At 46.3% G+C, this 248,786-nt stretch overlaps 1 protein-coding gene, 1 long non-coding RNA gene and 1 other non-coding gene across 4 annotated transcripts; 1 reads left to right on the top strand and 2 right to left on the bottom strand.

Annotated features, from left to right (window-relative positions):
- The first annotated feature begins 9,819 nt into the window (after positions 1 to 9,819).
- On the top strand, positions 9,820 to 174,027 carry LOC126545236 (probable sodium/potassium/calcium exchanger CG1090). Of its 2 annotated transcripts, none has more exons than XM_055061252.2 (10): positions 9,820 to 10,074; positions 43,843 to 43,943; positions 79,784 to 79,870; positions 94,899 to 94,999; positions 131,951 to 132,216; positions 157,500 to 157,559; positions 158,901 to 159,146; positions 164,855 to 164,956; positions 167,034 to 167,165; positions 172,938 to 174,027. In XM_055061252.2, exons 1-10 carry the CDS (start codon positions 9,840 to 9,842, stop codon positions 173,135 to 173,137), a joined length of 1,530 nt encoding a protein of 509 aa, XP_054917227.1. In that variant the 5' UTR covers positions 9,820 to 9,839; the 3' UTR covers positions 173,138 to 174,027. The 2 variants fall into 2 exon arrangements, with proteins under 2 accessions (XP_054917227.1, XP_050048958.1); XM_050193001.3 differs by having other exon boundaries at positions 131,888 to 132,216.
- LOC126545239 (uncharacterized) lies at positions 91,899 to 94,009 on the bottom strand. The gene is made up of 2 exons (XR_007602326.3): positions 93,225 to 94,009; positions 91,899 to 92,022 (listed from the first exon to the last, which is right to left on the bottom strand). It is a non-coding gene; the product is annotated as an uncharacterized lncRNA (long non-coding RNA).
- A 40,346-nt stretch (positions 174,028 to 214,373) lies between the features above and the next one.
- On the bottom strand, positions 214,374 to 214,445 carry TRNAT-CGU (transfer RNA threonine (anticodon CGU)). The gene has a single exon. It is a non-coding gene; the product is annotated as a tRNA-Thr (tRNA).
- Positions 214,446 to 248,786: the final 34,341 nt, after the last annotated feature.

Here is a 248,786-nt window from a genome sequence, read left to right as displayed (position 1 = left end):
ATGGTGCATTTCTCGTATCTCCGACACTAGTTGTTCACAGGACCCGCGACGAAGAGATGACAGAAGACATTGTAAGGCCGCCTTTGAATCACAGAATATTGCCCACCGATTAGCCGGTTGGTTGTTAATATAATCTACGGCACCTCGGAGGGCAACAAGCTCCGAACCGGTCGATGTTGTCAAGTGAGAAATCTTGTATCGGATGCTTAGTGATCGTGATGGTATAACCACTGCCCCGGTGGAGCTGGTCTGGGTAGAAGAGCCATCCGTATATATGTGGACGCGGTCAAAGTAGAAAGTGTGCAAACAATCCAGAGCTGCTTGCTTCAAGGCCAAGGTAGGCAGGTCGGTCTTCTTTCTTATCCCTGGAACCGTAAGACGCACTTGAGGTTGTTTTAAACACCACAAAGCTGAGGTTGAACGTGCTGATGGTGTGAAGCCCGATGGTAGGGAGGCACGATGCTTGCTGACCTCGTTGGAGAAGGATGCCTGTGGTCGTCGTTCTGGCAGACAGGCAAGAAAGCTTGATTGAATCCGTGAAATATGACGAACATGGGCCCTAAGCGAGTCGGTGCTGATGTAAGTCGTGATCGGATGGTCTTGAGCCATTATAATGGTTCCTGCTGTTGAGGTGCTCCGCGGAAGGCCTAGGCAAACACGTAGTGCCTGTGCTTGCACGCTCTGAAGTTCTCGAAGATTTGACTTGCATGTTTTAGCAAGCACGGGAGAACTATAGCGTAGAAATCCGATAAAGAGTGCTCGATATAACTGTAGCATGGAGCCCACTGACGATCCCCATGTTTTGCCGGCGATGAACTTGAAGATGTGAACAATAGATGTGAGGCTCTTCTTCAAGTGGGCAACCTGAGGGCTCCAAGAGAGGTCCCGGTCAACAATGACACCCAAAAACCGATGATTTTTCTTGTAGCAGATAGGCTGGCCATTGATGTACACTGGATAACCAGACATCGCTTTTCGCGTAAAAGCGACTAACGCACATTTTTCTGTTGAGATGGTAAGCCCTTGTGTCCGAAGATAGTCAGATGCCTGTGTTGCTGCTTGCTGTAGCCTTGCGCGAACCTGCAGGCGAGTGACCGCTGATGTCCAGATGCAGATGTCGTCGGCGTATATTGAAACACTCACTGTTTCCGGTAGGGATTCAGCCAGCCCAAGAAGCGCGAGGTTGAAAAGAACAGGGCTTAGAACACCGCCTTGGGGAACGCCTCGGCATGTGTAGTGGTCGGTAGTGGGACCATCTTCCGTACGCACGAACAAGGACCTTTGTGTCAAGTAGTTTCTGATCCATCGATATACTCGCCCTCCTAGTTCAACTGTCAGAAGTGCGTCTAGAATGGTTTGATGGGAAACATTGTCGTAGGCGCCTTTCACGTCAAGAAAGAGTGCTGCTGATAATCGCTTCCGAGATTTTTGTTGTTCTACAGATGATACCAGATCGATGACACTATCAATCGATGAACGGCCTCGTCGAAATTCCGCCATTGAGTCAGGGTAAATTTTGTTGTGTTCAAGGTACCATTCGAGACGCATGAGGATCATACGTTCCATGAGTTCCATGAGTTGCGGAGAGAATTGTGTAGGGACTATGAGGTGATTTCTGGTTGGGTGGGGGAATGTATTAACCTGTAGAGCTCGGAGGGATCGCTCCTGCTCTCTAGGTAGTGACTTGTGTGGGGGTGCATATGTTCTGCGGGTTAGCTTGTAGTGTTGTGCGATGTCTTTGTAAGAGGCTAGAGGGTGCATGCGCTCGGGTTCAGATTCCTCGGCGTCGGCTTGGTGGGTCAGATCTCGAGCCACGTGGTTGGCGACCTCGTTGCCAGGAATGCCTTGAGCTGGCGCCCAGATGATCATGACTGATCTTGTTGGCGGCTTTTGATTGATGATCCGGAGCGTAGTGGTATGAATTCTGCCGCTAGCAAAGTTGCGGCACGCCTGTTGGGAGTCGGTCACAATGACTCCAACCTCTGTTTGGGAGAGCGCGAGGGCTATGGCCGCTTCCTCGGCTTGGAGGGGATTGTTTCGTGTGAGCGAAATGCTGCTCCGATGTTCTGTGTTGACGACTACGGTGGCTGTTGTGGCTGCGCGTCTGGAGTAAGAAGCCACGTCCGTGTAGGCTGTAGAGGGTAAAGTCCCGTATCGCTTTTGTATGGCCAGGGCGCGGGCGTCCCTTCGCTCTGCGTGGTGCACTGGGTGCATAATGCGAGGTAGAGGACGTACGGTGATGTTTCTCCGGATGGCATGGGGTAAGCTCACAGTCTGAGGCGGCGGATGGCTCAGAGGGGCAGAGAGCCTCAGGCGTAAGAGAATGGACCTCCCTGCTTCCGTAACCGCCAGCCTTGTTCGCTGACTGGATAAATGTGCCTCGATCAGCTCCTCGGCCGTGTTGTGCACACCTAGTCGTAGTAGGCGTTCTGTGGACGTACTGGTTGGCAGGCCCATCGCCTGCTTATACGCCTTTCTGATCATTGTGTTAATTTTCTTCAGTTCCGTCTCGTTGAGTAGTGCGTATGGAATGGCGTAAGTTATTCGAGACACGAAGAAGGCTTGGACAAGCCGAAGCGTGTCCGCCTCCCCCATGCCTCTTGTCTTGGTTGTTATTCGCCGGATCATGTGCGTAACTTGGGCTGTTGTATTCTTAAGCTTTTGAATTAATATTGTATTGGTGCGATCCGACTGGAAAACCATTCCCAATATCTTTACGCTCTGAGACGGAACGATGGTGTGTCCCTCCAGTTGTATGTTGATAGTGGGCGAGTCGGATGTGTGCTTCTTTCGCGGTGAGACCAGGAGTAGCTCCGACTTTTGGGGGGCGCAGCTGAGCCCGCATGACTTAGCATATTCGCTCACCACGTCTGCAGCTTCCTGCAAGCGGTTCTCCATTTCCCCGATGGACCCTGTGGACGACCAGATGGTAATGTCGTCGGCATATAGGCCATGCCGGATCCCTGGGATGTTATCGAGGAGCGGCGGTAGGCCTATTAGGGCGATATTGAAAAGGAGAGGGGATAACACTGCGCCCTGTGGTGTGCCGCGCCCGCCCAGTAGGAAGGGGTTTGTGGCTTTGTCCATGACCTTTAAGATGGCTTTTCTATCTGAGAGGAAATCTCTGATATAGGAGTACGTCCTGGCCCCACAGCCCAGCGCGTTTAGCCTCTGTAAGAATGCTGTGTGCTTGACGTTATCGAAGGCCCCTTTAAGATCTAAGGCGAAGATAGCCGTGGGGGAGTTGCGTGTAGCTGGCACAATCACCTCCTCTTTCAGCTGCAGTAGGATGTCTTGAGTTGAGAGGTGTGGACGGAATCCTATCATCGTTGTTGGAAGTTTCCCCGAGTCCTCCAGGAATGGTTGTAGCCGGTTGAGAACGATGTGCTCTAGGAGCTTTCCTACACACGAAGTGAGGGAGATCAGTCGTAGGTTCTCAATGGCTGGTGGCTTGCCTTGCTTCCGTATCAGACGAACCTCGGCTATTTTCCAGTCCTCGGGAAGGTTTCCTTTCCTCCATACTTCGTTAAGATGTGCGGTAAGCTCTACTAGCGAGGGGCTGTCAAGATTTACAAGTGCCTTATTGGTAATTTGGTTCATTCCCGGGGCTGTGTGGCGTCTCAAGCCCATTATCGCCGCTGTTACCTCATGTAGATGAATGTCCTCATCTAGGAGCTCGTTAGGGGTGCCGGTGTAGGGTGGCAGAGGCTCCGATGTCTGTGTGGGGAAGTACTGGGCTTTGAGAGTCAAAAGTAGGTCCGCCTCGTTTCCAGGAAATTGGTGAATTACTCGGGCCATATTGTGTTGGGATTCCGTTTTGCTGCTGGCCGGGTTGATTAAATACCTCAATAACTTCCACGTCTTGGAAGTACTCAGTCTTCCTCTCAAGCTGTCGCAGAGGGATAGCCAATTCTCTCGGCATAGCGTGGTAGCGTATTCCGCAGCCTCTTGTGTGAGTAGTGCTATTCGCCTCTTGAGCTTGCGATTTAATCTTTGCCTTTTCCAACGCTTCAGCAGGCTACGCCGGGCTTCCCACATGTGGAGCAAGCGAGCGTCGATGCTTGGAGTGGTGGTGGATGTTTCAAGCATTGTGGTGTGCGCCTTCACATCCTGGTGAAGCTGAGTGATCCAGTCCTTAATTGACTGAAGCTGTTGGCTCTGTGCGTTCGCAGCTCTTTCTTCTCTTATCTCCCGCAGCTTGGTCCAATCCGTGAGGCGAGCCGTGCCTATCTTGGCTTTGTATTCGAGCCCATGGAGAGTGGTGGCTAGCAGCGCGTGGTCGCTGCCTAGGTACTCCTCCAGATTGGTCCAGCAAGCTTGGGGGACACTTCTGGTGAGGGTTAAGTCGGGGTTCGTGTCTCTTTGAACACTTGTGCCGAGCCTCGTGCTATTCCTTGGATCGTTGACGAGTGTGAGATCCATGTCCTCAATAACTTTGTGAAGCGCGCTATCCATAATGCAGGATCGTAGGTCCACGGCAGGCGCACTTTACGTAGGTTTTTCAGGTTTCTGCTCAGCATCGCACGCCGCTCACGGTTAGCCTGTTTTGTGGAAATAAATATTACTATTATATTATTATTGTTATTAGATATTATAGTTTTTTCACTGTAATTTATAACAATAATCCGGATTTCTTAAGCTAGTCATGCCTTTAACCTGTATTAGATCAACATTTTTACGACATGCTTATGAGAGTCACTTCAAACGAGATTGCTCAGCCAAAGAAAGTACAAATGAAAGCCTCAATGTTTATTTCAATTTGGTATTCCTAAACAGATTATATTGGCAGAATATTCTGCTTGCAATTCCTGCATATTCAATGTTCAGAACTGGAAAAACTGATTCCTTTTCTTGCTGTCGAAAGGCTGCTTCAATGTCGATAGAAAGCTATAATTATTCATTTCGTAAGTGTTAAGCAATGACTATATCTCTAAGCTTAACAATTGGTTTTTGTTCCATGAACACAATTAAGTTTTCTTTCTCCCTCTCATTGACAGCCATGGAATGAAACTGTTCACTTTCATAACCATGTGCTTACAAGTCGCGTGTCAATGTCCTGGTTTTCCTGACAATCTTGTGTAATGTGCAGGCCCAGACAGTTTCTGGTGAATCCATGCAAGTGTGCGGGGTGTAATTTGCACTACAAGTGCTGCTTTAATTGCTTTCAGTTCAGCTTTTCTAGGTGTAGGATGACCTGGAATAGTACTCGCTTATATGGGGTTTAATTTTATGTAGTGTCATACTACTGTTACACTGCTATTGCCACATCAGTGTACTATACGTGCCTGATGCTTGCTTGCGTCTTCATGATTAGCAACCTCCTCTGTGTGTTTGGCAGTTGCATATAGTCTCCTGGCCTAATTGTTTGCCCCCATATTGCACGGTATGGGCCTGCTGTGTTTCAAGTTCAGGTGCTTCCGAGGTTGTTTCCGAAGGGAGGGGTAGTCGTCTTTGCATCTCATATGGTAGCTGGCATAGTATCTTGGGACCAGGTTCTGAGCTCCTGAGGCAAAAAATTTGTGCTGCAGGCTGCAACTCTACTCTGTCTAGGTGCTTGTTCGTTTGCTCTTTTTCATAGAAGTCTTCAAGCATGGCAAAGTCGGAAAGACCTGTTATTATACCCGATGCCTGTATTCGATGAGTTGTCTTTTTTGTGCGCTGCTGCTAATTCATACCGTACAATACCTTGAACACAAGCACAGCATCTGCGATTTTCCGTAGTATCCACTTGTCCACCCCCCATGATTTCAAGATTATTCTTTTCACCAGGTGTAGAATTTGCGTCCAGGCATGGCATAATTGTTTCACCCACGTGCTGGCTCTGCCGTCATGGTCTTACACTAGCTGAGGATTTGTGGATGTTGACTTGCGGGTATGTTTGTCCAGCTAGTGGAGCACAATGCGTTATCTGGGGTAGTTCTTGGTTCGTCTTTTTTCCAACGTCGATGTAAGCTGACTTATCAGAAATCGAGAGGCCGGACTGGCCAAGAAAATCTGCAGTGATGTCGAGAGCTTGCTGCATCATTCTTCATTTCTGTATAAGATAGCTTTCCCATAGACTGTAGTACACCATAGGCAGGAGTACTTCTTGTAGTATGCCTGTTGTTGGTGTGGGTGGGCCAAATGTGCCTCCAGCTCTCACCTGGAATTTTCTGTTTTTCAAAAAGTTACTGTTTAACTTAAGGGCTCTACCAGAAATTTTTTTTGCTCATCGTCCCTCTTATTAGGGTAGCATGAGGGACTGCTGTTAAAAGCCTCTTCACTCTCTTCATTATTTCATAAGCGGTATTACACAATGCCCTGCAATCAAGTTTCTGCTGCTTATGACCCACTCATATCTGCTAGAAGGGACAACTCTCGAAAAAAATTTTTTTTTGTGCTGTGTGTGCGATGCAGTATGAGCATTCATGTCTTGACGTTTATACATCTGTAGAACCAGCTTCCTGACAGAGTACTTGATATACCTGATTATGCTTATTTGTACAGTGCTTTTGAACAATACCTATTGATGCAGTGAATGCTTGCACCCTCGAATTGTCACGAAAGATAGTTGTTTTACAATTGTGCTCTTTGCTTTCGATTGGTCTTAGATTTTGCATAAGCATGCCCCCTATGCAATAGTATATGAAAGTTTAAGGGTTCAATAAAAGGTGATGAACTAAATCTAAGTGTAAGAGCTTTTTTTTTACCTATGACTCCCATCGAAATGCGACTTCCATGGCTGGCAATTCAACCCCTCGCCTTGTGTTAGCAGCAGAATGCTACAGCCACAGTAGCAGGTGAATAAATTGAAGAACAATATTTTTGTCTATATATTTTTTTCTTGCTTGTATGCAAGTAAAATTTGGAATAAGTTTGTCATTCCAATAAAGCTGTTTATGGTCCATTATTGAATAAACCACATGTAGTGTATAGTTGAAATGCAGAAATTTGTTCTAACATCCCCAGGTGATATGTTCTTGCAAGTAGCATGGTATTTGATTACTTATAAAGATAGTAATCACAGCGGATATCGTTATATGGCTTTACACACTAATATATGTGATCACAAACTTATTAGAAACATGTAAGGCATGAATGTTTCTGCACACTTGATCAGCTGTGAACGTGCAACTGCTTGTACTTAAAAGATTCAAAGTTTTACAGCAAGGGATGCAACTGGCTGACTTCACTGTACAGTTTTGATTTACTTTTCTTTAACGTGTCATTTTCTACTGTTTCATCGCTACAAGAACAGGCTGTTTGCCTGCTTTTCGCATTGTTGAACGAGTTTTACATGACGGTGCAGGAGGGTACGTTGTTACTGTGCCACTATAGCAAGCGAATAAGTTACTTAATTTACTATCTGTAGAGTTAATTACCTTTCAAAGCAAATGTTAATACAGGTGCAGTAAGGATACAAAGTCCGAAACATATTCAATGTTTATTGGTTTCTGTGCAAGAGAAAAAAATTCTCCAGAGAAGAGGTGCAACTTAATGTGCATTTAATATCCGAAAACAAATTAACGACGCTGTTTGTTCAAGCCACGGATTTAATGCTATCGTAGAAAATTCATTACGATAGCCTGCACTTTTGCTCTGTGAAATTTAATAAGTGGGGTAAGATAGCCTTACCATCGGGAAATGCATCGGGATATTCACGCTTGAAAACCGTCAAGAAAATACAAATGAACGGTACCGCGTTCAGCACAGTGTTGAAACTTCGGGTACTTTGCTGGCTTGTCATTTGTCCTTGCCGAGGTTGAAATTATTTAAGCTGCTCCGTACGCGCGATGTTTGTATGCTGTTCAACAAAAGAAAATTGTGATGACCCCATGAGGCCATGTCGTCTCGTGGCAACTCTCAAAGGTATACGAAGCAAACGTGAAAATGCACTTCATTTGCTGCGTAGCGTGTCACCGAACTCGTAGAAATGGGAGAATGGAATCTGCGGTACAAGTTTTTTATTCTCCCTTCGCTCCCTTATTCTCCCTTCGATTACCGAATTCGATAATCCACGTCTCCGCGCATCGCACTTGTTGAGCGAGACGCCATTTCCCAAAACAAACCGGCGAAATAGCTCTCCACGCAATTTCGACGGAAAATCGCAGCGATCGCTGCGACTGTGCGACCAACCGGTTGGTCGCAGACGAAAATCGGGGGGTCGGCACTGCGACTGCGATTTTCGTCGCAAACGGCGGAAATTGCACTTCCGGTGCGACGAAAATCGCATCATGTGAAACAGGCTTCACTCTCGCATGCTTTCCCGCGCACCTACAGCATGCGGCGCGTGGCCGCGATTTTATCGCACTTCTACGCGGACCCTCACGGCGGCCCTGACGCTGACGACGGAAATTCGCCTGCAGTAGCCACATAATTGCTGTCGCAGTATAAATGCTGAGGGAAGCAATGTGTAATTACTATTTCTCTGTTCTAGGGTATAGTTGAGGTAAAACAAATGTGGAATAGGTTAAACTGCGTCATATCCACGAGGAGACCGACCTGCCTATGGCATAGATAAGCTTGAGATGACGTTTTCTTAAAGGTAAAGCCTTGGTGGCTAACAGTAGTAGCAATAAACGTTACTGATCAAAAGAGAGGGCGACGTCAGTGTAATTGTTTATTTCTGTCGCTGTCTCAGAGTGCTCACGATCATGAGGCTTTGAATTGTTTGCTTGCTGCCCTCAACGATTCCTTGTACGAGTACATTCAATCAACCGATTACGTGGAATTAACATATTTAAGAACTTTAAGAGAACTAAAGGCGAGTTCATAAATTATATAAAAATTGAGCCTATTGATTTTATTATTGACTTGCGCACTCCATGCCTAACTAATATTTTTAGTATTTATCTTGACCACATTTAGTTGGGGCTGTTGTACTATGTGTTCGTGTAACTAGGACTAAATTTTAACAATGAGCTGTGCAGCTTAGACAAACCAGACCAACTGTGTACTGTTCTTATTCGTCTTGAGTTACTCAGACCACGGCCGCTCGATGAAAGCGCGTTTTGTTCGAGCAGCCGTACCCAGAGTGTTTTTTGAAGTGGGAATCTGCGACCGCCTTTGATTACGCGGTGAACGCCCTTATGCGGAAGCCCGCATAACTTGTTCCTTCTTTCCTTCTCCGATTCTTTTGCTGCCCACTTGCCTCAATGTGTGGGGTAGCGACCTCCTCGCTTTACCCTTTCTTTCTTTCTCCTCTTCTTAAAAGTGTATCTTTTCACTTTGACTGTCATTTTCCTATCATATACAAGGAGTAAATTGCGGACATTATATCTAACTTACGTGGCCAGCAATTGCCAGCCGTATTGAGGGGCATTTCTTTAGATTGCCAATAACGGGCATCACAGGGCCAAGGCATGCATCCTATAGCCAGCAACGTGCGATACGCCTCAGCGCAGACATCGATGACCACGAAATACAACAAGGGTTCGCGAATTGTGGGCATATGCAGCGTGCCCTCTCTATGATGGGAAGAGAGCGAGCAAACGTTTCTTGCTCCAGCATGAAGAGGGTGCTGCTTGAATTGGCTTAAAAGAGGTTCCTCTAACTTTCTGCAGGCCTAAAAATGATACCACATTCGAATCGCAGGCCTATTTTACGATTTGGCAGCAGAAATTGTCGTCACAAAAAGGTGTGCAAAGCACGTCGGCGTTTTGATCCGCGCGTACCCCCGCAAAGGCCCAGGCGAGGCGATAAGGAGTCGTCGTTAGGACGAATTGCGGGGTGGTCATGCGCTGAACCGTAATGGGTTGATGAGCGCCATCACTTACGCACGTATGTACTGATAAGCTGACCTGCTGCGCAGCGTTCACTCGTCAAGCCGATGACAGAGTCCGAGAGCGCGGTCGGTGGACATGGTCGGACGCTTGTTCCCGGCTCTGGTATGTGCAGCGGCGGCGGCGGCGGCGGCGGCGGCCCCCAACTGCACTGTGGCCGCCATCGAGCAGTTCCCGCGGCCCCTCATGAGCCCCGAATTCCGCAAGCAGGGAGGCATCGTGGTGCACGTGCTAGCCGCTCTCTACATGTTCGCGGCGCTGTCCATAATCTGCGAGGACTACTTCGTGCCTTCACTGGAGGTCATATGCGACGGTTGGTCCACGCGTTTTTCTCTCACACACTGCACGAGGGAGAGTGCTCGCTCGCCTTTCAACCAGTTCGAACAAGCACTCTCGGTCGTCCCAAACCTTATCTGCAGATGTTATGAGCGTACCACGTCGCGTTCCGAAATGAGGACTCCTGTGTTGGGGCCTGTGTTCGACCTGCCGCGAACGCCGTCGAAGTGCATATCACGCGCGTGTAACAACAAACCTGCATTACTGCACCTGTCACGTCACACGCGGACATAGAAGAGCTAGTGAAACCATCTCTTGTGTTCTCACGTGTGCATACCCTGTGCCTTATGTTGCGTCGCACGAGTAACTGAAGTGTGCAACACGTGAAGTCGCTGCTGAGCGCGTTAATATTTATATCTCGTGGTTCAACGAGATCGCATGTTGTTGCTTTGAAAGCTTCGCTGAGCCACCTTTTATTCCCTTCACCTCTTTCCCCAGCACAGCGTATCCAGCAGGTATACTTACACTGGCCAACATCCCTGTATTCTATTTTTTCTTTCTGCCTTTTGCTGGGCCACATTTTTTTTTCCGCTGTTGGCTCGAACTTTGAGGCTCGAACGGCTGAGCACAATTGCGGTTGAAGTTCGCTGTGAAAGCGACCCGAAGTATACAATAAAAAAAGGGAAACAAGTAGCACGCCTGCATCAGATGAAAAACTTCAAATATGTGAAACATACATGTATAAATATTCATATGCAGCTGCCCAAGCGTTGTCACGGATTTATTTATTTACAAAATACGAGGACCTTTCACTAAGAATCAATTGGAAATAGCATATTGGAGGTTAAAAAAATGACAACGATGCGTCATGGTTTAAACAGTCTAAGACATAGGGACAGCTGAAAAAATACTTCAAAATCCACAGAACATTCACGACCATTGTAATTTTAACATGAGCCAGAAAGAAGAAAGATGACATGACTAATTCACGCAAAAAGAAAGACATGGTTCGCAGAATTCGTATAGTACATGCAATCAGCTCAATTATCATGAAGGGACACCGAATAGGGTGCGTAGTGCATGTTCAACGTTTTCAAAGTAACAGCAGCTTCTGCCAAATTATTCTACTCAACATTTGTTCCTGGAAAAAAAGACAACTTATGTACATTAGTCCTCGTAATGTGCGTGGTAAGGTTGCAGCTGTTGGCGGCGGGTTGTTGTCGTTAGTGCAGGTGTATTAAATTGTGTAAATGAACGACCTATAGTTTTATGTGGAGTAATGTATGTAGAAAGGCTAATATCCTTATTTTGCTTCTGAGATGATGTGGCTGAACGTTGTCATTGGTCATTAACACAGATGAGGAATTTCTGTTATTACATTTGTTGAAAGTCAACCGCACTGCTCGCCTCTGGATTGTTTCAATCTCCAAAAGGGTATTTTTTAATGTGGGGGTCCCATACAATTGTAGCATATTCGAGTTTTTATCGGATTAGTCTATTGTAAGCCAAAAGCCTCACGCTGCTAGGCGCTACATTTAGCTTGTGTAGGAGTAAGCCAACGTTTCTTGGAGCACCTGAAGTAATATAGTTCTTGTGCTCTGTTCAGTTCAACTGTGAATTTAAAGTTAGTACTCGGTACTTATAGCTCAAATTCTGGAATAGATGAACTATACTGGAATAAAAAGATTTGAAAGGATTCTTTAAAAAATTAAATTATGGGTTAAACACGTTGGCAGGCTAGTTGGTTTGAATCCATGATAGAATGTGTGAGCGCAATTTGAAGGGGTTCCTAAAAAAATTAATTATGGGTTAAAACACGTTGGCGGGCAAGCTAGTTTGGATCAATGATAGAATGTATTAGCGCGACTGAACAAGGACGTAGAAACAGACACACAGAGGCAGCGCTATATTCAACTACAGATTTTATTTTCGCACGCATCGATAAATATAGACCGAAAGAGCGAAAACAAACGCAACAACAAAAAAAAAAACGTTCGGCGGAGAACGTCGATGAACCGTACACGTGCCTAAGACATGATCAAAACACACACTGCAATAATTACAGCAATAAACCTATGAATCGCATCTCTTTTTCAGATAGCGAAATTGTTGGCTTGCTCACGCACTTCTAATGTTTGCACTTTCACAGGCCTCCACAATCTCCCTTGTCATCGTGCTGTGAGCCCTATACAAAATTGAAGTACTTTCAAACGGGTTTGCAGGGACAATCTCGGCAATGAATGCCCAAATGGCCCGAGATTACATTAGGAACGTTATATTGATGCTCTTTTACTCTCTGATTGATGCATCTGCCAATTTCACCAACGTATGTTCTTCCGCATGAAAGCGGATTGGCATATTTATTTACTTATTTATTTATTTATTTATTTATTATACTTCAAAGATCCCTAAACGGGACATTGACAGTGTTATGAGTGCAGGTTACAAATTGCTTGTGATGAGGAGTAGAAAATGTGTTCCTTTTGTTATTCTCTGAATTAATTTGCTTGCACAGTGTTAGGGTTGGCGCCTGGCACCACGTGTTGAAAGGAATTTCAACCGACCATCTCACGCTGCCTCGTCGAAATGAGGCGTGACTTCGCCTGCTATTGTTGGCGTTCCGATCCACGTGCAGAAAGAACTTTCTCTCACCCGCCCTTCTTCCACCAGGCCTTGTCGAAATGAAGCGTGACTTTCAAATTCGCCATGACCATTTCGAGTGTCTGCCTGTCTGCCGGAAGCCCCGCAGTGTACAGGCCTCTTTTGTGTGTGTGGGTGTGCGAGTTTAGAGAGACCCTTTTCTCGAATTGGACCTAGAGAAGAACTTCCACGAACCCGCAACCCGTAGAAGAGGCGGACAAGCGTCTACAATTCCAGGAGGCGGGACGGCCTCTTCCTTTCAGCAGGCTCGGTATAACCAGAGGAGGAGGGGCCCTCTTTCTGTGCCGGTCACGTGACGTCGACGGAAGTAAGCTCTCGCCCACGATTGTAGAGACCCTATTTGAGGGGCTCCGAAATGTACTTTTGATCACTTCATGCTCTTCTCATTTTCCTTCATCTACCTTTGAATAAATCGTGCAAGTTACGCACTAGAAATCGTCTCACCCTTGCTTGGTCGCCATGGTCTACTGGATGCCTGCAGCCCGCCGACAACGCCACGCTACCCAATAAGTGACGTCGGTCGAGCTTCAATAGGCAGGCGTCGCTACAACTCGGGAGCAGTACGATACGCTACCCTGGAGTACGCAATAAACTGACTGGTAGCGATTGGGATACGGAACCCTGGAGACCCCTACTTGGACGACAACTACGAGATCGTAGCCTATTCGTCCTGGCGACAACGTTCGGAAGGAAGGTGTCTGGATTCATGACTGCATATGGTGAGTGCATGGCTTTTCTTCACTGAGATATCACTTGGCTTTTACGTATTTTTTGGGAAAGTACAGCGCATTGATTTTTCTTTAACCATTGACGGAAGTTTTGAGTACGTCAAGGTTGTCATAGAGTGAAGAGTTAGCAGCACTAAGGGCAGCCATGAATTTGAAGGCACTAAAGAAGCCGGAATTGTTGAGCTTGGCCAATGAGTTGGGCCTCCAAATTGCCGAATCAAAGAGAAAGCCGGAGATCATTGAGGCGATCGAAGCGATCGGGGCAGACGACGATGAACTGACGGAATGCTTAGAGAGCATTGAGGAGAAAGAGGAAGAGCGTAAGCGCCTAGAGAAAGAGGAAAAAGAAGAGCGTAAGCGCCTAGAGGAAAAGGAAAAGCGTGTTGCCCGCGACGCTCTCTAAATGAAGCGCCTAGAGATTGAGCTCCTGAAAGCTAAAAATTCTGAAAGACCTAGCCCAGAGGCACGTGAAAGCGAGCGCAGAATGACAGACTTAATGGCACCGTACGCAGTAGGAGGGGACATAGGTCTTTTTCTGGTACAGTTTGAGTGCACGTGTGAGAAGGCGAAATTCGCGAGAAACACGTGGCCGCAACGCTTGCTTACGTTACTGCCACGTGAGGTAGCTGGTATCATTGCCCGCATGGGGAAAGAAGAAGCAGAGGACTTCGATGAAGTCAAAGCGAACCTGCTTAAAAAGTATAGATTATCAGCAGAAGCATTCAGGCGAAAATTCAGGGAAGTTGAGAAAACCAAAAGCGAGTCATACTCAGATTTTGCATACACCTTAGAGGTAAACCTGAAGGAATGGCTCAGAGAAGAGGGTGCACTCGGTGACGCCGAAAAGGCAATGCAGTGCGTTGCTTTAGAACAGTTATACCGCCGGCTGCCAGTAAACATCAAATATTGGGTTCAGAATAGGCCAGGCGTAGACACTATCACGAGAGCGGCCGATCTCGCTGAGGAGTACGTAACTCGCTGTGCGGACGAAGCCAACGAAGCTCTTAAGAAGGAAATGAATAAATACAGACCCGACAAGCCAAAGCGATGGTCAAAGTCGAGCCGGTATAAAACAATGGAAAGGTCAGATTCGATGAAAACTAGTAACGAGGACAGCGAGATGGAGAGAAAGAACCACCCGAACGGAGTGCAGAAAGGCAGAAGGAAAAAATTTTCGAGGCAAAAAAAACAGTAGTTTGCTACAACTGCCAGCAAACGGGGCATATCTCCGTGGGGTGCAGAAATCCCAAACTAATATTGATGTCACTAAGTAGTAACGTAGAAAATCTGAACTTGCTAGAACCATACATTCGAGACCTCGTGGTAAACGGCAAACCGTGTAGAGTACTTCGCGACTCGGCAGCCACAATGGACGTAGTGCACCCTTCGTACGTAGAGGAAGGCCAGTTCACTGGAGAATGTGCTTGGATAAGGCAAGCCGTGGAAACCTCCAGTGTTTGTCTCCCTGTGGCCAAGATTCGTATCGAAGGCCCTTTCGGAGTACTGGACACTGAAGCCGCCGTCTCAGCACATCTTCCGCCGTAGTATCCGTATTTGTTTTCCACCAAATCAGAGGATTTGCTACGACGTAAGGCAATCGGGTTTAGTGAGGGAACAGTGCAAGCCCTAACTTGTTCCAAGGCAATGGAGCTCGCGGTCAAGGTCGTGTACGAATGTCCAGTGGTGAAGGAAACAGGTTTGACTGAGGTTTCGTCACCCAGCACCAAACAGGACAGCCCTAAAGGGGATAATGTGGAAAGTACACCAGTTAAGGAAAAGGTCAGGAAAGCAGCGGAGCCTGAATTGTCTCGCGAGGCAGAATGCAGAAAGTTATTGAACGTAAGCCCTGCCACAATGATCGCTGAGCAGGAAATGCGTAAGGCACAAAGCTATGCTGAGCATTACTATGACAGGACGGCTCGCACGCGACGCTTCGAAGTTGGGGAAAAGGTAATGATCCTGAAACTCTCGTTGAATAACAAACCTGAGGAGATGCCTGTCGACTTTGCAGAGTTAACAGCTGTGACGGAGGCAAAAGGCATTCACGAGACCATTGAGAAGTTAGTAGAACAGGCGGAGTTGAATCCCAATCAAAGGGCCGAGCTGAGGGAACTCGTGTTTGAATTTAAAGACGTATTTTCAGACACACCGGGCAGGACCACTGCGATCGTTCACGATATCGAGTTAACCTCGTCGAACCCAGTTCGTTCGAAAGCTTATCGCGTTTCGCCTCGTCAACGTGAAGTCACGACCGCTGAAATAAACAAGATGTTAGAGCTAGGTGTAATCGAGCCAGGTAAGAGTGATTATACCTCGCCTCTTTTTTTAGTTGAGGTCCCAGGAAAGGAACCGCGACCATGTATCGACTACCGCAGGTTCAATTTAATCACGAAGGACCAGACTTATCCAATACCGCATATCGAGGAAAGGCTTGAGAAAGTGAGCAGCGCTAATTTCATCTCTACGCTCGATTTAGTCAGAGGGTATTGGCAGGTTCCGTTGACCGAGAGGGAAGCAGGTTTGCGGCGTTTATTTCCCTGATGGGAACCTTTCGTCCGAAAGTCCTGAGCTTTGGATTGAAGAATGCGCCATATTGCTTCTCTAGCCTTATGGACCAGGTGCTACGAGGAATGGAGGACTTTGCACTTCCGTATCTCGATGACATAGCAATCTTTTCTTCCTCATGGGCCGACCATATGCAACACCTGCGAACCGTGCTGTGTCGTCTACGAGAGGCCAACTTAACTGCCAAGTCTCCCAAATGCCAATTAGGGCGCGCGGAGGTAGCTTATCTAAGTCATGTAATAGGGCATGGTCATCGTCGGCCTTCCGAGGTTAAACTGACCGCCATAGACAACTTCCCGCGACCACGCACCAAGCGGGACATCAGATCATTCCTTGGCTTGGCGGGTTATTACCAAAGATATATCCCGCGGTATTCCGAGATTGCGAGTCCTTCACCGGATGCTCTCAGAAAAACAGAACCACAAACGGTAAAGTGGGATGACGCAAAAGAAAAGGCTTTTAGTATGCTGAAGAACGCACTGACGAATCAGCGTGTTGAACGCGCCCGACTACTCTAAGCCATTCATTCTTCAGTGTGATGCCAGCGACAGGGGTATGGAGGTGGTGCTCTGTCAAAAGAGAGATGACGAGAACGAACACCCTGTACTGTACGCCAGTAGAAAGCTTTCAGTTCCTGAGGAAGCATACAGTGCATCAGAAAAGGAATGCGCCTGCGTAGTATGGGCGGTGCAGAAGCTAGCTTGCTATATCGCTGGTTCAAGGTTCACCATAGAGACTGACCACTGTCCCCTCACATGGCTGCAGTCCATGTCTACGAAAAACGGTCGTCTTTTGCGCTGGAACTTGGCCCTTCCACAGTACAGCTTCGATATTCGCTACAAGAAGGGTAAGCTTAACGGCAATGCTGACGGTTTGAGTCATTGCCCCTAGAGTAACGAAAGCCTCATGCTCACCCGGGTTTCCGCTGCATTTGTACGTTCGTTCGTACGTTTTGCGAAGTGTAGCCGATTGTTAGCTGATTTTAATAAACACGTATTAACGCTTTCAAGAAACGGCTGTTTTTAGTGTTCAGGGGGGAGGGACGCGCGTAAGGAATGGGAAAGGTGTAGCGGGTTTTCCTTATTTTAAAGCCTGGTGTGTCTTGGAGGAGGGTGGTCTTGTGCTCGCTGCTTTGTGGTTGCGGGTCCGGCACTGTTCTGGGGTGATTGCTTGCCCACGCAGGAGACGAAAAGTTGCGAGACCTGCTTGCAAAACCAATTTCACCGGACCGGACCAGGGAGAAAAGTCACAAGAGCGGCTACGGGGACTGATGACAACTCCAGGAATCTACCAGCTACGAACTAAGGGTTCGTCACCTCTAAGGCGAATTCTGCTACCGAAACGCCGATCCCTCGTACAGCGGCTGCTGGCCCCTACACGTCGGGATCTTCCTCCCCCGCCGGAGATGCTGTTAGGGTTGGCGTCTGGCACCACGTGTTGAAAGGAATTCCAACCGACCATCTCACCCTGCCTCGTCGAAATGAGGCGTGACTTCACCTGCTATTGTTGGCGTTCCGATCCACGTGCAGAAAGAACTTTCTCTCACCCGCCCTTCTTCCACCAGGCCTTGTCGAAATGAAGCGTGACTTTCTAATTCGCCATGACCATTTCGAGTGTCTGCCTGTCTGCCGGAAGCCCCGCAGTGTACAGGCCTCTTTCGTGTGTGTATGTGTGTGTGTGGGTGTGCGAGTTTAGAGAGACCCTTTCCTCGAATTGGACCTAGAGAAGAACTTCCACGAACCCGCAACGCGCAGAAGAGGCGGACAGGCGTCTACAATTCCAGGAGGTGGGACGATCTCTTCCTTTCAGCAGGCTCGGTATAACCAGAGGAGGAGGGGCCCTCTTTCTGTGCCGGTCACGTGACGTCGACGGAAGTAAGATCCCGCCCACGATTGTAGAGACCCTATTTAAGGGGCTCCGAAATGTACTTTTGATTACTTCATGCCCTTCTGATTTTCCTTCCTCTACCTTTGAATAAATCGTGAAAGTTTCGCACTAGAATGGAATGGAATGGAAAACTTTATTGACTCTTTTAAGGTTTTAGCGGGTTGAGGCCGAAGTCTTCATTCTTGAAGCTTGGGTCCTCTTCAGCCATGGATGGGCCCCTAGTCCAGGGCTGCACTGAGCCGGGCCGCCTCGCACGCGTGCGCTATTAGAGCTCTTTGAGCCTCTAGCTCGCGGCTGGTGAGCCAGCTCTCCCATTGCTCCGCACTTGGTGTCTTGTGTTTGTGGAATGCCTGGTTTCTTGTACACTCCCATGTAATGTGGTATAATGTTGGTTTAGCTCCACACCACGGACAGGTTGCGTTATACTGCGTGGGGAACATCCTACTTAGTATGTGTAAGTTTGGGAAGGAGCCCGTTTGCAGTCTCCGCCATCCTGCGGCCTCCTCCTTTGTTAATGCTTTATGTGGTGAGGGATATTGATATCTTAGCCCCTTATAGAGGTTTAATAGCTCTGAATAGCTGTTCCCGCAGTTGATCTGTGGCCCCTCTGGGGCGGTTGACGTTCCTGCTCGGCTGGTCATCCCTCGAGCTAGGCTGTCTGCCCCTTCGTTGCCCCTGATCCCTGCGTGGCTTGGTATCCAGATAATGTTATGTGTGGGTTGTCCCTCAGCGATTGGAACTCTGCTGAGGATCTTGAGCGCCGTGTTACTAATTCTGCCTCTTATATAGCTCCGGCACGCCTCTTGTGAATCTGTTAGAATATTGAGGGATATTCCTGTTCTATAACCTTCTTCCGCTGCCAGTGCGACAGCAATTTCCACTGCCTCGGTTATGTTAGCCACCTCGGCCGTGAGTCCTGTGATTAATTCTCCTTGATTATTTACTACTACCGCTGCCGCGTTGTTTTTGTGTGCTTGTGAGTATAGGGACGCATCGGTATAGACTGTATTGTCCCGATGTCCCATCGTCTTTTCGTAAAACTTTGCCCTAGCCTGTCTCCTACTCGCATGGAGGTTTGGGTCCATGTTGCGAGGGATAGGTTGTATGCGTAGTTTCTTTCTTAGTGGGTCTGGTATTGTGGCCCTGCTACTTTGTGGTTTTTCTACTTCCCGACCTAGCTTTGTCAGGAGCGCCCTTCCCGTTGTTGTATTGCTGAGTCTTCGTACTTGTGCCTTGAGCTGGCATTCCCTTAGTTCTTCAAAAGTGTTGTTGATTCCAAGTTGCATGAGTTTGTCGTTGGATGTGTTCCTTGGGAGGTGGAGAGCTGTTTTATACGCTTTCCGGAGGATGGTCTCCACTTGCTCTTTTTCGGTTTTGGTGATTGCATGGTACGGCAGCGAGTATGTGACCCGGCTGACTATCAAGCTGTTGACCAACCTGAGTGTGTCCTCCTCTTTCATGCCATATCTCCTGTGTGCCACTCTGCTAATCATTCGGCCCACCTGTCCTGCTGCTTTGTTTAGCAGGCAGATTGTGTGGCTGCATTTCCGGCTTCCTTGCAGCCACATGCCGAGGATTCTAATCATCTTTTGTTCCGGGATGTTCTGTCCTTCTAGCCTTACTTCGAGCGGGGCATCAGTGGGGTGTCTGCCCACCCTGAGGAGTTCAGATTTCTCCGTGGAGCATCTGAGGCCTCTTTGCTTTGTGTATTCTTCGATGCAGGCGGCAGCTTCTTGTAGTGCCTCTTGTTTATCCCCTAGTGAGCCTTGAGTAGTCCGGATCGTTATGTCGTCCGCGTACCATTGCGTGACTGATTCCTTGGATCTTGCTAAGTTTCTTGGTAAGGTTGACCATTGCTATGTTGAAGAGTACTGGCGAGATTACTGAGCCCTGCGGAGTGCCCTTGCATGGCGTTTGAAAGGCGTCACTCCGTAGGTCTCCCAGGCCTAGAAATCCTCTCACCCTTGCTTGGTCGCCATAGTCTACTGGATGCCTATAGCCCGCCGACAACGCCACGCTACCCAATAAGTAACGTCGGTCGAGCTTCAATAGGCAGGCGTCGCTACAACTCGGGAGCAGTATGATACGCTACCCTGGAGTACGCAACAACAGCTTCTGGACGCTCAAGGGCATAGAGAAGCACGTCCACGTCCGGCGTTGCCGCTATTCTTCGGAGATTATATGAAATACAACGAATGTATGATACCACGGCAACTTTCTTTGCTGTAGCAGTGCTACTGCTTCCCTGCGTTGCGTTTTTATACTTCCTGCTCAAGCCCTCCACGACCCATGTGAGCATACGCATCAGGTAACCAGAATCTGCCAGGCGCTTGGCCTGATCTCTGAAACTGGTTTCCACTTTGTGGTCACAAGATTTCATGAGAGAATTATTGAAAGAAGATGTTACCATTGCGCGTTTTACGAGTTTTGAATGAGCGGAATGAAATGGTAGGACTGGCTTGTTGCCTCTCGGCTCATAACTCCAGCATACCTTTTGTGGTGAAAAGTACAATCCCAAATCACACCTTATGAAATTGCCTACGGGGACTTAAAACGTCAACGACAAAGGAGACAACACTTCAGTGAACGAGGTTGGGGTTTTTGAAACCGCCGATTCAAAATTACTCGATTCGTTATTCAAGATAATTAAGAAATCTTCGAAAAATCTGAACAATTTCACGACATTGGTGTTATTTTTCAGACGTTCATCAAGAACCTGGCCACGCTTAGCTAGATATAAGTAACTTCAGCAGGGAGCAATACATGACCCAATGCATGTGCCATCTTGTTTAACAACACATCCCTCTCAAGTCACGTAAGTCGAATTGAAATAAAAACTAAGTTCTAGAAATTTGTCGGAAGTCAAACCAGAAGTGTTTTGAAATCGAGCACTTCGAAACTTGTCAGTGCTATCAATTACACATTTGATCACGTCATTCTGCGGGAGAGAATCATCATCATCAGCCTGATTACGCCCACTGCAGGGCAAAGGCCTCTCCCATACTTCTCCAACTACCCCGGTCATGTACTAATTGTGGCCATGTTGTCCCTGCAAACTTCTTAATCTCATCCGCCCACCTAACTTTCTGCCATCCCCTGCTAGGCTTCTCTTGCCTTGGAATCCAGTCCGTAACCCTTAACGGCCATCGGTTATCTTCCCACCTCATTACATGTCCTGCCCATGCCCATTTCTCTTTCTTGATTTCAACTAAGAAGTCTTCAACTCGCGTTTGTTCCCTAACCCAATTTGCTCTTTTCTTATCCCTTAACAATACACCTACCATTCTTCTTTCCCTAGCTCGTTGTGTCGTCCTCAATTTAAGTAGAACCCTTTTCCTAAGCCTCCAGGTTTCTGCCCCGTACGTGAGTACTGGTAAGACACAGCTGTTATACACTTTTCTCTTGGGGGATAATGGCAACCTGCTGTTCATGATCTGAGAATGCCTGCCAAACGCACCCCAGCCCATTCTTATTCTGATTATTTCAGTCTCATGATCCGGATCTGCGGTCACTACCTGTCCTAAGTAGATGTATTCACTTACCACTTCCAATGCCTCGCTACCTATCGTAAACTGCTGTTCTCTTCCGAGACTGTTAAACATTACTTTAGTTTCCTGCAGATTAATTTTTAGACCCACCCTTCTGCTTTGCCTCTCCAGGTCAGTGAGCATGCATTGCAATTGGTCCGCTGAATTACTAAGCAAGGCAATGTCATCAGCGAATCGCAAGTTACTAAGGTAATCTCCATTAACTTTTATCCCCAATTCTTCCCAATCCAGGTCTCTGAATACCTCCTGTAAACACGCTGTGAACAGCATTGGAGAGATCGTATCTCCCTGCCTGACGCCTTTCTTTATAGGGATTTTGTTGCTTTCTTTATGGAGGACTACGGTGGCTCTGGAGCCGCTATAGATATCTTTCAGTATTTTTACATACGGGTCGTCTACACCCCGATTCCGTAATGCCTCCATGACTGCTGAGGTTTCGACTGAATCAGACGCTTTCTCGTAATCAATGAAAGCTATACATAAGGGTTGGTTATATTCCGCACATTTCTCTATCACTTGATTGATAGTGTGAATATGCTCTATTGTTGAGTAGCCTTTACGGAATCCTGCCTGGTCCTTTGGTTGACAGAAGTCTGAGGTGTTCCTGATTCTATTTCCGATTACCTTAGTAAACACTTTGTGGGCAACGGACAGTAAGCTGATCGGTCTACCATTTCTCAAGTCTTTAGCGTCCCCTTTCTTATGGATTAAGATTATGTTGGCGTTCTTCCAAGATTCCGGTACGCTCGAGGTCATGAGGCATTGAGTATACAGGGTGGCCAGTTTTTCTAGAACAATCTGCCCATCATCCTTCAACAAATCTGCTCTTACCTGATACTCCCCAGCTGCCTTCCCCCTTTGCATAGCTCCCAAGGCTTTCTTTACTTCTTCCGGCGTTACTTGTGGCATTTCAAATTCGTCTAGACTATTCTCTCTTCTGTTATTGTCGTGGGTGCCACTGGTACTGTACAAATCTCTATAGAACTCCTCAGCCACTTGAACTATCTCATCCATATTAGTAACGATATTGCCGGCTTATGTCTCTTAACGCATACATGTGATTCTTGCCTATTCCCAGTTTCTTCTTCACTGCTTTTAGACTTGCTCCGTCCCTGAGAGCATGTTCAATTCTATCTATATTATACTTCCTTATGTCAGCTGTCTTACGCTTGTTGATTAACTAGGAAAGTTCTGCCAGTTCTGTTCTAGCTGTAGGGTTAGAGGCTTTCATACATTGGCGTTTCTTGATCAGAACTTTCGTCTCCTGCGATACTGGCTCTCGAGCTTACTGGCATCCTGTCTAATGGAGTTACCACCGACTTCTAGTACACACTCCTTAATGATGCCCATAAGATTGTCGTTCATTGCTCCAACACTAAAGTACTCTTCCTGAATTAAAGCCGAATACCTGTTCTGTAGCTTGATCCGGAATTCATCTATTTTCCCTCTTACCGCTAACTTATTGATCGGCTTCTTATGCACCAGTTTCTCCCGTTCCCTCCTCAAGTCTAGGCTAATTTGAGCTCTTACTATCCTATGGTCACTGCAGCGCACTTTGTGGAGCACGTCCACACCTTGTATGATGCCAGGGTTAGCGCAGAGTATGAAGTCTATTTCATTTCTAGTCTCGCCATTCGGACTCCTCCACGTCCACTTTCGTCTATCCCGCTTGCGGAAGAAGGTATTCATTATCCGCATATTATTCTGTTCTGCAAACTCTACTAATAACTCTCCTCTGCTATTCCTAGGGCCTATGCCATATTCCGCCACTGACTTGTCTCCAGCCTACTTCTTGCCTACCCTGGCATTGAAGTGAATAGTGAGAGAATAGTACAGGTCTTTTAAGTCAATAGAAAAAGCGACAAGGTTGCTGTCTTGTCAGTCTTTAAAGAATTACACCACTTGTTCAGACTTAGTTACCAAAAATGGGTCGTCGATTGGCAAGAGCTTCAAGTACTTCTGCAGAAACGTCGCTACATGTTTCTGCCAGGTTGCATCCTCTGACACTATAACTCGGAGGGGATATTCCGGCTTATGCGTTTCTGCTGAGAAAAACAAATCAAGGTTCCCCTTTGTGCTCTTTTCGATAGACCGGGATAAGCCATCTAGTTTGAAACTTTTGCAGAGCTTCGATCCTTGCTTCATTTTGTACTTCCTTAAGTGTTATGTCATTGTGGACCCTGAAAGTTGACGAAATGACGTCGCGAGCCTTTGAATTATACATCGCCCTGTTCATCAGCGCGAAATTGCCCTCCTTATCCGCGGGGATAAGTGTGAGCGAATTGTCTTTCATGAACTTAACAGCGTTATTCAAGGAGAACCATTCGCCAGGGCGACTGGACCGCGTTAGCACATCCACTTCCTCTGATACACACCTTTCCGACTCGGCTTCAGGTACTCACTTTGGTGCTTGTCGCAACGTTGCCACCAGATCGGGAGCCAACTTCTTTGGCTGAGTCGCGAACTTCGGCCCACAGTTGAGTATTTGCTGGGCCTTGTCCAGTACTACCACGTCACCGACGATGTGTACTTGGCTCGTTGACGCTGAAGGCTTCTGTACTCTCTACCTCAGGCCTGGTATAACATGCTGCCATAGGAATTCCGTCGTGCGGTCGATGATCTGGGAGAACTGTCGTCACGAGCGCTCACTTGTCGCAAGTTCCAGAAGTAGCCGCAAGTTTCCTTTGTACATTCTCACTTGTCGTTGCCATTCCGGCGCATCACTTTGCAGATCCGAATCCCGTGGCTAGTTGAGAATGGAGGCATGTTCTACCAGGCCTGCGGCATGGAGTACAGAAGAAACCTTCAGCGTCAACGAGCCAAGTACACATCGTCGGTGACGTGATACTACTGGACAAGGTACAGCAAGTACTCAAATGTGGGCCGAAGTTCGCGACTCAGCCAAAGAAGATTGCTCCCGATCTGGTGGCAACGGCACGGCAAGTATCAAAGCGAGAACCTGAAGGCGAGTCGAAAAGGTGTGCATCAGAAGGAGTGGATGTGCTAACGCGGTCCCGTCCCCTTGGGGAATGGTTCTCCTTGTATAAGACTGTTAAGCTCATGAAAGACAATTCGCTCACACTTATCCCCACCGATAAGGAGGGCAGTTTCGTGCTGATGAACAGGACGATGTATAATTCTAAGGCTCGCAAGGCCATTTCGTCAATTTTCAGGGTCCACAAAGACATCACACTTAAGAAAGTATAAAATGAAGCAAAGAAGCTCTGCAAAAGTTTAAAACTTGATGGCTTATCCCGGTCTTTCGAAAAGAGCACAAAGGGGAACGTTGATTTGTTTTTCTCAGCAGAAACGCATAAGCCGGAATATCCCCTCCGAGTGATAGTGTCAGAGAATGCAATCTGGCAGAAACATGTAGCGACGTTTCTGCGGAAGTACTTGTAGCTCTTGCCAATCGACTACTCACTTTTGATAACTAAGTCTGAACAAGTGGTGCAATTCTTTAAAGACTGACAAGACGGGAACCTTGTCACTTTTCCTATTGACTTGAAAGACCTCTACTATTCTCTCCTGCAGAATGACGTGATGAAATGTGTAACTGACTGCATTGACAAATTTGGAAGAGTTCGATTACAAAACACTTCTGGTTTCAGTTGCGACAAATTTCTAGAACTTAGTTTTCATTTCAACTCGACTTACGCGACTTGAAAGGGATGTGTTGTTAAACAAGAGGATGGCACATGCATTGGGTCATGTATTGCTCCCTACTCAAGTGACATATATCTAGCTAACCGGGACCAGGTTCTTGATGAACGCCTGAAAAATAACACCGATGTCGTGAAATTGTTCAGATTTGTTGACGATTTTCTAATTATTTTGAATAACGAAGCGGCTCATTTTGACTCGGTGGTTTCGAAAACCTTAACCTCATTCACTGAAGTGTTGTTTCCTTTGACGTTAACATATGAAGTACCCGTAGTTAATTTCATGAAGTGTTTAGACTTGGGATCGCACTTTTCACCACAAACGATATGCTGGAGTTATCAGCCGAGAGGCAATAATCCAGTGCTACGATTTCATTCCGCTCATTCAAAACTAGTAAAACACGCAATAGTAAAATTTCGTTTCAACAATTATCTCATGAAGTCTTGTGACCACACAGTGGAAACCAGTTTCAGGGATTAGACCGAGCGCCTGGCAGATTCTGGTTACCCGATGCGCATGCTCACAGGGGTCGTGGAGGGCTTGAGCAGGAAGTATAAAAACGCATGACAGGGAAGCAGTAGCACTGCTAGAGCAAAGAAGGTTACTGTGGTACCACACATTCATTGTATTTCACAGAATCTCAGAATAGCGGCAAAGTCGGATGTGGACGTGGTTTTCTCTGCCCTTGAGCTTCTATAGAAGCTACGGAAACAAATTCATTCAAAGACTAACAAAATGAACGCGTTTTCTACTCAACATCGCAAACAATTTGTAACCTGGGGCGCTATAACGTAAAGCTATTCCAAACTTTTCTATTCCAATTCTGCAATCAGCCCTTCGCGATTGGTCAAAAGCTCTTTTGGGCCACCCCCAAGTCGCCTGGCAGTCACGCGACGTCACGAAAATCGCGATTGCTCCCCATCTGATATTACGTGTACACTCTGATTATGCATGATTGGACTGAACAAAAGAAAAATAATTATTTCTGGATCGACGCCTTTTAACCATTAGCCCCGGCTATTGGTCAATAGTTTTCGGGCTGCTCCCACTTCACCTGCCTAACGTCAGAAAACCGCGAAAACTCACCGCGTAGAAGTGATGTGAACGCGGTAAAAATGCATTAATATGCTGAACAAAACTGAATTTTTCTCTGAATAGCCGCAGGCTGCCTCGTTCCGAAAGGAATAAAAGATGGTTGCCGCCGATCGCTCAGGCACTGGCTACTCGCACCTACCGGAGAGCATGGGTTTATTTGCATACAATAAACCTTTTTGCGTGGCCGTGTAGCGTTTTCGAGCACATTCGCCACGTTTACGACCTCGCTCAGCCAGCTTTTCTTTGCTGAGGATCCTCTTTAGCGGCATTCTTAACCTTCCGTTGCATGCCGCCGCGATTTTCGACCAGCCACCGCCAGCTAAGTAAGGGAAAACGGACCAATCGCAGACGCCGGCACCACCCTCTTCATCCGGTTATCAATTTTCAGTGCACTGGCTCGGCCCCATCGCATCCCTCTCCACTTGAGCGTACTCCTCGCCTCTTATCAGCCAATTAGATAAGATAAGCCACTCAGTGCAGGCAATGTTATTCGTTGTTAAATCAAACCAAAGTGACCTCCTATAAACGAGGAGAGCGTTTGATTGGTCTGTTTAGAAAACCCTGCGGGTCACCGCCCGATGCTTGCGTTGGTGGTTACGCAAGTTTGACGTCAGGAGATTGGAATAAAAACATATTGGCATAGTTTTACGTTATAGGGCCTCTGCACTCGTAACATTGTCGATGCCATTCCGCATCGTGCGGAAGAACGTATATGGGTCATACTGGCAGATGCATCAATCATATACTAAAAGAGCATCAATGTAACGTCACTAGAGCAATGTCGGGCCAATTGGGCATTCATTGTCAAGATTGTCCCTGCAAACCCATGTTTGAATGTACGCTTATTTGGTATAGGGCTCATAAAAGGATGACAGGGGAGATTGTAGAGGCTTGTGAAAGTGTAAAAATGAGAAAGCGCTGAGCAAGCCATGAGTGTCGCTATCTAAAAAATCCAGGGAAAACACGGGGAATGCGGGAGATAGAAATTCAAGACGATGAGCAAGATGAGAACAAGGTGAAAGCAGGAGCCAACGTTTGGACAAGTGGACTTGTCTTCTTCAAGGCGACGTATGCTTTCCTCGCCACAGTATTTCTAGGTGGAGTTCTTCTAAAGGGGAGAGGGTGTAACGCGGGTGGGTGTGGCAACGAGGGAAGGTATGTTAGCGTGTCGAATTGAGAATAAAGGAATGCTGTGCGCAAGGCCAAGGCCAGGGCAGCCCCCCCCCCCCCCCCCCCCCCTCATCCGTCTGTCAACCACGTGTCAACGCACGCGTGTTAGCCGGCGTGTCAACGGCCTCTGACACGCCGGCTGAAAAAAAAACACAGGAAAGGAAAGGAAAAAGAAAGGATACTCCAAGAAACCAAACTAAGTGTTGTTGCCTATAGCTTGAAATTTAGCATAGCGAATAGATTCTAAAGCTCCCTTTGAAACGTTTATGCCTATTGGTTGCAATGTCTTGAACTTATGGATAAGGTATGATTCTCTGTATTTTCTTTCTCATTCAGAACGGAAATTTGACTGTAAGATGTAGAGTTTATCAAAGTTATGATCTGGTTGGTTGAAATCCTCGCGATGGCTTTGGGAAGCTTTTTAGCTGTGGCCGCTAAAATCTGACGTTCATTGATTGTCCTGTTTCACCGGTATATTGTTTCTTACAGAAGGAACATTCAAGCATATAAATTACATCTGAACTTGTACAAGTGAAGCTAGATTTGACTTCATGTGTATAACTATTTGCGGTGCCTTTAATTTTAATGTCACTTTGAAGGTGCCTGCAGGTTTTGCACCTGGCGCGACAACATGCTTTTATTGCGGGGGAATGCTGTTGGCTGACTTTTGCGTGCACTAACATGTCTTTAAGGTTCCTGTTTCGGCGATAGGTAACCCTAGGTACATCCGGGAACGCTTTTCTCAGACGCTCGTTACTTGATAATATTGGGTGGTATTTTCGTAGAATGTTGTTTATGTTTGGGAGTGCATTAGAATATTTTGTTATAAAGGCCGGCGGTCTGTCAGATTCTAGTGTGGGCTGTTTCTTCGCCACTTCCGACTGTCTCTCCAATCTTGACGCGGCATCATAAGCTCTATCGAGAGAAACTTGGGGATAGTTCCTTTCTGCTAGCGTTGTTTTAAGGTCATTTAGGTGGTGGATATAATCGTGGTCTTCGCTGCAGATTCTTCTTATTCGCTTGTCCTACAAAAATTGCTTGCTTGCAATGTCGCGGGTGATGACTGTTGTAGTCTAAATATTGCTGGCTATCCGTAGGCTTCCGGTAAAGTGTCGTTCTCAATTTTCCGTTTCCTATGTAGACTGTCGTGTCCAGGAAGTTGATCTGACTAGGAGAGTGGTGAGCAGTGAATTTAATACTCGGGTGAAAGCGATTGAAATGGCTAATTAAGCCCGTTAAGGCGCTTGTGCCGTGTTCCCATATTATAAATATGTCGTCAATGTAACGAAAATAGGTGTGGGGTTTTAAAGGGTAGAATTTTAACAGGTCTGCTTTAAGCTGTCCCATTAAAATGTTCGCATACGTGGGAGTGAATGGCGTACCCATGCTAGTGCCGAAAGTTTGCAGGTAGTGAATAGAATCGAATTCGAAATAGTTGAGCGTGAGAACTAACCTAAGGAGCGATAAGTAAACTTCAGGAGCGTGCGCTTGGAGATTGATTGCGAGGGATTTAGAAACGACTTCAAAAAACAAAAACAAAAAAAAAGAGATGCGATTCCTCGGTTTATCGCTGTAACTATTGCAGTGTATGTCTTGATCATGTCTGGGGCACGCGTATGGTTCATCGACATGTTTTCGCTCGTTCGGTGTATATTTATCGATGCGTGCGAAAATGAAATGTATGGTCGAAAATACAGCTGTCTCTGTGTGTCTGTTTCTTTCTACATCCTCATTTAGTCGCGCTTACACATTCTATCATAAATCATGGGGTTTTACGTGTCGAAACCACGATCTGATTACGAAGCACGCCGTAGTGGGGTACTCCGGAAACTTGTACCACCTGGGGATCTTGAACATGCACCTAAATCTAAGTATACGGTTGTCTTCGCATTTCGACCCCATCGAAATGCGGCCGATGTGGCCGGGATTTGATCCTGCGACCTTGTGCTTAGGAGCCCAACACCATAGCCACTAAACAATCACGGCTTTTTTTTATTTATTTCCTGATTTCGTCAATTAGAAGTCACACAAGAGTTCGTTTCTCTGAAGTCAACATAACTGGAGACATCTCGATACATACTAAAAATGGGACTGTCAGGTCGTCCCGTGTAGCTTGGTTATAAAATTTAATCACCAATAATTTTTCGATCATGGGTAGCCATTCAGGGGGTTCGTTAAGAGCCTTTAACACATCTCTAACAGACGAAATACTTTCAGCAAAATATATCTTGGCTAGCTTGGGATGAACATGCTCGGGTCTGACATCCATTCTTGTTTTCCAGACACTGTGCATTGTAACCAGCATCATGACATCAGATGGCACGTCCCCTGTTTGTGCAAAAGGCAAGAACCGAATTGCGAATGGCGCCAGAGAAAAATCCTTCTTAGGCGTCCTCTGTAAGACGTCCCACAAGAAAACTGAATTAGAGCAATCCAAAAAAATATGTTAAATTGTTTCTGGCTTGTTACATATTATGCAATTTACACTCCAAGGCAGGTAGATACCTTTTTCATTTTAACCATGGTTTAACAGGGAGTGTGCCACTGTGCAGTAAAAGAAGTTTTAGTTGACGCTCTAATAGGCATTTTCTTTACACGTTTCAGTACATCCCGTTCGGGTCCTAATGCATACTCTTCACGATATAAAGGTGAAGGGCATAGCACATCAACTAAAACCTTATACAATTGTTTTTTTGGTTACTGATGACAAATAATCTATCGAAAAATGCACTTCAAGAAAACGAGCAGCATAAACAACTTCCTTCAAGAGTCCTTTTGCCGCTACATGCGGTGTGTAGAATGACGATACAATGTACTCTGGTAGTGCATCACGCAGGCGCACTTGCATGACCGTACGTAGAAAGCCGTCACTTTGACCAAGCAAGAAAAAATATCATGGAACAACTTGCTTAAAGGGACACTAAAGGTTAATAGACAGTTTTAGCAGAGCGTTTGCTTGCGCCCGCTCCGCACACGTTTCACGCGCGCCGGTGGCTGCACAGAATGCATTGATTTCGCTTATCTAACATGAGCGCCTTCCAGAGATGCCACTGACGTGCTCTCAGCTTGGCGGTAAAACGATTACGAAAGCAACTACACGATCCCTGACGTACCGCTAAATCAGGTTCCTAGCGGAACGTGGTCAGCGTCTCACATTCCGCTGCCGCTATGTGTGCTGTGCGCACGCGCGTCAGTGTTCCCAGTAGCGTTTTGCTGAGCGGCTGCCTGCCAATTGTTGTGATAGGCCGGTCTGAGCGGAGCGGACCGTAAACGCTCTGCTAAAACTCTCTAATATTAAGTCAACGTGGACTGCTGAAATACCATCCCAGAAACCTCGAAACGCTTGTTTCATGCGAAGAAGAGACTTATTTTAAGAGAACATGCGTTCTGAAGCGTCCGCGTTCCTCTAGCGCAGTTCAAATCGCCCGCCCTCCGATTGAGGAGTGGTGACGTCATGGTCTCATAGTGGCGTTGCGCCGTCGGTGAGTAAAACGGCGCCCGCAGACGGCGCTACGGCTTTTCTGCGCAAAACGCAAACGCGCGGCCAGAAACAGAGCCAAGACAGAGCCGACACCAGCGCGAAAGTGGAATTATGGTGGCTAGCGGAAGGGAAAGCGCGCGACGATAAGCTGGTTCTTTATTTTATGACGCCAGCTTCGACCTTCGATGCAATGGACGACCCTGACAACGACACATTGGCTCGCGATGCTAGGCTCGACTTCAGCGATTTAACCACTGATGAACGTGACCTGCTGCTGAGGGCTCGCGCTGCCGGCGTCGTTGCGTACTACTACGACGGCAACTGTATGTCATGGCTGTACATATTCGCACATTGTAGCTTTTCCTTCGTGGAAACCAAATGTCGCACTCACCGCCCCGTCTTCGACCTGCAGTTGTTCTTGCGCTTCGGAGAATGCAGGCAAGACCGACGGAACAGCGCTACGGGAAAGCATTGCTTTGAAAGGCACTCCACACGACTTCAGTAAGCCGGCGGGGAACTCGTAATCCTCTGGACGAAAGTGCAGCGAGCACATTATGCGATTTGTCGGCTCTTTGCCAACGCGCTGTGGCAGAGGTATGGCACTTAACCACTTCGAACGGAGATGTTCACTCGTTGGCACACAGTGATAAGTGATAAGTAACGTTGAATTCGCCGCTACAACTGCCCTTGGCCAAGTTCCGCGGACCGTTCGCGCATCCCACGACATCACGTGGACGTGGCATTCTCGCTGCTTGTTCCAAATGCAAGTTTCGCGAGCCAGCAGAACCAGCGCAGCACGACGCGATAACGAAACAACTGAAACACCAAAGCGCGCGCGGCGCAGAGTCGAGCGCTCAGAGTCGAACGAAAACGAAACCTTTCGACCACCCATACTACTCAAGGGTAACGTCAAAATGTTATTTTTTCTTAGAATCGAATAGAAGTAGACCAGAAGCATTTTCGTCCGTCTTATAATCTAATGAAATTATCTTTTTAATACGAGTAGTTGAGTACTAGTGACATAAATTATGATGAGGAGCGCCTTCGTCATGGGGCTGGTACCGGAATGTCGCTGGGGGGTCTCAAATCGTGCCATACATTTACCTCGATTTCTCGGTTACTAAAGCTCTGTTCGCGATTGTATTGACGCCTTAGACATTCTAGAGCATTGCTTTATCACTTTAAATTGACTTCATAGTAACCCTTAGTGTCCCTTTAAGGAACAAGTGCGAAAGGCCAAGCCCAACCTTCTTGACAGAATGAAACAGATTTATTCTGCCGGTCCTCTACCAAGTGGACCACTTGGTAGATAAAGATAGCAAAAATTCTATGGATATTTTGCACGCACGTTCGCGACATGCATAGCACCTGTAGCATATAAAAAGCTTTCGCCACGAGAAACACGTTGCAAACTGTTGCGCGTGCAAGTATCGACAGGTCACATCCGCCCTACTTGTCTATGTCCTAACGTGTTCCATTTCATCAGTCCACTGTTCGGTATTTTCCTGATAACACCCTAAAGGGACGCCAAAATACTTGGACGGAGTTGATCCCCTCAAGCTGTTCTGGTCTGGAATCCCCCATGTTCCCACTCCCCTAGACACTTTTTTCAACTAATGGCACTTCCAGTGAGTCTACAGAAGGCTCTTGCGTCACTGACTGCCTCTTGTATGCTCTCTTTATTTTCACAAAAAAATCTCGGTATCATCTGCATAGGCCAAAACTTTTATTTCATGAGATAAAAACTGGTAACCCGTTATTTTTTCATTGTTCAACACTGTCAAACAAAAGGGCTCTAAGTAAATTGCAAACAACAAGGCTGAGGCGGGACATCCTTGACGGACACTAGAACGCACGGCTATATCTTCGCTGTTTTCTATTAATTACGAGTTTAGCCTGGCAATTATTGCATGCCATTTTCACACTCTTATTTCACACATCTCTTATTACCGCGCCTACATTGACGTAATCCAGGAACGCAAAAACTATGTTGTGACACACCCTGTCAAATGCTTTTCTTTTCAAATCTAACTGAATCATGAATATACGGCTACATGACGCATCACAGAACTCTAAAATCGCTCTTGCAGTATGAATATTGTTAAAGATACTTCTTCCTCTTATTCCACACGTTTGGTGTGCGCCAACAATATCAGTAATTACTGTTTGAAGCCTTTTTGCAATAACCTTCATATACACTTTGTGGTCCAAATTTGTGAGACCCCCCCCCCCCCTTATGGGCCTATAATTTTCCACCAACTGCAATCTTTCAGCGTCTTCAGTTTTCGGTATAAGTATAATATGGCTTTTCCTAAAAGTTATCGGCATTTGTTTAACGTCGTATGCCTCCGTTATAATGCGGTGAAGCATTTCTGAAATTTCTGCCTTGAAAAACTTATAAAAGGCGGCCCCGATGCCTTCTGGTTCAGGTGTCTTGCCGTTGATAAGGTCATCAATCGCTTGCTGAACTCCTTCTATTGCTATTGGTCTTTCAAGACTGATTTTAACGTCCTCATCCAGTTTGGGCATAAGTGACAGAAAATCTTTTACAAAAGCATCTTGCACTTCAGCTTCGCTGCCCCACAAGCTCCGATACCGCTCAAGAAAAGTCAGTTCGATAACCTTCTGGTCCGACGAAACCATGCCCTGATACCGCATTTCTTTGATCTTTTTGGTAGCACACCTCTTTTCTTCAGGTAGCGCGCGATTGGGGGGTGCTTCTCCCATCAAGAACCGTTCCGCACGTGCCCTTACCACGGCGCCTTTATGTCTTTCCTCAGCAATGCATTCCATCTGTCTTTTCACTTCTTTAATTTATTTTCTAAACAATCCGGGTATCGTGCTATCGGCATTTAAAAGATAGTCAAGTGTGACTTGTAGCTCGTTTTCTTTGTTTTTCTTTTTATCGTAGGATGCGTGACCTCTCAAGTGCGCCCATTTTTACCCTAGTTTTAAGATTCTCCCAAACCGCGGTAAAGCTTGTGGTGCCATTAAGCAGAGCTTCTTTACACTTTTGGCTGACCAGTTTAACAAACGTGTCGTCTTTCAAAAGGTTTTCATTTAATTTCCACAGATCTCAATTAAATGCACTTGTTTTTCCTTTATTACCTATTTGGAACATTACAAGACTATGGTCCCTGAAGCTAACGTGTTCCACGATGTAGTTGCTACAAAAAGCCAAGATACTTTGGGAAATGTACACGCGATCTAATTTAGCGTGACTTTGAAGCTGAAAGTGTGTAAACTGCGCATGATTTCCGCGAACATCTACGTCCACAAGGTCACATTCCTCTGTTAAAGTACAAAGCTGTAGTGCCCTTTTGTCACGAACTGGATTATTTATTACTAACCGCGTCTTCAGGCATGCAAACGCAGTTAAAGTCACCAAGTAACACGACAATTCTGTCACAGTTTAGGAAAGTAGCTAAATAAGCAAGAAGGCATTATCTGTCAGAACATGTATTAGGTGCGTATACACAAATAATTCGCCATATTTTACTATGCGGAGAAAAATCACAAGTGCTAATCTGCCACCTTGTGAAGTTATGACACTTTCTTCAATAATACCAATAGACCGTTTTAAAAAGATATCACATCCTATCTACTTTCCAGTGGCTTGGCATAAACAGACATTAACGTTTGCTTTATAATTATCAACCATGCGGTCAGCCTGCTCCTCGCTCGCAATTTTTGATTCTTGTAACGCTTAGATGTCGATATAATTTTCAATTAACAGTCGCTTTAACTGTACTTGTCGCTTTCTTGTTGTTCACCCTCTTACATTAAGCGTACCTATCCGAAGCGCTGACGCTGATTTAGAAAACATTGAATCCGCCTGGTCGGCCTGGTACGTGCACTAGTGCATGGTCTTCACCGACGCGGAGCTGGTGTGGCAGGCCTTCCACGGTGTAGCCAGCCTTCAGGCGCAGGGCCACTATAGACGCGCGTGGGAAGCTTTGTCATTACAACCTGCCACACGCCACTTCTCCCTCAATATATCGGTGATAGTGTCGTAGGGCGCCAGGGCTGTTCTCACGTCTTCGTCCGGGGTGGTGTGCAGAAGCCAGTACAGCTTCATCCTGATGTCTTGGTTTCAAGGGTCTACCACAACACACCGGTGCTCCTTAAAACTGAAGGCAGGGGCTGACAAAATCTGCTTGGCTTTTCCATCTTGGAATGTTATCGCCCAGACGTGATTTATTTGATAGGCCCCAAGGGCCACAACTTCCGGCATGAGCTGCAGACGGCCTGAAGCATCTCGGAAATTCTCGACTCGGTATGGCCTTACCTTTGCATCAGCGTGCAAAAAAATAAAGAGAACAGTAGTCGTAACGGTCGTACCTGAAGGCAACAGCGGTAAAATGATCTAATATTCTTGCGTTGTCGTATCGCTCAACCTGATGCCGCGACCCAGCTGGGCCGCTGTAACGGCCCCTGAGGAGCAACATATTCGGCGTCCGCACCGAACGGTAGCCGGAAGTAGAATCCCTAAACAATCACGACGAGTGGGTTCTTCTTCTCTGTTATTTTCATATAAACAGTTTTTTTCGTTAATTGCCGTACCGTTGACTGAACACCAGGATGACGCTTTGCTTAATGCTTTGTTACGCAGGAAGTTGGTCAGAAGCTGAGCATATTTCTTTATACAACATTGCGCAGAAATAATATTTACATCTTCACCGATGGCAATCATAATGTCATTTACATGCATTAAAAATCTAAGGTCCTAGTACGCTACCCTGAGGCCTGCAGGAAGAGACACAGTCTGCAAGCAACCACCATTCATCTCCACAAATTGAGCTTGGTGCGTTAAGCATCAATCAAGTTTATGATATCTGTGGGTAATCCCATGAAATTAAGTTTGAAAGAAGTTTGTTATAGGGAACTTCACCAAAAGCCTTAATGAAGTCAAGAAGCAATATATGTACTTGGCCTGATTTGTCTATTTTGGTGCTAAATCACGAATATAGCAGTTATTAGTTGAGTAACAACCACATGAATGAAACAGACAATGACAACAGGGAAGGCATAGCGGAAATTAATTGTTTATTTAACTCAATTTAAACAGACATACTATGCTTTCCTTGCTGTTATTGTCTGTTGGTTTCAATTGGTTGTGACTTAGGAAAACCGGGCCCCTCGGTTCCCTTTCTTCTTGTTCATTACATGCGAGGGTCCGTAAACTTTGCTGCCTTCAGGTACCATCATCACCATCATCAGCTTGGTTACGCCCACTGCAGGGCAAAGGCCTCTCCCATACTTCTCCAACTACCCCGGTCATGTACTAATTGTGGCCATGCCGTCCCTGCAAACTTCTTTATCTCATCCGCCCACCTAACTTTCTGCCACCCCCTGCTACGCTTCCCTTGGAATCCAGTCCGTAACTCTTAATGACCATCGGTTATCTTCCCTCCTCATCACACGTCCTGCCCATGCCCATTTCCTTTTCATGATTTCAACTAAGATGTCATTAACTCGCGTTTGTTCCCTCACCCAATCTGCTCTTTTCTTATCCCTTAACGTTACACCAATCATTCTTCTTCCCATAGCTCGTTGCGTCGTCCTCAATTTAATGGAACCCTTTTCGTAAGCCTCCAGGTTTCTGCCCCGTACGTGAGTACGGGTAAGGCACAGCTGTTATACACTTTTCTCTTGAGGGATAATGGAAACCTGCTGTTCATGATCTGAGAATGTCCGCGAAATGCACCCCATCCCATTCTTATTCTTCTGATTATTTCAGTCTCATGATCCGGATCCGCGGCCACTACCTGCCCTAAGTAGATGTATTCCCTTACCACTTCCAGCACCTCGCTACCTATCGTAAACTCCTGTTCTCTTCCTAGATTGTTAAACATTACTTTAGTTTTCTGTAGATTAATCTTTAGACCCACCCTTCTGCTTTGCCTGTCCAGGTCAGTGGGCATGCATTGCAGTTGGTCCCCTGAGTTACTAAGCAAGGCAATATCATCCGCGAATCGCAAGCTACTAAGTATTCTCCATTACCTCTTATCACCAATTCTTCCCAATCCAGGTCTCTGAATACCTCCTCAAACACGCAGTGAATAGCATTGGAGAGATCGTATCTCCCTGTCTGACGCCTTTCTTTATTGGGATTTTGTTGCTTTCTTTATGGAGGACTACGGTGGCAGTGGAGCCGCTGTAGATATCTTTCAGTATTTTTACATACGGCTCGTTTACACCCCGATTCCGTAATGCCTCCATGACTGCTGAGGTTTCGACTGAATCAAACGCTTTCTCGTAATCAATGAAAGCTATATATAAGGGTTGGTTATATTCCGCACATTTCTCTATCACCTGATTGATAGTGTGAATATGGTCTATTGTTTAGTAGCCTTTACGGAATCCTGCCTGGTCCTTTGGTTGACAGAAGTCTAAGGTGTTCCTGATTCTATTTGCGATTACCTTTGTAAACACTTTGTGGGCAACGGACAGTAAGCTGATCGGTCTACCATTTTTCAAGTCTTTAGCGTCCCCTTTCTTATGGATTAAGATTATGTAGGCGTTCTTCCAAGATTCCGGTACGCTCGAGGTCATGAGGCATTGAGTATACAGGGTGGCCAGTTTTTCTAGAACTATCTGCCCACCATCCTTCAACAAATCGGCGGTTACCTGATCCTCCACAGCTGCCTTCCCCCTTTGCATAGCTGCCAAGGCTTTCTTGACTTCTTCCAGCGTTACTTGTGAGATTTAAAATTCCTCTAGACTTTTCACTCTTCCATTATCGTCGTGGTTGCCACTGGTACTGTATAAATCTTTATAGAACTCCTCAGCCACTTGAACTATCTCATCCATATTAGTAATGATATTGCCGGCTTTGTCTCTTAACGCATACATCTGATTCTTGCCAATTCCTAGTTTCTTATTCACTGCTTTTAGGCTTCCTCCGTTCCTGAGAGCATGTTCAATTCTATCTATATTATACTTCCTTGTGTCAGCTGTCTTACGCTTGTTGTTTAACTTGGAAAGTTCTGCCAGTTCTATTCTAGCTGTAGGGTTAGACGCTTTCATACATTGGCGTTTCTTGATCAGATCTTTCGTCTCCTGCGATAGCTTACCGGTATCTTGTCTAACGGAGTTACCACCAACTTCTATTGCACACTCCTTAATGATGGCCATAAGATTGTCGTCCATTGCTTCAACACTAAGGTCCTCTTCCAGAGTTAAAGCCGAATACCTGTTCTGTAGCTTGATCTGGAAGTCCTCTATTTTCCCTCTTACCGCTAATTCATTGATCGGCTTCTTATGTACCAGTTTCTTCCGTTCCCTCCTCAAGTCTAGGCTAATTCGAGTTCTTACCATCCTGTGGTCACTGCAGCGCACCTAGCCGAGCACGTCCACATCTTGTATGATGCCAGGGTTAGCGCAGAGTATAAAGTCTATTTCATTTCTAGTCTCGCCATTCGGGCTCCTCCACGTCCACTTTCGACTATCCCGCTTCCGGAAGAAGGTATTCATTATCCGCATATTATTTTGTTCCGCAAAGTATACAAATAGCTCTCCCCTGCTATTCCTAGGGCCTATGCCATATTCCTTCACTGACTTGTCTCCAGCCTGCTTCTTGCCTACCTTGGCATTGAAGTCGCCCATCAATATAGTGTATTTTGTTTTGACTTACTGCCCTCCAATTCCTCCAATAGCACTGCTAGACTCGCCTCACTAGATAACGTTCTAGCGTTAAACGTTGCCAGGTTCATATTCCGATGGCGGCCTGTCCGGATCCAGGGATTCTTAGCACCCTCTGATGCGGCACAGGTCTGACCGCCGCCATGATCAGTTGCTTCGCAGCTGCTGGTGACTGAGGGCCAGGGTTTGATTGTTGTATTCATATAGGAGCTTGTGGCCAAGTACTACACCAGGGTGGCGAATCCTGCTCTGGTGAGGGAGTGCGTTACCGGTTCTGGTCACCGGGATCAGTCCGCACTCCAGGGCTTGTCTATGCAATTTTATCAACACGCGGATTTTTTTTAATCCGGCGGAAAATTGCGCGCCACCGGAATTCCAACCACGGTCCTCTTTGCACGCGAGGCGAATGCGCTACCTCTACGCCACCGCTGCAGCCTTCTCCCAAGTTCACGTATCACGTGACGCGTTGCGCCAGAAAGGAGGTCCTGCATTCGCCGCCAAGGTTGTGGGTGGTGGCGCTAGCTAATACTCCCAGGTAGGGTTCCTCGATGCATAATGCCTCTTTCAGGTGGGGACATCCACGCTTTTCGGCCTCATCTTGGTTCTTTCCAATACGGAGGCGCTGGGCGTGTGGTGGCTGCAGATTAACCATCGGGCAGAAAGAAAGGGAAGGCGGGCTTGCTAAGCGCGATAGCGCCGTGATTTAAATGCAGATTTTCTGCTTTACCATCTGATAAGCAGTTTGTATGAATAAATTGCTCGTTTCAAAAGAGGTTAATAAAGGGAAAATGAGACATCCACCCAATCGTAGCAATTGCTACAAAGGAAACCCATAGGGGTTCCTCGAAAGAAAAGCCTCGCAGTTGAAGAAAAATTCGTCTTGGTCTGGGACTTGAACCCGGGACCGCCGCATTTCCGGGGCATCCGCTCTACCATCTCACCTAACCACGCGGCTAGCAGATGGCAGGGCTTTTCTTTCGAGGAACGCGTAAGGGTTTGCTTTGTAGCAATTGCTATGATTGGGTAGATGTCTCATTTTCTCTTTATTAATTACTTCCCTCCACCTTGCGGGTTTCTGCAGAACTATTACGTCAAATCGAAAAAGGCTGTTCGACACTTTTCGCGAGTATCGCAACTTGAGGGTGGCATGATTTGTTTGCGAGGTTACCCCCTTTTTTATTTAGTCATTTCACTCGTAAACGTCCCACAAATATTACTGGAATTGTACAATTGGATGAAATTTTAAGTTTGAAGCTTTTTTAATAGTAATATTGTTGCTTATGGTTTTCCTATCGTATTTATGAAAGTAGGAAAAGAAATTAGGAGACGTCGCGTGAGTAGGCCTGCAGCAGTTCAGGTGCCTACTGAAGAAGAAAGAAATGCACTGAGAACAGTTTTCAACAATCAGACACAATTTATTTACAAAAGCAAGCACTAATTAATTCACTTTATAAGCTTTCAGCGCGTTTATTTGGTTAAAGTGTGGTTGTCCTAGTACAGGCTCGTACCTGCTACAGTCTTGCTAGCATAACACTCAGCTGGCTTTTCAGGAGTGTTAAGCCATCGCAGGTAGATGCGGAGACGTGTGGAGACAAATTGCTCAAGAAGTTTTCCAATAACATGCTCCATCAAATCAAGGGTCGTGGGCAGTGTTAGCTGACATGGAGGCTTTCTATGGCTGGACCGAGCTATAAAAATTAAAGATAGTAACAATGACAAGAATGCTACCGAAGTATTAGGGTGAGAAGTAAACTTGTTTGAAATGCATATATAAGGCATACAGATGGTGGTGTGCCCAAGTATTTGTCCGCCCACAAAGAGCATGTTGTTTTTATGATGTCCACACCATGTTCCTTTCATACTGCTATGCAGCAAAAGCTTGGGCAGACTTATGCATTATCATACTAGGAAGAAGCATTTTCATGCACAAGTACGTGTAAGGTCTGAATGAAGTACTTCATTCAGACCTTACATTTCAACCTTCAACGTTGAAGGTTGAAATAGCACAGAAAGCTGCAGTTTTCTTCTAGTGCTTTTATTTACATTTGTAGCGCTAGATTGCACTGTAGAAATATTACTGTGTAACATTCCAGTTACTGAGTTCTGCTATTTACAATTGAGGGAACTTTGTTGAAATCTATCAACTGTTAATGCGTGCACACACTTCACGGGTGCCACAGCGTTTGACATGTCGGATGACCAGTTGGACGGCATTTTCGTCACTTGAAAGGAACTTTGCGGTTGTTGTGAGACAAAATGGTGGAGGACCTAGAAGGTGCGCGTGTAACTGCACGTTCAAAGGAGCGGAAGGTGTGACGTGCAGTGTGCATTTTGGCTTTTGTGAGCTTCTCTGCGCCAGTAGAAAGCGAGGAGACAGGCGCTGATGTCCATCATTGCGCAAGGGGACAAGAGAACACAGCGATACGAGTAAGAATGAAAGTTACAGAACTGCAGGCTACATGCATGGCACACAAGGAATCTAGGTGACGACAGCATCAACAAGCATATCATGGCAGACACTATGAAAACACCCTTATTTTTGAGCTTGCTTTCAATATTATATCTCACCACCAAAGATACTGTTTCACTTATTATAAATTTAGGCTTTACATAACCTTTCACTACACAACTTTAACATTTCTCGTCAAATCATGAATGCCTTGCTTTACGGAGACATCAACTACAGCTGAGTCTAGAAAATGTGTGGCCAATTTCACAGCATTAAATGCACAATGCAATTATTTGGCATCTGTTAGACCACCACACCTTACTGACACTACAACAGTGTGTATACACGTCGCAGCTGCCGCCACATACTCCTCAAGTAACGCATATGCTGCGCGCGAGTTGTGCCGAACATGCCAATAACAGTGTCTCGAACAGACCGCCCTCTCAAATAATGCATTCTAGACCCCGTGTTTTGGGGCAGACTGTGTGGAATGGAGTCGCCGTTACCGTCGAGCTCACTACTACTGCTCCTGCTGTCGTCATCACTGTGATCGTCTGATTCTATGTCGCCCTCAGAAAGGCGAAGGTGGTGCAATACAGCACATGCCGCAACAATGTTTGCCGCACGTTCCGGCTCTTAGAGGAGGGTGCGGTACCGCTGCAGACAGCGGAAACGGCTCAGCCCAATGAACCTCTCCACCACGGAACGCATGGCGGCGTGTGCTTTTTTGTACGTCCCCTCAGCTATCTGCACTGGAGGATGGCCGGGAACTGGGGTTAGGAGCCATGGCTCCAAGGGGTAGCCTCTGTCACCTGCACGAAGATGGATATAGTGCATTGAGTACTCCTCTGACAAGAGGCAAGTTGGCAACTAAGGAAAGTTACAACATCATTCAACAAAGGTAGAGTTCAAAGGTCGTGAGTCCCAAGTAAAATGATGAGTTGGGCATGTCCGTACCCGACACAAATTGTTAACCAATTTACAAGCGCACCACTCGGTGCCTGCCAGAAGCAGAAGAAAGCAGAAGTTGGTGTTATCAATGACACAGTAGTAGCACTAATATGTGTTCATTTCTTTTGCTTTTGGTAGACAATAGGTACAGTAGCAGCACTAATACGTGTTACTTTCGTCTGCTCCTGGCAGGCACCTGATAACATCCTTGTAACTTAAAATTTTGAACATTGCCAATGGTGGCAGTAAATGTTTTAAGTTTTTCTACTCCTGGAACTTGCTCATGTGCTTGTTATTCAGTTAAAAGCTTGTGTTGGGGCGGACACGGCGTTCTGTCCGCTACTGAAGCGTGACTGCGCCAAAAGATGTTTCGTCTCACGGAGGAAGTATTCCCCAGATTTGGAACCGCTGGCACAGTCATGTACGCCAGATGAACTAGTCGTGGTCCCACCCTGATCTTATAGGGTCCACGGCCAGGATCCTCATGTCCGCGTCGCAGATCTGAGGAAATATGTAAACAGAGAAAGTGGCCGCTGACAAGAGCAACATAACTGTCAAAAAGTATGGGCACTAAAGAAAACGTGAGGTGCACTTACGAACATGCAGTTGAGGGCGTAGTATCCCTTGTGGTACATGAATGCAGCCTTGCGCTCACCCTTGGGTGCGATAATGGCTATGAGGCTGCCGTCCACGCATCCGATAACGCCGGTAATAGCACCGCGCCGAAGGAAACCCTCCTTCACGGCTGCCTTTTCCTCTGCCGTCTTCGGAAAATGGACCCACTTGTTGCGAGCCCCCGCGTTTACGACAGCCTCTGCCATGCGTCGCACGCACTCGCTCAGAGTAGGCTGCGACACATGGATCGTCTCCTCGCTTCCTACGGACGTTTGGAAGGTCCCGGTAGCGAAGAAGCGCAGCGCACACAACACCTTCCGCTTCAACGACAGTCCCGTCGCTCGCACCGCTTCTAGCTCCCCCGCCAGTTCCTCGCACAACAACGGCACCGTTTCCTTCGAGAGAAGAAAATGCCGTCGAAAATGGTCATCCGGCACGTCAAACGCGTCGTCTAGCTTTCCGTGTCCACGTCAGCGACGGCAAAGAGCCACCGCCATAGCGATGAGAGGGGCAGCCATTTTCTATTCCTTTGGAAACGACCCTGCCTCTGGCCGTGCCAGAAATTTATGCCTTACGCACAATGAGTGCGTCAGCGTCACTTTGGCGTTATAGGTTTTTGCGGGTTCCTGACATCGCGTGATTGACAGACACAATGAGCTCGGCGCGGTCATTTTCGACCAATGGTAGCGCGGTGATGGCCGCAAAAGGCATAAAAAAAGTAATAGAATTCCTACAATATCGCACCACTGGAGGAACTAGCCCTTAACAGCCTCGCTTAAAAGCCGCAGTTTTGCCTGAAAGGTGAAGCATCGATTGGGAGAGAAAATTAGTAGACAGCTATACAAAGTCAGTATAGTAGAATTGTTGGCCGTATAAACTTGTAAACATTCGCTTATTAACTAAATTAACAAGCATAATGTCATGCGCGCACAGGCACATATGAACACAGCTCACTCGATGACCGCGGACACTCGCTGTTAAAACGCTGGCGTGAGGAAGTGCCGCAGCAGCAGCGAGCGAATGGACCTTCGCGTTGCCTCTCGCTCCAACGCGAACTAAGCGGTGAAAACACAGTACACACGAAGCTATTAGCGGTCGGTGCACTCTGTTTCCATCGCAGATTGCTTTCATGATAGGGCGCGCGCGGCCGCACCATATGCAGCAGCCGCCGGAGTAGAACGTCTTTGGAGTTTATACTGAACATCATGGCGACGGCGACCACGAGGGAAGAAATGCGGCTGAGTGCCCATATAATTGTTATCGCAACAACAACAATAATAATAATAATAATAATAATAACGACACGAGGTATCCGGTGCCGCCATGCATGATAATCATCCCATTGCAGTGCTGCACGTGGACCCGGACGTGGCTGGAGCGACGTTCATGGCGGCGGCCAGCTCGGTTCCCGCTATAGCCGCCTCCATAATCGCCATCATGGTGGCCAAGGCAAGTGCCGTGCCCTGTGTAGACTTGGGCTCTAATCCAGTTTTGCCAGCGCACAGGCTTTAACACCTCGCGTTCCTCTTCGTTAACTTCGCTCTGTCCGCCTGCTTGCTTGCCTTGTTGCGAGTCGACACGCAAGTACGCATTGAAGAGTGCTTACGCAATTATCGAGAAAAAAAAAGAAAACGTGCATTGGCATTCGGATAAGGGAACCCGGTGCCATATAACCTGCAGCGCCGCCACGATCCCCTGATGCCGACGGTGATGATGCAAGTCTCCCCACGCGTGACGCGTCCCCGCCGTAAGTAGCGCGTTTAACGTTTAACCATAGAGAAAGAAATTCGTCAAGGGCGGACATTCGGCGAAAACTGGCAAGAGGAAATACGTCACGCTAGTATTTATTCCAGCTGTTCGCTGACGCGAGCATTGGAGGAAAAAGAATGTGAAACGAATCTGACAACGTTTGATTTTTTTATTCTCTCCCGCTAAATCTAAAAAAGATTTTCGTACAACCGAACTTATACTTTGCGACTTATTTTTCTTGCGTTACCTAGCGACCAGCCAATGACAGGCCGGCTGAGCATGCTATAGAGTTCGCCTGTTCGGTTACTCGCCTGTCTTATCTTTTTTTTTTTTTGGGGGGGGGGGGGGGAGGGGGGCGAGTAGCCTGGTTTATTGGACTTTCAGCGTATTCTTGCGTTCCTTCTGCACTTCGACACGGCACCACTGTGCTATTGGGCTACGGCCCCCAAGGTGAGAAATATTGTTAAATTTAAATTATGGGGTTTTACGTGCCAAAACCACATTCTGATTATGAGGCACGCCGTAGTGGAGGACTCCGGAAATTTCGACCACCTGGGGTTTTTTAACGTGCACCTAAATCTAAGTACACGGATGTTTTCGCATTTCGCCCCCATCGAAATGCGGACGCCGTGGCCGGGATTCGATCCCGCGACCTCGTGCTCAGCAGCCCAACAAATATTGTGCGATAGTCTGCCCTGCATTCCAAGCAATTTAGGCTTACGGCGCGGGACCGAGCATTGTGACGCAGTTAGCGAAAACCAGCTTGGCTGTTGTGGCGCAGTTGGTTTGGCATGTACTGTATCGTACTGCGACATGTTTGCGACGATTTCCATGGGCCTCTACATTATTGTAACTTATTTCGGCTGTTTTATGGCATGCTCGCCGCATCCAGGGTTCTGACGCAGTTAGCGAAAAGCAGCTTGGCCTTTCTGACCCAGTTAGTTTCGCGCTGATTGAATCTTACGAGGCGAAATTTGTGACGGATTTATGCGCCCCCCCGCCCCCCCCACAACAACATGTACCTTTCGGCAGTGGCGTAGCTAGGTCGTCTGGCACCCGGGGCCCATAGGTCTTCTGTCACCCCCCCGCCCCCCTGATGTAGTCGAGGAAGGCGAGGATATCGGCAATTTCCGGGTTTCAGCTCCAGTACAGCCGCCTTGGATACCGCGCACGTTCCCCGGGTCCCCCTCTCCTTCGCTTTCTTTCCCAGAGATCGCGAATGCAGCAAATAAACACGCTGTTTTTCTGCGCCAAATAACACAGGGTGCTGCACTGATAACGTGTGATAAGCCCATGTGCACATCTTCTGTCAGACTGTAAGGCTTGGCAACCAATACAAATGCGGCATCGTGGAAAATATGACTCACGTCACAAGTAACAAAAATATCTTTATAATAAAGTTTTAATTACCAATTTTAGCGGCAATATTGCTTTTGCAAAATTGAAGCCCGACATTCATATCTTGCCCAACAACAACTTCACAGAAATCGTCGTAGGTACTATGGCACGCAGTATTTTGTCTGTGGGCAGCCCTGAACGAAAACGAAAATTAAATTGTTTGTCAGTGACGCTGATCTCCCCACCCTATTGGAAAACGCTACCTGCCTCCCCGCTGCGCGGGCGCCAATGCTATAACAATTACGAGTTCTCTTCATTCTGATCAATAAAGCGTTGTTTTCATTTGCTGCTATACGGACAAACGTGATTATCCGAGCTGCGGTACCACCGCAAGATTGGGAACAGAATAGAGCACGCTTCGCTTCGATTCTTGGCGTCACCATAAAAAAAGAAAGAAAAGGCCGCGATGAAGCCCGTGCCAGCGAAAGCTTGCACTACTGTTGGTCTGCACTCGCAATGGAGAGGATTAAGGGATCAACGTCACTGGCCCACTATTTCATATTTCTTTCGCTGCTGCCATATACTGGGCGCCGCCCGCAGTGCCAAAGTACTGTAGGTTGTAGTACCCAAAACGATTTTGTTTAAGAAGGTTTTGTTGAGTTAATAATATGACTTTGAGTCCTCAATTCTCGAATTGAAGTGCTTCCTCTATAAGTACTAATTACGGGACTATTAAGGATATGGTTATTACTTATCTGCCATATTTTTCGCGCTACCGAGTTCCTAGTAATCACAAAAGGACAACTTCATAGAATCTCGATCGGGAAATGTCCTTACAAAATTCACCTTTTTTTAAAATAAAATTCTGTGCAGCTGATACAGACACTGTACTTGTGACATGAAGTCACACAACAACAACAGTTTTCTGAAACTTTCGAGGGTAAGAAGGAAAGCGTGAAACATAACGGCAGGTTTCGCAGCGGCTTCTCGGACGAGCGGGAGAGGGGAAGTAAAAGCGAGCCGGACATCGCGGCGGGCCCGCGATTACAGCCTGTCGAGTCATACGCCGCCAAACTCTTCGGCCGAACCGAGTCTGAAGACGATCCAGAGAATCCCATTCGCGACTTTTGACGCCCCCACTTATGCAACGTCGCTCTCAACGAACGCTTGGCCGTAAACGCGAGCGCCGGGCGCGCTGGTTGAACGTCCTCTTGCTGCTGTCTTTGTTCGTCGTCTTCGCTGCGCGTTCTGAACGGAAGAGGGACCCAAGAGCCCCAACGCCTTACAACGCCTCACTGTATGTTTAGAGACTCCTGCTCCCAGCATGAACGCACAGCTCGAGCGCACCCCACATGAAACGTTCCGCTAAGGCGAGTAGTTTAGCGACCATTTCGCGAATTAAACTTTTTTTAGCCCGCACATTCGTGCAATTATTTCGTGGGGTGTTGATAGAGCTGCAGCCGACAATTCTGCGGCGCAACGCATCGGGTGCATGAGCTCGGGCTACTGGATGCCGGAGCATTCTTTGCAATTTGCGCCCAGTCAAGCCGGCGGAAAGAGGGGTGTCTTCAGGCGTATATGCTGTTAGCGCTGTTCAGGCGCTGTTAGCATGGCTGTAATATTTGTCTTTCATAAACGAACATACTAATTCTCACTCTCTGTCTAGAACATTGTGCGGACAATTTTTGCGCGCTAAAGGAATATTTGCAGCATAACGCGCGCTGGAAGACCAATATTACAGGCTGCTCTCTGGACGCCACACATTGCCTGTGGTCCCGGCGTGTACAGAAGGTGGCTTCGTCGCTGAATACAACGGCCAGCCAGTTGTCTGGTCTCCAGTTTTGGGAAACGGAAGCGAAGTCCATGCGCTGATCTCTGCGCGTTTTTTCAAGCTGGGTCCTGTGAGCAGCAATTCTGATTTTTATCGCGGCTGAATGAAGCCTCCGGCGTATGGTTTGCGTGGAAACCTTCAATCCCAGAATATCCTGGAATTCCCGGGCATTGAGAAAGGGGTCTTCAACAGACGCTGCTACGATCAGTCGGCCCTCTTCATCGGTCGTAGCCCTGTCTGGTCGACGACAGGCAGCATCAGCAAGCCTATCTTCCTTGTAAAACCTCGGAGCACTCCCGAGTTGCCAATCGACGCCTTGTAGCCTTGATATAGCTCTGAGTCATCGTGGTTCCATCACCGTGATGGCTTTTATTTCATCGAGTGTCAAGCGCGGTGCCATTGTTGAAGTTCTAATGCAGCATCAGTAAAGTCGCATAGAGAATATATAGGCATGGCTGCAGCAGCTGGCCCACTCGCGCACGCTCCCAATGCTAAATTCAGGAGCGGCCAAGCACACGCTGCCGAGCAGCCGCGAAAAACCACGGGAAATTTTATTCATCTGACAAGTGGGTGCAAATCTGCGGCCGGAAAAATGAGACCGTGAACGAAAAATAAGCTTACAGCACAGCTTGCATTGGGCGCCGAGAAGAACGATTCGCTGCGTTTTTTTTTCTTGCGCTACACCGTTGACAGCAACGGCCAAAGCAGTCGTTGCAGCCGCGATGGTAAAGGATAAAAACTGCAAGGCCGGCGCCTCGTTGGCACCGCGCATGCTCAGATGTGGCCTATTTCAAACTGCAGACAGAAATTTCAACAAGAGCGGACACCAAGGTAAATATACCTGGTAGCGAAGCTTCCATGGGAGCCCATACGTTCAAAACATGGCGGTCCATCGGCGGTCCATGGGGCTTAGCGCCATCTGTATGTGGTGGGAACACTTCCGGCGGAAGAAAAATAATGTGACGCCATGTCTGTTAAAAGCAGAAGTGACGTCATTTTGTTTTCGAAGGCGCGAAATTTGTTTTGTTGTTCTTCCTTTGGAGCTATATATTCAAATGCCCCGCCATTCGACTTGATGGGCGTTTCGAGCTTTCAGCGTGGAAAGCGATGCAGGAAAAGGCCAGCCGTACGGTTGTCGAAATCGCATCCCTGCACAGAACATACTTTCTTTGGAAGCCGACGAAAGCTTTAGGTGTAGAGTGCTGATCCTATTGTTGGATGCCAAGCCCGTCGGCCAGCGCAGTCGCACGAAAACAACTACACAATTATCTGGCGGTCGTAACTCACTACTTTTGACTGAACAGATTAAGAAGCAATGCTACCCGCGTCACCAAATTCAGACAAACTTCGACAAGCAAGAAAGCACAAACTGTGAGGGGGGGCGTATTTCAACAGGTGATACGAGTGCGCCTTTCTGCCCATTTCAAGACGTGCATTGCATTGCGAGTGATAGTGGCGTCAACGCCCCCTGTAGCGATGGGCGCTGAAAAGAAATGCATTTATTAATAATAATAAAATTAAACTTGTATTTTCTTAACACGTCACGAATATATAAAATTGACTAGGAATTTTATTTTCGTTGAATGAATCTAACTGTGTCTCGTTTGAACTAAAAAACGCGTTTTTCTTTCCCAATGTTTGTTCCCTCCAAACCTAGTCGCGCTTCAATCGCTGCTCCCATAACCCCCCATGCTGATGTCGGTGACAATCTGTACTGAACCGCTTTTCGCCCGAAGCTTCGCGACCTATTTGAATCGACCTTGCGGACACTCCCATAGAGCCCAGCGGCCGAATTGACTGTAGCACACCAAGCGGATGGTATTAACATCTTCCGGTTTTGGGCGCGCGCGTTTTGAACACCATTTGGTACACGCCGCGCCGGCTCCGCTGATCGGCGCGGCATTTATTATTTTTTTCGCTTCTGCTGAACCACGCGCGGCCTTGGCGTGGAATCATTTCATTAATTAGTAAAAATGATTGCGAACGACCTTTACAAGACTCCGCCGAATCTGACAGGTGCAATTTCATAAAGAAAACGAAAGACGTCTTCTGAAATGATGAACTGTTTGTTTTGCTCTATATAAATGCTCGTTCCGAGATTCTGCATTCATCCAAAGTTGTGGCACCAGGTAAGCAGCAGTCGTTGCCGTACGAAGCTCCACCGGATGCAATCAGCTGAAAGAAAGTAAATTACAAGCATGTATCATTTTGGTATATCGACCTAACAGGAATATTGCGTGTAGAGGCGAAACGTGCGTAAGTGGTGAATGATTTATTTATTTTATTTATTCGGTATACCTACATCGCCTGTACGGCATTATCGTAGGGGGGTTAAAATACAGGTGGTCACAATGGAAACATATTCAGCAACATCAAAAGAATACATCAGTAAATACAACATAGTTTAAGCACTGAAATTCGCAAAAGCGGAATACAAACTAACAAAGTACAAAACAAAGTGAGTAACAAAGTAACTAACTAACAAAAAAAGTAATGTATGTGCAGAGATGAAGAACAGAACAATCAAAGAATATGGCTCTCAATAGCATTTTCAAAACTAGAAGCTGCCATCACTTCATTAGGGAGCTCATTCCAATCGTTAATCGTGTTAGGAAAAAATGAATACTTAAACACATTGCTACGGCACTGATAAGCTCTAATTTTGTTAGCGTGGTCTCTCCTAGATGAAACGTAATGCGGCTCCTTGATGAACAGTGTTTTGTCGATACCAGTTTTACTTTTATATATATTATAAAGGAATTTCAATCTTAGGATTTTCCTGCGTGAAGAAAGACCCAACCCTTCCCGTATTCCGGATCCTCTGATAGTAAAATTATAATTTCCTGTTACGAAGCGTGCTGCTTGCTTCTGGACGCGTTCTATTTTTTCTGTGAGGTTTTTAGTGTATGGATCCCAGATAACGCATGCATATTCTAGAATAGGCCTGACGTTTGTTAAATACAAGGCTGCCTTCAGTGATGAAGGAGAATGCTTAAAATTTCGTCGGAAAAAGTGAAGAAGACGGTAAGCTTTCGCGCTAATTGAGTTAACATGATTAGTCCAGTCAAGCGTTTCAGAAAAGGTAACTCCGAGGTACTTAACATCCTTAGCGGTACTGAGTGCAATATTATTTACGTAATTGGAACTGGGGAATTTTCTTTTTCTTTGTAAACTGCACATGGTAGTATTTACCAGTATTCAGAGTCATCTGCCACCGCTTGCACCAGATAGGTACTTTTTCAAGGTCGTCCTGTAAGACAGACATATCGGCATAACATTTCACTGTACGGTACATGACGCAGTCGTCGGCATACAGTCTAACTGTTGATTTAAGGCCTACTACTAAATTATTAATATAAACAAGGAACAAAAGTGGCCCAAGCACAGAGCCTTGAGGCACTCCCGATAGCACGTGCATTGGAGCCGATGTCACCACATTAAGAACAACTTGCTGTTTGCGCAGGTGTAAATAATCCTTTATCCAGCTGAGAATATGTTCAGGAATGCCTAGGAATGATAATATTAATCAAAGTAGATTGTGCGGGACGACATCAAATGCTTTCCGCAGATCAAGAAAGAGTGCATCTATCTGTTCACCATGGTCCAGGCCGAGTGCAATGTCGTGAGTGAATTCGGATAGTTGTGTTACGCACGAAAAACCAGAGCGGAACCCATGCTGAGCCGAAGTGAAAAAGTTATTTGTTTGAAAATGTTTCATCAGATTAGAGTACAGGACATGTTCGAGAGTCTTACAGCAAACGGAAGTTAAGGATATCGGCCTGTGATTGCCTACGTGTGTACGATCACCCTCTTTAAATATCGGAGTCACGTTGGCTGTCTTCCAATCTTCGTGCAGTTTTTAATTATCTAGTGACTTGTTGGATAATATTACTAAGAAAGGCGCTATCTGTCTCGAACATTGTTTCAAAACATGATTAGAAATTCTATCGGGTCCATGAGCTGAATGCAGGTTTAGGTTAAACAACAAAGCCTCCACTCCTTCCTTGCTCACGGCAATGTTTTCCATTTCCGGTAATCGTGTCAGTGTGTAAGAAATAGCAATGCTACATGGCTTTGTAAAAACTGAATGAAAATACTTGTTAAATACTTCTGCTTTTCTTTTGTCTGCTTTAATTAGGTTACCATCATTTGTGATGGCCGGGATGCCAGTGTAATCGTTCTTGTTGCTCTTGATATACCGCCAGACCTCTTTGGTATTCGTTTTTAGTTTATCTGCTAAGGTTTGTAGAGATGCATCCTTCGCAACCTTCAATTCGCTTTTAAGTTTTGTGCTGATATCCCTTAGCTTTTTGTACATGCTTGGGTTTTTTGTTTTGCAATATATTTTGTAAGTCGGGATTTTTTCTGAATTGATGAACGTAAATCCTTATTAATCCAGGGTGTATCCTTGCGGCGCTTAGTCGAAACCACCTTAGACGGAACAAAATCTGAGGTCAATGAAAGCAGTTTATCCCTGAATATGGCCCACAGAGTGTCGATGCTACTAAATGAACTGTAATGCGCAAATATAGGCAGGAAATCATTTAACTCGTTAGAAATAGCCTCATAATTACCCCTTTCATAAAAGATTACCTTCCTCGGCCGCATTTTCGTAAATTCTATTTTTCTTCAACGAATAGTGCCTGCAACTACTTAATGATCACTAATCCCTGGTACTGGTGCAATGAAGTCTATGATATCTTCCTGGTTACTAAAGACCAAGTCTAACACATTTCCGTCTGTACATCCAAAATGAGTAGGAAAATCAACGAACTGGAAGAGCCCAGAGGTCATTATTAGCTCGCAAAATGCAGACTGAAGCAATGACCTATTATTCTGTACAGGACATAGGTCACGCCATTCAACATCTGGCATGTTAAAATCACCACCAAGAATTATCGTTTCAGATGACAGGACTGAGAGTGACCTTGAAAGGCTGATAAAGGGTTCAACAGTGTTCAAATTTGGTGGTCTGTAGAAAGAACCGACAATAAGGGCGTTTCCATCTGAAAAGCATAGCCTGCACCATACAGACTGGGGTATCGTCCGCCGGAAAAAATGGTGCACTTTCAATTGTGTCCCGAACTAGAACAAACACCCCCCTCCCCGCGCATTTCGGTCCTTTCTATATGCAGCATAGTCTGATGGAAATACCTCAGAATCTGCAATGTCAGGGTCTAGCCAGGATTCGGTGGCGATAACAATGTCAGGCTCTGATATCGATAGAAGGCCTGCAAAATCATTAGTTTTATTCTTCAGGCTTCGACAGTTTATGACAATAAAAGAAAGTTGTTCGGGTCTATTTCTAGTAAATCGGGAAGAAGGCTGTGTTGTTTGCTATTGTGTACATTCTCGAACAGAACCACTAGAGCCATCAAAAATATATGTTTACCCACCCATCACCAGCTTGTTATACCTAAGCATGTACTTCGTTTTCTGTTCCCGTGCATATGCGAGCAGAGAATTTTGCCTGACGAACATGTTTAGAATAATGTTCGCTTATTGAAAAGTTAGTTCCCTTAAGCTTAGAGGCAGCAGTCAAGACCCTTTGCTTATCTTTGAAAGCAGTGAACTTCACAATTACAGGCCTTTTTTTTTTGTTAACTGCGTGTCTGCCAATTATGTGTGCCCTCTCTATAGCGGAGGGGTTAATTTGTAGTTCGAGATTGTCTGCACAAAGCGAAATCACCTTGGACTCGTTCCATGTTTCTTTTTCGGTGTCACCCAAACCAAAGAAAAGTAAATTACTTCTACGCGACCTGTTTTCAATATCGTCTTGTTTTTCCAATGCATTGCGCACGGTATCAGCCAGATTAGTGTTGTGTGCCCGCAAACCTTCCCTTCAATTGCCCTCGGTCAGAGCTTCAACCTTTTTTATCATCTGCTCAATTTGCTGATGCAGTGTTTTCTTCTGCGACCTCAAAACTTCAAGCTCCGCGAGTATCTTCTCTTGGCCCTCTAGTAGTTTTGGTAGGCATTCTATTGCCTTTAATAGTTCATGTTCCGCGTTTTCCGAAAAAGGGCCGGGATTTTCCTCAACATCTCCGGCCATGAGTAAAAGCGCTTTCATGAAAAAAAAAAAAATGTTGAACACAGAGCACACCACACATCAGTCACGAGCCCAACAAGCCCCCCCCAGGTGACGTGTAGGGTTCCGGTACCGACACTGACATTCCGCAAACTGATCTATAATGGTAAAATTCACCAACCTGCAGAAACAGGAGCCTTAAGTGCGTGATCCTCATGTCGGCACCGGAACCCAGTTGAGCAGAGCGTGGTAGCTGTTTAAATAGCCTGGCATCACGTGACGGCCCTTGCTGAACTGCGGCCGCGAAGCCACTCTGAATCCAATGCGCAGTGGTCATGTCGAGATATGGCCATGCAGCCACATCACTCGCTACTGCTGGGCACGTGCTGTCATCGCCGTTTCCCTTCCAAAGCAACGATGCCAGGTAAGCTGCGCACGCCATCGCCTCGTCTTCTCGCAGTGGTTGCAGATCAGCCGATGCATCCGATTTTGCCCCTGTGTATTTCCAAGCGATGTGCATTTCGTTGTCCTTGCTGGCTCCCTCGAATTTCCATGACGAAAAGCCGGCGCCGCGGACTACTTCAAGTGCCTGAAAGAGCTGCAGAAACAGGAGCCTTAAGTGCGTGGTCCTCAAATGAGCAGCATTACAGACGAATTCACTTTTACGTACATTTCGATGCAAGGACTCCTCCCAAACAATGCCATAAAATCTGAAGAAAACAGATTTTCAAGCATCCCTCTCTTCCCGGGCATTACACGGGTGACTGCGCGTTTCCAAAACAACTTGGCCTCAGTCGACGCGACGGTACGCCAAGTACACAGAGGTGGCTACAACACAGGATCAGCCAGACCATGTTACACGCACGCAGAATGCCTTCTAGTCGCACTCAAGACAGATTCGTGGGTGCAAAGCCTATTTTCTGTCGCTTAGAATATACAAATGTCAAGTTCTTGAGCACCTCAGTATTATCTCTTACGCGTCCTGCCGGCGCAAGCAACACTCCCGTGTTATCACTCTCGGCAATCGCTCGTCGCGTTTTCGACAAGCGTGAGTGCCGAAATAAGGTATATGTTGTTGCAGGGCCATAAAAAGCGTCACAAACTTGTCCCACTAAAATTCAGTACACGCAAAACTAACTCACTACGGCCGGCTTGCTTTTTTGCTAACAGCTTCACAACCCCAGGCGCGGCGAGCATGCCTCAAAAGTATCCCAAGAAGTTACCAAATGAATTACAATACCTTTTGGGGTCAGAGAATGCGTCACGAACTTCTACCAGTAAGATTCAGTACACACGAAACTAACTGCGGCACACAGCCGAGCTGCTTTTCGCTAACTGCGCCACTACACCGAGCGCGGTCACTGTGCTTGAAAAGTACCCCAGAAAGTAGCGAAATTAGTTACAATAATGTCTGGGGTCAGAGAAAGCGCCAGAACTTGTCTCGGTAAGATTCAACGCGAAACTGCGTCAGACGGCCAAGGTGCTTTTCGTCACAAAGCCAGGTGCGGCGAGCATGCCCAAAAACTACCGAAATAAGTTATAATTATGCTTGGGCTCATAGAAAGCGTCGCAAACATCTCCCAGTACGAGTAATTAACTCAAAGCAACTAGGCATGGACGGCGGAGCTATTTTTCGATAACAGCGTTACTATTGGCCTCGAGCTGCACCACTGGAAAAGCTGGCGCCACCGTCGGCGTGACGTCCCATTAGGGATCACGTGGACATGGCGGCCGCGTCGGGTGCTTCGGGAGCGCTGAAGCGAGCTGAAAACGAGAGTTTAAATTCCCTCGTACGCTGCGGTCCTCATTTAGTGGCGAGATTTTTCCCGCTTCAAGTGTCTCCTTTACAACGCTTGAAAGCACTACAATAGGTAGTGGCTGCCTTTGAAGGCGCGCAACATGGTGGATACTGCTCGGAGCCGCAGTGCCGGACGTACGCAACGGATCCCGGTGTCAGCCTTATTCACACGTAGCCGCAGGACAAGAACCTGCGTGAAGCTTGGCTCGCGAAACATAAAACCGATAAACAGTCGTTGCCTACAACTCGGGTATGCAGCAAGCACAGACGCGAGGAAGATTTCTGCTACGGCGCCGGGTCTGCGATGTTCGGAAAACGCGCATTGAGACGCTCGCTCGAGTCCACTGCCCGACTAATATCATGACGGTTTGGTCTGAACTTGTCGATGCTATAGATACTGGCAAGTTCACTGGAGTTAAAAGGGAGCTGTAAGAAGCACAATAAAAAAAAAAAAGGCATGGCATATGGTCATGTTTGTGTTACGAACTAATGCACTGGATTACAAGAAAGGAGCAGCGCGAAATCGCACGCTGAGAACACCGATAAACATACAGTGCGACGCAACTCGAAACATAATATTGAAACGTCCAAGAATTTAGAAGAAAAAAAAAGATTGAATCGTCGCGACGGCACATCACAGTCCCCTAGGCGTCGAAGTCTCAACAATGTAATTATTTTTGAACAGCTCTGATAGCGCCCACGCAACAGTGGTTGCTTGTATACTGTCAAATGCTCATATTCTGCGGCCTAAAGCTCATGACACGGTGCGAAAACGCGCACGCGGCGAAAGCGAAGAAGTGCGCGGACAAGCATGCAGATGCGCACTCGGTCGCTGCGAATCTGTGCGACCTCTGCATTGAGGCTTCATTGTATTACGCTCCATTTAGTTACACAAACACTATAAGAACCTATTTCACATAGTTTGCTCTCAGCGTTTACCTACCTTTCACGCAAGAAGCCGGTTCGGGAGACTCCATCGCGGCGACCGCGCGCAGTGGCGTTCACCGCACGTAATCGGTAAAGAGATAGCGTCTGTAAACGATTCTGTGCTTTCAGTTTGCCCAAGATTATTATTTAGACAATAAAAAACTTCTCTCGTTTCGAAAGTACGTACAGAAACGTCCGGGAGAGATCGTGCGTGGTGTTTTCAGTGAGCGCTGACAGCAAAACCTATGAGGAGCGCGCCGCGTGATATCCCTCATACTACGCCAGCGAGGCGCTTCCGATAGATGGCGACTCCGTAACTCCTCGCCGCCAATATAGGTACAGTTTTGTGCATTAAGCATAAATGTGCTTGAAGTGCGTCGCAGACTGTCGAACAATATTCCTCACCTTGCTGTAGTCCAGTAGTGCAGCGGTGCCGTGTCGAAATGCAGACGGAACACAAAAGAACGCCGGGAGCCCCAAAAAACGGGCTACGTCCAAAACAGACGGGTCGCCGAGCACTCGAGCTTCGCATGCGCAGCCGGCCTTGCTCGCTCCTGCGGCTTGTCTGGCGCATGACGTATGCACGCGCGTCTGGCGTGCCGCTAGCTTGCTGCTAGGCAACGCAAGAAAAATAAGTCGCTAAGTATAAGTTCATTTACGCGCAAAACTTTTTTAGTTTTAGTGGGGAAGAATAAAAAATAAAACGTTGTCTGTAAGTTTATTTCACATTCTTTATTTCTGATGCTCGCGTCAATTAACGGATGGAGTTGAAACTAGGCGTGACGTGTTTCCTGTTGCCAGTTTTTGTAGAGTTCTCCATGCTGCAGACGTCGCTCACGCAGTCCCGAGCGGTCGCGCTCGGGACTGCGTGACCGCTCGTTCTGTCGTTTCCGCCGTTCTAGATGCGAGTGCTGTACGTTGCGTACCATCGCGTCGGCTGAGGCGAAGTTATTCTGCAAGCGCGTGGTAGCCCGTGTATTTGTGCTCTTAAAGTGCAGGAACTAAGGCCCGGGAATGGGGGAATGCTTGGAAATCGGATGTTTTCGTCATATTTTATGTATGGTATTGTTTGGGATGAGTCAGGTATTTTCTACGCCATGTATGTACAAGCAAATTTCTTTTGTTTGTAATGCCACCCATTCACCACTTCAGCACGTTTCGCCTCTATACGCAGTATATTCCTATAAGGTGTTAATTCCAAACTGACACAGAGGACAGCTAGATTCGATGGAGGTTTGTAAAAATCACTCGCAGTCATATTTTACTAGAAATAAATTCCTCACCGAGACAGCGCGCAGTTGACGCGAAAACAAATGCCACGCTGATCGATCTGCGCACCCGGCGTAATGCGTACCAGCTAGCGAACCAGCTAGCGTTCAAAACGCACGCGCCCAAAACCGAAATCGGAAGTGTGGTTGAAGCTTTAATGCCAGCCGCTTGTTGTGCCACAGTCAATTCGGTCGCTGGGAGTATCCGCTCTTGTTGAATTTATTTCTCTATGGTTTAACTGAGAGTTGCGCTGCCAGAGGTTGCCACCAAGCGTCACATGAAGTGCGTCGACCACTTGGCGGGGCAACTGGCTCACTATACTCAAGTTACATCCATACCAGGTTAGGTGCACTGTCGAACTAACAAACAAAATAACAAAATTCGCACCGAGGGTCCCTTGCTCTACTTGCGAATCGATGCACTGGCTACAGCCTCTAATATTGACCACTAATAAAGACGAGGACAGGGGAGGAGAACACGAAACGACGGCACAGCTGGACTAATGCCGCTTGTTTATTATTTCACTTTTATTTTTACATTTTTAGGCGCACGTGTTTGCAGAAAGATAACACGATTACAGACTTTTCAGAGGTGTCCGAAGTAGCTTTGCCAGAAGTGACGATAAAAACTGATCGTTTGACGTAACGAAGGCCTAAGTTGATGGGTATACGGTCGGTTCAAGGTCGTCCAACGAGAGTATACGGGTTTTGTACGTGTGCTGATTCTTCACTGCAGCACGATATTCATTGCGCTGGGCTGCCGCCAAATGAGGCGTGCCTGCCAGCCACGATGCCGCTCGCCTGGTCGTGCACCCGCTTGCCTCCTGCGGTCCGGAATGATATCGTCTGATGCGACTGGTCTGGACACCGGATGTTTTGTGTGGCACGCGCCACCGACCGAAACTCGTGTGTCTGGTACTGGCTGCCCCCAGCCGATGCTGTTGTGGTATGGGTGGTTGTGGTGGTACTTCAGGTGTGTAACGATGCTTGCGATTCTTCCTCAGCTGCCTTAAGAGAACTTTTTGCGCCGCCAATTTAAAGGGCTCTCGAGCGAAATATGGCGCTCATTTTTATGTGTGGATCCATGTATAGCAAGCGGAAACACTGCAAAGGTTTCGTCTGAGCTAGTTAGTTCATGTAGTTACCGCCTAAATTTACAGCCGAGAAAAAAAAAGTCAGCCCTGTGTCTCGTGTGGCCTTGTCTTTGTCAGGTTTAGGCTGTACGCTGCAGTCAGAAGGAACACGGCATGTGACTGCACACGTGAGCTGTTTTTTGAGGCCAGCAGCGTATTTTTGCCGTTTGTAATTTGCGCCTAAAAATCAGTTTTGTTTTTTCGGTGGATAACTTTTTCGCGTCCAGCCTGCCGTTTGTATTTTTTTTCGGTGGGAGTCGCTCACTAATTTTGTTTACGCTGAAACGTGTTGCATGAGGGCATTTCCTGCATTTATCACTATAGTTTCATGGCCAACGCAAAGCAGTTTTCAAGATGCAGTCTAGCATGAGCACAATTCCGTACGACGATGTGACTATGCAGAAATTAAGTGCGAGCGCATTTGGTGTTCGCACACAAATATAATAGACTTTATTTGTAACATTGTGCACTGGAAGAAAGGTTTCCAGAAAATTATTGTAGACAAATGCCCAAATGCCTTTTTTTCTCTTCAACTGAATTTTCTACTTATACTTTTACAAGCTAACCCATGCTTGTTTTACAGACGCTATGTAATCTGCCTGAACAGAATAAAATTACTGTCGATTTCTGCCGCATTTGCCGAACTCATACGTTGCAAACTAGAGGAAAATATTCAACGTTGCGATTTATAATTTGCAAAGACACGAAGCCGCGCATGTGCAGACGCGGGGCACGTACAGCTTCCATGACACAATTTAGATGCGCAGCCTGCATGCATCACACGTGTTCTATTTTACATGCGTAAAATGTATCGTATACCATATTGTCACGTTGTCGGTGAACAAGCACAGTGACACCGTAGAGTTTCCTACAATAATTACTAGAGGGAACTCTGCCGCTGCATCGGTCAAACACCATGGAACTGATGATTAGTATATATATATACATGGTATTGCCTCATCTTCGTGCTTGTGGCTTCAGATGTTCTTCCGGATTCATTTAATACGCCTTATGTGCCTTCGCTCGCCTAAATTTCACAGCATTCTATGCTTTGGTTTTAAATGTAGAAAGCTGTAAGATTCTGCGAACACGTATAATCGCTGCCGTTGTCCATGCATCTGTGGCGCAATGGTTTCAATATCTGGCTTCTGTGCTGGAGGTACTGTGTTCAAATCCTGCCATTGGAAAATTTAGATATTGTTCAGTCAACTTTCTAAAATGCAGTACTTTCTTGAAAATGAACAGTTTGCAAAGCAACGAAGCCGTTTAAGATTAGAAAGACGAAGTTCTGGCAAATCCATGAAGTATCCTGGCAGTACTGCCCTGCTTGCAGCTCCCCCAGACGCTAGCGCCACCGTTCCCTTTAGTAATTGTATGAAACTCCGTGAGTGGCATAACGAAACTAAGTGTTTAATGGGCGAACCTGTGCCCAGCGAAACAACACTCGTTAATATGATAGCGGTGAGCGCACTCATCGATCGTCGAAATCTGATTGGCGGGTCAGACGCGTCGCCTATTTATACTTGGCTCATCGAACGTTCCAGCGTAATCGCTGGTGCCCGCACAAGTTCTAGAATGTGCAACAATATTCGCATCATGCACGCAATCTGATTACAAAAGATTCGGCGACAACACACAACAGATAGAATCAGCAATACAGTAATTGAGAATGTTCTGATACATGCATGCAGGCGCATCTTGCGGCGAGCTATAACGTTGAAAATTTGTTAGCCGGTGAAAAGCGATAAGCGGAAAAAGACAAACAAGCACACGTGCCAGTATCAGGGTGATTTTAGTGACATATAAAATGCTTTTCGATGCAGGTTGTTTTTAGAGCTCAGCTCTTAGCATCCTTTCCTGGGACTGCGGCGTAACCGAGGGAACGAGCACAGCGAAGGATGAAAGAGCGTTTTTAAAAAAACACTTTGAGCGCAAAACAAACAGGGACAAAGAAAAGGAGCAACACAAAGACTTTTGCTCCTTTTCTTCATCTCTGTTTGCTTTGCGCTCAAAGTGTCTTTAAATATGAACCTGTTCCAACAAGGCCGACTCGCAGTTATGAAAGCGAACGCGGAGCGTAGGATGAAAGACGAGAGGAAGAAACTGGAGAGGGAGGGTATAGCGGAACCACGAGGCGGAGGAGGAGGGTATGGCGAAAGCGCGAGAAGAAAAGCGTAGTGCGGCGACAATGGCTACGAGATGGCGCCAGAACAGCGCGCGTCGTCTGGGAGGGTCTGTCGGCGACGGCTGCTGTGAATCGCGCCCACGCGTCACCCACGCGCTGGCTCTCGCGATATCCAGATAAGCGAGGCAGGCGCGCCGCACATCGGTCCGTTTGCAAAGTGCCGCACGAGACAGATTGTCCGCACCAGCCAATATATCGCGAAAACACGTACAGAGCTGCGCTCAAATTTCGCATTAGGGAGTATCTTAATCATCGGTTAAATTTTTTTTTGTGAAAAAAATTTTAAATGTCAATTTATTCCTATTTTTTACGCACATTTCTTAGAGCGCGTGGGTGTAGCACCTCAACTAATAAACCAGGGAAAAAATGACTAGGTATAGATACGAGCCCACGTAACCGTCAGTGATCATTCGCCGCAGTGGCTGCAACGCGTAAGTGCGAGCACTCCCCTCCCCATTTCTCGTTTGCATCGTAGCGGTAGGCAAAACGGACATAGATGAGAGAAAATTAAAAGGTGGGATTAGGTACACTGTCAGGCATTTAGTTGCCTTTTTGCCACTCCTTCCCACACAATGACCGTGTGAAAATAATTTGTATTACTAATGGATTGAAGTGAATAAACTTTCAAATATTGCTTGGACGTGCATTTATATGGGAAATGCGTCAAGATTTTTGGCGTTACAGACACGATTTTGCACGATTTTGCTACCAAATCGCTGCGGTACTCGCCAAAGAATGCGCAGCATTCTTTGCGATATATGTTGATCCTAAAAGCTGACGGCTAGCCAAGCTAGTTTCTCTGTAGAGCGACCGGGGCAGACACAGCACGGGACATTTATTCAAATGTTTTTTTTTTTTTTTTTACGGCCACACCTACAGATTCATACCACTTGGTTGTAGGGAACGCATTAACAGCAGCTATTAATCCAGACGCTGCACATCTTCTCCTAGTTGGTGCATTTCTTATTTGGATGAATCTTTAGAAATAATTAACGTTCGGGCAGCGACTCAGCCTAGCAGACCCTTTGTTCCACACGAATGTTGCACAGGAAAGGCACTGGCCACCGGGTGGCATTGTGGCCCAGGTGGACCTGATTCGCTCGGAGTATGTGTCATTAAGGACAGCCGAAAGCCGAAGAAAACGAACCTTCCAGAAGAACGCAATAAGAATAGCCATTTTGTTCTCCCAGGTTCCACGTTACAAAGCACGAAAGTTTTTTGCATAACACAAAGCTATGCGCAAGCTTCTATTTATGATGTCCAATGAATAAAATCTTCATAAAAGCGATGACTTAACAAACGAACACGACACTGCTACGTTTTAGGAAAGAAACATAACAAACATATTTCAAGAGCACCACTGGAAAACCAGAACCGAAAGCAAATCTTGAGTTTTGTGTTTCGGTCATCTGGTGGGAGACTATAAAACTAAGTCCTATGCGGCTTTGAAAAAAACTGCGCCGCTGAAAAACCAAAACCGAAGGCAAATCTTGGGTTTTGTGTTTCTGCCATCTTGTGAGAGACTACAAAACTAGGTCCTATGCGGCTTAAAAAAAGTGCGAAGCGGGAATCGAACCGCGGCCACCGTGACGCGGGTCGAAAGGTGCGCGCGATTCTACCACTCGGCCACGGCTTCCGAGGGTTCGCCAAGCGGTACGCTCATGTTTTTATAGATACCGCGTTAATTTTTACGACAGTGTTACATAAACGCCTTTGGGAACAGTGTTACGCCATGTGTGGAGAGTCGAGATAGGCATCAATCGAAAGCTGAATCTCCGGACTACCTACGCTGCACTGGGTATTACGATAGACACCGTAGTTTTATCACAGGCACCGTTCTTGCCTCGAAAATCGAGTACAAATTTTCGTCGTTTCCATAGGCTTCCACTGCTAAATCTTTAACCACTGTGGGAACAAAATTCTTACGTGCCATAGCGTGATCACTACATTTGGCGCGTGTGGATTGTCTTCCAGAACACGTCTGTCACCTGCCTTTTTCAATAATCGACCTGCAGCTTTTGTTATTCGCGAAAAACCCGCTCGTTCCATTAAAAACGCGTTAGCTTCGTACCGGGGCCGCTTGGGGTGCTAGTTGGTACTTGTCCAGAAAAGCTGGATATGAGTGTGACAATGCTAAATCGTACTGTATGTTATGCAGTAGATTGCAAGCTCTACAGTTGTGCGCTAATGGAACTTTCTGCGCTCCTTACATGGCGTTTGCTGTAGTCGAGTGGAAATGCAAGATTTTATGCAGTCTATAGATTGCACTTTCACAATAGAGATTAAACAAGTACAATTAAACTGCATACACAGTACCGCACTCACCGGTGTGGGGTCTTTTAGCAACAGTGAAGGCGCCAAGCCCACGGTACATTCACAGCCAATCAACGAAAGAACCCTCCCTCCGAGCCCTGGTAGCTTTCCACCACTTGTGCCACTGAAATTGAAGGCACAAAGCGTTTAAGAGGGAGGTACGCAGAAAATTTCCGAATGAGAAAGTTACTCGCGAATGTAACTTGGTCAATCGTTTACAGAAACGCATTTAACATGATTAAGTACTACTAAAAGCCACTGTGACACCACAGCCCCGCAGCTCTAAGTTGGTCAACATTTAATGAATTAACTTATAAGGCGACATTTCATTGCGAGCATAACGCAGACCGACAACAGCAGCGTATTTTTCCTTAAATAACTATAATACCAGTGCAACTTAAGTGGCAGCTTCCGACACAACGACTGCATCCCCCTTGATTTGTGCGACAAGCTCTGACCAATACCGCCGCCAATTTGTCGCATTCACCTTTGCGGGGCCACGTTAGTTTAGAAGCTCCGGTAGCTGGGCCCACAATTTTTCACGTTCATGGCCCGTGAAGTGCCCGGACGATTCGCTGCTCGGCCTGGCTAGGTCGGGATGCCTCTCCAAGAAGGCTCCAAGAAGGCTACTCCAAGAAGGCTTCTTTTTGGGGAGCAGAGGCATGGCGCCCCGACCTAGCCTTTTTTGCTGCAGATGGTGCGAGGTCGCTTTCCGCCATGCTTCTGGCTATGGCATATGCCTACTGGGGGGGGAGTGGCATCCTTCAAAGCTCGGGCAAACGCGATCACTTTTAAATTTTCGAGGGCCCACGTGCATGTAGAAGCACGAACACTCATTGGCTCTCAATGCCTTTTTTAAACTGCTGGACATTCAGTTCGTTACTACGAAAGTGACTTAATCCGTGCACTATTATTATGCTAAATATGAAACAGTAGAAATATACTTATCTGCAGTTTGTCGATGTCTCCTTCACTGTGTTGGTTGCGAGATCCATTGTCGGCGCCACCTCCTTGTCACATCGTAGCTATGCAGGCTGTCTTCCTTTTGCACACACTATGTAATATTCGTGACGCTCGCAGTCACGTAGAGTGGAGGAACTCAGCGCACTCACAGAAGCAGCACCGGACAAGTTGTTTCTTCAGCATTACGCCGTAAACAGTAGGTGCGCGTTGCGATCTGTAAAATCGCCGAAGCTATTGGCAGTCTTACGGGGTGCACGGAAAGATTGCTCACGGAGGCACAGAACTTTCCAAGAAGTAGTGGCCATCTTCGAGCCTGATCCCTACGTCGCGTACTGCAAGCTCGTTGTACGAGTTTGCTTACGCTGCGCCTCTTCGATGCTTAGCCGCCATGCTCGCCCGGTGAATGGATGTGATGACGCCACCACAGCGTTCCCTCGTGGTACAATGTGAAGCGCACTAAATTACAGATTAGTCTAATACGCATTCAGTGTACATCTTGTAAGCTTTAAAATGCTTCTAAACCGCGTTAAAGTAACTAGTAATATTGTACTAAATGTACTTGTTTTATAACTTGCTTGTACATGTAATGCACTCGGTGGAAAGACAAACAAGTGAAAGAAGGCACAACCATGCACCGACGGTATGATCACGTCAGCCCCAGTTTGTCGACCGCCCAGAAGGTAACGCCCAAGGAATGATAGCCACCCAGAGTGAGTCTAGATAAACGAATGAAACTGGAGGCTTGTCGAAAAATAAACTGTGTCTCGGTACCATTTGTGCTTTCATCTTGAGGTGTCGCCAGAACTCGTGAAGATCCCGAGTTTTGCCAAACTCGGCGCATCCTGCATAGCACCCCAAGTCAGTGATTGCGCCGTGTTGGTTCAGAAAGTCCATGCCGAGAATGACTTCTCGGTAACACTGTTGGAGGATAACGAAGCTAGATGCTGTCATGAATGGTAATTCTTGCCGATTCCATTTGGCGTTATTAGGTGTCCTTCAGCGGTCCGAATTTGAGGGCCTTCCCATGCAATCTTGACTTTCTTCAACTGGGCGGCGATGGTTCCACTCATGACGGAGTAGTCGGCTCCTGTGTCCACTAAGGCAGTGGCTGCGTGACCATTGAGAAGCACGTCGAGGTCGGTGGTTCTTTGCCTGGCGTTGCAGTTAGGTCTTGGCGTCGAATCACGGCTGCGTCGTGTTGACCTGTGACATGAACGTCGCGTCGTGAGGTCTTCTTTTGTCGGCGTATTTATCGCTTCTAGGCTTCGTCGGGATGGCGGCGCATTGTTGATATGTGGTCGAGATAGTCTTTTGGCGCCTTCGTCGTCGGTGGAGGCTCTTCGTTTGTTTGGCAAACAGCAACTGCACCTCCATCGGTTGCTGCTCTTTGTTTTCCGAATATGGGCTCGCAGACCGGCCCCGGACTGGGCCAGTGTACGGTCGGCGCTGCGGCAACAGGTAGCGGCCTCGTGACGGCAAACGCGATGGTCGTCGATGGCTCCACTGACTGGCGGGGATCGTAGTCGGCGATATCGCGAGGGCGTTCACCTTGCCGCGGCGCGGAGCGTTGATTGGAACGCTGCGCGACGGTCGGCCACGCTGGCAGTGGCGGCGGTGGACGACGGAATTGGCAGTGCTGTGGAGCCCTGGCGCGGGCGCTGAGGGGGACCATGGTGGCGGGCGACGGCGGCGTATATCATCGCTTCTGGCTGAGGTTGCAGCGATTGTGGCAGCACACGAGGAACTCCAAGTGATCGCTGTCGTTCCTCTTTGACCATGTCAGTGACCGAGGCCACCTGAGGCTGCGACGAAGGCAAGATCTTGCGCAGCTCTTCGCGAACGCTGATGGTCTCTTGGAGGTCGTCGGAGCGTACTGCTTGGATGGCGCACTGCGGCGTAAGCACTAGGCGGTTACATTGCCTAGCGCCCATGTGCAAAGTTTTCTCCATCGTCGTTCCCTCTGTCAAGAACTTGGCTATGGTCTTCGGAGGGTTGCAGAGCAGTCCAGCGAAAAGTTGTTGCTTGACGTCCCGCATCAGGAAGCGGACTTCTTCCTCTTCCGACATTTCCGGGTCAGCATGCCGGAAAAGACGGGTCATCCCTTCCGTGAAGATCGCGGTGTTCTGATTGGGCAGCTGCCCTCGGGTTTCTAGTAGAGCTTGGTCTCGCTCTTTGCGCGCGACGCTTGTGAATGTCTGGAAGAAGCCGCTGTGGAACAGGTCCCACGTTGTCAGGGTGGACTCACGGTTCTCAAACCACGTCCCAGCAGCGTCTTTCAAGAAGTAAACATGGCGCAGCTTGTCATTGTAGTTCCAGTTGTTGAACGCAGCGACTCTTTCATACGTTTCCAACTAGCTTTCCGGGTTTTCAAATAACGATCCGCGGAAGGTCTGTTCCCTGGGCTGCTGCAACACGATTGGTTTAGGTGGAACTGGAGCTGTCATCGTGGCGTTGTCGTGGCCTTGCACTTCCTGGTCTTCTCGGCAAGAAGTCCGTGCTCGGGGGGTAAGTTTCGAAGCCTGCGGATAGCTCGATGATCCGGGGCGACGTTGGTGGTGTCCTTGGGTTTCAAGCTTGGATCGCGGCTTTACGGGATCGTTCCGTACATGAACGCACGAGCACCTCCACCAGATGTCACGTTGTAGGGACCATTAAGAGCACAGCAGGAAAATTGTGAATGGCGAAACTTTTATTGGGTGAACTTGTTCCCACAAAAGCAAGTGACAATGAAACCACAACGAAAGCGGCCAATACAGCCAGCGATCGTCTGAAATCTGACCAGCGGGTCAAGCGCGTCGGCTTCTATACATGAGTTATGGAATGTTCCAGAGTAATCTCTGGTGTCTGCGTGTCCTCCAGAAAGTACTACACAATTCGCGTCGCGCATACAGTCAGATTACACAAGGTTCGGTGAGAAGACAGCGGATAGAACCATTGATAACATTCGAGAAACTTCCCATACATAGGGGCGCGTCCTGCGCTGAGCGAAACATTTGTTTTTCGGTGAAAAGCGGTCAGCCGAGACAGATAAATAAAGTACACGTGTAAGTATCAAGGACGCTTAGCGATTTTTACCCTCAAATTTCTGCGCTGTCGTTGTGCATAGTGCTAATTAAATGTGCAGACGAAATTTGCAGACAAACCGGAGGCAGCACAGAGGCCCAGGCCCCTTCCTCGTTCGCTTGCTTTGCGGCTTCAGACAGACAACGCCAATTTCACGAGCCGGCCAGTTACGCTTGCGTGGAAAAAGGAGATGAGCGCAGCGAACGTGACATTTTTGCAGAGGAGTTCCCAGGCGAGGAGGAAATACGTTGCCACGAATAGCCTAAGTTTCGGAAGACAAATTAACGAACAATAAATAATTTTTTATTACAACCTAGGGGACGCTTGTTTCCACGATGTATATTTAGATACATTTTAATGCGCCATCATTCTTTACAATTCTTCAAAATCACACCTAATGTAACGTAATTTAAGATAATTATAATCGAATTTCAACGCTCAATCCAGGAAATGTCGAGAATGGGCGGACCAGGAGCGCACGAAAGGCGCTGCCATAAAGGACGAAAACTTTCCTTGACGAAGAGCGCGATCAAGTTCGAAACGAAACGTAGCGGCGCCACTCACGGCATATGTACTGCGCTTAGACTTACGAATCCGGGGTGACTCGAAATTGCACGACATTCGTTTTTGGCGGAGGCCTCCCTGACGCTCCTCCCAATGGCCCGAGAGGCGTCCGTTCATTTTTCGCTTCTCGGACTGGCCGCGGACCGTGTTGGCCCGGGTAGCTGCCAAAGCTCACAACATGCGCGTTATAGAAAAAAAGACATTTGAAAGGTAGTAAAATAAACACAAATATATACAAAGTCTGTCGACTAAATAAATATCTCATTCAGTTTGTTGCAACAGGTATTTTTAATTGTAGATTTAAAACGTTTTTGTGGAAAGGAATATTGAGTTTCAAAGGGAAATTGATTTATTACCGTGGGAATTTGGTAGCGTAGTGTTTGCTTGCCATAATTGGTGCGTGTGATTGAACAAGCTTACGTTTCGTCCGAAAAGCATATCGGATGCTGGAATTATCTGGACAAGAAAAGAACAATTTATGATGATAGATGTGCTTAAGCAGACAGAAATTATATACTTCTTTTACTTTAAGGATGCCATGTTTCTGAAATAGCGGTGACGTAGGTAAATCTGAAGGTCTGCCATGAAACCCCTGAATAGCACGCAAAGCGCGTTTCTGAACTGAAATTAGTTTAAGGTAATTGCTGCACGTCGTTGTTCCCCAAACAAGGATACAGTATGATAACCTTGAGTACAGAAGTACGTAATACATAGATATCTTTAACCATGGGGGCAACAAATGAGATATACAAACAACCGACGGTTTTACTTAGATCAGACATTAATATGGTGGTGTGAAAATTCCAAGTAAGATTCTCATTGAACCAAACACCAAGAACTTTCTGGTTTGAAACTCGCTTTATTTCAGTATGCTCGTAGAAAATTTTCATAGTGATACTTTCTACTGTATTAATAGGATGAAAAATAATGCAGTTTGTCTTTGATAAATTAAGGCTTAGCCTATTGGTCAATAACCAGTTATGTAGCTTTCTTAAATATGCATTTGCCGTAGCCTCCATTTGGGACAAGGAGTGGGATGAAAAAAAATATATTTGTATCGTCAGCGTACATGACCAAATTAGGCGATTCGGATATGTTAGCGATATCTTATGTATATTAAAAACAATAACGGTCCTAATATTGATCCTTGAGGAACACCATGCTGAACTGCCAATTTCCCTGAGGGTACGCCATTAACTTGAACATACTGCAATCTGTTGTTTAAATATCTCTTTAGCAAGTCAGATGCAATACCACGTATGCCATAACTGTTAAGCTTGCAGGGTGTTGTGATGAACGCAATTGAATGCCTTTCGGAAATCTAGGAAAACACCAAGAGTGTACTGTTTCATTTCGATATTTTTTTCTTTTGCTGTTAACAGGGCCTGCTCTGTTGATTTGTTTTTCAGAAATCCATACTGCGAGGTAGCAATAACATTGAACTTATGGAAAAAGTTTTCGAGACGAGTATTAATCACACCTTCGAACACTTTTGATAAAACGGGTAGAACAGAAATGGGTCTATAATTAGATATGTTATTCTTTCCCCCACTTTTGTAAACTGGACATACACGTGCTATCTTCAGCTGGTCTGGGTACACTCCACTTTCTAACATACGATTTGCGATGTGACGTAAAACGTCACATATTAAAGAAGATACACGCTTCAAAGGTACTGCTTGTATACCATGCCCCGGTGAAGTGCAATTGTTTGCCTTATGTATTAATGAAGCTATTTCATGAGTAGTAGTTAGCATAATGGCAATATAATTTTGTAAGGGAGTGCTTAGATTAGAAAGTGCGTCTGGCATGGATGTGGTCCCCGACTTACATATAGAATCTGCTACATTAATGAAAAAATAATTGAAAGAGGTTCCGAGATCAGAGCCTGTAAGTTCACCATTGACTGTCATAATAGTAAGGGGCGGGTCTGGAATACATTTATTAGTTAAAAAGGTGATTTCACGCCAAACTTTTCTACTGTCAGAATGTACTTTGGCAAACCGAACAATATAGTAAATAGATTTAGCTATTTTAACATCCTGGCTAAGTTTATTTCTGTATTTTTTAAATTCAATGAGAGTTGGCATCACGGCTCTTGATAAACTTGTGATACAAATGGTTTTTCGTTTTAATTCTTTTGTATAGTTCCTGTGTCATCCAAGGCTTCTTAAACTTCTTGCAAGTTTTAGTTTCTTTTAGTGGAAAGGCATTGTTGTAGCACCAAAAAAACTGTTTAAGAAATGTATTATATGCTTTGTTTACGTCAGTTTTATCGTACACATTATCCCAATGTGAACTTTCGACTAATGTTTTGAACATACTCATCGGGTTAGCATTATTTACTCTGTATAACCGTGGGATCTTCACATCCATGTCGTGCATGACAGGCAGGAAAAAAAAAATGAAATTATGGGGTTTTACGTGCCCAAACCACTTTCTGATTATGGGCACGCCGTAATGGAGGACTTCGGAAATTTCGACCACCTGGGGTTCTTTAACGTGCACCTAAATCTAAGTACACGGGTGTTCTCGCATTTCGCCCCCATCGAAATGAGGCCGCCGTGGCCGGCATTCGATCCCGCGACCTCGTGCTCAGCAGCCCAACACCATAGCCACTGAGCAACCACGGCGGGTCACTATATTTTTAGTAGATACAGTAATGCATTCCACATTAGAATCTATTACGCTAAATTAATCTATTACAGAATGTTTGTACAATTTATTTATATACACAGCGAGACCACCACCCTTGCAGTGAAGCCTTTATAATCCATTATAAGTATAATTGTGAAAGTGGAGATGATCCTCATGGGATGTTAGCCATGTTTCTGTAAACACCAAAAAATCAAATTTATGCTTTATGGACGCAAAAAACATGTTCATATGGTCACCCTTGTGTTTGATACTACGAGAATTAAAATGAATAGCACTGAGCCCTTTCTCTAGAGAGCCGAGCTTCGTTCTGAAACCTTCAACCTTATAGCCAGCACAAGTTGGCTCGCAGTTCATGGCGGTGCGACAGTCCATCTTAGGGAACGGACCTTGCCTAGTCATTTTTTCCAGATCACCGTGATCAGTGATCCTCAGCTCGTCCATCAGTTCACTTTGACATGCGAACACTTTATCCCCCACAGTCGAGACATATTTCCATGACACTAATTTCTTACGAGCTATAGTGGCATCTAACAACTGGTTATTAAACTGAGATAGATGCTCATTCACATAGATAGCCCCTCCATCCGAGGAAAAAAGCACACTGTTAAGTCTCTGTTTCCTTGTCTTAGAAAGGAACGTATTCCTTTTTTCGCGTCGAACAAAACGAACTGTAATGTTCGTGTCATCCGAGTTCCGAGTGGGAATGCGGTGGCATGTATCGATGTCTAATTCACTGACTGTTTCGCCAACAACTTCACCAATTTGTTTTATGACGTCAACAGGCTCTGCATTCCCCTTGACACCCTTTACTTCCAAATTGTTGAGTCTCGTATACTGCTGTACTATAGCTCTTCAACTTGTCGCGTCAACCGCTTGTTGTCGCTCCTCAAACCATTACACTTTACAAGTTCGCTGACTTCCTTTCTCCGTGCTATAACCTCAGAGGTGATCTTCTTCGTCTCATCGCAAGTGTCGCTGCAGAATTTCATGCTGTCTTTCACAGAACGAAGTTCTAATCTCATTTCACGCTTAAAATCGTCGAAAGCTTTTGCGAAATCCTTAGACATATTAGAGAAGAAAAAAAGAATGACAAATTGAACAATAAAAAGTGAGAACTGCAAGAAGTGTGGCAGCAGTGCGCAGCGCGCAAAAAGAACAAGAAATTGCTCCCAGCGGGTGCTTACCTGCAAAAACAGATACTTTCAGTAGATGATCGCGTGGCCTGCGCACTGCTGCCAACTAAAAGGACAGATGAGGGTGCGTCCGCTTTTAAAGACCCAGCACGACAGCTGGACCACGCCGATTGGTTGATCGGTGCTTGTCACACTGATCAGCTGGCATGCGCTGAACCGAGGGTGCTCCTTGCGGCGATCTACGGCGCAGCTTCGTAACAGCGCAGTTGCAGTCCGAGATACACTTGGTTCCCTGGATCAGCTGCAGCCCGAGATATCGCTCCTTTCGTTGTCACTGCAAAAGCAGATACTTTTAGTAGATGATAGCGCGGCCTGCGTACTGCTGCCAACTCGACTCATTCAACTTACGGCAGCATTCGTGTATCTCAACAATCGAAAGAGCTCGCGGTGGTCGATGCTGTACACTATGCCGATCCTCCCTCATCCAGTGCGGCGACGTGCCAAATCCGGTGCTTCCCTGTATATGTTCACTCCAGATCAGGAACGTCGCTATACCTGACTTACTTTCTTCCATATTCCTCAGTCGTTCTTCATACTCAATTTTACTGCGAGCTTCCCTCACTTCAAAACTAGTCCAGCCCATATCACCCTGCACAACTTCATTTGTAGTCTTCCCGTGAGCGCCCAATGCGAGGTGACCCACTGACCTTTGGTTCACATTCAGTCCTGCCTGATTGTACCCCTGATTTAAAGCAAATAACCGCATTTCCAAAAGTAAGTCCTGGAACCATCACACCTTTTCACGTACCTCGGAGCACCTCATACCTATTGTATCCCCATAGCGCTCTGTGCTTCATTATGGCTGCCATTTCTCTTCCCCTTCACTGTTATTGTTTTTTTTTTGTGTTTTCATATATCTATTGCCTTTGTTTATCCATATACCAAGGTATTTATATTCTGTTACCCGAGGTATTTTCTGGCCCTGCATTGCCACTGTTTGTTCACTGTTTTCATTGAATACCATAACACCTGATTTTCTAACACTAAATTTCAAACCTAAATTGTTGCCTTCCTGTTTACAAATATTAGCGAGACGTTGCAAATCACATTGCTTGTTAACTAGCAACACAATGTCGTCCGCATAAAATAAACCTGGAAGCTGCTGCTCTACTACTGTACCCGCCTGTTTGTATGAGAGATTAAAGCCGATATTACTTCCTTCTAGCGCCCTCTTCATCCTCACCATGTACATCATAAACAGCAGTGGGGATAAAGGGCACCCCTCCTTCAGTCCCTTGTTGATATGAACTTTCTCCTCGCTCCTCATCCCTTCCCGTTCAACGCGAATGGTATTTTCTAGGTAAATATCTCAATCTGTAGACAATCGTCACCTAAGCCTTCCCCTTCCAGAATATCCCACAAGATGTATGCGGTCTACGTTGTCATAGGCTCCGGTAATGTCTAAAAAGGCCATATATAACGGTCTGCTTTCTACTTTTGATATTTCAATACATTGAGTAAGAACAAATAAATTATCATCTAAACGCCGACCTATTATGAAGCCATTCTGAAGTATTCCCAAAATGCCATTATTCTCAGCCCATACTTGAAGCTTTAACCTGATTGCCTGCATTGCTAGCGTGTATATTACCGATGTGTATGGTCAACGGTCTATACGAGTGAATTCTATCTTTCTCCCCCTTGCCTTTATAAATTAAATTCATTCTACTTTGTCGCCAACTGTCTGGTATTCGTCTATCTTTTAAAGTTTGTTCCACTGCTTTCACCAGAGCTGCCTTACTTTTTGGTTCATTAATCAGCCTAACGGGAACCTCGTCTAGCCCTGTGACTGTGCGCTTAGGAATTTTCTGTTCGGCTTTCTTCCGGTTGACATTTGTCAGCACCAGCTCCTTTTCCACCTGGGTCTCTTTCATGCTCTTTTTTTCTTCAAATACAACCTCGGCATTGCGTTGGAAAGATTCGGCTGTTATTTTTCGGATGTAATTTATTGCCGCTTCTCCTTCCAGTCTGTTTTCATCTTCGTCTATGATATGTTGTATTTTTGTTGACTTCCTGCCTAATAATTTTATGTTGTTCGAAAATATTCTAGGTGCGGCCTTCTTTTTCGCACGTATTTCTGACAACCAACGTTCACTTTCACCTTTTAATTTTGCTTGCACCAGTATTTGAACCATAGACTTTTTCTCTCGGTACATTTCCCATTCATTGGTTACTTCATCGTGCGGCAACTGCGCCTTCTTTGCCTGCCGGTGCTTTCGAGAAGCTTTCTGTCGTTCGGCGATCGCTTCTCGTATCTCCCTTTTCCACAAGCTTTTCGGTTTCTTTTTTCCTTTCCAAAGTACATGTTTCTCTTTCCGTAATTCTGTCGTTATTACACTTAGAAGCTCACTATATTCCCACTCTTTATGTTCCCATTTGCCAAGTTCTTCCTCGAGTCTAGTGACTACATTTGTTATTTGTTCTGCGTTCAAATTTGGACTGGTAATTTTGCAATCCTTGCTCTCTTTCCCAACTACATATCCCATTTTCAAAATGATGCGTTTATGGTCACTCCCTATGCTGCTATACCCTTCCTCATCAATGACAATTTCTCTCAACTTATCATTAATTCCTTCTGTCATCAGAGTAATCAATGGTCGATTGCCGGTTTCCCACTTCCCACGTGATCTGCCCTTCACATTTAGCTACTGTATTCACGATAACGAGGTTATTGTTTCTCACAAAGGTCTAGCATTGACTTCCCGTTGTTGTCGGTACAGCCATCTAAATCCTGTATGTGGGCATTCATGTCACCTAATAGGATAATTTCAGCACCATTCCCGAAACCCTTAATATCAGCGCTTATGCATTCCAATAACTCTCTCTTCATCCCTGTGCAATTATTTCCGGTTCACAAATACATAACTCCCAGCCAAGTTTTTTTCCTCTCATTGCACCTGATAACCAAAGATGCTCTTGACATTTTGAATTTACTCTTTTTCATTTGGCTCCCTGATGGATGGAGCATTCCGACTCCCCCTCGCTTTCTTTCCGACTTAATTCTGTTGCACCCTTCCCAAACATAATTCTTAATCACTGGCGGTTCCTCTGAGTCTCCAAGGTGCCTCCATTTTCTGCAGCCTAGTATTAACATCGCTGTGTTTGCCGGTGGACTCGAGGCCCTCTCCATTCTCATTCGTGCCCTCATCTGCCTTGGGGGACCCCCCGCGCACTGCCTGCTTTCCCGGCTTTCTTGTCATGTATTGCGCGGCTTTTTCTGATGCAAATACTATAATAATATAATAATGCAGAGTACGTGCCTTTTAGCAAAAACCGATACGCACAGGATCCAAATCCTCAAAATGTTGCAAAGCAACTCTCACCACATTTTCAAAACCAATCAATGCTGCGGAGACCCAAGATATGACACGCTATCGTACGCGCTCGACCATAGCCTAGGAGGCTATGGCTCGACCACGCGCCCACGCTCTCACTTTCCTACCAAAACACGCACAGTAAAACCACTAATAGCTATTAGTCTCAACCACCAGTAGTCTATTAGGAGTCAACTCAACTATTAGTAGACTCGACTATTACTAATAGCTATTAGTCTCTCTAATAACTCAACGTCCCACCCGGTTGCACGTGTTGGAGCACGTGGCGCGAGAGAGCGCTCTGGCCATCCTGCAAAACCAAATGTACACGAAACACACCCGCGCACACGAAATACGAGAGACAAAAAAAGAAAAAAAAAAGGAAAACCACCCATTTACTATTTAAAGGTGAAAAGAACGGCAAATCAAAAACAGAAACAAGCTAAAAGCATGCTCAAAAACTTATGATTTCGTCGCCGCCACCTAGCCCCGAAAAGCACGTCCATTCGCCACAAAATCTCAAGGACTTACAGAGTCGCCATCTGTCGGAAGCGCCTCACTTGCGTAGTAAGAGGGATAATGCGGCGCGCTCCTCATAGGTTTGGCTGTCGGCGCCCAATAAGAACACCACGAGGGAGCCCTCCCGAACATGTCTGTAAGTACTCTGGAAACGAGGGAAGTCTTTTGCTGTCAAAATAATAATCTTGAGCAAACAGAAAGCACCGAATGGCTTACAGATGCCATCTCTTTACCGAATACGTATACAGGGAACGCACACTGCGCGCGGTCGCCACGAAGGAGTCCCCCGAACCAGTTTCTTGCGTGAAAGCCAGCCAATCGCTGAGAAAATGTGTTGCTATAGTAGGCTGTCTGTATAACCAAATGCATGGGAATAACACAATGAATAGTCAATGGTGCGATCGCACGTATTCGCGGCGACCGACTGCTCGTCTGCATGCATGTCCACGCACAATGTTTCATATTCGCTGTGAGCGTGTTTTCGCACCGTGCCGTGAGCTTGAGGCCGCATCATATAAGCACTTGACAGTGCACGTGCAACCACTGTTGCGTGGACGTTATCAGAGCTGTTAAAAAATAATTTGCTTAGAGCTGGGGACGTCCACGCCTACGGCGACTTGTGATATGCCGTCGCGACGATTCAATCTTTTTATCTTCTTTTCTTCTAAATTATTGAACATTTCCATATAGTTACTTCTCAAGTTGCCTCTCACTATGTTTAGCGGCTTTCTCAGGGAGAAATTTCCCACTCTTTCTTTTTTTCGTAATCCAGTACATTCATTGTTTGGTGCTAACACAAACATGAACATATGCCATGCCTTTCTTTTTAATCTGCATCTATGGTTCCCTCTCCATTCCAGTGAACTTGCCAGTATCAAGCATCAACAAGTTAGAGCTTCATGACACTAGCTGCGCAGCGCACGCGGGCGAGCGTCTCAGTACGCGTACTCTGCTACTCACCGAACATCACAGCCCCGCACCGTAGCAGAAATCTTCCTCGCGGAAGTGCTTGCTGCCCTCTCGAGTTGTAGCCGATGGCTGCTTGCCGGCTTCAAATTTCGCCATCCAAGCTTTACGCAGCTTCTTGTCCTGCGGCTACGTGTGAAGGCTGACATCGCGCTCCGTTGCGTACGTCCGGCACTGCGGCACCGAGCAGTAGCCTACCATGTTGGACACCTTTAAAGGCATTCCAAGTGTTGTCAAGCACACACCCGAAGCGGAAAAATCTCGCAACTTAATCTGAACCGCAGCGAAGGTGAGACTTTAAACTTTCGTTTTCAGCTCGCTTCGGAGCTTCCGAAGCAGCAGACGCGGCCGCTGTGTCCACGTGTCACGTCACACCGACGGCGGCGCCAGCTTTTCCAGTGGTGGAGCTCGCCCCCAGTATAAGCACGGACGTTTCAGTGTTTCGTGTGCAGTGGGGTTGGTATTTGTCTATTGAGCAGCTCTGCGTAAAGTGTTTGCGTATCCGGACAGGCTACGCGCCGTGGCCGTGCGTCAACTGTGCTTCGGTGTCATGGTGAACTGTGCTGTGTTTGGCTGCAGCAATCGCACAAGAAAGAAGCCCGGCGATAGGGATCTTGCCCAGATTGGGTCCTTCTCGATACGTGGTTATCCATCTTCATCACTACAGCCTCAGTGTAAAAGAGCACAGCAGCTTCGTGCGAGCATGCCTCTGCAAGGCCTGCCTTGCAGCTGCAGTGTGCAGTGTCAGGATTGGGGGCTCCATCCCACCGTTCGTAACTAGTGGTCATGATTGGAGTCGGGCATGAATTGGAAGGTAGCTGGCCCATGCCATCGTCCAACTTATCCACGCTGAGGACGTTGTTGAAGGGAAGGACTGCTTCTCATCGAGAACGAGGAATATTGGTTTATTTACAGTATCTACATGCAGTTGATCGGTCTAGCATGACTGCGAGAGAAAAGTACATGAGTATAACATGACTGCTTGAGAAAGTGCATCAGTCTAACATGACTGCTTGAGAAAGTGCATCAGTCTAACATGACTGCTTGAGAAAGTGCACTGAGCAGCTGCACAACAGCGGTTTATAAACACACGGTCCTCCCCCGATACCCAGGTGACGGAAACGGCAGACCAGTCATCGTAAGCGAGTCGCCTCTCTGCGGGACGGCTTACACGCACGCACGCACGCACGCACACACACACGCGGGCACACACACACGCACGCACACACGCACACACGCACACACGCGCACGCACGCACGCACGCGCACTCACGCACACACACACACACACACACACACACTTCCTTGCGCGAGGTTCACAGTCCGGAGCCGACGTCAGACGGACTTCGTAGAACTCGGGGCTTGTGTCAGGAAAGGTGCCTTTTATTCCCCGAGCTGACCCCCGCAGCGTGGCCGGGTGCCCATTGTCGTGTGTCTTGGACGGCGCGTAGGAAGGAGCGTCGAACTACGTTCCCGCGAGCACTCCCCCGCTCGCGGCAGACCAGGGCGGCGGTGGCGGCTCAGTAACAATAGTTGGTCTGCCGAACACATTCAGTCACAACGGCGACGAGGCTAGAGCGTAACGGTGGCGTTCCAATAAAAGTTGCCGCCGCTGTCGCAACTGGCTGGCAAAACTTTCACCTCAGCTGGGCCGTTCTTAACAGCAGCCAGGACCTCACCGTCTTCTTTTACAAGAAGCCATGGTGTGAGTGGCTTTTCATTGGATGATTGTGAATGAAGAAACTGGGAGGGCAAAAAAGTTTTAGCAAGACCAGCGGAATTGATGCATCATGAAAATTACGAAGGCCGTGTAATCGCAGTGTTTCGTTCTCGGGTTTTTAGTGGCACAAGCATCGAGTGACACTCCTGTTTGTTGCGCAGCACTTCCGGCTTACCTCCTGAGACGACTGGGGAGGAAATTCAAAATAAACCAGAAAAAAAAAGAAAAGAAAAATAGTACAGTGCAAAATTCGTGGGTTTCGTTATAGATTTGAAGTTTAGTTACACGTTGAGTTACTGAAGTGTCTGGAATAATTAGAATTAATTATAAATCACTGATCACCGCACACCAAAGCACAGAATTGTAGACATTAGAGACCCGCCACATGGGAGTACGAATTTGACGAAATTCCTGGAAAACCGGAAGTATAAAGCGAAAGTAATGACGCCACTACTGACGTCACGCACAAGAAGGTGGCATGATATTTAACCGCCTAATTATTGGAAAACATTTGCCTCCGAGTTCGGTTCGTGCGTTGCGTTCGCCTGAACTGAACACCAACGCCAAGGCGCGAGTGCCACTAACAGACATTTAAATCAAAGATTGGGGTCACCTACCACTTTTTGTTATCAGTGAAGCAACGTTAACGCTAACTTTAACGGCGCGAGTGGACAACATGCAGTAAATTCCGTAATGAAGGCGATCATGCTACGCGAGCACTTTGACACACGGCTGCTGCACCCAGCCGCTCGTAAGATCATTGTGGCCTTCCATCGAGGCTTTCATTTGTTCGCGGGTCACGAAGCTCGTTGCATTCACACGGTAATCCTTGATGCCTGCGAGGTCGACGCGAGGCAGTAGTCCGACACCGCGCCGAAGCTGTCATCTTTTTGAGTTCGAGCGGGTCGACACAGTCGCACAAGCGCGCTTTCTTTTTGTAGCGTGCATCTTCTGGTTCACTCAACCCACACACGCATCGTTGACGTATGACGAACCCCTCGATGGCCAAGTCAGAAAGATAACTTGAAAAGAACGGTTCATGCATATTGGAAGCTGCTTGGCGACGCATGCCTGCTCGCGTAGGCAGCGCGACCGAAGTTATGGTGGACGCCGCTAGCGCTCCTAGCGGATGGCGTCGTGCGCATACCCCCATACATAGATACGGTGTGACGGTGGCGTAATTTTCTGTCAGCGAAGAGCCTGCGGACCGCCAGCGGATTTTGGAAATCGACAAAGCCGATTGATATGGCACCTTTTCCCCGTCAAGCATCTGCCGCGACTTGCCACGCCAGTATTTGTCTGTGACATGCCATCATTAAAACTTCGTGATGCACTTCGTCCCCGCGCGTTTTTGTCTGCGGTAATGACGGGTAACTTTTACTGCACTATGTGGCGCGCTCAGTTTCTATGTTGCATGGATGGGGTTGAAATTCGATTCTGAATATCTCCAAAATCAAAACAAGAAAAAAGAAAGGCGGGATGAATTAAGTGGCGATTTAATCAATTCTCAAATAAACGACGCTCCCCAAGGTTCTAATAAACAAGCTAATTAACAAACTTTTGGTAATTAGTCATTAGAAACTCACATTATTAGGGGCAAACTATGTACGCTTCGCCTTAGAACTCCACCGCGAAAGCTATACTTTTGCTACGCTCCTAGCTATTTTATTAAAATATTTGTACAGTCTTAACAAAAACTGCCTGCATTGCGTGTGCGATCTCATGCTTGACGTCAGTTATTTTATACTTCCCATTGCAGGGCGAAATGGGTGTAAGCACAGCACTCGGTTCGGCCGTGCTGAATGCCGCAGGCGTCATCAGTGTGAGCGCACTTTTTGCTGGAAAGGTAAGTTTTGGAACTGTGCACTTTACGAGTTGTTTATGCATATAAGTCACTCAAGCATGACGCGGCTAATAAACGCTCTACGCACAGGGAAGAAAAATACATGGTGCAAGCCTGAAAACAGCAACTTACTTTCTAGCGTTTTCTAAATATTGCCTTGCTTTAGGAAAACAGGCGAACTTTAGATGAAGCGTGGAGCCCGAGTGTAACCGTCGACCAAGCACACAGTATACTCAAGCGCCCGCGCGTGGATCGGAGGGTCTTCGTCTGCTTCTGCACTCTTAGACAAAGGTACACCCTTTGGGGTGTACATCTGCCACAAAACAATAATTGTCATCTGCCTTGCTTGCGTTTCCTTGAAAACGCCGCGCCCGCTACTTTCCTGTCGGGAATGCTATGTCATGTTGATAACGCACATGCCGTTCGTTACTGGGAAGTACCGGGCTCGAAGCGTTAAAGAAAGTAAATACGGACAAGACAGATGACGATTATTGTTGTGTGGCAAGATACGACCCAAATGGTGTAATTTTGTTTTGGAGTGTTCACTGGCGTCCGTAAAAGCAGGTGCCAGTACATGGCGCTTGCACTGGCGCGCGTCTTCGTCTCCTTTCTAATTCTGCGGCGCCTGTTGAAATGTGTGCCATTATTCTCTCCCATCGGAAGAGCATCGACTCGATGCTCACACACACGGTATGCAGCTTTTCTGGACATGAGGGTTTACTTCGCGTGAGTGCCACCACGTGGCCTACTGACCTTAAAACTTTTCAAACTTCCCGCGGTGACGTAGCGATGACGTCAGCAAAACAAAAATAAATTAAATACTATCCCTGCTCACTGAACTTTGCCGCAATGCTTGTTCCGCCGGTTATCAGCGTTCTTGATAAACCGTAGCCGCTCGTCGACTGGAAATGACCTATCATCCTAAGAGCGTTTAGTCGCGAAGAGCGGTGATTGATTCTGTGCTCCTGATGTGGTTCTTTCCTTTATTTCTTTCTCTTTTATGTTTCTTTTTGATGCTACGGAGTAAACAAGCTAGGGTAATTGTCGGAAGCACCCCGCGGCAGGCTTTCTTCAGTCGGCACATATTCTTAATGTCCGAACATCGCACAGCGTCTACGAGAGACGCCGTCGTGGACGATTTTGATTTTGACTGATCGATTTCGTTAAGGTGCCCCCAATTATTTCCCTAGCGACTTTGCTATCCGCACTCATGGGCTGACGCAGCAGCTGCAAATCGAGATGTGCAGAACTATTTAGATGGATACATGGATAATTTGGTTTTGCACCTAGAGGCAAAAGGCACGACACAAGAATTGTACAAACTGTGTCTGTGTGGTCGTCCGTTAACATGCTATTGCTGAAGGTGCTCACAATATTACGTCCCATTTACTGGCCACCGGGCCAGGTATACCTTTGGGCATGACATATACAGTACTTGCAGATAATTGTGAAAGTACTGTCCTGTCACGGCTATCCACGTGCGTGAAAGAAGACCGTTATTTAAGATTATTGCGCAGTAATATATGCGGGATTTCTCTGGGCTCCATATTGTCTACCATGTTTCCGTTCCGCCTATATAATATAGCCGCAATGTAGATTAGCAGGTATCGAACGCCAAAATGGCTAACCACATACTAAAAGACTTCGCGCACAACTCCTGACACTTACTTGTATTCAAGAGTTGTGCGACTCCCAAGGACATCCTTAAGAAATGGTAAATAATATATTATGGGGTTTTACGTGCCAAAACCATGATCTGATTATGAATTACGCGGTAGTGGGGATTCCGTTATAATTTGTACCACTTGGGGTTCCTTAACGTGCGCCTAACCCTAAGTACACGGGTGTTTTCGCATTTTGCTCCCATCGAAATACGGCCGCGGTGGCTAGGATTTGATCTCGCGACCTCGTGCTTAGCAGCTGAACACTATATCCACTAAGCAAGTACGGCGGGTAAGGAATCTTGGCAGTTCGAGGAAAGTGACAGTCGGCACGTGATTCAAAAACAAGAAAAGGGCTGACAGATGGAATAGCGCACTGTGGTATTATGCCGAGGCCGCCTTTGACGAAGATAGGTCCTCCTATCAAAACGTTGGCCAGGCTTTCTGAGGCACCTGATCCCTGTTTACAAACTTTGTACCACAGTCGGCACGTGATACAATTTGTTCTCATCCTCATTGCCCGAGAATCGGCACCAGCCGTCGAAGAATGACACCGTAGAGTGCACTGTATTTAATGTGATGGAGTCCGCGTCCAATATTTCAGACCCGAATCACCCTGTAACGACCGATGACCAGGCATCTCGCTTATATGTGCCGTCGCCTGACAGTTGCCGGGCGTTAAAATTAAAATTAAATTATGGGGTTTTACGTGCCAAAACCACTTTCTGATTATGAGGCACGCCGTAGTGGAGGACTCCGGAAATTTCGACCACCTGGGGTTCTTTAACGTGCACCTAAATCTAAGTACACGGGTGTTTTCGCATTTCGCCCCCATCTAAATGCGACCGCCGTGGCCGGGATTCGATCCCGCGACCTCGTGCTCAGCAGCCTAACACCATGGCCACTGAGCAACCTCGGCGGGTGTTTGTTGCCGGGCGTTGGCGTCGGCCACAGGACCTACTTGACCTCTCTATAACACTTGCCGGCATTCTCGCCTTATTTCGCACCATCGGGTTTCGGCTGAACTCCTTCAACAGCCAATTTATTTGTCCGGAATTTTGGCTACCAACTTTACGTTTTCTTTTTTTTTTTTTTAATCTTTAACACGTCTTTTTTAGTTAGGCTAGTATACTGTCCTGGGATTTCCAGCGGGTTCACCTTTCCCAAAATGCCTGCAGTTTTGTCGGCCTCTGTTCATATTTGGGGGATTTTTAATAGACGTTGAAACCATAGCACGGCCCCCTGACAATGCTGCTCAAAAAGTCATTTTATCTTTCTGAGGTCTTGTGCAAGCTTCTGCCTTCTTGCCATTCATCAACTTCCTGACATCCCATTTCGACGACTACAATCCCACAGACGTTGGCAATGATGTAATGGCCATGGGATCGAAGCCGCTTAAATCAATTTTACCGTCGACATGACAGCCGCTTTTGCTCACTGCGAATGAAAATATTGTCTTAATGAGCGCCAATCTTAGGCATATAAATTCACAGCCTAAAAAAATTATACGGATCCCACGCACTGTGGTAATCGCGAAACTTTTGTGTTGTTCGCTTTTATTGACGATAATTAGCGGTAATGCTGACTGCGAATGTATACTTTACTCAGCGTTTAGTGCAATGCGAGAGTAGCGAGTTGATGGCAAATGTTACCTTGCATGCACCACTGCTGTTTGCCAACGTAGTGCACAACATACAGCGAGACGTGTTTGCTTGAGGCGTTGTTGTGCGCCATTGCTTGTAACCTGTGGGAGGGTTGAGCATTGTCATTGCTTCACACAGCACATCGCATCGCGGCAGAAGTGCTGGCCGAACTATGAGGCTCTGCGTGCTAAAACCATAATGGAATCATGAGGCACGCCATAGTGGCGGACTCCCGATTAATTTTCACACACTGGCGTTCTTTAACACGCACGTAAATCTAAGCGCACGACCTGTTTTGTATTTCGCTCCCGTCGAAATCCAGCTCCTGCGGTAGGAATCGAAACCACGACGTCGAGCGATGCCATAGCCGCACAGATACCGCGGCGGGCACAGAAGCGTTGATTTGACGTGCGACCGCTTCCTTAGTGTTGCATAGACCTTGCGGTGATTAAATGTACCTTTGTGTCTGCACGCCCTGTGTCAATAGTCCACTTGACGAATTTGCGTGGTGTTTATTTTTGAGAAGTAGCAGAAACGTACAGTACCTTACCTTCCGTTTGTCCCCCAACTGTTGTCATGTCTATAGTAGTAGCGTTTTCTTACCTTCGTTTCCATAACAGAACCTTTTCACTGTCACGACTTTCCCTCCTGTATGGGAACTGCGAGCGAAGAGTGGCAAGGCTGTTACTCACTCGTTTCGCGATTGCGCCGGTTTTACGCATTCTCTGCCTCGTCTCCTTGTTCCCTCACTACCATTCTATTTACCTCTCCTCAGGACTTGCACGTTAGAAGAGCGGTAAGCGCTGCAGTTTCTGCAATGCTTTTGCGGGGGGTCACACATAATTACAGCTGTAAAGAGGCTAATGTAACGACGCCCAGAGAGCTCCAGAGAGCACTGTGCAAGTGTGACGCGATGAAAAGCTCCAAACGAGTTTCTCGCGTCGCTATTCCTCTCTGCCCCGTTCCTTCCATGTATATGCACCCCCCCCCCCCCCCCCCAACAAGACAGTAGCAGCAGCAGCGGAAAAAGTCGAAGGAAGAGGCAAAGAAAGCTTCGCTTTAAAAAAAATTATTTCTTTGTTGGCGTAATGTCGCGTGTCGTCGTGGCGTTATTGCGTCTTTTGCGGGGTTTCATCACTGCGAGAGCCAAGTGTCCGATTTGCCCACTAGACTTTTCGCCTTCAGGAGTAGCTTTTACCCCGTTGCGAAGACGCGAATGGTCTGTCCAGTTTACTACAGAACTACAGGACTTTTTTTTCAGTATGTTCATTATTTGCGTAATCCACAGGTATACTGTGGCGGCATTTCCTTTTTACTGCACTGTATTAATAAGTGAACTTGTTTTTGAAATATATTCTCTTATAATGTTGTTATAATGTTCGATTTATCGGCCTTTCTACTTCTCGTTTTCGTCGCTGACGCAGGCAGAATGGACGCAGAAACGAAAAAAAAAAAGTTAAGATTGCTTGAGCGGCTATGTAACACATGACTAACTTTGGCAGGCTACTCTCATCGGAGCGCATGTGGGCTTGCGGCTGCATGCAGATCATCGCCTTAGCTTTATGTTAATTTGCTTTCACTTAATCTTTCCTGTTAAAACTGAAACGCTGGACAAAAATGAGACATACCGTTGCATTTTTGCTTGTTTTTAGGTTTAAATCAAAAACGCTCATTCCTAACTTTAAAGCAGCAGCAGCTTCATCATCTGAGACTTGAACACTCATTTACAGAAATTGTTTTTTTTTTTTAAGAATTGGCATAAAGATGCTATATTTCGAGGTGATGTCGCTGCCTCTACGGGCCGGCACCACGTATCGACGAAAGGGCATCACTCTGCCGATGTACGCGGCAGGTTACTGCATCATGAAAACAGAAAATATGACTGTTTTTCAGATCTTGCAACTTATTAAATACAAGGCACCCGCCACCATGACACATTTTCTTTTCTACAACAGCGACGCACAATGGCGGACTTACATTTATTTATCATATACTTCTTAAATACTTCTTAAGTACTTCTTCAAAACCTCTTAAAGGGGTTTAATTTTAGTTTTCATCGCGGAAACGCAAGTGCAGGGAGCGCTGCAGGAGCCGCGCTCTTTTTTCCTCTGGCAATATGGCTGCCGGCGGCTACCGCGCTCCCGTAGGCGACGGCTGGGACTTGCACTCCAGAATGTTAAATATATAACCTCCTTGTATAGAAACGACAGCATGGTTGCTAATAGATTGTTGGCTTGCATATGTTTGGCACGAGGCCCAAGACGGCACCCTGTCTTCTAACGCGCTCTATGTTTGCGTTCGCGTCTTTAGAAAGTAATAGCTCAGCGAGCCAGCGGCCACAGCGGGCCAGGGTAGACGCCACTGGGCATGTAGCGCGCATGCGCACTGGCGTCTACGCTAGCCCACTGGGCACGCAGGCCTGCTGGCTCGCTGAGCTGTAACTCCGTTCTCTTGAAGGGACACGCACCGCAACGTGCGGCAGTGGTGCTTGCGTTGAGCGTATGTAAGGCGAGAAACGCTGTTCTAAACTGTCTGTTCTCTAATTTGTGCAGTAAACCGATGTTTATAGTATTCCCGCAAACGGAAAGGTCACGATTATGGCAACTGTAGCCACAAGAGTGACGGTATGGTCGCAAGTTGTCGCGACAGCGCAGCTGTAATTCACAGAGCCTGTCACAAGGGATACGCGGCGAGGTATGGCCGATGAATACGTGATTGCCAAGATTGCTATTCTGTAAACGTTAATTACCAAAAACGGCGGGTGCTTATACTACCGTAAAGGACGGATGCTGGGTGGTGACTCCAATCATTTCCTCCCTACATCACACATCTACACTGAAATTAAACTGTTGCCTGCCACCTGGACTCTATTCTTTTTCTCTTCTTGTTCCTCGCTCCTTTCCCAATGTGCGGAGACGTGCTTCCACCGAGGTTCGGTTCTCCTTCTTAAGTGAATTCATTCACTCATTCATTTACCCCAAATTGCTGCAGAAGATAACGTCTCTTCATCTCCATAATCATCCTCTCTCTCATCTGGAATCTGCCATAGCAAAACAATGCTGCTATGTTGCATATGGCTGGGCGTCGCATATACAGTTTTCTAGGAATGTCCAGCAGCGCGCATGCAATTTTCGGTGGGTGACGAGACAGTATAGAGCACCTTTTCTGCCACTTCCACACTCAGCACTCTGCTCCGTGAGCAACTATTACTCGGTTCGAAGGCAGACCACTAACGGAGAAAAATATCCTGGGAACTTGGTCTAAGCATTATTCGATTCACAAGGCCACAAAAGACCAACTGTGCTTCTTGAAAGTGCCTGCACTGTGTGTACTGCAGTGTTCAATCTCGCTACCTCTTCATTCTTTTTATCTCTCTGTTTATATTTGAATACGTAGCATTAGGATGGTGAAAGTGGAAAAAAGTGTAAGCGTGTGCAGTTTGGGAAGCTGGTCACGTGGGAGAGGTAGAGAGGAGATGGGACCGCTTAGAAAAGTAGACACACACACACACACACACACACAGACATATATATATATATACATATATAAACGAGAAGAGAGGGGGTTGACCGAGGGGCCCGATTTTTATTAGTCATATCATAGGAAGCCAACAAACACTGACACCAAGGACAACATAGGGGAAATTACTTGTGCTTAATAAATGAAATGAAGAAACGATAAATTAATGGAAATCAAAGTGGATGAAAAAACAACTTGCCGCAGGTGGGAACCGAATGCGAAGTTTGTGGGTTCGGTTCCCACCTGCGGCAAGTTTTTTCATCCACTTTGATTTCCATTAATTTATCGTTTCTTCATTTCATTTCTTAAGCACATGTAATTTGCCCTATGTTGTCCTTGGTGTCAGTGTTTGTTGGCTTCTTATGATATGACTATATATATATATGCATGGTGGTATGCTCCAGACCCCACCGTCGGTTACACTTCGCACCTCGGAAGAGACAGGACGTTTGTCGAGTGAGGTACTGAACAACACTGCAATTTAGTAAACGTGGCATAAATCATGGATCCGGGACCTCACGGAGGTGCGACGTTATTCTTACCGCATTTCTCTCGCATTTACCGCTAAATTACTATTAATTTTTTTCCCTCCCCATGTGTACGGTAGCCAATCGGACACGTCCATGGTTAAACTCTTTGCCTTTCGAACTTCCGTTATCTGCCCTTTCCTTTAGTATGTTGCACATTTTTTTGTCGGTGGCCTGCCTGATCTCTCACAGGACGAAGTACAATATGAAAGAAACCTAGCTGCGTTAGTCGGAGGGCAGGTTTTTTCCTATTCCTGATGCGTCGATTTAAAAGATACATTTCCCATCCAAGCCTAAGTGACAGGGATACAGGCGAGGTGAGTTACCGTAGCTCGTGGGTTTGGACTAACGACGCTACTCACGCAGAACTTTCGTCTTTTGCGTGGTTGTGAACCGGAGTGAAAGGCAGGAGGGTAATTCACGCCTTCCCGAAATGAAAAATTCGGAATGACCCTTTGTTCGAAGGTTTGACATACGTCAAGGACCCACAATACGAAACACCTTCAAGTCGGCATCAGCTTGCAAAGGGGCAACAGCCAAAATACATGCAGCGAAACTGTCATCCTAATACTTCACTACTTTTCTTTCTAACGTAGATGTCCGCACTGATCCATATTTACAAAGTACTGAAAATGTTTCCAATGCTTTCCCCAAGGCAGCTGTTTTTATTCCTGATGATGGCACGAAGCCGAGCCTGATGCCACCAACGCTCAGAAATAACGCTCAGAAATCTAAATGGGGGCGCGGACAATGTTCTCGCACACCTTATGACTTTACTTATGTCAGCAATAACTGTTACAAAATCACGGTATTTACTTTTTTTAGGTCTTAACATTAGGCAGCCAAATATATGCCGCAAACACTCAACCTAATACATTAGTACTTTTCATTCTAACGCACATGTCCGCGCTGCTCCATCTGTTGCAAACTACTTAAGAATACATCCAATGCTTTCGCTCAGGCAGCACTTTTAGCGCGAAAGCGTTAACGGCCCCGTGTCTCAGAAAATCCCGTGTCGGCGGCGTTGTCAGTGAGCTAAAATTTTCGTACATATTTAGGCATATGTATATGCCATGCATTGCTAGGTGACATGCGGTATATGCGGGTTATGTTGCCACAACATTCCATCCCTAAAGCTGCTCATACCTTGGCTTACAGTCTTGACAAAGTTATTCCACGGAATTTTGAGACTGACAGCCCACAAACAAACGCCATGAAACAAAATACCGACAGCGCATACCTTTTATGTTAAATCTTCTCAAACTGAAATATTAAAAGTGCGAAACAACGTCAGAAACCTGAAAATGATGTAATTTCCTTGGCGCGGCTGTGCACTACCTCCGCGATCGGTCCGCGCAAGAGGCCGCGTTTCTACCAGAGCGCCCGCCTTCGAGCATAGCGTTCGCCGCCAGCGTTTCCCGGTAAACATTACAGTTACATAAGCTGCAGTTGCCGGGAAGCGTTCGCAGCAGTCAGGGATCTTAGAATGCTATCGCGTTCCACTCTTTAAGAGGAAGCTTTAGCTCGGATGCTTCTATCTATATACATGTAAAAGGAGAACTCGTTTTTCTCCGCAACCACTGCACCAAATTTGACGAGGTTTGTTGCATTTAAAAGAAAAACTTCAAATCTAGTGACTGTTGGTTTCGAATTCTTAATTTACGTCGTCAATTGTTTATTAAAAACTTGGAAAAATCTAATATTTTCAGAAAACGACACTATCAAGTTTACAATTCTACAACTCAGCAAGAAAGAGCGATACCACAATTCTGTGAATTCCATCTAATAGTACATCTAAAGCGGGCAAAATTGATATGTTACACATGAATCTCAAAAAATTAGTAATATGGAGATATTTTGCAGAACCCTTGTGAACAACGTAACACATCCACGTAATATATAAAATGACATCAAATTTGTCCGTTTTCAGTGATATAATGGATGCGTTTTACAAAACCGCGATATCTGTTCTTGAGGCAGAGCTATTAATTTGTAAACTCCGTGCTTCTATTTTTTTTTCAAACCTTCAAATTTCTGAAAATCTTTTTAACAAAGTTCAGGCCCTAAATCGAAATTCAGCTTCTAACAGTCACTAGAACTGAACTTTCTCTCTCAAATGCAATAAATTTCATTAACATCGGTCGAGGGGTTATCTCAGAAAAAAAGTTTTTGCGTTTTACATGTATTTGAATAGGCCGCGTCGGAGTTGGGCCCGAGCTACAGCTTCCTCTTAATGGCAAAGCTTAAGCAAGAGCCGCAGGAGCCCTGGACTAAGGGCGCCTCCCGCACAAACGGAAAGACACCTGCATGTCGAGAAGAAGGGTAAAAAGAAGGACACCGACCACTGAATGAATACAAAACGAAAAAAACGTCTTTTCTTGTATTCATTCAGTGGTCGGTGTCCTTCTTTTTACCCTTCTTCATGATGCCTCCCGACCAGACGGGCTTCCGTCAAAACCTCGACTTCACACCTGCATGTCGTTTCCTTTCTTTAATAAATGTTTTTCCTCCTCCTCCTCTTAAGCGTCTCCCCACTTTTTATTCCGAATGACGCAAGGAAATCGAGACTGATGCCAGCAACGCTCAGAAATATAATCGGGAGCGCACACAATGTTCTCACACACCTCCTGTGATGTACCGTAGCGCTGAGGTGCTTCTTGTATAATATAGAAAAATCTATCGTAAATGCAGAAGTGCACGGCTGGGCACGTGCGTTTAAGCTCATGAACCTGATTTGCGCCAAGAAATCCTGTCCATGCTTCATAGAAAGCCTGCTGCACTATCAATATGCCGGCTGTTTTTAACTGCACCAAATAAAAATACTAACCAATATAAGTCTTGGTGAGATCATTTTATCATTCGAGTGTTTATATTGGTTACCTCTAGATATGGAGTAAGTTGAGACGTTGTATGCGCAATTAACGAATCTACGTTACTTATATTTACAAGTATTGATCTTAAATGGCTAAAGAAAATGAGTAGTTTGGAGCCCATCCTCGAGATTATCTAGCCGAGCGAAGACATTTCGATTAAACATGCTTCTGTAAGAGCTATGCAAACCAATATTTTCCGATGAAACTGTCTCGGAAAGCGTAACTGACGCAGAAAAAGAACGTCTGTAGAGTCAACCTGACCGCACGTAGCCTTTTGTGAAGTCATTACTTTGGCTCCGTGAGCGTGTTCCTGGTGGCCAGGCCGCTTTCGATTTTTATTACCGCGGTTTATTCGAACGCAAGCAGTTCAGTTTTAATATCAATATACCAGCGAACGTGTGCCGGCGTAAGCTAGCTTGGTCGTAGAAGCGACGCATGACGCAATGATGGTACAGGTTTAGCGCGTCGCTGGCTTGAAGACAACGAGCTGCTGCCGTGGAAAGGAAGCTAACGAAAGTGAACAGCTTGGTAGCAGCTCACGGAGCCGTGCCGATAGTGACGGTGCCATCGTGACGAAATCTGGGCGGCGATATTGACGGCTCAGGCGGTTTTCTTTTCGTTGATTTCGCTTTCAGAAAGAGATAGTGCTATAAATGCAGATTCACTCGTTCATGTCTCGTAGATTTAAATACGGGTTTAAATAAACTGTGTATCCCATTCATCCTGGAGAGTATGCTCACACACACACACACGACACATGTTCGCCCGCATTCACATTTATACGCGTCCACACGTGCACACACGCACAAAAATGTACGCACGCAGGCACACAGAACTGCACGCGCACACAAACGCGCGTATGCTCGCACACGCATACACGCACTCGTGTGCACGCATATTCAAATGCGAAGACACAAACACGCGCACACACGCAAATGCTAGTACACACGCAGGCACGCTCAAGGCGTGTACACGCATATACACCTCCTCGCCTTCTCTACTGCCTCGCAAAAACATGCGCGTGCAAACAGACTTCCGGTTTCGGTTTTGGGCGCGCGCATTTTCAACGCTCGCTGGTACGCGTTACGCCTGCTGCGCTGATCAGTTCAAAAGCGAAAGCTTTACTGGCCGCGAACTTGCGATTTCGCCGTGGCGGTGCTCTGAGGAGGCACATGACGTCACAATGCGCGCCTCGCCACGGTCATTTCTCTCTCCCTCGCTTCCTAGTCACTACTGCACATGCGCCACTAGTAGCACCGAGCAGAGTGTTCCGCCGCAGCGCCGCGCCTTTCCGCGGCCGCCGTTTGGCATGACGTCACACGCGTTCCTCATCGTTGCGCTCGCATCCGCTGGCTTCGCCAGCTGCGTCGCATGCCTCATAACATGTCGGAGGATTGAAAAGGAGAGCTCGCGTGCGCCGCAACCACAGTTGAGGCGGCAGTATGGACGGCGACAATTCTGATAAGCAGGAGGAGGCCTGGAATCTACATCGGAACGAGATGACGAGGAAACAAATCACCCAGGAAACAGACGAACAGCGCGCCGAACGACTGGCTAAACGCCGCAACATAGCTAAACCGAACTGGGACTTAACCAACGCTAACCATGCCTTAGCTATGCCTTAGCTTTCGCTACGTATATCCTGGCATACCCGAGCTAAGCCACTGCCATTTTTTTTTTGCTTCTACAGCTAAATCGCTCACGGTTCTCGTGCGAAATCGGTTTATTATTGAAATTGATTGTGGACGATCTTTACAAGCCTCCATCGAATATGTGCCACGTGCAATTTCATAAAGACGCAAGACGCCTTCTGAAATGAGGAAAAGTTTATTTTATTCTATATAAATGTTGTTGTGGGCTTTGTGCATTGAACGTTGTGGCACCAGGTAAGCAGCAGTAGTTCCCGTAGGAAGCTCCACCGGACGACGTCAGCTGAAACAATGACAAGCAAGCGTTTTTTTTTTTTGGTATTAGCATTTACGAATACTGCATGTAGAGGCGAAATGTGCAAAAGTGATGAATGGGCGGCATTACAAACAAAAGCACTTCGCTTTTACATACACGGTGTAGAAAATACCCGACTCATCCCATACAATGCCGTACATACCACGAAAACATCCTATTTACAAGCATTCCCCTCTTCCCGGGCCTTATTTCCTGCACTTTAAGAGCACGAATACACGGCTATATACTGCGCGTTTCCAGAACTTTGCTACAACCGACGCGATAGTACGCTACGAATGCACACAGGTGGCCACAACACAGGCTCTCAGCGAGACCATGCTGTGCGCGCGCAGAATTCCTGCTACTCGCACTCAAGGCAAATGCGTGCGTGCAAAGCCTGTCTTCAGTTGTTCAGAAGACCGAATTTTCGACTTACAAGTTCGTGGCGTTTAAGCTCCTTGGCATTATCTTTTGTGCGTTCTGCCGGCGCAGCAACACGCTCCCGTGTTATCACTCTTGGCAAATGCTCGTCGCGTTTTCGACAAGCGTGAGTACCAAAAGAAGGCTTAAATTGTTGCGGGCCATAAAAAATTGTCACAAACTTGTCGCAGTAAGATTCAGTACCCGCCAAACTGTCACCATGGCCGAGCTGCTTTTTGCTGCTTCCCGACAGGCGCGGCGAGCGTGCCTCACAAGTAACAAAAAAAGTACCGCAAATAATTTTCAACACTGTTGGGCGTCAGAGAAAGCTCCACAAACTTGTCTTGTCAGTGCATTAAAGCGCGAAACTTAACTGCGTACTAAGGCCGAGCTGCTTTTCGCTAACCGCGTCACAACGCCAGGCGCGGCCACTGCGCTTGAAAAGTACTCCAAAAAGTAACGAAATTAGTCACAATAATGTTGGGAGTTAGAGAAAGCGCCAGAACTTGTCCCAGTGAGATTCAGTGCTCTCGAAACAGCGTCACAGCGCCCTGTGCGACCAGCGTGCCCAAAAACTACCGAAATATGTTAAAATAATGTTGGGGCTCATAGAAAGCGTCACAAACATCTCCCAGTGCGACTCGTTAATTCAGCTTAACTGTGCCACGACTGCCGAGCTGTTTTTCGCTAACTGCGTCACAAGTCTCGGTTCCGTGCCGTAAGCCTAATTGCTGTAAATGCGTCGCAGACTGTCGAACAATATTTCTCACCTTGCCGTAGTCCAATAGTGCAGGGGTGCCGTGTCGAAGTGCAGAAAGAACACAAGAATTCGCCGGGAGCCCAACAAACTAGGCTAAATTTAAAAATAGAAAAACAGGCAGACGGGTCGCCGAACAGACCAACGTTCATATGCGTAGCCGGTCTCGTTCGCTTCGGCGGCGTGTCTGACGAATGACGCATGCATCTGGCTCGTCATTCGCCTGTCGCTAGGCAACGGAAGAAAAGTAAGCCGCAAAGTATAATGTAATTTATACGCAGATATTTTTAGTTTTGCTGGGAAACAATAAAAAAATGAAACCGTGCCTGTTAACTTCATTTCACATCCTCTTTTTTTTTTTCGATGCTCGGAACAGCAAACGGTCGGCGTTAATACTACCGTAACGTATCTCCTGTTACCAGTTTTCGCCGAGTGTCTCCTCTTGTAGGATTTCTTTCTCTATGCTCCAGCTGTAATAGATTGCTTTACGGTTTAAATACGGCGCTTCTTCAAGTCAATGTGCCCTTTGCCCATAGGGTACAAAACCATCTGCTCCTGTCGTGTGACATAACCGCCCATTTCCGACCAAAACACTGCCTTAACGCACCACCAACGTTCCGACTAAGTGCCATAAATGTATATGTTGTTACAAGGGACTACCTTCACGGCGCAGTCATTTGAAACTTGCTGATACTCTGCCGATGAATATTGGAATAAATTTTCTAAAATTTCGCCCATTCAGTTACGCATGTGCATTGACGCGAAGTTCCACATAATGGTGACGTTGCAATGTCCAGAATTCTTAACTATGCCCATGCTACAAGGCACGAAAGTTTTTTTTTCTTTTTAAACTTAACACAAAGACATTCGCATGCTTGTTATGTTGTCCAAGGAATAAAACCCGCTAATAAAAGCGATGACTTAACAAATGAGCAACCCATTGCTACATTGTAGGAAGTAAAAATGGAAAATATAATATTTGAAGAGCACTCCTGAAGAAACCAAAACCAAATCTTGAGTTTTGTGTTCCGGCCATCTGGCGGGAGACTGTCGAACTCAGGCCTAGCTATATACGTGGCGTTAAAAAGGCATCACGCACCGCGGTATCGAACCACTGCCAGCATGACGTGGAACGATAGGTGCAAGCGATTAAAGTACTCGGCCACGGCTTCCAACGGTGCCGCAGTGATACGCTCAGGTTTTTATAGATACCACGTGAGCTTGCACGACTGTGTTTCAAAAATCGCTTTTGGTAACAGTGTTACGCCATGTGTAGAGAGTCGGGATAGGCATCAATCGAAAGCTGAGTCTTCGGACTACATTCACTGTATTTAGCGGCTATTACGATAGCAGGCGCAGTTTGATTTCAGGTACCGTTCTTGTCTCAAAAATCGAGTACAACTTTTCGTCGTTTCTATAGGATTCCATTGCTGAATCTTTACCCACTCTGGAAACAAAATTCTAGCTTGCCACAATGTGATCATTGCATTTCACTCGTGTGGATTGTTTTCTAGAACATGTCTGTCACCTGCCTTTTTCAATAATCCACCTGCAGCTTTAAGATTTCGTGAAAAACCCGCTCGTTCTATTGAAAACGCGCTAGCTTCGTGCCGCGGCCGCTTGGAGCGCTAGTTCGTACGTGTCCAGAAAAGCTGGACATGAATTGTCGCATGCCGTTCGTGTCCAGGTGGTGGTGCTGCACCGCTGGCCAATGTATCGTGACAGCGTGTTCTTCTTCGCAAGCGTCGTTGTCCTCTTGGTTGCTCTGCAGGACGAAGCCATCAGCCGGTAAGTGCAGCGTCAAGTGGTCGTAACCATTGTATGCGGCTGCCCCATAGGAAGCTTGCTCAGGTCCTCACCGTCGCTTGAGCGCAGGGTCGGAGACACAAGCTTCCACCGTAGTCCGATCCGGGACTTTCGTGTGGGCGCATTTTCTTTCCGAGGGTTCTAACATCTAGAATGCTTATAAGGCGTCCTTTTTTCCTCGTTTGAGATTTCACACGTGGATGCCGTATGTCTGCCCGCGCAGCGGAATCTTGTAGTAGAAACAGCGCGAAAAACAAGGACACGCTCCTGTTGTGTGCCTCGTTTCTCGCGCCCTTTCCACTACAAGATGGTATACCAACTATGCCAGGTTTCGAGCCTTTAAAAAAACAAGTTCATTAAAAATTTATTTTTTCAAAGCATGATTACAAGAAGGATATGCAGAAGAGGGTCCCAAGGTCACAAGACCGTACTGGGACTCTCGGTACATGATGATTGGATACAAATTACGAAATTAGCAGAGAAATATAGAAATAACCAAGCCAACAGAAGAAAAGCAACCCCTCTCCCCTTCCTTCCTCGGCGCGTGCTCTGCCCCCTGCCCCCCTGTTAAAACGTATGTAAACCTATGGTGGTGCATATAAGCGTACGTCTAAAACCTATGTAACTGAGAACTTACAAGGAAAACTGCGTGAAATTGTTGAGACAGAAAAAAAAGACCCATAAACGGTCTAATATGATTGCGTTTTGTGCCGTATTTTTGTTAGGTTGGTTGCGTCATCTCCATCGTTTTTTTTTTTTATTGACGTGATATAAGGAGATGTTGACGCACAATTGAAGGTGCTGGCTACTCCTTATCTTTTGAATGGTTCCATCATACAACATACAGGGTTCAAGATTACATATAAAATAATCTTTTCACACAAGCACCAGTACTTATCACGCAACGTTTTCACAGAAAGGCTATGACGTAAGAAACACATGGTACGTACAATATACAAATGATATTGTCGCCTAATAACACAGTCTCTAGTCAGCGGGTGGTACATTCATCGTGTAAATGCATTATCACGTATAGTCACAACAGAACAGTGAACATAATTCACAAACAGGTGCATATATACAGCGACATTGAAATGAAAAGCGTTAATAACGTCCAACAATGCCGCTGTCTCCAAGAAAAGTCTGTAGTGCTTTTAAAGCGCTCCTCCGTTATGACGTTGTTGGCCAAGGACCCAAGAGGTTCTTCAAATTGAAAGGTCTGCGGTCTAATTTAATTAGGGTTGATTTAAGTCGGCATCTTGGTGTGTCGTGATGTGGGCAATCTAGAAGCAGGTGATATATATCTTCGTCTACAAATCCACAATCATATTTGGGGGTTTCCGCACGGCTAATTCTGTGTAAGAAATGCTTTGTGTAGGCAGTGCCTGGCCTTAATCGATGAATAAGGGTTTCTATAGTTCTGTCTAATGATAATGAAAATTTGAATTCAATGAACGGATCGATATGGTACAAGTCCGAGCTCTTAGAATTCTGGTCAAACCAAGTGTTTCTACACATTTTGAAAGACGTTGTCCTTATAATGCAACGTAATTCATTCTTTGATATTGGGAGCGCAACCGCATCATCCTTCAGATGTGCTTGTCGTACTGCTTCATCGGCTGCTGTGTTGCCAGGAATGTTACAATACCCTGGCATCCACTGAAATGCTATGAAATTAAAAGAAGTGTATCTGTTCGGTCGCTGTCTTTGTGTGGTGCTCAGATTTTTCTGGGTTTTTTTTTTGACATTTACGGTTACCATTGACAACGATTGACTAACAAGACGTCGGGTGAAGATTCAGTGAGCCAGGCGCCTTACAAGTATGACGCTTCTTTTTTGAGGACTTGGCTATTACCCTTCCACTACGGTGGTCGGAAGCCGAGAACATCGTCACGAGCCTTATGCTCGTCCAAGTGTAACAAGCCATATGAATGATGCTACAGGCCGTAATGAAAAGCCTGGGGCCTTGCAAGCGTCACAAAACTTCATAAAGCCGGCACGTTTGCTTCTCCACAACTCGGAATCAACTTCGGCGAATTCAGGAGTAATGGCTGACGGTGAAGCCGAGACCAAGAAACCTCGCCTAGAAAACAGCAAGTATGATGATACAACATGGAATTATAAGCTAAGTGATGAAGAAGAGATGGGTGAAGATGCATCATTTACTTTGGTCAGGTATAAGAAAAAGCGAGCAGAAGGCATTCCGGTTGTCTTTTGCCCAACAAATGAAGGTACTACTTTTTGGCAAGTAAATCCAAACCGAGTGTCTGTCGAAATATTTTCTGCTGCCAAAGAAAAAGTACAGTCTTTCAGGACAAACAGAGATAGAAGTTTCAGTGTCAGCGTTGCTTCCTTAGCATCCGCAAAACGCCTTTTGATGCTCTCAAGTGTAGGCGGCCTTGAAGTCAAGCCCTTCATCCCAGATTCATACACGCGAAACGCTGGGAAAGTAAGACATGCGCCTCTGCAGTGTACAGACGAACAACTCCTAGACCTCTTGAAAGACGCAGGACTTATATCGGCACGCAGACAGATAAGGTATTCCCGCCAAGAAGATGGAGCAGTAAAGTCACATCCACTTCACACGGTAATTCTGACTTTCAGAGACGATCGCCCTATTCCAGGAAGAATTTACCTGGGCTTCACCAGTCATCCGGTTGAAGAATACCTAAGACCAGCACTTCGCTGCTATAATTGCTAGAGATTTGGGCACATGTCGAAAACCTGCCGCAGCACATGTCGATGCAAAATCTGCTCAGAAAATCATGACCACAAAGAGTGCAAGTCACTTCTTCAACCTAAATGTGCGAACTGTGCGGGGAACCATGCCGCCTCCTTCTCAGGCTGCCCTCAGAACAAGGCAGTGGCACAAATGCGTCGACATGAACTTTTTCATAGAAGACAACCGCGACGCAATGAACCCGCCCCAAACCTTGAGATTGTTCATCCAGTGCAAGATCGCCCACATCAGCGGGCACCGGAACCACCGCAGCCAAGAGAATCAACAAGCTATTCCTCCTCAAGAGAACAACCAACAGTGCAATGAAGAGACCAATCAAGAGGACCACAGTCAAGCGCCCAGTCTTATGCATCAATGCTACGGAAACCAAGACGACAACAGGCCGAAAGTAATACACAAGAAAGCTCCAATATTCGCACACCTTTTTCTCAGTGACCTTACGCACCTACTGCAGGAGTAACGCCAGCTAATAGTGAACATACCACCGCATCAGTGACACAACTGATTTTGCCAATGCTTTTCGCAGCTCTTACGGCAATCCTATCTGCTCTGCCGGAAGCAAACAACCTACCAGAAGTGAAAGCCTTGTTGCCTCTGGAAGCACTATTGTGTCAACAATCCGGCCCGAAACTGCGGCAGGTAGTACATGAATAACCGCTACAAAAATGTCCCCATATTTCAGTGGAATGCCAACAGTCTTCGAAGGAAGTGTGCTGACTTTCGTAAAGTCCTTGTGCAATACAACTTTCCAATACTTTGCATTCAAGAGGCGGAAATCAATGACGACTTTCGCCTCTCGAATTATGTGATATACAAGACTTCTCGTCAAGGTGCTGTTAGCAGAGTACTCCTGTGCGTCAGAAAGGACCTACCATCTTATCAAATTCAGTCCAGTGACTCACACTTCCCGGAATTCATCGCATCTAAAGTATCCTTTGACAAGCTCTGCATAACAGTTATTAATCTGTATCTACAACCTTCAAACCGGGTTTCAGTAGAAGCGCTAGTGGATATCTTCAGAATAGCTCATTATAATGTATTAATATGTGGCGACTTCAATGCGCACAACATCATCTGGGGCAGTGATCATTGTGATGCACGTGGTAAGGTTATTGAGTGCGCCATAGATAAATGCAACTTGACTGTTTTAAACGATGGGTCGCCAACATTTCTTCGTCGATATAATTATTCAAGCTGCATAGATGTTACGCTGTGTTCACATGATCTAGTGAATGGTGTGGGATGGATAACAGATATGGAAACGTGCGGAAGTGATCATTTTCTCATCCTTGTAAATCACCCTAGCATGCACTATGATATCAGGCGTTACAGCAGACTAACCAACTTGCAAGCTTTCCGGTACCTCCTAACGGATCAAATTAATCAACATACAACAGTGGAAAGATTTACAGAACTTTTGCAGGATAATATGAACATATGCACAAAGAAGGTCTCAATTTCAAAAGATTATGCTGCAGTTGACGGAGAGTATGAACACCTAAGAACCATCAGACGCCGATCTGAAAGAGCGTACCGTCGCAGCGGAAGTTTAGAAGCATACAGAAACGCTCAGAAAATACACAAAGTAGTGTGCAGACGCATGGAAAATTTAAGCAAGCGGCGCTGGCGCGATTTCTGCGGCACGCTGTCTCCTCACACGTCTGTCCCACGAATTTTTCTAGTAATTCGTTCTTTGAGCGGACCTGTAACGCAGAGCTTCCCATTTCGTGCTCTCGCTGTAGCTCGGGACACTTGTGAGATAATAGTCGCAGATGAATTTTGTGAGCTTATTTCCAGACCTGCTTTTTCATCGCAATGTGCAGAATTTGATATTTCAGTACTGTTAGCTAAGCAGAAAATGACTGCTTGCTACAGGGCCCAACATCTTCAATTAGATCATACTTTCACATTAAGCGAGCTTCAATGTGAAATTGCATCATGTCGCCGAAAGTCTGATGCTGGGCCGGACGGCATTATGTACAATGTGCTAAGAAACCTCGGACCGACAGGTACAAATGCTATCTTAGACATCTATAATAATTTATGGATAGAAGAAGCCGTACCTCACCCTTGGAAAGTCGCTCGAATCATACCAATTTTAAAACCGGGTAAGACGCCCTTGTGCCTTGAATTCTTCCGCCCAGTTAGCTTGACAAGTTGTTTATGCAAAGTAATGGAGAAAATTATTGACGCATGACTTCAATGGTGGTGTAATGAAATGGATATGTTGTCCAACTACTTAGTACGTTTTAGAAAACATAGATGCACAATGGATGCAATATTAGATATAGTAACCTGTGTGGAACACGAGCGCGCACGTGGAAACATGACGATAGCGGTATTCCTAGACATCAAGAGGGCATTTGACACTGTTAGTCACGTGCATGTTCTGCTAATTATGTTGGAACTTCGACTGTCTGGCAGGTCTTTGCGATGTATTTCAGAATTTTTATTAGGTCGCAAAATATTTGTTCAGACGGGTGGAGGAAACAGTGCTGAACATGTAAACAAGGAGTACCACAGGGAAGCGTACTCAGCCCTTTTCTTTTTAACTGCGTCATGACTGATTTAGCAAGAAGACTGCCATCACAGTTAAAGTTTTCACTATATGCAGATGATGTGTGTATTTGGACATCTGGGTCTAATGCTCAACTTCTTCAGATGGCATTACAAGATGGCATAAATATGATTAACCAATTTTTGAGACAGAAAGGAATGGTTCTATCACGCACAAAAACAGCTGTATTGCCCTTCACTCGGAGGCAGTTAAAAAATTTCACTGTTAATCTGGAAGGACACCCTTTAATGATTGTCGCACAGCATCGATTTCTTGGCATAATACTTGATAGGCAGCTATCCTAGACACCCCACATAAAAAAACTCGAAAAAGAGGGCAATGCCATAGTGACTGTACTACGCAGACTTGCAGGCACATCATGGGGCGGAGCAGTATCGTCCATGCTGACTGTTTACCATGCATTAACGACAAAAAATTGCCTATTCCGTGCCCATCTTACACGGACTTTCCCACACGTCAGAAGAGCGACTTCAAAGACTTTTAGCTAGAGGACTACGCATATGTCTAGGAGTTTCACGAGCGACTTCTAGCTCTCTTGTAATGTAGCTGAGGCTCGCCAATCACCATTTCCAGTTATGCGAACAACAGAAACATGCCGACATTATTTCCGTCTTCAAACACGGCATAAAAGTCACCCATTGGCTCTAGACATAATGAAAAGAGATAAAATTTATGTTCATATAGAAATTCGAGAAAATCTTCACATATTGCCAAGAAATAAATTTTGGAACTCAGACGTCGAATATCCTCCATGGCTGCTTACACTTCCAAAAATCGAATTGTCAGTAGACGGGATATTCAGAAAAAGAGACATGTTCATTCAAGCTGCTCAACAACTAGCACTTTACCAGATATATATGCGGTATTCAGGATACACACACGCCTATACAGATGGCTCCAGTACAGCAACCTCTTCAGCTTCATCATTCATTATACCGCACCTCAACAAACAAGAATAATTTAAGTTATCTCGTGCGACTTCGTCCACAACGGCTGAACTGTTCGCAATCCTATGTGCGATAAAATTTATATTGTCAGTAAGAGATGCGCAAAAATGGGTAATTTTCAGCGATTCACAGGCGGCTCTAACATCACTGCAGCACAAAGGGGAAAACATTCAGAGATAGTATAATATACGAGACATTGAAAAACCTCACAAATGCAAGCGCAGCGAAACATGCAATCTCCGTCGTTTGTTATGTACCGAGCCGCAACTACGGGCGTCGCTTGTCGTGGCAAAGATGATCCGGCCACGATGGATCTGACCTTCTATATACGAATGAAAAACGACTGAGCTCGCGGTAAATGCCCACGTGCGCAACCTTGTCGTAGTGTCAGGTGGGCTAAATGACGTCCTAAACAGGAAAGGCACAGGATTAGCCCAGCGCTTGGCGAAGTAGGTGGATGACTTGCGGATCATGGAAATCATGGTGTGCACGGTGCAGGACGTGCCTGTACGTGACAGTCACGTACAAAGAGCCGTAGTGGCTGCTAATTAGGCGATATGGAAAATGAGCCGAGAGAAAGGCTTCGAGGTTGTCGAAGTAAGCAGGGAAGTGAGAAGGTGTGGAGGTTTTAAACGAGACGGGATCCACTTCAGTTACAGGCTTGAACGAGAAGTGGGCTGGCGACGTGGTGCTAGCGCTGTTGCTTTTTTTTTAGGGGGCCCACGGGCGCTCAGGAGGCCAGAGTAGGTAGTAATGAAGAAGGTCCCCTAGAGGAACCTCAGAAGAGTATCGCCGTCGATAACAGAAAAAGGAGGAAAGAAAGAAAGAGAGCTCGCTATGCAATGGCTACATAAACATGCAGGGCGGCAGAAGGAAGGAAAAGTGGGCAGAGATTGAGGAGCAATTAAGTAGAGAACAAATAGGAGTTTATTCGGTTACAGAAACGCACTTCAGAGACTCGCAAGAGCGACCATTGATTGAGAATTATGTTTGGGAAGGGTGCAACCGAACTAAGTCGGAAAGAAAGGGAGGGGGAGTCGGAATGCTTTATCCATCAGGGAGCCAAATGAAAAAGAGTAAATTCAAAATGTCAAGAGCATCTTCGGTTATCAGGTGCAATGAGGGGAAAGAAACTTGGCTGGGCGTTACGTATTTGTGGACCGGAAACAATTGCACAAGAATAAAGAGTTAGTGGAATACATAAGCGCTGATATTAAAGGTTTCGGGAATGGTCTGAAATTATCCTATTATCTGACATGAATGCCCACATACAGGATTTAGATGGCTATACCGACATCAACGGGAAGTAAATGCTAGACCTTTGTGAGCAACATAACATCGTTATAGTGAATACAGGGCCTAAGTGTCAAGTGAAGATCACGTGGGTAGTGGGAAATCGGCAATCAACCATTGTTTACTTTCTGGTGACAGAAGGAATTCATGATAAGTTGAGAGAAATGGTCATTGTTGATGAAGGGTATAGAAGCATAGGGAGGGACCATAAACGCATCATTTTGAAACTGGGATATGTAGTTGGGAAAGAGAGCAAGGATTGCAAAATGGCCAGTCCAAATTTGAACGCTGAACAAATGACAAATATAGTCAATAGAGTCAAGGAAGAACTTGGCAAATGTCCAAATAAAGAGTGGGAATATAGTGAGCTTCTCAGTGTAATAACGACAGAAATATGGAAAGAGAAACAACATGTTCGTTGGAAAGGAAAAAAGAAACCGAAAAGCTTGTGGCAAAGGGAGATACGAGGAGCGATCGCCGAACGACAGAAAGCATCCCCAGAACACAGGCTGCAAAAAAGGCGCAGTTGCCGCACGATGAAGTAGCCAGTAAATGCGAAATACACCGGGAGAAAAAGTCTATGGTTCAAATAATGGTGCAAGCAAAATTAGAAGGCGAAAGTGAACGTTGGTTGCCAGAAATACGTGAGAAAAAGAAGGCCGCACCTAGAATATTTGGAACCACATAAAATTATTAGGCAGGAAGTCAACAACAATACAACAACATATCCTAGACGAAGATGAAAACAAACTGGAAGTAGAAGTGGCAATAAATTACATCAGAAAAATAACAGCCAAATCTTTCCAGGGCAATGACGAAGTTGTATTTGAGGAAGAAAAGAGCGTGAAAGAGACCCAGGTGGAAAAGGACCTGGGGCTGACAAATTTCAACTGGAAGAAAGCCGAAGAGAAAATTCCTAAGCGCACAGTCACAGGGCTAGACGAGGTTCCCGTTAGGCTGAATAATGAACTAGGACCAAAAAGTAAGGAAGCTCTGGTGAAAGCAGTGGAAAAAACTTTAAATGATAGACGAATACCAAATAGTTGTAGACAAAGTAGAATGAATTTAATTTATAAAGGTAAGGGGGAGAAAGAATTCACTCGTGTAGACTGTTGACCATTACATCGGTAATGTACAGGCTAGCAATGCAGGCAATCAAATTAAAGCTTCAAGCATGGGCAGAGAATCATGGTATTTTGGGAGAACTTCAGAATGGCTTCAGAGTAGGTAGGCGTTTAGATGATAATTTATTTGTTCCTACTCAGTGTATTGAAATATCAAAAGTAGAAAGCAGACCGTTATATGTGGCCTTTTTAGACATTACAGGAGCCTATGACATCGTAGACCGCAACATTTTGTGGGATATTCTGGAAGGGGAAGGCTTATGTGACGATTTTCTACAGCTTTTGAGAGAGATATACCTAGAAAATACCGTTTGCGTTGAATCGGAAGGGATGAGGAGCGAGGAGAAAGTTCATATCAACAAGGGACTGAGGCAGGGGTGCCCTTTATCCCCACTGCTGTTTATGATGTACATGGTGAGGATGGAGAGGGTGCTAGAAGGAAGTAATATCGGCTTTATTCTCTCATACAAACAGGCGGGTACAGTAGTAGAGCAGCAGCTTCCATGTTTATTTTATGCAGACGACATTGTGTTGCTAGCTAACAAGCAAAGTGATTTGCAACGTCTGGCTAATATCTGTGGACAGGAAGGCTGTAATTTAGATTTCAAATTTATTGTTAGAAAATCAGGTGTTATGGTATTCAATGAAAACAGAGAACAGACAGTGGCGATACAGGGCCCGGAAATACCTCGGGTAACAGAATATAAATACCTTGCTATATGGATGAACGAAGGCAATAGATATATGGAAATACAGGAAAAAGCAATAACAGTGAGGGGGAAGATAAATACAGCCACAATGAAGCACAGAGCGCTATGTGGATACAATAGGTACGAGATGCTCTGAGGTATGTTGAAAAATGTTATGGTTCCAGGACTTACTTTTGGAAATGCGGTTGTTTGCTTTAAATCAGGGGTACAATCAGGACTCGATGGGAACCAAAGGTCAGTGGGTCGCCTGGCATTGGGCCCTCACGGGAAGACTACAAATGAAGCTGTGGAGGGTGATATGGGCTGGACTAGTTTTGAAGTGAGGGAAGCTCGCAGTAAAATTGACTATGAAGAAGGGCTGAGGAATATCGAAGGAAGTAAGCGGGCTGGGAGAGTGTTGAGGTATCTGTACGGGAAAAACATTGATTCACAGTGGGGGAAAAGAACTAGGAACCTTACCAGTAAGTATGCAACCTGTAGAGTGGACAACACTACAACAAAGGTCAAGCGGAAAGTCAGAGAGGCTGAAATAATTTCATGGGTGGCGGCAATAGAAAAGAAACCTGCCATGAGTAACTACTTAAGAGGAAAAAACGAATTCAGGAAAGAAACAATTTACAATAACTCAAAGGGAAGCTCATTACTTTTCGAAGCGAGATCGGGATGCCTTAGAACACGCACCTATAAAGCGAGATATAAGAAGGAAGAAGAAGCATGTGCTTGCTGCGGTAAAGCTAGGGAAACTATGGAGCATGTTTTATTAGAATGTGAAGACGTCTAACCAGCGGTCGATTTAGGCACCACTGGCCTCCTTGAAACCCCTGGGTTGAACGAGAGCAGTGGAAATGTAAAGATGTCCGCAATAGGGATTAGTAAGAGGCGATTGGAGGATTGGTGGAATGAAAGTAGGGAAACGACAAAAAACGGAGATGTACAAAAGGACAGTTCGCAATAGAGGATCAGAAAATTTGGTTGTGAAAGTTCATAGTGTTTTTTTTTTATTGGTTAACTTAGGTAGGACATTAGGCAATATAATAGCAAGGGCTTGGTGGCGCAACCCACCGCCCCCCGTTCAAAGGGGACGCTCATAACATCCGTCCATACATTCATCCATCCATCGTAAAACCCTTCAATCTGCAAAAGTATAGCCAACCACTTCCCTCCCCCTCCGCTCGGCGCGGCCTCGACGATGGCGCCGCCCGTGCTGGCCCTGCCGTAGCAGACGACGGCTAACACGCTACCGGAGGAACTCCGGGGAAAACTTCGTTCGAGCCCTGCGGAGCAGTTTTTTCAATCAAGATCTTGCTTCGTCAGTCGGTAGCTGGCCTTAAGAATGTCGTGTTGGAAGTGCAGAAAAAATAAAGGGCCATTATTTAAGGCGTAAAGCGCGCACACGTTGCTGAGACAGGACGCATGCACGCGGTGTGCTCAAACACGCGCGTAATTATCAGAGTTTCAGGTTTCGACAGAGTTAAAGTATGTGTAGATGATTTTGTAGGTTCACATACAGGGCGTATGACGCATGCGATACCCATTTACTTAATCGGACCCATAAAACTGTTAACGGTAAGCAGTAACAATGTTGATCCTTATCAGCGGTCCTGTGGTGCTTTGCGGCCTTTCTCGGCCTGCTCATGCCTCCAATATTGAGGATGCGTCCGGCAGCAGCCGGAATGGAGGCGAAATGCAATAGGGCCGTGGAGATATTCCTCGTTGGTGTTCGGTAATTCTCCTCGCACGGGCGCGGTATGTCGCAGCAGTCGCGGGGCGCTTTTTTAATTGCGGGGTTCTTTGGTAATCGCGACCATAGATTGTTTTTTTTTTACAAGTACTGCTCCAGGAGGGCACATGTAACGTCTAACAGAGGCCCCTGGAGAGCACGTGGCATTATAAGTGTTCCAATTGCCGCTTTGGCGCCCTGGAGGCGCTGTCAATAATACGAAATAATTACACGTTGTTACAACTAGTAAATAACATCTCATAAATAATTACAATCACGCAGAGGCGCCAACTTCTGGCGCCGCGCTACCGCGCCGGCGCGAGAGTTGCGAAACCCCAACGAGGAATTTACTGGGCCACGTACAACTACGATCAAAGTGCATGTTAAACATCCCCAGGCGACCTAAACAAATTATCCGGTGCCATCCACTACGACCTCTCTCATAGCTTTAGTCGCTTCGGGACGTTAAAAACGTTAATCACCTCAAACCAAGCCAACACATGCGGGCGTACATTCGAAGCTAAACGACTGCATCCGTAAAGCGCGGGCTACATGGAGCGAATTGTCACGGCGAACGCGGCGCGGCGAACAGGGGCGCGGCGGCAAGACGTCGAAGATGCGCTGCATAGCAATACATGAGGCGAACAGCGGGCGGACGCCGCCGCGAGTTCGCCGTGTTGGCGCCAGTGTTATCAGACTTAGCATACGCGTTGTGGTAAACGATGAAACAAATATAAGCGCTGTTTAAGGTTGCATATACCGCTTTTATAACTGAAAAATACACCAACACTAGCGCAGACACCACGGAGGAAGGAAACTAAGGAGAGGCCCTACCCCCTCCGCGCGCTAGGAGAAAAGTGTGGCGGAAATGACGTAGTAGGTTCTCATTTTTTTGCTGCTTTCTTATTTTTTTTGTTGTATGGCCACGCCTTTTGGGCCACAATGGCGGCGTTGTTATGGTTTTGAGCGCTCACACGTGTTGCTCTGGTAGGTTTCGGGCCGTGGCAAAGGCGCTGAGTGGGCGGGTTTGCGTTAGTCACCGTGTCTTGTTGCGCTGTGTTACCTGCACCGTGCTCTGCCAGATGTTGCGCGAGCGCGCGCTCCGCGCGCGACACCACGCTCAGCGCGGCGTGGTTTCGCGAAAGATGTAAACAAGAGAGGAGGGTGGCCCAAAAGGCGGAGCATCGCCATGAGCAACGCCAAATTCCGGCTTCACTTTTGCTTCACAAAGAGTGACGTCAGGGCCTCTCCTTAGTTTCCTTCCTCCGTGGCAGACACCAACGTGGTTGCAGAAGACGAGAAAAGGCCCGCGCGCGAAAGACCAGCATGCCTAGCGACCGGAACTGGCGCCTCCCGATTGGCTGTCGTCCGCCGCTGCGCGCTCGACGCTTCCGGCGGCCCGACGAAAATGTTTGGACAGGCAGGTCGGCGGCGGCCGTCAAATTTGTGGACGCCGGCCGTCGGGCGTTCGCCGCCCAAGGAAGTTCGTCGCTCGGACGCCGGTTATTCGCTCCATCTATGCCGGGCATAAGTCATAGTGAGCCTTGCAAAAGCGTCGAGAACGTGCTAACTTCTGGTGGAGCTCAAAACATAGCATGAATAAAGTCGCTTTTATGTCACAGGTCAGCTGCAGATGCGTACACTTTCGCCGCAAGACGAAACTACATGAAATAAAGAGAGCACATTCGAAAAAGGGTATACTTAAAGGTGCTAAAAGCACGCACAGCTTGAACACATATACTTTTTCGAAGCGGCAGGCGTGAACTAGCCTCAGAAGAAGAGCTTGTGAGGAACCGTGGCACTTCACAAAGCCGTGCGTTTTTTGATACTTCCTCGAAGTCAGCCCGCCCGATCCTATGTATCCACATTTTTCTTCTTTGTGCGTTGCGCACGCTGGATGGTAAAGAAAGAAGCGTTTTGCTGTCGCTGTGTCGGTTTCGGCAACCGAAGGTGCAGCAGCACGACTTCACAATTAAGTTCTCGTTCCGCTAACGCACTCGATCAGTCCGTTTGCGTGTACTTTCGTCACGCAGGGCCAACAATGGCGGTCGGAGCACGCTGTAAAGAAAAAAATATATGTATATAGAAAAGCGCGGCGCCTGCTTCCACGTGACACAAATTGGCCAATGGGGGAGCGGAGGAGGCTGGGGCGACAGGAGACGTGGAGGAGGAAAGGTCGGGGAGAACGGGATGGCGGAAAGATCTAAGAATGGCGTTACTTTGGAAAATTGAGGGGCTTTACCACACCGCAGTGTCCCTGTATATGCTCCCGTAGGGAGCAGAGTTGGGCATAGGTCCGCTTTTTGTTCCAGCTCTGCAGTGAAGCCACTCTTTGCGCACGCAGGAGTCAAATGCCGCGCGCTGTTCCATTTGATTTTTTGTTTGCTGGTCGCGAGCTACATGCGGCAATTGTTCGCAAGCGCTGAGTAAGATGACACTTTTTAATGCAGGCTAAGCTCGAATGATTGGCGTAGCCAGACGGGTGCCAGCCCCCCGAAATTTTTAGTTTGTATGTACATATATACACGCACATATACAAACACACGCACGAACATGCATATAAGGAGTAGGCGGACTCTCCTCGATCCCTCGAAATAAAATCATCACTAAGCCCGTGGCTCGAACAGCTCAAAAGTTGGCGTGTAAACGTGCAGTACCTTGTAACAAAAAGCAGTGCAATGTTTTTCTGCATGCATATGAAGTTTTCTAGCGGTGGTCGGAAGGTAAGAAATGTTTTAAAGAATGTTTAAAGAAAAATTCACACACGTGTGGTAGACAATTATGTGAGCGCATTTTGGCTGCCGAAATCAGACGAAAAATGATCATAGCCAAGAGAACTATCGTGCCTGCTTTTATGTCAGTGGCCGTTAACCGTGACCGTCATTCATCACTAACCGTCGTTCACAGCAGCTGCACGTTATCGATGTATGTGGTGCAGACACCTAGATTTAAACGCATTTCAAATGTTCACATGCGCACATTTTATGCAAAGCTTATTTTTACGATTCATACCGCAAACTTAACAGCAGCTTCGTAGCAGCAAATCTACAAGTGAAAAAAGATTCAAGATGCACGAGCTTCTAGATCAAATTTATTTCGTACAAGGGAATGGATGAGCAATGGCTGGTGGCAGCAGGGGGTGAGTGCTGGTTCTTGGAGCCTTGGGGGGCAGAATTCAAAGCCACTAGAAAGGCAACAAGTTATTAAGAGTAACAACAGCTTATTTTTATTGCACTAATCACATAAGATGGCAAACTTTTATAGTAATTATTCACACATTGCAGACTGTAATATGACCACACATTTTTCTTTATCTCTTCATACTACTCAGGTCAATTTAGTATAACACAGTGCTTATTAAACGTACAAAAAGAATTTTACATTCCTCACGTCGACTAAGGCTGATCGAACAAGTAACATACTGCGGGCTGTAAATGCTGAAGCTATCACAGCTGTCTCATCAGCGGGGGCGCACCATGTTTTCGCTTACTACAACACAATGAACGCCAGCACATCAATCGACCTTACATGAAAAATCAGAACGCCGACGAAAAAATAAAAAAAAAACAGTAGAGAAAAACCAGGGTTCAGCGGGAAAATTGTATTTGCTAGTATTTACTGTTTTGAACACACTGTTCTAGACCCGCATAGTCAGAACAATCGCATAAGCAACACAGTGAATTGGGCGATTTGGTAAGTTAACATACTTGGCGTATATGTGCAGCGCGACACAGACGTGTCAATCATTCTTTGTCCCACGTCTGTGTCGCGCTGCACATATACTCCAAAAACTGCACAAGCGAACGACCTCTCATGCCAGGCGTACCTATTTCAGCGCGTACATGAGTGTTACTAGAGATAAATGCTGCCTTAGTGTGAACAAGCCGAACTCGCATCTGTAAACAAGGCGAACGCACCTCGCATATCCTGGTCCCTTTCAGAGGCGGCCGGTCTCGTCCGCCCGCGTGGCACCGCGTAAAAAGATTTGCCACCTTCAGTGTGCAGTTGGGTGCTTTGCACCCCGTCATACTGGAATACAAGTGTCAAAATGATGTTTCTTTTAAAGTGATTAACTTAATATCGGCGAATACCGTACCTGAAATCTAGAGCCGATTGGTGCCACGCACGCTCGACGGTCCGCTGATTGCAATTTCGATGGCACTGACGGAAACGAGTTGGTGCCGCACCCGTAAAGTTGGCTTCGCAGAGGCACAATTGAACTTTTGACGTCATTTTGCACCACATGATAGCGCTCGGCGAATAGCGGTGCGATCGGCGCCGGAAAAGTTATGCGCAACTCTGCTCCCTGCGGGAGCAAATGCAGGAACACTACCGCATCGCGGCCCACGCACAGGCCGCGTTTCTGCCAGAAAGCCCGCCTTCGTGCGTAGCGTTCGCCGCGAGCGTTTCCCGGTAAACATTACGGTTACATACGCTGCAGTTGCCGGGAAGCGTGCGAAGCTTTCTTGGAATATATACTGAATCAGCGTAGCTTCCATTCCTCTCTTATCGTTGCGGAGATTTGGGGAATTTGACGCGCCATTGCGCGGGCGCATTTCACCTATGTTCTGCAATCCTTAAGCCACATGGTCTCCTCGCTCCGAACCAGTTGTCAGCGGTGGCGCTCCACTCGCGATGGTTCGCAGTGAGGGTGGAGCTATGACGTCACGAAGCTGCCCCTGATGGCTACTGTCGTAACGGTAGCGTCTCTCTTTCTCCTTGGGACGGCGCCCGGTACGTACCACCGTTTATAAAGCTTTTTTTTAGTTTCGAAACTGCTCTTCCCAAAACGGGCGCGTTTTGCTCCTAGGCACTGAGATGGCGCTGCGGTCAAAGTTTGTGCTACGCTAGGCACGCTGCCGTTCAGCAACGCTGCCGACGCTGCAGTAGCCGTGAGCATTTGCAGGGCGTTTTCTTGTCGAGTGGTCCTATTTTTTTCCCTGTAAGTCTGTGTGCATTATCTGTGTGCACTCGATGTCAGGCGGGCAATTCCGAAGTATTACAGAAAAACTAAAGAAGGGTATTAAACTTAGACGCATCGGCAAACTACGCTTCAGCATTGCCCCAGTGGCCACTTGTGGAGATTCTTGGTAAGACGAAAGGCGAGTGGCGACACTGCCCTGCACCAATTGGTTGGGGCGGTCATGGAATTTCATAGCACGAGTCTAGCGAATCATTAAAGGAGAACGCCGCGAGAGTAGCAAAGACTCAGCCTAGCACGTTCTGATAACTTTTCCCGCGCCAAAATAGCCAAGAAAATATGAGAAATACAAGAGAATACTTCATAAATTCTTGACGTCACATTTACGTACCGATGCTGACGCTTCGGCATAAAATTTATAAAATAAGTTTCGGTTTCAGCATCTGTTTATCAAGCTTGTCCCGTAAAAATGAATAAAATAATTAGGAAATAATGCTTTGAATAATTTAAAACTGGGATGTGTCAAGAGGCTCGATCATGGAACAGAATCCAATTATGGTTTGCATAGGCGCCGACCCGCCGCCCCCCCCTCACCCCGCCCCCTCTCTCTTGGCGATGCTGTGGATCCGTCCCCCAATTTCATTGTCAGGCTTCCGTCGCCCAAATTTGATGTTTCTTTGGAGTTGTCTCTAACTTTTCACTTGTTAATTTTTTGATGGACCATTTGAAGAATTCACTCACCGTGGTCGCTTTAGTGGTTTTGGCGTTGCTCTGCTCAGCGCGAGGTCGCGCGATAAAATGTCGGCGACTGCATATCGATGGGGGGGGGGGGGGGGGGGTGAAACGCAACAGGCCACTGGGCTCGCCTTAAAGAATCCTCGTTTGTCGAAATTATTCCGGAGGCCCTCTCTCAGGCGCGACTCAAAATCAGATTGTAGTTCTCGCGCGTTTTGGCGCTTTGCCTCAAGTTATGCAGCTGATCAAGGCCGTCGCGTCAAACTATACCGCGGCTTGTCAATAAACGCCTTTCGTAGGCGTAACAAGATTTTATTTTGAGTGTGTCTCAACAGCCATTGGCCTAAACGAGCGCACACTATGTCAGATACAAACACCATGACACGAACCAGACACATTACAGAAAAAAGAAAATCACAAAGACAATATAGACAATAAAACAATTAACCTAAACAGAGCGATGAGAAACTGCAGTGTAGGCAAATATGTCCGTTCTGTGAAAGGATTAATTATATATGTGATCTGCAAACAAGTCATGGGACAAATGGCACACATCTCCGGATAAAATATATCACAACGTTTGGCGGCTTTTGCATGAGGCACACGAAATCGCAGTGACGTCAATAACTGGTCATAATCAATGGAGCCGCGCACAATTTTGTGAAGGAACTGCATGTCACACACAAGTCGCCTGTCATGAAGAGTATGCATACTAAGGTCTGCTAGGAGAGAATCATAGTTATAAAAACGACGGCGACGAATATATCTCTCATACTGTCCGCGTACCAACTTACGCTGAACATTTTCGGTTCGATTGGAATAGCTAACGGAGACCTCATTCCAGGCTACTGACGCGAACTCGAGGCGTGGTCTCACGAGAGCACAGTAAAGAGTGCGCAGACACTAGCATCGAGAAAATTTTCTTGTTAACCTAAAAACAATACCAATATGTCTCAATGCGCCCAAAAAACTCAAGACATGCAATCAGAAATCTAGCTTTGAGTCAACAATAACACCAAGGTCTCGCACATGGGCAACACGAGATATTATTTCGCCGATAAGGGTATAATCAAACATAACTGTGTTGTGCTTTCTAGTAAGAGACAAAACAGAAGTTTTCTTAATGTTCAATTTAAACTTATTCATCGAGCACCATTTCTCCATGTTGCCTATGTCAGGTTACAAATCTGACATAGGCAACGAGGAAAAGAACGAAAGATACAAGTGTGGTAGCGAACCAAGAATAGTCAGTGACTGACACGGACATAACGTCGATCTTTCAAAATAATCAGTGTAAACGCAAGAAGCATGTTAAATAAGGGAGAGGCACTAGAGTTGATAATTTTGGAGTATGAACCCGATCTGATCGTGATTACGGAGACATGGCTGAAGAACAGCATATATCTGACGTAGAAGTTACGCCGCCGGGGTATAGCATAGTTAGGAAAGACCGATCCGGAAGAGGTGGAGGTGTCGCAATGCTGATTAAACAGAACATACTCTTCACTATTATAGCAGTCCCAGGTGATATCGAAAGCGTTTGGATCAAGACAACGTTAAGTAATCACAGTGTTTTTATCGGAGGCGTATACAGAGAACCAAATACGACGACAGAGCGAATTCTTCAACTTGGTAAATTCATAGATTAAACAGGGTGACAGTGACAGGGTGACAATTTTAAACAGGGTGACAGTACTGTGCTTTTGGGTGATTGCAGTCTTCCGGATATTGATTGGAACTCATATTTACCTGGTGAAACAAACGTGGTACTCGGTGAACAATTATTGGAATTAAAATTACGTTACAACCTTGTACAAGTCGTAAATGGTTATACGCGGATTTGGGCATCAAGATCTTCCATTATAGATTTTTTCTTTATGCCTAATTTTCTAACTAGCTATATAAATGAATGCGAAGTTGATGAAGGTTTAGCTGATCATAAAATGGTTATGCTTTCTTTTAACTTGTCTCTGCTTTCTTTGGATAAGGAATTACCGAAGCAGATATTGAATTTCCATGCCGCGGATGATGTTAGCATACTGGACTATCTTGAACATTCCTTTGATGAGTTCTCCACAATACACGAATCCAAGGCTAGTACGGACCGCCTGCGGGAACACTTTTCGTCAGTGGTGGCTCAATGCATTGAACATTGTCTTCCTAAATAAGGAAAAGAAAGCATAACAATCCATGGATAACCAGATATATAGTTCATTCAAAACGAAGAATCCAGAGGAAAAGGAAAGCATGTTCCAAAAATTCTAGCCCCGAAATGTTGAATACCCTATGACAAATGAGAAAAGAACTTAACTGTCTTGTTCGGGATTCGAGGCATAAGTTCTGTAACATAACACTGAAAATGTTTCTCTCGGACGAACCTGCTAAGTTCTGGCGATATCTTAACCCATCAACTAAATCTTATTCTTCACATAATCAAAAGGTCACAGGGGAGCGCACAGTAGCTTTTAATTCTTTTTTCTCTTCCGTATTCACCCGTGATGACGGAACGGCACCGATCTTGCCTGTTTCTCCTGACTGTCCTTCGGCTGACAATGTGGTGATTAATGAAGCAGGCGTCCTACACCTTCTTTTGCGTATTAATGTTAAATGTTTCGGTACAGACGGCATTCCCAATGAGTTTTTATACCGGTACGCTGAGTGGATGGTTAAATGCTTAACGATTATCTTTCAATCGTCCATTAACCGAAGTTCCGTTCCTAGAGCTTGGAAACACGCCAAAATTGTACCTATTCATAAGGTTGGCATCACGACAAACGTAGGAAACTACAGGCCCATTTCCCTTACGAGCACCTGCTCTAAGTTACTGGAGCATATTATTAGTGCACACCTTTCAAATTATCTCGAAACACATAATCTATTGTCGCCAACTCAACATGGATTCCGCAGGGGTCTGGCTACAATAACGCAACTTGTTGAGTTGGTTCATAACCTCTCTAAAACAAACAATGACCGTGGACAGATAGATCTCCATTTTTTTTAGATTTCTACAAAGCATTTAATAAAGTATCCGACCAAAAAATGTTGTCGAAAATTGATGCTTTCTTTGAAAATTTTAATATAACTAACGGGTTCAAATGTTATCTTCAGTCTCGAGAACAATACGTTGAAATAGGTGGCTGTAAATCAAGTCTCGTATACCAGTACTGTCAGGGGTACCCCAGGGCAGTGTACTAGGGCCCCTCCAATTCCTAATATTTATTAATGATCTTGCCACAGACGCCGAGGAGGTTGCCATCGCTCTGGCGATCACCGAGGCCGAGTGTCGCACCGTGCTCAGCGACTCGAGGAATGCTGTGCGCAACTTTGCCAAGGGGCGAATATGCGCGCCGGCGGCCGCCATCATCGGCAAGCTCCAACTTCAAGACCGCGGCAGCACCGTCCGTATCAAGTGGTTCCCGGCGCACGCCGGCGAGTGTGCATCCTCACCGAACCACAACGAACGGCCCATTCGGCGGCGCGAGCGCTTACCTTCCGCGCCCCCGAGAGTGACCGTTCCGTGTGGTGGTTCGAAACCAAGGACAGATTGATCAGTTATGCCTAAGTAACCAAGTGTTACCGCTTAGCTCGAAGGACAATGCCGCCTCCCCACCCGGCACTCAGTCGGGAGGAGGCCGAATCCTAAGGCAAATACAGGCCGCGTCACTTCTCGCCCCCGCAATGCTGCACGGGCTTCACCCAGAGCTCTATCCGAGTGGGCTGTGCGGTGTTTGTGCAGCGGGTCCGGCGGACCAATGGCACATCATGTGGGACTGTGCCAGGTTCCCGACGGCAGCTACCTCCAGGACTTACCCGCCAGAACTTCAAAGTGCACTGCAGTCAGCAGACAAGGACTCACAACTATGGGCCGTCCAGCAGGCCCGGGGTGCACTCGAAAAGCACAAGCCTCATGACCCACTACAAACGGGCCCAACTGGGCTAGTGCAGAGTAGGGTATAACCCCGGGTCGACGCTTGGCCAGCGTCACGACTCGTTAAATCGTCGTTTGCCGGCACTTTATTAAAGTTATTCCTATCCTATCCTTGCAAATTGTGCAACTGTTCCGCTGCGATTATTTGCGGACGATTGTGTGTTATACAATAAGATAACGTCACTAGAGGATCAACTGGAATACAGGCTAGATTATAAAAAAATATGGAATGGTGTGGCCAATGGCAAATGATGCTGAACCTAGATAAATCTGTGTCTGTGTCCATAACGAGAAAAAAGGTTATTCATGCTAACAGCTACAAAATTCGCGACACTGAACTGAAAAAGGTAACTCAACATAAATACTTAGGTGTACTATTTACCGAAAACCTCAGGTGGAACGCACACATTGATATGGTATGCAACTTACGCTGTGGTACACCTGAAATAAAAAAAAAACCTGGCATATAATGCCCCAACCACTGGCACGCGCTGGAAAGCTTCGGCGCGCGCCGAAGGGTCAAATGCGTCAAAGCGTCGGTCGGGAACTCGCTGAAGCGGAACGTCGCGCAGCGATTACGTCTACTGCCGATGCTAGAAGTTTGCCGGCGCGCGGCGAAGCTGCGCCGGCGTGCACCAATGGGAGGCTGCGACGCCTCGCAGGTGTCAACCAATCGGAGGCTGCGGAGTCTCCGGCTGCTAGGACTGTAATGGCCGACCGTGCGGAGACGCCGGCACCAACGATCGTCCGAGTGTTTTGGACGCACGACGCGCGCGACAGTGTTCCTGAAAGACAGTGTTGTAAAAGTAGGCCGACAACGACACGATCAACCGACCGACGACCGTAGGTTGTGGCAGTGCGACGTGGATCCGAAGCGACTTCGAACGACGCCGACTAATCCAACCTGCCCACTGGGTTCCGCCGGGCTCGGTACGATCGTCTGCTAAAACAGCCAACCGAATCACGATTGCCGCAACGTCTGTGCTTGTTGTATGTGCATTTTGTTGTGCTCAAAACGAATGGAAACACGTTTACGAGCTCCGAAGTCTGGATAATCAACACTCGCCTATCGCCGATGTTGTTTACGTTACGCGTAGGCCTAGCGCGTCCATCGAGTTCGTAACTGGCGAGTGAACGAACTCACCTGAGAAATCTGTCGAAGGAAATGAATTTTCAGGTTCGTTTGGTGCTGCAGTGATTTAAAATATGGCACTCTTGACTTCGTGTGACCTGTGATGTGGTGAATGAACCGTGTGGAAGTTGGGTTGGTCAACCGCGGCGTGTTTCGTGTGGTGTCGGTTGACTCAAGTTTAACGGGCAAGCTCTGCGCTGTTTCCAGTGGTAAAGATAACTCCCGAAAGCGAACTACACTAGTAGCCGAACTATTGGAAGTACTTACATAATCAGCCGTGCCGCCTGTTTCAGATGACACTGCGCTCTTTTATTCGGCATGTGAATCCAGTTTAGTACAAGTTCACTGTACTCATTCACTCACTTCTTTCAAGTGCGACCGTCTTTTGGGCTAGTTGGGGATAAATCGCTCGTGTAGCAATCAAGAACACTGACGCACTGAAGCATACGTGGCAACGCAGTCATATTTGAGTCAGTGTGTCGTTATAGTTGAGCACTGCAAAAAGAAATTATCTGTTTGCAACGTGTGCCCTGTGTGCAGTGCATAGCAGGACCTGCATCATGCAAGACCTATGCATGTAGCAGCGTATACCACGATTGCTTCGATGCACGCTTCAGAAGCAGCAAGTACTGAGTCAATGAAACTGTAATTGAATTTTTATCTCACTTTTTGCTTATGGAAAGTGTAGATGGTGTGAGTGCATTGTGGGGAAGGTGAAAAGGTGTCATCAGTGTTTTGTGCAGTCAGTATGCTTAAACTGCTGGAATCCCTTCAGCCTCTACTAAAATGTTTCTTGCTGCGATACTATAAATTGTAGTCAGGACAAAGATGTACTCAAAACCAAGTTACTAATGCATCTGCCCAGAATGTGTTTGATTAACAAGTTAACGCTTCCACAACAACAATATGCCGATGAACAGCATATGTGCTTACAATAAATACATTCCGTAAAGGCGAACGACTGGGCTTACAATATAAAACTTTGTAGTAGCACCGTAAAAAGTGCTGCCATGCGTATCAGCCACAACGAAACTACTGCACGTCCAATCTTCTTCCTTGGAGGCACTTCTATAAAGACTGTTCGGGCCCTTCTCATTCTGAGTGTAGCATTTAGCTGTTCTCTCAACTTTTCCACATATGTCACCAGCACTGTATGTAAGCACCGGCCCTTTCTTGGGTTTGTTTCCCGTGTCTCCCTTCCCTGATGACCTAAGGTTTTCCGAGCACTCTACACTTCTATCATTCTGTCACGACTTGAGTACTGCTCATCAGTATAGTTCCCGTACCAAACTCGCGACGCTAACAAACTTAAGCTTGTTCTGCGCCGGACAATACGCACCCTTTACTCCCGTCTTTTCGGTTGTCACAAGCTCATGCCAGCCTTCGAGGATTGCCTCAAACCCCTCAAGTAGCACACCCTGCAATACCAACGCAACATTGCACTAGTCTATACTGCAGGGTGTTTGACGTCTCTCTAAACAGCACTAATCTTTTTTCACTTCGTCTGAACAAGTGTTCAGCACAGCCTGAGCCCTCATCGCGCCTCTATGGCCCGACACCACAACTCCATGATTATATCTGGCATGCAGCGCTTTCTCTCCACCCCCCTGGCGATTTGGATTCTCCTTTCTTGGAACCAGACTGAATTGGCACTCCTGTGTGTTGTGCACCTGTCGAATGTGTGCGTGTGTACCGTGCTGTGTTATTGAGCAAGTGTGTGTGCACACGAAGGGGAAGGAAGTGTCTTCTGCATCCTGCAAATTCCTGCTCTAGATGGCTGGTTATCAGATGCTCTAACATTCAGGCATCAGCCTTCTTTTTAGTCTAGTGTGCCAAGTCACCACTAAGAATATTATTATTATTATTATTATTATTATTATTATTATTATTATTATTATTATTAGAATCATTACTTTGACCACATTGATTGTGTCGAAGCCAGCGTGACACATAATTCAAAATATTTCTGGAGCTTTGTGGGCTCTCTCTTCTAAAAGGAGTGCCAAAGATGTACGGCTTCTTCATGAAAATAGTGGTGTTGTCTCGAACACTGCTGATGCCTTTGCAGAACATTTCTGTTTGCTATGTGGTGTGAAATATGCTTCAAGTAACCTTCCTTCTCAGTCTGGCGCAGTGTATGCTAACAGTCAATCAAAACCTCGTTTCCAAGTATATGAAGTGCCTTAAACTTTCCCTTTCTTGTGGTGTTGATGGTATTTCCTCCACAGAGCTTAACCCTTTGAGACGCTGTCTACACAATTGGGCACAGCAGGAGCGTGCATCAATAGCAAAAGCACTGATGAAAGTAATGGTATTTAAAATGTGTTTCATACATCTTGAAACACTTATTATTGGAACTGTGCTGCAGTTTTGAATAATGTGCAGAATGTTTTAACAAAATGAGTGGGAAGGTAGACGGCTGGGTGTTGTTACTCTGTGTCAGTGTGTTGTATGTAGCGGGTTCACTTCTTTCATTGTTTTTTACAATGTCGTGCACCAGGCATAATTGTCAAGTGGCTGGATAAGTGCTTTTCAAGCTTTTCAAAACACAAAATAGTACATGTTTTCATATTTTGTGTTCCTGTAGTGAGTTTTCGCATGGAGTCGAAATTTTGTAAACTTGACAAAACTCGCTAAACTATTGAAAATTCTTAATATTTGCTGCGGCTGTACACTTTCTACGATTCTGAGGATGCAAGAGATGTGGTGAAAGCAACTTTTCAATCAACGGGATAAAGTGGTGTCTGAAAGGGTTAAGATGTATGGAAGCATACTTGTTCCTCGTTCTCACAAGCATCTTCAATAGTTCCCTAAAGTCTAGTACCTTTTCTAGCACTCGGAAGGTAGCATGAACATTGCCCATGCACAAATCAGGTGCTAGATGTGCAGTTACTAACTGCCGACCTATATCTATCCTCTTCAGTGCGTCAGGTGTTTGAATCAATATGGGATTCCTCGCTTTCTGTTAGTGCTAAGAGCATTTTAATAAATGAACAGCATGACTTTGTGTGCCGACATTTCAGACTTTCAGACTATTTCAGACTGTCAACAGTGTTCACTACTGCATCGACTTCCAAAAAGACATTTTTTCACTCTCGAAGTGGTGCAGAAACAATAAGTACTCTTAAATGCTTCCAACACTATGGCATTAAGTTATATGCACAAAACGCACCATGTGAAATTTTGATACACCCTACGTGATGCTCCACTCCTTAGGGTCGATGAAATGAAAGATTTTGGTGTGTACTTCGACAAAATGCTAAGCTTCTCTTCACATAGATAATTACACAAGATGCCCTTCACGCTCTTGGAATTGCATGACGTATATTGCATGATTTCCACTCACCTGTTGTGTTTCTGAAATTCTGCTGTGTGCCTCCAACTACTAGAGTATGCCTCTGTAGGAGGGGGGTGCAGTGAGCAAATCTAATTCTGACCTAATGACCAGGCAGCCACTGAAACACGACGTCGTGTCCTTTCATGATCATGTGATGGTGCATTTCTCGTATCTCCGACACGAGTGTTTCACATGACCCGCGACGGAGAGATGACAGAAGACATTGTAAGGCCGCCTTTGAATCGCAGAATATTGCCCACCGATTAGCCGGTTGGTTATTAATATAATCAACGGCACCTCGGAGGACAACAAGCTCCGAACCGGTCGATGTTGTCAAGTGAGAAATCTTGTATTGGATGCTTAGTGATCGTGATGGTATAACCACTGCGCTGGTGGAGCTGGTCTGAGTGGAAGAACCATCCGTATATATGTGGACTCGATCAAAGTAGAAAGTGTGCAAACAATCCAGAGCTGCTTGCTTCAAGGCCAAGGTAGGCAGGACGGTCTTCTTTCTTATCCCTGGAACCGTAAGACGCACTTGAGGTTGTTTTAAACACCACAAAGCTGAGGTTGAACGTGCTGAGGGTGTGAAGCCCGATGGTAAGGAGGCACGATGGATGCTGACCTTGTTGGAGAAGGACGCCTGTGGTCGTCGTTCTGGCATGAATTAAGAAAGTGCAATAATATGCTATGTGCCTGATCATATGCATTGTGCTATTCATTTCTTCTGAGTTTTAATAATGGCTGGCTACTGTATGCAGTGTTGTGCAATAAAATAATATGCCACAGCAATTATTGCGTGCCTCGCAGAACAAATTGAATATATCTTTCTCAGTCAAAACATCATAGCAGGCTGAAAACAATAAACTGCAATTTTTCTTTTTGTGGTGACGAAGTGTATAAATTGTGAAAATAACCTGTTTATATATTTCTTATACTATGGAAATGAGCTGCTCCCATACATTCGAATAAGTGCTTCAATAGTACGACTTCGCAAAGGGCAACGAAAGACTCCTATTAAAACCCTCTAATTCTCAAGCTTGTATTGTCTGAAGGTATGTCATTTGATTAATGTAAAGAAAGGCAAACTTGATATGTGGAAACCACTTACAATAGAACATGGCCCTTACACTGTGAAAATGTTTTGTAGCAATACACTCAATGTGAAGGCCTCCAGATGCGGTGTTGATGCATCAAAACAACCTGGAATAATAGAGGTGCTCCATGGGCTAGATTTGGCAGAATCAAGAATTGGGGGGAGACAAGATACGAATTGCATACATTTTAGCTATTCTAGTTTTTTTTTTTTTGAGTGCTACAGGTGTTTCAATTCTGTTTTGCTGATTTTCTCAGAACCCACTTGTTCACGTTTCTCTCATGCACCAACAAGCATAATTATATTGACACGGATGCTTTATCTGTATCCGGTTACCGTATTTCACCGGCTAAAAAATGTTAAACGTTATCGCTCGGTGCAGGATGCGCCTGCCTGAACGTATCGGAAGTTTCGCGAATGTTATCGATGGTTCTGTCTGTTGTCGACGAACCTTGCTAATCTGATTGCGTACGCGACACGAATTGTGTCGTAGTTTCTGGAAGGCGCGCGGGCACCAGCGAATAGGCTGTAACTTTCGACGAATGACGTATGCAAACCGACGCGCTTGACCCGCAGATGAGATTTTCTACGATTGCCGACATTGCACGCCGCTATCGTTGCGATTGAGCCGGCACTATTTATTTACCGTCACTACTACGTGGCAATATTTCCAACACAGATTTTTTTTTCAGTTATACATTGCACGCCTAATTCTTACATAGTTGGCTGTGCAATAAGCTCCCAAAAAATGAAATGGTGCAACAGTTTTTGATATATGGCATCGTCGTGCAGGTGTTTGCAAAGCGATCTTGCAGACAGACGACGCGCGAGCGCTGATGTCGATATTTTGTACACTATTGTTACTTCAAAAATAAAAAAACTGTTGCGGCAGGTGTATATTCATTATTCAAACGTGTTTTTTATATCTAAAAGCACATACAGATCACTAACTTATTGTTTCAAGCTTAGTTTACAGCAGGCTGTTTTAGGCCGGACTTTGACGGATGAAGACGGAATAGTCCAGCAACAGTGCGCCGCAGCCGAGGAGCGAGCTTCGGCGTGCGTCGGAGCTTTTCTCCAGTGGTTGCGCGCCCTTTCCCTCCAGCCGAAGCGAAGCGACGCGTTCGCTTGCCAGCGCGCGCCTAAGTTTTCGGCGCGTGCCAGTGGTTGGGGCATAAGACCTTAAAGGGCCCCTGAAACGCTTCGGACAAATTTTGTAGACGCGTAGGGTACAGTTTAAGTAGAACAATCGCACCACAATTTAAGTGAAGCGTTACGTGTTAATGGAGCTACAAACGATTACAAGTTTCCCTCCTCCCTAGCCATGCTTTTCCTCCTCAACTCGTTCGCCGAGCGATCGGGGCTAAGCTCCGCCTTCACTGACTCTGCGTCACGACGCGACGTCACATCGTCCACTTCCGGTTGTTTTGGAGCCCGCCCCCGCACGCGCGAAACCTCTCCGCTAGCCGCTTGGCCGTCGGCCCCAAGCGAGAGCTATCGAAGCAGCTTGCGTTGTGAGCATTCTGTCGTAGCGCCGAACGTGTCTGGTATTCCGGTAATCACACATAGCTGAACTTTTCGACGGAACGGTGGAGGCATAAACTCAAGCTGATGAAGGAACTTTAGCGTAGACGTACGTGAGCTGCCTGATCGGTCTCCACGGTCCAGCCACGCGTTGGCGCAGAGCTTAACCAGCCAAAGAAAGAGCTAATATTGCTATAACCGAGTCTAAAACATTTACAAAAATAACGTGTGAACGATTACACTCCTGCGAAAAATTTACACCAGCAGCAAAGAAGAATACATTTTGTTACTGCTACTGTGTGTGGTTGAGCTCTATGCCACCAGGTGGCTGCACCGTGCAGACCATTCTCATTTGCGCTTCTGTTCATTCCCTGAAACGACACGCAAGGGAACACGACCAGGCCATGTCTCCTTGCGCTTGCGTTTACCCTAATACCGGAATCGTGAAACGCTATTGCATTAGTAATCTTCCGGTGTAAAGTGACGGCCGCAGTTGCGCAAATCCTGGCGCCGATCGGATAGCGGCAGCCCGATGCGCTGCAGCCAGTCCGCTCGTCTACTGGCTTGCAGAGGGACAGGATGTCACAGCTTGACATATTGCCAGTCGCTACGTTTGCAGTCCACAACGCAACGAAGTCGGAAAGACAGACCGACACTGACGGCGGAGCTCTCGTCAAAGACGGAGCACGTTGTAACACAAGCAGAAGACACTTGCTGTGTGCCGGAATTGCTTAAGTGTACTGAAAAATTGTTCTTGTGCATTCTTTTATGTTACTTTGTCTTTATAAAAAACTAATTAACTAACATTCCAACTATTACGAACATTATTTGTTCACCAAAAGTTGGAAAAATTATCGATCACGCGCCCTGGTCAGCCAATTGGATAACTCGCCCTACTGACGTCATACGGGCGATTTCCGTCATATGGGTAGGGGCGGCTTAAAATTCCGCCGAGCAGTGTGCTGCGATCGGCAGCGATGTGCATTTTTAAAACCTTATAATAAATTACACGCTTTACGCGGAGCACTTAGACGTGTCAATTAATGATCAGAAGGACCTACTCTAACGACTCAGTACATTTGTAGAAAATCGTCAAAATAGTTTCAGGGTCCCTATAATAAGACCCATTATAGAATATGCAACAATGGTATGGGACCCACACACGGCAATCAATCGTCACAAATTAGATCGAGTACAGCGTTTAGCTGCTAGATTCATATTTAACAAATATCGCTATTGTCACTCCCCTAGCGAATTGTGCCGGAACGCAAATTTTCCTGCTTTAGAAGTTAGGACAGCAGTGGACAGATTAAAATTTTTCTTCCTCATCATTCATAGTAAACTTAAAGTTAACGGGTCCGACTTCAAATTGTCGCCCAACGCACGCTTCCGACATAGACATATCATGTATATCGAGCCACCATTAACACGAAATGACACTTTTAAATATGGCTATTTTCCTTGAGTAATTAAGGAATAGAACATGCTGCCCGATTCACTGGTTTCCTGCTCTTCTTTAAGTATGTTTCTGGGCGAGCTGCAGATTCTTGTTTGTTCAGGTCAAGAAGTGTTCTTTCGCCAGATCAATAACACCGCGCTGTGGTTGCGACGAGTGCAATTGTGTTCGGATTATTACTTCTGAGAATATATGTGAAAAAACAGTGCCTTTATTTGTATTATTATCATTACCTTCATTGTTGCGCGTGTGATTCTTCCTTTGTAAATATTAACTGTATCTCCATTCCTGTAATGACCCTTCGGGGGTTGACAGTATCAACAAACAGACAAACAAACAAACCGCGGCAGTCCTTTAAATTCTGAATCTTACAGAATAATTTTGAATCATCCGCAAAAACAAAACCCTCGAATTCATAATATTTAGCGACAAAGCATTGATAAAAACAAGAAACAACAATGACATTGAGGCACTCACGATGATGATACGAATTCGTTGGAAGCACAGCCAGAATATCTGACCATATTTCGATGGCTGCGAAGGTAGCTCTTGGGCTATTTGTCGTGCATGGGACAAAGTCCGTATATTGCAGTCCGTATAGTTGCAGCGGCGGTGTTTTCTCAACGACGGGGCAAAAGCGAGAAAAAACCAGCGCGCTGGCTGCCCGCTGCTGGGTGACGCAAGCAGAAGGTCGACTAGAGTGGTGCGGCTTAGCACTCGCTGCAGCCTCACAGTTTCGGTTTCGCGCGATCTGATAGTCGAACATCGTCCTGCTACATTTCCGCGGGTAATTGACTTTTTCTAGATCGGAAACTTGGTACGGTTTGTATGGAGGCTTTGCCTCAGTTTCCCAATTACGACGAGCCAACTGAAACTAAACGTCTAAGAGTTAATTATTGGAGTTTTGTTGATTCACGACTACGGCACGTGTCACCTTTCGCCCCATAGTCGGCCCCGCTGACCGCGTGTCTCTGAAGTGAACCGTCCTTTTATTTCGCAACGGCTATTTTAAAATATTAGAGACTTTTAGCGCGTCCGGTATTCCGGCAGGCGCGGGCGGTTTGCCGGTTGAGCAGGGACGTAAATATGAGCGGCCAGATTGGTGGCGCCAGCTGGTGGCTCAAAGCGCAACCACACAAACACAAAGCCAACTACTATATTCTGTTTAGCTACTTGTGTAAACTTTCGACAGCGGCTTAATCGGGTTCACAATTACGCCGCTCCCGAAAATTTGCACCAGCAGTGAAGCAGGATATCGTGGGTTACTGCAATTTACTGCAATTTACTGCAATATCGTGGGTAACTGCAACTCTACGCCACCAGGCGGCTGGACTGCTCCGCACCCGCTATTCCGGCAAATGGGGGTGGTTTGGGCAGATTACCGGATGGTCGGGGCGTAAACGTGAGCAGCCGGAGTGGTGCAGCCGCCTGGTGGCGTAGAGCTCAACCAGACAAACACAGAGCTAAAATTGCAGCAACCTACTGTATTCTGCTTCGTTGCTGGTGCAAATTTTCCGCAGCGATGTAATTGTGAACACGATAATGCCGCTGTAGAAAGTTTACACCAGCAGCTAAGTAGAATATAGCAATTCTCTCTGTGTTTGTGTGGTTGAGCTTTGAACCACCAGCTGGCTCCACCAATCTGGCCGCTCACGCTTACGGCCGCTCTCATCCGTCAAACCGCCCACGCTTGCCAGAATACTGGGTGCACTAAAATTCTCTATTACTTAATGTTTTCGTAGAAACACCCGGTACATACATACATACATACATACATACATACATACATACATACATACATACATACATACATACATACATACATACATATATACATACATACATACATACATGGTGTCCCAGCTTACTTTAGCCAGATTTAACTGTTTAACGAAGAAAATATTTAAAAACTCAGTGGAAGATACAATTATAAGACCTGCGGTCTTCAGAGGTATGACGACCGAACACCAGAGGTCTTAAAATGGTGTTTGCCACCGCATTTCTTCTTTATCGCAAAGAGCATGACTAAAAATAGCTGGGACACCATATATATATATATATATATATATATATATATATATATATATATATATATATATATATATATATATATAGTGTGTGTGGGACGCGAGCAGGAGGTTACGGACGGAAACAAACATGGACGCCCCCAAACACTGCTTTTATTCTTCGTGTACCTCCTTCTAGTGCACCGTACCGTCCTTGTTTGATTCGTCACACGCTTCCCCCTCCCGCCGAGAGAGTCGTAGGTACAAGGGCGGATGATATCGTGATAATATCCTCACATATGGACGATGTCAGTCTGGTGACGTCCAGCAGTGCTCAGGTGACCGAGGCTGACTGTTGCACTCCGGACGACTTATGGATGCCCCGATGAAGGGAGGTTTGGACGCATGGGAGTCGTGGGAACTCAGGTGTCGTTGCGACTTGGAGACACGCGATGTCTCCTGCACGAACCTTCGGTGGACTGTGTCATTAAGGCGACGTCTCTGATGGTCCAGTACGCTTAGAAAATGCCTGTCTTTTTGGTCCTTGTGCACAGCGTTGTCGCGGGAATCCTTGGCATGGGAGCAGTCCTGATAGATGGTGCTGAAGGTGTGTTCGACAACGTTTCTTTCTTGCAAAACGTCGTATTCGTTGCGTTCGCCTTGGGTTTAGTTGCCTTGTGCACTGATGTTTTCCTTGTTGTATCCGTGCTTTCAGCCACGCTCTCCGTCGTCGTCCATGTCTAAGTTGTCTTCTGGGTCCCTGAAGTTCTTGAAGTTGCGGACGTTGATCTTTGTGATGTTGTTGCGACAGTTGTTGAGGTAGCGTACCTATCGGAATATGCCTTTGATTACTGGCGCTAATTGGCGTAGAGATGAATGAGTAGTGTGTACACTGCTCCTTCTTGTGAGAATTGTCTGGTGGTGAGGGCAGTGTGGCAGCCTTCTCAGAAGGCTTTTCTGAGGCTGCCGCAACTACATGAGGAATGGGCGTTTCAGTAATTCCACAGTGCACGATGCCGCTTTGCGTGTGCGACACTTCTGCACTCGTAGCGTCTTGTTAAGGTGTAGTACGCAGAAGGTTTGAGAGTCGCGAAGCAGCTAGATCTCTAGATGTATATGGCTCCAAATTGTCTTCGCCTTGAAAGGTATGTGCGTTGGTGCTGGCACTTGTATTCTGATTTCGTCCTGGCAGTAAGCAAGTTGACTTCGTTTCATCGGAACAAGTAACAGCTGCGCTTGAGATAGGCCGTTGTTTGACAGCCGTTGGAGTGTCACGTGACGAGAAACCCGGTGGCGGACCGCGCGTACAAGACAACGGTGTGAGTGCGTCAAATGTCGAGAGCGTAGATGGTGAAGATGGTTCCACGGTCGTCATCATTATGCAAGGCATGCGTTTTGCGCCCCTCTTCTCGCGAGGATCACTACATGGGAAAGTTGTCGACGCTCTGGTCACACGTGACTTTGGTTGGAACTGATGATGATTGCTACGTGGAGAATCGGGTGACTGCGGCGACCCAGTTGTAATGTTTCAAGCTGTTTGATAATGAGGGAGTCTGCAGTATACACCTTAAATCGACTGATCATCTCTTCCTTGATTTTCTTCCATGAGTCATCGTTATGAAATATGTGCGTTAGGTATAAGCTAAATGCCTCACTGGAGACGTAGTCGAGGAAGTTGGCGACGATATCGTGTTCTAAACATGATGCAGCGGATGCGTGGAGCACGAAGAGGCGAAACCAGTCTTCCACCGGTTCATCGTCCGCTGTTGCGGTGCATTGGGTATGTCCATGGCCTGTGGTGATGCGGTCATGATACTGGTCGGTATCGGTGGTGGAGCTGTGCGCTCTAGGTTCACGGCGTCGTGTTGAGTACTTCCATGTTGATGTGCGGCTGATGAGGTGGCTGCCAGGTCGTTATCCTGTCGACTTGTGTGACGCGAGCAGGAGGTTGCGGACGGAGAAAAACATGGTGGCGCCCTAACACTGGTATGGTATGGTATGGTATTCCTTATGCGATGGCGCACACCCACTGTGGGGGATTGGCCAAGATTTGGGTGAAATTAGGCTATCTTTATTAAAAGACTGAAATTGGCAAAGCTAACTGGAGAAAACACTGCTTTTATTCTTCGTCTACCTCCTTCTCTTCTAGTGCACCGTACCGTACTTGTGGGATTCGTCACATATATATGTGACGACATCTACATACATATATATATATATATATATATATATATATATATATATATATATATATATATATATATATATATACATACATATATATATATATATATTTCAGGCATATACCCAGGATTTTTTTTCTGGAGGGGGCAACCCAAGGTAACCTTTCTATGCATATGACGGGGGGGGGGGGTGCCTTTACCAGAACAAATGTGAATAACAACCCACCATTCGCCATGAACATGCATACACCCGCAAAGGGAAATGAAATAAGGTGTATCTCACAGGTACGCCTGTGAGGTACACCTCTCCTTCGCTTGACAAACAAGGAACCACATCAAATGGACTCGCGCAAGAAAGAAGTGCAGGAAGAACACTGCCGAGAATAAGTAAGCAAGCGAAAGTGTAAAATAAAGATTTCTCTAAGTATTTTTTTTAATTAATTCTGGAAGAATTATAGAGATGTTTATATTTGCGGAACAATCACACTTGTTTATTTTCTGTATTATTATTTTTTTAATGCGAGGGTACATGCCTCAGGGCATACAGGGGTATGTGATGGGGTCTGCATCGTACGTACATGACATTTTTAACATTCACACTTCTTCCGGATCCCTCGTTTACTGCTCTACCAAGTTAAGTGCCAAAACCGACTCGTATTGTTATTTGGGAAGTTGTGTAACGATGCGTGGCCGCCGGTCCCGTACAAGCGCGTAGAGCGCAGGGCGCTACGGTCCTAGACGTACTGCGCCCTCCGCGGAAGGTTAGAAAAACACATCCATAAGCACAGCAGAGAAGTGGGTACGTCAGGCGGCTCAACTGATAACTCTAGAAGTGTCACTCAAAACGCGGAATTGTTCATCACATGCGGCGGCGTTTTCTCTTCTTCGTTTTTTAAATAGAGATGTTGATCCATAACTGTTTTCATAAACAACGGTTAAATTTGTTAATTTTTGCTTTTCCCTCCTGTTTGGCTGTTGCCTCGGCCCTCTCCCTATTAGCCCCGAGAACGACCTAGAGGGGCGCTGCCAGCGCCGCTCGCGTGACGTCAGGGCAAGGACTCGCGCCTGTTGTCTGCTACAGTTCGGGCGGTGTCAAGGCGCTTTCTGCGGTGTTTTCGTTTGCTCGCCCCCCTTCTCTCTTCTTGTATACTGACGGCGGTCGTTTCAAATATATTTTTGCGACGTCTACACTTGCGAAAATTTATTCAACGACCTTATTTCTTAGACGATAATGCAGCTCTCAAAGGCGACGCTACAGTGCCAGCCGAAGGAGCGCAAACTAGCCAACTGCGGGTTTTTCATGCGCGGATAGACAACCGCAAAAACATAGCACATAAGAATCCAGTTATGATACCATACCTGCCGCGGTGCAACAAGTATGTCACAAACGCTGGCTATATATGACTTCTACAACAGTTACGTTTATTTTAATCCGCTAAAACAGGTTTGCTCACGACGAGTAGTTCATGGTATAATATCAAACTTTTGCATTTCTTCACAGAAACGCTCGGCAGTAACACGAGCACTTAACTAATACTGCAGTTTAGATTATACAAGCACTACTTGCTTCTTTAACTGCTTTTCAAAATTAGGTGGTTCTTCAAGTGTTTATTTTAAACGGCGATAATTTGAAATAAAGCTAATGAAGGCTCACAGCTATTTACATAATACAAAAAGGAATGTACCAATATATATTCCCTTTTCTGGGCTACACGTTCAACTCACTTGAGAAACTTACTGGTGCCTGTTGCTTGAGGAATATACATGACGAATCTGTTTGGCGAACTGACACAGGCTGCTCGGCCTAAATTTTTTTGTGAAATATGCCTGTTGGACCGCACGGCTGCAGCCAGAAAGAAGTCGAAGCGTCAATCATTAGTAGTATGGGACATATTGAAGATAGCATAATTCCCCCCTGTGGAGGGTGAAAAATCAAGTGAAAACATATGTAAGGCTTGTGGTGTTTTCTTTATAAATGTTTGCGATTGGATTGGAGCAAACTTTATTTTGCCTGCAGTTTGGCGAGGTTCTCTTTTATATACCAACGAAGCGAATTGTTCTCCGTTTGTATAATTAAACTATGCTGGATCGAGACATGGTGAGACAGAAAGTGCTTGAATTTTCCTTTTCTAGGCAATCTAAGCTGCGCTGTGGTAGCTCGAAAATACTTTAGCCATTCCGATTGGCGCTGTAAAAAATGCTTTATGATTTCAATTCGAAGTTGTAGTGAACTGATGGGTTTCGCGAACAAAGCGTGCCTCGCCATACCGACAGTCGGTTGCTACCGTTGCGTGATCAGGGGTGTGCCATATTGTCGATAAAGGCTACTGAGGGCTACTATGAAACATTTAATCGCTTCCAATTGATTGGTTCTCGATCTTAACAACGAAAATTTTCTCTCAGATGATTGCTACTATGGTATTTGTGAATTAACGACGTAAATACTCTACATGACGCGCTATAGTGTTAGCAGCCATGAGCAATTCGTTTTTTGGAGGCCTGTTTCAGAGAGGGGTGAAAGTAACAGCAAACTTTTTCATAAGGAATGCGTGCCTAACTCTTTCTTCTACGCATTAATAAATGGCCATGTTTGACTAGTTCCGTATAGCTAAAGTGCCCGAAAGCGCATACAGGAAGCGCCACCAGCCTTCTCTACATACATAAGAGAGCAAAAGAGTATTTGCATAGTCGGTAGGTGAGAGAATTTTCCAAAAGCTACGGATGATCTCTCAATAAATAAAGAAAGATCATTTGTTATACAATGTCGACATCTTCGCATAATTGCTGAAAACATCTCCTCGCATGTAAACCCTAATGTGTAGTTCTATATCTGGCTACGCTAAAATACTTTGTATTTATTTATTTATTTATTCATTCATTTATTTATTTTGTTCACAATACATGATTGTTGTCATGCTGGAGACAAAAAGCGACGTCAACAGTCACCTGACCGAGTTTGGGATATGTGTAGTCAGGTGTTGTGCTGCTGAGTACGCAGTCGCGGCATCAATTACAGGGCACGTTTTTATGGGGACCATGTGCGGCTTAGACTTTGCCCAAGCAGTCAAAATTAATCCGAATCCTTCACTATGGCCTCTCTCATACAGCCGCTGTGGAATGTAGAACCCCATGAAACAATCGGCTGTTCAAAACGGTGCAGACTGCTTTTCTTAGACAAACCTTTCCGCTACGTGTGGGTGTATGCTTTCTTTTGGCAGCACATGAATGATGGATTGAACTATCATGTCGCCCCTTATCATTGCTAAGTCTGGCATATAATAGTGATTGAACTCGGAATATCTTGCGTGCTGCCCATTGTTTTGCTTACTTCGATGACTCGTTTAACATCTGGTTCCTCTCTCATCGCTGCCGGAAAAAATGATATCCAAACCAAATCATGCCGTACACTCATGTTCATGTCGCGGTGTTCTTTGGTGCAGAGTGGAGTCGATTCTATTGTTAGCTGCGTACGTGGTGTATGCGGTGTTCATGTGCTTCGACAGCAAAGCTGAAGCGTTCTTCCTGCGACACCTGGCTTTCCTGCGCGACGAGCCCCCGGCGTCCAGTCCGGCCGAGCCAGCGCCAGTGCCAGTGCGCCGCCGTGCCAGCCGCGGCCTCGTGCTCAGCAGCGGGGCGTCGGCAGCGCCTCGGGCGCGCAGCCTGGACGCGCAGCAGAGCGCCAGGCCGCCGCCGCCTCCGCCGCGGCGCAGCCTCGCACTGGACCCGAACCGGCGCCGCCTGTCGCTCATATCACTGCGCAGCCGAAGTGGCAAGTACCGCTCTGCTCGCTCTGTTTTTTGGGACTTCTTTTGTCATTGCGATGTTAAAGAAGTGTTCAAAGCTTCTGACGGTTGTCTGAGGCGGAGCCTCCGAGAACCCAATTGAGGACAAAGCCGTTTGTTTCTAAAGCACACACAAACTTTTATTGAAACTAGAAAGAGGATAAAACACACACACACAAAAAAAAAACACTCAAAGGGACATCACGGCAAGAAACGCATATAGGGCTAGGATGGTGTTTAACAGTACGCGAGTCCGGGCTGACCACGACTGCAAGGGCGCATAATAGTCCCGACGTGGAGAAGCGGCAACAAGATGACGAGAGAAGTGGCGCTGGTCTCACCAAAGGTCGGGGTGTTGGGCCGTTGATCGGACGACAAGAGCGTGACAGTTCTGGCTTGGAGAGGGAAGGTCGGCGGCTGGGCGGCGGCGGCTTTCTGGCCAGGCAACTGGGCGTAGAACACGGGCCCGTAGGCCGACTGTTCTCGTCCTGCCCACGGGCGCGGAAGCTCGCCGGCCTTCGGCAGTAGTTCACGATCGCGTAGAGTGGCGACGCACAGGAACGGGTTGGCAGGAGGCCCCGGTCGGGTGAAGTCTTGGTGGCTCGGGTCCGGAACCCGACGGCCTGTCTTCAACACCCGGTCCGGTGGCCTACCTTCTCCTGGCGTCGCTTCCTGTAACTCTCTCTGCGTCTCCCTCCACTCCTGCCAGTGCGCCTGGCTGTTCTGCCGCTCTGGCCGATTCGTCGTTTGCTCATAGGCTGCTTGAAGCTCCGTGGTCTCTTCTGATTGGATTGGCTTCTTCTCTTTTTTCATGCGCCGCGTGTTCACGTGCCGGACGCTCTTCAGCGTTGTCGTTTTCCATCCAGCACGGAATTCGCCTCGGCACGCGCACTACTTGTCTGCTTCTTGTCCTCTCCAACCACCGCACCGTGTCGCGCACTACTCACATCACAGTCACGTCGCCGCTTGCAACAGCCTTAGCAAACTCATGTGGGCCTTCCAGTAAGGAATGGAGGAAATGGCTGTTTGTGAAACAAAAAGTTTCTTTTGCATCGCCCCCCTTCCACATTCCACAGTGTGATGTGGAAGGGGGGGGGGACAACGCAGCGTGCCAATGTGGAAATAGGCAGTCATGTGCCGACTACGCATTAGTTTCAGAAACTGTTAACGAATGACCAGACCAAATCATGATAGATAAACCATGAAAGAATAGCGTGGGTAGCCATCATAAACCGTAAAATTGGGAAGGGATACCGACGCAAGACAGTAACCACTGTCAGCAGAAAGCTAAAATTTTATGAAAAACAAATAGCACAGATCAGATTACATATAACATACAGAAGAAACTGGAGGGGCTTCCTACAGCAATCTGAGAATATAAGGAACTGGTAGGCGTCATGCAGCAGTAGTACGACAAACGCGGCAAAAAATATTAAAGTGGGAAGAGGAAACAACGAAAGTGGTGGAACAAGGAAATAAAGCAAGCTACAGAAGAGCTTAATTAGGCGTCTGGGGATCATGGAGAAGCCAAAAAGTTGGGATTACAAAAGAAGAGGCGCTCCTTAGATGGAACAAACACCCAGAAAAGAAAACGGTGGTGGTGCAAGAAAAAAAAATTGTAAGATAGAAGTGAACGTTTGGTACATGAAATTCGCAAAAGAGGCAAATGCGCACCAGAATCATTCTGGAACCACGCAAAAGCATTTGCAGCGGCAACTAAAGATCCGCAAACGGCCAGAATGGTTGAGGACGGTAACATCTTTGAAAGAGACGACGTGCTGCTGTACCTGAGGGATGTTGTTAGTAATAAATCTGGCAAAAAAGAAAGCGTAGCCTATACTCAATCAGATCCAGCAACAGAAAAGAGCTCAAAATTTAACGTAGTAAGCTTTAACTGGAAGAAAGCTGAAGAAAATGTTCCTTATAATATGTTCCTTAAAATATAATAATATAATCTCAGTACAGCTGACAAACAGCTGGGCCCAAACAGCAAGACACAACTGACAAGTGCCATCGAGCAAGGAATTGAAAGAAACATTCCGATTGAGTGATGTGAAAGTAGAACGAAGCTTATCTATTGTAAAGGCAAATGTGATGAGCGTAAGACGAGCGCGTACTGGCCAGTTGCAGCAACTTTGTTGATATACCGAATGGCAATGCAAGCCATAAAATTAGAGCTGTTGAAGTGAATGGAGAAAAAAAATGAAATTGGGGGAACTACAGAATGGGTTCAAGCCATGCAGACGCTTAGACAAAATATTTGTACTAACTTGTACATAGAGATTTCAATGCCTCAAAAGAAATCTTTTCTGATAGCATTTCTAAGATATTAAAGGAGCTAAGGACAACATATACAGGGAATTGCTATGGGACAACCTCAAGCACTAGGGCATATATGGCAATTTCGTGGGGCTGCTGAGGGACAAATACAGGGACAACCGAGTACAAATCATATGGGAAGGCTGTAAATGCACACGGCTAGTGGAAATTCACCGAGTACAGAAGCAAGGATACCGTCAGTCGTCATTGTCGGTCACGCTGTATGTTAAGGACATAGAAAGACGAGTCGAAAACATTGAATTAGGTTCTGATTTATGCCGATTATGCGCTAATTGATGATTGTTGCGTGTAGCAATGCGACTACAAAGGCCTGATTTTAACAGCCTTATGTCACTGCAAGATGAGGTGTTTATCCGCATAACACGGTTCAAGCGCGGAGCGTCGAAGATCTCTCCCGAAAACAGCTTTCATTTTACCTAAAAGGAGGACACTTAACTGCAGGACCCACCGCCTCTATGAAGATTTCAGCGAGATACAGCTCGTGTACTATTATCCGAGTTAGGTTCTTCGTATATACGAGAATAAATAGTTGTGGAGCAAGACGGCTCCTTTAATCAGCGAGCCTCATGAGCGCCGAGACAAACAACCAAAACCGCGCCAGGCTACAGCAGACGACTCTCCAGCACTTAGCGCCAAGGTCGACCGCAGCGCTATGGTGGCGTGAATGGCAGCGAGCCGCCTGCTACCCATGCGAGAAGCGAGAAGTTTGGGAACTATAGGAGTATCCAAATGCTTGACGCCGCGCTGCATAGAGGGCACCACCTTGCCACAAGCGCTCGTTGCCACACCGCACGAGCAACGGCTGTGAGAAAACCGATGACGCGCTAGACCTGCTCGCAGCAGCGGTGTCCACCGTAAGGAAAATGCTGCGTCAGTGGTGGAGGCCAGCGAGCAGCGCTCCACGAAGTGAAGTTAGACTGTTCCATTGCTTCTTCTTTTGTTGTTTTACTTTTAGTGATCACTGATAGGGCGCAGCGTTTGTGCTCGCCCGTTCTAAAGAGTGAAGTCACATCAACATCTGGCATCATCATTCACATGTCATCTTTCCACTTTCCTTCATCTGCTTCTCTTTGCGGTATACACAAGTGCACTACTACACTACCCAGCAGCTCCCTACCACGCTGGAATATAGACCGTTTCATCGGGCGAGGAGGATAGGGCGCGCGGAGAGCCTTTCCTCCTCTCTGGCTTGGGCGATCCGGCGCGGCGCTGCTTGAAAGTATTGCTGTCGCGTGCTGCGGAACGATTTCGAGATGTTTTAGATCTTACTTTGTGAAATTTACCCCATGTTCGTTCATATAAGGTCGTCAAGAAAGCCTTTCGGTGCATCGGTATCTACTGTAGGCAGAAATATGTCTTGGGGGCGCAAAAATGTGACGCGCATAATCAGCCGCGGCGTACGCGCATTATGAGCCGCGGTACATGTATGTGTTGTTTACTATTTTGCTTATATCAATTCTAATTTGACAAAGAAAACCGGCGTCTCTGTATTACCAGCATTAAATGGTAATTCAGCTCACTGTCTGATCGATTGGCGTATGGAGTAAAACATAAAACATAAGAGCGCATGCTCGTGCACGGTCAACCTAAGGCAACCACGAGACATATGAGCGGCAGGCGCTATCAAATATTTGTGGTACACTGGCATCGTTCTCACGCATTTCAAGTCTAGTATGCTTGAAGTTACCATATGTCTACGCTAGCACTGCTGCATGATGCCCATGGCGCTGCTCAACACAGCGATCACTGCGGTTGGTGAGCCAGCACGATACATATATAAGTTGTGTGCTTCGGCATTGCCTTTTTGGCCTGTATACAGCCATAATATATGAGAGGGTTCGCATAAAAAGAATGCGATGGCTATTTTTGAGCGCAAAATTTCCGTAATACGTGTGAGTACGTCGTAGAGAATTCAACGAACACAACACAAAAAAAAATTCGGTTATCATCCTCTTTCTCTATAAAGCAAGAGAAAACGTTTATAAATATATAACCGCTGAAGCCGTATGCTTGGACCATGCGCTATAGAGAACAAAGATATCTGTAATCCAGCACCTACTACTGCTTAGGACGCTCGCGCAGTTCGTAAACGGTCGCTTTGCTGGACAAACTTAATTCAGACTGTAAGGTATGCTGCTATTACTAGCCAAAACTATCTTGTTCATGGGTGGAAACCTCATCCATCCAACCAACTAGTCACGGAATCTAACCTGCAGCGAACAGTTTGAGCGATTGTCAAAGTATAACAGCACAGCTCCTATTGTAGCAGAACGGTACCCACGCTGTTACGATCATAGCGTATGTTTCATGGCTCCTAAACCGCAGCTTAGAAATAGAGGATAATACTGCAATAAGGTCACATTAGTGATTGGAACATTCAGAAATACACAATTGCTCTCCAAGGCTGAATGTATATAGGCTCCAGTATGCGCTCACACATCGGGCTGCGTGTTCCGTCCACCTCAACGCAAGCAGAAATTCCGGCCATGACGCCTTAAACCACTTCAGCACGTCTCACAGAACCGTTTACCACGTAGAAGACGCACGTCATACTAAACAGACCGCACGACCGCGAAAACAAACGCCAGAACCTACCGCCGAGCGTATACCTGCCATGCAAAAGACCGCTTTCACCCAAGCCAGTATGGCGCTGCTCATAGGCGGCGCCACTGCGTTCACAATATGGCGGCGCCTACGAAAAAACGGTCTATAGACGGGTTTGGGAGCCTCAACGACGCTGTCTGTCTGCAGAGGGGCGTGGTTACTCCCCTTTTCGCGCTTCGTTCCTCCGGCGGCAGGAGTTCCACAGTTTTGGGGTCATCATTTTCTATCGTCTGCTAGTGTCGTGATGGGCTACGTTCACGTATTTCGTTTAGTATTTCGCTGCAAACGCCCTTATAACGGCAAAAGTTACTTCTGCTGTGGCAGTACTGGCTCTTTCTGCTTGCGTATTTAGGTGCTATTTGCATCGAAAAAGTGAAGATATTTCTTATACTTATCCCTCTGTAGGGCTTTGACTTGCTGTGCGGTCATCCAGCATCGTGCAACATCTCAGTGCATTTGAGGATTTTTTTTTTTCTGACGCATGTGGCTGTCTCGCTGTTCGTGTGTAGTGTGTCAAATGAATATCGTTGCACTGTCGCCTCGATTATGCGTCAGCGTGGACCCACTGATAGTGAGTACTGTGGGGTCTAAGCCGTAGTCATTTCGTAAGGATGTACGACAACCCGCAGATTATCCAGTTTGGGAGTACTGCTTCACAGATTTTGATTGCCTCTTTACTCGTTGTTATTTGGAGCACTTCTTCTTGCGTTATTCTAGCTACCGCGGGGATCATGGAAGTAGTTGTCGCTTTGGGAAATGTCTGCAGTTGTATACTTTTGCTTTCTTTTCGCCCAGGCGCCCAGTGGTAGCATTCCATAGACAAGGTGACTGCTTCTCGGAATCAGTAGCAGATTAGAATAGAGTAACTTGCTAACCGCGCACAGTGCTGCACTCTTCGAACCACGTTTCATTCATGGCCTGGTTTCCACATATGGAAGAATGGTGCTCTTTTACGCATTTAGGCAAATTATATAATTTCAGTTTCTTGCGGCGTGTTGCGAGCTCTGTGGTTCCGCATTCCGGGGCGATGAGCACAGTGTGGTCAACAAGAAGCTGATCGCGTCGATTAGAGCACTGCATGGGCCCGGCCCAGTCCCGCATTATGAAGCCGCATCCCAGCCCGGGCCCGCGATACCAAGCCCGGGTCTGGCCCGGGCCGTGGCGTACATGACTTACCCCATCGCGGGCCCGGCCCGGTCCCGGCCCGGGCCTGGTTGTTCATGATTAAGCTTAGCCAGGGCCCGCGTGTGCATTACCTGGCCCGGCCCGGGGCACGCTGGAGGAAATTTGTTGATAATGATTCTTATCATTCGTGCCTTGCCGTTTCTAGCGGGCGATCAGACGGAAAATCAGGTGCGTACATGCATTGAACTGCATTGAACGCGGGTTCGATTACCGGCCACGGCGGCCGCATTTCGATGGCGGCGAAAACACCCGGTAGAGTTAGATTTAGGTGCACGTTAAAGAACTTCAGTTGGCTGAAATTTATCTGGTCCCCGCTACGGCGTGCCTCGTAATCATATCGTGGTTTTGGCATGTGATACGCCAGAATATAAATTATATGTTGCTTATGCGGTACATGAAAACTCATTACAATAAAAGTATAGCGAGAATCATCATCATCATCATCATCATCATCATCAGCCTAGTTACGCCCACTGCAGGGCAAAGGCCTCTCCTATACTTCTCCAACCACCCCGGTCATGTACTAATTGTGGCCATGTTGTCCCTGCAAACGTCTTAATGTCATCTGCCCACCTAACTCTCTGCCGCCCCCTGCTACGCTTCCCTTCTCTTGGAATCCAGTCCGTAGCTCTTAGTGACCATCGGTTATCTTCCCTCCTCATTACATGTCTGGCCCATGCCCATTTCTTTTTCTTGATTTCAACTAAGATGTCGTTTACCCGCGTTTGTTGCCTCACCCAATCTGCTCTTTTCTTATCCCTTAACGTTACACCCATCATTCTTCTTTCCATAGCTCGTTGCGTCGTTCTCAATTTCAGCAGAACCCTTTTCGTAAGCCTCCAGGTTTCTGCCCCATATGTGAGTACTGGTAACACACAGCTGTTGTACACTTTCCTTTTGAGGGATAGTGGCAACCTACTGTTCATGATTTGAGAATGCCTGCCAAACGCACCCCAACCCATTCTTATTCTTCTGGTTATTTCAGTCTCATGATCCGGATCCGTGGTCACTACCTGCCCTAAGTAGATGTATTCCCTTACCACTTCCAGTGTTTCGCTACCTATCGTAAACTGCTGTTCTCTTCCGAGACTGTTAAACAGTACTTTAGTTTTCTGCAGATTAATTTTCAGACCCACCCTTCTGCTTTGCCTCTCCAGGTCAGTGAGCATGCATTGCAATTGGTCTCCTGAGTTACTAAGCAAGGCAATATCATCAGCGAATCGCAAGTTGCTAAGGTATTCTCCATCAACTTTTATCCCCAATTCTTCCCACTCCAGGCCTCTGAATACCTCCTGTAAACATGCTGTGAATAGCATTGGAGATATCGTATCTCCCTGTCTGACGCCTTTCTTCATAGGGATTTTGTTGCTTTCTTTGTGGAGGACTACGGTGGCTGTGGAGCCGCTATAGATATCTTCCAGTATTTTTACATATGGCTCATCTACACCCTGATTCCGTAATGCCTCCATGACTGCTGAGGTTTCGACCGAATCAAACGCTTTCTCGTAATCAATGAAAGCTATATATAAGGGTTGGTTATATTCTGCACATTTCTCTATCACTTGATTGATAGTGTGAATATGGTCTATTGTTGAGTAGCCTTTACGGAATCCTGCCTGGTCCTTTGGTTGACAGAAGTCTAAGGTGTTCCTGATTCTATTTGCGATTACCTTAGTAAATACTTTGTAGGCAACGGACAGTAAGCTGATCGGTCTATAATTTTTCAAGTCTTTGGCGTCCCCTTTCTTATGGATTAGGATTATGTTAGCGTTCTTCCAAGATTCCGGTACGCTCGAGGTTATGAGGCATTGCGTATACAGGGTGGCCAGTTTCTCTAGAACAATCTGACCACCATCCTTCAACAAATCTGCTGTTACCTGATCCTCCCCAGCTGCCTTCCCCCTTTGCATAGCTCCTAAGGCTTTCTTTACTTCTTCTGGCGTTACCTGTGGGATTTCGAATTCCTCTAGGCTATTCTCTCTTCCACTATCGTCGTGGGTGCCACTGGTACTGTATAAATCTCTATAGAACTCCTCAGCCACTTGAACTATCTCGTCCATATTAGTAACGATATTGCCGGCTTTGTCTCTTAACGCACACATCTGATTCTTGCCTATTCCTAGTTTCTTCTTCACTGTTTTTAGGCTTCCTCCGTTCCTGAGAGCCTGTTCAATTCTATCCATATTATAGTTCCTGATGTCCGCTGTCTTACGCTTGTTGATTAACTTAGAAAGTTCTGCCAGTTCTATTCTAGCTGTAGGATTAGAGGCTTTCATACATTGGCGTTTCTTGATCAGATCTTTCGTCTCCTGCGATAGCTTACTGGTTTCCTGTCTAACGGCGTTACCACCGACTTCTATTGCGCACCCCTTAATGATGCCCATGAGATTGTCGTTCATTGCTTCAACACTAAGGTCCTCTTCCTGAGTTAAAGCCGAATACCTGTTCTGTAGTTTGATCCGGAATTCCTCTAGTTTCCCTCTTACCGCTAACTCATTGATTGGCTTCTTGTGTACCAGTTTCTTTCGTTCCCTCCTCAAGTCTAGGCTAATTCGAGTTCTTACCATCCTGTGGTCACTGCAGCGTACCTTGCCGAGCACGTCTACATCTTGAATGATGCCAGGGTTCGCGCAGAGTATGAAGTCGATTTCATTTCTAGTCTCACCATTTCTAGTCTCACCAGACGTAGCAAAAAGGTTTTTGAAACAAAGTGTACAACTGACATGAAAAAGTGGATAGAAGCAAACGCAGGGCATTCCCATTAGTGCTCTAGTCTACATTTCACATTGGAAACAATAAAAATTGCACAAATTTTTAAAAGAGGCTTCTGATTAATAATTTGCTGCAGGAAGATAAGAAGCTTATTGTAATATATGTTGAACTGCAAGAAAAAGCAGATGAAATGTAAATCGTTCATATTCTGACTTCGACACGAGAACGTAATCACGAAATACAATAGAAATCATATAACCATGTTTCAGGCTATCCCAGATAAAAGGTTGCTCCCTCTTTTATGAAATAAAGTTAGCAAATAGGCCCAAAGTAACACGCAGTGACCCAAAAAGTCTGCACCCGAAAACGATACCACAGAAATAGGATTGGGCGAAAGCCAGCAAAAGGCAAAAATGTCCATGTTCTTGTGCGAAAAACGGCAGGTTGTCTAGGCTCTCCGGCTTCAAGCAGGTTCTCCTGTCTTGGAGTACGCGTACACAGCTGCACTATAATTGCGTTCGCTACTTACAGATTGTACCGTATCTGTCAGCCTCACCTTCTCGGAGTCCAGCACCTACAGTATATAAGCAATAAAAGACCGAAATCTTTGTTTCTCTCACGGGAACATCAGCGACCTGGCCCATTGCCTATGCTGTTATTTATCCGCTGGTGCGCACCCTTTTACCTTGATCGTCACTTCGAATTTGACTATATATATATATATATATATATATATATATATATATATGTATGTATATGTATATATATTGCTAAAATAATATAGTAGTATCCAGATTGACAATCGCAAAAGCAGTATTAGGGAAGTGGTTTGGGGAGTGGTTTTTGTATAAATTATTTTTCCTTACGGCCAAACAATGTTCGTTCTTGTGGAAAAGAAAAAAAATCAGAACTCCATCTGTCCTGTTTTCTTTGCTAAGGTACACTAAGGGCCAACCCCCTTTGCATTTGTCACTTCAGCTTGACACAGAATTCCATGGCCCATGCAATGCATAACGTTCGCGTGTGCTCGAAGGCATGATTTAGGCCCTTTAAAGAGTGGGCCCGAGTCCGGCCGGGCCCGCGGCCTCATGCCCGAACCCGGCCCGGTTCCGCCGAAAAAGGCTTCCGACGGCCCGGCTTGGCCCGCGGGCCGGGTCGTGCCCTAGCTTTCGGGTCGGCGCGGGCCCGTGCAGTGCTCTATAGCGTCGATACGTAGCGAAGGGTGACTTGGAAGGCGAGATGCACACTTTCTCGTAGGCGAGGCAACATCGATACGCAGTGATGAGACAGCAACGGACCGTGTCCTGCGAGCAAGTCTTTGGAGAAACACTTCGGAATGAGTTCGGTTCGGTGTGTGCTCTGATTTAGGTCGGCCGTTTCTGATCACTCGGAGCGCCACACGCTTACGTTAATAACTTTACGGTGGCGGAGCATGTACCAGTGCGCAAGTAGTTGGTGCACGCTTTGTGTCTCCTTCCACGGTACGCGATGAAGGAGGAGAAGGAGTAAGGTTGTCAGCAATAACGACGCTCTTCTATTACTTCGTGGCAAAGATAGGAGGTTTGCTTAAGTGATTAAAATAAAGATACTGTCTTCAACGTGTGATGTTGTAAACAGATTGATTAAAACATTGAACTATATCTAGCGCCACGCGTGCCCACCGCCTCTGCAGCTTTGGCAGCTCAGGCCGCGAGTGTAGAACTTGGTGGCGTTTTGCAGACTGGCTCCAATTAAGAGCGTAAACGTAAGTGAAAACTCTGTTCAAACATTTTCCCACAGTGCGTGGGATCCGCGTAATTTGTTGTAGAGACGCTTTTCATTATCCGTTTACATTAATGCTCCTGCGGAGTCTCGGCGATAACAGGGGCAATGACTAAGGGCAACAAGATCGGAAAAATGAGGTTCGTCATCAAATAACAGCGGCGTCATCAAATACGCCGCTGTTATCGCCGAGATCGATTACTCAGCCTGACGGATGATTAAAAAAAAGAATAAAAATGTAATGGTGTGCCTCAAAATACGGCCCCAGCAGTTAGCATAAAGCTGGCAATAAAGGTGGTCAGAGCGGGGTCGCTAAGAATGTTCATGCTTTACGATGGTAGCTTTTGTGGATTGTTCCAAGTGTGTTCATCTGGTTGATGTTCGTAGTAAATTTTGGATAGATAAAAACGTTCTTGAGCCATTCCACTCTGCGAAGGGGGATGACCAGCGAAGATGTTTAGCACACGGCGCAGAGGTCACACAGAATTTTGAACAAACGTACGAGCGCATTTATTGTCTTTTTCGGTGGTTATCGTCACGAAAGGTACGCATACACCATCTTCATTATCATCATAAGCGTACTTTAAGTCCACTGCAGGACGAAGGCCTCTCCCTCCGATCTCCAATTACTCCTGGGCTGCGCCAACCGCTTCCAACTTGCGCCTGCGAATGTTTTAATTTCGTAACTCCACCTAGTCTTTTGCCGTCCGCGACTACGTTTCCCTTCCTTTGGCACCCATTCTGTAACCCTAATGGTTCACCGGTTATCTAACGTGCGCATTACATGACCTGCCCAGCTCCATTTTTTTTCTCTTAATGTTGAATAGAATATCGGCTATGCCCGTTTGCTCTCTGATCCACACCGCTCTCTTTCTGTCAACGTTACGCCTATTATTCTTCGTTCCATCGCTCTCTGTGCGTTTCTTAACTTGTTTTCGAGCTCCTTTGTCAGAACTCGTCCCCGGTGTTGCTGAATAGAACAATGTCATCTGCAACCCGAAGGCTGCTGAGATATTCGCCGTTGATCCTTACCCCTAAGCCGTCCCAAATGAATAGCTTGAATACTTCTTCCAAGCACGCATTGAATAACATTGTAGAGATTGTGTCTCCTTGTCAGACCCGTTTCTTTATAGGTATCTTCCGTTATTACACATTTATTAATTTACATTTGCGTGGACGACTATATAACGCACGCACGCACGCACACACGCGCACACACACACACGCACACACACACACACACACACACACACACACACACACACACACACACACACACACACACACACACACACACGCACACACACGCACACACACACACGCACACACGCACACGCACACGCACACGCACACACACACGCACACGCACACACGCACACACACACGCACACGCACACACACACACACACACACGCACACGCACACGCACGCACGCACGCACACACGAACGAGAAGAAAGGCGGTTGAAGAGGGGCCCGATTTTTATGAGTCATATCATAAGAAGCCAACAAACACTGACACCAAGGACCACATAGGGGAAGTTACTTGTGCTTAATAAATGAAATAAAGAAACGATAAATTAATGGAAATAAAAGTGGATGAAAAGACAACTTGCCGCAGATGGGGAACGTTCCCACAACCTTCGCATCCGCTTTCATTTCCACTTTCATTTCCATTAATTTATAATTTATTTATTTCATTTATTAGGCACAAGTAATTTTCCCTATGCTGTCCTGGGTGTCAGTGTTTATTGGCTTTCTATGATATGAATATATATATATATATATATATATATATATATATATATATATATATATATATATATATATCCTCTGCGTTACGAGAGGAATGAGCCATTGCTTTTTTGCTTGCTTACAGGGGGGCGAGCAATTGCTGATGCAGATAGTATTTGTTGCCGCAGAAGAAAAAAAAAATGCACGGAAGCCTAGCCACAAACAGCTTCGCGGTAACAGAGCAGACCAGAGATCGTTTTTTTCTTTTCATTTGAAACCACGCACGATATTCGAGCGCATTGCTTGAGAATGACACCAGCTACCCCAAACGAAGCACCGAACGCTTATACAGATCCTGCGCACTGTGGGAATCGGTGCACGCTTCGATGCGCCAGCAAGGCAGAATGGTGCATTACGACGCGCTGCAGATGTCAGCGACGAACGCGTCCCTCAGCCACCGCGGTGGACCTTGCAGAGCACGCGCCAAATTTTATTCTGCATTAAAGCGTGTTGGATCACAAGGCACGGCGCAATGCTCGACCTGGTGGCCACAGTGGAGGACGAGAGACGCGCAACCATGACAGACGTCTCTTCTTTCTTCATCGTCAGCCAGAAGACGCGCGCGCTCACTTTTTACCAATAAATTGCTCGCATGCGACGCGCCAAGCCTTTCAAAGCGCTGGCTTGCACGAGAGAAATTGTTGAAGGTCTTTATTCCGCCTTGTCAGGCACGTGTTCGTGGCATAATTGTCCGAGCATCGGGCTTCTGCGTTTGGGGAACCGGATTCGAAACCAGCCATCGGTCATGTAATTAAGCACGTGTAAAGGTTACCTTCAAGGTCACATAAACTGCCAGAAATTGAAATACATCATCAAAGTGTGGGAAGGAGCCATAGAAAGCCGTCGCCTTTAAAAGCGGTGAATGTGTTTGTATAGAAGCGGGGACGTGCTCGGGGACGGGAACGCCAGTCGCGCCGGGGCCGCATTGGGGTTTCGAGACTGAATTTGTCGTCGCCAAACGCAAGGTGCCCGTGACGCCGCGTTGTTTCCTATTAGGGATTCAATAAATGCGACAGGAAGTCCTTGCAGAGGATTTGTGCGTGTTTTTCTTTGTTTTTTTAGGTCGGACACATGACATTGGGAGCACTAGCAGAAGGACCGGCGCTTCCGTCGGCGTGAGATATGCCTGAGATATTACGTAGACATAGTTGCCGCGTTGGCCGCGTGGGAAATAGAGTAGCAGAACTAAGAACGAAGGTATTTAACTCCGCCATGTGAGCCTTATAGGCACTGTGGCGCAGTGTTCGTATGATGTCACCTAAAGCGCAGAGTGCAAACATGTACGTTATTTATGTACCGTGCATGCATGATAAGAAAAAAAAAAACTTGCGCTGGAAGCGGGACAAGAGCAGACGATTTTCATGTCAGAGAGCGAGAAAACAGCTTTGTTGGAAGGCAGAACCTTTACTGTCGTGCATACGACCGCTGACATGCGGCTCTGTATAGAGAGGGGAGTAAAATGTTCCAGAACATAGTGGGAAGAAGATAAAGATGCAATGACGAGTCAATCTGATAGGTGCAACGACAGCGAAAATTCAGTGTGCAAAAAAGAGTTGGGGCGTGCAGACAGGACACAAGAGTAGAGACGTGGACAACACAAATATATCAACCTTCGTGTTGTCCACGTCTCTACTCTTGTGTCCTGTCTGCACGCCTCACCTCTCTTTTGCATAATGAATCCTTACCAACTAGTTCAGCTTTCTGTCGTTCGAAAATTCAGTCGTTTTAGGGCAATTTCAGACAGGTATCGCAACAACCATTTCAAGGCCCACCGCTGTTTTGAAGGGCAGGGCATGGAACCTATAAGATGCCATGTAACGTTAATGGAGCCTGACAATGTCCATTTTGCGCTGAAGACAAGATCTCTCGCGATACGCGGGACATTACGTAATATGTGTTACACTTTCTGTAAACTGTCACAGCTACCACAGTAGGGATCGCGGGTGCGCCCTGTGCGGTAGATATGACTTGGTGAATGCTGCGTTCAGTCAAAGCCTATAGTATAATGTCTCTGACTGACGAGGAAGTAGCCGTGGAATTCTTGATCATACTCCGGGTCACCCGATCGCAGGAAATGATCTTGGTGAACGGGCAGACTGCGGAGGCCACCCCTTTCTTCATATAGGTATCTTTTCTTACCATATTCGAAGCCGTCACCTTTTGTAAAAAGAAAAGGGGAAAAAAAAAATAAGAGAGAACCCACACAATTATTCTAAAACTTGTGCACTGATGGCCATTTCAGGCAGCTTCATCGGCTTTTTTGTTTCCAGAAATACTAGTGTGGCTGGGTATTCACTGCAAGCGGTTGCCCAGCTATGATGGCCTAGTGATGGAGCTGCAGTGTCACAAGTCGGTTGCTACGGCGCCTGTGCATGTTCCACATACTTTGGGGGACTGTTTTCGCCGTCCGTGAATATCGGCTGTCGAAGCGCGCATACACAAAAGTCTTCCCGAATGCCACAGCTCGGCTGGCTTAGATGCTCGCTCAAGACGGAGTCGCTGCCCTCGTAGGCTCAGCTGCTCTGTACTGTCCCGCTGTTTTTCCTATGAGCAGCCACATATGCATCGTTCGTGCAATATGAAATGCTGTGATTTGTTTCTTCTTTACATAGAATGGTAATAGGGGATAGATTGGCGATTTTTCAGAATCGTCTCTGAGATCGCAATACAACCTGTTCTGGCGGTTTATCTGCAGATACGGACATAACTTGCACGATAAGTCGCATTGTTCAGGTGACGAATAAAAATATTCGCTAATTACCTTTTTAATTATTCACTTCATGCTACGTGTTGAAATAGTTAATTTGAATGGAATGAAAATTACGTCTGTTTAGCTAAAACCTACGACTAGCGCCACTTATGTCATATCCGTCTACAAAAAGTGGTGCGCGTTTGGACACGGATATCTCAGCTTTCTGTTAACAGTTTCTTAACACCCTCCATGTAACAATCCGCAACGATACAGCAACGCTTTAATAACTTCGAGTTACAGATATTTCGAAAATGATAATGGCTTCATGATTTCTGTTAAGCTAATGTGAGTTTGATAGTTATCGGTTTCATTTTTGTATTTTTAACAAGTGAATTATTGGACAAGTTTATGGGTGAATCGTTTTAGTTATCTGCTCGAAAATTTCAATTCATGGTGACAGCAATGTCTACTTGTTCAGGTATTTCGCCTGAACAGGCGCAATTGCGTCATCTTTCACACGCGATCTCGTAGAAAAAAAATATTCAAATTCAACGCACATCTTCAACCCTACGTGAGACGATGCATTCGTAAAGCGGTAATTTAAATCCCGTACAGCTAACTGTGATGCGTAAAACGTTTGTTTACTTCTATCTTATGCAACGTATACTCTCATACGATGTTTTTGTTTATCCACCACAAAGGTCAGCTTTACTCTCATGCAGTTTTTATGTTTATGCACTACACCGCTCAAAAGCTGTACCATAACACAAACTCCAAATCAGGTGAACGCACAGTGTGAGACGTCTATGCATCGATGTCACGAGAATCAAGGTCACGTGTGGCGCTCGTCGAGGAAGTAATGGCGTAGACAGGCGTGTATGCACAGAAAAATACGACACGTATCAAGCAACATTTAGGGATTCTGCATATAATATTGACCGCTAATAAAGACGAAGACAGGGAAGAGAACACAAAACGACGACACGGGCTTTTGGACACAAGAGGGTGCACCTCTTGTGTCCCAGTGGGATATACCCATTCGGGAGGACAGGCCAAGAATGAGCGCACACCCATAACACATGCCGAATGAGCTAAATCAAAGAAAAGAAAGTAAATCAAAGCATCCGTTAAATATGCTCCAGTAACAGGTCGGTGTGCTTCAGAGACAGCTCTGCGCCGATATTGTTTGCTCAGGTTTTATGTTGGAATTTATTATCTTTTTTTTGTTACGCAGGACAGGATGTTATCTGCTTTATATCAGGAGGTTATCTGAATATATCTTCTCCAACCAAAAGACAGAAACACACGGCCGATACCAACTGCAGAGAAATCCCAAAAGAAAAAAAAAATGGAAATAAAAACAACGTCGTGCACTGGTGTACATGCACTCTCTCGCTGCGAGTCCGTGCGATCGCTGCGGTGGGTGTTCATTGGCTTCGGCTGTACGGATAGCGTGCAGGGCGAATCTATTTCACATTGTGCTCTTCAGTCGCTCAAGAAGCCGGTTCGGCGCATTACGTTGCGACGAACGCACGAAGGGACACCTCTTCATTTTGCGAGGAGAAAGCGTCTGTAAAGCGTTCAGTGCTTTCAGATTACGCAGTACCATTTATTTGGCAGCGAACAACTTCCATTGCTTTGAAGGAATTTACAGAAATGTCCAGGAGGGCGCCTACGTGGTGCTTCAATTTAGCGCTGGCAGCCAAACTATGGAGAGCACCATATTAGAGAGTTTTAGATTACGGGGACGCCAGCGTTTGGGACGCCCTTGGGGCCACGGTACTGCGCATGCGCAGACAGTCTTCGCGTGCGCTAGGGGGCCCCAAACCTTTGCGTCCCCCTGACATAAAACTCTATTATCCTCATACTAAGTGAATGGTGCGCTACCGATAGATGACGCCATCCTGTGTCATCGCGGCTACTACGGATAGGGTCTCGCATACGTTTGCATCGGTATCGCGTAAAGTACGACCTGGCTGCATATACAAAGGACTCTGAAGATGCACGCACGCACACCAATGACATCGAATCGAATAGAAATACGAATCGAATACTTTTCGAATGGTTTTCGAATACTAAGGGAACTTCTTCCGGTACAGTGCTCGAGTTCTCAAAACTTTTACTTGAGACGTTCAGAAATTCAACCAACAACAAAAGAAGTCTTAAACATTATGCTCTGAGAAAAGATCCTGTACAGCAAGTACTATAAAACTTAGTGTTATGTTGTGTTATAGAGAATTAAGTGTTATGTTGTTAGGCTGCACTGAAATAAGCTCATACAATGCATATGAAAAAAATTAAATTAAATAATGGGGTTTTACGTGCCAAAACCACTTTTTGATTATGAGGCACGCCGTAGTGGAGGACTCCGGAAATTTAGACCACCTGGGGTTCTTTAACGTGCACCTAAATCTAAGTACACGGGTGTACTTAGATACTAGATACGGCCCGGTCCCTGTAAGGTGCTCACTATACAAGAAACAAGTCGACGTATGCTACCCTTGCTGTCGGCTTGGTCACAGACCTGACGTGTGCCCGTCTCCGCAAGAGAGAATATGCCGAGGCTGTGGTGCAGTGAATCCGACTGACGAACATAAGTGCCAACTCAGGTGTGAACTTTGTGGTGGCCCACACCCAACGGCGGACAAAATGTGTAAGCAGCGTTATACGACTCCATACGTGGTCAGAAAACGGAGAAACGAAAGAGCACTAGCAACCAACGTCAACAAGGACAATAACGACCCACAGCCAAGATCAAGGTCCCGCGGCAGCTCCAGGTCCCGCAGTCGCTCATGATCCAGGGGAAGAAGCGTGTTCAGATCCCGACCCAGATCCAGATTCCAATCCAGGGCGTGATCCGGATCAGGAGATCGGAGTCAACAGGCTCTATCGAAACCCGGGGAAGGAAGCAACGGTTACACGTGTGCCGACAAAGTCAAGGGACCGGCCATAGCGGACAAAACGCCGCCTCACCGGGACACCAATAAACAAGACTTGTCTGGGCCGACGACGCGCTTACCGATCCGGTAAGTGCCATGCTTTGTGACCGACCCCCAGAGCAAAGTAGAGATCGTGAAATAGAAAGACTTAAGAAAGAGAATGCAGAGCTAAAGGAAATGAATCAGAACATGATTAGAGAGATAACGGCAATAATTAAACTCTTAAGTGAGGCTAAACAAGCAGAAAACCAAGATAGCACGAATACACGCAAAGAAGCCCCAGTCCCCGCGCCTGCTGGTGAGGGACCGATGTCAGCCAAGTGTAGGGCTGTTGAAAGTAAGCTCAAGAACACTGAAACACAGAAGGAGGAAGTCAGACAAGGGCTGGCGTCTTTCAAAGACAACATGCAGAGGCTTATGGAGAGTGTCTTACAGTTGACAATGAATGCAGGCCAAATACAGACGGCACTGAATGACCCTAAGGAGGGGCTGAAGGCTTTTGGCGAAAGAATCAAAACCCTGGAAATTATGACTATGTCAATGGACGTAAGGGAAGAATGCGGGTCGTCATTCCACAGAGCTACACTAAGTCCCCAGGCGGGGGATATGAATATACAATATGGTTCACACTAAAAGGGAATTTCGAATATAGAAGTGGAATTGCGGGGGGTACAATAACAAACGTACCATCATCCAGCAATACCTTAGGTCACTTCAGTGTAAACCGGATATTATCGCACTTCAAGAGACAGGATGTGGATATAAACGAGAACAAAGGGGATTAACCTAGGGCCCGATATTTATTAGTCATATCATAAGAAGCCAACCAACACTGACACCAAGGACAACATAGGGGAAATTACTTGTGCTTAATAAATGATTGAAACGATAAGTTAATTGAAATTAAAGTGGATGAAAAAACAACTTGCCGCAGGTGGGAACCGAACCCACAACCTTCGCATTTCGCGTGCACAAGCACAAGTAATTTCCCCTATGTTGTCCTTGGTGTCAGTGTTTGTTGGCTCCTTACGATAGGATATGAATATGTCACACTCACTGGATACAGGGCCATAGAGTGTCAAACGTACGGTAGGTGCCTGTACGTGTTTGTAAATAAGTAGCTTACACACATCCCACATGACTTAGGCATCATGGACAAAAACCTAGAGTACCTCATGGTTGAGGTTGTAATAACAACTTCACACAAAAATCAAAGGAACAATACCTTATTCGTACTCAACATCTACAGCAATCCGAAACACCAGAAACAACACTTCAAGAGAATATTTGAAAAGGCTACTATAATCTAGCTGGAAGTAGACCTTTGATTATATTAGGAAACTTCAATGCAGCCCAGGAGCTATGGGGCTACGTTACGACGAATGTCAAGTGCAGGAATCTGTGGAACCGCGCGGATGAGCTGGACCTGGTCTTAATCACGGATAAGACACATCCTACAAGGGTCGGCAATTCTGTCTGCAGAGACACCACACCTGACCTTACGTTCACTAAGAACACAGAAACACAGATCATGTTTCATGGACTAACACAAACATGAATTTTGGCAGCGATCATTACGTAATAGAAGTCAAACTGGAAGTTGAGAAAGGCCAATCTCGAGAATTCGAGGTCGTAGACTATTAGGACCTTTTTCGTAAGAGCCCAAAGCGGAAAAGAAACCACCAAACTCAATGTCAGAGACTGTGTGAGGGCATCAGCAGGGACATCAAAACAGCGTCCAAAAGGATTGTTACAGACACTAATGTGGAAGCAATGGACTCGAAACTTGCCCACTTAATAGAAGCCAAGGAAGCCATAACCCGAAGGTGGCGGGCCCAAAGGCTAAATCGTCGGCTGAGAAAAAGAATCGCAGAACTGAACAAACAAATCGAACAACACTGTAACACCCTCTGACAGCAACAGTGGGACGAACGAGTTTTTGTGAGTCGATCGATGGGCAAATAAGGAATGGCAAGGCGTGGAAATTGATCAATCATCTGCTGGATGAAGAAGGCCCTAAAGCCAACCAGAGACTCAGCCTTGCCCGAGGTATGCACATAGCCCTTAAGAATCAGCCCATCGAAGCAGTGACCAAACAACTAATTGACAAATAAATACCTACCAGTCACAAATGAGCAGGACCAACCACTTCTATCAGAATACGGGGGAGCCGCTCAACCTGAACTCGACCAATCCTTCACCACATCCGAAATCCGGAGGGTGATAAGTGAACTAAATCGAAAGTCAGCCCCCGACCCCGATGGAGGAACAAAAACAGATCACTTGGCAATCTCGATGAGCCGTCAATTGAATCGCTGACAGACTTCATCAATGATGCATGGATCTCAGGCGAAGTCCCAGAAGAATGGAAAACCTCACAAGTTATATTAATACCGAAACCGCGTAAACCTCCAAGCTTGGACAACTTACGGCCAATATCACTCACATCACGCGTGGGGAAGGTCGCTGAACACGCAATCCTTAATACGCTAAAAGATCACTTAGAGGACAATAATATATACACTCACAACATGCTGGGTTTTAGGTCCGCACTTTCCACGCAGGATGCCATGAAGCAAATCAAACACCACATACTCGACGGATATTCTATAAATACTAAGGCCATATTTGGATTAGACTTGGGAAAAGCGTTCGACAGCATCAAGCATGAGTACATCCTCAAAACGATAGAAGACATTGGACTCGGGTTGAGGATGTTTAACTACATCAAATCCTTTCTCGAAGCACGCACGGCGAAGATAAAGGTCGGAGACACAAACTCGGAAGTGGTTCAGCTCGGCGATCGAAGAACCCCCCAAGGATCGGCGATCTCTCCCGTCCTTTTCAACCTGTGCATGATTGGTCTGTCCAGAAAGCTGGGCAACATTAAGGGCATTGACCATACCATATATGCTCATGATCTCACTGTATGGTGGCAGGGAAGGGCAGATACAGGACGCACTGACTGAAGCGATCAGGACGGTGGAGGAATACCTGACACCCACTGGACTCAGGTGCTCCCCACATAAATCAGAGTTGCTACTTTATAGACGTTCAAAAGGGGGCAGACCTATGGGCGGGAAACCTCTATCGGAAAGCGATATACACCTACTTACAGAAAATGGTGTCAATATACCCAGAGTCAACGGGATCAGGGTACTATGCTTTTTCATTCATGCAAACGGTGGAAACCATACGAAGGTCAAGAAAATCACCCTTAAAACGGATAATACGTGCAGGATGATCAGACACCTGGCAGGAAGACAAAAGGGCATGAAAGAAGATAACCTCGTCAGGTTAATCAACTCTTTCGTACTCTGTCATATTTCATACGCCGCTGCCATGTACAACTGGACGCAGGTTCAGCTCAAGAAGCTTGACGCAGCGATCAAGAAGGTTGTTAAAAGCGCACTGGGGCTCCCAATTCGAACCAGCACTGAAAATTTGCTCAATTTAAGAATACACAACACGACCATGGAGATCGCAGAAGCTCAAGAAATATCACAAATAGCGTGACTATCTACAACCAGCACGAGAAGATCAGTCCTGGACAAGATCATGATCAACCCCATTACGGATCCAGCACAGTACACTAAAGTTCATCACAAATTCGCAGACAACATAATTGTCGCACCGCTACCCAGGAATATGCACCCAAAACATAACATCAACAGGAGAGTTGCACGAGCCAGGGCGTTAATCAAGAAAATGGATAAAGGGGGCAGAGGAGCGTGCTTTGTTTATTCCGCTGCTTACAATGATCGAACTAAGCTCGCTGCGGTGGTAGTGGATCATCAGGGCAAATGGACCAACTGCGCCACGGTCTACACTAGCAAAGCTGAAGTCGCTGAACAAGTTGCCATTCCATTGGCACTAAGAGACGATAGATTCACAGAAATACATAGTGACTCGAAAACATCTATTAGAGCTTTCAATAGGGGAAAGATTGCGCCACAGGCTGCGAGAATAATTAACATAAGGCAAACAAATGTTACACGTTACATTTATTGGTTCCCGGCGCACCTTTGTTCACTTGATGGCATTCCTGTCAATCCAAATGAATCGGCCAACAGCGTCGCCCGCGAACTTACAGACCGGGCCGCTTTTACATATGGTTTTGATTCTGCTGGATCGGAGAACGTACATAGAGATACGCTCATTACATACAATAAAATTACAAAACAATACTACATGGGAAGGAGGGAGTTTGCACCCCCTCACTATAGGCTAAACAGAGCACAAGCAGTTACACTTAGGCAATTACAAACACAGTCTTATTATTCACTTGCACAAATAAAGGTATGGTAAAGGAACTGGTAAGGAATTGGGAATTGCGGAATAAAGGAATTGGGAAGCCAACTGGCGACCCTTGACCAGGCCCGGCAAGCCACTGTAACGAGTGGGGCCCTGGAAGAGGGGCTCCACCCGCCATAACCGAACAACCTCTACTACAATAAACGTTTATTTTCTCGCTCTCGGTCCATGCTTCGCTGTGCGCTAACAGCGTTCGCTCGCGCGAGCATGCACGTGAGGCTCCTCACGACGGGTTGCAAATAAAAAAAAAAAACGCGATAAGGACAGCAAAAATAAAACAACGCGTTAGCTAAAACAACGCATTAGAATCTGTATACCACAGTGTGTTTGTTTATAAGAATTAAAACTTGTCTCATTCAATACTGAGCCTATATAAAACAGTTGCACACAATTGCGGTCACAAAACATCCAACTATATCCAACTGCGAACAAAATCACTGCAAGAAGTCTCTCTAGCCTCCACAGCGTTGACTGATATGTATAGAACGTAGTATACTTGTAAAGCACTGTTCGCGGTGCATTTTATCGAAAGAATTTGCAAATAGGTATTTTATTTAACAATACTGTCGACCCTCTTGCGAGGGTCTTTACTGAGAGGGTAATGAAATAAAGAAAGAAAAATGTACAATATTCACAAACAAAGAATACATCGGAATCAAGCGGCACACTCGTACATATAGTCATCCAGAATTTGTTCGAATGTAGACAGATCAATATATTCCACAACACACATCGGTAACTTATTCCACATTTCAATTACGTTGGGGAAGAAGGAGTACCTGAACGTATCAGGGTGGGGCGTTGTAAGCTTGGATTGGCCGATTATGGTTAGTCCAGTGGTAGCGGAGACAGAAACGAAGAAAAATTTGGAGGACGCTTAAGCTTCGTCTCTTAGTGGAACGCGATAGCATCCGAAGGTCCCTGGCTGCTTCTGACGCTTGCCGACAACTGCAGCGCATGTAACCGTAATGTTTACCGAGAAACGCTCGCGGCGAATGCTATGCGCGAAGGCGGGCTTTCTGGTAGAAATGCGGCCTCTTGCGTGGGCCGCGATGCGGCGGAGGCGAGCTCCATATGGAAGTGTTTCAAGGAAACGGGTGCGCCGCTCCATGGCCTCTGAGATATGAGCGCACCGGCGCGCGCAAATGGTGGACGCCGTGACCTGTCTATGAATGGTAGAAACGCTGCAAAAGGGGTTTGAATTTTCGTGTAATAGAATTGTTTTCTGGTATATGCAGATTACAATACGACGCTATCATATCTTTAGGTTGTGTGTAAGTCGTACTTTTTGATTTTTTTACGTATTTTAACTTGAGAAAGTCAATTACTTCAGTAAGTTCCTTGCGCCACATGGAGGGCCTGGGTATGTGTGGTTTGAAAATCTTTTTGCTGAAACGACGTCCAACGCAGACGCCGGATTTTCGGCGGCACGAGCTCCTTAACGCTGGCCCGTTAAAACGCTGCCGGAATACTTGGCGCAGTAAAGCAGACCAAAGCTACGCAGCCCTGTAACTTACCCGTCATTGTCACTTCCTTCCGCCACATGGAGGGCCTGGGTGCGGGGGGTTCGAAAAGCTTTTGCTGAAACGACGCTGAATGCCGACGCCGGATTTTCTGCGACCCGGGGCCCTTGACGCAATCGCGTTAATATCGCAAATCAATGGTGCGAGAAAGTGAGCTGCGGTTAGATTTGCGCTGTGTTGCGTGGCTCTTTAGACTTGAGCAAGGACGCTCTGCTTGTCGTCTCACGCAGCGCATCGACACTGGATTGATCTTCCGGGATGGCGCGGGAGGGGCTACGCGTCATTTATCCATTCCAACTTCCAGTGCAGGAAAATTAAGTTGAAAAAAGAGCTGCCAGACTATGTATTGCTTTTGGCGAGCGCGGGTGGCTTATACAGGATTTCCCAGCTATCACGCACCAAGTTAAAACCAATCTTGTATACGAATGACACCATTTGTGTGTTACACTCTAAGAACAGTTTACACCCTTTGGAGTGCCCCTTCTGCCACACAACAATAATCGTCATCTGCCTTGATGCGTTTCCTTTCTTTAACGCTGCGAGCCCGGTACTTTCCAGTAACGAACGGCACGCGCGTTATCAGCATGATAGCATTGCCGACAGGAAGAGCATGCTCGAAAACATTAATTTTGGTTCATTGCGGCGTATTGTATCTTGCGTGGGTCTTTTTGCCGCGTTTAAAATAAAGTCAATGGATATTTAAAAACAAAAAACAAAACGATCTGTCTTCCAGCTTGCTCGCTGCAACCGTGCTGCTCCGAAACACGCGGCGAACGAACTAATCCCGCCTGTGTCTAAATAGAGCATCAATAGCTCCTAGATATGACGTGTGGAATTCCTTCGAGTTGGCTGCCACATCGATGCCTATGTTTGGGTTGGTCTCATGCGGCAATTTTCGGTAACTCGGTTTTGGCGGCCATATGCGTGCAGCCGTTGCAAGCGGTCGTGCGCTCCTGCGCGAGGTTCGCCGCTAGCAGGAATTTCGCCGCCATGTATGCCAGACACGAATACCCTGTCACAGCACTGTACGGCCACTCGACTGGGCGTATATAGCGCGCGTCCTTTGCAGTTCACTCTTAGGCAAAAGTACACCCTTTGCGGTGTATATCTGCCACACAACGATAATCATCATCTGCCTTGCTTGCGTATCCTTTCTTGAAAACGCCACGCCCGCTACTTTCCTGTCGGCAATGCTATGTCATGCTGATAACGCGCATGTCGTTCGTTACTGGGAAGTACCGGGAGGGCTGTGCTGACCAACAAGCTTTGTGAAGCCCATTGAAACTTGTTTACAGGATCTCTGGCATTCCGTCGCTAGCAACTTAGCTGTTGAGAGCGCAAACTATTCGTTTCTCCAGAAAATGAGCGACTTGAAACAACATTGACCACCTTTTGTTCTTCCCTCAGCCAGCTGCGATCAGCGGGAGGCCGAAAGCAAGGGCGTTCCGGACGCCCAAGGTGACCACGGTAAGCAGCGTTTTTTTACACCATGTTCGGGGAATAACTTTTTTTTTTTGCTTTTGAGGAAGCGTTGTTTCAGCCGTGTGCCAAAGAAGGGCCCTGGAACATCTTCCAGCTATAAAGGCGCACAGGATGCCCAGGCCTTGTCCTAACGTACCGCTTCGCCAAGTTGATTCGTTCTAAACGCATCTCAGAGCACTGCAAGAGTTCGTAAAGGAGAAGTAGTCGCGTCGTTTCATTATTTGTCGAGTTTGTTTGTTTTTCGGATCGGGCAAAAAGCACGACATAAATGACGGGAAAACGAATACATAAGGGGAGATTATGGGGTCCTTCCACATAATTAGGCCAATGAACAGATACGTCAGTGGCACTTATTTGAGCCTTAGTGAGAAAAAGATATGTTTCCTTTGCGGTGCGATGCGAGTTTAAGTAGATTAGGCGATTTCGCGGTGGTTGTTTGCGTATGTGCCACGAAGCTTGCCGGAAGGTACATTTTGTCTTTCTACAGTCAAACATTTATTTATTTATTTATTTATTTATTTATTTATTTATTTATTCCCTATAGCAAAAACCAGCGTCTTCCAGTGTGAAACCAGCGCACTTTTTGGCGCTGGGTCGCACTGGGTAAGCTGGCACTCGCTGGGACTCACTGGGACACCAGTGAGAACGCTGGATAAGAGCTGGGTCACACTGAAAGAGACGCTGGTTCCACTGCCATGACGCTGGGGCGCACTGGCTTGTGCTGTACAGGCGCTGGTTCTCGCTGGAGTTCGCTGGTTCGCACTGGAAACTGCGCTTGTTGTGTTTGTGCCGCGCTGGTTCCAGTACGCAAGGACGAGCGCTGCTGGATATTAAGTGCTTTATACAATTTAATCGCTTGATACTAGTCTCTTGTCCTAAATAACGCTATATCTTGGTTTTATAAAACCCTATTTCGTGTCACAGCTTGGAATAAAGGTGCGTGAGCTGCCCTTTTTATTCATGGACATTTGAAACTGAAGATATTGTACCTCAAGGGTTTCATAAGGGGCGTTACATGAGAGGTGGGTACAGGGGATATAACATGTTGTAAGTTCCAGCCTCACCCGTCGTTTTCGTCTTGGTTTTGTGTGCTTACCGCTGATTTTACCTTTTGGCCTCTGTGAATCACTTCGCGTGCATTGGTTTTAAGGTATGTGTCATAAGATACAACGGTCGAACAGAAACGAGAGTCTGCGCGGCGTCTGTGTTTCCCTTCGTCGTCCTCGTGGCGCTGACGCTATTGAAAGTTACTCGTCTAAATTTCAACCTGCTTGTGTGTTTGACTAATACTCGTCGCAAGTGACCCTCATTATTGATTGCATGTAGTGGCCGCGCTGGAGGAGATGGCACGCCGAGCAAACGCACCGGCCTCCTCGGCGTTGGCGCCACCCCGTGGATGCTTCCCGCGGCTCCTGTGGCCTGTGCTGTTGCCGCTCAACACGCTGCTGTTCTTCACTGTGCCAGACTGTAAGCGCAATCGCTGGCGCAACTGGTTCCCACTCACCTTCCTCATGAGCACCGTGTACATCTCGGTCTTCTCGTACTTGCTCGTCTGGATCATCACCATCATAGGCGAGTACCTCGCATTTTACAGATGTAGCTGGTACAAGCTCCGCGGCGACGTGTTGAACACAACAGACAACAGCCGCGCAGGCTGATGCCAAGATGTCACACAGTTCATACAGGTCAATCCTAATGTTATTAAAATTTTACTATAAAATTATTTGGATGCAGAAGGGCACGATACGGTCCCACAGCTATTCCTGTGCTGTGGATTCAGAAGAAATTGCAGGTTTGTTTGTTTAACCCTGTAATGCCCAAACGCAGTTACACATCAAGGAAAATCAGAGTAACTTGTTCAGCTTTATTTGTGATCATGAAGAGCAGATCTGTACAGAGAAATGAAATGTTTTTTTTTAAATGCTCAAGTAGTGTAGTAATGAGTAATAATTGGTTCGCTGAAACTGTCCGCAACTGAAAACTGGCTCTAACGTGTCAAAACATTACTGTAGGCCATGCTTGTTTTCTGTGCTTATATTGACTGGAAGAGGTAGGGGTTGGCCTTCTGGCAGTGGGGAGAGTTGGTGGGATTAAGCAGTGTGAGCGAGGTGCCTGTTGTTGTGGGGCTCAAGGTGCTAGCAAAATTGCGTCCACCGTTGAGCCTGTATCTTTCGCATGCGCCAGACTATCCCTACGTGTGCTCTCAGCGCTTCCGTAACAATATGAATCGGGACTAGGTAGTCGTGAGCATTGAATGGTTTATACTGTTAGCACACAAACCTTCGCAATTCAAGACAAGTCTCGATCGCCTGGACTTGAGCACTTTCGGTTGTAGTGGGGTTAGTTCTGCAGGTATTGGGCTACACAGGCTAACTGTATCGTAGATAGCCGACGAAAAACAGCATCCTGTCAGTTTCAACGTCACGTGCAATGAAGTACTCCATGTTTTTACTCCAAGAAATTCAAGCCAATGGGATATAGCGCTCAGTTGCTGTTGCAGGTAGACCATATGGGGATTCAGCAGAAGTCACAATAAGTTAATGCTGACCCCTAAGAATTTGTGTTCTGACGTAAAAGGCATTTTCTCTGCCGATGCAGATGGTGTAGATGTAACTGGCTGCCATCCAAACGTGACCAGAGCATAGTTTTCTAGCGAGATGCTGAGTTCTTGTTCGCTAAATATGCAGACATGGAAGGTGGAGCTTTTTGAAGCCTTGTATGCACCTGAGGTAGATTTGTGGGTTTTCTTTCCAAAGTAATATTGGGTTTCAGAAGTAGTGTTGCGCAGGACACCAAGACGCAGACGTACTCGGGGTGCATTGCTACCTTGACAGAATTTGTTAGACATTCTTTGAGACTGATAAGTACAAGGTCGAAGAGTGTGTGGCTTACCACTTTCCAGAATTCCACGGCGCGACTAGTGTTGACAGATTAGGCCGTCGTCGGTGTTCCCAAAGAAAAACCGCATATGTAACTGTGAATCCAAAGATACACTCAACCGCCAAGACCAACTGATTGAAAAGCCTCAAGGTGTCGTGTCATGAACAGCATTGTCGCACGATCATTATATACCAGCCAACATAGCTACAGATATGTTCCTCTGATGAAGAAGGGCAGCTTGGGTGAGTTCGTGGTTTTCCGTAGTGTTTAAAAACATAGCTAACGACAGAGGATACATAAAAGAGGATGGGACACACACGGCGCTGTGTGTGTCCCATCCTCTTTTCTGTGTCCTTTGTCGCTGGCGCTGTTTTTAAACACTGAATATTCCTCTAATGTTCAACCACATACTGACGACATTGTCAGTAGAGCAACGGTGACGTTGAAAACTGGCATCGACATCAATCTTGTAAGGTTGCAGGTTCCACCGAAATCTGCCGAGGATAATTCATTCCATCTCCTTCCCTACGCAAATAGTAATTGCAATTGATCGGCATATGGTTCATCTATGCGCAGGCTTTTCCTCTGAATCATTATGTTGACGGCATATTTGAGTCCCCTGTATATTCTCTGATACTGTAGAGATGGTATGACGTAAGGTTGCCACGTTTGAAGAGCGATACCAGGTGGCTGGTCTTTCAATTTTGAGGAGCGTTTCCATCCTGCCAGGAATAATTGAAAGTGTCTAGCAGCGCATTTAGTTCCCGGTCACCAAGAAGGCATAATATACGATACGATATGCCATCAGGTCCAGGCGACGACGACCGATTACCCAAGGCGAGCACCGGGCCACTGGCGAAATGCAGATCCCATGAGTCCGGGATGGAATTACAAATACGAGAAGCTGTGGGCTTTAGTTGGCCCGCAATCATAGCATAGAAATCTTCCACTATACCGATATGTTGTCTGCGTTTGACGAGTACCAATGCTTCGAACGTAAAGCGTTAACCTAGAACTAAAACAGGCCCCTCACGGGTCTTCAAAAGACAGCAGTTGTTGTGGAGCTCAAGGTGCTAGCAAAATTGCGTCTACCGTTGAGGCTGTACCTTTCGCAAGCGCCAGACTATCCTTATAAGTCATGTGTGGGCTTTGTGCGTGAGTATTGTGGTGCGGCACGATGAAGGATCGCACAAAGTTGCTCCAATCTCTGGTCTAATTTCGAATGTCTCGGGAAGCAACGTGAGCGAGCACATGGTTTTTTTTAGTGGCGTTTGTGGCAAGCGTGTCTTACGCTATGATTTTAAACGCAGTCCCATCAGTTTACCAGTTTGTTGTTAGGCGAGTTTGTGTTAGACAGCCCTTTGATCTCATGGTAAGTGAGGAGGGATGTGATCGCTACCGTGTGTCTCAATGTCCAAAAAGCACGTAACACGCGTGGCAAAGAGATACCGCACAAAGGCGGCTTTCATTCTAACTTGTTGTGCAAACATGTTCACGAAGCGAACGGGAGCCATCGCAGCGAATTCGCTTTTTCGCAGCGCTGCAAGGCATCGAAATTTGTCGACAAGAGAAGCAGGGTCTCCCATCGGCGCTTCTATGGACCCTCAAAGTCAGGTCTTTTTTTTTCTGTGCTGAAATTTTTTTCGGATATTTTTGGATATTTTCCCAACTTTTCCGGAGGAAAGCGTTTTCCATGATTGTTTCCCATACTTACAAAATTTCCGGTAACTTTAGATCACAGAACGCATTTTGTTCAGTAGTGTCAGGCCTAAAAATAAATATGGAGATACTAGACCTAGGAGCCTAACTCCCGATCACTTTCGGCGATATTGTTTTCAGGGCGTGTTAATACTCTAAACCAGCACCAACGCACTCGAATGAAACGAATGACTCGCCTCTATCAGCGTTACTTTCGCGTCGCGCAGTTTTTGAGCGCGTAGTTGGGATGCCCGTCGCTTAAGTTAAATTTCGTGCGAACGTTATAACATCATGCAATTATGAAAGTGTTCTTGCGCTTTATAAAACTAGAATACGGCACCATGCAGTGTGGAAACTCTTCCTATATAGTGTACAATTTATATTATGTTCTAAATAACAGAAATTTGTACGTGATTGTGATGGACGTTGGCAGGAACTAGTGAAACGCTAACTCTAGTAAGCATCACCACTATTGTTTCAGCGGGGAGTGGAGCCCTCAACAGGCGCACGTATGCAGATAATGAACGGCAGCACTACACTGTTTTTTTTTTCTCCCTCTCTCTCGATAGTGGTTGCAAGTGCTCATATATGCGTGTGATGCTGTTCTAATGTTTGTCGGGTTGTCTTCCTTCAGTGTACCTTCTCTTAATCTTATTAGTCGTCGCTTTCATTTTAGTTTTCTTCTGATATTTTCTTCTGATAATTACGTATGTTGCATTGCTCTTGTATTTCTTTTTTCATGTGTGCGTGTGCATGCCTATATATATACGTACATATGTAAATATTTATGTATTCTGCCCCTCCTGCTTGGGCCCTCATTTGGGCCTGCAGTATTGTATAAATAAATAAATAAGTAAATAAATAAATAAATAAATAAATAAATAAATAAGACAGGATGCAAGCACGCTACACAATACACGCAGACAGGCTGCTCCAGTTATCGCCTGATGTGTACAAGCAGTAGGAAGGGCGACGAAAGGACGCGTGTGGCGCCGATCAAGCCTTGATCAGGCTTCACATTTGCGTTATTCTGTTTACCGATAATTGAGGGATGCTTTTCGGTGGGCACACGTTCCTAAAGATCAGTTAACTTGAGTGTGATGACAGCAAAGCTGAGGAGGGAGGATACGAGCCGCTTTGCCTGCTCTGCGCCTTCCTGACCGTGCTGCTTGACAGGCATTGCGCGCCCAAAGAGCGCAGCGTGCGACAAGCAGGCAGGGAGGAAATAATTGAAATAGTTGTGAAAGAAAAGAAAACCACAACAGAGTTCATCTGTAAACGGAAATAAGAAAGCACGTGCGGAGCCGGAAAGAGTACTTGAAACGGAAAAATGATGACTTGGCTCAAACTGGGGAATTCTTGGTCTTGCTGCGGAAGCCAAGCGCGCACATATTTCGATGCTTCGAAATATCTGCTTCTTGGCCTACATTTGCTGATGTGCTGCTAAAACGACACACACGATAACGCACTGACGACGGCGCGGGCGGCTTTGAGCCATATGTTCTCAAGTTACATTCTTATTTAGTAAACAAAGAGCAAACAAGCTCATGTGCAAGGACCGACAACTTCATGTCATTTGCACATTAGCACACTAATCTTGATTCCTTTAACACAGGAATCAGTATTGACGTACAGTATTATGATGCCGGTTTTGTTACAGTTACAAAATTGTAAGGTAAGTTTCATGAAAGCTCTTTGCGAATTTGTTTTATCTTTAGGTTTGTTTTATCTTTCATCACCTAAGTAAATATCTGCCCTCCACCATATATACTTATACCCTTGGCCAATAAATGGAAAGCATTTGATACGAATTGGTTAAATCATTGCTTCACGAGGGCTTTTCTGCATTTCCCATATATTTGAATAATTACTTTGGGCGGATTTGGATGGAATAAATTTTCTCCCTTGGTGCCCCATCCCAAGGCTTCATTAAATAAGGTACTCTTAGCCCGCTATTACCAACACGAAAGAAAAAGTACAACTCACGATAGCAAAAAAAAAATAACGTTAATTGCCGCAGCCTAAATGGGCATGATAATTTCATAAGCTTTGTGTTCGGTGATATTATAATTGGAATCTTCAAAAGCCACATATATTTGTTGAAGTGCCGAGCCATAACAAAAACTCAAACGTTTGTGTTTTTTTTTTATTTTAAGGGGGCACAAAAAAGCCATATTCGACCAGTTAAAACGGGTGAAATATTCTTTCACGACTGTATATTCATTTATTTGTGCGAGAGAAGCGAGGTTACGGAGAAAACGATTGGCAAAGTTGAGTCTAAGGTTTGTTTGAACTCTAACGTAACCATTGCTTGTAGTTTGCATAATTAACTAAAACCTCCCTCACCCCCCCCTCCCTCCGCCCAGTAGACGCTGTCAAAAATTATGGCGTAATTGGAAGCTACTGCACACACTTCAAAGTAGTTTCGCGCCTTTTTGTTTTCACCTCTTCTCTGATTTTCCAAGCCTCCGTTCAAGGTTGTGCTGACCTCTATGGTACATTCTAGGTGCAGTTTGGCAAATCGAGCTTAAACTAATATTACTATCGACGGCAAACTATTTTTCCGGCTTTATCGGCAGAAATGAAAATGTCGTAAAAAGCACATGGTTCGAGTGGACCCGCCGCTTATCTAGGTGCGAGATCGCTGGTGAAGCGATGCGACTCCAACATGCCCAGTGAGCGTGACGTTGATTTTCCTACAGGGTTCACTCTGGACATCCCCGATACCGTGATGGGGCTGACGTTCCTGTCGATCGGAGTGACACTTCCCGACGTGGTTGCCAGCCTGTTGGTGGTGCGCAGGGGTGAGCGGCTGCTTTTCACGCAGCATTCCTACGCGAATCTCTGACGAACGTTCACATCGTGCTTTTCCCTCGCACAAAGTTCACAAGTGAACGACATTGGAGTTAAAAAGAAAAGAAAGGTGGCTTGTCTTCGGGAAATCAGTTAACGTACAATTTTGTGGGTGGCATTTCAGTGCATACCTTGCAAGTCATCGGTTGTATATTATGATCGCTTCGCGTGTCGTTACTCTGCCATTCCTTCGCCCTTGGAGTATATATATATATATATATATATATATATATATATGTATATACATACAAACACTTGAAGTCACGTGAATAGTGATGCTGCATTTCCGCCTTACGCCTCTTCATTTTTGATGATAGGTCCCCTCAGCTGTTTTGTATTTGTGTGTATATGTGTACGATTTCTGAACTAAAGCTGCTAGTCGCAGGTGGTTGCTTATTCACTAACTTTGCATCTGTTGTGCATTATAAAAAAAGCGCTTTCTTTTTGTTGAGCTTGCTTCATCAGTACAAACTGCAGTGCAAAACATACTTTCTCGGATGCATGCAAACCCTTCGTCACTCTTCGTAGGCATAGATGCGCTTTACGTCCAGGAAAGGCTAGAATTGCGCTCCAAGTTGGCAGATAGTGCGCTTCCTTTTCTGAGACTATTCCCAAACAGCGGTCTCCTCAGACATTGCAACGAGGACACGTTGTGCGGAATTTATTTGTTCCATGCTGTCTAGCCTCAAACTGGTAGCAGTGCGCATGCGTCCGAACTTTCTTTTTTAACCTTGAGCTTTAGTGTGACACCCTCCACTATTTAATTCTTCCTAATTTTTCCTCCGTGCCATCAGCATTTTTAGAGTAATTTTCACCACTTATAATTAGCCTTCGCCAATGACAAAGTTAATTGGAGTAACAGGAAGTACGTGCCTCCAAGCACTCCATCCCCAACTAAATTGACCAGCAGCAGTGCCACCTGATGGCGAACACTTTAAGGGCTCGCGAAGATCTCCACGTACAACCTTTAGCTATGCCTTCAGAACCCGCCTCAGTGATTAGCGGCTATGACGTTGCGCTGCTTAGTAAGAGGTCGCGGGATCAAATCCCGGCAGCGGCGGCCGCATGTCGATGGGAGCGAAATGCAAAAACGCGCGTATGCCGTGCGTTGGATGCATGTTAGATTCACAGGTGATCAAAATTGTCCTAGCCTCCCACTACGGCGTGACCGATAATTAGATTGGGGTTATTGCGCGTTAAAACACACAATCTAATGTAATGTCTCCACAGAGGTCAGTCACGTCTATAGAAGCTTCAATGAATGCCACTGTAACATTGTGAAGGCCGTCCGGCCACCCGCTCTACCAAGGTTCATTTGGTAATTGGTCGCACACAGAAATATTTTACCATTCCCCTCGCCGTTATGTGTAAACACAATGTCTACACGGTTCCTGCAACGTTTAACTTGATGCGTCTTCTCGACCGGTTACGGCAATCGTTTAAATATCAACTTGTGGTTCCGTGAGTGTTCTGGATTAGGGGAGGACACCCACGCCCCGATGCCTGAGATGAAGGGGGTCTTATGTAAGACTTCCGCGATCTCCCTCCTTAATCCAACCCTCTTTCACGAGCGTGGATGAGCTCTTGGCAATTGACGCAGCCACAGTATCGAGACTGGTTTAATTGCGTTTGATAACTGTAGCCCAGGGGACATACGTTGGTTGACACAGAGAAAAATGACCAAAGGAGCTTGGTGCTGGACGAGCGACGCGGCACCGAAATTGCGAATGCGTAGTGAACGTGAAAGGCGAGGTTTCGGCTCAGTTCTCGCAGTACCTGAAGCTGTAAAATAAGCCCGGACAGGTGTGACGCGTCGCTGTGCAGCCGCTTTGAAAACAAGTGCCATTGCAAAATGTTTGCATTCGACGCTGTATTCACAAGCTGAGGGGTGCGGGAGCCGATGTCGTAAACACTGGCGAGCATGCAGAAATAGGCGCTCATGTTGAGTTTGTGGTGATGATGTATTCCTCCGAATTCATTACTATCTGAGCATGATAAGCGACCGTGTCTGTGTTCCTTCACTGACAGGATTCGGTGATATGGCGGTGTGCAACGCGCTTGGCAGCAACATCTTCGAGATTCTGGTGGGGCTCGGCCTTCCCTGGTTTATCAAGACCGTTCTGCTCACTCCAGGGACGCCGGCCGTCGTACATGGGAAAGGCAAGCGCACATAAACAAATCTTATGCAAAACGAGAGCAAGATAAAATCAGGAGCCAACGTTTGGACAAGTCGACTTGTCTTCTCCAAGGCGACATATTATTATTATTATTATTATGATTAATATTATTATTATTATTATTATTATTACCTCAAAGGCTCCGGTGTGAGGTATTACATGAGAGATGGCTGATCACTTCAGTGAAATGTGGATTCAATGGCAGCCTTGAAATGATGTGGTTTGGAGTGGTACACGGTGTTGGCGGAAAGGTCATTCCGGTCTCGGGCAGCCTTCACAAAAGGGAATGAAGGTGCGCAGTGGTTCGGAAGTGGTTTTCGAAATCTGAAAAGAGGGCGTGAACTGGGATGTTTTGATCAAGGTTAGAGCTTATGCCATTTATAGACAGAGCTAATTGGGTATCACAAGATATACCTTTACGGAAACCATGTTGGTTAGGATGGAAGAAATTGACATACGTTAGGAATGTAGCAATGTGAGAGTAAAGTACGTGTTCCATTAATTTCGAACAGACGCTGTTAGAGAAATTGGGCGGTAGCTACTGCATAATGACGAAGGACCTTTTTTCGGGACTGGTATAACCTTACCCACTTTCCAGTCATCCGACACCATTCCTGATGACAAAGACTCCTGCAAAATATGACATAAAATCTCGCTAGTAACATATTTAGTATTTTTTAAGACTTTGGAATTAATACCATCGATGCCAGGTGAAAATGAGAGCTTCAACGAATCAATACATTTCCTGATGCCATCAGAACTAAAGGTGATTGCGGGCATGGTAAGGTAGCTTAAACATCGGAATTCAGGAAGTTCACCTTTGGGTTCATTAGCAAACACGGAAGAGAATACATGATTAAGCACTTCGGCGATTTCATGATCAGGAATAGGCTTATTTTCCTAGTCCCACAGTGCAAGTGGGTGCGAACGCTTTGGATTTATAATATTCCAGGATTGTTTAGAGTTATCTTGCAGAATGTTTGGTAAAGTAGTCGAAAAAATTAAGAGCATTTTGCTTGACTAGCAAGGGATAGGCACGTTTCTTCAGCAGTGTGGTATTTAAGCCATGTGCACTCAGAGTCAGAATGCCTAGCAGCGTGTTAAAGCCTTTTATTTTACTTGTTGAGCAGCTTTAGTGCCGTGATGAACCACGGTGATGAGTGCTTTCCGGTTACAGGGATCGTAGGTATGTAAGTTTTTATCAGTTCATTTATTTTATTTTTGAAAAGGAGCCAGTTAGTTTCAACACAACGTTATGAGAAACCGGCAGAGAACAAGCTGGCATATTCTGCGAGTTTAATATTCATATCGGTATAGTTCTTTTTGTCGTAAAGCGTAATAGTTTTTCTATAGATTTAGTGAAGGCAGGGATGCCACATGGGAATGAGATATGTAGCACTGAGAGATCGCTAAGGCCCGGTAAATGCGTTAAGGCCGATCCACACGACGGACTAAATTGCTCTTTTGGACCGCGGTCCGCGCATCACGTGATAGGACGTCACCAGTTCGTGCGTACCGTCGTTGGCCCGCGCAAGACCGCGGCCCTCGCGGTCCAACAAATCACCGAGGCTTTTCCCGCTTCAGTTTTGGCGGCGGACCGCATGCAAACCGCAGCGATTTTGGCGTAGCCAACGAATGTTGTCCGGCAACAGAGTGTCTTCAGCCAAATCCAATCTAGTTTTCAGCTCAGCAAAAGCCAGTCAAGGCAGTCGTTTCATGTCCGCCGTTCCGCCTACACGTGCGTGCAGCAGATATATTGTTTAAACACCGTGTCCTTTTGGAGTGACGAGGAGGCTTTATATTTTGTATCCCTCGTTGAGCAGTTCCCGGCTGTGTGGGACTCGAGCCGGCATGATAACAATGATAACACTCTGGCCGAGAGTGTAGCTGGTTGGTCTGCTCTGCCGTCTGCTATGGCATTCCGCCGTGTGGATGTGCTCTGCGCCGGACCGGACCGCGGCGGGCCGTGACGTCGCATCACGTGACCGAGTGGCCCGCGGACTTGGTCCGTCGTGTGGATCGGCCTTTAGTGGCGAAACATTATCGGAGTGAGAAGTGAGGATAAGGTCTAATATGTTAGAAGACTTATCGTTGTGCCGCGTGGGGTTACTGACGATTTGTGTTAAAATTTGGGTTATGCTTTCCTCGGCACAGTATATATAGGTAGGGTTCTCCTAAAGGGGAGAGGGGGTAGTTGGTGAGCGAGGCGACGACCGAGGGTGTGTTAGCGGTGGGTGTGTAGAATTAAAAAAAAAAAAAAGATGTGCTATTCAACATCGGTGGAGGAATGTGAGGTCGCGCCGTGTGTCAGCCGCTGACGTGTCACTCAGGTCCCTTTTTTTGTGGAAGAGGCCTGTGGAAGGCGGGAGGGGGTTCAGGGGGATTTTATACTCCTCTGGAGGTCAGTGAACTATCGTCTTTCTACAAGAAAGAATAAAACAGCGCCAAAAATGGTGTCCCTGGAAAAAAATGTAATCAATATATGCATAAAAGAACAAAAGAAAGGGAGAGAAAAACCTATGTAACCAATTTAAAAACAACTAAGTGTTATTCACAGTTATTCAGATTAATCATGCGCACTAGACAAATGTATAACTGCAAAAGAGACCTGAAAGCGTGATGGTGGCTTCCCGTAGAATTACCAACCATCAGAAAGCGGTTGACGCATAATATATTAGCCGGGGCTATGTAAACAGGCGCTCACATTTCCCTTATGAGGGCTAGCGGAGCAGGCGTGCCCAACCCGCTTATGCTAATTCGAATGGCAGATCCAGAGTGTTCCGCGACCTCTCTCGCTCCAAACGCGCGTTCGGAACACTCCAGCCAGGGCAATGAGGGGCACACAACTGCACACGGAAGCACCGAAGTGGCGCTTGTCTAAGATTTCGGATACACGCAAACCTGGCTATCGGATGGTATTTCGTATATCAATACCTTGTCAAACTCCTGGGGCCATGGTTGCGTGCGGAACTTGCGTTAATTCGGTGCATAGGGCTCTAATGCCAACTTTGAGAATGTTTGAGCTTACAAAAAAAAAAAAAAAGGAGGGGTTCTACATGCCAAAACCACGATCTGATTATGAGGCACGCCGTAGTGGGGGAGTGGGTATTAATTTTGACCAGGTGGCATTAATTTACGTGGACCTAAGTCTAAGTACACGGGTGGTTTTGCAGTTCGCCCCCCATCGAAATGCGGCCGCCGTGGCCGGGATTCGATCCCGCGACCTCGTGCTCAGCAGCGCTACACCAAAGCTACTAAGCAACCACGGCGGGTGCTTACCAAGAAGCAAGGTCTCTCTTGCCTTTCTGCCTAAACGGCGGCCTCGGCTAAGGCTGACAACTGAAACAATACAGATTGCCAAACGCGCGTTTGCAAGCAGCAAATGCCGTTGTCGTCGTTTGAGACAGTTTGCTCGTTGCTTTAAACCCAGAAGCTGCTTTGCGAGCAGAAATGGCATGAGGGCAAATTTCCTCATTTTAGAGCGTCTGCGGCGAGCGTCGGCATAGCCGAGTGAAGGAGAACAGCGAAGGATGAAAGAGCGAACGCGGAGCGCAGTGGGGGATGAAAGATGTGAGGAGGCAAGCGCCGGAGGAGGGTATGGCGAAAGCGCGAAAAGAAAAGCGTTAGTGCTGCGGCGATGGCTACGAGATGGCGCCAGCTAGGGTATTAAATGAAAACAGTAGACAGTGGCTATACAGGGCCAGGAAATACCCCGGGCAATAATAATACCCCGGGCAAAAGAATATATATATATATATATATATATATATATATATATATCTTGGTATATGGATAACGAAGGCAATAGATCTAGGGAAACGCAGGAAAAAACAATAACAGTAAAGGGGAAGCGAAATGCAACCATAATGAAGCACAGAGCGCAATGGGGATACAATAGGTACGAGGCGCTCCAGGATAAGTGGAAAGGTGTAATGGTTGCAGAACTTACTTTTGGAAATGCGGTTGTTTGCTTGAAATCAGGGGTACAAGCAGGACTGGATGGCAACCAAACGTCAGTGGGACGCCTCGCATTGGGCGCTCACGGGAAGACTACAAGTGGAGCTGTGCAGGGTGATATGGGCTGGACAAGTTTTGAAGTGAGGGAAGTTCACAGTAAAATTGACCATGAAAAACGACTGAGGAATATGGAAGAAAGTGAATGAGCTGGGAGAGTGTTGATGTATCTGTACAGCAAAAATATTGATTTACAGTGGAGGAAAAGAACTAGGAGGCTTACCAGCGAGTATGCGGCCTGTAGGGTGGGCAACACAGCAACAAAAAAAACGTCAAGCGGAAAGTCAGAGACGCTGAAATAATCTCATGGGTGGCGGCAATGGAAAAGAAACCTGGCATGAGTAACTACTTAAGAGGAAAAAACGAAATCAGAAATGAAACAGTTTATGATAACTCAAAGGAAAGCTCATTACTTTTCGAAGCGAGATAAGGATGCCTTAGAACAGGCACCTATAAAGCGAGATATAAGAAGGAAGGAGAAGTATGTGCATGCTGCGGTAAAGCTACAGAAACGATGGAGCATGTTTTATTACAATGTGAAGATATCTGCCCAGCGGTCGATTTAGGCACCACTGGACTCCTTGAAGCCCTTGGGTTAAGCGAGAGCAGGGGAAAGTAAACATCTCCGCATTAAAGATTAGTAAGGCAAAGATGATAACTGTTCCCCTTCCCCTCTCGGCTAGCGACATCAAGACATGACAGCGCGGTGTGCCGTGCAGTCGTTGCCGTTGATTTCAATAAAACTTGCAATACCTGAAAATCAGCAGTCACTTTATTTGCGCAGCGCAGGCAAGGACCATGCCCTCTCGACTCGTCACCATTGCGCACGCGCACTGCCCTCCGACTTCTCCGCTCGCGCCATTATCTCGGCATGGCAGCTGCCGCCATCGTTACAGGCTGTGCGGTCGCGCGTTACGACAGCGGTTCGTGGTTCTTTGATTTTTTTATTTCGCCAGCCGAGAGGGGAAGGGGAACAGTTATCATCTTTGCCAATGGCTCCGCCCCGTTGTCAGACTAAACACCGCACGCAACAGCCGCGTCTCATCGAGAAGGAGCTTTGCACCGATCCTCACTATCTTGCATGCGTAATCATGCGAACGACATTTAAAGATTGCAGTCGGATATCTCGGAGAACAGACACGCTAGAAGAATTCTTCCAACTGATGCTGTGTGCAAACACGACTGCCTCTAACTTTGCAATACAAACATACCCGCTTACTGCAGTCAGCAAAAAGTTAATTATTCAATTTCATTTAATTGGGCTGCTGACAGTGATAATTATCATCGCACTTTGTGTCCTGGCCACGTAACTTATTTGCACAGATCAAAAAGTTTTGTCAAAAAGTTCGCGCCAGGTTCAACCTTCAGTCATCTTTCGAACTTATAAATGAGCACTTCCCTTTATAGTGCCACCTGGGTCGACGTCGCTTGAAACAAAAGAAATAAGTCGCACACTGGTAGGGCTCCAGTTTTCATTTTTTTTAAAATCAAAGTGGCAGCAACTGGCTCAGAAAAGCTAAGAACTGTTAGTCTACAGTACGTGAGCAGTAATTGTCGCCCGCCCCTCCAGGTTCGTTCTATTGTCGCACTTAGTGCTCAGCTTAGACTGTGTAGCTCGCATGCGTACAAACCCACCGCAGTCGTTGCTCGCGACGCGAGCCTAAAAAATTGCACGCCCGTGCAACCATGGTTGCGCCTTGCGTAGTTTTTGACCCACACGCATGATGCCGGCGGTTTGCAGGTTTGGCCTACTCGACCGCCTGCCTGCTGTCGACTGTTGTGTTTCTACTGCTGCTGACGCATTTGAACAAATGGCGCATGAACAAGACCTACGGCGCCATCCTGATGGGCTGGTACCTGATCTTTATGGTGGTAGCCTGCCTCCACGAGCTCAACGTCTTCGGATACATCAATCCTCCTTCCTGCAATAGTGATTACTGAGTAACAACGCAACTATGTAGTGCATGGCGCTAAAGTGTGCCGTGTTTAACAAACACCTGCGAGGCAACTCTTGTGCGTCCCGCACCGTGGCGTCACGACGCTTGGCGGGTGCATGTTTTTGCATAGCATGATTTTCATTGCAAACCACAGTCATGTCATGCGACGGGTAGGCCTGAAACATACCTAGGGGGTGTCAGTTTAACGCGCCAGCACGGAAGCATGGCTCGCAGAACTTGGCGACCACATGAAATCGAAAGCGGCCGCAACACTCTAGCACCAAATGCGTCAATAAAGTGCACCATCCTAGTTCTTTCAATAACGTGTGAGCGCTGACTGGACAATTAACACTGTGTGACGAGGAACGGCAATGGAGCAGGTGAGAGGTCGCCCACGCGAAAACGTTAGTTGTCGTTCGTCAGGCTTCCTTCCTAAGCGCTCTGCTATTCCTGTTGATTATCAGGTCGTAGTGACGAGGCACAGTCCCAGAAAGCACCTATCGAAATACTATCGATCATTGCAGTGTCTTACGTTTAAAGCGAGTTTTATGCGTGTGCGTGCCTTTTTCGCATTGTATGTGTCTGTCTGAAGGAAGTAGGGAGGCCTGGAATATGAGCCGGGAATGCGCTGCCGTCCCATTTTCTATATATTCTGTTTCAGCCCACATCTCGTAGCTGCGGGGGCGTTCGTTGTTACAGAGCCACCAGGTTTCACAAACGACCCTTGACTCTGCGCTCTTCTTCGACTCGATCGTGATTAGTATCTCTGTATATGCACGGACACTAATCGGCAATTCAGTTCCAGTGACATTAAAGACCAACTCCAACGAAATTTCACCTTGTCTAAATTTGTTATTAAAGGAGTAGTATATACTACTGAAGCTATCTTGGCAAAACCGCAGGGCTGGTAATTTTGATTTTCTTGTTAGCAGCCTTGAAACAGCACATAATAGACGAAGTGAGCACCTGGGGTGCGATCGGAGGTCGTTTTTCGGCGCGTTCGTTCGGTTACCGGCGCGCGCGATTGGCCTACTCCGCGCCGAAGTCGCCAGCCGCGGGGCGCGACCACGTTTTTGGTGACGTCAAAATGACGACACGCTCCTGTCAATCATCTTGCCACCGAGCACGTCGTCTGCTAGGCGCCGAACGCGACGGGAGTTGGGAAGTTTGGAGCGATCATCGCTCGTTTCGAGACCGGCTTCGCATGGTGCGTCTGGTAAGTTGGATTGGATCCAAACGGCGGCTTCGGCAGCTGAATAGCACGTTCGGATCCAATCCATAGTTTAATTCGAGAAAAATGGCGCTTACGTTGGGAACTTGGGTTGTTGTGCTGGCGTTGCTCGAGGAGGAAGGAGAGCGGGTAGCGGTGCGAAACGCGTTTGAAGAAATGTCAGAACGCGAATTCCGGCGTCGCTTTCGTTTCTCGAAACAAATAGTGCGTTGGTTGTACAGCGAAATCGGCCCCATCATCGGTGCCAGCAAGTTACTGGAATGTTGTTGCTCCCTCTTGAGAAGTGCGCCACTGTTCCTGTCGTCTCTTCTTTCTTTTTTCTCCTCGCTGTGTGCGACACCACCTAGGGACGACGCAGAGAAACTAATAGTTATAAATTGTAGTAGTCACGCGTACTACTATTTGAAAACGTGTTTAAGCTTGAGAAGAAAAAAAATACACTTTTTAGATAAAGACTTCATTCATTGGAAGGCGAGAAATATTTCGTTCTGTAGTATACTGTCTGCAAGGAGACGACAAACGAGGGAAGTAAACTTCCGGGGAGCTCACCGTTTACCGATTGGCTGCTCTCTCCGCCCCATTCTCAGAAATGTTGCATACTGCCACTTTGTGACGTTGCTGCAACCGAACAGAACTCATATCGAACAAAGATCTTCGATCACGCTCCTGGTGGTTGTCGCTGCAACACGAGTCCCAGCACAGTGCCTCCAAGATATATCAGCGCGCGCTGCCTATATCGGAGGTTATGGCCAGGAGCCTTGCGCACTAGGTCATGCGTCACTTACGGCGAGCGGTAATGGCGGTGTTCTTTTTTTTTTTCAGTTTCAAAAACGGATAATTTTCTGAGGTTTTCGTGATGCTCCAGCTCGTTTTCGAAACGTGAAGTTTAGCACGGAGGCTTCACTATATCTACACTGTCTTAAACCACGCTTTTGCGCACTGCAAAATTTCATCGCAGTTGGCCTTTAAACGAGAACGGACCCCAGCGCAGCTGCTAAAGTGAAGAAGGCGCAGCACTGCCGTAAGCACTGCCTCCGAGATAGCGCGACGCGAGCGACACCGTGCGTTGTCCGATCTCGGAGTCCGTGCGCATGTTCGGAAGACCCTTTTTCTTGTGTAGACTGCCACTGAGAAAGCTGGCTCTGGTATGTCAGTGATGAGAGGAGCGACTGGGATTGATGGAACTTGTTTATTTCACAATGCTCACATTGTGCAGACCCTATACCCCTTCTTTAAAGATAGACGGGCTTTTTAGTTCGTCCACTGCTTTCTCAAGCAAAGTTCATGGTCCTACGGTCAAGGCACGACACAATAACGCATCCACCCATTGCCATGTAACACCAGCGCACACTCGTCGGGCCATGGCGCTTGGTAGAGTCGTAATCCGTGGCGCGTGCACTCCAAGTCGTAAACGGGGGAGCTGTGTGAACACTCGCTACCTCCTCTGCCGCTCATGTTCCAGAGGTCTCCTTATGCGCATTTGACACATACTTGGTTCGTGCTCACTTAGCTTTTATGTTGGCTTACTGCTCAGCACCGTATTACAATTGGCACTCGGGCGAGAGAATCGCCGGATATTTGCAGGCTAGGTCTGTCTGCAACTTGCAACACCTATGCTCCCTCTCTTCTCACCAGGTGTGAGCTTGGGACTGCGAAATGAAGAAGCTTACCGACCGACCCGTGCCGCCCCCCACGCACCCGCTTCGTTACATGATTAAAATAGTAAAGAAGCCGCGGTGGGTGAGTTTATTTCCGACTGGCAGAAGCGAGCAGTTATTTGAAGAAGCGCCGCATCCTGCACGCGACACGCGCTCTGTGTCGCGCAGCGGGACGTATGTTTCCAAGAGAACAAAAGCAGTGGCGAGGGTCGTGGAGGGCCTGTAATTGAGTCCCGCCGCCAGGAGCAGCTCAGGAGTCCTCCCCATGACGCTGGGGGACGGCTTTCCCTACGACGACACGATAAAGTCTCCCACTAGACGTATTAAATCTAGGCCGCGGATGACAGACGCATGGCCCCACCCCCGCTGCTTCCCACCCCCGATCTTTCCGCGATTGCTCCCGGCCGAGCGGCTCCTTCGGTCTCCGGGGACACGGGGCTCGCAACGCGGCCGCGCGAGGGGCCTTTCTGCGCGTGCAAAAGAAAGCGTCCCGAGAGATAACGAGCTGAAACAGGGGAACGGCCCAGACAGCGTCGCCGCCTCGGTGAATTTTGTTCTCGTGGTTGCGAGAGCAGGCATCTCGGCTTCTGTGCGCTGCCGCCATTATCGCCGCAGCGCACTTCTGCGCGCCTGCCCGGCGGTTGCGGATGGTGCTGGCCCTTCCCGGCTGGAATGCGCGCGTTTACGCGCAGCTTGTTCTCTCTTTCTTCTTTTCTCCCGAGCCAACGCGCTTCGGCTCGCGCGCTTCGGAGCATCTCTGCGAGTGAAGGGAACTATACGCACAACGGTGACAAGAAGAATAAAACTAAGCGAAGGAGCAGAAACCCACTGTTTTAAGCAACCCGAGCGTTGCTTATCAAAAATGTCAGAGCGCCATTTCAGTGGCGCTGCTGAAGTTTTATCAGCACTTGAGTAAATTATGGGCGCGAATTTGATGCCATTTACACGGGGTACGAGGTGGGAAACGATGAACTTTCAGCGAGTCGGTGAGTGGTTATCAGCATAGCATTTGCTTTGAGAGCGCATGACACACACACACACACACACACACACACACACACGCACACGCACACGCACACGCACACGCACACTGCACACTGCACACGCACACACACACACGCACGCACGCACGCACGCACGCATAGACCGAGAGAGAGAAAAAAAATGACAAAAAGTGGTGGTGCGAGCTGATGCTCGAACCGAACGACTCGCGCATCACATTTCTTGTGACCTACTGCAAGGAAAGGAAACAAGTCGGGTAGGTGTATCAGAGACGCAGACGCAGTGGGACATGTGAAATGTTTTGTGTGGGTTCCAGAGAGTGTATGGGTACTAGAGCAAAGAAAGGACGTAACCAAATACACAAGTTACATTTATTCACGCATTACAAAGCATACATGCCTAACCTATGTATTACAGCTAGTGGGGTGTTACCGTCTCATTTTGTAGTCGTGCTTGCTCTCTATTCGTGGTGGGTCCGTTTGTTTTGCAATGGGTGTCTGGGCAATATATGACTGGGCCATACGTTCCGTAGCTTACACTTCTGTCCAGCTGGAGTCTCCTTCATGCAACGCGCCATAAGTTTAAGGGGCTTTAACGCGCCAGGCAAAGTTTGTTGAGCGGCACCTGTGGTAACGCATCGATTCGGCGATTTTGCGCACCTAATGGACAGGACGTCGCGTACGTGAAAGAGTGCCACTATGATGACTGGTTGAAAATGTAATCTGAAATTCACGTTCGGGGGATATTTGTCAGCACTGCGAAAAAAAGCTAAGGCATTGCGTTTTACAACGATTTTAAGTATATCAGAGCCACGGCCTGGTGTTGCAATACTGGGAAGGACGCATCACAGGCCGAGCACTTTGTCGCGCCAATGACGGCCTCGCGGAAGCTGTTGTGCAACCAGAAAAAGCAATATGCCGTGGCCTTCGACATTACACCGAACGCGGAGGCCATGCGAACACCGTCGACCGGCTGAGCGGGCAATTGGCAACCGCGCCGACTTCAGCTGATGCCCTGTTGCTGATTGGGTGGCACCATATGGTACGTCATGAGAGAGTGAAGTGTACATTTTAAAGCTGCGAAAATTCGAGTCGAGGTCTAACTCCAATTTTGCTTATATTTCGAATTTCCTCTGACTGACAACTTTGGTTTGGGTGTGTCAATTTCTATAATTCCTTTTACTGTGTGTTCTATGACATGCCTAGAATATACAGAGCAAATATGGTGACCCGAAAACGGCGTTTCAGCGGGGCCCCTTAAGTGCCACGTCGGGCCGAGATGTCGCACCTGCGTATACTTGAACACCGGCCGAGGAGGCCAAGCACAACGCTTAAGCTTTCAATCGCTGCCAATGGTTTCAGGCGAAACTGCCAGTTTTTAAAATAAGTAAATCAATAAAATGGTCCGGCGGTCAGATTCAGAGAAACCTCTAGCACCGAACCCCGATATTGTAACCACAGCGCCATGGACGCCCCCCCCCCCCCCCCCCCCCCCCCACTGCCACCCCACTCCCTACAACGGCGTGCTTCATAATCAGATGGCAGTTTTGGAATGTAAAATCCCGGAAATTATTTAAAATTATATAACACGCCATCATACGCCAAAATGTGTTCCCATTCCGAAAATAGTGCCGTCTCAAAGAAATTTAAGAGCTCGGTGCTCTTCCTGCGCCCCTAATGCGTGGTGTGGCGCGATGAGTGCAGGGCACAGTGACTCCGCCCCTATGCCACCCCGAACTCGCTCAGGAAGGCTTTCATCGAGTTCAATCGGAGTTTGAATAGTCTTCGTTTACTAAGAGCGCCTTGAATCGTGCGTACATGTTTGTCCATGTCCTTTCATTGCGATAACAATTATGCGGACACTCCAGGCGCATTTCTGCCGTCGCCGTGATGTTCTGTATGGAGTCCAAGGGTGATAACACCGTCGTCGCGCGTCGTATGCTGTGTGCGCGAGTGAAAGCACGCGAGGGAAGCCGACGATCGCGGCTCAATCTGGCGCGCGCAAAGGATGCGGAGAGCAAACGCGCCGTCTTCCGTCGCGTGAAAGGCCGTGGGGGTGGGAGGGAGGGCGGCGGCATTGTGCTCCGGCAGCAACTGCGCATTTCGCGACCGGGCGCAAGGGGAACTGACGATCGCGCGCCTCAATCTCGCGCGCCATATATGGCGGAAAGCGGGGAGGTGGCGCGGGAGGGAGAGGGGGAGGCGGCTTCGACTCCGCTAATAATTGCGTAGTTTGCATAGACGCGTGCGGACTCGCGCGCCGTATCTTGAAAAGCATCTGCAGATGACTCATACCTTCATGCGCGCTGTCTTCTGGCCGCTCTTGCGTTGAAGGGACAGACCGCACGAAGGTCACTTCGCTCGCTGCTGCTGCTGCGCTTGCTCACACTAGCATTTTTACAGCGAGAGTCCGCGCTCATCGAGTGTGATGTGTTCATGTTTGCTTGTGCGCGCTGACATCATGCTTGTTAATTCAGTTAGTAAGGGAATGTTGCCAAGTTTATACGGCCGATAAAATTACTATCCTTACTTCGTATAGCTGTCTACTAATTTACCATCGCAATCGATGCTTCGCCTTTCGGGCGAAACTGCTAGTTTTTGAATTGTCCCTCACTGGTGCAGAAATGCTAGCGCAGTTAAAGGGTCCCTGAAACGGTTCGGACAAATTTTGTAGACGTGTAGCGTACTGCTACAGTTAATCATTCGCACCACAATTTGTGTGAAGCGTCTCATGTTAAGAGAGCTACGGACGATTACAAGTTACTCTCCTTCATAGTCATGCATTTTCTCCTCAACTCGTTCGCCGAGTGATCGGGGCCAAGCTCCGCCTTCACTGGATCTGCGTCATGATGGCACGTCGTGTCGTTGACTTCCGGTACTCTAGGAGCGAGCGAACGAAGCCTCTACAAACTCTCCGCCAGCTGCTTGGCAGTTGACCCCAAGCGAGAGCTATCGAAGCAGCGTGCGTTGCGAGAATTCTGTCGCAGCGCCTAACATGTCTGATAGTCCGGTAACCACAGGCGAGCTGGGCGTTTCGAATGATGGCTGGAGGTATAAACTCAACTTGATGAAGGAACTTTAGCGTAGACGTACGTGAGTGGCCTGATCGGTCTGCATGGTCCAGCCACCTGTTGGCACAGAGCTTAACCAGCCAAACAAAGCGCTAATATTGTTCTAACCAAGTGTAAAACATTTTAAACATTTACAAAAACAACGTGTTAACGATTAAACTCCTGCGAAAAATGTACACCAGCAGCAAAGAAGAATGCATTTTGTTACTGCTACTGTCTGTCGTTGAGCTCTGTGCCAAAAGGTGGCTGCACCGTGCATACCATTCACATTTGCGCTTTTCTGCTCATCCCGTGAAACGATACGGTCAAACGGTCAGGCCCTGTCCCCTCGCGCTTGCGTTTACCTTAATACTGGACTCGCGAAAGGCTATTACGTTAGTAATCTTCCGGTGTAAACTGACGGCCGCAAACGCGCAAATCCTGGCGCCGATCCGATAGCGGCAGTCCGATGCGCTGCAGCCAGTCCACTCGTCTGCTTCCCTGCAGAGGGACACGATGCCGCAGCTTGGCATATTACCAGCCCCTACGTTTGCAGTCCACAACACAACAAAGTCGTATCATCATCATCATCTTCATATCATCATCAGCAGCAGCAGCATGGCTACGCCCCCTGCAGGGCAAAGGCCTCTCCCATACTTCTCCAACTACCCCAGTCACGTGCTAATTGTGGCCATGTTGCCCCTGCAAACTTCTTAATCTCATCCATCCACCTAACTTTCTGCCGCCCCCTGCTACGCTTCCCTTCCCGTGGAATCGAGTCCGTAACCCTTAATGACCATCGGTTATCTTCCCTCCTCATTACATGCCCTGCCCATGCCCATTTCTTTTTCTTGATTTCAACTAAGATGTCATTAACTCGCGTTTGTTCCCTCACCCAATCTGCTCTCTTCTTATCCCTTAACGTTACACCCACCATTCTGCTTTCCATAGCTCGTTGCGTCGTCCTCAATTTAAGCAGAACCCTTTTCGTACGCTTCCAGGTTTCTGCTCCGTAGATGAGTACAGGTAAGACAAAGTTATACACTTTTCTCTCGGGGGTTAATGGCAACCTGCTGTTCATGATCTGAGAATGTCCGCGAAACGCACCCCACCCCATTCTTATTCTTCTGATCATTTCAGTCTCATGATCCGGATCCGCGGCCACTACCTTCCCTAAGTAGATGTGTTCCCTTACCACTTCCCGCACCTCGCTACCTATCGTAAACTGCTGTTCTCTTCCTAGATTGTTAAACATTACTTTAGGTTTCTGCAGATTAATTTTTAGACCCACCCTTCGGCTTTGCCTGTCCAGGTCTGTGGGCATGCATTGCAATTGGTCCCTTGAGTTACTAAGCAAAGCAATACCATCAGCGAATTGCAAGTTACTAGGGTATTCTCCATTAACTCTTACCGCAATTCTTCCCAATCCAGGTCTCTGAATACCTCATTTAAACAAGCTGTGAATAGCATTGGGGAGATCGTATCTTCCTGTCTGACGCACTTCTTTATTGGGATCTTGTTGCTTTCTTCGTGGAGGACTACGGTGGCTGTGGAGCCGCTATATGTATCTTTCAGTATCTTTTCGTAATGCCTGCATGACTGCTGAGGTTTCGAATGAATCAAACGCTTTCTCATGATCAATGTAAGCTATATATAATGATTGCTTATATTCCGCACATTTCTCTATCACCTGATTGATAGTGTGAATATGGTCTATTGTTGAGTAGCCTTTACAAAATCCTGCCTGGTCCATTGGTTGACAGAGGTCTAAGGTATTCCTGATTCTATTTGCAATTACCTTAGTAAACACTTTGTGGGCAATGGGCAGTAAGCTGATCGGTCTACCATTTTTCAAGTCTTTAGCGTCCCCTTTCTTAAGGATTAAGATTATGTTGGCATTCTTTCAAGATTCCTTTACGGTCGAGGTCATGAGGCAGTGCGTATACAGGGTGGCCAGTTTTTCTAGAACAATCTGCCCACCATTCTTCAACAAATCTGCTGTTATCTGATCCTCCCCAGCTACCTTCCCCCTTTGCATAGCTCCCAATGCTTTCTTTACTTCTTGCGGTGTTACTTGTGGGATGTCAAATTCCTCTAGACTATTCCCTCTTCCATTATCGTCGTGGGTGCCACTGGTACAGTTTAAATCTCTATAGAACTCCTCAGCCACTTCAACTATCTTATCCATAGTAGTAATGACATTGCCGGCTTTGTCTCTTAACGCATGCATCTGATTCTTGCCTATTCCTAGTTTCTTCTTCACTGCTTTTAGGCTTCCTCCGTTCCTAAGAGAATGCTCAATTCTATCCATATTATAGTTCCTTATGTCAGCTATATATCTTACGCTTCTTGATTAACTTGGAAAGTTCTGCCAGTTCTATTCTAGCTGTAGGGTTAGAGGCTTTCATACATAGTCGTATCATAGTGCTCGCGAAAAGACTGAGACCGATTGTGACCGCAGAGCTCTCGTCAAAATGGAGTACGTTGTAACACAAGTAGACGACGCTTGCTGTGTGCCGGAAGTGCTGAAGTGTAGTGAGAAATTGTTCTTGGGCATTCTCTTTCTGTCACTTTCTTTTTATAGAAACAGATTAACTAACATTCCAACTATTATGAACATCAGTTGTTCTTCATAAAGGTGGAAAAATTATCGATGACGTGCCCTGGGTAGCCAATCGGATAGCTCGCCCTACTGACGTCAATTGGGTGATTTACGTCATATGGGTAGAGGCGGCTGAAAATTCCGCCGAGCAGTAGGCTGCGATCGGCAGCGATGTACATTTTTAAAACCTTGTAATAAATGACACGCTTTACGCGGAGCACTTAGATGCGTGATTTAATGATGAGAAAGACCTGCTCTTACGACTCAGTACGTTTGCACAAAATCGTCGAAATCGTTTGAAGGTCCCTTTAACGGAAAAAAGCTGCACAACTAAAGTCATAGCTGCAGGTGATCATGTTACGCGGTGGCATTGATCTGGTGTGTGTTGCCAGTGTTATGCGAGCAGCAAGGTAGCCGTGCTATTGGCTCCTACAAGCTAGGGCGTTTTTTTACCAGTACGCACGATAAAATGAGTGAATAGAACTGAAATCCGCATGTGAAACACTTACCGTTGCTGTCAACGTTACATGCCTGGTGTTGTTGTTAACCTGCAGAAGTAACATTTCACTTCAGGTAACTCGTGTGTGCGTGTTTACTGTGATGTGTACAATATTACACCAACACATGATTTGTATTATTTTTCATCCCGTCGCATTCACATAAAGGGCAGCACTAGCCTGCATACAAGAAACTGCACGCAGGTCGAGCGGGTGTCATTCGAGCTTGAGACTCTGTCATAGTCCAGTGTATTCCATCAAACCTACGCTTATCAGCAGTTATTGGCAATTTGTCGCAGAAATTTCACTGCTGCTGCAATGAGCGCTGTGCGCACACTCACCATAAGCACGCACGATTTGAGCTGCTGCGTGTACGCTGGGTGGAACGGACAGTAAGCGTCAAGCTGGCGTTGCCTAATATTACACTCGGTAGTAATTAACGCCGATGGTTTCCTCTCGGTCTCATCAACCACCGAGGGGCTAGGCCTGCAGCATCACGGAGGGCACTCGTCATCAGGTCAGCGTTCTGGGACGCCTTCTGCGCAACGCTAAACCTTATTATCGCTTTCACGGTTTATCTTCGGGCGAAACTGCCAATTTCTTTCTTTTTAATGCATTCAGCGCTTAAGTCCACGTAACCTAGCTCTTACAATAATGCCGCTTTCTACGGTTACTTCTAGCCATCTGCTTCTATCTTCTTATTCTTGCATCTGCTTGTATCTTTTTGTTCTAACAGATGCGTGATCCACACATAAACGACTCCAACTCGTTACCGAACAACGCTAACGCATCAGGCGCGAAAGACAGCAGCTACCCCGGCACAAGAGATAGTCTTTGAGCAACTGTGGATTACTATTATTGCGATTCCGCTGCAGCATCAAAGGAAAGCTGTGCAGAAGAAGGCAAACCATTCGGAAGCGCTGTTCGTCGTAGTGGTTGTTTATGTATTTGAATACATTTCCTGCATAAGTCATACGGAGATCAGGGGAACGCCGCGTCTGTTCGACATCAGTTTGACTGCGGGAAATCTAGCATACAATTGTTGGGAAGCGCGTGGCATTTAGACAACGGTCGAAATTTAGACAACCGACCTTTCTTTCTGTTAACGCATCTTCATGAAAGCGCCATTTGAGTTCTTTTCTCGCAAGTGCTCCTGCTGTCCAGTGTGCGCTGTTCCTTCTTCAAATGATCCCTTCACTCTCCCATCAACACCGAGAAAACCCAACGTTATCGGAGAATTAACTAAGTGCGCACGTACTGGTTGCCACATTTCTGTCTTATTTAAATGCGCCTCTACCAGCCTTGGGCTCGTGCTTTGTTTACGTAAGGGACGCCAGGCTGCGGGCGCAATGCCCTGGCACAAACAACGCCAGCGGAGCATAAAACCCGTCCCGGTTGGACGTGCGGTCGCGGCATGGCTTGATTGTTTTAAAATCTGAAGGGAAAACAGTGGATTCAACAGCCATATATGCGTCGTGAAGTGGAAGGAGAGGGGCTCCGGATCTGCCGAAGGGAGTGCTGGCAGGGCGGCGGCGACACAGGCGGCAGGGGGCGCGCGTATGGCTTTAACCTGAGCACACAAATCAGTTTTCCATCTCAACAAGTGCGGGGCGCGCGGCGAGCATCTGTCGGGTAGAGTGGAGCTATCGGGAGAGCGGCGTCGCAGCCACCCTGCTGTCGGGGATGTGCGGGTGATCATACCGAGCACAATGGCGCCCTTCGCGCCGTTGTTGGCGGGGGATGGCCGCCGTGCGCGGGAGCGAGGTTAAGCGGACCCTGCTGCGTCACCGCGAGCTGCTCTTTTGGCCTCCCCGCGTATACAGCATGTCACCTTGACATCGCGGGGGACGAGCAGCCATGCGAATGGGCGCTGCGTGGAAGGAAGCAAACAGTAAGAGAGACATTTCGCGGACTACAGCCATTATTTTGCTCACCCCCCCTTTTCTTTCTGGTACGCGCATTCGTACCTCAGCTGTCTTTTTATTGCAATGAAAATGCATGGTAGTTACTGGTAGTAGACTCATTTTCACTTGGTTAAAGAAATCATAAAATAAGTAAACAAATAAATATAAATTATTGCACTGTAATGTTTAAATAAAGCAAGAAAATGATGCGACGCAAGGGTGGAAGTCTTCCGGATAAGGTTACATTGAATCAAAGTTCACTGTTGTCAGAAGTACACAAGTAGGTTTCATGCAGGGGCGCAATGTAACACAATTACACACGGCGCCGTGTACTCATCACAGTGACCAGTGTGGTCAAGGAAGCGTTCAAGTGCACTTACTACTATGAGGTGCACTAATTTTGATGGTCATGGACCCAGTATCTTGGCAAGTGAAGAAGGCCGATAAGGGCTATGTAGATGGTAGAACTGGCTCGATCACCTGCCTCACCTGAGACACCTGTATCCGTTCCGTCGGATCACCGCGCTCTCCACCGAGCATTGAAATCTCGCCTCCGACGGGACACACGCGCACTGAATTTCCTGTGCGTATGCTTCCTTCCCCGAAACCTTACCCAGGCGCAGAACGTATCTCTTCGGAGGCTTCAGTCTGGAGTGGTACTTACACTATATTTTGCCTGGGCTTGGGGATCCACAAAAGACGACCAAGGAACCTGCCGCAACTGCTCGGCCACTGTGGCAACGTCAGATGCTCGACACCTGCTTTGGATGTGCCCTGGAAGGCGGGGGATCAGGCTTCAGATTTTAATAAAGGCTGGGCTGAAGCCAGACCTACCTGAAGGTTATAACCGTTGAGGGATGGACAATAAGTTTGCAGGTACATTACTGCTGTTGCTGCACGATGCAGAGTTGGAAGATGTCATTTGATTTTCTTTTATTCCACATACGCCTTGCGGCAAATCCTTCCGATTACTATTGAAAAAAGGCGGTCTTCTTGTCTAAGGCGTTTTCTGTGGGGTGTAACTTGCTTGGGACTGGCGAAGGGTTGAGATGGTATAGGTGCTCGTTCGACCTTGCCTTACGGCTATTCTTACGACCACTGCCAAGGATAAGTTCTGTGAAAAAACGCCAACAAGGAGAGGCACCATAATACTCCTCCCCTCACCCAGATGAGCTGACAGAGCATGACCGCCGAAATGTAACAATGCTCAAGTCTTTGATAAATGCAATTCGCACGCTTGTGGGCAACTCGAATACGCCAACAGCTTGAAGCGCAGTGCAAGTGTTGGATGCCCTGAGCCCAGTGCTTGCAAATCTTGCGTAAGCACAGTGGCTCTTTCACTGCGTTCACTCCGTGATGAAGTGCGTAGTGCGACGATTTTCCAGTCGAATGCCAGAGGACTTAACTCACGGATTTCATGTTTCCGCCAATACGTTTTTACGAACCGATTTCCTGTAGTGGTAGTATGTGAACCGAACGTGTCAAAAGCGCTAAGGCTCTCTGGATACGAAGCCTTCATGGCATCGACGTACGGACAGTCCTGCAAAGTAATAGTTTACATCCGTACAGAAATAACTTACATTCCCCACTCGGTGCAGCCTCATGATGGAAACCAATACGTGTGTCTCCGCATTACAAAGAATAAAGTGGCCTTCACCCTTGTCGGCGCCTACATCTCGCCATATAGTCGGTTCGACGGCGATCGACTGCGAGACATCCTGACGGCGACTTCTGGACCCTGGATGATCACGGGAGACCGTAATGCTCATCACTTGGCTTGGGGAAGCTCCAGAATAGATTCCCGGGACCGGAAACTAGTGTAATTTGCTTCTGACCACGAACTCAGCATTATGAACGATGGCAGTCCGACGTACTTGCGTGGTTCGAACTATACCAGTTGATTAGATTTGACTTTGATGTCACGGCAACTTGGTCAAAATGTTCGATGGCTCTCTGACATCGAGACTCATGGCAGTGACCATATTCCCACCTACTTAAGAATCACTGGATTTGGAAGCTTTTCCTTTTCTACTTCCCGACAAGTAAGGTGGTCAACATATAAGACAAAGGTGGAAGACGCATGCAAAGAAGGATTTACCGGCACCATTGAGAACCATATTACAAGTGTACTGGAATCGTCTAAGTACACCTTTACATCCGCTAAAAAACGTACGGATTTCGATATGGAACTTGAGCGACTTCGAACGATTCGCAGAAGGGCCGAGAGGCGATACAGGCGCACCAAGTCAATTCATGACCTTAGAGTCGCTCGACGTATACAGAACGAAATCCAACGTCGTATAGACAGGCTGGAGGAAGAACGGTGGAAGACGTCCTGCGAATCACTTGACCCCCGCAAGCCACTGTCTATCATATGGAGGACGTTGCGCGGCCTTGGCTCGTCTCCACAGCAACGACACCCATTCTCAGCCCTAGCCCTCCATCAAAGCCGCTCGCAGGTCGATACAGCCGAAGCTTTGTGTGAAGATTGTGGGCAGTGTGGTCACCATCAATAGCGAAATTCTGGGTGAGGTTCCTGCGACACGCTTCCCAGAATTGAATGTGTCCTCACTTGAGGAATTGGACGCTGCTCTGGCCACATGCAGGCGCTCATCGTCGCCAGGACCAGATGGCATCACCTACGCTGCTTTATGCCACCTAGGTGAAGATGGCCGAAGTAGACTTCTGGAATGTTAGAACCAGTCATGGAATCAGCAACAATTGCCACCGCGAGAGACCACCCAATAATGACATATATAGTTATTGACGCACTCCGGGCGCATGTTCGCCATATATCCAGAGTCCCTGACAACCATCTCGCTCGCTTACATGAGAAAAGACCCAAGGCAGCGTTCTCCAGATCAATTGCGGCTAACCGGCACTCTTTGTCTTTGAGGCACTCACCCGCAACAAGAACCTCTGTGGTGCTTTAAAAAGCCTCCTTTGTACTTTGCTGTTCCAGGAATAGTGAAGAAAGCTAGCCTGACCACCGCGTCTCTCAAGCAGATCACATTGGAACTTTGCATTGTTCATACGCTAACCGAATCCATGTTTACACGGAGGGTTCCCTCTCGGAAAATTCGACGGGCGCCATTGTTATACCATCTCAATCGGTCGTCCTCAAGTTTAAGACTTCGCACGTAGCGACATCTACAGGTTCCGAACTGGCCGCTCTTCGCGCTGCTGTCGAATACATTGAAAAAGAACCGCCCAACAAATGGGCAATATTTTGTGATTCGAAAGCAGCCCTCCAGAGCTTGCGAAGTTTCCGACGTGGCAATTATGAACCGCTGGTGTCACAAATCAACGAAAATTGCCATTGCGCTTCTGAACGAGGACATGATATCATCTTTCAGTGGCTGCCGGGACATTGTGGTGTCGTTGTGGTGTCGATGACGCTGCCCGACGTGCCCAGGCTGGCGCACCGACACTAATTATACCTTCATTGAGAGTAGACGCTGCAAGAGAGCTTCGCAGTCTCGCTCGTACCATCACATTAAGTTACTGGCATGTACCACAGAACTCTAAGTGTCATTTATACAGCCTCGGCCCATAACTGAAACTTAAATTACCAGCGAACCTTTCACGACGTGACGCAACACTGCTGTGTCGGCGGTGGGTAGGAGTGGCATTCACCAACTCCTACAGGTATCGTATTGAAATGGCGGACTCATCAATGTGCGCTAAGTGCAAGTGTGAAGAGACCATCAGTCATCTTCTGTGCCACTGTTCTCGCTTCGATAATCAACGTCAGACTCTCCAGTGTGTCTTGAATAGACTGGATGACAGGCCATTTACGGAAGCGAAGATCTTGGGAGCCTGGCCTCACAGTTCATCAGCCCAGAAAGCAGTTCGAGCGCTTTTTCACTACCTGAAGGCAACAGACTTGAGTTCCCGACTATAGACATCCTGCACCTAACTTTTCTCTCTCTCTCTCTCTTTCACTCCCCATTCCCCTCCCCACGTGTAGGGTAGCAAACTGGACTCCCTGCCTTTCCTTCTTCCCTTCTCTCTCTCTCTTGCCTTACGGACATGCTGGAGAGGACAGACACTTAATGCAAAATAGAAAGTACTTATTGTATGCAGTTTCGAGGCGCAGACGATGCGAGAAGGTATCGACGCGTCGTGGAAGCAGATCATCTAGTTGGTACTCAAAATGTCGGTCAACTTAACAGTGATTCCTGATTGATCTCTGTGAAACAGTCGAAAACTACAGTTCTCTTTAGAGGCCTTGTAATATGCTCCGTGTGTCAAACTTGGACACGGAATTGTGACGAGCACCTTTAGCCATCGCCTCCGCTATTTCACTTCATTTGATCCCCCCGGTGACTTGGAACCGCACTGTAACATCACGCATTGTTTTAACTCCGCAGCTTGAATCAGTTATTCCAAAAGTGCCTAGGTCGACCGTGCGTCCGCTTGTTCCGGCGTGACATTTTCAATGCAAGAGCCACCGAATAATCTGCCCCGATGACCTATTTTTCGTGGCTAGGAAATAGACCAGAGGCAAGACTGCTAGACTAAGCTACTGCAAGCATTCACGTTAGCGCGCACGATTGCTTTAAATACTTTCTTACTGGGCATCACATCCACGCTGCCAGAAGGTGGCCGAGTAACTTATATATATAAAGAATATATATTAACAGAGTTTGAAAACAAAGTTATAGTTGGTATTTTCCTAGACGTTTCTGAGGCCTTTGATTTAGTTGATCATAACATTTTATTGGAGAAATTAAACTATTGTGGAATACGAGGACAGACATTATTTCTTGTCAAATCCTACTTATCTAATAGAACACAAATTGTGAAAATCGACACCTTTACTTCTAAGGCTAGAGCTGTCCATTGTGGAGTGCCCCAGGGAAGTATGTTAGGGCCTTTGCTTTTTAATATCTATCTGAATGATATCGTCAATATGAACTTTCAGGCAAGGTTTATTATTTATGCGGACTACACGAGTCTTTTTTTCACTTGTAATAATATTCATGTTCTTATAGAACAATGTAACAATGCAATGAAATCATTAGCGGAGTGGTAGAGAGTAAATTTAATGACAATGAATGCAAACAAAACAAAAGCAGTTATATTCAGACCGAAAAACAATACCTCCTCATCAATACATTGTATTCAACTCAAGGAGTATTGAAATAGTTGAGACTTTGAAATGTCTGTTTGTCATCTTTTCAGCGAAAATGTCATTGTACAATCACGTCAAATACGTTCTAAGCAAAATAAGTAGAATAATTGATGTATTAGGCTGTATGAGATACATTCTTTCCACACGTATTAAACTCTTGCTTTACAATTCACATTTCCATCACATTTAAACTATTGCCACTTAGTATGGGGTAACACAACATCCATCAATCTAGAACATATTCACCTGTTACAAAAGAAGTATCACCGCCGCGCATATAACGCTTCCTGCACAGCATCGATAATAACCTTCTTTAATAATTCTGGTGTGATCCCAGCTCACAATCTCTACAGATATCGTCTCAGTCATGTATACAAACTGGAAATCCATCGAAATATCAGCAACCTGCATACTCTAGCCCAACTTCAGAAAAAATCTACAAATTACGTTACAAGACACTTTGAGGATTGGTTAGTACCAACACCACGTTGAAAATATGGGAAACAATGCCTTAAATACATAATACCAACACTGTTAAATTACTATAATTCGGTCTGATTTGATCTTTTTACGTCATCACCCAAGGAACTGAAACTGATGTATACGGTTTCGATGTAATATCTGGTAGCGTTATGTATCTGTTTTTGCATTTGTTTCTTGACATGAAGCAAAGTGTCAGTGAGAAACATGTCAGTGAAGTTATGTATACAGCTATATATATATATATATATATATATATATATGTGTGTGTGTGTGTATATGTATGCGCGCATATGTTGTGCTGCCTCCCTGCAGAAACAGGGATTGTACACTCTTAATCTGGATGCACATAAGATCCACTTAGTATCTGGAACTTTGTTGCAAAAAAGTTCCGTTTATATATTTGGAACCACGTTCCACATACTTTAAAAAGTAGACGGAACAGTGCACCACTTATTTTTACTTATTAATTATGTGGATCATCGTTCCACATAAGAGTATATGGAACCCTGTTACAAATAAAAGGGTTCTTTCAGTTACTGGAACGTTGATCCAAATAATATAGTCATGGTTATATCCGGTGCGCCGTTCCAGGTATTTTCAGACCTGCTTTTTATATAAAACAATGTTCTAATAGACAGGAAACTGTCCATGGGGTCCCACTTCTGCAATATTTCTGCTTTCCCCTGTTAGTACAAACTGAGGTCATATGCCAAGCTGGCTGATGCATTTGTGTCAGAAGGAAACCACCGACATTATTTTGACAGCACAGCCTTGGCATGTGGCCTGCAGTGATACCAACAATAGGAACGTGGAAATTTTAGCAGCAGTGTGGTCCCTGGCAGTTCCCAACAGTTGCCTATTAGAGCACAGTTTTATATAAAAGTAGGTTTGAGGTAACTGGAATGGCACAGTCGAAACTTTGACTTCACCTGCCGGATCCTGCTCTGGCCTTTAGCTGCATGTAAAAAAAACAAGGTGCCTAAATTAAAACACCTATGAAACAAACTATTACACTGCTTTTCAAAATAAGTAAACTTTATTGAGTGGCAGTATTGCATACACTTATGATATGTTCGTCTCAAATCTCATAGAAAATGACTAGTCAACAAGGAACAAATACCAAAAAGGAGAGGAGACCAGGCACTAAGTGGCATTCACACGTGTGCCCCTATATTAAAAAAGTGGGTAATAAAAATGGCCCTAGACATAAGTGCACCACATGCAAATAAACTAGCACATCGGCTGTGGTACAAAGAAACATTAAACAGCGACTATAAATATTCTCGCTTCTCACACGAAATGACGTAACTCAAATGCGCAAGTATCTGTCTGCCATTTACCGAGTTTACGCATCCCCGTTCCAAAAGAATTCAGTACTCTAAAATTATACGAAATAGGCATAAAACAATGGGTTTGTACAGTTGGATTGTCACAAGACCAATGAAGAATGTAGTGGATGAGTTATTAAAGGGAAAAGACAGTGCAAGCCAAAATAAACAATGGAACATTTGCACACAAAAACTTGGCAGAAGCACGTGCCAAATATCACAACAAAAACATGAACACTAGAAACAATACAGTTGGCAGATCACAGATGTACCTATAATACAAAGCTAATTGTGACCAAAACACTTTATAAGCACCCTGAAAAAGCCTCCCACTTGAGGCAGATTACTGGCCCCAGCATTATGTAGTTTGGGATAACTCATCCCAAACATTACCATAAATGTTAGTGTAAGTGTTTATCAAATTTTATGCACCAAATAGCTGGAAGCACGTTACACATTTTAAAGATTCAACAAGGCAACAGCGAAATACAATGGTAAGAAATTCTGGAAAACAAGTCAGAAATTTTTAAATAACTAAACAACTCAGCCTTGAAAAATGCAAGTGAAATATCTTAAAGAAAAACAAGAGAAAAATAAACAAGACAGCTTTGAAATATACAGCCGGCGCTTTGCCCTGGTGATGAAAAATCGTAAAAGAAGGCACAACTTCACAGTTTTGCAGCTGACATGTCGCTTCTACCTACCAAACATTTAGCACGTGAATATTAGGCCTGACAGCTTCAAGCTTTTCAACAGAGACTACCTTAAATGACATGAAGCCACTGTCAAATGGCTCACCCTTCACAACAACTGTCGGCACAAGACCCAAAAACTGTCCAAAGAGCGCATGGGTACGACAAGCTTAAAATAAAATATACAGTCAACAGGAGGCTGACTGCTACTCAGGTGATGATGCAGGTGGTAAAGCCACGATGTTTTCGTTGCAGGCAATTTCGAAGTTGCCATTCTCTTTCAAAATGCATGGGCCTGGTGGAGACCTGTTGCCAAGCTCTTGTGCCTTTAGAGAAAAGAGAAGCAGCAAATTATTGCGCTGCTGGCCGTGAGCGCGCGCAATAACTGTACGTAATTTTTGCAGACAGCTTTTCAGCGTTGCTGTTTACAACAATAGGCACAAAATGTACGCTGCTTCATTTGCTGCGTTTCCTTGACCACAGCAAGCCTGGTCATTACCAAAAAAATATAATGCGACACTCTTTGATATACGCATGACAAGATTACTCGCATATAGCCAGGGAAAAGTGTGGCACAGTTTATTAGAAAGTAATGCAGCAGCCCATTTCGGCACGTTCTTTTCGTCCTAAACGCCAGCTCTGCAGGAAAATAATAAACAAGGGAGCAGGAGCAGATGGAAGTGGCATTCAGTGAGCTACAGTTACCATGAAGAAATCGATGTTTACACGGCGAATTTTTCCTTTGTTGAAGTGCATAATTTAGAAAAATAATATGATATCAGCATTAATGCACAGAGTTTACTGCAGATACTGTGAAGTACTTGAAGTTCTCAAAGTTTAATTTCGTTCCCCTCTTTTGAATTCTATAGAGTCGGATGTTCCCTGCAAACTGATATTTTTGTTTGCTTGTGGAAATGAAAGAGCCACCACGAGCAGAAAAATGCAACCACACTTGCATGCGTATAAGCATGCGTAATATGCCGCGAAGTGACCCAAGGGTTCGTTATAACTGAAGGCTGTAGTCATTGACATATTGCTTAAGCGTTGAAAACTGTGTATCGTACTAGACCACAGCGAGGAAATGGCTGAACGTTGAACCAAAGCCGTTGTTTGTATGGTGCTACTTGTTAGTCAAATGCACAACACGCGATAGCCTGAACAATTGTTTCGTAACCGAGGTGTCCAGAAAAGCGCGCTGTCCACCAGCAATTCTTGAGCCCAGGCAGTTATGGGCTTCGTCCAAACAGCAGAGTGGGCACCGAAAGACGCCAGACCTTCTAGAATTCAACTTATTAATTTTAGACGCACTGAAGTAAAATGGAGAGACGAGCTAGTTCTTGAACATTCGTCATTGAAACTTAAGCGCAAACTGAGACACGCACGAGAAAGGGAAAGACACCAACGCTTTGGTGTGCTGCGCGTCTGAAATTAGTGACAGCAAGACAAGGTACACAAAGGCCGTTTGAGCGCCGCAGACAACCTGACAAGGAATTCCTGCGAGTTCTGCTTTTCGCTAAGATATATCCTTTGCTTGCGTCGTTTATTCTTTTTATGGCGTTGTTGAGCAGGTATATTGTTTTATGTAAAATTACTACACTAAGGGGAAGAAGACGAAGTGCCTTTCAGGCAGAACGCCGAGTCTTCCAGCTCTACTCATTTTGTGAATTTCTTGGACTCTGCCTTGAACTGCTGTTTCCTCCTTAACTGCGACGGAGATGGAGTCTCACGCGCGTCCGCCGGACTCGGCAGTGTCCGCGACGGCTGCCTCCAGGAAGCGCAACGGCACCGAGAGCGACACTGACAGCGACGACACGATGCAGTACTATGTCAGCGGTGAAGATTCTTGTGACGACACCTTCGAGCTGGTGCGGAGTCGTAAAGCAAAGCGAAGATTTCTCAGCGCATCATCGAATTCGAGTGAGTCCACCGTGAGATCTTCGCGCAATACCGAGGAGCTCACCATCCTGTTCGCGCCAGTTCTCGCCACTGACAACCTGAGACGCCTCAACAGGCAAGCCGTGTCTTCACATCTAGAGGCGCTAGTTCCGAATGAAATCAAAGACATCAGAGTGAACACCCGTAAGAACGTCCTTGCGATTGACGTAGAACACGCAGCTGCGTTGGATTCTTTGCGCAATGTCACGGAACTTGACGGGATGAAAGTCCGCCCTGATATTCCGCTGGGCAAACAAGTCAGTACTGGCGTAATTTACGATGTTGACGAGACCATTGTCGACTCCGATCTGTCGATCTTAATCAAGCCGGCTACCGAAAACACCGTCATCACAAACGCGTTTCGTCTCGGCACGTCACGGTGTGTGAAGATCATATTTAAGGGCGAATCCCTCCCATCGCATGTAAAAGTGGGCCACTTTCGACACGCAGTTCGCCCATTTATACCAAAACCGCTGCAGTGTTGGAAATGCATGAAGTTTGGACACGTGAGTAGTGTGTGCAAGAACACTACCGTCTGTTCTCGATGCACTGGGCCCCACACCACTAACACGTGCAAGGCCAATGTGCTGAAGTGCACAAACTGTAGCGGCCCTCACGATGCATCCTCGAAGGAATGCCCTTTGATACGAAAGGAAATGGCAATATTGAAAAAAATGGTTAGAGACCACTCGTCTCACCGAGAAGCAGCAGCATCTATTAAGCGACGACGATCACGTCGCCGACGTCGATCAAGAACCTCCAAAGCCTCTGCAGAACGCCAGCCGCGCACATTACCACCCGCTCTTCCGCCCCGGCCAAACGCAGTCAGCTCAAAGGACACAGGTGCATCGAACAGCACGGCTGCTGACGCTTGGCCTGCACTCCCGCGGCTACATGCCCCTACTGAGCGAAATCAGAGCTCTACAGCAAGGGATACCTCATCTGTTCCTGATAAATTGTCAGACCAGGATCAACAAGTTGTTGTCATGATAAGCTCTCTGATGAGTGCTATTCGTGTTCTCCTGGACAAGCTACAGACACCAACAGCTCGAAGTGCGTTGCAAGTGCTGGATGCCATCAATCCGGTTCTTGAGAGCCTTCAGAAGTCCAGTGCTTGAGGGCTTCTACAGCGGAACCACGGCTCATCGACAACAACAGCGATCGTTCCGGGATTATGTCAGAAGTGCCTCCATATTCCAATGGAATGCGAGAGGCTTGAGGTCACGTATTTCGGAGTTGCGGCAGTTCGTGTTTGACAACCACTTCCCTATACTGGTTATCTGTGAACCGAACTTATCAGCCTCCATAAGACTATCAGGGTATGAACCTTTTGTTTCAACCACGTGTGTCCGAAGTAGTAAGGTTTTGGTTTACATCCGCAAAGACCTTACGTATTTTTCCCAACCCGTAGCGCCACACGACGGTAACCAATATGTCTGTGTTACTGTGAAAAAGAAGAGGCTGTCTTTTACTCTTATTGGCGTCTACCTATCCCCAACCAGTCAGTTTGATAGCAAAAGACTGGAAGATATCATGACTGCTACTCCCGGTCCTTGGATAATAACAGGGGATTTCAACGCTCACCACCATATATGGGGAAGCTCCAGGATAAACTCGAGGGGCAGGTCACTAATATCTTTTGCATCTGGCCACAACCTATGTCTTCTAAACGACGGAAGCCCGACATTTCTGCGAGGAACAACGTACAGCAGCTGCCTTGATTTGACTTTTGTGTCACGTTGCCTGACTTCGAGCGTGCAGTGGTTCACCGATATTGAAACCCATGGAAGTGATCACATTCCGACCTATGTGAGAATCGATGGATTAGACGCCGCATTACCGGTTGTATCTCGCCAAATCGATTGGTCAGTCTTTCAAGCTCGTGTAGAAGACACATGCAAGAAACGTATTGCACGCAAATTAGATGAAATAATTGCTGACGCAATGCAAGATTGCACGCGTTGCTTCACACATTCATCAAAGCGTACAGAGAATGACATTGAGTTGGAAAGGCTTCGTGCACTACGTCGCCGAGCTGAAAGGAGGTACAGGCGCACGAAGTCAATTCTTGACCTCAGAGAAGCTCGGCGCATGCAAAAGAAGATAAAGCGGCGAATGGATAAGCTAGCGGATCAAAGATGGAAATGCTTTTGCGAGTCACTGGACCCCCGCAAGCCATTATCCCGTGTGTGGCGTACCCTACGGGGTCTTAGCTCAAGCCCCCAGCAACGACGCCCTTTCAACGCCCTTGCTCTCTATGAAAACCGCCGCGAGATAGAAGTTGCGGAGGAGTTTTGTGCGAAAGTCGCCGGCGGCACAAATTTAGTCTTTGACATGACTTTAGGTGACATCCCCGGTCCACGAGATACAAGTATGGACGTTCCATTCTCTATGGAAGAGTTAGAAGCTGCAATGGCGCTCTGTAGGTGTTCATCTTCACCAGGGCCCGATGGGATAACATATAGTGCTTTGCGCCACCTAGGTCAAGAAGCACGAAAAGAACTCCTCAGCCTTTTTAACAGCTCATGGCGAGATGGTGTCGTCCCACAGGAATGGAAACGAAGCCGCCTGGTACCGCTACTAAAAACTGGAAAGTCACCGCTCGAACTGGCATCGTATCGGCCGATAGCACTTGCCAGCTGCGTCGGGAAACTCATGGAACGTATGATCCTCATGCGTCTCGAATGGTACCTTGAACACAACAAAATTTACCCTGACTCAATGGCGGGATTTCGACGAGGCCGTTCATCGATTGATAGTGTCATCGATCTGGTATCATCTGTAGAACAACAAAAATCTCGGAAGCGATTATCAGCAGCACTCTTTCTTGACGTGAAAGGCGCCTACGACAATGTTTCCCATCAAACCATTCTAGACGCACTTCTGACAGTTGAACTAGGAGGGCGAGTATATCGATGGATCAGAAACTACTTGACACAAAGGTCCTTGTTCGTGCGTACGGAAGATGGTCCGACTACCGACCACTACACATGCCGAGGCGTTCCCCAAGGCGGTGTTCTAAGCCCTGTTCTTTTCAACCTCGCGCTTCTTGGGCTGGCTGAATCCCTACCGGAAACAGTGAGTGTTTCAATATACGCCGACGACATCTGCATCTGGACATCAGCGGTCACTCGCCTGCAGGTTCGCGCAAGGCTACAGCAAGCAGCAACACAGGCATCTGACTATCTTCGGACACAAGGGCTTACCATCTCAACAGAAAAATGTGCATTAGTCGCTTTTACGCGAAAAGCGATGTCTGGTTATCCAGTGTACATCAATGGCCAGCCTATCTGCTACAAGAAAAATCATCGGTTTTTGGGTGTCATTGTTGACCGGGACCTCTCTTGGAGCCCTCAGGTTGTCCACTTGAAGAAGAGGCTCACATCTATTGTTCACATCTTCAAGTTCATCGCCGGCAAAACATGGGGATCGTCAGTGGGCTCCATGCTACAGTTATATCGCGCACTCTTTATCGGATTTCTACGCTATTGTTCTCCCGTGCTTGCTAAAACATGCAAGTCAAATCTTCGAGAACTTCAGAGCGTGCAAGCACAGGCACTACGTGTTTGCCTAGGCCTTCCGCGGAGCACCTCAACAGCAGGAACCATTATAATGGCTCAAGACCATCCAATCACGACTTACATCAGCACCGACTCGCTTAGGGCCCACGTTCGTCATATTTCACGGATTCAATCAAGCTTTCTTGCCTGTCTGCCAGAACGACGACCACAGGCATCCTTCTCCAACGAGGTCAGCAAGCATCGTGCCTCCCTACCATCGGGCTTCACACCATCAGCACGTTCAACCTCAGTTTTGTGGTGTTTAAAACAACCTCAAGTGCGTCTTACGGTTCCAGGGATAAGAAAGAAGACCGACCTGCCTACCTTGGCCTTGAAGCAAGCAGCTCTGGATTGTTTGCACACTTTCTACTTTGACCGCGTCCACATATATACGGATGGCTCTTCCACCCAGACCAGCTCCACCGGGGCAGTGGTTATACCATCACGATCACTAAGCATCCGATACAAGATTTCTCACTTGACAACATCGACCGGTTCGGAGCTTGTTGCCCTCCGAGGTGCCGTAGATTATATTAACAACCAACCGGCTAATCGGTGGGCAATATTCTGTGATTCAAAGGCGGCCTTACAATGTCTTCTGTCATCTCTTCGTCGCGGGTCCTGTGAACAACTAGTGTCGGAGATACGAGAAATGCACCATGGTATCATAGCGAAAGGACACGACGTCGTGTTTCAGTGGCTGCCTGGCCATTGCGGTATCTCCGGCAACGACGTCGCTGACGAAGCTGCTAAGAAAGCACATGAAGGAGCAACCCTTGTTTCTATACCTTTATCGCGGACTGACGCAGCCCAACACTTAGGCAAGCTAGCGCACCGTATGACATTGGAGAAGTGGCACACACCTGATTTCACTCAACATCGATTGCATTCCCTCGATCCATCTATGCAACTGCGGCTGTTACCAGGGCTTCCGCGTAATGAGGAAACAATGCTGTGCCGCTTACGCTTGGGCGTCGCATTCACGAATGCATATACGTTTTTAATTGGAATGGCTGATAGCGCCGAGTGCAATGCCTGCGGTGTCGAAGAAACTGTAGACCATCTACTGTGCTACTGCCCATCATTTGAAAATGAAAGACAAGAACTCTGCACAGCTCTCAACCAGTTAGATAGAAAACCGTTCACCTTGAACAAGATCTTGGGACCATGGCCTCGCATATCGCAGCTACAAAAGACCACAAAAGCGCTGCTGCGATATTTGAAAGATACAGGGTTGAGTCAGCGTCTGTGATCCGGACTGAGTGACTGAACGATATCCCCGGTGGACTTTCTCTTCTTTCTTTAATCTTTCCGTCCCCGTTTCCCTTTCCCCAGTGTAGGGTAGCCAACCGGGCTCAGTCCTGGTTAACCTCCCTACCTTTCATTTATCATTTGCTCTCTCTCTCTCTACTACACTAAAAATCCTCCTTAGCAGTTTATAAATGTCAACTGCTGAAAGATAGCTTCACAGATACAGCCTAAGTTTTTGTAATTTCATATGCCATGTGTGTATGTGTCAAGGCGATCATCGCCCAAAGAGCGCCAAATTTATATGTGGTGCAATCATGTTGTTAATGCAGGATACACTGCACACTTCACTGCAGCGCACGAGTTATGTGGAACAAGACACAAGCAAAAAATAGACAAACGCACTGTCTAGAAATTTTACTGGAACCTAAGTGGAACGATAACTGGATCATAAAACATTGCCTCCTCCCCTTTACGGAGTTCCAGATAAGAACGATAAACAAAGAAAACAAAACGAACGTTCCACATAAGATACACTTATATGTCTCGTTCCACTTATTAACAGTACGGATCCAGATAAAAATATGTGGATCACACTTTTAACTGGAACTTACATGGAACCAGATTAAGAGTGTAGACACGTCGAGCTGATGAAAGATAGCTTTTTTACTGCGAAAGCAATACTGCTCGCACTTCGGCCCATCGGTGGTCGTGGGGCCTCCTTACACAGCTGCGCGTCACGTGACCGTGTGACGTCACGCCAGACCGAGAGACGGGGCCCCAGCTCGCGGCATCGATGGTGGAGGCGAAGCCTTGCGCGCCGCTGCTGCGGCGCTACCGAGAGAGGGCGCTCGCTGGTGTGACGTCACGCTAGGAGGATAAATGGGGCTACAGCTCGGCTCCTCGCAGTGGTCGGCGCGCTGCCTTGCGCTATGTCGGATGATGTATAGCCATAAGTTTAAAAAAGGGCAACCATGTCCACACCATCAGCCGAACCAAGGCGCAGCCAAGGGTATTGCTTTCGCAATCTTCCAGGCTTAACCAAGCCAAGCCTTCAGCCAATTTTTTTCTACAGTCCCTCCATCTGTAAATGTACAGGATGGCAAATAAACAATTTAAATTTCAAAAAAAACTTTGGCACCGATAATTACTCAGCTGCTTCACGTACAAAACAAGCAACAAAATCAACAATCGCAGCTGATAGCCGCCCAGCTAATACAAAACAAGGAACACCGCCCAAGCGAAATTGTAAGGTTACCTTTGACGGGTCGTCAACAGCTCCAACAGCGTAACTGCTGTTCTGTGAGTACGCTTGGGAACGTAATCAACGAAACAGTGATGCAGAGAAAGTCCAAAACTGGCGCTCGTTTCTTTCCAGAAACGCTAAGGAATGCGCGCACCGCGAAGGGTGTCGTTCTAGTGCGGCCGAGCGCGGCCTATCTGGAAAGCGGATAGCTTCGTGCGCGCTGCGTGCCGCTTGGTTCGCTGCGAAGCGAGAGGTCGATTCGTTGCTGCTGCTGGCGCGCTTGCTCACTCTAGCGACAGCGAGCGTGCGCGGTCATCGAGGGAGATGTGTTCATGTTTGCTTGTGCGCGGGTGACTCCGTGCTTGTTAATTTAGCTAGCCAGTGAATGTTTACTAGTTCATACGGCTGATAAAACTACTATCCTTACTTCGTAAAGCTGTCTAATAGTTTGCTATTGCAATCGGTGCTTCGCCTTTCGGGCGGAAATACGACATTTTTTTTAGAGGTATGGGAATATTCGAAACTTCTGAATGACCAATCGCATAATATCCCATTCGACTCGGCCTTCGAATCGAATAGTGAGTATACCTAAGCGCGAATATTTTTCGAATACTTTTTGAATATATAAACACATCAACTGCGCCCAAATAAACATAAAATTGGAGCAACAGTACGGTAAATGTTCACCCCCGCGGGCATAGAATAGGCAAAAACTTGAGAACTTGCCTAGTGGAACAGTCTACGTCACTAAGGTAGCCATTCTTCATAGGCTGTACAGTGATCATTCGCACTCTCTGAAGAGCCCTGTGCCTGCGAAGAAACTGCTTGTTTGCTCCTAATACTCTGTTTGGGCTGTTAATAAACAACGCTTCACAACGCACTATTTCACAACGCACTAGTTCGGCAGCGGTGCTTCGAAAGACGCGCACGTTAAGGGATTTTGCTTTGCCTTACAGCCATCGCAAGACAAACAGGTGTGGTCCCGTGGCATCGCAAAGCGGAAGGGAGGCTTCTCGGGACTATTGCCGGGAAATTGTCGCGATACCAGTCTGCGTGCCTGGCGGACCTGCTCGACGGATCTGCGCAGAGACAACAGCCAGGAAGGCCACCAGAGAATCGACAGCGATATATAGCTGCAACAGCTTGTCTATCGCTCAGCTCGGCAGCGGTGCTTCGAAAGACGCGCACGTTAAGGGATTTTGCTTTGCCTTACAGCCATCGCAAGACAAACAGGTGTGGTCCCGTGGCATCGCAAAGCGGAAGGGAGGCTTCTCGTGACCATTGCCGGGAAATTGTCGCGATACCAGTCTGCGTGCCTGGCGGACCTGCTCGACGGATCTGCGCAGAGACGACAGCCAGGAAGCCCACCAGGGAATCGACAGCGATATATAGCTGCAACCGCTTGTCTATCGCTCAGTTCGGCAGCGGTGCTTCGTAAGACGCGCACGTTAAGGGATTTTGCTTTGCCTTACAGCCATCGCAAGATAAACAGGTGTGGTTCCGTGGCATCGCAAAGCGGAAGGGAGGCTTCTCGTGACCATTGCCGGGAAATTGTCGCGATACCAGTCTGCGTGCCTGGCGGACCTGCTCGACGGATCTGCGCAGAGACAACAGCCAGGAAGGCCACCAGAGAATCGACAGCGATATATAGCTGCAACAGCTTGTCTATCGCTCAGTTCGGCAGTGGTGCTTCGAAAGACGCGCACGTTAAGGGATATTGCTTTGCCTTACAGGTGAGAAATTTGTTTCACAAAAATCTTTTGGTGTTATTTGCTTTCTGCGCACTGCTGCCGAACTTAGCGCAAAGTGTTTGTAAAAGTGTTTGTGATGGCAAAGAGAGTTCCAAAAGACGCCGGTGGCGATTTTGAAAAAGATGCATTGGATATAAAACACCTCCGGGAATTAGTGAGAGCATTTGACATTTTCAAGCGAGACTACAGATCAGATATGAGGGAACTGAAGGACAGCGTATCCTTCTGTACGGATTGATTGATTGATTGAAAACTTTATTATTCCACCGAGCTGGGGTGCCCGCCTCTTAATCTACACGTAGGTAGGGGGGCGGACGAAGCAGTCCCCGCGCGTTGAGGACGCCGAGTCTTCACGGCCTCAACGGCCAGGCGGATTGCTCGACGCTGGTCGTCTTCAGCCTCGCTCTGGAGCAAGGCCTCCCATGCTTCTCTACTGCCAATGTTTTGCTTGGCCCCTGGGGAGTCGGCACACTCCCATATTATATGGTCTAGCATACCTTTTTGCTTACAAATTTTGCAGAGGGCGTCGTTATAGTCCCTCGTCTGTGTTAAGTAGATCCAATGTGGTGATGTATAATTGTTTCCCTGGAGGCATCGCCAAATGCGAGCGTCCTCCAGAGAGAGAGAGACCGATGCGGAGGCGGAAAGATTCTTCTTTCGGCTTTGTAATGATCGACAATTTCCCTGTACGTGATCATGCTATCTTTTATCCCTGAAACGGGCTGCTCTAGAGTTGCCCGGTGGTAGTGCTCGGGCGAGCTCGTGAGCGGCTTCGTTGCCTGGGACTTCTTCATGGGCCGGTACACAAATAAAAGTTATGTCCCTCCTGGGAGGATTTTTTTAGTAGAATGTGGAGGGCTTCTTCCGAGATTCTCCCTTTGTTAAAGTTTCGGATAGCTAATTTGTTATCGCATAATATTACTCCCGCTTTTGTACCCGCGCAAGCGAGCGCTCCTGCAACCTCCTCGGCTGTACAGGCGTCCCTCGTGCACGTGGAGCACGCTATCTTAACGCACCCGTCGCCATCAACCGCCGTCGATACCGCAGACCCGTATCTGCCGCAAGCGGCGTCCACGTACGCTACGTTATGCGCCGGTGTTTTTTAAGTTTATTTACTATAGCCTTAGCCCTGTGAGCTCTCCTCTTTGTTGTAGACAGGATGCATATTTTTACCTAGGGGGGCGATTCTTCTGTACGGACATTTGCAATGACTTAAAGGGCATAGCAGATGACATAAAACAGCTCAGGCAGCAAATGCATGACATTGTAAACCAGATTAGCGCACTGAAAGCGGAAAACGAAAGGCTCGTTCAGAAGTGTGAAGAATGGGAGGAATACCAGCGCCTCAATAATGTAGAAATAAAAGGAGCACTGGCGGGAGAGGATCCGGTGAACACAATAAAAAAAAATCGGGAAAAGCGTGGGTGAGATTGTCGAAGAAGCCGATCTTGATACGTGTCACTGGGTATGTGGCTCGCAGCAGGGTGTACAGAGCATTATTGCTCGTTTTGTGCGACGGAGCAAACTCAACGCGTTCTTGTCTAAATGCAGAAAACAAAGGATAGACAGTTCAGTGCTTGGAAGTAAGGCGAAGACGCCTGTTTACGTAAACGAGAATCTCACGCAAGGTAATAAGGCGCTGCTTTCAGTCGCAATCCAAAAAAAAAAAAAAGCTGCAAACTGGAAATTTGTCTGGACAAACGGCGGGAAAATTTTGGCAAGAAGAGATGAAGGCTTGCCTGTAATCCGTGTCGCCACACAAGCAGATCTGAGTAAGATATGTGCTGATACGGCTGCGCATTCATAGTGGCTTACTTTCGAGCGTAGCGTCGTCTGAACATTTTTGGCCCTCATTTTGTCATGGCCGTGCTAGAAGATGAGGTAAATTATTACACGATTGATGATTTTAATTCTAAATTCTCTATCTCCAAAAATAATTTTTGCTTTCTGCATATCAATAGCAGGAGCATCAACAATAATGTTGATGACATTACCCACTTTCTAGGCTCCTGTACTGTATCATTTGACGTGATAATGTTTGCAGACTTGATTTCATGGAAATGAAGTACCATGTCTACCTGGGTACCATTCTGAGCATTTGTGCCGTAGTGTAAGGAAGGGAGGGGACCTTGCTATATATTTTAAGGACACACTTACACGTGAGAAGCTGCCTCACCTATCCGTCATGAATGACGATGTGGAATGTTTAGCCTTACGCGTTGGCAAGATACTAACAGTAGTTGTCTATAGGCCACCGCTAGCAAAAAAATAAAATTTTCTTCATTTCTTTTGAGACGCTGTTATGTGACAATGTTTTCAATAGGGGCACATTTGTCATTATGGGCGACATAAATATTGACCTGAAATCCTCAGACCCGTACTCTAGAGAATTTACGACCCTGTTGTCAACGTATGCCTGTCAAAATTATATAGATATACCCACTAGAATCACAACACACAGTGCTACGTTATTGGATGTCTGTATAACAAACCTCAGCGCAGATTATATAAAACCTGGTGTTTTTTCTTCCAATATTGGCGACCATCTACCACTCTTTCTACTAACTACTCGATATAAGAATGATGCTGATGAGCAGGTATCATTTCTACGAAACTTAAATGATAGGTCACGCGAGGCACTTAGTTCAAGGGCATGACTGGAGCGTTATATTAGAGCAGAGCGATTTCGACATAGCATATGTTTTTTCGCATGGTCTATAGCTGTTTTGACAAAGCATTTCCACTCAAGAAAATCGTGGTGCGTAGAAATAAAAAAATACAGAAAAACCTTGGATAAACAAAAATTTATATCAACGTATAAAGGATAAGAATAAATTATACCACGAATTCCTTCGTTGCCGGGATCCTCAAGTGTTTTGTAGATACAAAAAATTCCGAAATTCTCTGAACAATGATTTAAGAAAAGCTAAAAATAATTACTACACAGCAAAATTTGAGAACACTTATGACAACCCTAAGAAGGTGTGGGAAATGGTAAATGCGTTAACAAATAGAAAGAAAGTTTGGTGATATAAAAGAAATGACTATAAATAGTAGAACTACTTGTGGTGAGGATCTGGCTAACTCAATGAATGCCCATTTCATAAATGCAGGATGTTATGAAGAGCCTAATGCCACTGATTGTGAGACTAATATTATAGCTATACCCATGTTAGAACAAACTATATTCATGCAACCAACATCTCCTACCGAAGTGGAAGCGTCCATAAGGCTACTGAAAAGTAACGTCGCCCTGGAATTGACGAAATTGGCTCTAAAGAATTAAAACAAATATCTCACCTTTTTTCGGGGACAATTACTCACATTATTGATCTCATGCTAACAACCGGTGTTTTCCCCAAATAAACTTAAGATAGCACGAGTAAGAGCTATATTTAAAGGAGGTGATAGAAATAATTTATCAAATTACCGACCGATATCGGTGCTCCCATTTTGTCCAAAATCTTTGAAAGTGTGATTAACCAAAGGCTGATTTCTTTTTTCGACAAACACAATATATTGTCTAGTAGCCAATATGGATTTCAAAAAAATAGATCAACTGAAGAAGCGTTGTGCTGTATTAAAGATAGCTTTTACAAACACTGACAGCAAAAAGTCAACACTTGGTTTACATTTGACTCAATAAAATACGATATCCTACTGCTCAATCTGTCTAGATATCGTGTGCGGGGAGTTGTACTAGAGCTCGTTAAAAACTACTTGAGTGGCCGCTATCAAATCGTGCAAATAAGACTCCACATCATCACAGCTAAAGTTAACACAAGGAGTTCCACAGGGGTCAATATTAGGACCTTTTTATTTCTTGTTTACATTAATGACATTGTAACTATACCCAACTCTCCTGAACTTATTATGTATGCCGATGATACTAATCTTTTTTAATTCCACAGATCTAACAGATTTAGTAAAAAGGGCCAACACCTACCTTGCGTCCCTCGCGGCCTGGCTCCGGGAAAATAGGCTGCAGCTTAACACAGCGAAAACAAAGTACATAATATTTCGCGCACTTAACGAACCACTAAGTCGATAAGTAGTTTTAACTTTTGAAGGGCAACAGATAACCAGGCTTAAGGAGCAAAAGTTTCTTGGTGTTTGGTTCCAAGAGCACCTTTCATGGAATGTACACATTAATAATTTAGCTACCGAACTCTCCCGATCTGTTGGATGCTTGTGTAAAATTGCACACTTAATACCTATTTGGTTGAAACAAAACTTATATACTTCACTGTTCTACTCCAGATTATCGTACGGCATATTGGTATGGGGTACCACAACAAAAACTAACTACAACAGGCTCATTATTGTACACAAGAAAATATTGCGCATTTATGAAAACCATCAGGGACCATGTCATGAACTAAGCACATTACCATTATTCTTTAAATACCGAATGCTTAAAGCTAACGACGTTTATGATCTTAAACTACTGCAGTGTATATATAAAAATGCACTATATATACACGAGAACATTAATGCAGTTCCTTACGATATGAGACTAAAAAGAAAACGGACCCTAAACACAAGGACCAATTATGGTAAACAAACAACCAGGTACCAAGTACTAACAATCCTAAATAAGCTAGAAGATAACATTGATTTCAGTATGACTAGAAACGCCTTCAAAAACCATGTGAAAGAATTGTTACTAACAGTGTTTGACAGAGTGATTGTTGCAACATAAATATATTATAACCCCCTTTTTTTCTGTTTTACATGGATACATACATGTTCATGGTTATATGCTGCACTTTAGTGTACTATGGTAATTTACCTGTATAACCTGTACTTTATTGCCTGTGAACCAGGAAAGGGAAGAGGGGGGAAAAGGGGAACATTTTATTATTTCGCCGTCTATATTAGTAAGCAAACTGTAACCCAATAATTTTGTCAATTCTGTTCTCAGTTTGTGTAAACTCGTGTACAATGTGTTAAAATATGTAACGTTATGTTTGCCCGCTCACTGCCAATGAACTACCACTAATAATGTATAATAAAAGCGTATATTGCGGGTACAGGGGCCCCTGTCAGGCGTTGTGCGCCTTTCGCCCCTGCACCTTTCTTGAAAGTGTACTCAAGATGAAATAAACATTCATTTATTCATTCAATGACAGAAACTTGCCAATTATAAAAATACTGGGATGTGAACATAATTTTATATTAATTTTGATAACAGCTATTTATTATTCTAAAACTATATGTAAAATATTCGCCATTCGATTAGATTCTAGTCTCTTCTGGCGCTATTCGATGATTATTCGATTCGGTCTAGAAAAGGACTGTTCGCACACCCCCACTCTTTTTTGTGTGTACGAATACAAACAAGCACAGTTATCTTGCGTATTGTTCAAGAAATCCGCTTTGTGTTTTATATCATTAACGTGATGTTCACTATGCGGATGTGTTTTTTAGACAACTACTGAATTTTTAGAACTCGCCTCTGAATAGCATAATTCTTGCCATTGAGCTTGGTTACTCATAGAGGTCGATATTAGTTCCATGAGAACTAAAATGACCCGCCGCGGTTGCTCAGTGGCTATGGTGTTAGACTGCTGAGCACGAGATTGCGGGATCGAATCCCGGCCACGGCGGTCGCATATCGATGGGGGTGAAATGCGAAAACACCCGTGTACTTAGATTTAGGTGCACGTTAAAGAACCCCAGGCGGTCGAAATTTCCGGAGTCCTCCACTACGGCGTGCCTCATAATCAGAAAGTGGTTTTGGCACGCAAAATCCCATAAAAAAAGAACTAGAAATGCAAATGAACAAATTTACAAAAATTTACCGAGTAACATTTTAATGAATCACTTTATGGCATATATTGCAATTTACGAATTTCAGCTGGTGAGCTCGCAAGGCGTGTCCACTTCCAATGAATTCTCAGGATGACACCAGTTTCGTTATATTAATACCCGAACTTTGTGAAGGAATACATTCACGATGCAGTTACTTTAGCGCTTCAATGCAGGAAACGCCGGTTTGGTAAATAGGTAAGCGGAAGAATAGTGCATTTTTACCGCAAGTTTCACGGCGCTTATCTCGAAACCTGTGTGATCTTTAGGATTCTATTAAAATGGACATTTGCAGACTCATCGGGTATACAATTTGTAAATTGCAATATGTGCGTAAATTTAAGTAATTGAATAAAAAGTCAAGTAGTGAATTATTGTCAGTTAGTCGATAACGCCTTTCGATTTATAGTGCGAGTAATGCCAGCCGCTTCGAGTAATCTGGATGAGAGGCTACAATTGCGCCATCTGCCACAGGCGATCTTTCTTAAAAAATTCGGTATGGTTATAAAAAAAAATCACGTATTCTTCTTGCAATAAAATACACATGTTTATGGTGTGTACTTCAATCGGTTTGATTTACGTGATTTACGACAACCTATACTTTTGGCACAGAGTGCCAAAAGTATAGGTTGTCGAAAGGCGTGCAATCGATTGGAGAAAGAAATGTTATTCACACGCGCTGTGAGAATCGGCTTGATCAAAGCTTTCATTCGTGTTTGTGAAGAATGCTGCTTTTGTTTAGCGACCATTTGCAAGTATAGAGCACACGAACAAGTTGACACATTTGCACGGAGAAACGCCTTGCTCAATATAAATTAGGGACACTCGATAATGCGCGTCCGGCCAGCCTATGGATTCTAATGAATGACGATGGCGAAACGACCACGATGGCGTGGCGATGGCTGCGTGATGACTGCATGAGCGCAAGGCAATGACAATGACAGAATGACCGCGTAGAATGACGACACTGGGATCACTACGGCAGAAACATGACGCCTGTAACAGGCACGAATACGTTACGACGAGTGTATGACTTAGACAGAATGACGACGACAGCATGATGACACTGGAATCATGACAATCACGGCGATGGAAAGATCACTATGCGGCATGACGACGACTGTAGGCGACGACGGCATGACGACAATGGGATGACGAAGCTGGAATGACAACGGCGCAATGACGATGACTAAAAAAAATACGGAGGCGTGACGACAAAGGTATAACTACCATACGATGACTACACTGAAACCACCACGACAGAATGACAACGATGAAACAATCACGATGGCATGACGACGAGTCTGTGGCACCCGACGCAATGACGACGACATGACAACGAAGTCATGACGACCGAGTGAAGACGGCGGAACGATGGCGACGACATGGCAACGAAGGAATCGTTACGATGGCATGTCGGCGATGAAATGAGGACGACGGAATGGCGACGACTGCGTGTTTGAGCTCACGTCCGCGCCTACGTGTATGACCTACCGCGCTCGATCTGCACTATATCCGGTACCGGCAGGTCATGCAACATAATGTAAGAGGTAAAGAAATTAATGAGAGCAGCATTCCGGGCAAGTTGGTAATCCATTGCTTAAATGATATTGCGCGACATAAAAAACGACACGGACGTGAGAGAAGACGACACACCAAGCGCAAACTTTCAACTAAGTTTATTGTGCCACTGCGTCATTTTATACATGGCAGGCAACGTAGATCGCGCATGCGCTTACAAGGAAATGAAGTGCGAATTCATGTAACATGGTTACGTGTCATGTGATGCCTCGTCCAAGTAACGTAATTCTTTTTCTGTGAGAGCCAGAGACGGGAAGCTAACACACGCATCACCCAATTTCGCGATCATCTGCGCTTCAGATATCTCACGGATGAGTGCGTGCTGCCACGGGAAACAATCGTGCATTGATCCTCAAGAGGCTTGCACCCATGATCGCGACAGTGGATCGCCAAGAAACCACCAGAGTGACTTGTTTTTATCCTGCTTAGACCGTGACATTTCTTTACAAGTGCAAGGCACTGCAGTTTTTAAAACATTTAGATACGTTGATGACTTTTTAATTTTCATTGACTGCTCTTCTGATGCCTTCATTCTGGAAGCTAACAAAGCGTTAGAAACGTCTCAGAAGTGCTTAGTCCCCCTTGAAACTACTCATGAGATGCCGGTAGATAGGTCTCTTCGTTTTCTTGATCTTCGCCTGAATTTCCAGGACAGCCACACGTGTTGGTCGTATGAGCCGCGAGCCAACAAACCACTTCTGCCGTATACGTCCGCACATTCTAAGCTTGTTAAGCGGGCCATTATCAGTTTGTGCTTCAAGAATGCCCTTAGCAAGTCCTGCTGTCATGTTGTGGACGTAAGCTTAGAAGCGCAAACTTTACGGTTGTCCTTGGCTGGATATCCTAGGGTGATGCTAGTGTCTGTCGCGGAACGCATCTTAAGAGAAGCGCGATCCAGTACGCAGAAGTCAGTTGCCGATGCCCCTGCTGGCATACGCCCTAAAGTAAGTGTCATACCTTACATGCACGGGATATCCCAAAACTTGAAAAAGATTGCCCAAAGGGCGAATGTAAGAGTTGTTTTTTCTGCTCCCGACAAGCTCGGCAGGCTTTGCAGGCTGACGGATCCAAATGCCGTCCCTTCCGATAAATGCAGAAAGCATCACCGAAAAAAGTTTGTCGAGTGTGTACACCGGGTGGTGTACAACCTCCCGCTTTCATGTGGGAAGAAATATATCGGACAAACTGGGCGTTGCCTCAATGATCGGCTCCGCGAACACAGCAACAATGTAAAAAACGGCTCTGGTGGTTTCTTGGCTATCCACTGTCGCGATCATGGGTGCAAACCTCTTAAGGATCAATGCACGATTGTTTCCCGTGGCAGAACGCAGCTCATCCGTGAGATATCTGAAGCGCAGATGATCGCGAAATTGGGTGATGCGTGTGTTAGCTTCCCGTCTCTTGCTCTCACAGAAAAAGAATTAAGTTACTTGGACGCGGCGTCACATGACACGTAACCATGTTACATGAATTCGCACTTCATTTCCTTGTAAGCGCATGCGCGATCTACGTTGCCTGCCATGTATAAAATGACGCAGTGACACAATAAACTTAGTTGAAAGTTTGCGCTTGGTGTGTCGTCTTCTCTCACGTCCGTGTCGTTTTTTATGTCGCGCAATATCATTTAAGCAAAGGTAAAGAAAGCTTCACTTTAAAGTGACAAGTGAGAAAAATTATGATGGAGACGTACAACTCACATTGCTATCCTGTACATTGTGAAATGCAACCGTATATATTGTTATATCCGCCATCCGATTGGCCCACATGGCTACTAGGGCCTCTCTGATACTTAAAATGCCTCCGTTATAGACAGTTTTATCGAGCACACCGCCATTTTGCAACGACAGTGCCATCTATCGGGCAGCGCCATGCTAGTATGTGACATCGCGATGAAAGTTGCAGAGCAAACGTGCTGATGACGTCGAGTGGCAAGTTTGCGCGTTTTTCCTGTGTGGTTTTAACGAGTTTTTGCGATTGGAAAACGTCTTAGCGGGTCGTATTAAGCTTTCAGCTTCGATATATGGCCGCAATATTGAACGCGACGGGCCTACAGAGAGGCGGTGCCAGAGCTCTGCCCGCAATGGAAATAGGAATCGAGTCAGGACATGTCCATACGTAACATACGTGCGTTACTATAGTGTTTCTATTAAGGTATTACTCTATTATGGTATCATTCGTGTGACAGTAATCAAAGGTGCCACTGTGCGCGATGTGGTTCCCCGCACCAGCGTACATACGGGTCGAGATAACTTGCGAAGTTCCGAGGAAACACCTTTTGCTAACTTTCGTGCTCCTAATGTTTTCGCGGTGTGATTTTCTAAGCATTGTTTACGGGGCATCAAGGGTTACAAAATAAAGAACTGAAAAACAGCTTGAGCGAAAGAGCCTTCAACGTGAAGTGGCCAATAAATCGACCTGGTGACAGTGGCGCATGCGTAGGCGCCCGCGCGCCTACGCATGCGCAGATTGTGCGGGGCAGATCGCACGCGTCGAAACGCGGCGTGAGCACACATTTCCTCGCGAGACAAATATCGGAGCTATGGCTGCCTCACAAAAATACGAAACGATGTCTACCAAGGAGAAAATGATGAGCTAAATGGGCCCGCGTTGCCGCGCGTCTTGTAGTTTGAAACCGCCATTCCTCGCGAGGCGCGCGAGCTATCGCGCGCCTGCAAGCTTTCGCGCAGTTTGGCCTTTAAGTCTCGTGTGGCGCCTGTGCAAAGGCACGTCGACTACTCGAGAGAACTGAAAAAAAAATTCATGCAGAAACTCCTCTCCGAGTTGTCTAAGCATGCGTAAGCATTGCGCCACTTGCTCATCTCCATGCAGCCCAATGTCATTGTTATTGTTATGAAACTTGATCAGGCCAGTACTATCGACAGCGCAGTGGCGACACGAACTGGTGCCGGCAGCGGCGGAAGTAGCATTGATGAAGCAAGCAAGGTACTTCAGCTGGCGGCACCTAGTGCGGTCATGACGTTCCGATCATTGTAAGTCGTTATCGCTCTTTAGCGCCTTATCCATCCGCGTCGAGCCATTACGAACCGTGACCAAACGCACAAAGGCGGCGGCTTCCTATGGCACCGCCGCGCATGTTGCACCTTGAGAGCCATCTGCGATGCTGACAAAGAGTGCTTTCTGCTCATAGCTTCGCGCGCGGTGTTCTGGACGCTTACTTAGTGTATAGGAGAGGGACGGTGCGGGCCCGTATCTTGAAAACAATCTGCGAAAGTGGCAGAGGGAGGCGTGTGCTGAGAGCTCCGAGAGCGCTGTATTCTCGCCGCTTCGTTGCCGTTGAAGTGAGAGGCAGCGCCCCCAATTCGCTCGCTATAGCGAGCGAATTGACGTTTGCGCTGCCTCTAAGAACTCAAGGAAGAAAAGGAGGAAATAGGGTATTGAGGTTACTCCTTTAGGGGAGGAACTGATCTGCCACAATGGTTCCTCCCCTTAGGGCTTAAGTGCGAGGGGATGAACTGTTACTCCCCATGCGGTTACTCCTTCGAGGACTAACTGTTGCCCTTTTCCGATGCTCCTCAAGGGAGTAACGGTTATTCTTTCCGATGCTCCGCAAAGGTGGAATTAATGACACTAGGCATTTATACCCTGATAAAAAAATTACTGAACTGAAAGAGAAAAGAGAACAAAAAGGCGCCCAAAAGCGGGGTTCGAACACACGCCCTCGCAAGTTAGGTACTCTAACCACTTCACCACGGCAGGCCGGTTGACCCGATACCATAATAAGACAAGGTTATCAGCAGCGAAACGCAGGTGCGGCAATATAAAAGCGACTCCGCATTTTGTGCGTGCTATGCGGGAAGAGTCTAACGCTGCGTGCACTGGCAACAATAAGCTACTGCGAAAACAAATCAGCCCGAGTATTCTTAGGGTGACTTGAACTGCGGCACTACGCGATGTGTACATGCAGCGAACTCAAACGGGGGGCGCACAAGACAACAGAGAAGGCCAATTCCTCTGTCGCTTAGTGTGCCCCGTTTGAGCTACACATCGTTCCAGTTAAGCTCGTAATCTCCTTGGAACGGAAAGAACTTAGGTACTGTTGACCAAGAAAATCTAGCAGTCTATCAATGACTCGCGCGTTTAATGTGTATCGCTCACTTATGCTGTGCGCACGGAGGGCGTGACTCTTCACATTCCAGCTTTTAAGTTTCACCCAATTTTCTCACGAAGAGGCAAAGTGCTGCTTTGCATTCAATAGACAGTGCACCAACTTCGAACTATTGACGATTTATAGACAGTACCGTTTTCGCCGCATCACTCCACGAAACGAACAAAAACAATGCAATTTGTGGGGAGTAACTGTTGTCGTTTGTCCTCCCGTTACTTTCTTTCCGACCAGGGACTAAACACTTACTCTCCGAAATTTGCACACGGCACGCACATTCATGCAGTTAGTCCTTTAAGGGACGAAAGCGCACTTTTTAGGACTAACTGCCCAGTTATTCCCGTTTCCCCTGGGATTGAAATAAATAAATTATAAATTAATGAAATTTGATGAAAAACAACTTGCCGCAGGTGGGGAACGATCCCACATCTTCGCATTACGCGTGCGATGCTCTACCAATTGAGCTACCGCGGCGCCGTCTTCCCATCCACTTTCTGGGGTATTTGTGCGTTACTACTAGAAGTAACCCTGGCAGTCTTAGCCAGTGCCACCACTCAGACCTTGGCGGCAGATATGGACCATCCTTTCTGCCGTGTAACGTCCTTTTTTCGCGTAATGCGAAGACGTGAGATCGTTCCCCATCTGCGGCAAGTTGTTTTCTAATCCAATTTTAATTTCATTAATTTATAATTTATTTATTTCAATTAGTGCAAGTAATCTCCCTTGCGTTTTTCTTGGTGTGTTTGTTTGATGGCTTCTTGATGATATGATTAATAAAAATCTGGTCCCTCGGTTAACTCGCTTTCTTCGTGTTCATAGCATAGCGAGGGTCTCGAATCCGGCAACACTGATGCCTTAAGGTAGCGCGTGCGAGAGAGAGAGAGAGAGAGAGAGAGAGAGAGAGAGAGAGAGACCAGTTGCCTTCACCCAAAAAGGTCGCGTAACCCGCCGTGGTTACTTAGGGGCTATGGTGTTCGGCTGCTGAGCACGAGGTCGCTTGATCGAATCCCGGCCACGGCGGCCGCATTTTGATGGGGGCGAAATGCGAAGACATCCGTGTACTTAGATTTAGGTGCACGTTAAAGAACCCCATGTGGTCGAAATTTCTGGAGTCCTCCACTACAGCATGCCTCATAATCAGAAAGTGGTTGTGGCACGTAAAACCCCATAATTTTTTTGTTTAAAGATCACGTAATCGTGACACCTGGGGCAGAACGGATGTTCCCCATCATCCGCCATGTTTTGTGAGTGGTGGCGCTGGCTCACACTCCCAGGGTTAGTTGTCGTAGTAACACATAAATACGCCAGAAAGTGGATGGGAAAACGGCGCCGCGGTAGCTCAATTGGTAGAGCATCGTACGCGTAACGCGAAGACGTGGGATCGTTCCCCACCAGCGGCAAGTTGTTTTTTCGTCCACTTTCATTGCCATTACTTTCTTATTTCTTTAATTCTATTGGTAAATATAAGTAATTTCCCCTACGTTTTCGTTGGTGTGTTTGTTTGTTGGCTTCTCATGATATGGTTAAGTGAGAAGAAGAGCACATGAAAGCAGCCTGGCAGCCAACGAAAATTCGTGACGTAGCGTTTTCTCGGTTGTTTACAATCCTTCCTTGTTGTCGATGCCGCGAGGTGCTTCGTTTTGCGGTTGGCTGCACGCACGTACTTTAAAATTGACTTTAACTATGTCCTGAGCTATATTAAATTATGGGGTTTTACTTGCCAAAACGACGATCTGATTATGAGGCACGCCGTAGTGGGGGACTTAGGTAATTCGGACCACCTGGGATTCTTTGCCGTGCACCTAAATCTAAGTAAACGGGTGTTTTCGCATTTCGCCACCATCGAAATGCGGCCTCCGTGGTCGGGATTCGATCCCGCGACCTCGTGCTTAGCCACCCGACACCCCACTAAGCAACCATGCCGTGTTCTAAGCTATATTCCTCGTCGATATTTTGCAGGAGATGTATGTGTGCCCACATAAATCGATCTAATGCGTTATCTCCACTTTAAATTTTTTAGTCAGTACTCGTTTAAGCAAGAAACGTGCGCATACTTAAAATGAAGCTGCAGATTGACGTGAGCTTTGATTATTATCACTCCGATGTACCCGACAGACTGCTGAGGCTTTCATTTATACATTCCGAGCCTGTGATGAATTTGTGATTCAAGCGATTTCACGCAAGATTACCTGTCAAAGTGGCTTTCAAAACTCGGGTTATAGAATGGTGACATTAAGTTTTAAGATGCGGAAGTGACTTTACGTGCGCTTGCGTGTAAAGTCTTGCATATCGAGCACTTGAGCAAATGGGCAACACTACAAGTATCGTAGTCAGTCCCTTCGTATTCTAAAAGAAAAAAAGATAAAGATGCGCTGCTTTATTCCGATTCCGATCGTCATGTTCAATCTGGCATGCTCATGTGGACTTAGATAGCAGAAAAAAATTAGCACGGTGCCAAAGGTAGATAGGTGCTGTTCTGACATTAGACATCTCCAAAGCCTACGACAGTGTAGAATACTTTATTTTATTGGATATATTTCGAAATCTAGGGTTTCCAAAGGAGAGAGAGAGAGAGAGAGAGAGAGGAATATAGGAAGGCAGGGATGTTAACCAGTCAAGGGTCTGGTTGGCTAAGGGAGAAGGGGAAGAGAGAGAGAGAAGGGAGAGAGAATGTGTAGATACGTGTACTGATAGAATTTCCAAATTACCTTTTAAACTGAGTATGTGAATTTTTAAGTGGGTGGAAATTTTACTTCTGTCTAAGAGGCTTTTCTTCGAGCATATATAATCAATCACCAGGTGTTCCTCAAGGAGCTGTCACTTCTCCATTATTATTTAACGTTGTCTACTTCCGGTTAACGCGGAAGTAGAGACTGCGAAGTGTGTCCCTGTTTTCTTCTTTCCTTGTCGCGAGGTTCTATTTGAGAGGCGACTCATCCACCGTATCCCATTGGCTTTGAAGGCAAACCGTCTGGAGCTTTGGGGCAGCTCTCGGAGCAACACAGCCCGCGGTCCCCTCAGTTCCACCACCCCATCTAGCATCTTGTGGTTTGTGGACGCTTGATTGCCTTCGTTCTGTGTATTTATACACATTGATATCTACACTTTCGTACATTTGTATCGAGTGGTATTTTTATGAAAAGTACAACTTTCAGCCTTGCCATGCTTTTTGATACGCTTGTGACCCTGACCTGCCATCACCGATTAAACGCCTTTCCGTTCCCTGCACTAGTTGATCGAGCTTAGTCTAGTGGATATTTTAAAGCAGCAACGCCTGAAATAAAACAGACAGAGGAATGGAGCACGGATGTCGTAATAGCTGGAAAGACAAAAGTTTCTACTGAAGAACCGGCAATATATCGCGCTGACTCTGAGCTTATTAGGAATGAGAGATTTCAGGAAAAAAAAAAAACTTTTTTCAGACAATGCTTGATAGAAGCGATGGCCATTAAGATTTGCACGACAATCGCCAATACGGTCACTAATTCACAAAATGTTATTGAATACGCTTCTTTTTAAATAGTTGATTTAGGGGACATGTTGTATTCGCAGAATTCAACTCAGCCAGTGCTCAAAGCGTAGCATTTTGCTTGAAACGGTGCCCCGTGTTGACAAAAACCCCTCACGCTAGAATTTTTCGTAAAGGGGAATCCTATACAATCTTGATGTTTGGCCTATCATTTGAATAGGCGTACGACCAATGGAAAAGAACGCTTACCAACGAAAAGCTTTCTGAATGCGGGCTGGGATGCCCAGCATAAGTTTTGAAGAATACGGTCTCAAAATGGTGCCAAAAAATGCGTTGCTGTTTCAGTGCCAATTTTCCCGTACTGTACTTTTTGGCACTGCAACTAAATACATTTCGCGGAGCATTCTGAGTTTGTATTTTTCAAAATTGGGGCTGGACGCCATGGCCCATATTCACAAAAGATTCTTACATTCAAATTGTTCGTGAGAGGGAATTTCAGCCAGTCTTGGTGCTGGACATAATATTAGCGTAAGCGGCTGGCCATTGGCGAAGAATACTTAAGAACGAAAAGCTTTGAGTTCGGCCCCTATGTGTCTAGCAAAAGGTGCTGCGGTGCAGGCTGACGCCAAAACACAGCGCTCCGATCGCTCACATGCGGACGGACCATGAGGGGCGTCAGTCTACGCCTGCGCAGTCGATGGCGGCTAGATTAGACCTACAAAGTGCCGGAAGAGGCTAAGAGCGCTTGGCATATAAAAGACACGAAGAGCTTTTGTCATACGTCCCGTCTGCATAATAGATGTCAGTACTCTTGTCTCCACATCTCCGTGTAGAGGAAAAGCTAACCTACATTGGTTTTAAATAATTGACCTAGATTAAGGAAAATATTTTAGCTATCGTCAATGATAACTAACGCTCGGTACATTCACCGACTCAACGCCGAGCACTGTCCGACTCCAGCAAGGCGCAGCCAGCGGCGTAAGTGCATTGATGCGTCCCCCCTTTCACACGAAGGCTTTTTCCCAAAGGCTCTTCCATCAGACGTCTGGCCTGTTGCAGCCAGAGTCGACGGCCGCTCCCTCCCTCGCAAATACGATCGTCTTGGCCCTTCGCTTTATAGCGCTGACGCCTGAAAGGTGATAATGCGTGAAAGCCTTTGGTTTGGTTCGCTCTCGTACTTACGTTTCGGCAGGGTCCTTCAATTCGGGCTTATCTTTTGCGGTGTTCTCTCTTTCTCCCATTTCCCTCACGCTTAACTTATATTCTTTCGTGTCTCAGTGGGGAAATAAGCGAGCCAGTGCGTGCATTTCTTTCTTGAGGCGCCAGTGGCGGGAAGTCGGGCGAGAGCTCGTTTCGTCGAACTGAATGCTAGGGTGTGCGTTCCATGCTTTCTTGCGCAAAACATGGTCTAGCGGAAGTACGACTGTTTGTCCGAAATCGCCATGGTTTGACGGCAAGGTCTCGTGGCCAAGTTGTGCGATTTAGTGCACCTCGTTCAGGCATGCAATTCCTGCGCCTAACGAAAAGTGCTGCGCTGTGTCGATATAGAAGTTTTAGAGTGAATGCTCCATGAAATGGATGACATGCCAGCCTAGCTAATTGGGAAAAAAAAAAGGAACCAAACATTTGCGTCATAGTCTTCCCTTCCGATCAAATTTTACAGAGCATGTTACAGTAAGAGGGGATAATCGCGCTAAACTAATATCAATCAATCAACTAATCGTTTTTTGTTTCAGTGGGAACAGCTATCAAGCCTTCGTATACAGATGCACTTAAAAAATAGGACAAGAGAGAATGTACAGCAAAGGGCGAAGTAAGCGAGAAATGGGTGTGAAAGCGAGGTAACTGACAACAACAACAATAACAACACCACCACCACCAACAACAACAACAAGGCTTATTTCCATCCCTAAAGATTGTGACTGGCGAGGCAGGAAACAAAGCGACTACCTAATGCTTGAAGACGTTCCCGCCCACTGTACACGAGGCAGTGGTGAGGGACTGCGCTTGCAATTGTTTCATCATGCAATGCTAAAACAAAAACCATTAATGGCACGCTAGACACAAGCACAAAAAACAACTGTAGCGAGAAATATGGTCATTCGTCGGTAGAGAACACTGGTTACGAATAACGATACAATTATAAGAATTACAGCACTACATAAAGCAAATTGCAATAAGACATAGATAGTTGTCAGCATATAGAGGACAGTGGTTACCAAAGTATTTGAAAGTGACTTGTACGATAGCCTTGAAGGTATTTTTTTAAACTATAGAACAACGTTATCAAAGATGAACAATTTGACTTGAGAAAAAAGCGGATCCACCGAGTTAGCACTCCTAAAGACCATACTGAATAACTGAAATGGGATTGTTCGCGATAGGGATATTTATTGACCTAAGAAAAGCGTTCGACGCTGTCAGCCAGAGGGTCTTGATAGCTAAGTTATCTGACTACGGGGTGCGCGGCACAGCCTTCAACCTAACAGATTACTTTACTAACAGAACTCACTGTGTAAAGATTGGAAAATTACACTCCGCAGTAATAAGTGTTAAGTACAGGTTGGGCCTCAGGGTTCAGTTTTGGGCCCTCTATTATCCATAACTTATATTAATGACCTTTGCAACATTCCGAACTTGCCTAAACTTACTACTCACGCAGGTAACACAAATATATATAGTTTTTCTGGCGCCAACATGTCGCCCCCGCGTGTATGCCGCCTGGACAGCGTCGAGGGAAGCTCAGCGCCTTCCTATCACATTCAATGTTTTGCCCCTAGGGTGAAACTGCCAAATTTATTTATTTGTTGATTTTTCAAAAGTATATACACACTGAATTCTTGCCTAAAGACCTGTTTAAAGCAAGATATTTTTTCACACACTGCTGTTCTTGCCGTTTTCGCTATTCAAAATCAACTTATTACAACGACATGCCTGAACGAGCGCTGCCTTCCTTGAAGATGCAGCGCGAACAAGTAGGATGTGACCGCGATTGGAATCCCGCCTGGCGTTTTACTTTGTCGCGTCGAGTCAGAGACGACGTGAGTGGACCCGGCTGAACGCGGCGCGTAAAACGTTGTTCCGCATACTGATGCCCTTTGAGTTTTTTACAGCGCACATAAATGTAGATTCCAGTCATTGGACCCGCTTGGCCGTTTTACTGCTGCCCCGTTAAAGCGCTTCTGGCCATCGACGTTTTTACGGGACCGGCAGGCAAGGCGCGCGCGTGCCCCGGTGTTCGTCGAGCGGGTTCTCGGCGAGCGCTTTTCGAAGCGGGCCGTTCGTGCTTCTTTCGGCCACTTGGACAGCCGACTGATTACGCTGGCGCCTCGAGTTGAAACGGTGTATTTTTTTGTCTTCGATAGTCGCTATGCTCGCAGTATTCGTGGAAACGAAACCCAACTAACGCTGGCTTCATCGCAAGTGTTAATGGTTCAACTTAGCGAATCTGCATGCTTCACCGCTGGTGGTGGTACACTAATATTTTGGACGCAGTAATGCAATCGCAGTCAATAACAGCGCAGTTAGAAAGATTCTACAGACTTGTCGCCAAAAAAAGAAAAAAAAGAGAAAAAAAACGCCGTGAACACAGCCTGCAGCTGCAGTTTTTTTTAGAAGTCTGTAGAATCTTTCGCGCTGGCTTATGGAAGGCCAACTGCCCTATATAGTAAGCACTGCAATGTTGCGTCCTTCCACAACTCCTCCTATTGAGGCAGCAGTTTCTTGACACACTGCACAAGTGGACGACCCAGCTTGATTTTATCTGCATATACCTGATTACCTTCGCTGCACCACACGTACGCCTTCCAGGACACAGCTGTCTTACATTACGGCAATTCATCGCGCTCCTCGAGCTGCTGTGCCATTTGGCGACCGAGCAAAACTGGGCCCATGCTGGCGACGCGCTTGCGTAGAAGGGCGCTCTGATGCCGCTCGCTGATCGCACCTAGGGCCCTATAACATAAAACTATTGCACCTAGGGCCCCATAACGTAAAACTATTCCAATCTGTGTTAATTCCAATATCCTGACGTCGAATTTACGTAACCACCGACGCAAGCATCTGGGTTACCCGCGGCGTTGTTTGATCAGGCCAATGAAATGCTCGCCTGGTTTATAGGAGGTCACTTTCGCTTACTTTCACAGCAAATGGAATTGCCTATCTTGACAGGCTATTCTTATCTAATCGACTGAGAAGAGGCGAGCAGCACGCACAAGTGGAGGCCGAGCTAGCGCAGTGAAAGTAGACAACCTGATGAGGAAAAAAAATTTAATTATGGGGTTTTACGTGCCAGAACCACTTTCCGATTATGAGGCACGCCGTAGTGGAGGACTCCGGAAATTTCGACCACCTGGGGTTCTTTAACGTGCACCTAAATCTAAGTATACGGGTGTTTTCGCATTTCGCCCCCGGTCGCCGTGTCCGGGATTCGATCCCGCAACCTCGTGATCAGCAGCCCAACACCATAGCCACTGAGCAACCACGGCGGGTAACCTGATGAGGAGGGCCCTGCCGGCGTTTGCAATGGGCCCGCTTCTCCTTGGTTATGTAGCTTTCGGTGGTTGGTGGAATATCGTGGCGGCGTGCAACAGAAGAGCTAAAAATGCCTGCCTCCCAAACGGAGCCTCAGCGAAGTTGGCAAAGTGATGTCGTGTATGTGCCGAGAGGGCTCGGCAATGTTATGTGGCTTCGCAAAAAAAGAAAAAAAATATTACAATCCAATAAATCCATTCTCCGCAGAAAATCTGAGTAGCCACTGCCAGAGTGATCGGCGAAAGGCCATCTTGTGTTCATCTCGGAAGGGGGCAGTCACTGGCTATTTCGAAAAAAATTCCGTTTTGTTCGGCCTAATAATGAATCTTTAATGCTTACACGTCATTCCGACGTGGGCAGCTTTGGTGGTATTATGACGTCGTGTAATAGACAGGCAAAGTGGGCACAGGCCAAAAGCTTTCGACTAATATCGGAGGGCAGGTGTCAAAAAAGGTATAGGGCCGGAAATAATTATTTTTCTTTGGTTCGGTCTAATCATGCATACTCAACGTGTACACGTCATATCAGATCAGAAATGTTCACTGTTTTCCTTACGTCGCTTGACAGACAAGCGAAATGGGGATAGACCCAAAGAGTTTTCCCCAATCGTCGAGGACTGATTGCAGTAATGGAATAGAAGTTTGGAATAGCTCTACGTCATAGCTTCCCTAAGCTAGGACGTGCTTGTATCGCTCGGGAGCGTTACACCAAGATAACAAACTACAACGAATCAAAAGAATGGTTCCGTGGTTTATGTTAAAAAAAAAGTTCTGTATCGAATTCTCGCAGTGAACTAATGCTGGCCAATGAAAATACAGCTACTGCAAGGGCCGAGGAAAAAAAAGAATATTGCGATTACCAGCCATACCCGGCACCACCATGATAATTCACTAACACGTTACTTGGCACAAATAGACACACATTTAAGCTTTTTTTTCGCGTACGATACTTGACTGGTATGGCTTACCAGAGACATTTTCCTAAAATTACTGTACATTGATTATTCGCTTAATTACCATTTTGTATTTAATTGCGAAGCTTACTTAGCTTGGAGCTTGGGCCGTCACCGTGTAATAAACTAATACTCAGGGTGTTTGACGCAACTTGAACGAAGGATTTAAAAAATGGTTAACCGCTGCTGAATGAAACCAACGACGTAGGTGGTTTGCCGTCATGTAGCGCTCCTTAGAGTATCTCATATATTCCGCTTAATTAGTTAACGGAGATCAATTACTCAAAATACCGAATATTCACTTTAGGTCCAACTGCGTTTTGTTACGTTGTAGAGGGGATTCAGAAACGACCGATCAAATTTTTCGGAGGGAACGTGCATGCTACGTGGCGATTTTTTTTCCCGGCGTTTAAAGAAAGCCTGCGAAATATTAAATGAAATCACATGCGTGCGCTCATGCGCTACCGTATTGCAGCGCTCTCCACCATGCTTCGAGCGAAAGAACTGTGCGCGCGGACCACGCCGAAGTCGGCGGCTCGCGGACTACTTTCTGTGACGGTGAACTTCTGGCGGACTACTTTCTGCGCGCGCCCGCAGCCATGCTACAGTGTACTAGATAGGGGCAGTGTGTTCAGACGGCGCAGCCAGGCCCCGCACACTCTCAAGTTCAACAAATGGCCACAGAGGGCGAAAAAATCGACCGCGCGGCGCTGCTAAAGAAACAGGCATAGTACACCAATTAAAAAGGTTCCCCGTTGAGCACATTATCTCCCGCTAGAGGCGCCGTAGTAAGCGCAATTTTAACCTACAAACTTTCTTCAACAGTGAACGAAGCGTTCTTATTGCATGATAAAGACTACGAAATTATAATTCCTAATTTTACATTGTACTTTTCATTACCAACTTTGTTGTTTTTTGTCATTTTCAACGCAAAATATCGTTCAGCATCATCCACCTCCCACGTGACCTCTGGCCTGGATTTAAAATTTTTACCGGTATTTTCGCGTGCGCGGCAGGTACGGATTCCTTGGTTCGTACATTGGTTGGTTATTTTGTGCTAACACCAGTTTACTGCGCTTCGATGTCTCGCGTTATTTAATTTGGGGTGTAAGCCTGAAAGCTAGGAACACGTCTGCATCGAAATGGGAGCCGGGTCCTGCTGCAACTGGGGACAGCAATACCGGTGAGTCGTTTAACATCACTGCTTCAATCGCTATGTCATTTATTCGTCTCGTTAACTTAACGAACTAGATGCTGCATTGCATAAGGGCAGTCAGGACCCTCCGTTACTGTTTCCGAAATAAACTTTCAGTTGCGAGGCCATCATTATACACACATTCACGAAAGAGAAACGATATCGGAACGCGCGTCACATTTTTCATCTTGTTGTAGCCGTAGCCATAAGTGACTGAGTTGCCTTATCAATATATTTTTTTTTTTCGAGTCCACCGGCAACTTCTTTCGTTCACAGAACCGAATAACCTTTTGATAAACTGAAGCTAAAGTACTGAATTTAATGTATTAAACAGTTGCACACATGATAATTCACCCATATTTCGTACCTGTTGGTTCCAAATGTTCTTGCTGTTCAGTTTGGCTTACCTCAGGACATCTATTTTTGCAGTAGTGAAGCGGTGCATCACGTTCATGCACAAAAAGAATGCATCATTTCTAATAGCTTCATGTCTTTCATCTATTTGCTTGTGAAATCAGCAGTGTGATCTCTTTTAGTGTATAAACGAGCGCACAAATGTACTTATTTGTGATCTTAATAATACTTAAGCTGTTGACATGCATTGTAGTTACGCAGACATCAATTTTACGGAGAGTAACCATATTTATTTACCATGCTGCTTAAGCACCCTAGAACAAACAGTGTACATTTGCATGTGTTTTGTAGTCACAAACCATTGCAATGTATATGTCGCACCTTTACGCATTTTATATTGCAAAATTGTGCTTATTCAATTTCTGATGCAGTCAAAATTTCTGTTCCAGACATGCAGTAATGAGGATGGCACCAGTATAAAGCAACACACTCCATGCACTAAACAGAAGCTGCTGCCTGCTATAACAAGGTCATTGTGTGGACTTTGGCTGCTACTACAAGGTAAACAACACCTGGTTCAGAAATAAATATGCTTGATATATGCTGTATTGACTTGCTAGTCTTGAGATACATGTCAGTTGTTTGTAGCAGATGATATGAACATTTGTTCATGTTTACAGTTCAGCATAATTAGTTCAAACATAAAAGAAAACACTACATGAGTTTGGATAATCTCTGCTGTATCTCATGTGCCATTGTTCTGCCCCAACAGAGTCTGTGCCAAGTACATCTTGGTCATCACGGGAGCCCCCATCTACACCAACAGGAAGGGGCTGGAGCTGAATTCGCAAGACCACAAACAAAGAAGCCATTCCAGAATTATTTGGATGAGATATCAAGTCTACGGACGACTGTTTCAAGAGTGAAAAGAGCCTACGCCATCATTCCACCAGCACGGATATTGGCCGAGTCATCCAGGTACCTCAACAACAAAAATTATTTGTCTTCAGATGTACCTGCAACCTCTGAACAAGCACAGATGACGCTGGCTAAGAGTGTTCTGTCAGCTTGCCCTTCCTTAGTGAGCTTCCTGGCCTTGCCAGTTCTTGCAAAGTATAATTTTGTTTCAATGAATGCAAGCTTTTTCATTCCACACTTTTGTTAGAGATCATTCCTATTCCTCATACAAACAATAAAGGTCAACCGATTCTTTGCTCATACTTAATGCCAGTCACTGTATAGTAGCATAACATATGTGTAGCAGTTCTTTCTAGTGTATGTTGCCATGTGGAATTCCTCTCCTGAAATAGCTGATGCAGCATTGGCGTGTGTCTTGCATTAACCTTTACACTGTGTGCTATGTAGCATTTAACTTTTGTTAATGTTTTTGGCTTTCAATGCTTGCAAGGTAGATTGGCTTCTTTCTTGAATGCAAGCTTTCTCATTCCCATATTGAATTCCTAGTCTCATTCAGGATTGCTATTCTTGCTCGACAGCCTGTGTTTTTGTGCAAGCTACATTGAAGTGATTGATTGCAGAATCTGGTTTCGGCGCTGTCCGACTTGGTACTTGTCACCGTGTTACGTTTCTCATATGTGGGAGCCTGGTCAGTTGCATTGGGAAACAGTCTCTCGAGGCAAGCACCTGCTCCTACAGTCCGCACAGTGACATAGACTGCGAATTTACACGCACACCGTGGTTGGTGCTCCCCGTTCCGTCCTTTCCTGCTGCTGCCGTGTGCAAATTTTGCTTGTGGTCTTCATCGGCCATGATTTGGTGTCAACGGAGACTCTCATACATAATTACATGGTTCTAAGTGCATGAAGTTGATATCCACATGTGTGGAAAGGCCTGCAAAATAGTGATGTTCACAAAACCGACCATGCCCATATATAGAGAATGTGGGGGACCAAGTGTGAGTTACACATTAGTGGCATGCAAAAGAACAAAAAGAAACATGCAGGTTGGAAAGGCGGTAACGCTAAAATGCCGGGCACTCCATGTCACTGTTGGCTGTGGCAGCAGATGCTTGCGTCACCCGATTGCTTCGCAATGCAAGCTGCTCATATTCAACGCTGACTGTCGGTGCAAACATGTGGGACACACTGTCCAATCTGCTTGCGCTGCTGGTTGTTGCTTGTTACCAGACTGCAGTGTGCGACGAAGGCAAGCACTACGCCTACAGTCGGACGGTTGAATGTGCCGCAAGCAACCCGTGTGCGTGTATGCTCACTGTTGTCATGTAGATCGTAGCCAATGCATAGTGCCAATGTATAGATTGAGCATTATGTTAGAGTATGCTGAAGTGATTTGATTGCATAATCTTGTTTCAATGTTGTCCCACTTGGTCATGGTTGCTGTGTTACATTTCTGGGATGTGGCAGCCTGTTCAGTTGTATTGGCCAATGGCCTCTCGAGGTAAACCACCTGCTCCTGCAGTCCACACAGTGACACAAACTCCCTGTTTACATGTAGTGTGATTGGTGCTCCCTGTTTGTCCTTTCCTGCTGCAGCCGTGGGTAAAGCGTGCTTGTGGCCTTCTTTGGCCATGATTTGGCGTGAACAGAGACTATCATACATGATTACATGGTTTGAAGTGTATGAAGTTGATATCCACATGGGTGGAAAGGCCTGTAAAAGTGGCTGCGAAATGGCGATTCCCACAAAACAGACCACATCCATATTGAGAGCAGGTGGGGCACCAAGTGTGAGCAACACATTAGTGGCCACCGAAAGAACAAAAAGAAACGTGCATGTAGGAAAGGAGGTAACACTAGGATGCCAGGTAGTTCATGTCGCTGTGTTGGCTATGGCAGCAGGTGCCTGCGTCACCCGATTGATTCGCAGTACAAGTTATGGTGACTGTCAGTGTAAACAGGTGGGGCACTGACCAATCTGCTTGTGCTGCTGGTTGTCACTCGTTACTAGACCACCATGTGCGACGTAGGCAAGCACTGTGCCTGAAGTCGTATAGCTGAATAAGCTGTATGCAATTTGTAGTGCGTGAATGCCCACTGTTGTCATATGGATCTTAGCCAATGTACAGTGTATTGTCTGAACCTTATGCGGTGATTGATAATGGTCGCCGTGTTATGTTTCTTCGATGTGGCGACCTGGTTAGCTGCATGGGCAACAGTCTCCCGAGGTAACCATCTGCTCCTGCAGTCCACACAGCGACAAAGACTCCCAATTTACATGCACCGTAATTGGTGCTCTCCCCATTCGACATTTCTTGCTGCAGCCGCCGGCAAATTATGCTTGTGGGCCTTCATCGGCCGTGATGTGGCGTGAGCGGAGACAGCACACGTTATTACGTGGTCCGAAGTTGATAGCCACATAGGTGGAAAGGCCTGCAAAAGTGGCTGCAAAATGGTGATGCCCACATTGAGAATGTGGGGCACCAACTATGAGTTACACATTAGCGGCCCCCGAAAGAACAAAAAGAAACGTGCAGGTTGGAAAGGCGGGAACGCTAAAATGCCGTTTAGTCCATGTCGCTGTGTTGGTTGCGGCAGCAGATGCCTTGCGTCACCCGATTGCTTCGCAATGTAAGTTACGGCGACTGTTAATGCAAACAGGTGGTGCACTGCCCAATTTGCTTGCGCTACTGATTGTCGCTCGTTACCAGATCGCCATGTGCGGCGACGAAAGTGAGCAGTTTACGAGCTCGCGTTAATGGTTTCAGCGCATCTGGACATGCAAATTTTATTTCTGATCTTGTATGAGAAGGTGCACTGCTTTTCTTCTGCCAATAAAGTCGCACGTCCTGTTCACTCACTTGTGGCTTGTTTGTATGGGCGTCAGCAGAGGCTCTTTAGTCTCCTGGCCATTAAAACGCGGCAGCTGAGGCATGCCGCCAAGCCAGCGAGGCGAGCACGGCGCGTACCCAGCGTACGGCACCGGTATAAAGCGGCCATATTGAATATTGTACTAAAAAAAAAAAACATTTCCGCTTCCTGTTTAAGTAGCGCCATCTGTCGGGCCCCCCACTAAGTTCCATGCGCTGCCGCTTCTTATTTTCGAACCACTGTGGAAGGTACAGTTTCCCTTCTCTAAAGTTGTTCTTTATTCTATGGCGCAGCGGCCACGCACTGCTTTGAAGCCGGGAACGTAGACAGGTCCCGGATGTACGCGGCGGCGCTGCAGTCGCACGGGCTGTACGGACGCGTTCGCCGTGTGTTGCAGCCGTTGGAAGTGTGCTTGCCGAGTTCTGCCTTGCTTGTGTTGAAACGCGGTATTTCGGTCGCTCGGGCCGTGTGATATTTTGCTGCACGCAGTGTTTGCGAGTTAGAGCCAATGCCTACTCGCCGCCGGCAACGTCATTGCTTTGCGCCGGGGTGCAACACCGGCTACAAGTGGGCCCAAGGCGAGCAGCCTTCCCTGTTCGCCGTGCCAAAAGATGAAGAAAGAAGAAAGGTTTGGGAACGAAGCCTGCATCGCAAGGATAAGGTGTTTGATGAAAGTTGCTCGGTCTGCGAGCGTCATTTCGAGCCTTCTTGCATCTTGCGAGATTACGTCCATATTATAGACGGGAAAGAGGTACGCACCCCACGAGGAAAGCCAGAGTTGCTGCCGGATGCCGTACCTACGCTCCTACCGAACACGCCCGCCTATTTATCGAAGAAGACTGTAAAGCCTCGTGCGCCAAGAAAGCGGAAGAACTCCACGGTATGTTGTGCTGATTCAAAGAGGCCTTCTACTGAGCAAAACAGCCACAATAGTGCTGTAAACGAACTCGCTCCATTTGGTACTCCAAATTTGCAAGGCGACGCACCGGAATCGGAGCTGTTCGAAGCAAATTCTTCGTTATCCCTTCGCGCTCTCGATGTGCCTTCCGTGTACTGGAGTTCGCACAACGTACCGGGCCATAATGGATTTGTATACTGTAAGCTCAGTATGCGCAAGTCCGAAGTTGTCTGTGAAAGGCGGTTACCTTTACACGGCACGACAGGCCTGAAGTCACGTTCACAGCGCATCTCTACGGCCTCATCGTCGAAAAGGGAACCATTCTGAGCCGTGAACAAGCAGCGGACGTTCTCTTCAGAACCGATTCGCATCGCGTATGCCCTGGCGCCTTGCCAACGAGCCACATGCCCAAGCACAACCTAACAGAAGGCCTAGAGCAACAGGTCACCATCCGTAATGGGACATACTACAGCAAAAAATGCGCTGGAAAGGAACAATCAGAAGGTATGATTTTTTGTGCTCTGTACTTAAGAATAAATGCATGCAAACACGTGATAATTTACAAGTTCACTTACTGTGGTGCATGGCAGAGTTTTTGTCAAGATCAAGTAATTTTGATTCCCAGAGTACAGTTTCGTTTTACTTGCTCTTTGCAGGACAAGCGTGCATCTCCTGCCGGTACACCAGAAAGGCACTTCAGTCACGAAAATCAAGGCTGCAGGCATTGATGAGAAAGCGCACTCGAACCACTACTGCTAGACTACGAGTAGCAGCACAAAAAAATAGAAGACTCCTTTCTCGCTGTGTTCAATTAAAAGACCGTCTGAAGCAAATGCAAGAGGAGAACTCCCTAAAGCCTGAAGAAGTTTTACAGGAACAGATTGCATCACTGCCTTCGAAACAGCAAGATTGTGTCCGACAGTGCTTCTCAGCGGCCAAGAAGAAAAGTGCGAAGGGTAATGTGTACTCAAAAGACTGGATCTTAGAATGTATCCTTATGAGGATGAAAAGTGCCAAACTCTATGAACACTTGCGTAAGCACAACATTCTCTCACTGCCGAGCAAGAGCACACTGAAACGTTACTTGAAGCAGTACAAGAGTGGTTTTGGTTTCAGCACTAAAATACTGAGACAACTCAAGCAAAAAACTAGACACATGAGCACTTTTAGCAGGCGTGGAGGGCTGTTGGTCGATGAACTCACTGTCAGAACACCTGAATGTGACGTCGTCCGGGCATATTGAGGGATTTATCGACATGGGCCGTTTTACCAAAGGAGGAGAGAGCATTCCCTGCGACCACGGAATGGTGGTAATGTTCGTTCCCTTTACTGGGAAATGGACGCAAATTATAGGTTGCTTTGCCACTCGAGGAAATGCGAAAGCGGAGCTCCTTGCCAAGATATTAATAGAAGCAACAGTACTTGCTGAAGCCAGTGGACTTCTTGTTGATTTTATCACGTGTGACGGTGCCTCATGGAACCGTCGCATGTGGAAGATCTTGGGTATTGGCGTGGAGTCGGGAAAGGTCACCTGCAAGTCTGAGCACCCTGTAGATCCTGCTCGTCACCTGTATTTTCTGTCGGACTTTCCCCACTTAATCAAGTGTGTCAGGAATACGTTGCTCAGCCACCCACTGAACACTCCGAATGGGATGGTAAGTATTTTGTTTTCACAAGTGCCACTTAAGTTCGGTTTGTTCCCAACTATTGTCTTAATAATTGCTAATCGATTTCATGTTGATGGCTTATAATCACCTGCAGATTAATTTTGTTGAGTTGCGCTGAGCTAGTGAGCGCACACTAAAGTCTTACAACTACTTACAACTATAATTTCAGGTTTCCATCCAACCTTTAAGGGAAGCATTCAAGATAGATAGCGGGAACATCACTCTGAAGGCGATGCCTGGTCTCACCCTGGTACATCTGCAGCCGAATGGCTTTGAGAAAATGCGGGTGACCCTTGCATTTCAGCTGTTTGGGGACCGTGTTTTGCATGGTCTGAATTTCTACAAAGACACGTTGGAGTCCTCGTGGGGGAAGATTGATGCAACGTTATCATTTTTCACGTAAGCAGAAATTACTACTTTGAATGTTTCAGGACAAGTGACCAGCGTGTACAAATGCGTTTTTTTAAGACAAGTGCATTTTTAAAAAAGAATTTTGTGCTATTTCAGGGCTATCAACCAGCTCATCAAGATTATGACTTCTCGGTTCCCAGCCAGAGCCCTTCGTCCAGGATCTGAAAATGTGAAGACTGTGAAGGAATTCCTCGAGTTTCTGTCTCAGTGGGAGTCGCATGCAAAAGGAGTTGGTGGCTTCTTGAGCCAGTCGACGGCAGATGGGCTCCTTGTGACGTTGTGCAGCACTTTAGCTCTGTTAGAATACTTGGAAGGAGAGGGTTTTAAATACCTATTGACATCTAGACTGAGCCAAGATAAGTTGGAGAACTTCTTTGGTATTGTGAGGCAGTCGTGTGGATCCAATGATCACCCGACGCCCTCTCAATTTTTGATTGTTGTGAATTGCCTGTCTTTTTATAACTTGGCGAAGGCAATGCAAACAGGGCACACAGAGGTCAGTGAAGATTTAGTGTCGCTACTTCACTCACCTGATAATTTTGACAAGGAAGAGGACGTTGCATCACTTGATAAGTTAATTGAAGCTGGAAATCTGACACTGGTGGAGCAAAGGCTACACAGTACTCCGGCAGAGCACCGGGCTTACGTGGAAGAAAGGAGCGATGACCGCCTCATCCATTATATGGCAGGGTATGTCGCGCGGAAATTTTTTACTCGCAACAAATGTGAGGACTGCCGCTCTCTTCTTTTACAGAGCTCTAGTGTCACTAGTAGAGTCTCAAAATTCACAGAAATTTGTGACAGGGGAGGCTTGCTGTATCCCTCCAAGTTGCTTTTTGAAGCAGTAAAGAAACTTGAGGGAATATTTACAACCTTCTTCAGCCAAGAGGAGCTTTGCAGCGACAGCATAGTCGATGTCATGATTCTTGTGAAAGCCAAGTTTGGATATGCCATAGGCTGCAAATTGCATGCTGATGATTTCACATCAGCAGTTGTGCGCTTTTATGTGCTAACAAGGCTGCACTTTTATGTTAAAGGTCTTAATCAGTCAAGAGAGACACGACGAAAAAGGAAATTGCACTTGAAAGTTAGCCGCTGTTCATAGCAGGCTGGTGCAACATGTATGCTGACACTTTGTGTTTTTAATCTAAATGCACAACTTTTTCTGGTGCATTGAAAAGCTAATTTTGTAGATATAATTAAATAATTAAGGAAATCATTTAAGCACATTAATCCCACTGTAGTTCTCTGTTGTCTAGGTTAGAATGCACTCGCACTGTTTTTCTGTTTTTGGCATGCTGTGTGTAGTTTTTCAGAGATCTCTTGGCGTCTTTCATACCCGTCTATTCCTTTCATAGAAATGTAGAATGTCTGTGTGTCTCCTACTCGCGCATGAGCGTGACGATCGGGAGCACATCATTGTGTAAATAAATAAATTTACGAATAAACTGTGCAAATGTCCTCGTGGGGGATTCGCGAAACAGAATGAAAGAACGAAGGACAAATGTTTATCGCGAAAGAAAGTAAATGCCAAGCAGGGAAGGTCTTTGGGCCGTGTACCTACATACTGTTTTGCCTTCTCTTTTATAACAGCAGCTGAGAAACTAAGCGCTTGACGTTGGGTCGCGGATGCCGCGGCTGCTTTTTTATGAATGCGGACCGAAAAAAAAGAATGTGCGCCTGGAATCCGAGTTGTTTCAAATCAATTCGAAGCCCTTTACTATGGTGCTACTTCCAGCATGAGTGTTGTTTGCGGATATTAAACCCATTGATCAATCAGTTTTCTTTTTCCGTCCGAATAATTTCTAATTACGTGGTAGCGTAGCTCAAAACAGATTTAAAGGCTTTACACCATTACTTGGATGTATGCAAAGCCGTTGCTGTAAGGTTAATAAATCCGGTTAATGGGCGTTGAGATGCGCTACAAGCCGACATAATTCATCTCTTATATGAAGTGAGTTTCCGGCATGCATCTGATCATCCACCGAGCATTTACACGTATATTTGACTGCGACGGAAAATGATTACAACAATACTAACGCGCTGCGCTAGCGCTGCGCCGTCGGTTTCGTACAGCCCATGTTCCTACAGCGCCATCTCGTGCTATCTACGCGAAGCGCCTCAGCGGGGAGCGCCTCCTGAAAACACTGCCCCTATCTAGTACACTGTAGCCATGCTGCGGGCGCGTGGCTGCTGCGCATGTGTCACCGCGCCAAGTAGTCCGGCAGCGTCTGACAGGGCTCGGAACAGACGCAGCTTCCTGGGCGACGGTTTCGCATTTCCACAGAAGGCAAAATCCGCAAAATAAATAAATTTTCACACTCAGTGGTGTGGTCTTTCTTATTTAACTATTGCTAATAAGGCGTTTATGTTTTGCCTTTCCCAGACTAAACTAACGTGGATTAAAACGCGGGGCTCTTTTCAGAAGTGTTCTTACTTGTGCGTGCTTTGCCTCCGTAGCTTTGCCTTCATAGCCACAGAAAATTGTCCGCTAGTGTAAGCATCAGCTTCTCAGTGCGTCAGCATCTTTGGCAGTGGCACACGGAAATTAAACGCCGTCGTCCCTGAATAGTGATAGGCTCAAAGTAAGGTTAAAGAGAGATGCAATACGATAGCGCATGAGTGCAGTCACGTGGTTTTATTTCATATCTCGCCGGCTTTCTTCAAATGACAAAAAACAAAAAAATTCACCACGCCGCATGTACGTTATCACAAAAAATTGCATCAATCGTTTCTGAACCCTTTCTGCAACGTAACGAAGCGCACTTGGTCCTAAATTGAATTTTCAATATTTCGAATAATTGATCCCAGTTAATTAACTAATTAAGCAGAATATAAAATATATTGAGGAGCGCGACATGACGGCAAACATATGTCTATTGGTTTTACCCAGCTGCGGTTACGCACTTTTTTTAAAAATCTTTGGTTCAATTACGTGAAGCACACTGTATAATACACATACACAAGTAAGGGTCTGCCGGGATCCGGTCATGGAACTGCTACTTGTAGGTTGAGGACCCACGTACGAAAAGAACGATGCTTTACTTCCAACGTTCCGGCCGGGGTCCGGCTTTCGTCAGGGAAAACATGAAACGGTAAGGCGTTGTGCTTAAATACGTACATGGTACAGGGGACCCCCCATATGCGCTTCTCCAATGTCGAGTCATGACCGAAGATAGATTTTTGCTGTGAGGTGCTTGTACCTGTGACGAATCGGCAGTATGGAGGTAATTAAAGAAAGTTACCACGGGATGGTTGTAGCAACAAGTTTGCAGATCAAAGCAATATATATATATAACAAAACAGGGATCACAGAAAAAACTTAGTAAAACAGGTGTGTACACAAGTTTTAACAAAAATGGGACAACAATAATTTAAAAAAAATCATGGGGTTTTACGTGCCAGAACCACTTTCCGATTATGAGGCACGCCGTAGTGGAGGACTCCAGAAATTTCGACCACCTGGGGTTCTTAACGTGCACCTAAATCTAAGCACACGGGTGTTTTCGCCCCCATCGAAACGCGGCCGCCGTGGCAGAGATTCGATCCCGCGACCTCGCGCTCAGCAGCCTAACACCATACCCACTGAGCAACCAAGGCGGGTACAATAATTTGTGAACAACACTCGTCCTAGGTTAATCACACGTCAACAACGAGAAAGTCGTTTAAGGTGGAGCGTACGCATGTGTCAGGCGTGTGTGTCAATGAGTACAACAAAAATGCGATTCTCAATTTCACGGACAAACATGTTAATTTGTCCGGGTTTCAAAAGTCTTCATCAAGAGTCTTCATCAAAACTCTTGATGAAGGCCGGACCCCGGCCGAAACGTCGATAAAGTCATGTTATTTGTCCTACGTGCTTATATACCTTGAGCTATTTCTGTGCCGGATCCTGTGATTCTATGGTTCACTGAAAAGAATACAAATGAAATAGAAGAATAAAAATTGAGGAATATAATTATATATATATATATATATATATATATATATATATTCATAATTTTCGTAACCAAGCGGCGCCCAGCCGCGCGCACAGGCGTTCGCTGTGCCGCAAAACGCGCTGGAGAACCACATGCGCGTTGCCCGCGAAGCCGCACGACACAAAACTTCTGCGACGGGACAACAAGGCTTACGCCGTCGCTGGAAATAAGATACAATTGCACGCATCATGTGTCTTCTTGCATAGGATTGAATTGAAACGTTTCAACAAGGTTTTGCTTCGCGTAGATTTCAAACAGTGCGTCGGATCTACTGTCTTTTTCTTTCTTTTCCTTGGTTATAACCACTGAAAAGATGCATTCGTAATTTTCTTTTTTTACCAATTGGCAAAAAAGAAAAATCCGTGCGCACACGCACTCATCAGTTTTTTAAAGAGATTAGGTCTTAAAATGCGTCATCGTAATGGTTGTGATAAAACGGCTTGCTGGAGTAGTACGTCATGCAACCAATCATGCACATATCTCATTACATTCAGCATCTCTTCCTTGCAAGGGTTGCAATGTGGGCTTGTTGGTGATGCATCTTCACGGGGAGTACGGTAGCGCGATCGAAAGACGTCAGGATGCGTTTCAACTCAGAAAAGCAATGAACTGCACTTATCGTATCGAGAAAGCGAGTGAAATAAATATTTTAATAAGCGCGAGTGAGTGTTTCTGTAGTCTAGTTGGCGCTTTTTCTCAACATTTGTGTCTTTAACGGCATCGACAAAACCTATACAATGAAACTTCTATCTTAGCTAGGCCCCTGAAATGAACTACCTGTCGATCCCATTGCGAGCTAGCGATCCATAGCAAATATCTTAGAACCTAGAAGCAAAAATAAGACGTGTTATGTTCATGTTCCTTCAGAAGGCGAATATAGGGCCTAATGCTCAACAACTGCAGACACATGTACAACGGTTATTATGCGGGCCGTTTCAGCCACTTTTGCTAAGCCACATTAATGCAGGCGCTCGCTACGCAAAACGTGATTTTGTTCACTGTTGCGTTGAGTTACTCATTTACTTATTAGCAACTATTATTTAACTGTCTTCAGCAAACAAAGAAACTTACCCGAGTGTTGGGACTTGTCCAACTATGAACGTGCCTCATGGTTCGTTTGCTTTATCGTATGCAAAATTTTCTACCTAAATTTATGGGATTCTCTTTTTCTTTCCATCGTTTCGTTCCAATCTAAGATTTCTAAGACATTTTTACTTTTTCTTATTTTTTTGTGATAACTATAACTGGATTACATACTTTCGACGAAAATCACCTCCATGCGTCCTCGATAACGCGACGCTCCCTGGCATAAAGAGCTCTGACCTTGAAGACCGGGCGGATCAGTGTGCGGCCGAGGTGCAGCGTCCTCCGGGCTGTGTCAGCCGCTCAGGGCGTCCTCCTCCCCTGGTCCCCCTCGGAACGGTGGTTGTTTGCGAAGGACTGCGAGACGACTCCTAGTGACATTTTCTTTTTTACTTTCTCGCGTATGGATAGGTTCTTGTATGAATAATTTCCGCTCCTTTATAGATTAGCAGCCGCGTTCGTGAACGCGAGTGTGTCGTATTCCTCAGCGTACCTGCCAATACGGCAACACGCGGCGCCTCGCGCTTCGTCCGCCGGAGCCTGTTTCTGGCGAGTTCGTCTCGCCGGTGTCGCCCCTCCCCGTGCGTGCGATGCAGCGCGTGAGACGACTTCTCGATCCCTGTGCATTACGGCCGTTTACATGGACGCGATGTGCTACAAGTGCGATGCGCCACCATTCATGTCAGCGCGGCCAGAGACAAAAGGTGCCCGAACATATGGAACTTCACCACTATGAAAGAAGAAAGAACATCGTAGACTGTCATAAATGTGGAGCAGCAAGCAGCAGACCCAACGTACACTGTACTTACATAGGTGCAATCAAGAAAGCTAGCTGAACACATGTTGCATGGTAAGACGTTGACGATGAATATACAAAGGAACTTGCCATTTGCTGCAATGAAAACAACAGGGCCTGTATTCACGAAAGGCTATTCCGCTAGAATTGTTCGTTAGAGAAAATTTAAGCCAATCCTGATGCTAGACATATCATGAGCAAAGGCGGCCGGCCATTAGCAAAGATTATTTACGAACGAGAAGCTTGTGAATTGGGGCCCCAAAGCGGAAGCTATATTTCAAGCCACCCGTTGCGTCCAGACCGTTGCAACGGGCACCCTATACATCAGTGAAATCTAAATACAGATAGCAAAGAGTCAGATGCCAAAAATGCCGCATGTGATACTCCATGAACAACGGAGTCAAAACCATCACAACTATGTCCAAAATTATGTTAAACTCTTGTAATGAAACTTAACTTCCCCGTATGCCCGGACATCAAGGGAACATAGGACATGAAAGGGTTCACCAGGCTACACGTTTATATTTTGACGTAGCGGTGAAACAGGTTAATATAGAAGACCCAACACAAGAATCAAGTTTTATCAATGGCGGAAATCGCAGACATCAATGGCAGCTAACGCGAAATCCTGCAGACGATGGAATTAAATTTGAATTGAATTTTATTTCTCGTTCATTCAAACGAGAGGGGACTGAGACTAAAGGCATAAAGATTGACAAAGGTCTCAGCACCCGCGAACGACAGGTTTGACGGCAGATCACACACATATGCACGATTTTGCGCGTTACAACAGCGTTGGTTGTGAGAATCCATGGTAGCAATGTCCATGGTCATTCGATTCTTCAAATGTATAGTACAATGTAAAGCAACAGCTAAGTACAAGTAAGCATTTGAAATTCTAATGGTACGCTAAAATTGTACAATTATACACGAGATGAACGTCAGCCAATTCATGGAGCAATATAAAGCAACAACATGCGCAAAAAAAACATCCTAATTGTGTGCCAAAAATAATAAAAAAACTGTGAACAGCACGTGGATGCAAACATATTTGTGTTAATACAAAACCCAGCAATAGATATTAACTGAAATCAAGTGTGAATCCTGAAAAGAAAAAAATATGTAATTCATGGCAGAAACATTTTTCATTTCATTACACCGCATTTATTCAATTTTAAAGTATATGTCTTCCCTATTTGAACAATGTCTTATTCCTTCTTTAAATGTCTAAAGAAGTGTTTAAGGATGCAGATGCACTGTAACTGTTCATTATTTTTGTGGAGTGATAGAGAAATGTTTGTTTCCCGTAATTGGTCCTTGCTTTTGGTGTGTGTCGTGGGCTGTGTCGCAAGGAGTATCCGGAGAGGTTAAATTCACTACATTGAGCGCTTGGATTTGTCTTTTGGATTTCTAGAAGAATTTGCATATAATATATCCCGTCCGCACGGAGCATATCATATTTTTGGAATAGTGGACCGGTTCTTAGATATGAAAAACGGCCATAGTAATTTGCATATAAGCGGATAACTCTTTTTTGTAAGGTAATCAATTTTGTGTAATTTGTTCTGGTAGTTGTACCCCAAACCAATATCCCGTAGCAAAGCTTTAGAGGGATCAGGTGTGCAATTTTATAGATAACACGGATATTTTTTGACAATTCGCCGCAAAGGGAATTTACATGTGTGTTCCGCGACAATTCTTCACTGAAATGTATTCCCGGAAACTTTTGTTGTTTGACCTGTTTAATAAGGTAGTTGTTAAATTTTACTTGTGTTCTACCCTCAATTCTTTAATTAGGCGCCCTAAATATAATGTAGGTTGTTTTAGTTGCGTTCAGCTGGAGTTTGTTGGTCGCCAACCAGTCAGATAACAAAATTGTATATTCATTTACACACTGCTGTAATTTTGTTGTGTTACCAGCTGTAAAACACACATTTGTATCATCTGCCTACATTGCCAACGTTTGTGAACCTGGTAAATCTGTAATATCATTAACATAAATTAGAAATAGTAACGGTCCTAACTTTGAACCTTGTGGGACACCATGATGTAGGGTAAGCATGTCAGATACAGTAGTTCCCAGCTGCACGAACTGTTTTCTATTACATATATAACTTTTTATCAAGTCATTTGCAACACCTCGTACTCCATATCTTTCCATTTTTTCAATTACGATATAGTGGTCAATCGAATCAAACGCCTTTCTCAGGTTCAAAAACCTTCCACGCACCTTCCCACATGAACAAGCAAGGATACGTTCGCCAGCTTGAAACCAATGCGGGACTGAGGTCAGCCATGTTATCTCTAAAGATGGTCCTCAAGCCGGCCGCTGAAATCAATCGCAGCTGTGGGCTTGCACATCATCTACAATTGCATCTCGTGTACAGCAACGAAAGAGCCTCTATTCAGGATTATTTCTGATTATGCCGATTAGCTGAACCCAAGAAGGACAAAGCCAAGTCAGCGCAAAAATTTATGGAGCGCGAACTTCACCGATCCCGAAAACGACCAAGGTGCTATCCTAATTGGCTTCCGCAGAGATTCTATCTGATACCGCAGCGCAAGAGTAGGAAATGTTTCTGTCAAAAATACGTTTCCAAACTTACTCACCAGGATAACTCGCACGTCTTAGCCTTTGCAATGAGCAAACGCATTCTTAAACAGCGTCTTCAACTGAAACGGAATCCACTATTTAACATTTATGACAGTGGTACTATAGAGCCAATATAATTATTTATCAGGCATGTTATTTTCACTCACTAAAGTCATTGTATTTCCATAATGTTTAAAAACAGCGCTAAACACGTACACCGGACAACAGAATGGAGCATGGGACACACACGGCGCTGACTTACAACTGCGTTTATTGGAAAAAGTACGACGGCTTTGTGAAGCCTTACATCAAGCGTGAGCGCACGCTCCATGTGAATAAAAGCACTTGCCATTCCCTAAACATTGCCTCGTGGTCGCGGATGAGATTAACGCTATTGTTCACCACTGTTCAACAAGCCCACTTCCTTCAAAGATAAGGTTACGGAAGGCCGACTAGCACACCCACTACCTTTCCTCATTATGCGAAATGCTTCCGCCACTTCCCTTGTGTTGCTATCATTGTGCACAAACAGGATTTTTGTGTCACCAAAGAACTATTTGCACTCACATTCGAAACAGTGCTTTGCCAGGTTTGTAGATTTCTTGTTGAAAGAATTCTGGTGCTCCCATATCCTCACATTAATGTATCGGCCTGTCTGCCCTATTGTACGAAAGGCCGCAGGACAAAGGTATTTGGTAAACAGCAATCTTACAGGGCACAGGCTTCCTTCCATGGTTTATTTTACAGCCTGTGTTCGTTCCTATTCATTCTCTCTTTCTTTGGACAGTTGCTCCCACCTTACCAACTTTATTAGGAACTGAAAACAAAACTTTGACACCATATCTGGCCCCTACTTTTTTAAATCTGTGTGAAAGAGGATGAACGTAGGGCACTACCGCTACTTTTTTACTGCTTTCAACCGGGCTACTACGCTGCTCCAAGTGGCGTTTGGAGGGTTTTAACTTCCTGAGGATTTTGCCTGCACATGAGACAAGGACCGAGTCCTTCAAAACCGGCCTCCCTGCATCGATGTACACGTGCCTCAATACTACTGCTCATTTTATGGCGACAAGACTTCTTGGCTGCCATACCCATGCAGCCGGCTACTATCCTATTTTTTACAAGTTTTGAGTGACATGACCTGTAGTTTAACAGGGGCTTCTCGCTCCTAAGGGAGTACTACCAACACAGGTGGTCTTGTTCTCTAAGGTTAGCTTTAAATCTACGTATCGCAGTATGCTATGTTTTGGGACTTCATACGTGAGTTTGAGTCCGGAACCGTTTTGTTTAAAAACACCAAGAGCATGTGGCATACTTTGAGGTTCGAGAGATTCGACAAGGAAAAGAAAATCATGACTGTACTTAACAATGCGTGTAAAATCATCGGCCAAGTGTTTCTCCACTTTTTTGTCAACACAGCTGCGAAAAATATTACTTAGGACTGGGGCTACTTTGGCACCTACACATCAGGCTTCTGCATGCATGTTTGGCCTTCCCAAACAACGTACGTATTGTTGAGGTAGAAAAACAGTAGTTCTAGAAAGGATCCAGTGTTAATTCCTGATTCACTTTGAAATACACGTTCGTCATTTTCCTCCCCAATGCATTCGTGAACGTACTGCAGGAGCGTGTTACGTGGACGGGAAAAGAACCAATCTCCTACGTCCACGCTGAAACCGGAACGAGTTCCTGGGTTATCCTTCATTAGGAACGTTATGATCGCCGAATTAGTAACCAGGAATGGGTCTGCCACAATAAGCATCGACAGATATTTAAGTACGTAGAAAGAACTACCTGCAATGTATGGTGCTCTGATACGATTGCCCTGAAAGGGACTTCGGCTTTGTGCGTCTTGGCCACGAAGAAAATTTCAAGAATGAGTAGCTAAGCGTTTTTTACCTCTTTGCTAGCGCTTCTAGATTGAACTTTGACAGCAGAGCTACTGCCTTCTGTTTACAACGAGTCGGGTTGTTTTGAACAGACCGAAAATTCTCGGCAACTGTATTGTGGGCCTTGTCAGCATATAGTTCTTCAGACAAGACTGCAAAGAACCCCTCTTTGTCCGACTGCACCGCTCGTAAACATGTATCACAGACATAGTTAACCAGAGAGCGAAGCCGATTACCCTGTCCTTGTCTCTCGAACCTGAAAGTGTGCGACATGCTCTTGATGTTCCTAAACAAAACGGTTCCGGACTCAAACTCACGCATGAAGTCCCAAAACATAGCATACTGCAATACGTAGATTTAAAGCTAACCTTATAGAACAAGACCACCTGTGTTGGTAGTACTCCCTTAGGAGCGAGAAGCCCCTGTTAAACTACAGGTCATGTCACTCAAAACTTGTAAAAAATAGGATAGTAGCCGGCTGCATGGGTATGGCAGCCAAGAAGTCTTGTCGCCATAAAATGAGCAGTAGTATTGAGGCACGTGTACATCGATGCAGGGAGGCCGGTTTCAAGGACTCGGTCCTTGTCTCATGTGCAGGCAAAATCCTCAGGAAGTTAAAACCCTCCAAACGCCACTTGAAGCAGCGTAGTAGCCCGGTTGAAAGCAGTAAAAAAGTAGCGGTAGTGCCCTACGTCCATCCTCTTTCACACAGATTTAAAAAAGTAGGGGCCAGATATGGTGTCAAAGTTTTGTTTTCAGTTCCTAATAAAGTTGGTAAGGTGGGAGCAGCTATGCAAAGAAGGAGAGAAGGAATAGGAAAGAACACAGGCTGTAAAATAAACCATGGAAGGAAGCCTGTGCCCTGTAAGATTGCTGTTTACCAAATACCTTTGTCCTGCGGCCTTTCGTACAATAGGGCAGACAGGCCGATGCATTAATGTGAGGATATGGGAGCACCAGAATTCTTTCAACAAGAAATCTACAAACCTGGCAAAGCACTGTTTCGAATGCGAGTGCAAACAGTTCTTTGGTGACACAAAAATCCTGTTTGTGCACAATGATAGCAACACAAGGGAAGTGGCGGAAGCATTTCGCATAATGAGAAAATGTATTGGGTGTGTTAGTCGGCCTTCCGTATCCTTATCTTTGAAGGAAGTGGGCTTGTTGAACAGTGGTGAACAACGGTGTTAATCTCACCCGCGACCACGAGGCAATGTTTAGAGAATGACAAGTGCTTTTATTATCATGGAGCGTGCGCGCACGCTTGATGTAAGTATTCACAAAGCCGTCGTACTTTTTTCCAATAAACGAAGTTGTAAGTCAGCGCCGCGTATGTCCCATCCTCTATTCTGTTGTCCGGTGTACGTGTTTAGTGCTGTTTTTAAATATTATGGAAAACAACCTACTCGCCCATTCGGCCGTTCTTTTTCAGTTCATTGTATTTATTTTTACCCTCGCGGACTGTTTCACTTCCTGCTTGTTTCGTTCACTGCCTTCGTTTCCATAGCTTTACCGTGTAATGCATTGTATTGAATAGATGACAAACGAAGACAATAAAACGCTCTCTTTGGTTCCAGAAACAAGAGCTGCCGCACAAATGCATGTGGTAAGTCAGCGGCATGGTAATGGCAAAGAGACAGGACGCAGGCTTCCAACCTTCATTTTTCAGTATGCCAGTTATCTACATGTAGACGACCCAATCGATGGCGTGACCTTGGGAATAAGACGACGATCTAGTCATTTTTCTTTCTAAACACCAATGATGCAGGTGCGGGCAAACAGGGCAGTGTCAGTGAGAGGAGGCGATTATTCCAAGTAAAATATAATCTAAGAAGAAAGGTATACACGAAGCGAAGAAAAGGAAAGAAGTAAAAGCGATGAAAAACAATAACAAAACTAACATAAGCAAAATGGTAGAAGAATAGGGAAGTTCTCTACACCGCTATGGGGTTATACTCGCTCCGTTTGTATCGAAACAGGGTCCAACTCGGTGGCAACATTATACGTGAATTCATGGACGTCAGGGCCGGCATTCACAAAGCTTTTCGTTTGCAAGTGTTCTCTGACGCCTTCGCTAATCCAGCTTCAAGATTAGCTACACTTTCCTCTGAGAAGGATACTAGCGTAAGAACTTTTCGTGAATAGGGGCCCTGGCAGGTGAATTCACGCCTGGTTATAGTTTTAGCACTCGGGGGTTTCCCAAAACGGCTGGTTCGTTTTCAGCGTAAGAAACGGTCGCGAGTTGGCAAATCACTGACGCCATGTTGCGAGATTAGTGCGAGCGGTGAGCACTGTTGCGGTTCTATGCTGCGGTCTAACATATCACCGAATGAAAGCTGCCGATTGCGCCGCCCTTGACGACTGCCTGCGCGCACTGTGCCGGCGCGCTCGACCTTGGCAGGCGACGACGAGCCTTTTGCCGCCACACGTATCCAGGATAACCTCGTTAGGCGGGGTGCCTGATAAGGGCTTCCCGGCGGCGACAAGTGTGGAAGGCGATCTGCTGCGTGCGCGCCAATGGGCGGCCAGCTAACGTGCGTCGAGAGGGCGCGCGCAATAAAAGCGGGCGGCCCGCCAACTGGAACGAGGAGGGACGGCCGACGAGAATTTACAAGCGCGCGCGCGCGCCGGGGAGGGCGCCTCGCCGACGAATGTGTATCTTTCGCAGCCCATATAAATCGGGCAGCGGGGGCGAGTGCGCAAGCGGCGCCGTCCGGGAGGCGCGGAAGTAATCAAACGTATGCGGGGCAACGGGGTAGCCGGCCCGAAGGAGGCGATGGTGAAATACGGGCGCCGGATCGCGGCCGATGGGCAAACTTGGTGCGGAAAGCACCCCTGGGGAGCAGCAGACAAATTCCCCCCTTCGTGCCATTAGCCGCAAGAGCGCTTTTATCTGGAAGCTTTACAGTCCACCTGGGAGCTCGCCGGTCGGCTATTCGGCGCCCCCATCCATCTTGGCTCCCCCCCCCCTCCTCGAGGGCCCTTCCTCCTCGCGACCTCTGCTCTCGGTCGCCAACATGGCTGCCGCGCCCCTTCCTCGAGGGAAGACGCAGGAATGTGGCAGTGAATGAGTTCGGTCTCGGGAGAGAACTCGTACCTTTCTCACTGCTTCAATGAAACATCAGCGCCTCATGCTGTGCAGGATCACACGAAGCCTGCGCGTTGCAGACAACGAGGTGACACGGTCATCATAATTTTAGTATTCCAAATATATACTGAAGGCACGCGCACTGAGAAGGTCACTACACTTCACGATACACCTTGCGTTGACGACGGTGCACGGGCGCAATGAGGGTACCCTCTTCGTAAGCGCGTATGGCAGGCAAAAGATCGCATTAAAATGATGAAAGTAGCGCTGTTCTTCCGAGTGCGATGACATGTTTGGGACACTGCGCTCTTTGGAATGACAGCTCCTTTAGTTCGGAGGGAAATTACTTGTGCAATCGGCGTCCCGCATTATGATTGGTGAATTTTTGGCAATGTTTTTACCGGTAGAAGGAGCGTTCCACAAAGATTGTGCACGATTGACTAGCGCATCTACATCTGTGTTGTGGAACAACAGAGGTTTCAACAACGACGCAGCTGCCTGCGGATGCCGCCCTATTTTCTCGCTTTCGACTGGAACAGTGCGTTTGGCCTTTGGGCAAGCCGATCACATCTCGAGGTTGTTCTGTATCCTCCGCCATTCTGTGGAGCAGTGTGCCTGAGCCCTACGTTGTGAGACATGTTGCGTCTGCACTTGTACATCGCTGTGTATTGCACCGTTTTCCGACACCAAAGCCAGGGGGCGCTCGCTTCTTGTGCCGGCTATAGAGTTACTGTATATAGTGCCGGCTAGGGCGCCTGTATGAGGAGTCAGGATCACTAGTGCCGGTAGCGGTCTCGCATTGCGTTCGATCCTAGAGGCACCCCGCAACGCTCGGTCCCTATCGCTCTTTATTATAGCCATGGCAAAAAAAAAAAAACAACACTATTAGCCACTATTCCTAACCTGCAGCACGCTCTATGCGCGGACGACATGACACTCTGGGTGACGAAGGGCATGCATATAACGGCCACATACAGAACACGCTGCAAGACACAGAATTCTTGTAGCGCCAGCCGGTATTTAGGCCATGATTAGGTATAGAATTCAGCGCACTAGCGCGCACATAAAAAAGAAAGGAAGAAATATTGCACAAGGGGCAAAACCGTGAACCCTTTCTAACGCTTGCGCAAAAGGGTTTCCAAGGAAGTGGTTCATGGTTTCATCCGATCGTAATAAACAGTTGGTAGTGAGTTTTCATCAGTGCCTTTCTTATTGTGCGTGTCCGGTACACCTAATGATGTTTGACCAGCTTAGCCCAACAACACGTTACATAACGAGCTGCGGCAGGTTCCCACCTGTAGTGCCCACCTTTTGTTCAAGTCGCCCTTTATAACTCTGACCCATCGTTTCCTTTGTGACCTCGCAAGCATTGCGTTTGAACTCATAAGGGGCGTTTAGCCTGCTGGCAACTACGATGTCCCTGTTAAAATAGACGTACAACGGTTTTCCCCGAACGTCTAAGCAGCAGATAACATGGTGTTAGTTTACGCTCACTAGAAATCCTTACCTTGTTTGCGTGAGCCCTTGCAAAGGTATAATACGCAAAAAATTGTAAGTGTATAATATCATTTGTCTGCTTTAGAGATCCTAGAAAATGTCGCTTGCCGAATTTTGATCATTTATTAATTAAAAATAATGTAATTCGGGCTGAATTATTTCTTCCAATGTTGCTTTACGGCAACTTATGTTACATATATTGATGGCCTGAATTAAAAGTATGCTGCTAGTAGTCGCTAGAAAACAATTTTTACCCTCTAGTGCTGTAGTTAATGGAAATACGTCAAGTTCGGTAGTATAGCGAGAGCGCTTCGGCTCTTGCCATAAGTTTGGTTCGAAAAGGAATGAGCTAAAGCTTAATCCAAAATGCAGTGCCTTGCAGAGCGACGCGCTTCCAATGTTTATTTCGAATCCATGCGAAAAACAGTGTCATTGAACTTTACCTGCTAGTAGTTGAATTAGGGATGAATGACTAGTAATTACTAGTATATTCAGCAGCAGTCCGTGGCCAAGCCAATATCAACCTAAGCTTGATCTTCTTGAATACGCAGGGTGTCGCTTTGACAGTCTGTATACTGCCTGTGAAAGAATTTAATACCAAGGTCACGTTCCCGCACAAAATATGGCGATCAAAAACTAAGTTTTATGGTACCAGACTTACTAAACGAATGTCCGGAAATAGCTGAAGCACTCGTTACAGCTCCCTCGGTGCAGATATTAAGAAACATGCTCAGAATTTTTTTTCTTAATACAGACTAAAAATTGTGCCGGACTGATCCTAGTTGGTTTCCGCTTACTCTGTGAGTCTTTGCTTTTCATTGTGAAAGTCCGATATATTTTCTGTACCCGGACGACTGCTGCTTCGACATACCTGTATCATGTATCTGATTGTATCTGTATTTATGTTATCGATGTAACAGAAAGAAAGAAAGAAAGAACAGTTATTGATGTCTAAGTTTTACCGTGTCTCAAATTGCCGCTTTTCTATTCCATAATTTTTGTTATTAATTTATGTGCTTATGTGACCGCAGCTGCCAAGGGTGGCGCGGCCCAGTCAGGCACGTTCAGTGCCTTTTGTCACGTCCCCCAAGGCATTTCTGTAAGGAATGTCTTGAATAAATGAATGAATAAAGAAAGAAAGCATCTGTTTCCACGTGGACGAAGGGGTGTTCGGCTCGACTGATAGGCCTCAGTGGGCGTGACTCTGGACCTGCGCAGTCAGCTAGCCTCTTCACAGGGGCCATATATCGGGCGCCGTGGACAGCTTCGCCGCCACATTCAGCAGCAGTCCGCGACCAAGCCAACATCAACCTAAGCTTGATCTTCTTCTATCCGCAGGTTGGTTGCGTTCCATTTTCAAATTGTTTTCGCTAATGACTTCACCAGGATTGTTGCTGAGTCATTGTGTATTTGCTGTTCGATTTTGCTTGCCATAAGCTGGCTCTTTAATAGAATGCCCTCAAACGCTGAATGTGCAAAGAGGGTCGACTCACTTGAGACAAAGTTTCAGAAGAAGTTGGAAGATCTAATGAATGACCTAACAGGAAGGCTTCTGGAAAACATCGGGAACTGTTCTATCGACGAACAGGGTTCGCTTTGTAACACAGCGGAATCTCTTTGTAAGGAATAGGATGCAATGCATGCGAGGCAGGACGAGCTCACTGCTGCAAACGAAGCCATTCCCAATGAAAATGAAACCTTAAAAAAAAAAAGCTGGCAGACCTAGATCAGTGCTTCAGGATGAAGAACGTTGAAATAAAGGGTGTTCCGAGTACTCAAGGAGAAGCATGCGCTGCCATTCTCAAGCAGGTTGGGCAGGCAATTAACTGTCTTATTTCACCCCATGACATTGATTGTGTTCACCGTGTTGCTGAAAAATTTGGTTAAAAAAAATGCCATTGCTCGTTTTGTTTGCCACGAGAGGAGAAATGATTTCGTTATGAAGGCGCGCGAAGCACGGATTCGCACATCCCAGATCGGTTTCAGTGGTGCAAATTATCGGGCTGTCTATGTGAATGATCACTTGATCCTTGAGAACAAACTGTTTTCTAGGACCCTTGCGTTGAAGAAAGGAAAAGAGTGGTTATTTCACTGGACAGAAAACTTCCAAATAAAGGCACGAAAGACTAACGACAGCAGGGTGTTTCGCATTCTGACTGAATCAGATCTGCGCATTTTTTCATAGATGCTCGTGACATAGAGCATATAAAGAAAACATGGCTTCTCTGTCACCTACGGAAATTCGATCTTTGATATCAAATAATAATCGCTGCCTTGTCCACTTCAACGCAAGAAGCCCTCGACGTAATCACGATAATATCAGTAGCTTTCCTACTTTCCTTTCTGTCCCATTTTCTTTCATATGCATCATGGAAACATGGATTTGCGATGATGACACTAACATGTTTGGATTTCCGTCTTATCATTCAGAATACTGCTCCCGTTCAAATGATTATCACGCTGGATCAGCTACATTCATTTCCAATAATACGACTTTCACTAGAAGGCGTGACATTTCTATACCTATTGCGCAGTGTGAATCGGTATGGATTGAACTAGATCATTCGTTTTTGTCCATTGACTCTAAAAAAATTGGGCACATAGCGCTCTCCGTCATCATGT

The sequence above is a fragment of the Dermacentor andersoni genome, chromosome 1, assembly GCF_023375885.2.
Source record: "Dermacentor andersoni chromosome 1, qqDerAnde1_hic_scaffold, whole genome shotgun sequence".
Lineage (NCBI taxonomy): Eukaryota > Metazoa > Arthropoda > Arachnida > Ixodida > Ixodidae > Dermacentor > Dermacentor andersoni.
This window is presented reverse-complemented; position numbering and strand designations above follow the sequence as displayed.

What these genes read in the sequence shown, in the direction of transcription:
- LOC126545236 (XM_050193001.3), top strand. Translation starts at nt 9,840, where the DNA reads ATGGTCGGACGCTTGTTCCCGGCTCTGGTATGTGCAGCGGCGGCGGCG. An exon ending in ATCACTGCGCAGCCGAAGTG is followed by an intron (nt 132,217 to 157,499) that starts GCAAGTACCGCT and finishes TTCTTCCCTCAG; the next exon opens with CCAGCTGCGATCAGCGGGAG. An exon ending in CCTGTTGGTGGTGCGCAGGG is followed by an intron (nt 164,957 to 167,033) that starts GTGAGCGGCTGC and finishes CTTCACTGACAG; the next exon opens with GATTCGGTGATATGGCGGTG.